Source organism: Zosterops lateralis (assembly GCF_965231275.1).
Source record: "Zosterops lateralis genome assembly, chromosome: 1".
Taxonomy (NCBI): Eukaryota; Metazoa; Chordata; class Aves; order Passeriformes; family Zosteropidae; genus Zosterops; species Zosterops lateralis.
Genome location: NC_139762.1, coordinates 94,709,303 through 94,997,660, shown reverse-complemented (window position 1 = coordinate 94,997,660; position 288,358 = coordinate 94,709,303). Strand labels below are relative to the sequence as shown.

Sequence of the window (288,358 nt, the reverse complement as noted above, 5' to 3'; positions counted from 1 at the left end):
AAACAAGAGATTGAGAAAGACTGCTAGGCACCCTTTACATAAGGATGCTGCTGTGATAAAATCTGTGGGAAAGAGGAGCCTGCAGGGGAATGCTGGCAGCCCACCTGATGTGATGGTGTTCCTACTGTTGTGATGATGTTCCTACTGTTTCCTTCATTTCTATGATAAAGCAACAGCAACAGGGTCAGAACTGCTAAGAATGAACATAAAGAACAGTAGCATGTCACTGAATCTGTAATGGATCTAATGAATCACTTTCATCACTGAAGGAAGTAACAGTAGAAGAGAAAGAACCCTTTATCATTCTGTGGTTCCTCTCAGCATCGTCTCTTGTATCGACCAAACTGCCCAGCTCAACACATTTTTGATTTATCTTTACACAACTAATCTCTTAAAGTAAACACAAACCTGATGGCCTAATGATAGCTTTCATAGACTTCTAGAACAACTAAAAGGGGCACAACATAGTCATGGTGCAAATAAAAATAACTGCAGTGATCAAAAGAAAACTTTTGAAGTGGAGAAATGATCAACCCTCCCCCCCTCCAACCAAATGCTTTTTGAAGCTGAAATTCATGACCTGAGTTAATGTAATAAGTGTTTTCAAAATACAGTTTATGGGGTGATGGAACTAAAAGAATGTTTGAAAAAACACTTTAAAAGGAGCTAAGACATAAAATGCTTCTAGTGTTATGACTTTTCTTTTACAATTTTACTCAGAATAGAATAGGAATGAAGACTAAAACAGAAGAGACAAAAGAAGTATATTTTTCTTCAAAAGGTCATTATGATATTTTGTTACATTTTCATACAGAAGCAATTTTCTGAGCAAATAATATGTTCTTTGTGTCAACTCCTTAGCAAATTGAATTAAGGTTCTTTCTGTAAATGTAGTTCTTCACATTAAGTCAACTCATTAAAAACACAGCTGAAGAGTCTCACTAGTAATGAAAACCATTTACAGTGCAGTTTGCCAAGTAGCCTACATTTGTGAGCTGGGCTCAACCCAAAAAAACGTTACAACAAACCACCCTAACTCAGGTAGTTGCATTGCTTGATTGACATTGACACTTCCCCATAATAGCTAATGTTCAGTGCCTACAATATGGAATTTTACTTTTGCTATCGACTGCAGCTGAAAACATTTCGTTTTAATTCAAAAAATAATGAAAAAATTTGTGATCTGAATTTCATAAAGTGCACACAATGTCTAATGCCAGGACACTAACAGATGGTCAGATCTCATTACAGCAGTGTGAGATGTAACTGCTCTCAGCTCTCTGCCCACAGACATGATCTTTCCTCCTCTGTTTCACAGCAGAAGCAAACACAGCCTAGTCAGCCATTCACAGGATAAAGCAGCATCTAACAATCAAGCTGGAAATAGAAGGCCAAGAGATGTTTTTGACCAGTGAACTTCACATGGCAAAATGAATAATCAACAGCATGAACTGAAGTCCCTTTGTTGATCCTGAGTGAAGTAGACTGTACTATTATTCTTGTACTAATATTCTACTCATGTTTAGACTAGAAATCCCAGTCTCAGCACATCCAAAACAAGCAGGGTTCTTTCTAGGAGTAGATGGCATTTGGGGGATGAAAACCTTAGACAGCTAAACCTTAGAAAACTAAAACTAGAGTTCAAAAACATACTACCAGGAAAAAAAAAAAAAAAAAAAAAAAAAAAAAAAAAAAAAAAAAAAGCAGTTCTACAGAAACAGGAAGAGACAGCTGGGAGGCAGTGTGTGAAATAATTCATATGAAGACTAAAGAAAGGTTTCAGTACAGGCAAAAAAGGAAGATACCAACATGCAGATAATAGAGTCATCAAGATCTTGGGGAATGACCTCTCAGTTCATGATGCAACTTTGCATATTTACTTTCTGTTAGAAATCCACTCCTCTGCTTCTATGTACTCCACTTAAGCCCTAGTTTGATGAAAATTGGTGTTATTCCCGTTGATATAATCTATTCTTGTTAATTGCTTCATTTTAGTGGCTATTCCTGTTGCTTTTGCCCAGATCAAATTTCAAGTCTTTATTCCAAGAAACTATTTCTACTTGCTGAACCATGTTTTTAGAAAAGATAAAGAGTAACTTTGATATTTTTCTGTTCCATTAGTGCAGTAAGTCATCCTACAAACAGAAGCTTGTTGGGGAGAGATTTGACAAATCATTCTGTCATTTTAATTTTAGTAGGAGTTATTATACTAGCCCTATTACTGAACAATTCACCCTCCATCTGTGTGATTTCTGTATTAAATATTGCCAGTTCCACGTGGAAGTCATACAAAGCTGTGCATTAAAACAATCGTTTCTTCTACTTACTGGTGCTTGCACTGGGCTATTTTAGCCCCTCCTTCCACATTCTTTTCACAAGACATATATGCCCTAAATCCATCCAACTTCTTCTTCTCTTTTCCACTCCAACATTTTTTTCTCAAGGTCACCAATCAAGACATTAAAATTACTTTTTTTGACTTAAACAAACTAGCAGCTTTCTAGTGCTATCTGAAGGGGAATAAATAGGACCAAAAATGGTTGGGAATTGTTTATTACATTCAGCAACTCTGAATTATTTTACTACCATCATATTTGAGTTTTGGGGGGTTTTTTTAGCTTGCTTAAATTAATGTTTTATGATTCTGCTGTAGGTTTTGGTTTTGAGGGTTATAGTGGGGGGTTTTGGTTTAATAAGGTAGTTATGAAAATCCACATTTATAAAGTAGCATGCTCTTTCATCATGGCCTTTTTAAACAACAATTTTTCTATTGATTTATCATAGAAGTTACTGGAAAAAAATTCTAGGCTTTTAGCAGGAAATGTCAGGTACTGTATTAATACAAGTGCAAAGCTTCTGTTGGTTTATTCTTAGCCATTCACTACATCTGATGAAGTTTGAGTTTATCTTAAGGAATACTGTTCATCCTTGAACTTCTATTTATGATAATGAGAATTCTTTATAGAAATGACCACAGGAGGAAACAACAGCGCCAAAGCGTATTAGACTGTGGCTCCCTCTAGACATGCCATTTGTTTTGCAAGCAGCTAAATAAGCCATACATTCTTTTCATGTCTCTTTAAGCTCACAGGTGCTCAAAAAATTTGTTGGAGAATTCTCAGGGCTCAGATCCCTATGCAAAGAAGCTATTTTTATATATTTTGTTTCTATTTGACAAATGAAAACATAAAGCACTGTGGCTGAATCCTTACAGATACTGAATTAAAACTGCTTCTGGCAGCGTTTTTGAATAAGTACTGGGGCTGAAGCTCCCATTTTCCTTTGCACTGTGAAAGCAACACACAAAGAAATTTCACTAACAGAGCCCAATAAGGTAGATGAGCAGTCTCCAAGGACAGAGAGAAACTACTTACTTTTATTTCAGTAAATACCACATTTAAATATCACATTTTCAGGTTACACAGCAGGAACACCAAATCAGCAGCAACAATTGTCATCCAGAGGTCAGCATTATTCTGAAGTCCCCGGAGGAGCTCTCCAGTTCTCCTCCTCTCTGCATCTCTGCCAGCAAGTGGTTCCCTATCAGAGGACTCTGCAAGCAGAGCTAAAAAGAGAAAGAATCAGGAGTGCTCCTGCTGTACTAAGTAAATTAACTCAGGAGGACATTGATGAGATTACTAATTTATTTAACACATACATTGAATTCAGAATGGGAATAGAACTTCTTCATCTGTTACTATTCATCGGTTACATATTGCCTAGGGCCATGAGCCTGCTCATAGCTTCTTCTTCTTTCTCCTTGTTTTTTTGCCCAATTTATTTTCACTTTTATTTTTCTCTCCTCTCCTGTACTTAATTTTGGACTGAAATACTTCTAACACGAATGCTCTGGTTTGTAACAGTCAATGTACTGTCACAACATTTACAATGACAGATGCCATTCTTGTTTAAGTAGAAACAGGTTTTTTATTAACAGCTCTAAAAGTCCTCTACACTGTTAAAAGAACTTCTTTCTGAAAAACAACTGAGAAAATACCTTTTCACTAGCAGCACTATCTTGACAGCCTAGATAACCTTCCTCAAGGAGGAGAGATACTTACTATGAGCGAGTACTTGAGCTGCAACTGACCAGTCACTCCTTACTTTGTGACTTTCATCAGGTAGGCTGGAAATTACTGAAGAGACCCATGTCAAAAAAGGCAAAGCAGCAAATATTCACCACTAATCCCTGCAGCTTTCAACGTCCTTTTTGTGTTCAGAGGTCTGAAGAAAAATGATCACCTGAATATGTAGATCCGTCTTCAGCTACAGGTTTTAATAGATAAATTATTTAGTTTCATCAAGGGCTGTGGTAGAGGAATGTCTAATGTTGTTTAACTTGCAAGTCCTGAAGAGCATGCAGCATGCAGCCAAAGTGGCAAAATCCACACAGGATTGGCATATTCAGGGAAAAGAACAGAAACTAGCTCAGACCCACCTTCTCCTGTCTCAGATCAAACATTACTCTACGGGCACAGTTGCCATATCAAGTGGGATCACACTTCTGAAAAGAGATTTCTGTGCTTCCCTCACCTGTTATTGTTACTCTAGTAAGTCAAATAACAGAAGAAATCATTGATCAAGGGGTGCCTCTACCCCAAATAACACAGTTTTCTGTTGGATGGATGGAAAAGGGACTTCAAACTGCAGAGAAGAATGGAAACAAGTCTGAAGACTGAAAAGTAGAAAAATAAGATGTGTAGAAAAAGTAGAAAAAAGAAGATGCGTAAAGAGGCATAAAATAGAAAATAAGTGGAAAAAATAAAAAACAAGCAACTGAATAGAGTCAAGACAGAGAGAGGAAGAGAGCACAGCTACCTGCCAGCACTATCAAAGATGCTGAGAAAGGCAGACCTGATCAGCCTGGCCCTTCCACTGCCATATGCATCTTCCTTAAATAGGAGCTGAAGGAAGTGAACTTTTCTCACTAGTATTACTGCTTTCACCAAATCAATATGAATGTAGTACCACTCTTTCTAAGAAAGCACTTCACTCTGAGGGTTTCTTATATCTTTCTTGTGCTCAACAGCTGCAAAGTTTCGATTTCTTTGAAGACAGCAATATTCTGATCAACTTTTCAATGTTTACTTTCCCTCTGCTCCTTTTACAGCTACTTCCTTTCAGCCCCTTTTTGCTATCTTCTTGTGTTTATTCCAGTACTCCCAGGTTTTATCCACTCTGCTGCAATACAGTATTTTCAACACACTTGTGACACCAACAAGAATTAACTACATGTTCTACCAAAAGGAACAGATTTTTATGCAGTATCAACTTTAAAAGGAAATCAGAACACAGGCAATTCATTGAGAAGTTTACTTATCCAATCAAATGGAAAGTTAATGAAGATAACATTACAAGGAAATATGCCAAAGACAAAAACCAGTTCACTGAGTTTTGATTATTGCTTTTTATGCCACCTACCCCTTCTCAGCAGACTAATTAATCTAAGATGTCTATGGCTAATAAAATGTCTATGTGATTCAGTTCAAGAAAAATAAAGTAAAGAACAAGGCTTTTGCTTTCACTCTTCATTCATGGGAGTTAGATTTTTTGAGGGTGAGACTAGAATATGGGAATAAATGAAATCAATAGGACAAAGGGGTTTTTTGTGGTTTTTTTGGTTTGTTTGTTTGTTTGTTTGTTTTTTCCTTATCACAGCAAATTGCAAAAATTTAAAATTCAGCTTGAATGAAAATTTACCTAAAACCTGTTTATGAGGGCATTAGAAAAGCTTTTGGAAATGGTAAAGGAATTCCTTTCCTTTGTTTTTAATGTTGTAATACACAAAATCATACAGCGATCTATGAAGTCACAGTAACCTTTGTGACTTCACCCTAACCCTTTCACTTTATTCAATATATACAGAAAAAATTGGAGTGCCATCATATCCACATTTCCAGAAATATGTATAATTTCAATTATGCTGGCTTGTTTGTGATTTCCTTGGGTTTGCATCATTTTTTTGACAACTTAATGAGAAAAAGCAATAGATTCCTGAATTAAAAAAAAAAAAAAAGGAGACAAAAAAATCACCTACGTTTCTCAGTTGGAAGCCATTACAGAGAATGTATTTACTTTTACCCATGAGCTCTAATTTTTGTCATTATCCCTGGGTCTGACATAACATACAACTTATGAAATCCTCTTAATTCATGTGATGAACATGCCCAGAAATAAGCTGTTTCAGTTGGTCATAGAGAACATGTCCCTCTCTTTCTCCACCAGCTGTATAAAGCCCAATAAATATAGGCTAGGAAGACTACACTAAGATGCCCTTAGCTGGATAATAATGTACTTCTCTACCCATTGAATCAGAACATTTTGTCTATCTCATCTATTTACATCTGCAATACTCTGAAATTAAAGATGTCTTACTATGGAAGTCTCCAGCTTTGGAAGAACTACACCTCTAACTCCACAATTGGTATGCCTGGTAACCAGTGCAGCTCCTAAAGACAGGAACACACAATGGGCCAATAGAGAGAATTCCTGATCTTGGTTGTTGCTTTTAATTCTTCATCTCACCTAACACAACATCCCGAGTTTAACGTGGGACTTTCTGTCAAGATAGCTGTTTGTAACTCTGTATTGTTACCTCATTATTATCATTTTGATTACTTCAGTTATTCTAGAATTGTCACAAACCTTTACTCGCTTAATTTAGTTTTTGCCTTTGTGATCTCAGAAAATAAACCATGCTCTACCTGAGTACAGTAAATTATTAAAATGTAATTCCTCTCCTTCCTCCCAAGATACTAAATGATATTTTGCATTTGATAAGACCTCATGCTAGCTCAGTGATTGCCTTTGTACCTGTCCATGACTGGGAGAGCAGAAGATTTTCTAATTGTTTTCTCTACCAGTACTTACACTGTTGAGATGGGACCACTTCCAGTTTGGCAAAGAGATGGCAGACAAGCATCTGTATAGAGCCCCAGAACAGATGTACTGTTGAATATAAACTGATACCAAAAGATAAATTTATAATAAAAATATTAAATCATCTGATTAAGACCTCTTTCACCTGCTAAGGTTTTGATGTATAAATGGAATGTTTAATGGGCGGCACTAATATAATTAATTTACCTTCATTATAAAAGTACACTTAGTTTGTAGCTCCATTTTCTAATCTGATTTTTCCTATTAAATTGACATCTCCAGCTGACTTTCACGTTTCTACTTGTAATAACTAACTTCTTTAGGCTTTTAACCTTTAAAATCTTCAAGCAAATAAAATTCTCCATAATCCCATAACCTCCAAAATTATTTTTTCTTCAGTAAAAATATGAATAGGAGGAAAAAAAGGAAATGTCATTTTGCTTTTCACTGCAAGAACTAGAAGAAAAAGTCTAGTAACATATGCAACCTGATAGGCTTTCATCATGCTCTTAAAACAGTTAATTCAACTGGATCTCATGCATGCATTACCCCTAGATAGATTTCCCTCATTAACTTAAATAACAGCAGACATAAATCTTGACATAATCTTCTCCCTGAACTTTACTGTCCATAAAGCATATGGAGTCTTCTTTGCCAGAGAGAAACTCAGTCATTTTTACACTCCTGGTGAGAAGCCAGGTTTTTGTATCAGTGTGGCTGGCAGGATGAATCAGCGAAATAACTCTACCTCTCTGACTTTTATTGAATCCTATCAGATTACCAAGTTTTTAAAGGTTCACCAACTAAGCCGTAAATTTATAATTGAGGATAAACGGACTGTCAGTCACCATCAGCGACAAACCCATTCTTGGATACCAATGTGAACACACCATGATGAACATCATCAAGGTCTAACAGTCTCTCTCTTGGCATTCATACACCTGAATCAGGGCTACTAGAGGGGCTGCAGCCAAAACATTAATTTCCTATTGTATAACCTTTCACTGAGTTGTGTACCTGCACATGTAACTCATTTATCATTTCTCTGTCATGTTATTTGTGGCAAGAAGCAAAGTTTTCTCCGTTGGAAGAGGGAAGGAATTTTGCCTTCAACATGAGTGAAGGAAAGTTGAAGCATTTACTGTAGTCATCAGCTAGTTGCACTGTGGGGGAATTAAGTCAAGAGTCCACAAATAAAAGGCATACAGGAGTATGTGAAGAGCAGGGAAAAATTAGGAAAAACCTAGTCCAGAGAAAATGTAAATTTAAAGGGCTTAGAGACACTATCTGTAAAAGACTAAGAAAATACCCAAAGCAATAGAGGATTTCAGTAATACGTTAAACATGGAAGTCAGCCAGAAGTCAGTCTGCAAGCAAGAGCAAGGGCTGACAGACACTCCCTGGGACAACCCTTCATTTTCAGTACCTTTTTCACTGATTGGATGTCCAATCTGAATTTTCCATTGGTTTAACCATCAGAATCTGGAGGATATCTGAATTTCTTTAATCGGTGACATCCTCTAGATATATTTCTAAATTTTTTAAGACTCCAGAAAGTGAAGGAGACTCTTGAGTATCATAATTTCATGGAAAAGACTGTCATGGTCCTGTTACCTCATATAAATTGACAGATATATGGGCATGCATTTATATCAATTGCAGTTTTCCTTCCATGTCCCCACAGACCACCTTTTAAGAAAACTGTGAACTATATAGAGTAAGAAGATAGGCAGATTTGTAAAGAGAACAAATTAGACAAATCCTTCGTTCATCTCTTCCACAGCTCAAGAATGCTCATATCAACACTGCTCTAGGTAAAACCTGTAGACAAGATAATTTTTTTGTTTAGTTTATAACCCAAGCCCTCTGGGCACATGGAGAATAAACAGTAATAAATGAGGATTTCTCTTCTCAGTGAGACACAGACACACAACAAATCACAGAAGAAAGTTCCATTGCAAAAACTGGAAAGTAAATAGGTTTTCTCAATGTCCTGGTTGAAAAATAATCTTCCACTTAATCAAACCCTTATGGATAAATAATACTTTTCATGTCAACAAGACTAGATTTAATAAGATTTCTTAACTGGAAATGGCAATCTGGAAAATTTAGGTGCTTTTTTTTCTATTTTCATTTTTATTGCAACATAATTTTTTTGTGTTCTATATTATCTCTAGGTCTTATACTCAGGCCAGACCTCTTAAGCAATTTTGGCCTCCATGACTCTCAAGTCAAAATGTTTCTGCCTGGGTAGAGCACAATCAGAGTAAGGGACCTCTCAGCAGAAATCTCATGAGTTTGATGTGCCCATTGAGTAGAGGGCCTTTCAGAGCACAGGTTAAGACTCAAGTCCTTAAATTCTACCTGATTTAGGTGGAAGTCCTTTGTTTCAACTAGTCCTCACTAACAAAAAGATGTACATTGCCCTCTCTAGCCTGTTGCATTACCTGTTGGGTATTGCAAACTTATGAGCATTAAAAACTCTTTCAAGTTAGTATTCTTGTAGTATTCAATACTAACTCTTTCAAGTTAGTATTCATACCATTCTTGTATGGCTTCTTTCTTTTCCTCCAGTCCAACCTTCTGCCTTCATTTGCTTTGTCACAGATTTTCTACATCTCCAAATGTGCTTTATGTGATTTCACATAAAGGTTGAAAGAGGAAAGCTAATTTAGATTTTTCAGATACATGGGGTAGGGATTCACCTCACCGTATTTTTGAAGCTGGGATAATCAGAAATGGTTTTACTCATGGATATGGTTCTGAATTAAACTAGACTCTATGCTTACAGGATAAAAATACTTTATAAATATAAATATAAATAATATAAATATGTCCCATCTGTGTGTGCATGTAAAATGTTACAAGGATTCCATTTAAGACATAATTTTAGATTACAAAATGTTTGTCAAATTGCTGACTATACTCCTTAAGCATTGAGGATAAAGAGATCAGGAACAAGAAGCATGAGCATGACACTGATTCAAATCACCTTCCTTCTAAGTTTTTTCTCTATATTATATGATAAAATATAAATATGATAAATATTATATATATGATAAAAGCTTAAGAGAAAAAATACATATCAACAGAGTAGCTAACTGAAATACTTCTAACTCTATCCAATAAAATACATTGCAACAGCACCCCAGTAAATATTTGTTCTCCACAAGCGGTGTATAGATAAGGCACCATTCTCTAAAGTGAAACAATGGAACAGAACCCTAATTCAGGAATAGATTAATTCTAAATACAGTGATGGAGGAAATACAGTAAAGTTCCCACTGAAAAGGCTTTCTATATTGGCTTTCTTGGCTGTAATTTTTTGTTGTCATACTCACAAAGTTCCCAACCAGAAAAAAAATAGATTGAAAATTTTAGCTTTGGTCTCATGATAGGCTCTTACGACTTCAGGTAAATATTGCAGAATTGAACTTAAAACATTCATTCTTTTTTTCAGAATTCCTCATACTTTTTCAGATTTTACCTCCTGCATAGACACAGTGACAAGCAATCTTCAGATATCAACTCACATGTAATTTCCTCTGCATCCCCGTCTCATTTAGTATACAGGGGGTGGATTATAAATCAGCACTAAGTGTACAGATGTCATTTAATATTCCTCAAATTTTATCTGTCTGGTACTATAAACAAAGCAGCATTCTTTCAAATGCCTCATCCACATGTATCATAATTTGTATTTTCCAGTAAATATTCATCTTAAAATAATAGGAGTTTTTCCATTTTTTCACATTCTACTTAATTTTCTCCACATTTACAGATAATATGATTTTTATTTTTCAATATTTTTCAATCACCTGTTGAATTATTACAATTACAATACTTCATATTTCACATACAATCCTGGAACTCTCTATTACTTCTTTAAAAAGCACTTGGAGTGATTTACAGAAACTTTTGAAAACACCTATCATGGAGAATAATTAAGCTAACTATGAATTAAAGTGAAAAATACAAAAAAAGTAATAATAAAAAAATCAGCTTTTATCAGGTCACCTAGACTGAGGCTTCAGGAGAAAAAATCTTTTTTAACTGCAGCTCAGAAGACAAGTTTGTCACAACAGAATTGGAAGAAACTCTGAATCAAGCAATTATCTAAATTTCTGTAGCAGGCCAGAATTTGATTTTGTCTTTTATTTCTCCAAGATTAACTGAAGAAACTTTAAAAAGGAGGCTTTCTGAATTAAACATTAAAATGCATGGCAGTCCAAACTGTATGCAGCAATTTCCCTCAGTTTAATATTTAATTCAGCACCAGAACTACATTGCTAACTTAGTTCATTCTGCCACATAAATTTCCATTCACTGTGGCATTTATCTTGGACTATACTTCATTCCTCTGCAGTGCTCATCCAAATGCAAGAGAAAGTCACAGAATCCCTGTGCTAGGCAGGTTATTGAGTTTGTGCCATGAGAGCAGGAATTATCTGTGATTTATTTATTCCTGTGTTGGTAAATTAGTGAGAGGACTGCTCACGTGGATCTCTACTGAGGAAACAGCAGAGTAAGACCATGGAGGTTTGGAATGAAATATTTTATATAGCACACATCTCCTCTGCACTTGAGCAAACCATCTATTTCCCTTTGTCTTGAGTCCACACTCTAAAAGACACTGTATGCGGTCCCTAGTAAATTTCAGTACTACACAGTACTGTAGTACTGTAATACCTTTCTTGTATTAAAAAAATAAAATAAAATAAAATAAAATAAAATAAAATAAAATAAAATAAAAATAAAAAAACCCTCATAGTTCTTTCTAACAGAGATGAGAATGTTACACAGCTTGAAAATAGCAGCAGTTGTTTATACCACACAGAAGGAAGAACAGCGCCCCTGTGGGCTGTTTCAGGCAAAATATTTTCCATCCCCTTTGCACTACTTTTTACTCCAAACCCCTTCACAAGTATGAAGCTTCAAATGTTTAGTGTAAACTGGAAGAAATAATAGGAGGATGTGAGCTGATGGGGTTAATATGTAGGAGACACCATGTTCTTTTATTTCTTCTTATTCTTAGGACTCAACCCTCTAGTTATCTATTCTCTTTCTCACCTTTCCTTTTCTTCCATTCTTTCTTTCTCTCTATCACCTAAAACTCTTCAGGAAGGCAATTTCCAAGTCTTCTTGTTTATATTTGTATTAGGTTGGGCCAGACAACCTTTCCCTCTGTTCTCAGGTGCAACTGAAAGCATCCTGCAGACAGTCCGTCTGCCAGTTTGGCCACCCCAGGGCTGGGAGCCTTGCACCTGCCCGGGCACCACTCCACACTCGTGTTAATTAACCCAGGCACATGCTGATGAAGCTGTAATGCTTTCAGAGCCTGACAACTATCTCTGTTGCACTGTGTAGTTAGAGCTGTTATATTCTGTTACTCCTCATTGTCACAAATATCTTTGCATTATATTTTATAATGCTTTCATGGATTAGTTGCTACATGACCCACTTGGTTTTATCTTTTCTTTGTAATGTCAGTCTTCCTGTCTTTTCTAACTTCACCATTAAGTTTTTCTTTTCTTCTATGACTTACTCAGTCTTCCTTCTCTGGTTTTGGTATCTCTGTTCTATAGACACCTCACTCTTTTTCTTCTTTCAGCATTTTTTTAAATGATTAATTTATTTTATTATTAATAATTTTAACCTTCTCTATACTCTGGCCTTTTTGAGGAAAAAGGTAGTTTTGAGTACAGGAGCATGACTGAAAAAAGCAACACTGTTTTTCAAGAGGAAGTCAGCACTTGAGATCTATAGTGCCATTAAACACTGCAACATATGAGTTGACAACAACCTTTTTTCTCTATTTTATATGTATGAAACTCAGTTTCTGCCTTCCTGGAAAGTGAGTCTTAAGGCAAGAGAGGAAGTCCTAACACTATACCTGCTGCCTTCCATAATTTGGAGTTTTTGTAGGCTAAGAAGACAGAAGATCCCTATTCCCCGGTACCTTATGGTGTTTCTCATAGACAGAGAGAAGGCTGCTGGCAGCTGCTTCCTGTGTTTGCACCAGCTCTTGGCAGTTCTCTGCTCCCATGGAGTGTTAGTTGCATGTATCACTCTCCACACGCTCTCTGATGATGGAAGAGCACTGCTAAAAGCACAGCAAAGAAAGCTGTCGCTAAGGGCGTTGTATATCCAATAGCTAAAGGACTGTCTGCAGCTCCTTTTATGGCTGTTAAATTAAAAATATCAGAGAAATTATTAGTCTATCCTAGCAATTTCCATTCTACTTTTGCTCTACCCCTACCAATCTTTCTCTGCATGGTGCATGGACCACAAATGTGGCAAATCATCAACCTCTTTCTCTGCATAGGTATTTGTAATAGAAATGTAAAAAATGCTAGGAAGGGGGAGTGCATGGCTGTGGAGGCCCCAGAAGGAACAAGAAGAGAAAGGGATAAAAGGATGACAAGCTTGGATGGCACAGCCCATCATGAAGATCCCAGAACATCTATTAACACATGACTTCTCAATAACACCCAAAGTGGGAAAACAAAGGACACTCTAAAAGAAAGGATAGACCGTAGCCATTGGAGAGGGCAGCAGGAGACACAAAGATACAAAAGGGTTTGTCAGCAGTGCTGCCTAAAGATTCTCAGGGGTTGAACACGATGGAGACACACTATCCACAATTCACACCCAGAAACCAGCCCGTGGCTGCCAAACATGCTAACCAAAAGTTTCTTCTCTCTTCCTCCTTCTCCAGCCCACTCGCCACAAAACGAGAGCAGTCATCTTCATAGAGACTGCCCAGCCCTATGTGTTCACCATCTTAAACACATGAAGAAGAGAAGCAATTTATCAAGACACAGATCCAGAGAAAGCAACTTAAACCAATACACTTCCACAGGCACTGGCATTTTCAAATCTTAGTCCCCTTGGAGCGAATAAAAAAGATACCATAGGAAGCCTGAAGGAAAACTAACCAAAACTTTGTTTAGAGAAGGTTTTAACATTAACTGGAATAGCACAATGAGAAATAAGTCCAACTCTGAATATTGCTAAAACAGTCTCAAATATGAATACTTAGAATAAAGACTTCTACCAGGCATTTATAGAGTCTCTGTAAAAGTCAGGATTCAGTCAACCATTTACACAAATATGCTACAATGTCAGAAAAGCAAAGATGGCTGGCCAATAACTTCTGGCACAGCTCTTACACTGAAATGAGGGGGTTTTTTCCAAATGGTTGTTTATATGGTAGATATCATTTCTCTGTGCAAATATTTTGCAGGATATTTTTTTTCCTTAATCAACCCCTGTGGCTGATTTCAACAATTTACATCAGGCTGAAAGACAAGTTCAAACCCCAGCAAAGGTCTGAATACAATATTTTAAACAAATTTACAGCAAGTGCTCTAAACTAATGGTGAACCTATATCTAACGACAAATCCATTCAGTAATTAACTCCTCTGCTTTTTGCTTTAGGCAAAACCTTTTATGTGATGCACTGGTGCTGAGTGGATGCCGTGTTGCAAGGTACTGACTGGGTCTGTTTCACAGGTACCATTGCAACTCCGGTTGCAATTGTTCAGTTCTCAGAAAACTTCCCTGAAAATGGGTTGCAAATAAAAGAATTTGGAGAGCAGGGCAGGGGTGGGTGGGTGTACTTTTGAACCTGCATTTAAGTAAACTCTTCCATCAGAGTGCAAGATTTTGATGGGACTAAAGAAAATTTGCATCACAAAATACTATGAGAATGCCTGGGTATTGGAGTAGCCTCCTCAAAAATGCCTGTAAACATATATCCCCCAAAAGACCAATTACTGGGCACCTTCAGAATCAAAATTAATTCTCTCATATCTTAGGCCAACACACTAGCTCCTTTGGAGGTTACAACCAAGACCCAAAATTAACATCAGAAGCTTGAAATCAATGACAAATGAAAATTATAAAGATAGCATTGTAGGGAATTCTGCATATGCAGAACAATTATGGATTAAGAAGGTCTTAAAGACTTGAGTAATTATCAATCCTCTAAAGATGTGGTTATAGAGAAATGAAGCCTGAAAAGGACATACACACATCAGTAACAGAATTATGTAAAATGGAGGAAAATTTCAAAGCACTGAGATCTTATAATTACGTCAGGGAAACTAGAATTCAGCTTCCTAAACTACTTCTATGCGACAAGAATATAAAAAAAACAACACTAAAGAGATGAAAAAAAATAGTAGTCATGCACTTAAATAAGAATAGTAACTAATTACTTCCCTATTATGAGGGAGAAGATGGTACACCGTGCATCTCTCCAGGGTAACACCAGCTTCCTTTTTCTGAAGTTTATGCAACTAGAACCATCATTTAACATAAACTTTGAAATACAATCATTCACCACTACCACCACCTCCATCCTCAGTTCCCAAGAATGGCACTACCAAGGTGAGAACTCCATAGACAAAACTTCCTCACACATGTATTGTTTAAGGGTAAGAAGCCTCCTACTCTACACACTTTGGACAGGACCTTGACAGTCTGTTGAGGCACTGGGTGACAAACTGCTGCAGAGCAAAAAGAAAAGTTGCTAAATGGAACCTGCTCCTCCACAACATTTAGTACAAGTAAGTTTTACATCCCATTGGGTTCTCATTCTTTGTATAACAACACAGAGCCTGGTAATTCTGAAGAAAACATTTACAACAGAATTGGAAAAGGGCTTCCATCAGCTACAGCAGTGAAGTTCCATTATTAAGCTCATCACCTCAATCTACTAGTGAGCAAGTTTCAGCTGTGGGACTGCACACATGGGTGCTTTAGACTATGCTGAAACTGAAATATATACCCTGGCCTACTAGGTGTACAGTTTTAAAGAGGAAAATATCCTTAATCCCATTTGAAATAAAGTGTTCCTAAGAGATAAGTTATGGTTGAAATGCTGACTGATGGCCCAAATCTTTGTCTTTTGGGATAAATTGGGGAGGGTACTGCTTCTGAAGAATTTAAAGGAGAGAAGGTTTTTCCTTTTTTTTTTTTTCCTGAAGCTGATGAATTAAAGGGAAGTATAAGATATATGAACTCAACTGAGTTCCCATTGATTTATACCTCACAACTGACCCTAAAATGTGGATATTTCCAGGTGGATTTGGCAGCCTCAGGCTGAAATAGCATGAATTCATCTGGAAAGAGCATTTTGAAAAATATTGGTTAACAAGAAATCACCTTCAAAGTGAGTTTTCCTTTTATCTGTCTCTGTAGAAACAGAGACAATATTTACAAGTCCAAATGGTAAAGTAATATAAAATACAAATATGCAAGCAGTCACAGCCTGTATCATTAATATGAAAACTACCCAATGACTCTAAGGTTCTTCCTCTAAGAGAAACATTTAATACTAGCATTTGCAATAGTTGCCTAAAACATTATCTCCTGTATAAATCCCCCAGATTGACAGAAAAGGCAACTCTTCGTTTTGTTTCAGGAACTGTAAACATATCTAAAACTTTAGTACGTACTTAAGAGGGGTTTTTTTAACCTCTGTGTAATTCTCTGGTATTTCCCTGGCTTATTCAAAAACTGTTAGCTCTCAGAACTACTAGAATCTTCACAAAGGAGTTATTTTGTTTTGGTCTGATTTTTTTGTTTGAAGTCAGTACACTCCAAATCAGTTGAAATATCAAGGGGGAAAAAAAAAAGGTGATCATATATAGTCCAATATTTTAGGATTTATTTTGTACAATAGATTAATATATCCCTCTTTTTCATTAAAGAACGCTACAGCAGAAATTTAAATGCAAAACAAGTTATGCAAAACATAGTAATGACACCATTTAATAAGCTTAAGTTCTATTTCTTTCTGTATACTTTCCTGCACTAAAATCAGGCAGAAATACTCAGTATCATCAATAGATAGCAAAATACACATGACAACGCTTTACCAAATTTTTACACATATTTTGCATGGCAATACTAATGGAGAGAAAAGGACAAATTCAAATCTATTTCTCACTGTATATTCTGTTGATATTTATCTTCCTTTAATATTTAGGTTAAATTACAGAGCTGGTTATCTCACGCCATGGAATCTTTGATAACATGAGTTATTTTCCTGCATAAATACTGACTACAATGACAATGTACCTGCAGTCATCCCACACAAATCATTGTGTGTTCTGACTTATTGAACATACTGTTCTCTTTACAAAAGTTCTGCCAGTAGTTTTAACAGGAGAATTTATCCTGAAAGGTAAGAAATACCCTCTGAATAAGGAAAAACTTAGTCAAGGGCTGGAAGAGGCCTCAAGATCCACAAGTCTGGCCCTCAGTAGGAAAGGAAACTCATGTAGATTATCTCTGACTAATATCACATTCTTCTACCCTATACAGCATGAACTGGAGGAGGTTCCTTGGTAGGCTATTCCAGTGGGTTATGAGCCTCGCTATTTAAAAGTGGTTTCCTCATTTGTTAGCAATATCTACAGATTATTTCTCTTTTCTCCAGGGGTGTGGGGAAGCAATTTACATCTTTTTATTAGGGACGTACATATCTTGCAAGAGAGATTATCTCTTTTAAACTTACCGGAGTGGAATTCTTTAATGATTTCCACTGTTTTCCATCTGTCGGATTTCTTTTCTTCTGGATATCCTTCACTTTAGCTATACATTCCTTCAAGGATGGTACTTAAAGCTTCACACGCCATTCCAGCTGAGGGTGTTATTCACATTAGAGAATAATAATTAACTGCCATGTGTTACAAGCAAAACTCCTGCTACTTCATTTCAATTTCAGACCTGTGATTTTACTCCTACAACAAAAGGAAAAAAGTTTGCGTGACCTTCTCCTTGTTTCAGACATGTGGCTGACCATCTGCTGCAAGCTGCAATCCTCTGCTGCAGTACCAGTGATTAGCTGGTTCATCATTTCTCCAGGTTTATTCTGGTGATTTCTTGTAATATTTAATATATACCAAACACAGTTAAATCCAGAGATGCTCTAAATGTCTATATGCTGCATTCTTGAATTTGAAAACATTAGATAGAACTGTGCTGAGGAAGGTCCTTTTGATTTGTGAGAAAACCAAATCCACAGAATGTGGGGTGGGGAGCAGGGCATCAGCCAGTTGCACACATACTGATCAGCAATTTCACCTGGGCAAAGTCACTGGTCATTTTGCTCTTATCACATAAGCCAATATCAGAATTCTTATGGGGTAAAATGTCATAGACTGCTCTATTTCTTTATCCATTAGATGATCATTTTTCACTGAAAAAAGTAAACAGATTTTTTGGCACTCTTTGGTCTTGTCAAATTCATCTGATTGTTTTTTCTTATTCCTTATCCTCTAGGTCCTATAAATTGTTCTTTAACTCATTTAGAGCTTGTTTTTTCTTCCCTAGCACTTCATATTGTGTTCATTTTTTCTTTACCCTAAACTACATTTTCTATATACTGTTTGCTCTTCTTCAGTCCCCTAGGATCTAACCTGTCCTCTATCATTTCTCAAAAGTAATTAATGATTCAAAAAGTTCTTCTTTCCTTTTTTTAAAACCCTTGAAGTTAAAAAGACACTACAGTTTCCCAATTAAAAACTGCCAAGTTAACGAAAGAATCTTAAAACTGTTCTTTCTCTGCCCATATTAAAAATTAATGCATTAGAAATCTAATTACAATGTATCTTTATTCTTCCAAAACAAATGCTTTAATGCTATCATTTGTTTGAAGAGTGATGGATGCTTTCCTTTTTTTCTCCAATTTTTCCATGAGTCTTTTAATCTTTTTGGCCAATTAGGAAGTTTACATGCTAGTTTGGTCCTCTATATTATGTATTCACTTATCCTATCTATCATAATCTTTAGCCTTTCTTCTGCCTTTCAGATAAAACCCAGATGTAGAAAAATTATTTTTGAGTACACAAAAGGTAAAGGAAAATACCTTCTCAGTCATTACTGATTAAATTTGAGAAGCAACAGAAGAAGGGTGAATGGCCAGGAACTCAAAAAGAGTAAAAAAAATATATTGAAAGTATAATCAAGAAATGAGGATCACAGGAAGCACTGTGGAAATACTGAAAAGACCCAAACCAAAACCAATCAACCAACCAGAAAAGCCACAAAATAGAAGAGAATAAAACAAATCCAAAATAACAAAAACTTCCAACCTCTCCCTGGGCTTTCATATACCTACTTCTGCACTAGTATAGATTGCAACTGCCACTGTTGTTTTAAACATATTCCATTTTCTCATAACATATTTAGAGAAGGTATGAAGAGAGAGCTTTATTACTTAGCTGTTTTTCCCAAGAGACTCTGCCTGTCATTTCCAAAAGACTGATTTTCCCAAGTTTATTAACTTTACTGTGCCCCTGTATTCCTATCTGTGGGATTGGGAAAGTTATCATTTCAGAAACCCTTCCAACATTTTAATAGGTCACTTTAACTTCTCCCTACATTCTCCCTGTGGAGTGAGAATATAACTTAAAATAGTCACATTCTGTACCTCCTCCACCTTCTGAAACAAAAGCCTGACTGTCAATGTGGCTTTACGGTGCCACTCAGGCTTGCTGTGACCTGTCAGCCTGTTTTTCCTCAATAATTGAAGCCTAACATTGTCATTAGCTTCTGTGCTTTGGATAGCTCTATAAATTTCTCACAATCAGACATATGACAAATAGAGGAACTTCTTGTTCTTCTTATGCTTAACCAGTGACATTGTGTATTTGAGTAAGTTTGAAAAGCAGATAAAAGTCTTGATGAGCTATTGAATATAACACGTGGAAAAACTTGCAGTTTAGTTAGACAGACTTTTCCATTTTTACTTATGTTGCTAGTACTTTATTCCACAAGTGAATGCATTGATTTAGTTCATTACTCCAGGTTTAGGGATAAATAGTGCCAGAAATAAACTTTGGCTGAAATAACAGGGAGAGGGGGAAACATGTGAAATCAGTGACATGGCACTTAACTTTATATTTCTTAATTAAACAGTTCTCTCTGTAGCTATAATTATAGGAGTTGCAATTAAAGACTGTAAAACCACATTAATGATTTATTCATGTCCAATGAGTAATTTAAACTGCTTAGATTAAGTATTTTTAATAAAATACAAATAGAGGATGAAAATACATCAGATAAAGCAAACCAAGATGGATAGCTACTGTTATTTACATAGAAGTATGCAGCAGCGCAGTTGATAAACACGTGTAACATACGATATTTAATTAACAATTTAATTGGGGAATGCAAACTTACACTAAAGAATTCAAAGGTAGGATTCCCTTCAGTGTGACTCAACTCTCATAAACATAAAATGTAAAAGAATAGAGACCAGCTAGGCACCAGAATGACACATGTAATGGGATACATTGGAGACATTTTTGTCCTTCACTATAGAAAAGAAATAGAACAATGTCTAAAATGTTTATCTAAAATAAAAAATGAATTTTGAAGTGCTCTTTTCTCTCTATTCACTATAAAAGAAGTCTAAACTAGTTTCAGTGCAGATATGAAAATCCTCCAAATTATGATGAAATCAATCCTCTACAAATTACCAGTTTTACAGGTGTTTTCCTCAAAGCTCATACATAGCTCAAATAATAATTTCAACCCAAAAAGATAATTTCAGTTGCATACACAATGCAAAACAACAGGTGATTAACAGAAGTCTGTGTAATCCTAAGAGTATAAAGACTTCCACAGAGTGAGCAGCAGTGAAGCAGCTGCTGAAGTAAAATGCTAAGGTGCAGATGTCAGTGTAGGGAGGTGGTTGAGAAAGAGAGAAGAACATGAAAAAGCTGCTGACAAATGAAGAACAGTTGGTCTGAAGCCATACCTGTGCATCAAGTCTAACTAGGAGAGTGTGTAGTTTTCTGCAGTGTTTGTTACCAAACAAAGGGGCAGTGCCCTCCATCTGTGTGCAGATCCTATTGCACTACAGCTACATGTGGAGATTTTGCTCACAAAGAATAGTTCTTCTCTGCTCATAAGACATGGTAACAGCCACCTCTTGGTTTTTTTCTCTTGCCTGAGGGCCCAGCTGACATAGGAAAAACCTCAATACAGTTAATGCATACATCATACCATGAAGAGGAACCGTGTGTACACAAGGAATGTTGGAAGCTACATTGGTAACTTGCTCCTGAGATTTATTGGAGAAACATGGAAAAATAGCAGAAACAAGCTGAATCAAATGCTTTGGGCTAGAAATAGCCCATGGGTTAATGGCTGCTCCTCCCTGTTCTCCATATTCAATAACATATTAAAACAACTTTAATGACCTACTGTGAGAAACTGAAATGTTGTGATTAATGGCCTAAACACTGTTACAAAGGACCTTTTGCCCATTATGATAAAACTGTATAAAGAAGATGTGAGCACCAAAGCCTGTCTTTTTCTGGATCTGCCTCCTTTCTGGAATTTTGGACTGTGGATGAATCCACCTAAGGGAGCTTGAGATAAGATAAAAGCGACACTATTGTCCAATTATCTCAGGTCTGGGGAGAAGTAAACAAGACTGAGGGAGAAGAATGTATCCACAAGAAAGCCACGTCCAGAAGCTGTCTTGAAAATCATCTCTGGCCACATTCATGGTGGGGGAGTCCATAGCCCCTCTGCTGAGGCCAGGTTTGCACATACTTCTCCCAAACAGGATTGGGGAGGAGATGTAGTGGAGCAAACTGTTCAAACCATCTATCAGATGTAAATAATATTTTCTTATTTTCAGTCCTGGACAGCAGAACTTAGAACAGATAATATTCAGAGCACAAAGTAGTAAGCTAATCATCATTAAGAGTATGCTCAAACATGGGGCAAGGGAGAAAAGCAATTGTGTGAGAATTTATAAACATCTTCCATAGGTTAATGAAGCTGTTGGAACTTGCTGCATATGTCAGAAACAAGGGCCAAGCTAAATCTTTTCTTTATATTTTAAGGTCTTAGAAGTAGGGAACATTAATATTGACAGACATTTGAAGAATAATAAGGCTATTTAGGAAAGTGTTTCCCTTAGATTCATACACACAGACTTTTAGTTGTGCATAATACAAAAAGGTAGAACACATTAATGAGCTAAGGTGATAGACTGATATTTATGACAGCCATCAGCTTTCACTGATACAACCACACTGTTACATCTAAATTTCAATAAAAACTAAAAAACACACTTAACCCATACTATATATAGTATGCCATCATATTTCCACTGCATGATCAAGTATAGTGCAGGGGTCTCTGACTGCTTTAGTGGAGCCAAAGGCACTGTGTTGACAGTGATTCAAATAGACATTTTTAACAACTTGTGCTGAAGCTAATGGTCCCTTTAAGAGGCAATAGTACATGTGACTCTTTAGAATTCTAAGATGCATATTTCTACAACCTATTTTGGAGTAAATTTCCAATCAGGCATCCACCACATCCATAACATAGAAAATTTGAATGGGCAAAATTAGAAGATACATAGAAAGCAAGAAGCTTAAACACCTTTTGCATGCTACTATCAGCTAAATTCAGAGCATGTTTCAAATGCAGGCTGCTTTTTTAGTCTCAGCTAAATTCCACCTCATAGTAGAGTTATATTAAGAGACCTACCAAAATAAAACACTCCACTTCTAAGTGAAATTTAATAGTCCACATTTAGAATTCTATGGATTTAAACTGCTGACAGAACTTTGAAAATAAGATTAAAAAAGAAAAAAAAAAAAAAATAGGGGGACACCAGTGCAGGTACTTTGCATACAAAACTAGAAGACGTAAATGCACTCTTTCAAATTTACTAATAATCAAACCTCAGTTGAGGTATCAATACAGGCTGAGGGATGAAGGGATAGAGAGCAGCCCTGGGAAGAAGGACTTAGGGTTAATAATGGATAAAAGACTGGACATGGGCCAGAAATGGGCACTATCAGCCCAGAAGACTGACATACCCTGGGCTGCATCCAAAGCAGCGTGGCCATCAGGGTGACAGAAGTGATTCTGCCCCTCTGCTCTTCTCTGGTGGAACCCACCTGGAGTGCTGCATCCTGCTCTGAGCTCCCAGCAGAAGAAAGACACTGAACTGTTGGAGTCCAGAGGGGGACACAAAACTGATCAGAGGGGTCAAACACTTCTCCTATGAAGAACACCTCTCTGTGCTGAGAGCTGGGACTGTTAATCTTGGAGAACACTCTGGGGAGACCTCATTGCAGCCTTTCAGTGCTTAATAAGAATTTAGAAGGATGGGGACAAACATTTTAGAGGGGCTTATGGAGATAGAACAAGAGGGAATTAATTTAAAATAAAGAGGGCAGATTTAGACTAAAAATAAGGAAGAAATTCTTTACTGTGAGGATGATGAAACACAGGAACAGGTTGCCCAGAGAGGTGGTAGATGTTCTATCCCTGGAAACCTTCAAAGACAGATTGGAAAGGGCTTTCAGCAACTTGATGTAGTGGAACACGTCAGTGCCCATGGCAGGGAGATTGGACTAGATGGTCTTTAAAGGTCCCTTCCAACCCAAACTATGTTATGATTTTGTAGTGTGGTAATACTTAACTTGCTAATTGTTGGCCTTTGCTCAAGTCTCAGATTCTGAAAACTGATTGGTCTCTATATCTTTTCTCCCATGAGAGTTCTATGGTTCTCTCATATTGTTCCAGAGGATACCATAAATCAGTGGATTTTATATGAACAAGTGATGTTTACTTGCATTTTTTGGTGTGGTTGGTTCTAGTAGAAATCTGCCTGGTGCTTCACCCTGTGTTTATTCTCTGTCTGCCTTACCTAGGAATGCCCCACTGCTGAGGACAAAAAGGAAGATGGGTGAACCACAACTAACCTTTGTGTTAATCTCCATGAGCCTTCTTCTCCTACTTCCCATAGGGTCTCTTCAAACTTTCTTTGAGGCTTGACAGCACATACAAAAAACCGAAATACATACATTAGTGCTTGCACTCCTTCAGTAACCAAATGAAGAAAAATTCCATATCATTTCAGTTGCCTCTGAAATGTTACTTCAACACTCCAGATCAGGGTACTACAGCAGCTTAAGTAATGATCCTGTTGGGCTCAGTGACTCTTTGCGACTCTTTGTGGGGTTACCCTTCCTAGGTTTCCCATCAGTGTGAATGGAACTGCCAGCCTCTGTGGCAAAAGCATTCATCATTCCCATTTACCTACAAAGTTTTTTGTGCATTTGCCTGTTCATACATAGACCACACTATTCTTAGACCATATTGTGAATGGCAGGCTATAAGTCAACATACGGGTATAATTTATATAATTCAGATTTTTCTACCTATGGAAATATTCATACATCAAATTCCTCATGTGGCATCCTCCAGGGATGTTCAAAAGTGTTGTTCCTTGCTGCTGGGTATGTCAGAGTTTAATAGGACTATATACTTATTAGTAAAATGGCTACCTACCAAAGAACATTAATAAACCTTCAATCAGACATCACACTTCTCTAACAACAAGCGTGTTTCAAAACCTTAGTTGCTAATTAAAAGCCTTAAAAATTTCAAAATCTACAATGACATTTGCAATACAGCAACTTACAAAATCTACAATGAGCCAATGAGCTTTGCGGTACAGCAATGCAATTTGTTTGTTTTCTGCCCCCTGTGATCTACTTCTCATGAATTTCCTGGCATTTGAGAAAGACCATCATGGTAGCAACAGCAGGAATACATATTGTTTTGTTCTTTTTCTGAAAGCTATTCATTCCTCAGACACAGATTCACATCTAAATTTCTCTCTTTTACTCATAACACCATCAAATGGCAAAAAAAATGGCATTGTTGCATGAAATTTGAGAAAATATGGATCATCCTTTTCACCACATTCCCAATACAAAATTTTCCAAGATACAAGAAAGTTGTAGACAATCCTGTGCTTCAGGTCCAACATATGTGTTTGTGTATGTTCTGGAGCAGCCTGGATGTGCTATAGCGATACACCAATAGTTTAACATGTTAAATATGAATAGGCCAGTTTGAATAGCGCATGTTAATAACAGGAAAAAACAAGGGAGACCTTTGTATACTAAGTAAATCTAGTAAATAGTGGTAAAATAACTAGCTCCTTGGAACATACTTGGTGAGGTACTTAAAATATGTAATACTATCTGCTATTCTACATTATAACTTATCAGCCACACCAATGACTGTGTACCATATTGCCTTAGTGCCATCTTTTAGATAGAAATTTTTAGATACCTAAAGTGTATATGTCTACCTTTTGTGATTCTACTTTCTTCACATGCCATTCTGTGTTCAACAACCAGCTCTAATTCTAATAATCTAAATTATCTCAGAGCTATTATTTAGTGACAGAAAGACTGAAGATTTTTTGTCAAATCCACCTCCCTTTCCTAAAGGAAAATAGTTGAAAAAATGAAGATAGTTGACAGGTAAACAGCTCAGTTAAACCATCTCTAATGGATATAAATATGTTTAATTTTTGTATTTCCTGCTGAAGAAGAATATTAATCTAAATGAACCAAGGAATATTAATGTAAATATGCTGAATATTCATTGAAATATGAAATATTAAAATAACATTCTGACTTCATTTTTTTAAAAGGTAGTATAAATGACATTTCAAAAAAAATTGGGATAGTGTCCAAATCAGTTCCAAAATTTTACTAAGTGTTTAATAGTGAAACAGTTTATCAGTGTCTCTGTCCCTAAACAGTTCCTTCCCACACTTGCTCAACTAAAAAGTAGAATTGAATGAAAAATTGTTCCTCTGCCATGCTTACACTTACTAGGAGTTAAGAATGGCAACTGAGAGTGATAAACCTCTCTATTAAAATATTAATTAGATTAAAAAGTCAAAGGAACATTTTGATATGTTTAGAAAAGATGAATCTCTTAGCCCAATGTGAATCTTTCAGTACCATTTAAAAACTTCCTTCTTTTCCAATATTTCTTTTTATTAACTTTTGAATCTTGTCAGTCAAGTCTGGCTTCATGGTCCCCACAGTATTCATGGATTATTAGAAGTGGTTCTGGGTTTTTATGCAAAAAGGCATTGAAAATGTGTGCACCTCAGACTGTTTCTGTGCTTTTAATATTGTAATGCCTTAATTAATTTTTTAAGAAGTCATTAAAGTTTAGGCTGCAATTGACCAATTTTATTTTTAGGTCATATTCAGCTGCAAAGAAAAAGAATAGGCCAAAACTTTAAAGAGTCATTTGAGTATCATTTCTGACTAATAACAAGGTGAAGCAGACACAGTTTATCATGCAAAAACTAATTCTTATACTCCAAGAACGTCATTGGAAAGGCAACTATAAGCCCTGGTTTAAAATTAGGCTGAAATCTTCAAGATCACTGCAGCATATCAAATATGGGGTTCTGAGATACCAGGAAATAGCATAAAGAATGATGAGTCTGGCAAAGACACCCCAAACATATAACTCAATTAAATTCCTTCTCTGAATATCCTTAAATAGGCAGAGGATATCTAGATCTATTGTTTCTGTAAATCACTATGATCAATGAGTATGTAGTGAAATACACAGATATACAGCCAAGTTTTTTTCATCTTTTCCCTCTGCAAAACAACCAAACCAAACCCAAAACCAATAACTAAAAAAAAAAACCAATCAACCAACCAAAAACAAACAAACAAACAAAAATCAACACCACCCACACCAAAAAAAAAAAAAAAACCCACCAAATAACTTCTCAACCCAAATGAGAAAAGGATGAGAAAAGAATTAGGTTTGATTGTATTCTCCCTTGGGTGTAGTCTTTGTTTATTTTGTAAAGTATTTGTTACATACAGGTAAGCTGATTGAGCAGCCCAGGTAAAGCCTGTGAAAGAGTTAATTCCACTCTGTTAGCAAGCAGTTCCAGCCTTACAAGAAAATACTTCAAATATTGGAAAAGTTTAACAAGAAGACAGGATTCAATAGGTTTACTCAGAGGCTATGAAAAACACATACATGGATGAGCAGCTAAGATTTCCTCCATGGATTTCAACTGTTATTTTGTCCATATTCCCATTTTCTTTCCCCTTCTCTTTCTCCCTAGAGGATATTCTGTATCATTCTCATTCCTCCATGGACCCTGTGAAACAGAAAAACATAGTTCTTACTGCTGCACCAAGCAATACTTCAATGCAAGCTCCATTACCAGCTCAAATCTTAACCCAGATTTATCAGCATGTTAGCCAAAGTTAATGAGCCTACTTTTTAACATCTCTAGACCCAGTCAGGGTTTGAGTGTCAGTGCAAAAGGTATGCAAGGACCAAGAAGGAAGCTTGACTGTAAATGAAAGTTGAGTAGTTTCTGAATGGTACTTCCCTCATCTTTCTAGACAGGATCTGTTTCTCACTCAACAATTTACTTATTTTAACTTTTTTTTTTTAAAGTAGCAAAAGTGCCTGTTATTTATGAGGCATCATAAATCATTCAGCTGTCAGCACATCTCATAGTAGGAAGAAAGCACTGAACGCATCAATCTGTATCAAAATCCTTCTTTTTCTAGTGCTCAATTTTGACTGCTATTGTAATGCCAGGACAAGTCCCAAAATAGACCTTTTAACAGAAAATGCTTTACTTTTCCACTGGCCAACACAGAAAATTAGATTCTTGTTCTGAATGCTCAAAAGACAACTATACTATGGCTGTTTTAAAAGGGCATTTTCAACCATGGAACAGTAAAAAAAAGGTTTATAATTTTAGGGTGATGTGTACCTGAGCAAGCTTTTCTGAGTTTATCTGAGTTACATTAGTGTTTACTCTTTCAGAGTATCAAAATGCAAGATAAGTGTTTACTTAGACACTATATAACTTCACTGTATACTTTGGGTATATATTTAAAGTAAATAATAGTGATAGTGCTCCCTCTAAAAAGAAAACTTCTACAAATATAGGCCTCCAAAATTTAAGCATAGTAAGTTATACTAAATATTCCCAACAATTAAAAAGAGCTGCAGGAAGGAATGAAACCACACACACTCAAACTCACAAATACACACACATCCTGAGGGGGAAACTACATGCCAGTATGAAATCCTAAACAATATAACATTTCCTTACAAGAAATAGATCCCTTCTTGCAAGTCTTCCCAAAAATACCAATATTATACCACTTTGGGCCATTTCAGAATTAAGTTAGTTTAGTATGCTTAAAGTAATTGCCTTGACATTGGAGTTTATTAAATATACCCTTTATGGGACAGTTGTCAGAAAAAAAGACTTTCAGTTTAAAAAGTGAATCTTTAGAAAAATATTTCACCCCTAATAATATTGGAAAATAAATATAATTTGGAAATATAATATTGAAAATTATAAGCTAGGAATGCCTGGAGTTTATTTCTCAGTATGTGAAGGAGTTCATCCTGGTTATTTAGTTTGACCATGAAGACTGTGATCTGGCTGCTAAGCAGCACCAAAGGCAGCCTTTAGTTCCTGGAGGATTTCCATTGAATAAGACTACAATATCCTTTCCTGTAATTTCCTTAAAAGTATTTATTAACCTTGAGCCAAGAGGTGCCAGTATCAAAGTGGTAAAGTGGCAACATACACCAATATCAAGCTGTATAAATTCAATCCCCAGTGCTGAGTTATAAACCTTTCTAACACACAGGATGAACAGACTATTCTTTGAGATTACTATTGACACATTATTAAAAGAAAAAAGGATGATAGATCACTTCCATAATTATAGAGACACCTGACTTTAATCAATAGCAGGCAAATTTCATCCAGACTAATGCTGAAGTTCCCATTCAATCATAAGAGCTGTCATTTCACTTGAAAATTACTATGGATTCCATGATAAATAAAGTGTCATGGGGAAGATCCATTAAACTTGACAAATTCAAGAGGAGTGCCAAGAAAACAACACAAATCAATATTTGATATTTATCAGTTTGACAAAAAGCATTTGATAGAAGGTACAGAACATGCTCATGAACATTGCTTGACCCATTTTTTAAAAAAAAAACATAGTCACATAATAGCTCCCCCTCAAATGTCATGTACAAAAAGATAATGGTTGAGAAGAAAATCTAAACGACATGGCCTACTCTCAGCAGTGTCAGGTATGTCTGTGTTTTTGCCCTATGTTTAATATCTTTTCAGTTTTGGCAACTAGCAGTGAGTTCAGACCTCAGTGCATCTGCTGTCTATGATTCAGATGGCAGACTGTGTGAACTTTGCAAAGGGCAAGTCAAAGCCAAACACTACAGCATCTATTAACAGTGTTTTGCTGATGACTGTGAAGTACAAATAGCCTATTCGTAGACAGAGTGCTCTTAATCATTCCTCTGAAAGTGCAAAGCACTGAGCAATTTATGGGCCAAATCGTGACTGGCTTGTAAGTAGCATGAGGGCACAAAAGCCCCTAAGGCTAAATAAACCAGCTTTGCTTTCAGCTTTGTGATCCTGAATATAGCCAGGATCCATAAACAAAGTTCTAGGTATAAAGTTAAGGTTGATTAGAGGCCAAAGATTTTATACAAATGACCTTCTCCTTTATCAATGTTCCCTTTCTCTTCCTACCAGCGTCCCAAGCTACATTTAAACCTCCTGTGGCTGCTTTAAAAAGAAAAAAGAACAAACAGAGATCCTCTTAGAATCATAGTATTGTTTAGGTTGGAAAAGGCCTGTAAGATCATTCAGTACACTCGTTAATCTAACACTGCTGTATTCACCACTAAACCATGTCTCTAAGTGGTACACCAACATGTTCTTTAAACACTTCCAGGAATGATGATTCTACCACTTCCCTGAGCAGCTTGTTCCAATGCCTGGTCAATCTTTTAGTTCAGGAGTTTTTCCTAATATCCAAGTTATCTCCTCCTAGCCTGTCACTTGTTCCCTGGGAGAAGGTACCAGCCCCACCTTGCTACAGTCTCCTTTTATGTGGCTGTAGAGGATGATAAGGTCTTCCCTGAGCCTCCTTTTCTCCAGGCTAAAAGACCCCAGCTCCTTTAGCTACTCCTCATGAGACCTCTTCCAAGGGAACAATGGAGGAGGGAACTTTGATATGATGAACTCCACCATTGGCCCTGATAACCACTTAGACATCTCACGCACTGGGACATTCTAAGACCCAACAAAATGCAGTGCTCTGCAGACAGCAGGTCCTCATGACTCAGCTGCTGTGGTCAGCAGTCCACTTCTGCACAGTGACAGAAATGTGAAGGACAGTCACTGCAGCTGCTATCATCAGTCAGGGTGTAGAATGACCTACACCACTTCATACTTTATATGACAACATGATGCAGTTGAATTAAAAGTGTCTAGTAAAGTCTGGGTGCATGTGTATTGTACATGTGGTGGTTTGATATAAATAGTCTGATGGTCTGATGAAGTTTCATGTGCTTAGGCCAGGAGGTACACTTAAGCACCTGCATAGCCCTACTCACCCCAAGAGCAACTCCTCAGTTCCACAGCTCTGGTGCAGAGAAAGGACTGCAACATTGTGATGTTGAGAGGAAAAAAAGCTCTGTTTTCCATATGAATTTCCTGGAGTTCTCAGAGTCAGACATGGACAAAGATATTAACAGTAAAATTTCAGAATAATGTTAAATAAATACTCACATACATTTGATTTTTCATAAAGTTATTTTGCATAAAGTATTTCAGTGGCTGAAGAATAAAAATCTACAGATTTTTGAAATACTGTTAAGAAAGATGGAAGCTTTCCATGACACAGTAAATGACCCCAAGACTGGAATCCAAGCCCAAGCATGAGATGATCATTCTGAAATACACAACATGAGAAATAGATCATTCTGATAGACAAATAGGCTGAAGTTAAAAAATGCTAGGAAATTTCAAAAAATCCTGGACAAGTTCAGCTGTGGTATCAATGAAAGTTGTGACATTGATTTATTTTTTTTCAGGATTTTTTTCCAGGGAATTTATGGAGGAAGAACATTTTCTTAGAAGAAATGAGAATGCAAACAGCAAATGTAAAAAAAAAAAAAAAAAAAAAAGTCAGGGAAAATCAGAAAAACAGAAGGTTCATCAACAGTGTGGAATTAGGGTATTGTCCATAGCAGTTGCAGGTGGTGTTATTGATAATTTTCTCTGACTTACACTAATTTCTGATTTTCAAGTCTTTAGCAGAGTCAACATCTCAGTAAAAGTTTACCATTTACCTAAGTTTCCTACTTTGTCTGGTCTCGTTAACAAAAAGGCAAAAGATGGGGAAAATCCCATGTAATTTAACAGTGTGAACTTGGAGACTCAGAAATAGAATTATCCTGCTATGGGTGGGCTTCTCCCTCGTTAGTTCCTCTAAGGCCTTTGTCAGTACTTAAGCATCAGAGACACTCACAAAGAAAACTTGGAAACCAGTATACTTCGAAATTTTAAAACAATAGAAATAATATAAAATTAGAGGTATAAAGGATGGCACAGAGGGGTTAGAGAAGGAAACTATGCTCCAGAAAGTGAAAGAGTCTGAAGCTTAAAAACCCCCATTCTGCGATAAGCCAAATTTATTTTTAAACCTAAATTTGAATTTCAATTAAATTCAATAATTCTTCTTTCATTATTTTCATATTTAATTTCAATTAAAAAAAATTATTATAAAGGAGTCACTAGAACTGTTTTCTATTTTCAAAGCAAAAACTATGAAACCTTTAAAATTTTTTCTAAAAGAAGTATTTGTTCTAAACCAAGGATTTCTCAAAATCAAAGGGCTTTTTAATAAGTTTTAGTCTCTATGAGTCAGTGCTGTCTAAGAGAGGTGCATAGCAAAATAACTTGCCAGCTGCACTAGGTCATGAAGGTTGCTTTCTAAGAAACCACTAGATTTACTGACTAAACTAGATGAATTCTCCTGCCCTTTCTATGTTGAAAAAAAAAAAAAAAAAAGACTTCTTAGTGGTAAACTGTGTGTGGTAAGAGTGGTAAAAATTACATTTTCATCTCACGCCCAGCTCCAGTTATGCAAGATCTCTGAAGCACAGTAGAACTTCTCAATATTGAGCATGAGCACAGGATTCTTTGCTGAGTTCAAAACCCACAAACAGATCCAAAGGTCAGGAAGTTGTAAATATAGAGGTTTGAGCTGTCCATCAGCCCAAATCTTCACACTTCCACTGAGACACAGCACATATTCTATTTCAAAATGCTACATATTTCTGAAATAAACACTGACAGTATTAACCTTGTGTATTGTTGATTAGCAAACAGTTAAATGAGTGTCTGAGGGATTAAATTTTTCCTTTCTCCTGTCTGACTCCTTTTAACTTTTCCACTATTCTTCACTTTTTTCGTTTATCAATTGCAAATAGGATAAAGTAATGAAAGTAGAAAATGAAACACTTTTAATCTACCAGTGAGTCTCCAAGAATATAAGCAAGTCTTTTGCACAAATTAAAGATATCCAACTGATTTTTAATAATATACATCTGCTTATATATATATATATATATATACACACACACATGTTGCTTGAAAATAATCTTTTAATATGTTGCAAGGTTATGCATTGTGTATAGTTGCCGGAAGATATCCTGTTCTTGATTATGACAAACATTTTACTGAGTGAGCAGCCAAAAGAAATCATAGAGTTCAAGCATAGTGACAATACCATGACAAACATTGTCTCCTTCTCCAAAACTATGTCACAGGAAGATCAATCACCTTGCTGAAATGTTGCTTTTTATGAATAGCGCAAGTTTCATATAGAGCAATTTGCTTTATCATTCACTCTTGTAATCCATCAGAGAACATTTGCTAAATTTGTAATTCAGCACAGAATAGCAGTACTCACCTTCTGTAGAACAGCAAATCTCTGGTCAAAATTTTACTTTGAAATTTTCCTCTGGAGAAACCATAACAAACTTTGTGTAACCATAGGAACACTGGAAACGAATTTAGGGATAGGTTTGTTATTTGACACTCAAATGTTTTGGGGTTGAAAATGAATCAGATCTGCTGAATATAGATTTGAGGTTGACTTCTCTCTCATCAGCATGTTTCTCTTCAGCATTTTCTCATGGCTTTCTCAGGCAGCCAGGACGGAATGTTCTTTTACTAAAAATGATATATTACATGTCACTCTAAGTATCCTTGTAAGAGCTTCTGTTGGAAGAATTTCCAGCAATATCCGCAGTTCTTTCATCTTCTCAAAGTCATTAATTGCCCATGACTTTCTAGTTCTCCAAGTTCCCTAGAAAGTGTAATATCAGCATATCTTGACCTTGAACTTCATAGCAAGACAAGAAGGTAAATGGTTGTTCATCATTATTTGAGTAATCACGAAGTATGAGTTAGGGAGTGAATCTCACATATTTTCTACCTCTTCTAGTCTCCTGGCTTACAAAACCAAAATATTTACTGTAGCATTAAAAAAACCAAAAAACCAAAAAACAACTAAGCAAAACAGAAGAGCATTCCAGTGTGCATTGTGAGAGCATTCCAGACTTTGGTTGAACATTGGTTTACCGCCAGTATGAAGAGCATGTTTTAAATAGACTTGGCAATTAGCTTTTCTGCAGCTAGAATTGAAAAAATATTTGAGGAAAATAGGTTAAACAGAGGAACTCCAACTTTCAGGAGGAAGAAACCTACCATAAGCAACATTTTACCAGGTAAATTAACTTCTCAGTAAATTTCATGGCCTGCAGTACAAGCTTTTATTGCTTCATTCTTTCATCAAAAAAATGTATATCAATATCAGAAAAAGGAATAATTAATTGATATTGACTCTCATATTTCCTATCTTATACACCACAAACTCAAATCTAAGATGCTCTAAAGCTCAGTGGGCCAACTTGAAAACAGCAATTCTGTCTAGGGAAACCTGTCTGAAAATTGCCAAGACAGCGTAGAAAGGGCTTTACTGCCCTTCACTACTTATATTGCCTCCCTTTCCTATGCCATTACCTCTTAGAAGAAACGCTGAGGATTCTGTTCTGGGTTAAAATGAAGTGTGAAGCTGAGAGAAAGTCTTGCTATCAAAACAATTTTCTTTTTTTTTTCCTTACAAGTCCAGGGACAGATTCAAATTTGATTCTTGGATAAAGAAAAAATCTTAATATTCCTTCTTACTTTACATTAATTTTAAAAAATATCACTTTGATGGTTAATTTGCACCTCCCTCAAATTATAGTTTTTTTCTTTTCTATCAAGTTTTTAGTGTTATGAACCTTGTTTAACACCTTTAAAGCATTTAGAGAAAATGTTAAAGTTCATTAAACCTTGGTACTCCATAACTGTGAATCTCTTCACACTAATTGTTCCTTTCAGATGGATGATGTTCTACCCATGAATACAAGCCTTTGAAGTAATTTAACACTAATGATGCAAGGTTTAAAAATTATAATGCGTTTCATAACTGCTAAATTCATATTTTAATGCGACAATTCTGCTTGTATGTCTCCCTTGTATTTTAACTAAATACACAGTATTTAGTTAAAATATGAAAAGAGGAAGAAGACCTTACAGATAATCATCACCCATGTAACAACACATGTCAGTAAGTTAATCTCGAGGTGCTTTGGGTAGAAAAATACCTTGTTTTCACTATAAACACCTCTGAAGTTTTCATACTGAAATGATTGGCATATTTGGTATTAATCACTAAAAACAAAGAAAACAACACTAAATTTACAGAACCTTATGGAGAACATTTTTTTGATAAACCCTATTTTCAAAATGCTCTTGAGAGTATGTGATGCATACATCTCACTGCATTTTATGACATTAAACATATTACTAAACTAAGCACTTTTTCCAGAGTTCCAAAAATCATCACTTCATATTAGTAACTTTTATCAAAAATTGAACAAAATTCAGGCTATGCAGGGTTAACAAAAAAAGAGAGGTCAAACATCTTACCACGAGGCTCTGTTTATAGATAACAGGCATGATTTAGAGAGCAAATTAATGAATGTTTTGAAAGCTTTCACATTTAAGGGACTCTAAGGAGTACTTTTTGAAGGTCTGAAAACCTGTGTAGCAGGTCTGAAAACCTGGAAGTCTGCTTAGCAAATTTTGAATAGAATTAACAGGTGGCATACTTTCACCTTTAACTTCTTTATTCTCATTTTAATATTTTTATATCATTTAAATTACATTTATTTGAAATTTTACTCTCTAGCATTTTTAGAAAAATTGCATTTAGATGCAAAAAGAACATTCAGCCTCAACAACTCCATGTACCTAAAAATAAATTGGAATCAAGTTTTGAAAGAAACAAATATATTAGCAGCCCAGTGATATGCAGTATTATGTATTTAAAGTGTAAATTTTACAAAGACATCAAAGTAATTTAGATAATATCTATATAAATCTTCCTTTCTGAAGCCTATTCAAAAATCTTTATATTTAACACTAAAATGTCTCCAAGTTCTTTTTTGAATTCCGGAAAAATTGAGTTAATACAAACATCAGTGTCTTGGCACATTTACTACCGGATAGACATACATAGACATTTAAAAGTGATTACTGCAGATGTAAATAAAGGTGGAAAGGGTTGTTAAACTTTGGAATAGCTGCCCAGGGTGGTGGTGGAGACACAGGCTCTGGAGGTGTTCAAGAAACCACTGGATGTGGCACTCAGTGCTATACTTTAGTTGATAAGGTGGTGATAGGTTAAAACTTGGACTTGACGGTTATTTCCAACAATAATGATTCTGTGATTCTGATCTCCTGTATTCACATGCTGGTTAATGGTAAAGCTCCATTATATTAAATTTCCAGTACCCTTTGGGAACTTTCTCTAACATGAAACTAACCAAATTCTTACCTTTGCCTGTAAAGAATTTCAGAAGTCTGCTCTATGCCTTTGGTCTTTTCTACCTTTACAAATATTGACAGGTACTTTTTCTTGTCTGTCCAACCAAAGCAGAACTTAAATCAACCTCTTCCATAACATTTCTTCACAGATGGTACTACAGTGTCTCTGGGGACCAGCAGCACATTCATTCTCACTACCCTGGCATACCCTGTGGCTGACCAAGGAAACTGGAAACTTTCCAGGTACCATCCCACAGTGTAAACTGGATACAGAGTGGGCAAGACAGTGATGCCTAAGATTGTAAAAGGAAGTTAAAATCCTCACGCTTTAAAGGGAAAAAGAAGTCAGGGAATGGTGTATTTTATGGGACTCAAACTCAGAAATCTTCAGAGCAATTGCTTTAAAATTATTAGGAAAGCTGATGCAGTAGAAATCTATGGGGATTTCATCCTGCTTATCAGCAGAGACAGTATTGTCACTTCGGGATTAAACCCTAATAATGAGTAAATACACTGAGCACATTAACAAGGTATCTAATTATTGCTAGCTAGAAAAAAAATGCCTTTTGCAGAGTGAGAAACATTAGAAAGTTGAATAAAAGAGATATTAATTTAGTGATCTGAAAGATAGCGAGCAAGTTTGAAAGCTGCACATGCTGTCACCATGTAGACACAGCATCTGCTTAACCTAAGTAACACAACAGTAAAAGCATGTGTGACAAGGTGAGAAAAATCCATTCAGCAAGGGCTAGACCTATTTTGAGGAAGTTATTGGACAACATCCAAGGATAGCAAGTTACCAGCTTCACACTTACTCTCCTCATGATACAAAAGCACTACAATAATTCATTAGACAGATGGTTTCAAAGCAGAACGATTAGGGGGGAGAAAGAGCAGCCCCTGTCTGAGCTCACAGGTTTGACTACATGAGCCAGAAAAAGGGCTGGCAAGAAGAGCCAGAGAGGATGGAAGCTATTTGCCAAAATGCAGGTAACAAACTGCTAAGAAACCATGAAAACTAAATAAGAGGCTTACATATCTTCCCCATCATTAGCACCTGCATATTTTTCTGTAAGCCAAATTTCATAAGAGAATTTATCAGGTGGGTAGATTCATCTAATCAACTCCAAACCACCCACCAATCCCAGGTTTTCAAGGGAAGCACTTTAAGCTCTCTCTGGCATATGACTGAAGATAGGTAAGGAAATCCTGGCACAAAATTGTAGAGGCTGTTAAAATATCAGAAACTAGCTGTGAAGAAAATCAGAATTAACAAAGATGATTTTTAAAATAAATATAAGAATCATTTTGACCTAATGGAAAAAAAAAAAATCTCAGTACCAAGACCCATAAAAAACTATTTTCAAAGACACAGAAAAGGATTTTTCAACGTTTTTCCTCACCTCCCTCTAATTAGCAGAGAAATCCCTCATAAAAACAAGTCAGAAATTGATGTTGGCTAACACTGGCTACTGGCTTTAACTAGGCAAGTTGGTTGTTTCTTCCTTCTTACAAAGGCAGCACAGTATATTGATCAGGTTATTGATTAGATTATCATCTCTCCTAGAGGTAAAGTCCACATCATTATAAAAAATTTAAAACACTGACATGAATGTAAGAATATAGACAGAATGGAAGAGACAATGCTCCAAAAATTTAATGACTTTTTTGTAAAGCTATCTTACTCAAAGATTATTCAGTGTAATATCCTATGAGTGTGTCATTTAAACTTTTTTTTTTTTTTCCTAGCTTTATGGCCATGCAAAAGAGGTAGATAATTTATATATCAACTCAGGAAACAGAACACAAAGTGAGACACTTTCTGTTTCACATTTTTGTGTTTGCTTGTCTGTTCTATCTTGCTCATTCATGATGCTGGGCAAACATACAAGAACTTAAATTTCTAGAAGAAATGTCAGTTTAGCAAAGTAATTCCAGAAACCAAGAAAAGTTTGAGATTACTTAGAAGCTTCTCAAAGAGGTGAAGAAACTTCTGAGATTTTTTTACAAGGTTTACTAGGACAAAGCTGAACTAAATACTCAAAATCTTCCGTTTCTTCAGCCCTTTTCTTAACAGGCTTCCTTGTGTTTGAAGTTAGGATCATTCAGGATATAATCAGTTTTTCTGTTGGCAGGCATTTTACATCACTGGGACTGTCTCTCTAAACTAATCTACAAATCCCCCCCCAGAAAAAATCCCCAAAAACCCCCAAAACAAACAAACAAATAAACAAACAAACAAAACCACAAACAAAAAACAACAAACAACCCCCCAAAAAAAACCCAACCAAACAAAAAAATATATTTTCAGAAAATATCAAGCAGACATGGTTTAACTCATAATTGTAAATGGTTACATCAAAGGAAAAGATGTCAAAACCATGCAGCAGCACACCTAGTGGAGTTTAGTACTATTTCATAGAGTCATAGAATCCTTTATGTTGGAAAGCCTGGCCAAAGCTGGGTAGACAATACATTGTCTTGCTCAATAAGGGACACCATACACCTGGACAGCACTGGGTATAGCGCTGCTGCAGTTCTGCCCACAAGTTGTAAAGAATTATGTAAACTCTAGCTCTGAGCTGATCCTCAGTATTCAGGGATGCTCATGTATTTCTTGAGAGAGAAGAGAAAAAAACCCACAAAAGTGGGGACGAGAGAAAATTCTTTAGTTTGAACAGGTAATTTAGTGCACGTTCTTGATAAGAAACAGAAAGGTGTTTCTGTTTCAGCTAAGGCAGAACCAAGGAGGAAAGTACAAGGGACTAAGATGAGTTTGCTGCATCTAAGACAACAGGAAACCTATGGGCATGTGTGCTGCTATAGTTTTTAGGATGAAAAACTTGGATTTCATTCGGAGATTCCTTCTTAACTTGTATCCATTAAAACGCTGTGGTTTTAACTAGGCTCATTCCCACATTATTATGGTACACAATAAACATCACAAAAATATCAGTTATCTACCTTTTCACCTAACACAGCTTCTCCTTCCTTCCACATTACCCAGTAACAGTAACAAAATTTGCAAATAAGGTCAAAGGAACCAATTCAGAGGATAAAAGTAATGTCAATATATATATATATTTAGGAATAAGTTTTACTCTGAATATAACTCATTTTTCTCAGATGTTTAAGGTTAAAACAACAGTATAAGTAATATTGAATCAGAAGTTAGAAAGCCATGCCAATCTGAAAAAGAAAATTAAAAAATAAATCTAAAGCAATTTTAGAGGCTTTGGATTCTAAGATTAGAGGTAAGCCCTGATATATGTGGAAGAAAAAGAGAAGGATTATTTCACAATAAAAATCAATCCCTTGGGAAAAAACCAACCAACCAAAAAAACCCAAAACCACATGACTATATTTTCTACATCTTTCTCTGAATATTTAACCTCTTCATATGAGAATCAGTCATAAATACAAAGGAAACTCTTCAAGATTGTTTAAAAAATGGAAGAAAACAAGCATACAAGCACTATTATATAAAGGCTCAAATTCTTCCATTTACATTGAGAGATTTAAAACTAAGGAAAAAAAGGAAGTTGGATAAAAGACTAAATAAGATATTTAAATAGATGGTGGGTTATGTATACAAATTATGACTTGTGAAATCCATTCTTATAGTCTTAAGATTAAGGGCAGATTAGTTTTTTGAAAAACCAACCCAAACAAACAGAAAACCTCTGGTGAGCTGCAAGTAGAGGTAATAATATTTCCTTGCAGGGATTCTTCCCTGTCCTCTCCCCTTTTTCCCTAGGGATAAGACAATATTCTGAACATAGATTTCACAGGACAGAACACAAGTAAATTACTCAAGGCACCATGTGCCTTTTGATACGCTATTGTGCATTGCAATTGATAGTCACAGAAAATGTCACAGACTGTTGAGGGCAATTTATGAAATCTAAAGGACAGTATTTGCTTCTTATAACACTTTGCTGTTCTCCTCAATATAAAACATAGCAAGACACCCTGATGTACCAGCTGCTTTTTTTTTTTTTTTTTTTTTTTTTTAATTTAAAGTGCCCAAAGAAACAAGACAGCAGCAGTTGAAAGCTGAGAAACGGGGAACAGTTTGAAGCAGGGTCTTACCCAGCAGAACTCCACAATCCATTGTCCATTCAGCTTAGCCACTGTGATTTCAGGTGGCCTGACCAGCATCAGCAACACTGGGCAATCAGACCAAAAGTTATTCCACTTACCCAGGAAGAATCAAGATTCATAAAACCATTTTTGTGAAAAGAGTTTTCTTTCAGCTATGTATTCATCCAATAAATATCTCTCACTATTGTGTATAGTCATTTAGTCCATAATCAGAAGGATATTTTTCTGTATGTAAGGTAAATTCGTCACAGATCAAATTTGAAAAAAAACTTTGATTTGGTGTCTTAATACACAGTTTACCTAGATTTTATTCATGAATGCTCTCTCCTTGTACAATTTCCTTTCTTTTTTGCAGACACACAGCAGCATTCACGAAAGATGCACTTCCACTAATTAATAACAGAAATTCCTTGGCCTAGCACTCATAAACATGTTAATTAAAATTAGTAGTAAAGAGCACTTGTGCATGTGTGTGTATTTGATTAGTTGTACTGGAAGGAGCTAATTAATGCTAGATAAAGTACATTCAGTAAGGTTCTCCACATGCTTAGATTGATCTTTCTGACCAACAACAGATGCACAGGAAGCCAGAAGGTCAGTGGTCAGCTGCCTGGCAGCAGTTACAGGAGCAGCAGTCAAGTTCCACTGATCATGACATTTTGGGAAAGCTGGAAAATCTCTCCCAAGAGAATGAATTGTTGAAAAAAGGGCTGTGAGTAAGGATACAGTGCCTTAAATGTGGAAGTCAGAACTGTAACTTGACAGCTGGTACAGCAGTCTGTGCACCAGCCATGCCTGCCTGTCGAGAGCTCCTTTACAGCCTCTTGGCCTTACAACACGTTAGGCTCTCCTCTCCCTTTCAGGACAGACTTAAAGTTCCTCCAGGGGCTTTCAGGGCATTTATTAAAGGGGAAATTTTAGTATAAGCTACTACTGAAGAGAAGAAAAAACAAAAAAGAAGAAAATTGAGGTTGATTGTGGAGTGGGAGTGTAAGAAGTAATCAAATGTGCTGGGCAGTCATATCAAGAGATTTCCAAGATTTCCGCTCAATGCTTGTGGATATTGCCAGCACTTCACACTCCTGGTGGTGATGGTCTGTCATGGCTGCATGGATTCCTGGCTGTCTTTCAGCAAATGGCAGGACACCTCAGCAAAATAGCATTATAACAACAACAGAAACAAACAAAAGAAAAAACCCAGGCAAACAAAGAAAGAAAGAGAAGAAACTTTCCATTAAAAACAATAAGAAAAATCTGAATTCATTTACCATAGAAGATTTTATCACCATTACCCATATCACTCTAAACCAGTCTCTGATAATCTCTCTGTTGATACTATCTACACACAGTCATATTTTTTCAAGAAACATAAATATTCTGGGCAATGAAGGTACATTCCCTATTGCATCATGATTCCAGCATAAGTGGTCAAATAAAAACACAATTCTGGAATATGGGTAACATATATTACCATATGTTTTGGCAGGGGCAGGCTTAATCTTCTTCCCGGTGGCTAATATGGGGCTGTGTTTTTTGGATTTGTGCTGAATACAACAGCAATAATGTGGAGACTTCTTTGTTATTTCTGAGCAGGGTTTACAGAGAGCCAAGCCCTGTTCTGGTTTTTTGTGCTGCCACGCTGTCAAGGAAGCTGGGAGTGCATGGGAGGTTGAGAGGAAACACAGCCAGGGCAGGGGACTCAAACTGACCAAAGGGATATTCCAGACCATGTCTCATCATGTTCAGTGTATAAAGTGGGGAAGAAGTAATGAAGGGGAGTGACATTTGGAGTGATGGTGTTTTTCTTCCCAAGACACCATTACACACAAAAGGGCCATACTCTCCTGGAAATGGTTGAACACCTGCCCAATCATAGGAGGCAGTGAATGAATTCCTTGTTTTGCTTTGTGTGCATGGATTTGCTTTCCCTATTTAACTGTTTTTATCTCAACCTATAAGTTTTCCAGTTTTTGCCCTTCTGATTCTCTCCCCACTCCTGCTGGTGGGGGAGTGGGTGAACAGCTGCTTAGGGCTTGGTGAATGGCTGGAGTTAAAGCACAAGAGCAGTAAAAAGCATTCAAGGATAAGGTTGTAATTTCAGCATCATTTTAAACCTATCTGAGTGCTGAAAAATAGGAAATTCCTATTTTACACTGACCCACCTCTGCTTTTCCCCAGCTTTCTTCTCTCTGTAGCTCATACAGTTTAAAGATGAAGCAAAGTAACACATTCAGCTCACTAAATCCAACATTTCTTTCTGTTCTGATAAAACTGATTATTGTATTTGTTGATCTAATTCTATGCAAACTTATAAGAGCAAAAGTGACAAAAAGGGCAGAACTACCTTCTTGGAATTTGACCAAACTTAAACCTCCTTAATGCAGAAGGTTTCAGCATTACAATATAAATCTTAGACATGTAAGTGGGATTTTTACATCTGAATTTATTGTAGAATTGTTTAGGTATGTGTACCAACACTATGTTAAAACATACACTGCAGATATATTTCAAAATATTCTGCAGCCTTATACCTATTTAAAAATCATGATCTTTACATTAGTTCAAGTAAATAAAATATAATTTGGCCCATGATGAACCTAATTTACAGTCTTTATAATTAAATATGAAATTACAGCTCAAAATCAGGATGAAGGAATATAGAGAAATATGCAGCTGAAGCATTTTAGACGGTGAAATATCCATCTGTATAAATATTTCGGTAGAGAATCCACAGCAGCATTCTCTTTCCAAACAGTTTAGGTGGAAGCAGAAAACATGACAAACAGACCTTGATCTTCCAATGCATTTATGAAACAAATTTGGAAGAGCTAAGAAGTCTTTGTTTTTTCAGTCTTAGATTTCGGAAGCAGAGCTGTTCTCATTACAGCAAATTAGTCCAACTTTGACATGAAAATGTGCATTTAATAATTTTTTGCTGCTTGTGAAAAATTCCCCAGGAAGGAAATGGAAAAGGAAAGGTTAAAAAAAATTCATCTCACACAGGGAAACATCTCATATTGAACAGAAAACTGTTTTCAAATGAAAAATTAATACCAACTGTAAAAATAGTGTACAACCTTTCATTAAAAAAAGAGCTAGAAAGAAAGAACTGTTTTGGCAAACCTAGAATAAAAGTTCATTTTTATTCTAAGTGAAAGTCAGGTTATTGTAAAGCTTTTAATACCAGTCTAGCTTTGGAAGCAGTCAAATACTTTCCAAAAATTGACACATTTATGTCGGAAGAAAGTAAATTATTTTTGCTATTCGTTGGTCCATTCTTGTCAAAATCCAACTAGATTTGCTTTTCCCTTCATTCTTGGAATGTCATTTCTGCAGTTGTCAAAAGTTAAGCTATATGGAAAGAATGAAGTTACTGGAGTACAAAGCACACCTTTTTTAAAAAAAGAGAGAAAAAAATCACAAAAAACTATAAAACCATATGCACACACAGACACAGAAATTTAAAATGTTCACAAAATCATTAGGTAACACTAAAAAATAATCATCTTCCTGGGAAACAATTAGGTGTTTTGTTGAAACCCATATTATAAAAAAAATCAATGATTAAAAAGAGTGATGAAGAGAATAACAAACTATGGATGAATCAAAACAAAAGGGAATTTTCTTTACTTGCCAGAATTGAATTTTGTATTGTCTAAAAAGTCTTCCTGTATCTTGGGTTGGCCAAGAGAAGTGTTAGGAGAAAAAAGGACCCATCTCTCTTTCTTTTACTCACTTCCAATAGAGCTACCAGTGCCTCCATTAAAAAGTTGTTAGAAAATAATTATCTATCAGCACAGCTATAACCAGTTCTAGGGATGGAGACAGTAAAATTTAATCCTAAAAACTAGCTCTGTCACATAACTGTAACTAGAGTCTCCTGCAGGAAAATTATTAATAAAAACATGCACTAATTGTGTTATTACTGAATGCATACTATTACTAAAAATAGCTAAAACCTTTGCATGCACAAAGCCAGTTCCTTTGTAGCATGGAAAGACATAGGATAACGGAAACAATTTTCAGCCTGTATAAAAAGTAAATTTATTACTTATTTCATGACGTCTTCTACATCATTAGCAAGGATTAATATTATTAATAATGATTATTATATTGTTATTATTATTTTATTTAGAACCAATTCTTCTAGTGGAATAAAATATTTGCCTTTAAACATATTGACAACATTATTTTAAGTGGTCTTGTAGTATCTGCTTTGTAGTATCTTTCTTGTAGTACCTTTTTTAGCAGCTCTGAACTTATGTGGCATCATACACCGAGCCAGATTTAAGCCCATTCCCCAGAAGTTTGCACTGAATTCCTGCACAGTAGACTAAACTAGTCCATGGGAGAAGATCTCTCTCCTGGGATCTTCTTCAAGAGCCCAAAAATCCCCATAGCAACATTATTTCTAAACACCTTTGTCTGAGAGACATACTTTATGTCAGAGTCTCTTCATAGGCATTAAAAATCAGAATCTCTTCATTTAAAGTCAGAATGGAGTCCAGTATCTTCTTATCTGACTGCCCAGAAGCCTCAGCCCTGTCCCCCATCCACACTCCATTTAGCTGATCTATTTTAAAGTTTTTTAAAATCACTGGATCCCCAATAGGGCTAGATGCCTTTTCCCTAAAAGAACCAGCAATTTCATAACAAATGTGAAATCACCTTAAACAGCCTAAAGGAAAGAGAAACTTACAAGTTCAGACCTGTATTGTATGATTTGACACATCAAAATAATAGATAAAATGCAACAAGTTAAAATAAGAAATCACTGCAGCACTCCACAATAAACCGCAATGCAACATGACGTGAAGGTGAGAATCCTTTCTTCACAAGAAAAAGGGTTTTGAGATATATAAAAAGTCTCCTAGCTGCAAAGATTTCAAGTTTGCTACCTACTGCTGTTTTCTGAGCATGATAAATAGCTTGTTGTGCACAGGATTGAGATATAATTCCACTTCCCATGGCAAAACGCAGGCATCCTTATCCTTCTAGCATATATCTGGTCTCCACACATTGCTGTTTTCAATATCCTCTAAATCCTAAGAGGTCTGAGCTAAGAACACGCTAGGTAAACAGATACGATTCTTTCCCAAAGGGACAATCAAGGAAATGGTTGCAAAGTATCTTCAGTTCCAGTGACTTGCTGTATGCTAATAATCTTTTAATTCCCTCTCACACCTACCTCCTTGCATTCAATACCATATTAAGATCTTTCATTTGGGTCAGTTGAAGAAATAGAGCAGAGCTGATCTACTCAAATGGAACAAAAAAAGGACATCAAATTAAAGGAAAAGCAAGAATTTTCTTTGCTTTTCTTTAGAAAGAAAATAAATTATTCTCAAAACACAGCACTTAAAAAGCTGGGTTGAATGGTGTAACTATTAAGATCTTCACCACATGTTCAAGATCTTAGCTGAATGTTTAAAGTTCTTTAACTGAAACCAATGCAAGAAGTCATCAGTAGTGACAACATAACTTCAAAACAAATAGGAGAGAATCAAATTAAATCCTTCGAAACATTATCACAAGCTGCAAAGTTTAATTGATTTAATTAGTCTGAATTAGTATCAGAAGCAGAGGAAGGTGTTAAAATTCTTTTAACAATAACAGAAAAACACTGCCATACAACAGTTGCTTTCTCATCAGTAGCTGATTTCTAGCTACAAATCATAAACTACCATATCAGCAATTAAGAGCAGGACACCAAGTGCCTAAAATGAAGCCAGAGCCAAATGAAATCAGAGTTTGCCTATCTGGTCTGAGAAAATTGGTTTTGTCCCGCGTGTCTAAGAGATTTCTGGAAACTTCTTCTTTTCCTGGTAAAGCATTAGAGTCAATAGTGTCTTTTCCTGGAATTGTTGCCTCCTTGTCAGAGAGACACATACCTCAGTGTCTGCTTCCCAGCCACTGCCATGAGGAATTCATAAACTGCATGACAACACTGCAAAAAAATCCCTATCTGCACACACATTTTAAAAAGGTCCCTTCCAACCCAAAGCTATTCTAGAATTCTGTGATTCTAAGGGTGGGCTCAGCAGCTGCGTGTTTTAAAACTAGCATCATCAGTCAGTTTATCCCTAAGACCAAAAGGAAGGGGAACCTTCTTCCCCAAAAGCCCTGAAATCTAAGCACTTTCTCAGAGTGCAGCTTTTGTGCCATCATTGAATGACAAGTTTAAATCACATCTTTTATTTGCAAGATGAAGCCATAATAATTAGGCTTTATTCCAAAGTATTTGCTTTCTCCAGATTTGTTTGCATCTATTATGAAAATCCAACACTTTGCTTTCATAGTCAAAGGAACTGGAAAGATGATTAATTTGGATAAAAACTAACAAAATTATTGTGCTTTAAAAAAAATAACCAACAATGACAAGGCATGTCAAAGGAAAGCAGGAAAACTCATAACAAAAAGAGTCTGATCACTGAAATTATTTCATTCTAGTCTACTCAAGTACATACATAAAACCCAGCACTGCTACAAAATTCACTAACATAACATAAGTGACAGTACTGCTAGCTGCAAAGGCCAGTGCAGAATATGCTTCAGGTGTTTTAGGTGTCTCTTTAAATCCATCTTATAAATACACTACTTTTTTCATCCACCAGTTGGTCTCACAGGACTAATTCAAAAATTTAAAATTATGGAAGTAAAAAGCAGTGGTATAAAAGTGAACTACTCATTTTGGGCTTCGGTTTGTTTTTCTTCATCTTTTTAAAGAGAGTCCTTTTCCAGTACACACTTATGAGAGCATTTGTAAGAGAGCAGGGAGAGAAAAAAACAGAGAAAGAAGGTATCTAATAAGGGCTGCCCTCAAGCAGGGTTTTCCTTCAACACATTTGCCACATTGGCCTTTCTGAGTGCATGCATCTGAAGCCTAAACATTTCATAACTTGTAAAAAAATTAAAATTTCTAAAACCACAAAAATAGCCAAGATGTTAAATTGAATCCTCTCAATTTATAAATAAGAGTGTCACAGAGATGCATAAAATGGACTTTTAACCAACAGTAACATTCATTATTACTGCACTCAACACAAGAGAAATTATACACATTTCCAGTCATTCATATATCCCCCATAAGTCAAAATATTTTTAATATTTTTTCTAAAGTTAATCCTGTTATCAGGATTAACTAATAACAAGTTATCAAGTAACATCTTACATTTGGTTAGTTTGTGAGGGAAAAATATGGCAAGAAAATTCTGGGAACTATTTTTAAGGTAAGCATAAATTAAAGCTGGGGCAAGAGAGAAGATGTCTATTAAAGTCTATTAAACGGTGATAATGAGTAGAGATCAAGAACATTATCTTTTTTAAAAAAAAGTACTTCTGTGGATCTTCTCGGGGTATATAGTGTTACTGGGCTCAGAGAAAACTGTTTCTGATTATCTGAAAAAAAGTAGCTTGCTCTGGCACAGTTTTAGTTTACGCAGTATACAGTATGTGAGAAGGATTCTTCGCTTTAGCACTCATCCTGTTTTTAGAGTGTTACTAAATTTTGCTTTTGCATGACCCATGCATCTTAATAGGGTCCCCTAAGGAATTAGACAGATACTGGAAATGAGCAGACAGCTCCTAATAAGAACACACCAGGCAGTGTGGGAGTAGGTACCATGAGAAAACGGATCAGGTTGTGTAGGAAGTCCTACAGTCTCTTCTTTTCCAGAAACCCACCTGTGACAGACTGTCTTCTCCTCCTCCTCCTCCACACCTGGCAGAACAGAGCAATGCAAAGAACACAGTGCTGCTGTTGATCTCATTAATGCCACTGCTCCATCAGATGCAGATACATGTGTTTGTATTATGCAATTCACCTACAGCAACACTGCATAAGAAAGAACCAATAACTCTGCATCATTACAAACCCTTTCCAGACAATGAAATGAGAAGACTTAATTAAGGCAGGTCAAAGGAAAAATGGCCTCAGCAAAGCATGTTGAAAAAAAATGCCTTCTAAAGCTTTTACATAGCCTACTACACTCTCAGTGACAAATTTTCTGATCTTCAGCTTCCTTCTAGGTTATTTAAAAAGATATTCTAACATAGGTTTCACTTCAAAGAGCAAGCACAAACAAAAAAATTTCTTTTTCTTGTTCAAAAAATGTGGAACGGTACTCAATAACTTCATAATTATTATAATAATTATATTATTATATTATTATTATTTTCCTTCACAAATCTTGCCACAAAATGAATGTGAAAATGGAGTTCACTGCCTTTCCCTGCATTTTTCTTTTCTCTTGGTAGGTTAGAGTTTCAAATGAATTCTGAGGATAAGCCAATTTCAGATGATGAACCAGAAGAAAGAATAAATGCAAGAAAACTTGAACAGTTTTGTGCTGACATAACTTTCTGTGATTGACTTTGTATGGGATCAGAGAAGAATCTGTATTTGAAGTGGCTGCTCTAGGAGGGCAGTAAGGTAAGATCGCCACCTTCAGAAGTCACAGAGAGTCTCATCAGCTTGACTGTGTCACACAACTACAAACTCCAGCAATGTACGTGTCCTGCTTTGGGACAGATTTGGGAGGGAACTTCCCCAAGGGGTCCCCTCTAGAAAGAAAATTTCAGCAGCCCCTCCCCCAACCGTTTTGGGAGAAAGAGCTGGGAAGGAAGCGCATTACTAATTTCCCCACAAAAAATAAAAGCGCGAAGAAGAGGGCTTGGTGTCCAGTAAAACTTGCCCTGATCTAGAGGGAACTTAAAAGCCCTTCTAGGTTCACCAGTCCAGAAGTAAAAATACCAAAAGTATGTCTTTATCCTCTTTGTGTCTCTCAAAGATCCCAGCTTTACAGCAGGAACATAACTGTAGAATTGGCTTGCCTTTTTTTTTTTTTTTTTTTAAGGTACTCTTTTAAATGTAATAAATTGTGGAAATAGCAATATCTACATCTCAATATAGACTTTTCATATGTAAATATTATCTTTAGAAGGTAATTCACGTATAAAAACATAAAGCCTTAATAACTTATAAAAAATATATGGCATAGACTGGTGATAAGTGACTTTCAGCAAATCTCTCAATGGCTTAGATAAGCCTCAGGTGCACATTTGCCAGTCCCAGAACTTTATCAAGAAAACACACTTGCTTAGTGAGACTTTGAAAATTATACTGATATCAAGAAACATGCTCCTTAGGCCTAAATGGCAACAATTTTGACAAAGACTGATAGATTTCATGTTTTCCAGCTTCTTCTCTGGCATTACCTATTCTCCTGATATTTGAATTCTCTTGTCCAAACAATCAGCAGACCTTCTGCACTAAGCCCTCGCAATAAACAGCTTTCTTCCTGCTCCTGTAGCTTTTTGTTACTGTGATCATTAGTGCAAGAATGATTTTTTCTCTGAATGACACAGGGCACTAACCTGAGGCAAAAGTGTATGATTATTATTACTACAGACATGCTGCCTCTTTACATATGGAGGTAAAGAGGGGAGGAGGGAGAGAGAGACATTGATCTTCAGGAGTTTATTGACTTGTTTCCATGAATCCTGGTAGTTACAGCTTCTGAAATTCTCCAAGGAGCTGAACAGAGCTTGTACATGATTTTTGCACCCCATTCCCTTAATGCATTCATCCAAATAAATCCCCTTGATGAAATAAAATTACCCTCTACCTTTTCATCCAGAGAAAGCAAACAGAAAATTGGCAGTACGTGTCCCATTACAGTAAAAGCACAGACATTATTTAACTGCTATTAGTAGAACTGTACTATATTCTACCTGTCTTTTCATTTCTACAGTCAAAGCTAACCAAAGCCTTCTCCAGCCTTTCAGGAATAATTTTATTTCAAAAACTGAAGGAATAGCTACCTCATAAATCATTTTTCTTCAGTACTTTCCATTTATCAGCTGGCATCATCCAGCTACACAAACATTGAACATTTTCTTTCCCACTCTCAGAGAAGTAAAAGAAAAACAAAAGATACATTTAAGAAATAATTCTTAACAGTAAATTGCATTTAGGATCCTCAACTCTTCCATTTTTCTTTACTAGAGAAACTTTTACTAAACAAAATTTTAACTTGACTGAAACTTCTGCTTCTGCAAGGAAAATCCACAACATAGAAATAAATGCCTAGTTATGGCAGAAAAAAAAATAAAAGTCATTTTTTTAAGTCAAAAGTCTTAATCACATCATCTATTACAGTTCTTCCTGAAGTGTCACTCAGCAGTTGCCACTATGATCTCTGAACATCAGTATCTGCAAACAAGACAAATTTCTTGCTTGATGAGGCCGTGCTTCTCTCTTGCCATTCAAAGGAACCCACTGTAAAGTCACTTCCAATTTAAATGGATTAGCCTGCAAAAATATCACAACACATCATTTTTAGCCTTCCCATCTCACCAGCAAATTCACAACTAAGTAGATTCATTTTAAAGAGGAAACCTCACAAGTATCTACAGGCTGAGAAAGTAAGGGGATCATAGCCCAGTGTAAGGAATCAGTAACAGTGAAGACTTTTTAGCTGAAAGAGTGGATTAACTGAGTTATTTTTCCCTGTATTTACCAAATACAGAGACTGATATATCCCACAGATGCATATTCCTAGGGAAAATGTGAAATGTCAAGGCTTTGCCACTTCACCAGAGCAGATAATTAAGTAATTAGAACAATTAAACGTTGACAGAGCACCAGTGACCCCCAGGTGAATTACAGCCATGAATTATGAAAGCATGAGCAAGGGAAGAGGGAAGACTTTGGCACATATGTAGGACAGATTAAATACAATTATAGGACTGGGTTTATAACTTATGCCCTTAACTTCCAGATAGGCTTAGCTTTCCACAACTTTCGTTGTCAAACTGCTTATTTAGATGTCAGGGGCAAACTCATGTAGGTACATTTTATCTGAAAAAACAGTGAATTAGAAAGCAGAGTATATATTAATCTATTCTCTCAACCTTTTACACCCCATGAAAATGCTTCAACAAATCTGCAACCAACTCAGTAAAATACATCCGTCAGTCAAGGCACCTGGAAAAGAGAATATCAAAGGGGCCCTTTGCATGAAACATACTCAAATTATCAATCTCTAATTTGTGCCAGAGGCTTATAACCTCCATCACACCTTTTGCTGGGCCTGTCTGCTCGTCAGTAACTGCCCATGTGCTACGTGCAGAAACACCCTGTTTACTAAATAAGGAATATGAGCAACACAACCATCACAGCATGAAGTTCAGGAATAATTTGCTTCTCTTACTATCAAAGCAGCTTTGTTTTACTTGGGCTTTTTTGGGATAAGGAATTTGATTTACAATACATTGGACTTCCTGCTGTGATAAACCAACTCCAAGTAGAACGAGCTGGCCCTGGGGACTGGATACATTATGTAGATGGGAAGCAGGGACAGAAGCACAATTCCTGAGCAGGCACAGCTGCAGAGTGCAGGGGAGATGGTAACACATGTAATTCCCACTGGCTGTGAAAGCTTCAACTACCAGATTTGTTGCAAGTGAGAGTGTGTGAACATCTTATATGCTGCAACTTTTTTTAGGTGGAAAGTTGTTTTAAAAATGAAGAGAGGATAGGGAAAAGAAGAAGAGAGATGCACCAAAAAGCCAATACAAAACATGTCACTTACAGTAAATTTCACACATTTGTTTTTCAAAAGTACATCTAATATTCTTCTGCTCTGAAATTGTTAATAATACTTCATTTCATTGCCTGTACCAAATGGAAAAAATACCCTAGAGAAAATAAGATAAAAGACTCTTAACTATTTTTTCTAAAATGAATTAAACCATTTTATAATAAAATTATAGTAAGAAAGCATTTTTCACATAATTGAAATATTAAATATGCAATTAAAAACCTAATTATGATCTCTTGCAGCAAAGTATGTACAATCCATACTTTATTTATAAAATACCTGCTGTAATATATATATATTTACTTAAAAATTAATTTTTAGAATTTTACAGTGTAAAGTCAAACCCTATATTGATATGGTTTAACATATATTGCCTAATTTTAAAAAAAAGTCTAAATTAGCTGATGACACAAAAAGAGTAGAAAGTATAAAAGATTATAGGTTAAGGAACAAACCTTTCAGAATGGTTTCTGTAGATTAACCATGTGGGTGGATAAGTAGCTCTCAGAGTTCAGAGAAGAGAAGAGAACAGAGCAGTGTCGATGTAATGAGCAGAAGTAGGTGGATGGTTCCAGTTCGAATCAGAACATCTCCCACCTCATCAAAGCTGCTGAAAATGATTCATTCTATGGTACATTTTACATACCATGGACATTCTGTAAGTTTCCTTTCCTACTTGTCAAAGCCATTACTTAGTCAGAGGAGGTGACAAAGAAAATGCCCTTTTGATTATGTTCCAGCATTCTTTTCTTCCATTAGAAAAAAAAAAAAAAAAATTAAAAAAAAAAATAAAAAAACAACACACACACACATCAGTTTGGAAACAAGGAAGAATAGGGAAACTCAAGCCTAAACTAAATTCAAGCCAAAAGAGAAGAAAATACAAATCTAAAATATGGAATTGGAAAAAACAGATTTGGAGGGAATGTAGGGGAAATAAAAACAGAGAAGGAAATTCCAAAAAGCAGTATTACTATGAACATTTACCTTGAGTTTATATATCAATCCTTAATTAATATCTAGGTATTTAGCTGCATCATACCTTAGTGAACATTTTTATAGAGGGCTCCACCGGAGAACACACCAGCATCCATTCCTCAGAAACAGCTAGAAGAAAAAAACCCCATCAGCCCTCCCCTATTAGTCTCCAGAATCCATGCATCTCCCAAAAATCTCTTACTAACAATACTATTAATGCTCCAACACAGATCATTAGTTTAAAAGAAAGTAGAAAAGAGATGGAAAGCACAGGCTGGTAATTCATAGCAATGTGAAAGAGACCTTTCTGAACTTGTAATGACCATCACAGTGGTGAGCTATGACCCGGTTATATTAACTGACCACATTCTGCCCCTCATTAAACCTCCCATTATACTAAAAACATACTGAAACCCATTTTCACTGAATAGGAACCTAAACATATGTTTAATTCTGAGCACATGCTCTGCTAAATGCTGCAGAACAAAAACCATATCCAGTGTAGCAAAGGAGGTTAAATAGAATTAAGAGCTTTTTCAGATTGTTATCTTCCACCATGCACATCTGTTGAATGACTTATGAATAGGAGAGTTTGATTAGTGCCTTCCAGGTCCACCCTGTATTGCTAACAAAGTTATCCTAGGTTTGAAGCAGAAGGCTAGTGGTGTTCTTTTGGAATAACTGCAAAAAATTAATTTTCAGGAAAATTTTCTTCTCTGTTAACATTTAGTTGTCTTACAAATTAAGCAGAAAGAAAAGAAGGCAAGTCTTTTATAACTGGAACTGAAAATCAAAAGTGTGGCTATGGAGAATGCCCACTGACAGTGGAAAATCAAATGGAATCCCAGGGATTTAATCTAGTCCACTTAGCAGACTTTATATTGCACATGGGGACTAGGCGAACATTCTGAATTCTGGCTACTAATTCCTAACTATAACTGTAGTCATAACTGCACATTACAACAACCAAAGAATCAGTGCCAAGAAATGGGACTTGAATTTGGGAGAGGAGGTTGTAAGGACTCAGAAAGACATAAGAGACATAAAGAAATGAAGATGGTAAAGAGAGTGATAACGTTCAACTACAAATATAGTCAATGACACTGAATGTTATGAAGAAGAGATTAATTAACCAATTCAAGACTAGAGCAGATATGCCCTATATTTGCAGCTTTGAGAAAACTGGAGTGGCTAAATATTAGAAGCAGTCACTAAGAGAGAACAAGTCTTCTATTCATCAGAGCAAGGAATTTGCCATTGCTTATTGGAATAAAACATATAGGTAGTACAAGAAGTCATTTGCAATTAAAAAACCCACTAACAATACAATAACATGCAAGGATATACATTTCCTTTTTGTCACAATCCCACTAAACCACTGTTTTTAGCAGAAAAAAACCACATGCATCATTTTAATGGCCAGATCAACCAAAAGATAATTTTCAGTTTTGCTTTGTTCCTCTTTACCCAATACTGACAATGTGCACAAGCTAGTTCTTAGTGTTTTATATATTAAAATGTAGCCTCTCTTTCTGTGCGTGCATATAACTTCAGTATATGTTTAATTTTGTCTTCTGTGGACTCCTCACACGTACTGTAGCCAAAAAAAAGATCCAGTCCACAGGCCAATTTTACAGTTGGGTTTAAATTTATTTACAAGATAAAAAAATCCACACTCTTAATCTAAAACATATGGTTTCTGCTTATCACTTCTCCAGTCTCCTTTTTTTTTTCCTCACCTCTGTCAATTTACAGGCCTCAAACTCCACAAATGTTTTGCATAAATCAAATTAACTGATTTGATTTAGTTATTGATGTAACATGAATCTTTACAGAAATCACTCTTTTAAGGATTGATCTGGGTCTCTGGCAGGAATTTGTAAGGCTTCCTAGCAAGGGTCTTGTATGTTTCACTTGTAATTTTTCAGTTTTTTCGGAATATCATTCATATTTCCCAACGTTTTGAAAAATGTACACTGTAGGGTACTTGATAACTAAATAGAAATATGAAACACTATCAATAGCCATAAGGAAAAGCTGATATTTTAAAGTTTGATATTTTTCTTTTCTTTTTTTTTTTGTTTTTAATTTTATGTTTGCCAGGTGAAAAGGCACTTTCTACCACAAAACTAAATAACTTTTGGTTTTTTGAGCTTTCTCCAGGGCAGGTTTAAACCTCTGGCATTAAATCTGAAAAGAACTAAGAACTTTTGCAAACTTCACTGTCTTTTAAATGCAAAGTGTCTTCTTTGATGTATCCTACCTGAAAGACACAGCAGGATATTTGTTTTCTAAAGGACTTGTGTCAAAATAAAACCAACTACAAAAAAAAAAGCAAAAAACTCTCCTTACATGAAGATAGGAAAAGAGTAAACAACATACGAAAGATAGGAGTTGCATTTTTAATATACTTCTGGATGACTTTGGCATATTCCAGAGAAAAACAGAAGTATATATATCTTGTGAGGGGGAGAGGAGGTAATAACCCCAGGGGGGTGGGGGAGTACATTTGGTGTATACAAACACACACACACTAAATAAATAAACAGAGTATCCCCAAATATCCTCTCCAGCCAACACTTATCCTTTTAGTCAGTGTTGGCTCTGATGACTTTTAGCTGTTAATAATCTGAACAGAAAGTTTTAAAGTAGATAATGCAGTTAACTCTCTAACTGTAAAATCAGTGGCAGCTCTTCCCTTGGGAAGATCCATTCCTGCCAAAACTCAATAGACAACCCTTGGTAAAATGTTTAAGGCTTTTTTCCCTCTTTTGCATTAGGGAAGGACCCCAATGTGTTACCAAGCCTGGCAGTCCAAGACACAAGCACAAGAAACAATCTGTGCCTGCACAATGGTCCTCAATAGGGAGTTCCCTGACTGCCCACATGGCCACAGAGTATGACAAGTGATAATTCAGGATAAGCACTAGCAGGGGGCTTAAGAGAAAATGAGAAGGTTATTCACAAGCTAACAGGCAAGACGTCTGCTTCCAATGGGTACCAAACAAATATTTCCAGCTCATTCTTATTATTTTTATAGTGAATAACCTATATTGATCTTATCCAATGAATGTTGCCATCTTAAAACTCTGTTGTACAAGACTACTACAAAATTTTCTCTCGAGATATCCATCAGCTGAAAACATTACAGACAGCGCTGGTTAAAAGGATCCTTCATGATAAGGGAGAATGTAGGGCTATGGAGACTTAATATGTCTGCTTCATTTCCCTTCATTAGTTAGTCAAATTTCACTTAATAGAGGAGAGGTAATTTCTTAGTCATGTCTTCCTGTGTTGAGCACAATAGAGGGAACTTGGTATTCCCAAACACTGTGCTGGGAATCTCACACTACTAAGAAAGTATACAGCAGGAAAAGGAAGCATTTGTGAGAACAGCCATGTTTAAGCAACTTTTGTTTTGTGGGTGAAAAGTATTTTCCTGCTACATGTTTTGGAAACCTTGTATGTGGTTCCTGAACACTAAAGAAACACAAGCTGCCAAAAATTTTACATATCATTTGCACAAATCTAAAAACTTGCCCTTTCCCATCTGAGAGCTGCTATCACCATCTTTATTGAAGCAGTGCAAGCATTTTTTATACAAGGCTAGACCTTACAACTATTTAAAAATATAGATATTATCTAAAACATTTTCATTTTCATTAAGTTTTATTCATGTAGGAGATAAATAACCAAACTTTCAGTGAATAGAAATCCATTGGCTTGTCAGAAGCTTTTATAAAGAGATTTTTCTGGTTGGCTGGCAGCTCCCTTAGAAACTGTACTTTTACACTGTGCAAAATGAGATGCAATAAACCAAGCACTCAAGATAACATCTACCTACTTCAGCAGGATAGGGACAATAACAAATGCAGCTTTTGTTATGATTGCAGGCTATTTTTCTTTGAAGGGCCCTCTCTCGGAGCATAAGATAAGTACATTGTAAGAACAAGTAAAGATGACAAAAAAAGCTTCCATTTTTAGAGCTCCTGTTCCTTTGTAAGGATTAGAAAGCAAAGATGAATAAAGAGAAACTGGAAGAATTTGCATAGAGTTGCTGTAACTTTGTGCCCTCTGGAAAAGCAGATCCCATTCTAGCACCTTCTAAAAAGATCCTGGGTGGTGCTAAGCAGATCACTTAAACTGATTTCACTTTTCACCATACGTAACTAACAGTGCAGTCTTCACAGCTGACCTATCTCTAGAAAGTCATCCACAGCTAGAGCACACTGTTGATTGATTTTGTGAACTCACTGTGAAGAATTCCTGTGATTTGTAAGAAAGAAGATCAGACAATTCCAGTTGGTGGCTTTCAACAGCACGGCACGGCTCCTTAGAGAGCTTTGGTAATGTTACTGTGCTCAGTCTCATGCAAGAGACACCTGAACTAAGTCTCCCACCTGATGGGAACAGAAGGAAACTGTAGTCCTCAAAGCAATCTTGCTGACACAGGAGACTCAGCTTCAACCTTCCATCATCAATATCAGCCAGCTAAAAAAATTTATGATTAAATGTATAGTCTAGATACACTGAAACTCTTCTGTATTTGTCACAGGGGTTCATAGAATATCCTGAGTTGGAAGGGACCCACAATGATCGTTATTTGGCATGTGTTAAAAACTTCTGTGCTTGGAACTTTTGGATGAGGCAGCTGAAAACAAATCTCTTAAACTGGTAGCTAGGGAAGATTCAAAATGCTGAGAATTAGTCTTTCTTAACTATAATGTGTTCTACTTGATAATGAAGGGTCAATTTGCTCCTTAGAACATGTACTACTGCCTGTTCATCTCACTGCCCTCAGCTGCAGCAGAAGCTTATGAAGAAAAACAATTCAAAACACCATTCAAAAGTTTGAAACGTGACAGTTCAGAAAACTAATTCAAAACACAAAAGTGCAGACAGATTCATATCAGCACTCAGACTACATGAGAACGTACCAAGATGTTTAAACAGCACTGTTCACCTGTATGAACTATTTACTGTTGGAATATGTAGCAACAGCTTATGAGAACAATTGGCCTTTAAGCTCTAAATGCTCTAAATGATGGCTCTTATTGCAGCTCCTTCTAAGCTGTACGTAAACTTGGGATGAGATTTGAAGAGATACAGGTAGACAAATCTACACTACCCACCTTTCTTGACAGGTGGAGAAGTCCAAACCCATCAATTACTTCTCCTGAAACCACTCCGCAAGCCTGCACAACACTCCAACATAGTAGGAAGTTAACCCAGGAAGAAAGAAATAAAAATAGTTTTCTACATAACAAACTGAAATGACTCACAATTGAAAAAAAAAAAAAAAAGAACACCAGCTTAGCTTCTTGTGAAAATGCAATCTAAGCTTCCATGTATCCAAGTTTCCTCTCAGTACAACAGGAATATTCATAGCATTGTACCTCAGAGGAGTTTGTTGGAAATGTATTCAAATACATGCCTCAGAAGCACTGAGAAAAGTATGATGCACTATACTGAGTACTGAAGCAAAGTCTATGAGGAAATTAATAATTCCACCTTCACTGCATGTTCTTATAATTTGAAATAAATAAAATATAAGGCCAAATACTGAATGAAGAAGATAAAAGTGAAAAATTAAATAGCTGGTCATGAATGGTGAGCACCATTCATCCTGTATGCTGAACAATTCACTGGTCCTATTAAGCCAACAAACCAAAAAAACAAAACCCAGATAAGACTATTTAATTAAAACTTATATTAGAACCCAGTTGTACTCACTGTTTGTCTAAAGAAAATATGAAAAGACAACAGTAGATAAATTCTGCAAGTGGTGCCAAAGATCGCTCTAAAGCTAATAATGCTGAGAACACTATAGCTGGTGGTGCTCAAACTAGCCAGCCTAGAAACTCCTCACAAGATAGGCTTAGCTGATAAACATGCACTTCAGGACTCCCAAAACACAAAGCTATGGGCTGTGAAATGAACAATATGTTACAGGTATAGTCCAGCTGTAGAGACCCACAATAAAGATGTAATACAATGGAGTGGTAGATAATGAAATCAGATTGAGAATCACGCCACATAACCAACAGAAAAGCAGCCCCCAGTGTAAGACTGTAGCTAAGAGACTAAATATAAGGTTTTGGTGTATAAACAAGGGAAATACAGCAAGGAAATGACGCTGCAGAGGATGACACAGAGCAGGGAGATGACATTGCATAAGAACAATGTATTACTGACTTGGTACTTCTCTGTCTTTGAAATTCAGCAATGAAGAGTAAATTTATTGGGCACTCCACACCAGCAAAAGACTCTTATTAGCTTCTGCACCTGAGCCCTCCCATCTCTGCCAAAGAAACTGGTGGAAACTGTAAGGTTCCTGTTTATCAGCTGTGGGAGCCATCAGAACAGAAGACTCATTCAGACTGATTAGTTACTCTTGGTGTTTTGCTTCTTATATATGAAAGGTTGAGTTTGGTTATCTGATTGGCAAACCAAAATTTAAACAAAGAGAAAGGCAGTTGTTAAATCCGAAAATATTCAGCAAGTGATGGTTAAAGTCTTTTGATGTGTGATCCCACTGAAACAGGGATGTTAGAATCTGATAGGCTCTACAGAAAGCAAATGAGCAATGACAGATAATACCAGAGTGTCCAGGCAAGGAGGTGGCTGAAAAGCATCTTCTAAATCCTCTCAGGTTTTTCATCTGCAGGGTATAGAAATGTCTTTGTTTCTGGATGTATATTTGTGATAATAAACTCTTTGGACTTTCTCTTTTTTTCCTGGGCAATCTCACCGATATATTCTTATTTTTCCTGTTTAGCAGTCATTTATTTCTGCAAGTCTTTACTGACTAGCACAGGACTAAGAAATTCCTGTTCCACTTTGGGAACATTTTAGGCATGAAAAGATAAAAAAATTTCCTAGATTATAGAAATTCTACCAGGTGCCATTAAAAACAGATTATGTATTTTGGTTCCAAATGTATCAACAAAGACAAATCAAAGACATTTTTCATCCCAGAGGGACATATAACAGATAAATTATTCATTGAGAGGTATGTTAAAGTTGAGAAAAAGTGGTTGAACCAATTAAAAAAAAAACAACCAAAAAACCCCTAAAAAAACCTATATAAAATATTATTTTATATAAAATAATATATAAAATATTAATTTATATTGCCCCATCAAAGGAAATGTTGGCAAGATATAAAAACTCCTTAAGGAACTAAGCTAACTTAGTTGACCAAGAGACAAAAAAAGAAAAAAATATTAAATCTCTTAAATCCTATGTCAATATCATGACAGAAATCATTTTGCAGGCAGGCAATTTAGGCAATTTCCTTTTTTTTTTTTTTTTTTCAGAAAACAAGCAGGCAGCATGTAAAATGTTGACTTGGACTGAAATTCACACCTGGAGACACTGCACCTATGGAGAAATTATCTGTCAGATAAATTTTTTAAAAAGTATTTTTCCATTTGGAAACATTTAAGCTGGAAATTTTCACTCTTTGCATCAGTCTGAGCTTGATTGAACTGATAAAATCTTATTTTGGGATGTGTGTTTGCTGTTTGAATATTGACCTACATGTTATTTTTCACTTTTTACAGCTCAGATGCTTTCATTTGAAGTATTAAGCCCAGAGAAAAGTTCTAAGAATTACTGCATCAGCTTAAAACTTCTTGCTCACCCTTAGTTTTTTTCTGTCATGGATAAAAGCACAAGGTTTTAAAAAGAAATCAAATTAACAGCTTTTTGAACTCTTGAGGAACTCTGACAATCAGAGTATAGTTGTTTCCAGTAGTACGATTGTGCAAAAAGTCTAAGAAGTAGTAAATCCAATGTACATCCTAGTAAAAGGGTAAAGCTCTAGACTGAGCAAAGTGTTTAAATGTTCCAAAGTGTCATCTGATCAGTTCTTCAGTAGCTCTAGGGAAATTAGACTGAATTCAATGATGCAGGTAGAGCAAGTGACTGGACAAACTAAAGAAAAAAAGACACCATGTCTGGCAAGATGACTATATACAGAAGAACACGTTGCACACAGAAAAACACATACCCAAGGAAGCCAGAGGTGCATTTTCAGATACACACACTAGTGTCTTTCTGGAAACAAAGTGAGCAGAAGGACATCAGCTCACTCATGTCTTCATGGTCTGACATGGAAACTGCTGTCATCACTATATAACTGTATGTGTTGAACATGACATTTAAAAAATGCCAATATTGCAAACTATCTATTGACAACTAAATAACACACTGTACATCTCACTGAGGTCCTTTTGCCTCCAAGCCTGATCTATATTCAGGACCCTCCCGAATCTAGTAAGATAACTTGATGATGCAAATAGGATTTTATCAAAAACCTCTTATTTTCAAAGAACAAAGAGAGCCTTGTTTCCCTATGCAATGAAAGACCTAGGAAACAACCCTACTTGGCAGTTTTAAAGATACCTTTCAGCCAACACAACTCTCTGCGTAACTCACAACTGTTCCTTTCTGGCCTGCAACCTTGCAGGTGGGATTTCTGCTCAGTAATCCACCAGTTGCTCTGGCAGTTGATCCGCTATGGTGATCTATTTGGAGGGCCTGAGTGGAGAGCTGTGGGAATGGGCTGCCAGAGGATCAGGGCAATAGTGGCCACGGGCCAGGAAAGGGCCAGCAGTGAGAGTCAGGCAGAGTGAAATATGGTGACTGATCTTACATGGGCCTTACACAGATCAAAAAAAAAAAAACAGGCATCTTAGAAAATGCTTTATTTTTATATTTATTTTAAATGTTTGTAGGTAATACTTTGGTCATTCAAATATTTACCCAGAATGGTAAAGTTTGGTTTCATGTCTTGCTCATCTTCCATCTCTTAGAAAAAAAGCCACCACCTACTAGACTTATCAAACACTAGGCCATCAGTTTAAGTTAGGTGAATTCACTTTCCATTTTGAAGTGAGTCTTTCACAAAAAGGAAAAAAGAAGGAAAAACAGAGGAAAAAAGGAAGAAGAATAGGCCAAGCAGAAAAAGGTGGAATAAGTAAACCAAGTCCAAGTTCTCATCATTGGGACACCAATGGGATCGTCAATATAGGATGAGGAAACCCAGATTCTGATTCATGCTTACAGAACAATCTCCTTAAATGACTGTGAAAGCAGAACTGATAGACACCCTCACTCCCCACAAAGTAAGGGTCCTAATTGCTGGACTACACAGCTTGTCCTACTCTCTTCTTTTATGCACTTACTACAGATCATTAGATAAAACATCTCACTTGGCAGAATGGTTGTATTGCCTGTCTTGATGGATAGAAGGAAGATCTGTTCCACTCTTTCAAAACTGATGCCAAAGTGTGTCTGTCTTAGGATGGCTTTTAGTCTCCATACCTCAAAGCAGATAAGTTTGTAACATGTGGAGAGAATGAAACTTTGAGACATACTCTTGCACTTTGCATTTTCTCTAGCTTTCAGCCCAGCATTCAGGATTTTCTAATTGTTTTTATGAGTCTTTCAAATACCTCAGTGCTGTTTGTGAATCTGGCTTTAGAAAACCACAGAATGGGTAAGGTTGGAAGGGACCATAGTGAGTTGTCTGGTGTAACTCCCTGCTTAAGCAGTGTCATCCTTGAGCACAGATAGTTCTTGAATATCTCCAATGAGGGAAACTCCACACCTTCTCTGAAAAATCTGCTCCAGTGCTCAGTCACCCACCCAGTAAAGAAGTTCTTCCCCATATGCAGGTGAAAATTCTTGTGAAAAGATCAGTTTCTTCCCATTGCCCCTTGTCCTATTGCTAGACACAACCAAGAAGAGCTTGGCTTCATCCTCTTGACATCCTCCCTTCAGATAATTGTATACATTGAAGTGGTCTCTGGACCTCAAAAAGTTGTCTTTTCTCAAGACTGAAAAGGCCCAGCTCCCTCATTTTAGACTTTGTCCTTCCTTTGCCTTTCCAAAACAATACCTTAAGTGTGGGTAATGTTTAATAAAATTAACATTTTAGGCTGGTTGTTTTGGTTTTTTTTTAATTCTAGTTCCTAGCATAGTAAAAAATACCTTCTATTGTCTCCAGGTCTCTTCTTACTTATTTATTTTGCATTCCCATGAGATTTAGCAAGATCTGAGGACACTCTGTAGACAAAAGTCAGTCACATTTTTCTGTTGTAATGGAGTACATTAGGCCTCTTCACCATGCAAAGGATTGAAAGGTTCATCAAAATGAAAGTAGTAAAATGAAAGTAAAAACTAATAGAACTAGATAACTGATACACTCCAAATAATACTCATAATAAATTCTCCTCTGCAGATTCTGATGCCTTTTTCTAGCAACTCCAAGTTGCTAGAATTTACTAAAATATCTGAATAGACTATTCACCATATGTATAGTATTCACCGTGCAATATCTGTCTGAAAGTGAAGCAAAAGAATTCTCCTATTTTCTTTAAACCTTAGCTTGTAAACAGCTGATGTTACCTTGATTAAATTTAGCTTTTCAAATGTTATCAAATCTGTCCTGTCTGAGATATGTTATCCTGCCAAAACAGTCTCCAGTATCAATAAACTGAGCTATAAACTCATCAGCAGGAGAATCATACTGATGACTGTACGTTAGGATAAGGTGATTGTCAACCATTCACTCAGCAAGAGAATACAGAACGAATGGTGGAAATCTGCAGCATTTTCTGCTCGCAAAAAAGATGCTCATATATTCATAAAAAATATTTTCCATTTTCCCCTTCTTCTTTCTATTTTAGCTCTAATAGCTTATTTGTAAGATAACTAGAGACATCAAGAAAATTGTGGTTTTATTTCCACAACAAGCATAACATACAGGGGAATAATAAATCCAATTTAACTTAACTTAGCTTAGCATATAAATTGAACTATTGCCTGTATAGTTCATCATTAGACATTCATCTGTATCCATTTTTTCCTTCATGTGCTTATGAAATTAACCAGATCTACATCTATTAAAACTATCAGAGCTCACAGCCCGCAAAGGGCCATCAAACTACCAGCAAAAGAAACTTTGCCTATTTTGAGACACAGGAACACTGACTGTGAAAAAACCAGAGGTTCTAGTGTGTGGCACTACTGTTGCCTCCCTTGTCAGAGGTAACACTTGACTGTGATGTGCTAAGTAGCCCTCAGGATGCTGCGCCACTCCAGCTGCTCACCTGCTGAGACACTCCTAGGGGCTTTCACGTGCCAAGAGGGTATTTTCCATCTGCATGAGGAAAGCAGAATGGCACAGCCAACAGTTCTGACCCATTCTCACAATATCCCTTAAACTGCAGAGCAACCTAAACCTGTTAGCACTATTTTTTTCAGATACAAAAGACTTCTGGGCATATAAAGTAAATTACATCAGTAGGCTACAAATTACTTTATTTTCCTGGAAAGGAATGGACAAGGGGTAAGAAAATGCATTTAAAAAACCAAAACCACAAATGTTAATTTTGTTTAAAGAAAAAGAAATGCATTTTAATGTGGTTGATATATAAGCCTCAGAAACTGACAAACTGCAGTCAAGACACATAAATTTATGAATTTAGAATCAAGTAAATTTCTATTTCTAAGCAAAACTAAATCAACCATTATGACAGGTGTGAAATGACCACCTTAACTTCATGCATTTAGTTCCTGCTAGCTAGAACTGATATTAACATAAAGAAGAGAAATATTAATATGAAGGAAAGTGGAAAAGTTAGAATGCTGGAAATATATTGAGGAAAGAGTCAAGTGAAATGTCAGTGCAAAATTATTTGTACAGTGAAAGGAGAAGAAATTCTGGGGAGAAAAAGTATTGCCAGTAATTATACACATGTAGGACTTGACATAATGAGAAAACCAGAGGAAAGAAATGCCTTTTAATCATTAGCAATAAATACTGCCAAGAAGGTCATCATAATCAAACCAGGTAAGAATAACACATTATTACAGCTACAGGAAGATCTTCTGCTGTTAACTGGTTACTTTTTTCCTCCCTCTACCACGCAGAAAACCTGCTGACAACCTGTTTCAATTGTGTTTAACACTGCTTCTTGAAACAGAAGTCCTAGTCTTACAAAAACCTCCTGTTCACATTCCTCATCAGAGACCAGCCAGGAATGGCCAGATTGGCCAGTTAATACTCAGGCAGTGAGAAGAGTCCTTAGATATTTGTCACCATGCTTTATGCAAAGACTCTGAACTAGAGACAAACAAAAAGAAATCAGAAAAAAACATTCTGATTAAGAGACACCATTAAGATAAGTGCTTGTTTTTAAGGTGTAATGATCAAAGAGAAAATCACTTGCTTACAATTACACGAACATAAGTTAGAGAATCAAGTAAATTTCCTAGATCACAGGTAATTAAAAGTAGATTGGTTAGAGAACAAAACTGATACAATTTGTGCTTTATAGTAGCACAGAATAAATTTCAGTAGTTCATAATATGCTCTCTATGGAAAAAAAGTCCAACTGGAAAATTCAATCTTGGCAAAATTTAGGTGTAGTCCAAGAAGTTTTTCTGTTTCTAAAACATATGGTTCACAATTGTACAAATACTGGTTTAATGACATTCTTTCTCAGATGTTTTGCAGTATAAAGGCAGCCATCACTGGTTATCTTTACAGGGGATATGAGTACTGTGCACAATAAAATGGTCAATATACAACTTTGTTAATTAGATCCTTTTCTATTTAATGGGTGGTTGATAATGAGAATGGCTCTGTGACCTTATTCTAATAAAAATAAAGGACTCTACTTTGAAAGTTTTGGGGTTTTTTTATTTCAGTAAATTATCTGGTGTGCAATTTCAATCAGGATGTTTGTGTACCACTGGAAGGCAGATACTAGCAATAAAGATGAGAAAATACAGGCAGCAGTATAACTAGCAGCTCTCACTAGTCATGAGAAAAATGTAATAGGATACATAGATAATACTGGACTTCTTGTTTTGATTTTACATTCTTTACCTTTTCAGTGAAGTACAATAAAACCAAGAAGACACAAAATGATGGACACAGAGAGTTTAAACTTACCTAGTTCTTTCGAAGTCCTGATTTCTCTCAAATATCTACAAGTAGGGAAAACAGAGAAGGAAAATTAGACAATGTTGTTTCTTTGCCAAGAGCCAGTCCCTAGGTCAGAGAATTCTCCTTTATAAGGCAGCATATGATGCAATAAGAAAAGTAATTTCTAAAGGTACTTTCAGGGATTCAGGTTGAGTTTTGTAATACGCACTGTGGGAACAGAAGTCTCACTAATAAAGCACAGTAATATACATTGGAAAACAGGAAAGAAAAACATAGAACTCCAGTTTTAAAAAAGCCAAAATACTGCTGTTTGTGTGACCCAAGGGATATGCAAACTGCAACCCTTATCACACTCCCATGTCCAAGGCTCTAATTCACAGAAGAGATTAAAAGTGACGGGTTTTTATGAGAAAGAGAGTATAAAAAGCAAGGGTAGACCCTCCTGTGAAAGAGAGGAAATTAAAGGTGATGAGTTTTTCAGAATCATCCCTGAGGAAAATAACCTCATAGAATTGATTCTCTTATGCTCTACCACTACACAGGAGGCTGAGTAAGAAAAGGAGTAGAAGAGCTTTTAGTCAGCTCTTTACTACATTTGGTAAGCCTGTTCAGGACTCATTATGCTCCTGCTGTAAACCAATGGCTTCCCAGACACCTTTCCAAGTCACAAACTGAACTGGTTCAGAGAAGAGCTGTCAGTGAGTTGTCACTGGAAGGGAGTGGGGTTGTCCTGTTTGGCAGTGAGGAATTATGAGCTTAGCTCAGCTGTACACAACTTCAGCTAGCAGTGCACTCAGTAGCAATGCTCCTCGCAGAGAGGGCATTTTTAAGAGTCTTTTCATCCATCTTAAAGAACCTTTACACAGAGAAATAGAGAAAAAGCAGTAAATCAAACCAAGCCCAAACAGTTTCCAGATGCTTTAACCAAAACACTTACAAAGGCAATTTTTGCTGCTGCTGACCTCAGACAGATGACAGCTTGCAACTTGAGCCCTTGTTCTTTGTAAAATTCTTCTGTAAAAAAAGAAAATGCACTGGATACTACTTTGCTTTTAGTTTAGAACAACACTCAAGAATCTTGGGGTGGATCACAGCTACTGAAATAAGGACTAAAAAGTAGCTTACACTGTTAAGCTTCCTCTTCACAATCAAGTCGCCAGCCTCTGGTGTCTCCACTTCTCCATTTAGTAAACTCTGCATTAACAGAGTGACACAGGTGTGTCCTATGTATTAAGTTCTAGGTAGTTTTAAGTAAAATGCCTCAAAACAGTTCAGGAGAAATTACATGAACAAAACCCTAATTTTTTCCTCAAAGCTTTCCTTAAAGATAATCATGCTAAAATCTCTTAGATAACATCACATCAATAAAAATGTTTAAAGTACAGATATTCAATGTCACTGCTATGTAAAAATCTTATAATCAAGAAAAGATTTTTCATAAGAACTGGGAAAGAAACCAGAAGGTAAAGGGATATAAATGTTATTATCAAGAAGGTCCAGGTAAATGTAGAGTTTGAAGACAAAAAACATCTTTTCAAGGAACTCATCTGGATCAGTTAAAGCCCAGCCCACAATATGTTTACAGTTTCACATACATCAGGGGGGCAGCATTTCCTTCTGTAGCAACATCAAAGCAGACAAAATTGGCCACATGTATCAAAATACCCATGTGTAGCACCAGTCACTCTAGTGGCATTTACTTGCATGTTTCTATTCCATGAAACCACTGCTTTCATTCCTGTTAATGCCAGCACTTACGCATTACACAGAGTTTATCAAATGCTAAAATGTTCTGTTGAATTGAAATCTGGAATCACTTTCCTGTCATGCTGTTAAGATAATTACAGAGAATTAAGGAGGGTTTCAGCACAAAATACATATATACAAACATTTTATATATTTTAAAACTCTACAAATCTCATTGAAGTAACACCCTATGGGTACTCAAAGTCATATGCACATGCTGCCAAGTGGAGAAAGCACAAATTCAAACCAGCAAACAAGGGAGTGGAATCACCTAAAATTGCTGCCATAAGAATCATCCTATCATTGCTCTTCTTGCAAGTCATGCTCTGAGTAGCCTGTAACAGCTGCAGAGAGGTAATCAAATTGTTCAATCTGAAATAAGTTGGTCCTGTACAGTGAGAAACTCTTTTTATGAAAAGGTGTATATGAGAATGGTACATAAAATCCAGAATGGCCTTGCAAAGTATAAGCAGAGTTACACATTATCATGAGGAAAATGGCCCAGACAGCAGGGATTTTAGATCCTGCAGTGTTCTAATGCAGCACCTCACTATTCCTCTTCATGCAGTACGATCACTGCCAAGGGCAGAGCAAGTCACGGACAAAAGACATCCCCTTGAAGGACAAGATGAAAGTTTTGCCAGTGGATAAGGAAAAACACATGCTGGGGCATTTCAGGCACCTTTTTGTAGTTTACTGCAGTAGAAACACCTTCCAAATCTGGAGTTTAGAAGTGCTCCCAGATTCCTCTCCCACACTAAACTAACACATCCCCCAGCTGCTCTTTCCTTTGGCTGAAAAATCCATCCTGTACTAACTTACCAGTCTTTGAACATGTGACAACAGGAGTGCTTTTTCTCCTCACTTTTGCATATGATCAATATCGCAAATTGTTGGACACTTTTATCTACAGGAGTTTTACCCTACCATTACGTAGAAGTACCGAGACAGTAAAGAAAGGTATTGCAAGCAAAGATGGCAATTCCAAGGTGAGACAGGATGAAGATCTGGATTCCATCCTTGCATTTTAATGGACCAGACAGGGAGGTCACTTATTCTGGGTTTTTCCCACGTAATCAGTAACAGCACATTATTTTAGGGATGTCCAGCTTGAGACATTAAAATGTGATTAATTGCTTAATACCCCAAAGTATGAACTGAATAAAATAAGGGTAAAAAATTAAAAGTGGTGGATATCCAATCTCAGCTTCAGATGTTCTGTGTCCCCACTGTGATTTCGTATGCATAAGCCTAGATGAGAGCCTTTGTTTGAATTCCAGCTTCACTGCTTTAAGAGCTGTGAAGTTTCTAGGACGTAGGGTCTTTACAACCTCTAGTTACCAGAGGGAAGCCATCCCACTGCCCCAATCACTTATATGAAGGGAAGTAAGAAAAAGTGCTTTAGGGAGCTTATCCTTATTGCTATTGAGCTCTTAGTTATTGGCTTTCAGATCTAGTCTTTCTTGCCACTATGCCTCTGTGCAATAGCAGACTCTTGCCAGTCATATGCAATTGCTGCCTTCTCTCAGAGTCCCCAGCACTTCAAAGCAGCATATTGGAACAAAAGATTAGTATAGAAAGATACATATATTTTTATGTGACACCAATGCCTTAAAACATTCCAAACAGTACTCCTGAAGTCCCATTTCAGCTGCTGATTGCATATTCATGATGATAAATGTATTCATTATGGTTTTAGTTGTAGTATGTACCTCAAAGTTTTTTGGTTTTTTTTTATAAATCCACTTACACTATACTAGAGATAATTCACATAATTTCCCTTTTTCCAAATTGATGAGAGGTGTTACTGTGGAAAAAAAAAGCTCATTGAGCAGTCCCTGTCCCTCATCCTTCCACACAGCTTCTAACTTAATATTAGACACAATAACATAGATATACTGCTGCCAGAGTCCAGATAAGGCAATGTTTTCCTGATCCTCAAAGTAATGGTTTGATTGATGAGCTGATAGGTTTCAAAGTTTTTTTTTCTTCATGCTGACTTGAAAAAATATTTGACGCAAAAAAGTGAATGGACAATAAATACATCTTTATCTTCCTGGATGTTTCTTACACAATCTCCAAAATTCTGATCTAAGGTTCTATTCAAATACCAGAGGAGCTACAGTTCCAGTGGCACATGCTGCTGAATTACACTTCACAAATTCCCAAATGTTTTCTTTGTTGATCTGCATAACCACTTCATTTCTGAATCCAAATACCTCAGGATCAGTCAGGCATTGTTAAGTAATTGCAGATATTGAGACAACTGACTTCCTACTAAAATAGGAAGGTCCTGCGATTATGGTGTAGGAACGTGATCAGGAAATGTGCTTCAGCAGGCAACAGCGCTATAGATTTTCAGTCAATTACAGTCTAAGCTCTTGAAAGATAAGCTCACAAAGCTGCTTAAAGATAGGTACTTGCTTTAACATTTCCTTCGTGTCAGTTCCCCTCATCTGTTAAATGGAGGCAACATAATTTCATTACAGAGACTTACAAAGGCAATTTTTCAAGGCTAGCTCTTTTTATACAGTTATTATGTTTCTTCAGTTTACCTGAGGGTATACCTGTAACCTCCATGCCTTTTAAGACTGCTGCACCTTGAATTCAGGAAACTATTGTTGTATAGATAATGAGATTCTAACTAAGAGTCTCAGCATTTCTTCATAAACAAAGAATATTGTTTTCATTTCCACAAGGAACATGCATCTTCAGACTATTAGGCAAGTGTCTATGAAAAGCTATGAATAAGTAAGACTCACTGGTTTATCTTACCCTATCTCAGAACATCCAGTAAAGTTTTCAAAATCCTAATATTCTTGGGATTAGATTGTGCAGAACTGAACTAAACTGCTTTAGAACTGAACTGCTTGGATGTGACATGCTCCTGCAATAGGTATGAATCTGGACTGCATTTTAACTACCACCTTTGCCACATCTACAAATATGGGTTCCTGTATACACATATGCAGAGTTTATAAATATGTGCAATGTATGTGTCTGAATAATGCACATACACAAACCATGTTATCATCCCAAATTGTCCCAATGGGTGAGAAGTAAGTAGGTAGATTTTTTTCAGATATTGGCATCAGCTGGAATTGTGAGGAAAATCTGTGGAAGTCAGATGATTCTGAGTCCATTCCTTTCCAGCTTACATACTAATTGTGATCTGGGGAGATTTTCAGCTACTAAAATATGACTACGTAGCACATCATAGGATTAATTTAATATCTCAAAAGTCCCAGCAGCATTATTTAAAGATAATCACTCAGAAATGTACATCCCAAGTCTTTCTTTTCTTTATACAGAAATGGTGTAAACCAACAGTTTCTGTTGCAGTTTTGTATCTGAGCTATGTACACCAATTAATTTCTATGTTTACTTCTTCTATTTATTATAACGTCCATTAATCCAAAACAAGGGAACATGAAAGAAGGACCTGAGACATTAATCTCAGGGCTCCAAATCACAGGCATGACATTGACTTTTACTATTTAGAGGCTGTGGAAAACCTGTTTCATCTTCATAACACTTTCCATCATTTAAAAAATAACATAAAATTTATAATAGATGACACATAGACATTTGCTACAGGAATATGCCAGGAAAGATTATAGGTAATTTTGTGTTTTCTACACCTTCAGCAGAGCATAAGGACATCAACCTAGGCACTACTCATGCTCCTGTAGACTACTGAGAGAAAGAAAGAAGGAGAATTTCCTATGCTTTTTTCTTCTAGTCAGCTCCTAATGTTTTCATAAGTAGACATGGAAAACTATGGTCCAAATATAGGACCAACGAAATCTCTACCAACCCATTATAAAATCAATCATGTCTTATAAAAAGATTTCCTTTGCATTCACACCCTATACTTACTGCATAAGTCTGTGCAGTACAAAGTATCCAAGTAAAGCTGCTGTAAAGGAGGAGGCTGGATTCACCTCCTTCTTCCATCTCATTTCTTCTTCACTGTTCAAAAATCATACCCCTTAGATGTCACATATCTTTTTTTTAAGTATTTGGTCATACTTACTGCATATTTCAGTATTACTCACAAGAAATTCACCTGCAGGTTTGGACTCTCATTTTTCTTCCTACACTTTGGCGTGCAAAAGACTAAAACAAATCTAAACCATTTCCCAGGCCCTGATGGGCAATCACCTCGGAGGTCAAACAACAACTGTTGAGACAACATAAAGTACGTCCTTCCACATGATTTTAGTTTGAGTTAAAGAAGATCTTTAGAACCAACTATAATTGTAGAAAGAACCAGTTATTTATAACATCATTACCCATGATTAATGCCCTGAGAAGTAACATCAGCTTTACTTCATCTTTAAGATCCCTTCTGACACAAACCATTCTATGATTCTGTGATCATCTAAAGGAATCTTACTGTAGCACAATTCTAAGTGATGTGACAGAACTTGTCATTGTCAGCTCTACTTCAAATAGGAAAGTAAACTTTGATGATACTCTAATTGTTTTTTGATCTGAGAACTTTCCAATTTTGTCTACTGTGGAAATATGAATCAATCTGGACATTTATAAGAAAAGAGAGATATTGTTGCATCCTAAAACTACCTTATATCTGACAATTCAACTCAGATATTATGACTTATATTAAAAAATAGTTTATCATGGAAAATGATGTGTCACCATTGATGTATAATAGGCAAATGATGAAATGCTTGAACTAAAGTCTCAAGTGAATGCTGGCTTGCAATAGGTCCTAGATAACACAGCTGCTTCACCTCTGTCCCTTAACTTCATTTTTTATATTCCACACTAGCAAAAAAAGCAGAATTCTTTCATTTTATTATTCCACTGATAATATTGGGCCATCCCATAACCCAAATTCAGTAGCTTTAAATTTAGAAGTGTGCACAATCACTATAAGGAGAATTTTATTTTATCATAACATTGTATGACAAACAAAGTGATGGGTTATAAGTTGAAAAAGAGAAACATCACAATTACACTGTACAGAAAGGATTATTCTTCTTTGCAGGTACAGAGTTCCTGAATCTCTGATGAATGGTGAGGGATTAAACTACACTGTCTTCCAAAAAATCCCATCTTAAGTAATGGTGTTCTTGTGCAACAGAGAAAATACTTAATCTCAAAGAGTAACAGTTTCTCTGTTTAAGTTATCTTCTCTATACGACTTCAAGTAGAAGTTAAATATTGGAGTATAAGATATATTGTATCAGTTAAATTAATATATATTAATATATATTATATAATAGATATACACATTGAAATGTGTATACACTAAGAAGTGAATAACATCTCTGTTTTAGGATGTTGCAGAATCATTTTCTATACAAAAGAACAAAACAAAACAAACAAACAAACAAACAAAAACCAAGTACCATAAATCAATTTTAGACTGTTAGGAGGGCTTAGTATTAAAAGGGAAAGAAAATGTCTTATTAAAAATTTACCAATTTTTATTTTTACTTATCAGTACAAAAGCAGGCATCTTGATGAATTAATATATATAGAATATTCCAATAATACTTACCCGTAATGTGACTGCACAGAAATCAGAATTGGGATGAATAAAAGTGGACCAAAATTATTCAGGTAATGATTGGACTTGTGAATGTTGCACTGAAATTAAACAGACAAAATTAACTCTCTCAAGCAAATAAAAAACCTAAGTCTATTGTTAGTATATTGTATATGTAGTATTTTCTAGGATAAAGGAAATCATGGCACAGCTCGCTTGAGAAAATAACCCCAGAATGCAGGTAGATGCGCAAGCCAATGGCAGTGGGTGTGTTCTGTCAATGTTGTCTGTTTATTTTTTAACCTAACCACAACTCAAAGTAACTAAATGCTCCTCCTATCTCACACTGAAAATACAGTTAAACAAGATAACCAAAAATTGTTTCAAAAATCAATCTTTGCCTTCTCTTATATTTTAGAAACTTCAGGCAAAACTGTAGTTTCAAGACATGCAGAAGAATGGTCTACAGAGAAGCACCAAACCATCCCTCTTCAGTATTGTCATTTCAAGAATGATTTGCAATATTGTGATGATACTCATCAAATTATTTCTGTCTTGCAAAATGCATACTCTTTTTCACATAGTTGTTTGGAGTTATCCATTCACAGGGAACATAAATTAAGAAGAAAGAAAGGGAACAAAATAAACAAGCCAAACTCCATTTTCTTAAATCCAGCTAACAGTACAATCCATCATTACCAAGTTAAATTCCCTGACTGAAAAATAAAAACCTTATTATCTGGTGTTGCCCATATAAATTAATTTTTAAATTGATGATTTAGAGATATCAGTTTGAACACACTGAAATATTTATGGGTCCATTACAAACCAAACTAATTACTTGAACTTCCTTTCACTGGAAACAGGAGACCCTTTATATTTATTGCACACTCAGACACTGTCTTTTCCTATCATATCCTTCACTCTTTTAAATTTTTACATCTTCTTTTCAGATTATTTCTATGTTCTCTCTAATCATTAGAGTATTAAAATATTTCCTGGTCATAAATGACTTTGTAAGCAGAGCTACCTACTTATAGGGCAGAATCTAGAGATTAAAATGAGCCAGAAACACTCTTGGAAATCATATGAGAGTCTTCAGTTAACAAAAGAATAGATGGTATTTATTAACATATGTCCTCCTACAAACCTCTTTTCTGGAACAGTCACAAAAGATATGCTAAGGAAGCCACAAATGATGGATGCCCTGCAGGGACTAAGGGAACAGTTTTCATCACTGTGTTCTTAAACTGCTTTTTAATGCTACATGGAACTGAACTTCTCCATGACAGTTTTGACCTTCCTCTGTGGTAGGATGTGCATTTCTGTCAAATAGTACTACAAAAGAACATGGTCACCAAAGAGACCATTCATGTTATTTTACCACAGATGAGTCTGAATTTCTATTTTCACAAGTGATAAGCTAGAGCTGCATAGCAGTTTTCTGTACACTCAGTATAAATAGTTGGAACTCATTGTCTCTCACATGTTGATACACAGGGTAGAAAGGAAAAAATGTGAAAACATAAAAGCTTGGCTTTTCACAGTACAAGTAATCAAAAAAGCACAGTATTAGGATGCAGAGAGGAGTCTAATTAGCAAAAAAATAGTGCTGCTGGATGTAGCTCAGGTATCATATATGTTACTGACACAGCCATCAAGAAGTTTAAAAAACAAAACCAAATGAAAAGCAACAAACAAGAAACAACCAAAACAGTATTTATTCACATGGAAAGACTACTGGACTTCCTTTTCTGCCCATTCTTGCTGTTACAATTCCAATACCAGGAGTTTGATTCAAACCTCAATTCTGAAAGCTCTCTATGCAGAGAGCTTCTATGCACATCAAAATATGGTTTGACGAACAAGACTTGAGACTGCCTTGTTTATAAAACAGCCCACTTCAGAACAACCAAGTCGAATTCCCTTGTTACTCAGGTATTTCATAAACAGGAGGTTGCTCAGATGCTGCTAAAGAGTAATGTTGCAATTCATCAATTAAAAGGAATTGGTGCTGCCAGCTTGAGTGTTGTTTGGAGATGCGTGAGCAGCCACTCTGCCCCAGTTGACTACAAAAAAGGAAGCTTTTGCCACCACACTGACTCTTCAATTCCAACATTTCAGTCTTAAGTGAATATTGAGTCATATCTCAGGAACTGTAAGAAACAGCCAAGCAGATGCGCTCAGTCAGCCTTGTCAGCTTTTCCCTTGTGCAAATCCAAATGTATCAAAGTTTGATTAGCACTGTAGAGAAAAAAGACCATCTGCTGACAAACTAAATGCATGTCTCACTGTAGAAAAGGAGCAAAGAGCTATTAGATACCTGCAGTAATGAAATGCAAAAGAAGCAAGAAAGTGGCATTTGTCTCAAACAACTGTGTGCCCAAAAATGATATGGTAAACTGTGAAACCAACACAGAAAATGTAAAATCACACAATCAGAGCACTTTTTCTTACAGTCCATTTTTGCTTTATGCCAAAACACAGGAAATACTGCTGCTGCATCCAGTTTTCTAATCAGATTAAGGAAATCCATTATTCACTGGATAAAATGATCATGATTATTTTTTTAGTTAATCCTAAACAATTTAGATTAAATTCCTAAGCCTGCATCTGCTTAAATTCCTGCTGAAAAGCTTTTGGAACACCCTTTTTAGCCATATGCTTAAATGGATAATATAAGGTCACATTCAGTAGAATTCTTCAATGAAAGGTATAAAATCTTTTTACAATTCTTAATGTTTTTGAAACAATGGCTTGGGGTGAACAGGAAAAAGAAAAAAGGTCTTCACATCAATTTTGGTTCTGTTTATCCAACAGCTATTTCTCCATAAAGATTGTTAGCAAAACACAGAATTTGGAGTGATGTTTCCTTCACCCCTGCAATATCTATTACTTCATGAAATAAATGACCCTGCAAAAATGTCAATTTATATATTTTGAAACAAGTTTTAATTTAGGCCTCTTGTCACAGTACAGAGCAATATCATAATTAATGATGTGAAACTGGTAGCTAAGATGTCATTACACATGGGAATGTCACATTGAATCAAGTTAAACTAGCCACTAAAAAAAATTCAGTGCTGGAATATTAGTTTTTATACGCACAGTATATCAAATAAATCTTTGACAAGCCAAAAAATGGCATGGATTAAATATGATATGGGATGAGCAGCTTTGGAACATAGCTAGCCTGGAATCTCAAAGTGCCAGCAAATCAAGGCCTGTGGGTAAGTCAGGCTATTTATTTGCCAAGCTGACCTACTTCTATTACCCTTATCATTCTTCTGAATACCATTTACAAGTCTTTCTGTCACAGCAAAAGACAATGTTAATTCATCAGCGGTCTCATGTAGTTTCTAAGGAGGCTGCATGACTCCTGAAGCTGTTTTACAAGGATTTATAGGAAGTCCTCTGAGCTGCTTAAAACACCTTTATCCTGTTACCAGCTACTTTTTTTTAGATCAAATTAGCATTATACCTAAAAATTAGGTGCAAACTCTAATAAATACTTATGCCAAATTTAAAAATCCTTCCACTTTATTTTTCATTACAGAAATAAACTTGTTAGTGACATAAGTTACTCCTCATCTAAATAGTCACTACAGAATTTTTAAGACACCATAACATAATTGAATCTGCCTGATATTCTGGAAGAATGGAATCTTCCAGAACTAGTTAGGAGCACCATATTCCATTTCCCTTGTGGCTATGTCCTTGAAGTTACTATGGGTAGGTAGAGGAAGTGTTGGGGCATGTTTACCCAACAAAATTCCCAGCCCTGGGGATGGAAGTGGAATATACAGTAAGAATCTGAGCTGTTGCTTTTGTAGAAGTAATTTGTGGTTTATCTTTATCTTTATTCCATTGTATTCAGTACATCTTCCCTCAAACAGAACACATAATTCATTGACTAACTGGAACAGAACAAAGTAATTTAAAAGCAAACAACTACAAAATATCCAAGTTTTACTTATTGTATAGGCATCAGTTTATGGCAGGAGACAATTATCTGTCTGCTATTAGCATGTTCTGATATATAGCTGTCCTTATAGCAACAAATGAGCACATAGAAGAGCTATTGCAGCACCTATGCATGGTGGTGGCTTTTTGTTCCATTTTGTAGATGATTTTTTCCCCTCCTTTATTAATCTTCTTTTGTTTAAACTTTATTTGTATGTTTGAATCAAAATTTCCCCCACAAGTATGGACTGTACTCCAGTGAACAGTTTCTCTAGCCACTCATGCTTATGCAATCAGACTTTGCAGATACTGGAAGGCCTGACTGCTCCCTGGAGATGTAACCAGGCTCATTTTGAACTATTTGTTTGGACAAAAACTTCAGTGAGGATTCAATCTCATGGGCTTCCTCCTGACTCTCCCTTCATATATCCAAACATTTCCACAGGCTTATATTTAGAAGCCCACACTGCTCCCACTGCAATCATCAGCTGCTTTAACCAGAAAGAGCTGTTGGCTGCAAAGCTAGGCATACAGCAGTCACTTCTCCACTGTTTTATAGATTCACCTTTAGGCAGTATAAATATTTAACAAGGATGTTTTGGGAGTACCCCTATGGAGAGTGCTTTCTTGACTCTCTCTTCTCCAACAGATATTTAACTTTCCTCTCATGCAGCCCTGATTCTCTGTGTCTTACACCCATCATTTAGTTCTAATAAGCTCTTTGGTTAAAAACACATTCAGGCAGGACTTGTGGCTCAGGGACCATCTGAGAGTCCACCTGGTCCATATCACTCTTTGCTGCCTTGACACAGAGTTCTGCTCCTGAGTTTGTGATGTGACCATGGCTTTGTGTGGAAAATTTGTGTAAAAAGTCACATTAATGAAATGCACAAGAGTGCTAAGTGATGGTATGCAAGTAACTGTACAAATAGATGCTTTTTATTCTATTAGAAAGAAGTAGTAAGAAGTTTTTCAGCAGTAATTGTATTTTGGTTCACACATTGTCCCATTTTGTTATTATCATAAGGGTTTCAACACTACCCATGCAGTCCTGTAGATGATTTAGAAGAGAGGATAAAAGAGAATTTTATTTGCTTTTTCTTCTAGTCAGCTCAATGTTTTCACATGCCTTTAGACATCACTGCTAGAAAAGGTAAGATAACAGTTGTATGTATACTTGAAAAAAGTATTTCATGCTGTGCACACAGTCTCAGGTCACCAGTTATCTAACTTGTACTCATTTATACTCCAGGGGTCTTTTCTTTTATTCTTTGTTTCTGTAGGAAGGAGCAGTTAAAATCAATCAATCAAAATTTTGCCTGATTTTAGCATACTAGCACCAAAGGAGAGGTGTAAAGAAAGGCAAAGGGATGGGATACAACAGCACATCACCACTAATATCATCTCTAGGAAACACTTGGTGCACTATTATTGCTTTGCTCTTACCCCTATGAATACAGGAAATGTACATTTGTAGGCAAAGGATATACCCAAAATGTAAAGCATAGCACTGTGTTCACAGATAGGATGCCGACCTCAGCTGATGTTCCCCTTCATATCCCAGAGTCTTTATTCCTCAAGTATGTAAGGAGAAGATAAAGCCATTACTTCTTTCTTAATTACCTTCTCTCTAAAACTTTTAAAAAGGGGGTTGGGAGGAGGATGGGGAGGGTTGGCAAGAGAAATGTGCCTTGATTTGCAGTATAATGGCTTTGATTCCTAAACTAGTGCCGGGCAGATATTGGACAGGTAGGCTTTTAGTGTCGTTATTAGTTCTGTAAAATATCTCCCTATGAAGCAGGAAAATGCAAAAAACAAAGAACCTCACTGCTCACTGCAGTAAAGACATCACAGAGAGTCTCAAAACTCAGCAAAGTTTCTAGGGCATGCAAGGGATAACAGATCATAAGAGTGTGCTTTGTATTATGCAGTGTGCCTTCTCCTCAAGTACCATACAATTGTCAAATCTAACAAAGGTTAGCATTTGGTTCAAGTGACTAGATGAAATTGAGGGAGGTCACCTTGCCCATCTGAAGGCATTTATGGTAAACCAATGGCAGCACAATTTTTAAGGTGAGAGAGCAAAAGTAAGTGAGCATATTCACTTTGAAATTCAATCTTATTCAATTCAAATACCCAAGAGAACATGGACAATGTATAGAGGTCGGCTCTGTGCCGACCACTGCAAACTGGAAAAGGCTCAGACACCAAATTATTCTCTTTGTGTGCTGAGATACAGAAGCTGTGAGGAAATATTTAATAGCTATAAATAAGGATTAAAATAATATTGTATCAAAATATCAACTCTTTCAAAGGGCATCTGCTGGCCAAAAAAAGGCAAGTTTGAACAGCACTCAACAAAAAAACCCAGCCAAACAAGCAAAACAAAACAAAAAAAACCCACCAAACACATCAATTCATGCTACCAAGATAGTTTACAGAGAGACTGAGTAACAAGATCTGTGCCATGAGGAGCCTCCAGTCTCAGCTGATAGTTATACAAACCAGGAAGGGAAATGGAAGAACAAAGAAGTGTGAGGATACATGTTAAGTATCATTTGAAAAAACAGGAAAAGCCCAAATATCACTTCACTGCTGCTGAATGGAAAAGTCTCTCTACCTCCTCCCCTCCATGACTTTTGCCTCACATCCTTACAACCTATCACCCCTCCTGCATCAACTCCTTTTCTGCCAGAATCAGAAAACTTGGAAAGGACCTTTGGAGGTCATCTGATCCAGCCCATAAATCTCTGTCCCCTCCTTCCTCCAGGCTAATTTGGCATATTGCAATACCTAAAAACTACTTTTAAAAACCCAGAAGTGTTTTTTATCGCCTTAATGAGTCAGACCACATACCAAAATGAACCTCTGAGGTCAGATCTTCTTGTAAGGGTAGAACCCCATAACTGGGAGAGGAGAAACACAAGCAAGATTCCTCCTTCTGAAGACAAAAAGGCATTATGTAAATTCAACTACACACACAGTCATCCCATCCTTTCTGACCATTTGTAGAATATTGCTACATAAGTTTTAACTTTGTATTTTCCTTCTGTTTCTAATAAACTAGCTGAGTAGGTTCAGGAAGGCAGTGCTCTGTGTGTCTCTCTGAAAGTGTTTTTATTTTGCTCTGCCTTAGGAACTCTTCTCTAGCTAGGCAAACAGACATGTTTACTGATTCTGCTAAGACCACTGCAAATGAGAGATTAAAGATCCATGAGATTTGTCCCCCTAAATCTCATAGGTACAGTTCAAAAACTCTGTTGTATGACTCTTGAGATTATTTTCCCCTAGCACATGCTTCTATATCTAAGCTCGCTGCTCTTTGAATGACCTCACTAGAAGCACTTCAAGGGATTTTCTCTGGTGCTACACTTCTGATATAGCCAAACCATGAGAGATTGCACTGGGAGCCAAGCCAAAGTAGGTGCTACAACCAGCCACTGCTACATGCTGCGGACTGCATGACTCTTATCTGCTGTGAGCATTGCTTTCCTTTTGATTCCTTTGCTCTAAAGATGTGTGGGTGTTTGCTGGCTTGTTGTTGTTTTTAATCAATACTCACTACTATCTTACTTTTACCACAACCAAAATGTATTTTAAAGGAAGTGGAATTTTAGACAAATAAATTAAATTCTGCCTTGCCTCTGATTCAACATTTATTTTCCCCTTCTTTTAAGGGCATCACACTGGGCTCTCAATTCCATTTTCAAGCGAATCTCAGACAAGTACCAGTTCTTACCCTTTCCCAGACAGGTGGCCAGCCAAGAGATTTTGAAGCATTAGTGCTCAACTCATTTAGACTTCCTTCAAGACTGAGTGATTTCTGGGAGGGAACTCAACCTCCATGACCTCCTACTACACTGTACTTTGCTGCTAATCTCTCTGCCACCAGTCCTTGAAATGCAATTTTGCATAATCTGCACTGGGCAAAAAGAATTACAACTATTCCAACAAGCCCATTGCTCTACTTCTGCAATTAATTAACAATGTTACTTATTTTTTAACCAAGTATTTTCATCTACCTTTATGTACAGATAAAGCTCTATATATTTATACATTTTTATCTTCATTTTTATGCATATGCATTTTTATGTGCCTGAAAAGACAACTCATTTAAAGACTATGGTGATAAATTCAAAAGTTTAAATAAAAAATATTAAAACAGCCAATGCATCCAATAATATATAATGGAAAGGTGAAATTTGAATTGAAAATATTTACACTTTCTTCAGTATGTCACATACACTAATCTGTAATAATCCTAAAATCACAAGAATGATATTAGTGATTTGAATTAATATTAACCTCTGACTCCTAGTTTCATAAATCACAGTTATAAACTGCATGCTGGAAGTTCTGGAGGCTCCAGCTGCAGAAGCAGTTTAAATCATATGCTTCCTTCTCCTCAAATTACTTGCAGAAGTTGCAGAAGGGATCACAGCAGTGCCTCAGTTGCCCCTGGCATGTAGAGCACTGCCACCTGGTAAGAGGCCAGCACAGCCACACAAACACTGATGGCTCTAAACTGGAGCAGCTGAAAAATGAATACATACTACTTCAGCTGCTCTTGCCAGGGAGATGGTAGCTTTTAACTGAGAGCTGTTTGTCTGAAACTACCACAACTGGATTTCTCCAACTGAAGGAAAAGTGACTGTAGTTTTTTGGTGGTGTTACTTTACAGTGGGTGACTGGTGATACTCAGGCCTGTCATATGTCACATAAGAGATAACATATACAATAGCTGTACTGTATTTGAGGATACTTTGCTATTTGAAATCAAATATGGGAAGCATTTCTCTGCAAGAAGAGCTCAAGAGTCAAATAGGACCATGCCTTTCTTGAAAGCTTTATGTATCCCTCTCCTGTGTGCATTACACTTCAGCAGAGTGAAGTGTACACTGAGTACACTGAGCAGAGTCTTGCATGCAAGTGTCAGGGCTGAAGGTGGGGTTGCCTAAGAGAAGTTGGAAAGGAACTGAAGGAGCAGTAGATGTCAGATGTAGTCTGTAAAGTAAAAAGCAAGTGACCAAGGAAGAAATGAGAAAGCATCAATGGGAAAGTGCAAGTCAACAAGGAAGAACAAGCTTGAAAGGATGATTTTTTTGGTTGTGGATGCTGATGTTTCCACTAGTTTCACCAGAATGAGTCATAAATGGTCAGTAAGAATGGTTCTCTCTCAGGTTTTGCCACCTAAGTTCAGAAATCCAGACCAGTGCTACAGCAAAGGAAGCAAACTCATCCTCAGGATAAGCATTGCATTCATATTCCAGCCATCTCCTTTCACAAGGGAAAAAAATGGTGTCTGTCTTGAGTTCAAGAGCTCAACACTAACACTTAAATGCTCTACAAGTAGCACACTATGCAGATAGAGCTGCAAAGAAAATATGGGGATCCTCACACAGCTTTGGACTGATAGTGGAACACATTGGCATTTTACAAACCTAATAGAGAAAGGCAAAGCAGAGAGAACCTCTTGCTTTTTTGGAAAAGCACAGCCAGAGGAGAGGTTATTACTCAAGAGAAAACAATAAAAAAGTGTTCGTAATATATGCTGATAATTGAAGAACTGCTTAATCCTGCTCATAGGTCTCATAGCTTCTAAAGGAATTTAAATAAGATAGTGAGGTTTAACATTCTTTGGGGAGATTGCCTATGGATGACCTTGTATTTAATAATTAAAAGTCTTTTTGATAGGATGCAGAAAATTGATTATAGTAAATTACAATCTGAACAACCAACCACTTGATGCTATAAATAATGCAGGAAAACTTCAAGACTTCTCATGTCTGGATGGTCTACTGAGGATATGGCGCAATGGAGGACTTGGCTGAGTAAATGAAAACCACATGCTCTTGAAGAAGAGCTTCACCCTCCTCCTCATTAGCACTAACCACAGAGTGGCAAAATGTGCATAATTTTAGCAATAATGTGAATGGTATACTAATAATAAGAGAAACTTAATCCCTGAACTGGGCTGAATGTCTAAGGAAAAAAAAACCTGCCAGAAAATTGAGACCAAAAAAAAAAAAAACCAAAAAAAAAAAAAAAAAAAAAAAAAAAAAAAAAAAAAAAACCAAAAAAAAAAAAAAAAAAAAAAAAAACACTACAAAAGGAGCTGGAGAAAAAAAAGGAGATTAAATAGGTAGAATGAACTGGCTTCGTTATGCCTAAGAAGTATCAACTGGGTCAAAGGAAGGGCAATTCAAATAAAATAATGGCTCAACCTAAGACACATTGACATGAGCTATTTAACTTCAATAACAGTAATTTATTTAGATTAAATATTTTATATGCTATTTCAGTAACTGAGCTAGCTATAAACAAATATAGGTGTATAGAAGTGGAAAGAATATTAATGTTTAAACATAAAAACCTTGAATCTCCACCTTTCTATCCGTCATCATCCCCCTCTTCCAAAAATCAATCCCTTTATTCCAGAAGATTTTTTTTCAAATTAGCAAGCAAAGTGTTTGCCAGTACGGTAATAACATCAAAGGTGAACAAAATTAAACGTTATTGGGGAATAGAGAAAATGGAATTTCAAAAGTGATAACAGGGTGAAACTATTTTAAAGCAAGAACATCTCAATACTATGCCATGCGAAGGAAAGCATTTCTACATTTCAGGCCACTCTGAATTCTACCAACACAATAGTTGTCCTTTATCCTCAAGCCCTATTCACAGAGAAAATAACACATTCTCAGCGTTTTTGCTGTTATTGAGCTCCAAACCAAAGAAGTATGCCATATTTTATTACATACAGAGGAGTGATAAAACAAAATTACTTCATTCAGCCCTCTTTCCATTCCCAAGTAGCTTTTCTATGAACCATCTTGGACAATGTACACTACAAACCCAAAAAACATGCACAGACAATCAGGACAAGGTGTAAAAAGTATTATAGACAGAAGTCACACTCTATCAGCTTTACTAGATTTTATTTCTTAAGCAGGTTCTATTAAAGGATATGTCACAGTTTAACCCCAGCTGTCAACTAAGCACCATGCAGCTGCTCACTCACTCCCTCCAGCAGGATGGAAGAATAGAATGGAAAACACAAAAGTGGGAAGACTCATTGTTTTCCAAAATCCAAAACATAATCTGATAGTAGGTACTATGAAAACTTTAATTCTACTTCAGCCCAAACCTTATGCTTATAAGTTATTTTTCTATACAAAGATTAAATCCTGAAAAATAAGCTCTTTGATCTTAGACCTAGTTCATAAATAGAAAGCTTAAGAAACACCTTGGTTTAAGTGACATGAAACCATTAATTGTTGGTTCAAATTTTGTCAGCAGTTGAATATTGACTGACAAATTTCTAAGAGATTTTTCCATAAATTACTTTTATAGGCATTTAATTGAATTTTCCCAATTTTTTTAACCTAAAGCATATCACAAGTTTTGGGGGTTTGTGGGTCTTTTCTTAGAACAGGTAAAACAGGGAGGAGACATATGCCAAACTTAAAATGCAAGATTAAGATAAAAAGTCACTCCCATGTTTTCTTCAATAGAATTGTATACTTTGATAACTGTTTCCAGTTGGCTTTCTCAAAGGAAACTGTCTTTAGCAGTGAAGATGTAGCTATTTTATTAAGCAGTTCAGTTTACAGAATAAGTTCCATAATCTCTACTGCAACTTATATATAAGGAGTCATAAATCTCTTTCTGTACATGTCATTTTAATGTTGATTCCAGTAATAACACCAGATAAAAATCTTTCAGAGCTCTTGTGGTTTCCCACCTCAAAGGGGAAGGGAGCACTGAGGATTCATAGATGCCCACAGTTGAAAAGGAATGTCATAACTCACAGGGCCAGCAAAAAGTTACAGTTTTATTAGTAAATGATGCACATAGAATGGAAATTGGAATAAGCTAGTCCCTTATCTTCTGATATAAACACACGGTGGTGGATTTTGAATAAGCAGTAGGGCGAAAGAAGAGAGAGATTGAAGAGAGGGAGAGAGACTAAAGCCAGCACTGGACTCTAGCAAGAATACTAAAATGTGCTACAGGTAATTTTTGTCAGGTAAATCATATCCTGTGTTTGCTCATTACAGAAATATTCTGTATATGTGACTAGAATTTTCCATTATGCGTCATAGCAAGGTCAAACTTCTATTGTAGCCCTGCATTTCATTTTTTAAATATCTGTTAGTCATTTGACTGCTGCATACACAGCACACAGACAAATAAATAAGAGGAGCATTAAACAAAAGCTGGATAAGAGGTGATTGCTGAGAGCTGTGAACTAATGATAATGTTTTTTCTGGTTTTCAGTGATGTGCTCAGCAGCAGACCTGCAATGACTAACGTAGCAGAAAATCCTCCTATCTTCTCGTAGAATCCCAAGGATCCCAATTATTGTCAGAGGGCTACATTTTTAGCCCTATAAACAGCATCCACTGACTTCAATTTTTCCCTCTTAAGAGGGCTGAAAATAGTGACATCTCTTTTACATTTTTGTTGTCATTGCAAATTTATGTCTGCCCATACGACATCAATATGATGGCTTTTCTAATTGGATCTATTTGTGGGAGGAAGAAGGATCAGTAGCAGAGAGAGACATAGAGATAGATTTTCAGAGTTGAGCTAGGAAAAATATTGAAGCTGAAGTTTTATCAGTATGACAGGAGTTCTGCATCTAATTTCCATGAATATGGAAAAATAGAAAATCTTTCCTTATAAGAACATATTTTTAGAAAGACATGAACATTTAACTAAATCAGATGCTGTAATTATATTATTAACCAAAAAAAAAAAAAGTCTCAAAGCACCCACTTAGAACATTTAACTAAATCTCTGAAAATGCACAAATTGTTTATGAAGAACAATGGAGAGACAAAGAGACAGCCCATGATGGGCAGCAGAGAGTGACTCAGGTGACCAAAGGCTGAGCTCTGCATAGCCTACAGGTCTCTTCACTCTCAGTACTATGACACTGAAAAGTCTAGTAATTTTGCTAGAAGTACAGGTTCTGTGCCGGATTATTGCGTCAGCCATTTTACAAATATTAATGTCCAAGTATACAAAATGTCTTTAAAATGTCATTTTCATGCAGTAGAATAGAATAAATAGCCTTTCCCTCACTTACGAATTCACATGAAATACAGGTATTTGGTGAGGAACCATAGAAATGGTTCAGCTCATGACTCACTAACTGTATTACTCATGGATCTGAACTTATGCCAGTCCCTTAAAAAAAAAAAAAAAAAAAGAAAAGTTGTATGTCTTTTGTTTGGTTGGTTTTTTGTTGTTGTTGGGTTTGGGGATTTTTTGGGTTCTGTTTTGGTTTTTTTTGTTTTGTTTTTTTTTCATCTAGGACATAAAGATAGAAAGATATTGGTACCAGAATACCAGAAGTTGTCAAAAATAAAACCCCAAACGGATGCCTAAAGAGGCTACCTGGAACAGAGGCTAGACAGAGTTAAAGGAATAAAGCAGGTATTTATTAAACAGGCCTTCAAAGGATACACCTTGGGCAGCACAAGAGCCTGACCAAGGCTACACCCAACGTGGGCGATGGATCACACATTTTCACACCTTTTCAAAGGTTTTGGTTCATTTACATATTGGAGTTAATTATCCAATTACAGCTCCAGACTATGAAGTCCCATCCTCCCAGACTGCTCTCTTCAATACGCTGTTGTTTATTCTTTGTGGGCCTGAAGCTGCAATGGTGTCCTTGGTTCTCGGGCTGGAAAAGGATTGTTTTGTCTAACTACCCTGTAAAGAGAACTTGCTAACACCTTATACAAAGTTCAGAGTCACACATTAAGGCAGTATAGAATCTGAAAAATATGAAAGCTAAAACTTAAGGCATCAAAACCACTCCCTCATATCCCTCAAAAAAAAAAAAAAAAAAAAAAAAAAAAAAAAAAAAAAAAAAGTGTATTTATCAAAAGTGCAGTTGACTTGAAATGTCTCACTGTTTTACCCCAGACATATCACAAGGCTCAAGTTATTAAAAAATCAAACCTACCTTTAGACATTGTTTTGAAGTAGAAACAAATAGAAAGAAAGTAGAAATGAAGTAGAAATTAATTATTTGGAAATTATAGTTTTACATCAGGTTATGGGAGATGAAGTTCCTATTTACTGCTCATCTTGAGGGATGGAGAATTCAAAGCTCATACTTTTCACTGCCCAAGAGTGTCTTGACCATTGGCTAAAAGAAGATCTCAAGTGCCTGCTGCGAAAGCTAATCCACTCTGTAAAAGCTACAAGTTCAGTGGCAGCAGAAATAGTGCCCAAGTGGTCCAGCTCCCAAGCAAGGTATTTTTAGCTCACAGCACCTCTCAGACTGCATAACATGAATTTTGACTACAAAATGCCATAGTTTTTGCCCTATCATCTTAAAACAACAGGATTTTAATTGTCTTGCAAAACTAAAGAAGAATAAATTTACTTAAGTTAATATGTCACCTGTTTCTCACCAAAATACATAAATTAAAATTTTCAAAGCCTATTTACTGTCCACCATAGTTCATAGAAACAAGGTAATTTTCAAAATTTCTGTATAGTATTTTCAACACATGAGGGGGACTGATGTTAATAACTTGTGAGTAACCTTTCCAGTTGCTGCTGCTATTTTCAAACAGTAGTTATTTTTGGTACAGGTGTTTGAAGCACAGAGGTTTTGTAAGGTCACTCTGAACACAGAGCTACTGCTTACTTGTAATAGCATTTCCATGACACTGTCATTTAGTTCTCCTAAATGACTTCACATAGGGGGATATGTTAAAATTCTTGTCTCACTGTCTTTAGTTCTGCTTCATGCTAAATGGATCTTGCACTGTGGCATTCCTGCCAATAGTGCTTTTTCTTACAACAAACATCTTCAAACTTACAGGATAAAGTCTGGCTGCTGTTGTGGTGCTCCCTGAATTCCTGTTTCAAATAATAAGCTTCTGAATCATCAGAAAGTTTTATATGTAATTACTGGAGTCAAGTTTCAGGGTAATATCTATATTCCTTTTCACAAAATTTTGTTGCTTTGATTTTTGCAGCTTGTTCCTTCTATTAAGAATGTGAATTACGGGGACAAACTTATTAGGGTCTGTTGCAATAGGACAAGGGGTAATGGTATTAAAGTGAAGGAGGGACTATTTAGATTATATATAAGAAAGAAGTTTTTTACAATGAGGGTGGTGGTGAAAACTGAAGAAGGTTGCCCAGACATGTGGTAAATGCTCTATCACTAGAAACATTCAAGGTCAAGTTGGATTGGGCTGCGAGCAACCTGAACTAGACAAAATTTTCCCTCCCTGCTCACTGCAAGGAACTGGAAGCAGATCACCTTGGAAAGCAGTAGTAGAGTAACAGCATTGTGTCTCTGGCTGGGCACAGAAGTTGCCAAGAGTGGGACAGTGAAAATTGAGGTATAGCAGTTCTTTTCAAAGATGGTTTCCAGTATACAAAATCCATGGGCCCTAATGGGATGCATCTACATGTGCTGAAGCAGGTGGCAGAGGTCATTGCAAGGCCATTTTTGACAATCTTATTGATTATGTTGACTGGAAGAAATTTTTAAAGACCGGAGGAAAGCCAATTGTTGTCATACTGTTAAGGAGGGCAAGACGGACAATTAAGAGAACTACAGGCTAGTCAACCTCACCTAAATCCCTGGAAAGCTGATGGAGCTGCTAATCATGGAAAATATTTCTAGATACATGAAGGACAAAAAAAGTTATCAGGACTAGTCATCAGGGCTTGTAGATGAGGAGAGAGCAGCAGATATTGGCTGTCTAGACTTCAGAAAGGTCTCCCGTAAGATGCTCATAGACAAACTGTTGGAGTGTGGACTGGGTGAGTAGACAGGGGAATGGATCAAAATCACCAGGCCCAGAGGATGGTGATCACAGCCATGAACTTCTGTGACAGGTTCTATTAGCGTATCACAAATACCTAAAAGGAGGTTGCAAAGAAGATAGAGCCAGGCTCTTCTCAGTAGAGCCCAATGACAGGGCCACAGGCAATGGGCACAAACTGAATTACAGTTTGGGGAATTTTTAGCCAAGTCGATAGAAAGGAGAATCAAGAAGAATTATTTCTCATTATACTTTATTTAATTGCTTATTTGGTTTCCTCTGGGCACAGGGAAAGGGAAAAGATAAGCAGTTTACTTTGATCAAGTGAATTACCTTTAAAGTCTGAAATTATCAGATTACTTCCCTTATGATTAAGGCAAAACTATTGTCAGTATCACTACTAATAGGTTTTAAATTGTTCTTGAATATGTTTCTAAACTAAATGTAGGACTAACACTTGAACTCCAGGGTTTATCCCAGCACAATTTATAAGTCATCTCATCCAAGTTAGATCTATGACTGGGTTTTTCCTCAGTTACATCAGCAGTCATCAGATTTCTCTTTAAAAGTGGTATGTATGAGACTTATATTAAATCTGTTTTCTCTCCTGCTCTGCTCCAAGGTACAATCAAACTGTGAGAACAGAGAATGGAACACAGAAGCCCGAAGTTGGGCTAAACATTACCACAGAAGAAAGCAGAACCTCTCTTAATTAGACAAGGATCTGTCTTAGGTAGAAGACACCCTGGAAGGAAACACAGTGCCTAGAGAAGCTCACTGAAGAGGCCTTTACATCCTCTAAGCAGAACATCACTGCAGATCTCACTACAGGAGTCACAATCACAGTAATAGCGGGTAATTCAAACATAACTGGGGTAAACCATGGTAAACCCATTAACTGCTTACAGGAATGGCTGTTTCATCTGTGCTTCCACAAGCCCCTCTGCTGAAGGACTGATGATTCAAATCAGCAACCTTAGTATCAAGAGAGAAAGGAGAATGAACAGATTTATATGCACAAAAGGAATTTTAAATCATTCTATTTTTATCAAGTCACATATACTATGCCTTCTTAACCTGAACAGATAAGGAAGCCCCTCTTTATCTTAACAGCAATCAAGGTGACAAATATTTTCCTATTTATTTTTCATTAATAATTTCAAATTGAGAATTTATATTATTTTCTTCTTTGTCAGGATCACATATCAACTATTTTCTTACTCAGCTTTAACGATGGCTTCTAAGATACTGTCTGCCTGTAATTCAAAAGCTCCAGAGGTGCTATGTTTTCAGACAAAGCATCATTACAATTAGTGACTAGAGATTTTTAAAAACAAATGTGATGGAGATCAAATTATAAACTTTAGAAAAACACATTTACCTACCAGTGTAAGTTCGATTACAATAACCACGATTCATGTTATAGCTGACTTAATATACAAGACAATGCATTTAAAATAAAAAATGCCAGGTTTCAGCCAAGCTTTTAAATCCTCCAAAGTAAAAAGCTTAGCTGTGTGCATCCAGAGAAATAAAAGTTGCAAGGTTTAAAATATCTTAATTTGATCTGTACAATCTCAGCAATCCTGGAAAAGTGATGGACCCCATTTAAGTATCATATAGACCTTGACTACCAACAGTGTTTGGACAGGTTCTTCAAAATTCATCAAAGGAATAGAAATAATGTCAAAAGACTTTTAGGCAAAAGTTTCAAATGTATGCATTTTATTTCCTATGACACTTCTAGATAAATGGCATCATTTAATTTTTTGTTTCTTGGTACTTAAATTTTTGGAGGTTTACTATTCGAAAGGCACTTAAACTGAAATCTTCAATATGTTCATTTCCTTTAGTATGAAGCTTCAAATACTAATGTTTTATAAATAATTTTCACACCAAGAAAAGGTTTTCTCCCATTTCTCTAAAGATTATTTTTTCCTCTTCTAGATCACCTTAACTGCTTTACCCCTCTTCCCCAACCTCAAATGCTTACCAGATATCAGTATTTGTGGGAATGTTTTCATGTCTCTTAAGCCTTTAAATCCTCTTGTCTATTAATGCACCAATCTATTGCAGTTGTGTACAAGATAAGTCCACAAAGGAGCTTTCAGTGCTGTGCCAAAAGGAAAAGATTTCTCTAAGAGGACAGTTTGGGGCCTGTCGACTAGTAAATTTTATTTTCTCACCTCATTCTTTCTTCTTTAAAACCCTTTATGTCTTCTGCTACTCAAAAGAGATCATTTAGACTATTATCCAATGTGTTGCTGCACTGTTCTTGATGATACAAATAGGAAACTATACCTAATCTCAACACCCTAAATACCTTTTCCAATAGATCTTATAAGTCTAAATCCAATATGTTACGTTTTCTTAGTAATAAATATCAACAAAATTGTCACGTAATGATATTTCTCTCCCACAAGAAGTAATCAGGATTTGAATATTCCATCTTCATTATACATTTCATCAGTGTCTAAAAACTAATATGATAACAGCTGCAGGCTTACCTGACTTGCAGCTTTTGTTTTTCAGCCAGCACAAATACCTACAAGTACTGTTAATATGAGAAAAGAAAAAACACAAAATTCAAATAAAACACTTTGAATCCAAATCCCATTGGTCTCTTCTAGCTACTGCAGGGAAGATATACTCTCATAAGTATCAATAATGTGAATAGAAAAGAAATTCAGTTTTGCATATTTCTTCTCACATTTGGCATCAGCAAGTATGATTTTGTATTTGGTTTTTCATCTGATTTGTAAGATGACTTTTTCTTCTAGACAAGAAACATGAATCCTGGATCAATTAGAAGTATTAGCGTAATATAATGAAGGATGGAAGACTTGACCCACCCAGCAGTTACCATCTCCCTAAATCATATGGAGAAATGCCAGTACTGTGGAGAAAGCTGAAGTCTTCATTAACAAAGGGATAAGTGCAAGGTCTCATGTCTTCTGAAGTGGAAAATTCTCAGGAAGGGAATCCACACAGCAGCCCCAAGAAACTTCTTTAATGAAGGTGATCTGCAGTCTTTGAAACCTTTGTTGCTATAAAGTCTCCTGACTATTTGCTCTGCCAGAGTGTTTATGCAATAAATACTGATATCTCTAAGGGTTTCTTACAGCACAGAGAAGCCATATTTTACTACCTTTCTGTAAAGAACCGCTACTATTTATATTCTCTATTTAAATAAAAGACATATTTTTTTATATTACATGGCTAAGCTACCAATCAAATGAGATTCCAGTAATAAAAAATTGGAAATGTCTAGTAATTTCTATCTGCTTTGACTTCAGCATGATCTATCTTACCTACTTGTGCTTACAATCTTTTCTGTTTGGCCACCTACTGATTTCACTGATTTCCTGAATTATGCAGTTTAAAAAAAATCTTTTATTTTGTAGCTAATTCTACCTGCAATCTTTTTTGTCTCCTTTAACCTTGAGGCTCCAAAGACTTCAAAAGAATACGAGAAATTGAATTCTGAAGGAAATATCTGAAACTGGCCAAAAGAGAGAGGTGATTTCCAGTTCTTGAATGAAGGGGTAGTGAAGTCTGCAGAAAGTACAGTGCCCAGTTAAAATAATTTCAAGATAATATATTATTTCAGGGGGTTTTGTACTAAAAACACTGCTTTACAGATAATTTACAGTCATCTATCATGGTTTTATTTCTCTGATGAATACCTCAAAAGTATTGCTAATTTTTCAGAGACATTGAACAGTTCTCAACAAGAACCAGTCAAAATACTTTTAGAATGCAGCTCTCCTGAAGGCAGAGGTTGGTGATGCTTCAGTTCAGCAAATGATCACAAAGTGGAGAAATAAGAGTAAAGTACAAACATAATAAATAAAACCAAATAAAACCTAAACATCATTCATACAAACGGTCTCTCACTTGGGCTAAGAAGCAAATAAGACCCTCTGAACATCAGCTGGGGAGTAATTTATAGCTATCAGCACTTTGCTTTTGGTAGAAAAATGCTTGATATTTGTTGATAGTCATATTGTTGATAGTCACCATTAAAATACTATAGCATGTCCATACTTTAAAATCACAATACCCAAAGAGCTTGCCATTATGCTCAGACAGAAGTCATTAACACACTAATAAGGCAGCAAGAATACTACAGGGAAAAAATTGACTTTGTTATCAGCTTCATAAAGTACATCAAAGAGTACAGATGGAATGGCTGTTCCTGTCAGTGCATTTACATGGCCCCATTTATTACTCTTTTTATATCCTTTCCTACAGTATTTTTTATTTTGTTCTTAGCTTAACTCAGAGATCAGCAAGCAAAGTACACCATGAATTCACAAATTTATCTCTCTGGTGATACAAGAATGATATTGCAGAGATTCTGTCTGGGTTGGAGTTATGATTCTTCACAGCAGCTTGTACAGTGCTATGCTTTGCATCTGTGGTTGTAGAAGTGCTGGTGCCACACCAGCGTTTTGCCTGTTGTGGAGCAGTGCTCACACACCATCAGGGCTCTCCCTCCAGCTCCACCACCCAAATCCAGGAGGCTGGGAGTATATCTATACTGTCTATGTTTGCTGGTGTTGTGATGGCGTTAGATTTTGGTGTGAGGAATTTTTTGTTGTTGCTGCAAGAAAGGGTCATTAAAAGTATGCAATGAATTTAAATATTCTTGATTATTCATAAATATTTGTTTCTAAGGGATGGGGATAGAATGTACTGGGTACAGATGAGGTGGGGGCACCTCTGGGAAATCATATTTTAAAAAAGTCACAGGAGGTGTGGGAGACAGGAATGAGGAAAAACATGGGTGAAACAACTCTGCAGATACCAAGGTCAGTGAAGAAGTACGAAAAGGTTCAGGTGCAGAAATTCCCCCCACCCAGTCCATAGTGATCCCACACAAATCTATCCTGAAGGACAGCAGCTTGTGGGAAAGACCCCCACAGGAACAGTCAGTGAAGAACTGGATACCCCAGGAAGGACTCCATCCTGAAGAAGGGGAAAATTTTCCCCAAATCAAGACTGTCTTGCCCATGATGGTAACTGGTAAGAAATCTTCCCACCTTAGTCTCAACCCACAAGCTTTTCCATTCTATTTTCTTCCTCTGTGCAGTTGAGGAGGGGGAATGAGAGAGAGGGTGGGTGGGTATCTGACAACAAACCAAGGTCAACCCAAAACAGCTTGTTCAGGACATGGATATCCCAATCCCAAATGTTCACTGTGACATGAGTCCATGTCTCCTGTGTGCATATTTTCTCCCTAAAAACAGCTAGGAGAAATATAACAGCAAGAAATTGTTGCCATTCCACATTCATTTCCCACCCACAGCTTGAATAATAATTTCACTCTGCCATGAACATAGTTTCAAAGGTCTAAATGTCACCAGTAGAGCCTCTTCCTTAGAAATACTGATACTGAATTTCAGTGTCTTTCACTTCATCTGTCAGCAGAAAGTAATATTTTGTCAGTAATTCAAGCAATTCTAATTGACAAAATCTGTGCTCTTAACGTGTGTCAGTCAGGCATCATAATTGTAAAATCAGTTTTCACCAGAACCATCAGTATAATGTAATGAAAAATATTGCAGAAAGACAGCATAAGACAGAGAAACAAATTAAGTGGCAAAGGTGAGGAAAATTTTGAGATTACTAGCTTACTGAAAGACAAGTAAAAGTTCAGCACCATATTACTTATGGAAATATTTGGGCATATAAAGCATTTATTGCCACGCTGTTTTGTACTTAGTCAAATATCTCTAACAGCAAAATTAAAAGGAGAAAAAAAATACTGAAGTCAGTATTGTATTTCTGACCTGTACATATTATAATATTACAGCATATGATGTAATAACTGTCATTTATATTTCAGTCTACAATTTATAATAACACAGAAGTAAGCTTACACAGTGCAATAAGTATGGCTAAGAGCAATCATTACCTTATTGTACAAAATTTATTTAGTGTTTGAACTAAAGTTCAAGATAATTGCAAGATAAGAAGGTTCTGGGAAAGCACCAGGCACATGCAAAATTTCTCAATGTGTTTTGTCTTGCTTTATGTGCAGAAAAAATCACTGAAATATGTCACCAAAATGTGTTTCACCCAGATCAAGCCATTATAAGTATGCCCCTTGTATTCAAATATATTCATGCTGAGGTAAATTTATGGTAAGTTTAAGTTCTTTTAAAATATAATCTCACATTTAAATTGAAAAGTATCTCAAAACAGATGTGAGAAGCATGCATTACACATTAACTGAGAGTTTAAAAAATATGAAAAAAATAATCTTTATGGTTTTACAATAGCAATTTTCTTTCAGTAGGTTAATAAGTCTTGCAAATACATGTTTGTGTACTCTAAACTGGTGCCTTAGTAAATGAAAATAATGGAGGTTGGAATGGGATTTTGCATCTCTATAGTACTGCCCTAGGGCTAGTCCTAAATCTTATAACTGCTTAAAATACTGTATGTGGTTTTAATAGAAAATAGCCACTTAACTCACTTTAATAACTGACAGCTCAAAATGTCTCTTGCTTATCTCCTGAAAAATTGAAACTGTGACAGTATATGGAAGTTCCTTTTCTATATCTCCTAGGTGACTCTTAATATAAATTCAATTCATATCATTCTTCTTGTCAGTCAAACAGGAAAAGCAAAAAAAGTATCCACATGCCTATATGCAGTAAAGAAATACTAAAGGCTCCACAGAAATCAGTAAGCTTCTCTCTCTTCCTAAAATTTATGCTGAAAGCAAAAAAACCCAAATAAAACCAAACACACACAAAAACAAACAAACAAACAAACAAACAAACAAAAACCCAAAAAACCTCAAAGCCTAATATTAATATACTAAATAAAATAGAAACTATTTTATTCAGGTGAACATTTGGCTTGTACTATTTATCAGTGCCTGAAGAGTACAACCTGGAAAATCCCTGATCGGACAATATATTCTTTACTCCAGACAGATATGGCAGCTTATGACCATGCTTTACTTCTTTTTTAAGACCTCTTCCTTTTTTAAATAGGAACAGTTCTTTTGCATGTCTCAATTTACTCTATATTGGTCTGAAGATAATGAAATATGGGAAACGTACCTTTTTATGTCATTCAGTCTTACCTTAGAAATTATAGCGACAAACTTTCACAAACAATGATGCAGAATTTCATCTGACTGAGTTATTATTCAGTTGCATATTTTATTATTCACATATCTATTTTACATCAGCTTAAGTAGGTCTTCAAAAGACAGTTATTCTCTGCCTTCGCAGTTCAAGATAAGTCATTAAAATACAGTACATATTATTAGCCTGTATAGAGCAAAAACACTAATCTAGAAAACATTTCTCTTTTGCTATTCACTTTGACATTTGACCGCATTTTGATCTCAAATGTGGAAAGTAACCTTATACCATTTTTTCCTCCCCATTCCTTCTTTATAACAAACAGTAACAGTACAATACTTTGTCAAGAAGGAAATCAGGACTACTTTTACATGAACTCTAACATGTGGTATATATTTATCATATTTTACTTGCTTAAAAATTGAAGGAACAACAAAACCCAGAATCTTTTATCAGGGATTGAGGAAATCTGTCCTATAGTCATCCTCCTTGCAATACCTTAATTAGTTCTGTCATTATTTCACACTGAGAAGTTATTACACGAAAGTATTTGTATAACTACCAGTAAGTTCATCTCCAAAAAAGAAAACAAACAAACAAACAAACAAACAAAAAAAAAAAAAAAAAAAAAAACCAAAGCACATTTCCAAGTAAAACAGAATGCTATGTGTTATTATTAACTGCAAATTTGGTTTTAGGTATACTTAATAATTTCCTCTGAAAATCATTCCCAGTATATATCCAACCTAGCCATTCATCCAAGCTGTCAAAATATTACAAGAGATAAGAAAAATTTAATAATTTCAAAGAAAAAAATAACATTGATTTTAGTCTTAGATGCTTTCATATCAATCTTACGTGTTCAAATCTTTATCAGACAATAGCAAAAACTTAATGAAGGATTGTTTCAAAGCTATAGTTTTTAAGACTTCCTTCTTAATTGTATAAAATCTTTAAATCTTTATAGTTTCCTCCCCTTCCCCCCCCCCCCCCCCAAAGTGATAAATATTAACCCAAAATATTAACCAAGCAGGCAAAATATACTTTTTAATACAGATGCTCTTTTTATCCTCTGGTTACTCCCCTCTGAACCTTGAACTACAGCTGGGACAATTTCCTCTCACACACAGAATGATCATTTTGAATCTCTTGAGCCAAGCTTTAAACTATGTCCAGAGGTGTGCTTGTACACATCACCTTCATACACACTCTCCTCCAGGTGAAATAGGATCCAGCCCTACTTCAGAATCTATATCGTAGTAGCAGAGTATCATGTTGATAAAGCTCTAGGAGAAATGGAGAATACTGGCCTGATCATTGCCTGTCTTTAATGCAGCTTCTTAGTTTCTGAATTATAAGTTCTTTTGGAGCATCTTCTGATTTGACTCTCTCTTTCCAAATGCCTGGTAATAAAGTAAAAAACTTAAAAAACCAAAAATACTTAAAACATGTGCTCAAATTTCTAGTTCAAAATAAACAAGTTTTACTATCAGACTGTAAATTTTTACACTTTTAAGTCCACTCCTCTATAAAATACTTCTCAAAACTAGTATCTATTTTATTTCTTTTCAACTGATAATCAAGTACAAAATTTCATATTAAGCTTGTGGATTAGAATTTGTGTTGCTACTTTACCCTGTGTCTCTTGCCTAGGCATGACAGGTGAGATGACCCCTCAGGGGCCAGGAGGGAAAATGCACCAGACTCAAGTCAAAACTCCAGGCAGCTCGCTTGAACCCTGAGTATCTCAGCCTAATGTATAAAGTATCTCAGCCTAAAATATATTAGAATTAAAGCTGCCAAAAATATACAACAAGAATAATGTATAAGAATCAAAAAATACTTACTTTTCATGACATCAAATTATTACAGCCTGTTAAAAGTACGTTTCTTTGGTCAGCGAAATTTTGTTGAAATTTCATTGACAGCTGCACCAAACTGAGACAACAAAAAAACTGCTATGGCCATGTGTGGTCTTCAAGCAGACCAAATGGGTTATTTTGAATGCATACTGGAACTGGACAACAAGGTTTTCAACTATTTTTAGCATGCATTTAAGTTAACCTTTTTGTTCCACTTCCTGAATATTATTGTCCTTCTCATGGTAATGCAAAGTACCCTATCTGGCAAAAAAACTCACACAATAAATATAGACTACCTATGACCCCAATATATGTATTAGCTTGGCTGAAAGTATTTGGGTCAAGTGCACTGTGGCAAAATAGGAAATATATTTTCCTTTTTCTCTGCTCTATCAGAAAGGTGAAAGTTATATTGCTACTTATTGCCCTGGAACAGGCCTCTTTTCCTGTCAGTCTAGCATAAACTTCAGCAAAAAAAGAAAATGTAACTACACATTTAAAAGAGAAAAAAGTCAAGGACAAGATTTATTTTGTATCACTTAAAGCACAACATGAATAATTGAGTGAGTTATTTTTCTCTTTGGTGAAAAGAGAAAAATGTATAAATCCCATCATTTTTAGTGAAACACTACCCCCACTCATATGCTTACAGATGTTATTAGAAACCATAAAGTCTAAATCACATGCCTGAAGATATATTTTTTTACAAAAATTGTGAACTTGTGAAAAGCATATATTAATTACATAACTTGCCTTGGCAGGACTGGAAATTGTATATTGGGCTATTAAGAGCAATTTTTTTTTCCTTTGGCCTAAAACTTGCTTTAGATTTCTTTAGCTAGTAACATAGCACTAATAGACCAGAACTGTGTCGTGAAACGTTATTGAACCTAAACCTAAGGAATTATAACATTGAATTCTACTTGTGTAATGAGATACAATATAGAAAAAAGAATTCTGAAATACTTGCTTCAAAAATTAACAATTCACAATCTGTGAATGAAGGATTTGGAAAGTTCATTATAGGTATTTGATAAAGTGCATTTATACCTAGCTAATCTGATTGCTTAAAGCAGTCCCAAGATGCTCACCACCATCAACACATGAATACTAAATAATCAGGCAGTTTTGCTCATAACTGGAGTTTTGAAAATCAGGAAAAGCTTTTTGATAAAGCAATTCTGTCTGATTCAGAATGGCCCCCAGTGCTGTCCAAACTGATGGCTCAGCCTTCATGACTTTAGGAAAATACAAGAGCTCATACACAGAATACTGCAGTCTGACATCTTAATGCAACTGACTCCTGAACAGCTACAGCTGTAGCTCCAGGGACTGAAATCCCCATTGTTGGCACTGAGTTGTTTGCTTGACTGGCACAGTGCTGGCCAGCTGGCAACACAGGAGCTGGACTAATGCCCACAGGAAGCTCCTGGCTGCCAGCTCCCTAGAGGACACTGCCTGAGAAGCCAGCCCAGGAGGAAGGGGCTGTCACCACAGCCCAGACCACCAGTGGCACAGCAGTGACTTGGCGGCAGTAGCTGCCACCGCTGCCTCCTCCATTTCATCCCCTTTGACAATAGCAGCCCACATCCGTGTGCCAGATAGAGCACATAGTGGCAGACACTGGCAGTGGGAAGAGAGACTGAAGAGAGAGAAAGGCAAGGGAAACATTAAAGAAGTGTCTGTAACATTCTTGCAGCAAACAAGATGGCAATATCCAGCAGTAAGACGTAGCAATTCTGTCTGACAAGAGTCTGGGTCATCCCTCAGCTGCAGGAAAACCATCAATATAAGACAGACTCTTAAAAGCCTGTACATGGAGGCTGGCCTTTCCTTCAAGATTTGCTCAGGATTCCTCATACCTGCAGTATAGGATTGTGCGTGTATATATATATGTGTGTGTGTGTATGTATATATATACACACACCTATACTTCATATATATAAGATGAATATATACACCTATAGGTTTAGGTGTATATAGAGAGTGTTCCTATTCCTGCAGAAAAAGGAGGAAATTTTTCATCCATCAGTGAAAGACATCATTGGAAGTACTTACATTGGATGTATTTACAATTTCTTTATGGGGATGAGCTTTCTTAATCCAACTTCACTCCCCTAGAACCCCAGCAACAAACTCAGATCAGGGACAGAGCATAACTATTAGAAAAAAAGTATTCAAAGAGTTCACCTGAAGGGGTAAAGAAGCCAAAGATCAAATCCTGATAGTCTCTAACCTTGCAGAAGTTTGAGGCACTTTGTCTGCCCTAGCATTCAGTCTTGAGCCACTGCATGAATCTGACAAGCCCTCCTTTCTCTCCCAGTTCCACATAATTCAAGGGTTTTTCCTTAATAGTTTGCTGTATCCAAGCTCAGGATAAGTAATAACCAGTAAATCTCAAAAGGTTTCAAGGTTTAATTCAGAGAAACATCTGAAAGCCTTATATCCCTTCAAACCTAATGAGCTGAGTAGCTCATGGGAATCAGGTCTCTGTTGACATTTCCAGTAACTTGATTTTAACAAGGATTGAAGTATTACAACAGCTTCTCCTGTTGTTTCAATATTTCTTTATATTTTCCCAAGGAAAATCAGACATAATACACAAGGGATGTGAAGGGGGGCATAGGGAACAGAGGGGGAGGATGGACATGATGAATAGCAGAGAATTGAATTAAAGGAACAAATTTTAAAAGAACCTCAAGCTTTAATCAAAATATTCAAAGGTTTGCTAGTTATCCATGGTTTCCAATTTTGTTGTCAATTTTTTCCATACATTTTAATCAAGAGTGAAGAAACCATCTGACATAAAAATATCACATCTTTGGCAAATAAGTGTGATCTTTTCTCCAGTATTTTTTTGCTTGAAATGTGCTTGTTTGAGCTACCAAGCTAGACTAAATTTGAGTAATTGACCTGGGGTAACATAGTCCTTGTCTACAAAGCTTACTTATTTTCCATAGGTCACTGCCTGATACCTAAGTTCTGCTTTAGTCTCAGTATGGACATAATGCAAGATTGCCAGATGTGTCACTGATTTGCTATATGCGACCTTGAAATTCAGTTACAGATAAGGTTCTTATTATAAGCAAAGATTCTGTTCAAATACATGTCAGCTTTTTAGAACAACATTTCTTAACTAACATTTTTCTTCAGTTTTGGGTCTTTGCAAAGTGTCATCCTGTGTGATTTCCAAATCATATGATAGAATTACTCATTGCTCACATACCTGCACCTTTGATAATTCTAACCCACCAGGGTTAACTTCTGTTTAATAACCAGTTTTATTCCTGTTCTCCTTGAAGTGGTTGTCCTCTGCAGTCAGGGCATTACATCACCCTATGACACAGTTAAGGCAAAAATGCATTCTGGAACAGATTGTTCCCTGCTGCAATTCCTCTAAAGCCAACTCATTTTCATGAAGGGTGAACTCAGATCACAGTCTTTTAACATGAACTCCTTGGTATTTATTGAAGGCAATCTATAGAATCTAAAACCTATTTCAAAAAAATTCTCATGAAAATTTTTAACATACCACTGGGTACTGTTTCAAGATAGGAACAGTTTATTTATAGTATTAGCCTAATCTAAAACACACAATAGTTTCTCAACTTTCCAAGACACAATTATCTTTTAAGTACCTGAAGTGAAAAGGTCATAGCAAAACTTCCTTAGTGGATTCAATAAATCAATTATAGTTCTAGGTCTCCAGTTCTTAAGTTGGGCCTTGTATTTGGTTACTTAGTCACAGCTTAGAGAGTACAGATAGGTTTACAAGTATTACTTTATCAAATGTTCAACTAGTCATTCTTAAAAAAATAAAAAAGACCTGAATTGTACTGGCCAGAATTAATTACTGTGTTGCTGGGGTAGCAAAAGGTAACGGTCAATGGTTAACCCTCCATATTATACAGTTTCTAACCATTTTTACCATCCATCACATAGCTGCTGGAAGTCCATATCTCATGTTTCCATAAAATCAGGAACCCAATAGAACTGCATATCCATTGTAATAACTGATTGTTTTATTTATTATTTCTCTAATGCAGTGAAAGAATTAGATGCACTACTTTTTAGTGCATCTGACCAAGGCTAAAAAAATAAAATACGCTCTGCAATTAGGAATAGATTTGGTATTTAATTATATGGTACAAGTTTCAAAGTGAACACTGTCCAGGCAGAGAGATGATTCCTTGATACCAAGTCATCTTAGGAAGTTGGCTTGAATTTTGTACTAAGGTTGCACAAGTAATTATCATAATTCTTAACAAAGCTACCACTTCTTATGTGTAAACAAAATATTGAGACATGATATACATAGTATTATTTGGACATATGTCAAAGTTCCTGATTGCATCTAGCTGATTACTGTATGATTTTGGATACTACAGCATGCATTTTTAATTTTTTTTCACTTGTCTGCTGTGCCAAAATCACTCACAGGAGGAGAATCTACAATTAAAACTTCTGCAATATGTAATGAGTGGCAAGAATGTGAATAACATGTATGTCACAGAGTAGACTAGGTCAGCCTTTGGACACAATGTTTCTTGAATATAATTGCTCTGCAACGAGGTTTCATTGCTTCCCTCCCACAACATCTAAATGCAGTCACCTGTGACATAGAATGAGTTCACTCCCACAGAAAAAGAAAGAAAGGGAAGGAAATAAAATTAATGTTGCTGTATACACAAGACACTTCTACACCATCATGAAATCGAAGTAATGAAAATGCAAAAAGCCTGTCATTGCCCCTGCCTTGTACTTTAAATATTCCACAGTGTGCTTTTACACTGCATCTGACACCCAGCCTATTAGGAGTTAAGGAACTATATGAGAACATCAAGAGTGAGTAATTTCTAAAAGTCCCTGCCTTCAAAGCCGAAAAAGCCACTTCAATACACCACAGGAGTTCAGTTTAAGAAGTCCAAGTAATAATGAGTATTACCCTTTAATCCACACAGCAGATTTCCTCTCTGCATATTTCTTTCAGGGCACTACCACTCCACTACCACTGAAAGGGCAAAAGAGAGTCTGTGAATCCTGGGAGGCCAGAATACTTTTGTGATTTGTGCTTACTCAAGGTACTTATAACTTTGCTCTTGGAAGAGGCTGCATGGCAGTGTTTATCATGATTGAGAGAAGTCCATGTGTTCAGGCCAATTGAAAGTGAAGATATTTTTAAAAATATAAAGTTACAACTCCTTCAGAGATGATTGAATATTTCCATCTCTGCTTAAGAGTGTGTCAATTACAGGCAATGACACTGTCGCCTTAGAATGTTTTAATAATGTAGAAACATCAGAATACACAATACACTCCTGTAACAATATTTAAACATGTACCTTGAGAATGGTTTGTCCTGTCCATTCCAGGCTCTAGCCTGAAGATCCCTCTTTTTCTCCAAGGCCTTCATGCTTAATTGAAATAGCAGCAAAAGTTACAGAAGGAAAATGTGACCCAAGGACTCAGTCTTAAGTATGACATTGGCTCTGATCAATCACTAGATCTGAAGAAGAAAGTATCCCCAGATGTACAATTAATTGCCTGTTGAAAGAGAAGATAGGCACCAAAATGTCTCCAACTGAGCTGGTAACAAACAAGCAAAACAAAAACATGCATATGAGAAAATCCTCCACTTGAAGAGAATTTGAAGTGGTTTTTTTTTCTGGTTTGTCATGCTTCACTTGGAAAATAATGCACCTGTACAAGCCCTAATTTATAGAGGATGTGCACTGCCTATACAATGCTTATCACAAAAACAAACTAATAAGCCACCACACATATTTCAAAAGAGTATTTCTAGTATTAAAGTGCATATAACGATTTTCTGGCTTTGTGGTGATGGTATCTCCTTTCCACAATTACTGATTGTCCTGGGCTGACAGTGCTCTCTATCCCATATCGTGGACTCCTTTGTTATGTCTAACAGTTGTTCCTTCCCTGTAGCTGGGCGGGCACTGTGGGCTGGCTCTGCTCTCTCGCTCTGGCGCGGCTTTTGCTTTGGGCTTCCTGGCTTTTAGGCGTGCTTCGCTGCCTTGCAATTTCTGCTTATATTCTTGCCCTTACGTTTTTCTTTTCTCTTTCTGCCGCCTCTGTGCTCTGTTTGTTTGGTTTTTTTTTTCCTTTCCCTCTTCTCCCTTCCCTCCCCCCCCCTCCCCTTTAAGATTTAGGACCGGCACCCGGAGCTGATCTGACTGGAGGAGTCCGAGGAAGATCGCCGGGGCTCGTGAAAGAAGCTCTGCGCCCTCCCCCTCACAGTAACCTGAGCTTTTTCTGTTCTTTTTTTTTCCCTTGTGTCGGGGGGGGGGGGGGGGGGGGGGGGGGGGTGGATGTTTATTCATTTGTTAATAAACCGGTTTTTTCCACTTTGTGTTCAAGAGATTCCTTCCCAAAGCCAGGGTTGGGGGAGGAGTGGTAGAGGTTTTGTTATTAGGGGATTCCTTGAAGGTTCTCCCCTAATTCAACCCAAACCAGAACACTGATTCTCTAGACTCTTGTTCTAATTCAGCTATTTGATACTTAGGTAAACAATAGCAGGGTTGTCCTGCATTTTTTTCACTTGGTCATTTATAAGTTAAACCTGAAAAGACATAAGAATCTATCACAAATAACTTATTTCATAATCAAAGAGTTAGACCATCTTAGGTACTCAGGTTGCATTTGAAAACACTCCAGGGATTTTGATTAGACTGCCTAGAATACATTCTTATAGAGAATTCATAATCACCCTTAGATTAACCCCATTTTTATTTTCACATCCTAAAACAGAAATATTTTTTTTTAAGAAAAAAAGTCCCTGGTTATGAGTGAGATAGGAAGAGAAGCCAACCAAGGGCTTATGGGTCAGGATTAAAGAGAGGGCAGGGAAGAATGGGAGGGACTGCTGCTGACTGACTGCACATGAAGACTGGGCAGTTGATGCCACTGTGACAGATAGGAACAGCCTCACATCCACAACCCCTGGTCTTCATGAGGGACTTCAGCCACCTCACCATTTATTGGAAGGGAAACACAGCAGAACACAAGTAATCGAGTAAAGAAGAAATTCTTTACTGTGATGGTGGTGAGCCCATGGAGGCCAAAAGAAGCAGTGGATGACCCATGCATGGAAGTGTCCAAGGTTAGTCTGTGCTGGGATTTTGAACAGCCTGGTCTGGTGGAAGGTGCCCCTGACAAAGGTAGCAGGGTTGGAACCAGATGACTCTTAAGGTCACTTCCAACCCAAGCCTTTCTACGATTCTATGACTCATCAAAAGGTCATTCATGGGTATCCTTGCTGTGGAGCAACAACAGAAACAACAGAACTTAATGCTTATGAAAAAGAGATCTCAGTATCAGCAAGTCAACAGGTCAGTATCAAAATAATATTGCTAAAAAAATGTTTTTGAAGAAATTGTTCATTTTCTTTTGGGATGATCATCATCAATTTATTATCATAGCAGCAAACAAGATGGCAATATCCCTCAAGAGATCAGTTATGTTCCCGATGAAACAGATTTAAAATAGCAGAAGAGAGATCAACATTAAGAATTGTATGAGCTAAAGGCAAACTTCTTGTACTGTACAATGCTATTCTTCACTAGACTTAGAAGAGCAAATTTCCATTGTCACCTGAGAAACATAAAATAAAAACATATTTTCTTTTCTAACTAAAACAATAAAAACAATTGCTCTTCCATTGCTGCAATGTCCAAAAGTCAATGAAAGAGAATGGGTTCCAAAAGCTGAGATGAAAAAGGAGAAATAGGAGGCATCTATTAGCAGCAAATTTCTCATTTTAAGTTTTGCCTAACTTCCACTGAGGTTGAATTCCTTCTGAGAAATTCAGTTCTATCCATATTTTCCTATTCAGCTCTGTCTTGAAAAGGTTCAACAGATTATTTCACCTAAAAATACCTCCAGGATATCTCCTAACCAACTTCTCAGCATTTAATGAAGTATTTAGTCATATACTTAATGTTTTGCCATGATAAAAGTTAACTTTTTTCATTAGATCCTATTATGGTTTTTATACATACTGCACCTACAAAACCCACCAAAATGAGCTTAATTCTCCTTACTATAAAACTGAGCTGTCTGCTAAACCTATGTCAGAGATAATTCGCTAGATTTATAGTGAGTATGTTCTAAATCGATCTAATTAGAGTGTCTTGAGAATAAAGGTTGCAAGACCTTTCATGATGAAAGCACCAATTTTAGCAATTTATGTGAGGTGTCTTTTTGTCAAATAAACTGCTTTGAAACTGTAGTTGTTTATTGTTTTTCATCAGCTCCATAACTTGGGGAGGGGGATGGTACTGTATCAGTTAGTTATCCTTATATTTGTCTTTGGAAATTATTAGAAACACTACAAATTTTTGTGATATTCAAAATATTCCTAATAAATGTAGAAAAAAGTTTATATTTCATTACAATATCCCTTAGCATATGGGAGAGAAGAATTACTTATTGTTGTTTTTTAAGAGAGAGATCTCCAAATTACGTAAGAACTATTAAAAGTCAGTTCTTCAGTTTTTAAAGGCAAAAGCTTTTTTTTATTGCTGGTGTAGAGTGACAGCTAAATAGACGATGCCATGTGCCTATGGTAAGACTGAGGGGAGTTTCTTGGCAGGGAGTGGATCGGGAAACAGAAACGATACCACAAAATGATAGCACTCTGGGCAAATTATCTTCCCAGGATTGCTGTGCTTCCTCATTTTGTCAGGGACTTAACTCTGCAAGGTACTGGGGGTTTTGGGGACTGATTCAGCAAAATACTTTGACAACAAATATGTCTTTAAATGTATCTACACAATATGCCCAAGTGTAATATTATATGAACCTTTAAACCAGTTTGATCACCAGGAGCTGTCTACAAAAGTCATAATGTTGCACATAACCTCAGTACAAACAGGCATCAGACTGTAAGTTTATGTGACAGTTTCTGGTTGAAACTGGGCATTTGCGTAGTGGTTTCAGGTTCGCCAATTTCTGTATCCAAGTCATGGCACAAATTAGTGTAGTGGTTTGAGTGCTCACTAGAATTGTTTACTCTTTTTCTGCTGTGAGATAGAATTAGGAGAAAAAGAAAAGCAGGCTCAAAACTTTACAGAGTATAAAGACAGGTTTACTAACAAAGCTACAAGACAGGAAAAAATTAATAAGAATCAAAATAAAACTTTCAAAACACTTCCCCTCCTCCCTACAAATTCCTTTCTTTCTCTGACAACATGCAGAGACAAAATTTAGACTTTAGCTTAGCAACTACCTCTAAAAGTCTTTCATCAGAGAGTTCTCTCAGAGAGAGAAGTTTGTTTTTGTCTGCCATGGAAACTTCCTCACAAGAAAGAACTGTTCTCTTGTGGCTTTTTAATTCTCACAAAAGCAGCCACCCAGGAATCTGCATCTGTGATGTCCCCCCAATATCACATAGCCTTTCCACAGCTGCATAATGGGCCATGTAGACTCATGGGGTATCATTTTAAAGATGAATGGTTATAAGGCAAAGGTTTTCTTCATCTCTAGGAACAGAGATTGTTTTCTCTTTCTGGGGGCAGATCTTCATCTCATCTCTCTCTCTGTTCAAGCTTCTCATAAGATCACAACGACTTCAGTATTTACTTAGTTCACTACAAATGCCTTTGCTCAAGTCTACAGTTTAAATATTCTCATCTCCCTATCCATGCCTTCCATGACTTAGAGGGATATTCTAGTATATCACAGTCCATTACCACGGCTTACAAAAGAATTTCAGCCTAAAACCAAGGCATCTTCTCATTCTCTTTCCATCTAAGATTCAACTCCTCCTTCACTGACTTTGATATTGTCGTGTTGTCTCTCTACGTGTCTTCACTCTGTCTTTTTCTCTCACTTAAGGGAGGATTAGTGCTTTGCAAATTTCATCTGTGCAAAGAAAGAGTTACCATTCTCCCAGGTCTGCAGAGGGTGTGATGGTTCTTCCAGGCAGTGGCCGAAGGTGGTAAATTCAGGCCGTGCCAGGTCCGGGCCAGGATCTCAGTGGTTCTGGCTGCATTCTGTGTTCAGCTGCGGGGCCACTCCACACGGCTGCAGGGCTGCTCCTGCTCCTGGCTACACCATCTCTCAAGTGGCTCCCAGTCTTCCCCTGCCCGGCAGCCGCTGGCCATGAGGCTTAGCCACAGGATGTTAACACCCACTGGAGCCCAATCCAGCTGGGACGGGACCTTTTCTCCTCCTCTCCCCCTGCCCGGCAGCCCTGACCCCGTGCCTGGCTGGCTCCCAGGGCCCGACCCCCCGTGGCAAAGAGGGGGCCAGGCCCACTTGTTACCTCTTCTCAGATCAGAAAGAAAGAAAATTTCCCAGGATTTTTCCCGATTTTTAACCTTGTAGTCCAGAGGTGTATCCAGATCTTTTGGTTCTACAGGCTGTCAATAGTCAAAGTTAGTCACTGATTGGTTTTGCCACAGCTTTTCTTCAATCGATATAAAACCAGCACAGCTTATGACACCTGCACAAATATTGAAAAGTACACTCTGCAGGATAAATCAGTCTGAACTGTTTTCCACACTGTGTCTGAAAATACCACCACAATGAGATCACTATAGTCCACTTTCCACTAAAAGCAAGACATGAGGTAATAACGTCAACTAGTCAGAAAAAAAATGAAACAAACCCTTTAAGTGTGCAAACCAAGAGTTTGCCTTGTCTGGATGCTTAGATCATTACTGCACAACCACACTCACATTGCAGTGTAAGGATGCCTCTAGGCATGTTAACTGTGCCTCTGGGCCCTTCAGGATCACTAACCATTAAAATTCAGCCTACTGCATCTACAGCCACTAAACAGAGAAAGAAGGCACCAAATGCGGATGCCCTGAAAGCTGACCATATGAAGTGTTGTTGATTTACACAAACTCAGAAAAATCAAAGCAATTGGGGCTTGTGTGAACAGCCACATAACAAGACTACTCTTGTGAGTGTACATGGCTTAGCTGGACAGAAGGCTGTTTCATGTTCTATTCAAAAATCAATATACTTACTAATCACTGCTGACATATCATCTGCCACTATATAAGAGCATCCTGAGTAAATGAGAGGTTATACATTCACTTGAAAGTGGAAAGACTGAAGATAGACTCACAGCATTTAAGGGTTTCAGATAGGGGCAGGGTAGTAAGTGAAGTATCTGTAATGAAGAAACTGAAGTTCACAGGAGTTTGAAGAACTAGAAAACAATTTCAATGTTTCTCTTTCTTTTTCTCATCTCCTTTTATAAGCAAACAAATAACCTTTATTCTTCCCCATTGCGTGATTTCACAGAGGAATAGGTGAAAAGTAACAGACCAACTTTAGAGAAAATCTGTTGCAAAATAAATCACCTTGAACAGAGAGGATGCAAGCAAGAGTCTTCAGTATGAGACACTGGTAACAGGATCCTGGTACTTATTCACTCTTTAAGCTTATCTAAAGTTATTCAGGGTCTCCAGCTCTAACTGAAAATTGAATTATTTCTTCTCAAAAAGTATAAACAGGAATGAAATCTCTCAAACAATTTGCTCATTTACGTTTCCACAGTTCTTCAGTAATTGCTTTCTAACTTGAAATGAAAGGGCTGTTAGGTCATGACTTGAACAGTTCTTTTGTTAGCTGAAGAGATGGTGGATGAAGCACTTGTACAAGGACCTGCTGTTGGAAAATCTAAACCACAACACCTAAGTTTAAGAGTGGCAAAATTGCTGTGCATTAGCCGTATTGCCAGACTCACAGTCAGTGCCCAAGATAAAGTGACAGACGTGTTTGACTAGCTTCATAGTGCACCTGCTCTTTATTTCAGAGGTATAAATCCTGGTAATATGGACACATATTACCTTGGTAGGTGTTTAAAAAGTTTTCTTGTGTTTCAAAAACCAGCAAAATTTGTTAAGAGGCCTTAGTCAAAATGGTTCCCACAACCCACACTGCTCCACAACACCTACAGTACCAAAATATCCCATGTAAAGTCAACCAAGATACACCTATATGACCTCCAGCCATATCTTGCAACCCTGAGCAGTGATGGGTTATTCATTGTATATTTGTTTTATATTATGAGAGGTATTTTTACAAAGATTTTTCAGATCTTCTACAAAGATCTTTCTTCTAAAATAGGTATAAAAAAGACCTGGCAAGACAAAAACAGTGCATCGCTAATAACGCAAAGCATTACCATTTTTATTTTGTTAGATTAACATGTACAGCAATTTCTAATATCAAACCACTCAGCATGTACTACACAAGTTCTATCACTGTTCTTTTCACTCAGATGGCATTTTTTAAAACAAAAAGTCCACATATTACAGGTCTACAAGGGAAGAAGCAAGAAAATAGATATCTCACCAGTTTACAAAACAGATTTTTTAGTTCATGAATAGTTCATGACAATATTCACCTTCCAATGTCAATAGTAGTAGACTACTACAAATAGTAGTATGTTTTTCAGAGTCATATGAAATACTTTTTTCTAGAGTACAGCTCATAAGAAGCTCTACTAATAAATAAATTGGAGCTGAATTTCCCTCCAGTGAAATCGCGTTCTGAATACTGAGTGCATAGAGTATGTTAGAAATTGGTGTTTATTTCTTTTCACTTAAGAAACATGCTGTATTTCAGAGGGCAAAAATTCATCTCTATACTTTACAATTTTTTAAGAAAACAAGATTACAGAAGAGAAAGAAAATCCTCTTGGGTGACCTCACATTCTGGTGCATTAACGGTGAGCCCAGTCAATACAGTGAACTATTCTTAGTTAGCAGCAAATTCGCAAGCATCAGCTGAGGACCAGAGAGACATGCTCCACTGAAAGTAGAACTGAGGCACTAATTGGAACAAAATATTACTTTGCTCGAAGAAAAATCATAGGTTACAGCCACATTACTGTTTTGAGTCACTAGTTAGACCCTAATAAAAGGGGTGAGTTTTAGACCCCGATTGATTTCTGGGTGCTGTGCTGAAAAGAAACTATTGGAGGACAGTCCACCCACAGTGCACTTAAAATGATTCAGAGCTGACAGGCAATAAAAGAAATATTGTTCCTCTTCTCATTTAGTAGAACAAGAATAGCTGTATGCAATTTTATTTCTGAATTTGATAAGTGAAAAATGACTCATTTTATTAGATAAAGACCATTTTAAAAAGCTTGCTCCTATAATTTGCATATTTTGAAAATGAAATTAGTTCATAATGAAATGGTTAAATATAGTTTTATGAAATAGGTAAAAGCCTGTAGAATATAAAAAATGGTCACACACAAGAATTAAATAAAAAAGAGCATGTACTAAAAAGGAGAACACGTCTTGAATTTTATGCACCTTCTCTCCATTTACAAATGGATGTGCCAATCAAAACTGCAACTGCAAATTACTTTATCATACCTGCAACTCACAAAGCATATAAACAAATGACCTTGTAGCTCTATTGCTTTACTAGTTCTGTGCCCCAAATCAGGCAGGTAATGAAGATTTTACAGGTTGAGAGGATGTCTTTGAATGTATAAACTGTCATCTATCTCACATACTCACACACACTTTTAATTAATGTATATTGGATATATCTTTCCTCCCTCCATTCTTTTCCCAGCTGTGCCATCAAAAAAGAGTGAGTGATGAAGAGGTAAGATATGATTACACACCCAAGCCAGTTCTGTCAGGCTGTTTGCCTGGATGTCAATAGATATGTAAAGTAAGATAGATTTTGAAAAATCACATCGACACTGTTAAAAACTCACAATAGAACTACTACTTTGCTATGTACAGTCAAATTAGGAGGTTGTATGACCTTTCTGCTTTCCCCATTACTTGTAACTGAGAGATGCCCCCAGTGAACATCTACAAAGCAAATTGATTATTTTTCTCCCCAAACCTTCATACCTCCAGATGCTCACAAACACAACAGCATCCAGAGGTGGTGTGCTCAGAAGCCAGTGTTACACCAACCAGTATCTTCTTGTGTTTTATTTTACTTTCCCATTTTTCCTTTGCTTTTAAAAGCAAATATTGTATCTTTTTCCTGTGTTTTAACAATATATGCAGCAAAGGGAATCCTGGTCCACTGGCATTATGGTGCTCCTGTGTTGCCAAAAAAGCCCAGTTCCAACACACTGCCCTGCTGATCACTGGGGAGTCCCTGCTCCTACCCATCCCTACAGAGCCCCCAAATTATGCAGCACTTGACTGTGATTTTGGCACAACACATTGCCCAGAGGAGTTGTGGATGTCCTATTGGTGGAGGTGTTCAAGGCCAAGCTGGATGGAGCTCTGGACAGCCTGGTCTGTGGAAGTTGTCTGTGCCCATGTGGGGGAAGAGGTGGGAACTAGATGATCTTTAAGACCCCTTTGAACCCAAATCATTCTATGGTTTTTACTCATCTGAAAAACAGCAGTACAATGGAATCCTATTTACGCCTCCTAGCATTATTGTAATTTACATTAGAATAATTTTACATTCTACATAAAATTAGTAATACTAAGCACTAAAACTGGAAAATAATTTTATTGCTTTTTAATCTAGCTGATAAAGTTAAAATTAGTGTGAAAGCATAAGGTAAGAAAAGGAGCACATCTAGAAATGTGAAACAGTGAATTCAGACAAAAACAAACTGATGAGCGGGACTGGAAGAAAATGTATTAATTTTTTGAAGGAAGTTCATTTCCCCTTTAACACATTTTAAATCATTACCATATAACGTGAATCATTTTCATGAAAATATTAATAACTTTTTACTGTCTATATGATGCAGCATTCTAAATTTATAATTTAGAAATTTTGTAATGCAAAATCCTTTTCTTAAAGAATTAACTTAGAAGTTAATAAACTTACTTTGTTTTGTTTTCATTTGGGGAAAGTTACATATATTAAACCAAGTTAGTGGCTCAAATATCCATAAAAATCTATGAAGGAAAGAGCAAAACTGTAACACCTTGAAAGTAGGTCTAGCTTTTCCTAATGAGATCTTGCTGATCTGAGTAATTTTAGGCATGTTCTTGGCCTATATAAGAAGTTGGAGAATAGTTACTGAATCGATGTGAAGTCCAGTTATTTTGTGTAATTTAACATGTCATGTCTTACATCCACCTAATGACATATAAAATACACAAATTTGTACACCAGCACAGAGTGAGGTGGAGTTCTGTATCTACAACAATAGCCCATAAGTTAAGGATTCTGTTCAGAAAATTTCTCTCTCCTTACAGCATTTACAGAAAGTGCAGCATATTTAAAAATAGTCACATTCAAATTTGGAGTGTGGATGTTTGGTGATTTAGGTTCTGTCAATATAGTTTTCATTTAAAAGGTTGCAAAGGGAGTGAAGGCTTGTGACTAGCACCAATTATTTCAGTAGTATAACAAATAACTCTGATTTTATATTCCAGCTCAGAAGATGATAAAACTTACCTTTAAACCTCATGCAAGGATTGCAGACGGTCAGTAGATAATGAAAGTTCCTGTTTACAAAAAAGAAAATATCTTAATACTGACTAAGTGATCCTTACCGTAAATTAAGAAGCAGTGGAGGTTTTTTATTTACTGTGATAGTCCAGAAAACCCTCTTATGATGTTAGAGATTCAGTTTTGGGTTAGAGCAAACACTGCTGAGAAAAGTTTGACGGAGCCCTGCAAGCTGTTCTGCAAATGTACAGCCATGTTTCTTACAGCCTTGCTCTGTGCACTTAACTGCTGTAAAGGACAGCTCTGGACACAGATGAAGTCAAAAGCTGCCCAAGGGAGGGTGTTACAGAAGGCAGCAGAGTACCATAGGAACTCTGTCTCATCAGTCTGTGGCAGCTCCCCAGCATGCCAGGCTTGCATTATGCTTACCTAAAAAGAGGCAGAAAGTCTTTCTTTTGTGGCAGGAAAAAACATTATATAAACATGTATGTATTTCCACTTCTTCCTCATTCTTCACCTTGACAGTATGTTTACATCAAAGGAAAAAAGTTCAAAAAAAGACAGTCAAACATATATATATAAAAAAAAAAAAAAAAAAAAAACAAAAAAAACAAACAAAAAAAAACCTAAACAAAAACTAAACAAAAACTCCTCAAATTGTGAGATCCAATTTTTGATCTCCAAATTAGGGTCTCAAGCTATAGTTAATACTTTTCAGTTTGGAAGATGTTAAAATATCTGACTCAATCATAAAAATGTCATTTAAACATGTATGTCTGAGATACAGGGCATACATATCTCTTTTTTCTCTAATGTAGGCCAGATGTTTTTGAAACACTAAGTTCTATGAAAACTTCTCCACCAAAGGGCATCTCATTTTAGATTAAACCTGCCTTTATTAAATCAAGTTCTTTTAAGGACAAATTGTTCGCTATTGACCCAATTATCTAACTTGTGTGTGTACTTACCTGCCCACATGTACTCTGGCAAATGCTATAATTATCCTGATGAATCACAAATAGAATTTACATTTTACCTTGCAAGTATCGGAAAGCAGTGACTAGAGCATGACTTGATTATATAAATGCTACCTTATTTCCAGGAATGACGACAGAGCTGGTAAAAAGTGTCGTTAAATATAGCTCTAAATGAGCCACTCTGTTTGGCAGATAGAGAGAAAACAAAAATCAGAAAAACACAGTGAAAGAAAATAACAAAAGAGGAAAGACTTTTAAAAAGTCACCATAATCTGATGTAAAAGCTGGAAGACAAAGGAAACACCAATAAGCTAAAATTTTTAAAAGTCTGTGTAGGAAGGATTTTAAAAGTGGGAAGACAGAAAAAACAATACATAATATAATACTCAAAAGGCAGATAACACAATTGTGATTCTTCTCCTCCAGTTTTGAATATACTTACAGCCACTCATTTCCATACAGCCTGTACATATGGAACTACTGGAAAGCCCCAGAAATTTCTGCCAGTGTTCACTGAAATTTACACTCAGCAGAACTCAGCGTTCTTTGCATTTGCACAACCCTGAAGGGCACTTGTTTTGAATCCTGTGACTGAAGGACACTAAGTTTTTTCTTATAAATATGTTGTTTCATGGCAAAAACAAGCTATGTTACATCTTCTGACAATGCTTCAACCTGTGCAAACCAGAATGCAAGAACGACATGAAACATTTGTAAAGCTAGTAAGAGAAGTATATGAGACTGCCCTTGAGTTCTTTATAATAGGATCCTATGGATAACACCAGCCTTGCTTTCCTTTGGCTTTTCGTTTCTGAAAGAAATGTTAGAAAACACTAAAGTTTGGAAATTGATCAGTGAACTTCCACCTGTGGCTTAGTTGTGGCTACAGCTCCATACAGTGGCATCACAATTTATGAGGGCATGTTTATTTAGAAAGATGTTTAGGTAAACATTTTATAGGAAACTTTCTGAGAAATAAACATTTTTTCTGAATTTTTACCAACCAAAATCTTTATTTTTTTCCTTAATACAGATTCACATTTTCTAATTATGAACTTCAAAAAATCTAGAAAAATAGTATATATTTGAACATAGTTTAGGTTCCAATGCATGGGATTGAATTGAAGCTCTGGTTCTCACTTTTTAAATGTTGATTCTCTCTTTTTTAATCTTCATTGGAATATATTAGTGGGAGAAGGGTTTATTTTAGAGGAGTTTTAATTTTTTAATTCTTTATTCTTTTAAGGGAAGAGGGTACTATTTTACCTGGGACAAATCCAAGCCTGACTTTGATAAGAACACACAAAAGAAATTTAAAAACAAAACAAAACAAAACAAAAAGCAAAAAACAAACAAACAAACAAACAAAAAAAAAACAAACAAAAAACCCCAAACACCTTCTGAAATTTAAGAAGGCTGGAGCAGCAACTATCATGGTTTTGTCAAGAACAAAGCTTGTTAAACACATCTAAACATAAACACCTTTAGGGCAGGGTAATGGGCCTTACAAACAGAGGAGATGCTGTAGGTGCTGTGCAGTTCAGCCTCTGGCACTGTTTCACGTGGTATTTTCAAAGCAAGCTACAGAAAATCAGTCAAGCTGAAATTGGTGTTAGTTGGGTGCAAAATAAAGAAAAAAAATCATTTGCAGAATTTCAGTGGTTCACAGCAAAGCCATGATGAACTGTACATTAGCTTATAGTGGTTTCTGGTACTGTTCATTACAGACTATGGTATGAGATTGAAAGTAGTGAAGCTGGAGCAGACTGAAGCTACACTGAAAAAAAAACTATAATACCAGACAAATTAGAATAATGACCCGACAAAGAGGAATACAAAATCATTAAAGATATATGCCAGTGGGAATAAAACAACTCACACAAATAGAGAATGGCAAAACTGAAGTTGAAATTTAGTCCCTAATGAATTCTGACCTGAAAACAGCCAACAGGGTGGTGTAAAAAAGCTGCAAAACTCAACGCAGTACACATAAAAAGGAGTCTAACAGACAAGTAATGCATCTTCTCCAGTCCATATTATTGAATCTTTAATAATAAGATCTTACCCAGTCAGGATCCACAGCTCAGGAGGGGCAATTGATGGTGAAGTGTCCAGAGAATGATCCAGTATCTCAAATCCATTCTCTTGAGAAAAAGCTAATAGGAAGGCTAAAAATATGAAATATATAAAACCTTACTTCCTTCATATCTTTGGTCAAAACATCTCCTGAAAACTGATACATTGGAATTCTTCCCACCCTACTTTACTATTATCTATTCTTCAGTTATAGTATGCTCATATTTTTGTAAGGAAAATAATTTTGATTACATACATTTAAACAATCCAACTCATGTTAAATGCAAAACGGACTGAAAACACAATTTCTGAGGAAGAGAAGAATACATCCAATGTAAATAGTTGCTTAAAAGTTTCTATCCAAAAACCATAACAGAAAAGATCAGTTAAATATTTTTTTTGTAATATCTCTATTCAACAGGGAGAACAATACATACACAAAAAATGCCTGAAACTCTGATGATAATAATTACATTTAAAATACAGACAAAGGTTCTAGTTTACTTTAAAAACCTGAAGAGCTTTTCTTTACATTCAAAACCAATTAAAGATTTTGTCATCACCCGATGTTAATTAATGATTTTGTACCGACCTCAGTGAGCACAGATGTTTTACAAGGTACATTCTGTTAAAAGAGATTGATGGTCTAAACAGTTCATAGTAACTACTTCTGTCTTCAACTTCCCTGTCTATCACATACCCTGAACTAATTAAAGATAGCAGTGTTTACTAGTAATTTAATCAAAAACTCAATAATCACTGAAATAGCTTTGACTCAGCACAACACTTGGGTTTTCCAAGATGATCTGTGAATTAAACAATAAAGACCACTAGATGTGAACTGGCTTGAAATGTGAATTCCAGAGCACCTACAATCAGGGAAGGTGTAATCATTCATAGGCATGAAGAGTGGCTATGGGAAATTGAGAAGAACCTGTAAATAATTCCTTTCATGAAAGGGAAAGAAATCTGGAAACCAGAGCAGAAACTGAAATAAATGAAAATGGGTGACATTTAGAATAATTTAAATTCAATGGAATAAAATTATAATTATATATATATATATGTATATATGTATATATATATATATATATATATATATATATATATATATACATAAGAAAACCAGAAAATAAGGGGTTGTAATCAAAAGTACTGAGAGGAACAGAGGCACTCAATTTTGGAAAGGGTTTTAGGTCTCAAAATCTTTGGTGGTCTACTGCTTTAGACTTTTTAAATGTTCCACTTGTGAATGAAATCTTGAAATCAGAAAACAAAGCCAAAAAAAATGCTCTGGAAAGTACATATGATCAAAAAAAACCACCAAAACTGAAAAGATCAGAAAATTTGGAAATTGAATAACTGCAACAAAATGGACTCAGATGAAATGAGGGGCAAGGAAAACAAATGAATGGTACCAAAATTATCCTCATTAAAATCCTAAAATCAGGGAGGAAATGTAAAAAAAGAGAAAGGAGAAGAATATGAAAAAAACAAATGTTTAAAAAAAGAGGAAAAATTCTGAAATCAAGTAAAAGCAAAAAAAGGTATTGGGATGACAAGAAGTGCAAGGAAATGGATCAAAGCTTGCCACATTAATCGTCATTGAAATTTCAACATTTCGTTCCCTTTCCTGAAAGGAAGACTCCCATTCCTGAAAGGAACAAAATCTTGAAATCAGAGAACAAAGTCTCAAAAACGCTCTGGAAAGGAGATATGATCAATTAAAATAAACTCAGTTGAAAAATTCCAGAAAATCTGAAATGGAGTCACTACAACAAAGGACTCATATCAAATGAGGAGCAAGGAAAAGGAGCAAACTTGCCAAAATTACTCCAATTCAAATCCTAAAAGCAGGGAAGAAGGATAAACAAATCTGACAAGAAATAAAAAATGGACTGAGATGGAAAGAGGGTCAGTGAAAAGCAGCAAGACTTGCCAAAAGGACTCCCACTGAAATCCAGAAATGAGGGAAGAAATGTGAACAAAAGGAGGGGAGGAGACACTACAGGAATGAAATCTTAAAAGAAAAAAAGAGGCAAAAATTGGAAACAAAGTAAGAACACTAAAAGTCAATGGAATGCCAAGAAGTGCCTTTTCTGAAAGGGAACAAAATCTTGGTAATCAGAGAACCAAGCCTCACAAACGCTCTGGAAAGGAGTTATGATCATATAAAATGCAATTGAAAGAACATCCAGAAAAATCTGAAATTGAGTCACTACCTCGAATTGGGCTGAGATAAAAGTAGGCGCAGGGAAAAGGATCAAACTTGCCAAAACTATTCCAATTCATGTCCTAAAATCTGGGAGGAAAGGCCAAGCAGGAGAGAGGAGAATAAATGAAATATTAAAAATAAAAAATAATCCATGTAAAAACAATAAAAGTGAATGGGATGACAAGATGTTAATGGAAATGGACTGAAACTTTCCACATTAATCCTCTTTGAAATCGCAAGATTTAATTCTATTTCCATGATTTTGTAACATGCCAACACTATGCAAATTCTTAAGCCAATTAAACAATATTCAGGCTGCCTTTTTGCTTGTTGAATCTTTTATACTCTTACCAGAACTTTCTACATATTAAAGCTGTTGCTAGTGGGCCCCTAATTCATTTTTTTACCTTGTTTATGCAAGGTAGTTTTTCAGAGTGATCCAGTCCAGTGTCCAGCACCTGTCTTAGGTACTAAGTTTGAAGTACAGATTTACAGGATGTAACATCCTTTCAGTTATTCTCAAAGACTAGCCTGTGGATGCATGGGCTGGAATTCAGACTGTGCTAGGTCGGGGAGTACCATTTTCTTTTTTCCCCCACCATTAAAGTGTCAAAGTACAAGAGATTTCTCACAGTTCCTTAGGTAATCATCCATCCTTACTATTTGGCTAAGATATTTGAATGCATCATAAGTAATAATTATTTGGTCGTTTTGATTCTGAGATCAAAAGGATCAAACTCTAAGATCAAACATCAGAGCCTCAAAATAATATCCGATTTTCATTCAGCATGCAAAAGTGATAAATCTTAATTTGTTTTCTCTGAATATCAACACTTAAAAATGTCAAATTTTTCTTACATACACTGTTTTTTCCACTATAGCTCAAGTTTATTCATATTTCTTCGAATTCTTGGATCAAGTGGCACCTTATATGAAACAAGTCAGGTAATCCAAAATCAGGTCAAAGGACTAATACTATTTGTCCCTCAGTGGAGCTCCAGCAAAACAGCCAGTGTCACAGAATTCTTCCTGGGATTTAATCAAAGAAGGGCTGAAAATGCCACAAACATAAACAAGAGATGCTGGAAATTTCCAGAGGGACATGTTCATGAGTTTTCTAACTTGACTATAGTCACTTTTTTGTATTTTTCCAAGTAACATTTAGATCTCTAGCTACAATGAAACTCTGAAGCTGGAGCACAGCACCTGTACTTTTTCCTCTCCCCTGCTTGGTAACAGCTTACTGAAAACCACCTGTATTTATGCCAGGTTTTTTTAATGGCAGGCAGCTTTGGCAATCAGGCAGCTGAACCAGATGTTCCAATGCAATTTCTGAAAACTGAAAATAATTATATAGCTATTTAGAACACTGATAGAAAAGGACTAGTGCACTGATTTCCTCCAGGAAGAGGTTTGGGGTTTTCTTAAACCCAGGTTCCTATCAACGATCCTGATTTCCAGTGGAATCCACACATAGCTGCACCTGCACAGCAGAAAATACACTGACCCACAGCAAAGAAACAAGCCTCTGGGAAAAGAGGAAGGTTTTGTAGACGAAAACCAGCTCACCACAAACCTATGCAATGAAACTGAGCTCAGGGTTTTCTATAACACCCTTCCATTTGTCCTAGAGATAACTTGTTAAAAAATGCATACAAAAACATCTAGCTTTGTACAATTAAAAAAAAAAAAAAAAAAAAAAAAAAAAAAAAAAAAAAAAAAAAAGCTGTTTATTCCCTAGATTTCAAAATACTTTAGCACTCACTCACTCACTAAACATTAAACAAGCTTACACCAGACAGAGGAAAGTATTTTAGTAATGCTAATGAGCTTTGTATCAAAACAAATAAAGGTTCCTGCCATTATCACTTGTTTTTACCTTCTATTTATAGAGTTACATTCAGACATTCAAAATAGAGTTTAATTAGTTCCTAGACTTGCTTATGATCACTATCACCTTTTTCCTAAGGGAATCATAACAAATATTTGATTTTCTGGGTGGGTTTTTTCAGCTGTCATGCATTTTTATTCCTTTTTTTTCTTAACACAAAATGATAAGATTTTAACAGAGTAGTATATTTGCCATTGGCACTGATGGAAAAGGGTGCTTATTAAAACATGTGTCATTTCTTTCCAGTCTCCCAGTTCCAAGTAGCAATTTCATCCATTGCTGCCTGTAGCTGAATAATTAGTTTTTCAATAACTGAGCTTCTCGCAAAGACAGAATGGAAGAATTAACAATTTGCCTGCACACCTTCAGTGCAAATGTTGCCTCTCAGGGGAATATTACCTCTGTTTCCCAAGTGTAGCTAAAAGTATGCATCCAGCAAAAGAAATGTTTGCAGAAATACTGGCTACCAAAATCAGACCAAATGCTGCAGCAAACGCAGCTTAAATCATTGTCTTGGCAGTGTTTGGGGGGTTTTATTATTTTATTAATTTAAAAATTATCAATAGAGAACAAAAATCTGCAGCATGGTAAAAACTGATGACAGATATTAGATATCAAATAAGATTTTTTTTTCCCCCTCTTCTAAGGGACTATGGCCTTGAGCAATTCTCACTGGGGCAGGGACACAAAGGACTAAGGGACTGCAGCCACGGGTGATGCACAGGTGAGGCAGAGGAAAACCAGTAAGAGCAGAGGAGCAACAGAGACAAAGTGTGACACAGGATCCCCAGCCTTCTGCACCAAGGGTTTGTGGGGCACCAAGTGCAACACCCAGCAAAAGGGGATGTGAGACAATGATGGAGGAGGAGAGGTGTTGGACTGATATTGAGCTCAGAAGAGGGTGAGCTCTTTCCCAAGGTGCTTGATTTTTTATTTTCTATCTCTTATAACCTGAATCAGTGCTGAAAAGTTTGTGTTAACTACAAATAATTAGGAAAATTAGGTAAAATTCCTCCCTGAGCTACTTTTGCCTGCAACAATGTGTAATACAGATATTATGCCCACATCTACCTATCATCCAACTGCCAATGTTGTACGACTTTTAGAGCTTGAGTCAAGATTTTATTCCATTTCATGCCCATTTCTCATGACTGCCATTATCAACTGAGAGGAGCACGACTTCTGTTCAGTCCACTCAAATGAAAAAGAGCCCAAAGTGCCAAGTTCAGACTGGCTGTAAAGAGCCATCTGTGAAGAACAGAGATTTTTCCTGTCCTGGTATAGTCAGGCTGCCCAAATAAGCTTCAGCCGATCCTCTGCCATATCATTCTCCTTGCTATTAGAGATCTCTTAAATTATGTTTTATATCACCTGACTGATTGATAAGAAAAAAAAATAAATAAAGAAAGCTCAAAAACATGAAAATTGACAAATGTTAAATAGATATTTTAAACCTGCTATTTTGCTGATCAACACAGAACTAAAGCAGGATACACAAATTCAAAGTTGGAAAGAAGCTGTCAATCCTATTTCACCAGTGTTTTGGATAGGATCAGTTTTACAAGCCTCAAGTCACTAAAGCCACAGTCCCCAAATAATTTTTTAAAAATCTTGTAACATGAGTGTGAACGCTCATTTATTTGAATGCCAACATCCAAGGATATTTACAGAAGTCAGCTCTCAGAGAACTACATAAGACAAAATACAGCATCACACCTTTCAGAAATTGCATTTTCACTTGCATTTCTGGGATAGATTTTTGTCATGTATTTGGATCTAGAAGTGAGAGACTGTAACCATAATATATAAACAACGAAAATAGCTGAAACTTGAAAACACCACAGGACTAACTATAAGAATTAGAATCAGCGAGATGTAAGCAAAAATGAAAAGCCTGAGTGGTTTTAATTTGCTTTCATATATACTTTTGGGTTCAGAAATCAGCTTGTATAATTTACTAGCACAGCCATCATTAGGGATTTTAAGGGAGTCTGCAGCGCAGTTGCCCATTTATTGTGACTACATTTTGCTGTCAGCCCACAACAACCTGCAACTAAAAGGGTACATGGTCACCAAATGCCTTTGTGGACATAGGCATAAACTCCTGGGAGTTGGTAAGCACGGACATGAAGAACAGCCACAATTTTAGAGGAACTTCTTCCACTTTTCATACTAAACATACCCTAACTATACACCTCTCAAGAAGACAGGTACTCCACGCTGACCTCATGAGTACATTCACTGGAGACTTCCATCTAAGGCAGGATTCATCTTTTTCTGTTTCCTAGAAATTCAGTTATTGATGACTACTTGGTAGCCATCCCTTTACCCTGAGCTACTGGGAACCTGATCAAATTCAGCATAAAATTTTGCAATTATTATGTATTAGAGCTCATTTGGATTAAGTCTGCATCATTCAAAGAGGTTCATTACTAATTTTAATTTTACTTTGGAACCAGCTTCTTTCCCTCCCATAGTGGTATTCAAGATGTATCATAAAAGAAATAGTTTGACACACCACACAGGGAGAATTAAAGCTCTCATACACATGAGGATCTTGATAGTGATTTAATTCTACATAAATATATTTATTAAGAGTAAGTAAAATCACTACCATTAAAGCAAGATTTTGTCTACTTTTAAAAAACCCAAATTCAGTCCATTCCCTTCCTCCTCTTCTGAAAAAATAATTAGGATAGCAGCATACATAGTCTAAGAAATCTTCATTATATTAAAAGCCCAAGTCATATACTAGATAAAATCCAGAATTAAAGTTAGAATAATATGCCAGAAACTGCAGCTGTAAAAACGGGAGTAATTTCATCTTGGATATAGAAATGAAGATCATACTAAATTTGTCAGAGGCAGGAGGGGACACTAGGATAAAGTACTTTGTTAGTAGGTAAATTTAGTGCTAGATTCAAATGTCATGAAGATAGTACTTCTGCACTAGGAAAAAAAAAAAAAGAAAAAAAAAAAAAGAAAATTTCAGTTTTATACCCCACATTACTGATGTTCAATGTTTACAGCCAGCATAGCTTTAAATGCATATATATCCATGTCATAACTCATTTTGTTTCCAGAGCTGCTAATTTCTAATTAAAAAGCAAGGTTCACTATGGCATCTCAAAAAAATAACAGTGATTAAAAAAATAGGATTTAAAAATAGAATTAACATTATAACATTTCACTGAGTGTTCTAAAGAATTACCCTGGTGACTTCAACTATAAAAGTAACCCTGTTCATCATTTTATGTAAGGCTTACTATTACAACCAGAAGATAAAAAAAAAAAAAAATAAACTTTTTAAAAAGTGGAAGGCATTTAAATTTTTAAGATAGCCACTGGTAAAAATGGCCTGAGAGAAATTTTGTATGAGGCAAACATTTTGATGGCTTTGAGGGATTTATTAAAAATATTAGGGGTGGAGTCAATATAGACAGCAAGAGAAAACCCCAGCAAGGGCCTGACAAATCTTAGTGGGAGCTTCAAAAACATTTTTTTTAGCAGCAAATTTGTGGATACTATTAAGAAACAGAAGAAAAAGGATAGATCTGCAAGTGCGTTGGTTCTGGGAAGCAGCAGCCAAGGAAAAGAACTGGCTGCAAAGGGACCTGTTCCAGGAGAAAGTTTGGATCAGGGCCGTGCATCCTGGACTCTGTAGATTTTTTGGGATTATTTTTAGAATGTGAGTTGAGGCAAAATTAAAGCCTTCATTCTACTGTGAGTGAATCTATCAAGCACTTGTACTCTTAAGTGTGTGCTTCCATTGCTTCTGAGCCGAGGGAAGTTTTCTTTCACTTATTGAATTATGGGGGGGAAGTCTGAGTTTGTTTAAGGTAAGGTTGTTCTCATGTTTCATCAGGTCAAGTTCAGCTATATCAGCTGTAGTCTCAGAAGAGCTCAGTCATCATGATCTTGGTGGACCTGACCTTTCCTCTGCTGCCTTTTGATACCAATATTCAGCTGTTAAAAAAAAAAAGTGCACATACTATTTGACTTAATATTCATCCATCTGGTTTGCATTTTCAGCAGTTAAACTTGCTGCCTTTCATCATTTTATTCTATAAATTTTGTCCTAAGACAGAAACAGAAAGGGAGGTAGGAAGCCCTATTTGTTCTTTGCAGTTAAATTCTCATTTTAGTTACAGTGGCATCAATCTGGTACGTTAAGTAAAATAGTGAAGTTATTATAGTGAGTAATGGCTGAAAACTAATTCACATTGCCTGAATCATACCAAATGACAAGGTGTTTCAAACAGTTCTTAAATCAACTCTCCTCTGTCCCGAGAGGCATTTTCACCTGTATCATTATGACACTACCTATTAATTGGTTCAGTACCAGTAAGAAGTAGCACTATTGGAAGATAGATTGTAAAGGATCTTCCTAGCAGCAGTCATGCTTATTACAGCCTGGTCTTTCCAAAACCATGATTCCCTTGTTGCCTCTTCCTGGGGTTCTCTGCTGGATGCTACACAAGCACTTCCTTCAGTAACCATGGGAACCAACCCCAGAGCATTATTTGGGATGCAAAGGCTTGACCAATGTTTTTAACTCTCATTGATGCTTTGTTTTAAGGATCTGGGCCTATTAACACAAAGGTTTTTACAGATTAGTGGTTTTCCTACTTGAAAAACACAGTAAAGGTCAGCTGTTGAAAATATTAATTCTGCATTTCAAGCAGAGATTTATAGTTCTGTGTAGAAAACTGTCTTTTTCAGTGAATAAGTGCAGCAGTAAAAAAAATAAAACTATCTATCATGAACACATGAATTTTTTAGTAATCCCATGACCAATTTAAACAACGCATCCCTGAAAATGGAAATCTTGAGTTCTCTTCCTGCGTAACACGTTGGCTATTAATCTTGTTTGCGACAGACAAACCACCTGTGCCTCAGTCTCTGCATTAACCTACATCAAATACAAAAATACCTGGTTGCTGAGCCACTTCATCCATTCAGGCTTGTTAAGCTCATTTCACATACAGAAGTAATAGAGAAAATATTAATAATAAAAGTTTTGATTTCATGATCAAATGTCATGGCAAAGACAACTCGAGCATAAAAAATCCTGTAACCTACAAAGTCTCCTGAGTAGACACAACTGGATATCTAAGAAAAATGTGGTATCATCTGAAATTTATTCCATATTCTCTGCTTTGTTAGGACCCTAAATATTCCAAAGCACAGTGTCTTCCTCCATGAGTCTCCATTGCTTGACTGGCAAAAATGTTTGATTTTTATTTTTCCAGTTAAAAGAAGTTTTGCTCATATTCAATTTTTAAAGAAAGACTCAACTACTGTCTAGTAGATTATATTTAAATTACTTATCCACTCTTAAGACACATTTGGAATGATTACATTGATGTTTTCACCAATACACAAGCAGAATATATCAAGTGAAATTCAAGGTAATTTAGGCAAATTTCTAGTTTATCTGTATAATTATTTTCTGTTTTCCAACAAATATTTAACTTACAAAAGGTGATGCAGGCACCTTTGCATTAAGGAACAGTAATATCTTGCTGTCACCACAAACCATAAGTTTATTTGTGACGGTGCTAAAATCCCTCTCTGTAAAAATGTAAGCCAAACATTTTTAAATAGGGTTATACCACTATACACTTATTGCATGGTTTTTCGTAATTGCTGATGGTGTTACAATGTCAAGGCTAAACTCCTTGGAGGGCAGTAGCTGTCAAGACTACATTTATTTTGATTCTATTGCTGCCTTCTAATCAAGAAGCCAAACCAAATTTCAGAGGGCCAAGTTAAGAAGTCACGCAGCGAGTATGTAAAATTAAGTTGATGTGGTAAAAATACAAGCTCCTTAATGATGGTCTTTATCCTAGAGAAGGAGCTATATTCATAACTGATGTTATTTAACAACTCAGAAGTTCAGAGATGAAGGGTTTTATTTTCCTGAAATCAAAACCACTGGCTAAAATCTTTGTCCAAATGCTGAGACTAAGTAAATAGAATGAACACAAATACTCTAATTGTTATTTCCAACATCTTATTTCTATTATATTTATAAACTGTTTGGTATTGCTTTTTTGGATATTTGGATCTCCTTCCATCCTCAATCATTACCATGACACGCACACACCCTTTTAGTCAGAACCAATCTTGAAAAGCACATATCACTGATTAACCATTCTTCACTCTGTTAAAATAAATGTTATTAAAATCACAGGCACCACTGTAAAGTAACATATGGGGTAACAAAGCACCTCAAGATTTTTATGTAGAATCCTTATATGAAAGAATAACAATTTCCTTGAGGAAAGCATTTGTGAATTCATCCTTGTATTACCTCTTCCAATATCCCAGATCTGTGTACAAAGCACAAACTAGGCCTTTAAGAACACAAGGTAATAAAGACCAGTAGACTGTATCTTCTAGTGCTGGAGGAGAGAGGAAAGAGGGAACAAAAAGAAAACAGCTTTCTAGATGCAGATCCCAAAATCAGAATTCACCCCTGGCCCCCACACCTGCACCTTCATTGCACAGAGGCATAATATGGGATCTACCTTCCAAGCAAGCCTTGTCTCTGGCTAGATACTTCAACCAACATAAAGACGACAATGCCATATGATTGGGGTGTTTCCCGCAGACAGTCAAGCCAGCAAGAGGCCATACTGCTCTTCCTGCAAATCCTGCAGTGCAGATGCCAGGATGCACACCTGTGTGCTGGCAGACATGGCCAGGGGTACCTGTCAAGAAGAAGTGTCAACATGCCCTCCTGTAATGACAGAGTAGCAAGGTCATGAAAGTTTGATTTCTTTTTTTTTAATTTTGTTATTGTTCCAGTATTTTTAACCAGTCTTTCCTTCTAGTCAGGCAACTATCCTTTGTTTTATACTTTTTGATTTGTATAGACCTTTCAAGAGAGATCTCAATAACATCTTTGCTGTGGATCTTATACACCAAGTCTAGACATCCAAGGACAGACTCTCACAATGTTTGGGCCCAAAGCAGCCCATCAGAATTACTGATCTTTAATGTATCAATAGCATTGTAAGACCCTAAAGAAAATAGAGCCAAGATTTTTTTTACAGCCTTGGATTTTTTTTTCCACACCCATCAGTGAAGAAAACAGAAAACTGACTGCAGACCTTACTTGTTTTCTGTGTGCTTTTCTTTCGTTTTTTGTCCGAGGACTACTTAAACCCCACAGGTTTCTTGTGTTCACAGCAATTCACCTCCAAGCAAGGCACAGGAAGACTCAGGAGAACAGTTTACAGACCTAATGCAAGGTTCAGTAACAAAAGATCTGATCACAAAGCAGTGCTTTTAGGGAAAAATATTGATCCCATTTGTCTTGTGTTTAGTACCACCATTTGAGTAATTCTGTTTTGTGAGCTGGTCTCCAAAGGAGCCGCTCTCCTCCACACAGGGATTTCCCAGGATTCTGGCACTCCCATTGTACCTGTGCATTCTCTTTCACATGTTAAGTGCCATCAACTGTTATCAGCAGTTTAAAACGACTCCCCTATGAAAACTATAGTTTTATAAATACATAGACTCCAAATTTATTAGCTTATCATGAATGTCACTAGAAAATAATGTTTCTAAAATGAGAGGTAAAAACAACATAAATGCAAGTAAAACAGCCCAACTATTGCATAATATTTTTGATAAAATATTGGTTTAAAATGACAAAAAAATGGGGTTTACTGGCTAATCTACAACATTGAGTTGCATTCTAAGATTTCTCCACTATTATGAATTCACATAGTGCTGCATACAGACATTTACAAATCCATCCCCTACACAAACTGTGAAACATCAGAATACTCATTTTTATCTGCACAAAACAAGTCATGGCAATATACACACTGCTAATTGTTGGCTCAATTTGGTAAAAAAATGAGCTGGCATCAGGACATGATACCCTGAAACAACAGAGCAGCTTATTCAAGGTGGCATAACTTTCATGTTTTTAGTAAGAAACAAATATCAGATATACTACACAGGAGGAAGACCACTGGGGTTTTTTCCTCTCCTATATCAGGGAGATAAAAAGTCCTACAGCTATCTTAAAACAAAAAACAAAAAAAAAAAAAAAAAAAAAAAAAAAAAAAAAAAAAACTCAGCATTAAAAAAACAAAAACCACCAGCTCTTTCCTTGTTACAACATAGCGTGCAGGTTGTTTTCTAAAAGTTTCCCAGAAAGGAATGATACTTGCATGGATTTTGATTTTGCAAGATTTTTGTCTTCAAAAGGAAGACAAAATCATAGAATCTTTAACATTTTAAAAGACCTCTTAGATCATCAACTGTAAGTGTTGTTGGAAAATGTTCATCCAAGCACCAGACTCAAAAAATATACCATCTATTACACCTTTTATTCTGTGGTGATATAAACAGGGTCTCATCTTCAAAAATTACTTCCACTAAATTCTCCTGTTAATTTTTTTCATTTATTTTCATAACAATATTTTCAAATTAATTTCAGATAATACATGCAAAGTGCTCATTTGCACAAGATTATGTGTAAAAACAAAGTGAGTATTCGCAGAGTCATTATTTTAAACCAGTAAAATTCATTAATTTTTTTCACAGGCTTGAAACTTCTTCTACCTATGACAAGTGTGGGGTGAACCACAGGCTTTCTTCAAGCTTTGCTTTTCATCTCCTGATTTAGCTAAAATTTCCTAAAATCCTCAGTAATACAGCCGTCAGTTGCCTTCATAACCTGTATGATTTTAAAATGTCTCTTACTCCTAGTTTTACAAAGCCATTCAGCACTTAAATGTGGCTTTTCTTTTTAATGATGAATTTCTAAGACCAGAAAATGCTAGAGTCAGTGACTGATTCAGAATATTGTCACAAAGACACTTTTCAGTGTTGTTCTAATAGCTGCATTATTCATTGCTTCTCTATAAGGTCAAAAAATATACTTTTAAAAATCCTAATTTTCTGATTGATTCACATGAAAATAGCTTTAGCATTTCTGGGGGGAAAATGCATATTAAAAAAAAAAAAATAATTATGGAGCATATCTAAATACCCTTTCAAGAAAAAAGATTTTGCCCGGATAACCAAAACCAGTAAAACATTTACTACTGAGGAGATAAGACCTAAATTTTACCACTACATTTTAGATCCACAGCTAGAGAGTTTTGTGGTATATGGTATACGGTCTTTGCTTCCTATTAACACTAAAATAACCTGAACAATTTACAAATCTGAAGGAAATGACATCATGTCTTCCAATAGGACAAACTGACTTTTTTTACTCTCTCACAGATACCAAACGAGAGGAAAGGAAAATTTGGACTCCATAGACAGCTTCATAAAAGAAAAGACTGGAGGGAAATTATTATAGATTATTCTCAACTGTAAGAAGGAAAAGGAAAAGAGAAAGAATTAAATAAACAGAAAAGAGGGGGAAAGACTGAAAGCTTTCCAGACTCAGTGCTCCATTCACCTTCCCCCTTAAGAGAGATTAAAACCTTGGTAGTTTAACTCACATGAAATATCCCAGAAGTCTAACTTGGTAAGGATTAATGGGGTCAGACCCTTTTCTATAACATTCATATCTTGCCCAAGACGTATGTTGGGCTCATATATTGCATAATTTTATTTTCCATGCAACAGCAATCTCTTTGCTGTATTCCTTCTTGCACTGACCAGTAAATTTTACATCAAGGAAAAATATGTTTGCAATATAGATTGGAAGTACAGCACTATAGTCCTCTAACACGCTGAGGGAAGTTTTAGGCTCAAAGAGGTCAAAGAAAATGGGCAGAAAATAAATAGTAATTCTAAAGGAAAATACCATAGGTGAGCATACGAATTCATTTATTTTCTGGTTTTGAATTTCCTGCTGCTTAGCAAACAGAAACATAGGGGTTTGTTGTCCAAAGAATTAAATACATTTGTAGGAAAGTGAAGGCTGCAGCCTTTTAGCAGATGTCAGGTTATTTTGATATATCCTGGTCATAAAGAGAACAAAATAAATCATTATATTTAAACAGTCCTCACACTCCTAAGAGTCTGCAGAAAAATATGCACACAAAAAAAATGATTCAGCACATTCATTGCCAGGCTTTAAAATTCCTTTACATAATTTAATGAAATTTAAATACAATTAACGGGTAAAGATTTGATGTCCAAACTCATGTCTCAGTATTTTCTCTTTCATGGACTAAGCAAAAAACCTAAAAGAGAGCAGCTTTAATTAGTGTTATTCAATTCAGATTTTAAAATTAGACAAATAGGTGACTCAGAATGTACCTATTTAGTTTACAATAAAAATAATTACATAAAAAACTTGGGATTGCAGCATTTCCTGTAATGCAAATAGTCAAGCCTGTAAGTCAGGAGGTTTTATATCAAAATAATCTAGTAAAGATTACCAACACAGAGATGTTTAGAGGGTTAGATTTTTGTCACATCCCACTTTTTATTTTTCTTTCACTTTTGATCAAGCCAAGTAATGCAGATCTCCTATCAAACTATGCCAAACAAATTTAGGTCTCCTGAAATCCACAATTTGCAATAAATCCATTTGTGCCCTTGAGCTTCTCTTAGCTCTTCCACTCTGTGCTGTATTGACTTTTCAACAGGAAACTGAAATAACGTTTAGCAAGCCTGGGACAGGAAAACTGTGAGTTTTACATCCAATTTAAAGCCCTAAGTAGAAAAGAGCTCGAATTTTGGTTCAGAGTTACTTAACAGTAGTAAAGAACTCCACATTTACTCTCATTTTAAGAATGGGAGCAACAACTCTTCTGATATCAGTACAAAGAAAAATTAACTACTTTGGAAAGTTTCTTAGTACAAATTTCCCAGAGCTGCAGGTGCCTGTTCCTGGCTACAATGTTCCTTATTGAGATGCACCAGCCCCCAGCGCTCAATTTGGAGCACATCTCCTCAGAACTAACTCAGACTGGAGCTGTTCACCACATTAACTCCTCTGTAGTTGCTACAGGAGGTAAGTAGCTGAGTAATGCACAGAAACAAGGAATGTAGCGTTGACATTAGCAGGAACTCTAACGGACAACGCAGAAACAGTTCAACTCACTTTAATTGCATTAGAATTATTAGCATCAGTTTTAAATAATGACAATAGGTATTTCCTTTCCTGAGCTTTTCAAGCCAGCACACAGGCTCTGCTGCTGTCTCAATTGCAACTTAGTGAGTCACAATTTAAAGTGAATGACCTTTTCAAGGTGACAGATGAGCCATATAGTGGATTTTGCAGCACCTTTAATATTTTTTCTGCACACTGTCAGTGATGAACAAGACATCATACAAGCTTTGATTCAGTAAAGCACTTGAGCTGACCATTTAATCTAACAAAAGCATGTACTGCCTTGAAATTAAAGGCACATTCCACTACTTTGCTATTTATCAGTGAGATTGTTTACCACCACACAAGGAGAAACACAACCCAGTACAACATATCCCTGCTTTGTGTAGAAAATCGACTTTCTCAGATTTAATCCTTGGAGTATGCTTGAACTTACTTCCAATTTTTACATTTTCCCTGAAGATGTTCTTGAGAACAGGTCTTATTCTCAACTGCACTGGGGAGAATCAAGTCAAAGGTTTCTTCAGGCAGCTCTTCATAGTAATTTCTTTAAGTATATAGAACCCAGCAGATTAATTTAACACAAATGTCCTCTCTATTATCCAAAAATCTCATTCTTCTGCTCTCAATTTCAGAAGCAATTTCGTTCCACATCTCATTATGCTAATAAAAGGGAAGACTTGTTTAACATAGAAAAATTTAAACTTATCAATCATGTCAGCCCCAAGTAAATTGACATTGCAATCAAAATGCTCTACCCACACCAGAGGCTTACAAAAATAGACAGAAGACTAGATTTTGACAACAGAAATAAAATACAGGTATTTTGAAAATCATCTATCCCTTAAGCTATTTTTCCATTTGTTATACTATTAAACCTAAACTGTCCTTGTGAAAAAACTACTTAGAGGGGTCTTGTGTAAAGAATATTCTTGAAATAGCCAACCAATTCTTTTCAGTAAAGGTTAGCATTGACTTGTAGGGCTTATTTATGAAATTCTAGAGATTAGACAGATAATCCATGTCTGCAGTTCAAAAAAATTCTCAAAAAATAAACAAACAAGAAAACCAACCAGGACTGATATTAGAGACTAGAAGAGAACATTGGAAAATGCCATAAAGGAACAAAAATGTCTTTGGGATGAGGTGCTTGACAGCTTGTCCAGCTGCCAAGTACTAAATGCCACTCAATTTCACAGATCACTCGTAACCAGACTGGTAACTTGAATCTCCACTGAAACAGATAATATTGAAATATCTGCAAACCTGAAACACTTGGGAATATTTTTCCCATCTCCCAGTTTCTTCATCCCAGCCATGCATTACAGATCCTGGCTCAAAAAAGGAAATATCATTTTCATTATCTTATTACAATGAAGAAATTGCAGTTCTATATTGGACAGTTTCAACTTAACAAGCTGAAAACTATCTGTACCATTTGTGTCTGTCCTTTCTAGAAACAGCCAGCTAAGATCCCAAGTCAGTATCCCCACACAGCAATAAACAGCATTAATAAGTGACCGTGTGAGCTGCATTCTGATAACTGTACCAGTGTGTCACAGCCCATAACTCTATCCTGTAAATATCTACTTCCTGCAATGAACATATCCCTCTATCCTCTGCACAGTTCCTTCTGTGGCCACTGTACTGACTACCTACAATAACAAAACCAGAAACAGACCAAATGAGACCCATGTGTGATTTCACACAGGCCAATGCAAACTTTGACTAAAGAATGTTCTGTTCATCCCATTTCCTTCCTTATCCCACTAATAACATACTTTCATGGAAGGTATTTGACAACAGTCTCCATTTTCAGCCTGTACAAATAGATTCAAATCAAGAGAAACTTGATAAGGCGTAAAGCTGGGAGAAACTAATATAATTTGAAAAGTAAAGTGCTTATGCACTTTTGCAGATGTCTTTATGCTCACAAGCTTTAGAGAAAACATGAGAAGGCAGAAAAGAGAGCAGCAGTTAGCTACAGAGCTCCAAGAGTTTCATCTAGCCAATACTGGCTCAGGGAAAAAAATGCCAACACCATCCTCTGCCTCAGCAAATGTCCCTTTCCCTCACACCACCCACATTGTGAGGGCAGAGGGAGGAGGAAGGAGACCAAGTGCAGCAGATAAGATTTCATGGGAATAAAATATATGCAATTTAACATTTTACATCAAGATGCACACTTTAGAAAATTCACCGAACTCTAAATGTTGTCAGCTGTCTTGGATGTCTTTTTTCTTTAACAATATATTTTAAAAGTTACTCAGAATGTTTTGAGATTATTATTGCTGCTTTCTCCATTCCCCTGCCTGCCAAACTTTACCACTTGGAAGATGGTATGCACTCAGAGGCACTGTAAGAATCTATTATATTTACTATTGGTTTTTCTATCTAAAGTATATAAATCCCCCATAAAGGAAATATTTTCACTCTGTCTCTCTGAAACACAGTTTTAAAAGTGATTCCAAGAGACAGAGAAAAATCTATGCAATAAAATATAGAAAATTATATACTTTGAAGCAAAAAATGGGAAACACTCAGCTGTATACTTTTATACATTGCACTTTAAAGCATCATTCTAATTATCTGGTTTTTTGGAATTGTGCAAGTGATAGCTGGAAAAAAAAACACTCTTATTGGGCTATCAGCTACAAAATAGAAAAACAAATTGCAAGAATTATTGAGGTTTTGAAGCTTGGAATGACTGAGAACTAGTTAAGGAGACATGTATACTACTTTGATTACATAGCAGCTTCTATTCCATGTGCTCAAGTAGGAATATGCTGTAAAACAAGACTTCAGAGAACATATTAAAAAATTAAATACAGTATTCTGGCATCTTATGTGATTGGGCTACTATATCCCATGTTATGGTTCATGGAATTTTTGTGCCTTTTTGCGTCATCTACAGAAAATATGGTATTTGTTGTGCCATAAAGGCAGAGACATATTGAAAAAAATGACAGCAGATTCATTGTAATGCCTTCAATGCATAATTAGCTTATCTAAATGTTTACAACAAATGCGAGCTATCACAGTAAGCTTATCAGTTTTTCAACCCTTGATATCATACAGTCATGGGGGGTTTGCCTGAATCAGAGAAGCCTTAAAGCCCAACTAAGCCACTTTATGGTCAAGCCACAGTCTCACCATCACCATGTAACTCCTTCAACCCAGGTCAGACCACTTGGCCAGAAGAAGTATTAATCAAGAGTCTTGAAACTGGAAGGAGTATAAGGCTCTGCTATGCCTAACTTCAGAAACTACTCTCCTAGCTAATCCACAAAGCTTCTTTTAGTATCATTACATGCATGCAGAGTAATTATATGAATTTTACTAATTAGTCAGTATGGGTAAAACTGCTTCCCATCCCTTTACCCATTATAAGCTGTTTGAAACTCCAGAAAAAGGCTTAACAACTCTTGGTAAAATTTGTTTCTCTTTGGATTCCATCCAAGCCATTTTACACAATTCCATTAAAGCACAGCAAAGAAGGCTAGGCATTAATGCATAACTGCAGTAGGCTTTATGCTGTCAGCATGGATCAGATTCAGACTGGCTCCTTCCCAGAATTATGCTTTTAAAAGCTTATTTAGTAACAAATTACACAGAAGATAAACACGCAATTAACCAATCTCCCAAGAAGCTAACAATCAAAATACTCTGTACTGAAATATTAAACATATTATGCTGTTGCCTTCCATCACCCTCTATCACTACGGTTCCCCAGTATCTATGCTGTGTGACTTTCTGCCAAAGCCATGGTTAAACAATGTAAGTGCATGCAACAATTTCTCAATTTTAAACTCCATGTTTTGAGTTTGTTTTCCATCTTACATTCTACGGCAGTATGGAGTGAAAGATAGAAAACAGATCAAGCAATGCTCCATATGTATGTTGTCATTTTCACAGTGCTCAGAAGGGAGCCCACAAATACACTGATCATGAGTGTGAATGCATATGCAAACTGTGGGATAACAGTGACTTCCAGCGTTACTACCTGCGTCTGTCACCTTTATACTGCTAGTTTTCATTACCTCAAAATTAATACAAGGCCAAACTCCAACTGCTTTATTCTTATAGTTACATTAAAATCAAAGAGATGAGGCATCTTGGAGTTCAGACACATCTCTGTAAATTTTCATTAGATTAGACAAATAGATATTGGAGCCTAGTTTCTTGTTTCTGAGAAAGTTTAGGAATGAAATAGGTAGATTTTAAGGCAGTCACTTCTTGGTATGCTCAGGAACAGGGCTTTATAAATTCAAAGTCAGTGGGAAAATCTGAAGCAATTTTTCACTCCTTATTTTGCATGCTTTTATGTTTAGCAGGAATCCAGATAGGAAAAGTCATGGCAGAAAATAGTCAGAATAGGTCACGTAAACTTGTCTGTATGGCCACACAAGAAGGATTTCTTTACTTTGGGCTCATCTGTGTCAGGTTAAGATTAACAGATAACTGCCCCAGTCAGAAAATATATTTGTCATATAATGTCTGTGAGGTGGTACTTTATACTTCTCTGACTTTTCATTACAAAGGATCAGCTATCTTAGCCTATATCACTTTAATGCATTTTTGTACATCTACCTCCTCCTACTAGATATCTTGCTTTCTCCTTTCCACAGTTGTGCCACTAATGATTTTTCCAAAAATCCCTTACGTATAGTTTCAAGACATGAGCTTGTCTTCTCCTCTTTCAAAATCATATGACACTGAGCTATCTGAATTATTCCAACACACTTTTACTTGCCTCTTTCACCAAACTCTTGTTCACAGATTCACACTATTATAGCTCTTGATTTTCAATTTATCATCAAATTTCTGTATCTTCTACTTATTTTTAAAAACCCAATGAAACTACCCACATGCTTGTTGCATTAACATGGCATTGTTTCTATTCTTCCTATGGAATGTATGCACAAAATTATTACTTATATTTTATTGAGGCTACAGTTACCAAACCACAGCTATTGGTATTGGGATAAATGACACACCACTTAAAGGTAGAACCCTATCTGAAGGGTGTTCAACCAGCCAAATTAACAAATTCCACTGTCAGAAGATAGTCAGGAGCTGTATTCACCCATGGCAGTTTCTCTCATTTTATCCCAAGATGACACACCTATCCAAGCATATTTTCTTTGCAGTATACTTTTCATGCTATTCCAACTTCTGCAAAAAAAATACCAGTGGAGAATATCAGCACTAAAAAAACCCCAAAATATGTTGTCTCAAACCACTAAGGAAATTAATTTAATTATTTTTCAATTTAATGTTGCATATCGTTAACATGGGAGGGGAAGAATTTACTACAAGGTTAGAATAACAATAGCCAGAATGAGACAGAGGATGTAACAAATGGCTCTTGCAATCAGGCTTCCCTTCAGACACTTCAGTTTAGCATTCTTACGATGGAGAAGCTTTGGTGGAAAGATTCAAAACAGCTTCAAGGCACGAAGAAAGTGACCAGATTTGCAGAACTTGAGGACAGAAAATAGAGACAATACATAGATGGATGGGTGTATACCACTATGGCAGATATGAGAAATTTCTAAAAGTCCACCTTGAAAGCAGATCAACACCCCTCTGACCTGTAGCTATCATACCTTGATAGTGTTCCAAACAGCTTCTCTCAAGCTGAGGTCTCTGTCCATCCATCCAGTGTCTAATCTTTAAGAGCTCTCTGAATTACCCTCACAGAGTCCTGCCTAGAATACTTTTAAAAATATCACCCCACACTAAACAAAGAAAAAAGAATTTGAAAAGGACAGATGCAGTCTATTCCTGCACCATTTCCTCTGATTTTCATATAAAAATATTTCTTTCCAACTGTCATATGACATTGTAAGTGACAGAGAATAATTCAACAGTGGATCCAAATCTATTTTATGTGTGACTCCCATCCAAAGACAGCCATCAACTGCCGCCCTGCATATGAACAGCTGCTACTTCACCAGCATCTCACCTCCTTGTCACTCAGCAGCTGAATTTGATACTGGACAAAATTTGCTGGAAGGCAGTGAAGCCTGGCAGGTTTGGGCATGACCAAAGTGACTGTTGTACCAAGCACACAGACACACATCAGAACCAATGCATGGACATACCTGCCTGGGACCACCTTCCAAGAAAACTTCATCCACAGAGAGGATCTAGGAGCTCCAGACCTGAAGACAATTACAAGGATTGTGAATCCACAAGGACAGCCTGGCTACAGTTCTCTTTCTTTTGGTGCTCCACATAGTCTTTTCCTCCAAGTCAGCTGTTACATCTCTCTCCTTATCTAACAGCCCTTCTAGATGGAGAGATCTACCTGTCTTCTTTGTCCAGGCTCTGACCCAAGCTGACCTTATCTTTCTGCCTAAATCTCTCAGTTCATACAGAGACAACCTGTTGAAGAGGCAAGTCAAGGCTGACTATACTCTCTGACCCGCTGTGCCCTGAGAAGAAGCCTAACCCCACACAATTTCAGATATATCCACCACCTTCAGGATGAGTCCATACTCTATTCTAGGCACTTCATGTCATATAATTAGAAACTATTGATCTTTGCCAGGAAGTCTTGAAGCTCTCCTCATAAAGCAGAAATCCAGTCTGTCAACACAAAGATTTGGGACAGGGACAAACAGGCAGGGATAATATTACACCTTAGCCCTAAGTGTTGGGAACAGGGCATCCCACTCTGTGAAATCTTTCAGCTGAACCAGGGAGTGAGGAAAAATGGCTGAACAGCATGGTCTATTTGAGTTGTCACTCTTGACAGCAAATATATGCTCTAGGGAAGCATGCAGAAGGTTGCTAGCTGACATCTTTGAGCTATTTCAGGGACAGTTTTCTGCTAAGGTTATGCTGGTATAAAATAACAGAAACCCCTCATCAAAATAAGCACTGGCAGATAGGTCACAGCATACCCATGGTACAAAACTCAGAAGTAAGACAAGTGTTGAAAAGACCTGCATGGTGCTTTGACTCCCCTTCCTATTACTGGACAGGAGAGAGAGACTGTAATGGAACCTTAAGTGTTGAGATAAGGGCAGGGAGAGATCACTCTCCAGGAACCACCACAGGAAAAACAGACTCTACTTGGGGAAATTAACTGAACTTGTTACCAACCAAGCTCAGAGCAGGATAATGAGAAAGGCTTACCTAGATTCCTGATTCTCTATGCCTTCTCCTCAGCAGCTCAAGGAGACAGGGGATGGGGGTTACAGTCAGTTCATCACCTTTTGTTTCTGCCACTGGAGGAGGGAGGAATCCATCCCCTGCTCCAGCATGGGTGTTGGGTCTGATTACATGCAAGGCAGAGGAAGTCATTGTACACTATTTTGTTGTTGTTGTTGTTTTGGTTTTTTTGTTGTTGTTGTTGTTTGTTTTTGTTTTGTTTTGTTTTGGTTTTTTTTATTGACCTGTTCTTTCCTGTCTGCAAAATTCTTAGATGGCAAACAATAGCATCATGCATACGCTACAATTATTGAAGAAAACTTAGCTATTCATACTAAAAGGCTGAAGTATAAAAGTAGGATGCAGGCAGCTACTTTTTTAATCTCCCCTTTCAGCTTATCTTCATATATACCCTAGGACAAAATACATTGTGGAAATTCAGATTACATCCATCTGCAAAGTCAGAATGATAATAGCGTGCAGGGGTACTACAAGCATAATGGTCTGATGTATGCACAACAACTTAAGTTCTGCAATAAGGGTGCCACACCTTAAAGTAAATGGGAAGGCAATGCTTGTATATGTTCATACACATCCCAGTGAATGACAAGACAATTTGTTCAGCAGCTTTACAGCAGTGTCATTTTTCCATGTTTTCCCTCACACATATCTTTGCCCTATGTTATTAGTGACAAGCATGACAGCTCAAGAAACAGCCTAGGTGCAGCAATTGCATGAGAATATCTTTGAGAAGCTGAAGGGCTCCAAGACAGCAACAAAACAGCACTCATTCAAGGATCTGTTACACTCACTTTTCTGCATTTCTTCTGCCAAGGAGGAGCAGGAGCACAATTAAGGAAAACTTCAGAGGTGGCCTTATCGCGGCCACTTGGAGCAAACAAATACAAAGAGACCTTGTTGTCTCCCTACTAGGTATTATCCAAGATTTCTACAGAAAAAATGCATCATGCCTGCATGTCAGAGTTCAATTGTACCATATAGATAAGGACAATTAAAACTTTGAAACTTTGCAATTCTGTAAAGGCTTTCCACGTATTAATGTTGCCCTCAGCAGTAGTAGGGTAGCAAATTTTATACGGTAACTAATTGTTCCTTTGATACAAAGCACTCTTTCAAAATCAGGCATGTAAGTCATATGTTTATCTCACTGACCTTTTCCCCAGGAAAATGCACACTGTTGTCTATATCTGAATAACTAAAGAAGTCTGAAGTTAGGATAAAACTATTTTTATTGCTTACCCTGTAACCAAGCAGAGTGCCTTTTGCAAATATTTTTTTCTCTTTTTATTAAGTAAAGCAGCACAGAGCATTTGGCCAAGTTGCAACATATAAAAGCGAGACCTGAATGTATCCACAAGAACTAGTGGCACACCAGGTTCCCCACTTCAGAAGACTGATAAGGGCATGCAGGCTGCAGGAAAGCATGATTCATCAGAATCATCAGCTATTCCTTGACTGTACATATGCAGGGCTTGAATTTCTACTTTAAGGCTTTCATTTCACTTCTGTAAAAAGTTGTTCTGACAAGAGTCTGACTTACTAACAGGGTGCTGTTCTTGTCATTACCAAGCAGACAACAGAATAAGACAATTTATTTTTGCAGAACAGTTCCAAAGATGAAAAGTCTGCTCTTGCATTCTTGCAGTTGTAAATCACTAGATTCTGCAATACAATGGTCATATTTCCACAACTCCCTAATTGGAGTGATAGAAATTTTTCAAAAACATGTCAAAACATTTTTTTCTTAATGCTTTCTTGTGAATCTGTTTGGCCATCTTTCAAGCAGCTCTACCATATTACGCTTTACAAACAGAACTAAGATATGGACCCTATCTTGCAATTCTTGCTTGCTATTAGAACTCTTTCAATTATTCCATTATAGAAACTGGATCTCTCCTTCCAATTCATCTGCTCTACTAAATATCCCGTACTAGTCATGGCCACATACATTGTCCCACTTATTGCACACTCCTCACTTTGCTCACTCACTGCTGTTCCTTAGTATTCCAATAGCAAAATACCCAAACCAAATCCAACACCATATTTATATAAGAAAAACATGTAAGAGAGCAAGTATACATAAGTTAATATTTGTACCAAATGCCTCACACTTTTGCCAATATCAAGAACTGAATCCTTGCAGTAACTGCATGTCATCTTAAACATTTTCACTATGTTACCTGTTCATTATTCTGATACTTAATTTCCTCTAAAGATGAAGAAATGCATTTTTTTTCTGGTTTTAGTTTCACAGGAATAAAAAGCCTCTGTATATTAGACCCCCATCTCCTTAAGAAGCAAGTACCACTGCTCCATGCTGAGAGAGTTTTAAAATTGCTCCTGCCACAAAAACTGCAGAAAACTGACTTTTGGTGATTAGAAAAGGGACTAAATATATCCCACAGTCAGGGTTAACTCTTACACACAATTTCACCCACATAATTATTACTTGGCCAAGCCACAGTGTTGCTCTAGTTCCCCTTTTACAACCTTTCAACTGGCAGATGGATAAGCAGAGATTTTCCTCTTCTACTAATTTACAGTAGCAGGTACTTTCCTGCCCTGCTACACTTCTGCTCAGATGTTGCTATCAGGTGCCAACAACCCTTATCTTAAAATAAAATACATAAATAAAAGCTTAAGCTTTTAATATTCACAAATCCCACATATTTCTAAACAATGTGTTTCTAAAACATATGGTGCACACAGTAAAAAGAAACAAATAATGCTGACAAGTACTTTTTGCATTCCAGAGCATTAAAATAAGATTTAATGTAGTGTCACTCCATGGTAAGAAAACATGAAAAAAATAAATCATGACAGCCTTTTAAAAAAAGTTAAATTTATGTTTTGTATTGTGTGTTTAGACCTTACTAGTTTTCATAATTCATGAATTTTCAGAACTGCTAGAGACCTGCAGAGAAATATTCAAGTGGCAGACAGTTTCTTAGGAAAGGCTCTTTTCTCAGTAAACAAGTCACAAAGCTGCTATTGCTGATAAGAGGTAGCCTGATCTACCAAACCTCCTGGCAATAAAGCCAACTTTTCCCTTCCTCCTCTCATCCAGAGGTTTAAAATCCTCTGATCTCAGAGCTAGGAAGATGTTTACTACTTTTCCCAGGTAGCTGATTTCTCCCATACTCTTTCCTATGCTTGAAGTGGTGTCTATGGCCAATGACTGCACCAGCAGCTGACCACTGAAGTTGGGTTCAGGGATCCCAGACAACTTCTGAAGCTCTCCTGCTCCCAACAATATCTGCTCTCCTAGAGCCCCCATGCTACCCACATCTTGTTCCTGTTCTTACTCATTTCCACTGCTTCTCAGCTGTTGCTGCCTCTTTTTCCCTTCATCATTGCAACTCCAAAGCTCTGAGACCCCAATTTTATAGGTGACTTCTAAGCATGTGAGGAGACATCAGTGGAATATTCTTATCTACATTCCCTCTATGGCACTTCCTCCTTTATCTTGTGCCTGGCTGATGGGAATGTTCCTCTGCAGGTTCTCTTGCAACTGCTGATAGCAAAAAAATGAGTTTGAGTATAGGCTTCACTATGAGTGAGGTCAGTATTTAATAACAACATTTCTCCTAGTTTCAGAGACATCGACAATGTCAAAGCCTAAAATTCAAGGACTGACAAATACCTCCTGGTTTTGAAGCAAGATTCTTTCCCTTTATATACACACTGTTGCCTTCTTTCACAGAGAAATAAGAGGTTTTGAAATAGGCTTCCATGGGTGATGGGACAGCATATCTACTGACTCCAAAAAAGGTTGGTATCTACCTAGACCAACAAAAATCAACGTCTCTGTAATTAACAAAAGAAATGTAGACTCTTCTTAGATCAACAGAAGTTTAGCTATTTGAATATCATTAGAATTAAGATAAACTGCAAACACCCTTCCTGGGACAATGGTTAAAGAAACACCAACTACTTGGGATTTTCCATCCTGAAAAATGCCACCTCTTTAGTACCATCAACAGAAATTAAAATATAATGCCAAAACTAAAATACTATGGATAAGGCTCTGTGGAAAGAAAAATTATCAAGTATCTAACAATACATGTAAACCTTATTTTGGTGCTTTACACAAAGTACAATCCAGTAAAGAATAACCTTGCAAAACAGCAACGTAAGTCCTCGCACAGGAAATTAAGTAGGATGCAAGGACTGGCACTTAATTTTCACCAGCTTTTCAATAGACTCTGAAATGTTTTGAAGTATAACATATATGATTTTCTCAACTGAAAAGGAAGTCTGAACTTCTTACTGTCTCATCCCTTACCCTCTCATCACTTCTGGGTTTCTCAGATGTGATTGCTGAGATTGCCTGTGCCTATGTTTAGATAACTGTGAAGATCAAATGGTCTAAATGCTATGAAAAGTGGCTTGCTTGGGTTTTTATCTAGTAATCTGGCAACTGGGACAAAAGCATCTTTCAATTTAAAACTCAGAATGTTACAATCTGTTTCTCGGAATTATTAAAAATATACAATTGTCACTGAAGAAAAACCAAGTTCAAAGGGTCATGGAGAAGGAGGGGTGTGTCCATTTATCATACTTGGCTTCCAAGTTATCCAGCTTGGCTTCCTCTCACTTCAGAGTGTATTAAATATTTAATCTTTAAAATAAATTTCTTAATTCAGACAGAAAAAAAAGCAAACTTCAATTTTCATGGTTCTTTTCTTATGGCATCCCTTGAAAGAGTGTTTTGGCTTCAGAAGAGATGATATTATTCTCTAAAAATATGACTTCAACTCCTACACTACCATAAATACACAGCTCCCATTGGGTAATATCAACACAAGAAAAAATAACAGTTTCATTTAACATTTTCTACATTCCTGAAGATTTCCCAGAATTCCATGGTTTTCTCTACAAACTTGCATTACATGTGAATAATATGATATTAACACAAAATTTCAATATAGAAAAAAATTAGTCTGTTACCCTTTAGACATTGTTACAGTTGAGATTTCTCTCTCAAATACTCTCAACGGCCTAAGGGTATTCTAAATAATTTTGTTTAATGTAATCCATTTTTTGTTGCTCTCTTCTGTTCTATTGCAATCTCAGATTTCCATGGAGATTGCCTTGCATATATCAAGACATGTCTCTCCATCAGTGCTGGAGAGGACTGTCACTTGCTACTGGTATTACATGTTTCCTTGCTAAGTTATAACTGGAAAATCAACATGGAATTGCTGAGATTAACAAGGTAAGTTATTATAAAGAAGATCAACTTAGTAGTAAGTTTTCTAGAAGTCTTGTTGGTTCAGCTGAGGTAAATATCACCGATTTTTAGAGGAGCATTACTTCAGAAAAGTCTCTAGCTAGAACAACTCATTAATTCCAATTCAAAGCCAAATAAAGCTCCTGTTTAAAGGAAATGGACTTTATTTTTGGATAACATTTTATCCAACAGTATATTCACCAAAAAAAAAAGTGCAACAGAAAGCTTTATTGGTAGATTTTAATTAAACAAAGCATGCACACATTACCTATGCAGGATTAAAGTTTACATCACTGTAGCAGAGAGGCTTATGTTTCATTTCAAGCAATAAAGTAATAGTTGTGTTTTGACAACTCTTCAGTCTACACAAGTATGTTATTTTTTTATGTCCAGTATGTCCAGATTTTTACACTGAGATACAAACTGCACAACAGACTGTACAAAAACTTAATATGCAAAGCTCAGTTTGATGCATTTGTTCCTTCTGAAAAACAACCAGAATAATGCATACGCCTGTTGAGGTGTGCATTTTGGGTTTTCTAAAATTCTGTATGTTTTGTTATTAGTTTTGTAATGGTTTATCCCTAAACCCCCCATTCCCAATTCCCTGTAGCCTTTCCCTCATAATAGACACTGTCACCACACCCTGAAGCCTGAGATTTCTGGTGGAGCTTCAGGGTGATTCAGCCAGGCCTCAGGTTCCCCACTCCCCTTTCTGTCCATAGATGGCCCTGCCAATGTCCCCTGTTCTTAGTCACTCCCCCCATCCTCTAAATTGGTTCTGGGTGTCACCTTGCCCAGGAGACACCCCTGGTATTTAATGGGCATCCAGAGCCCCAGGGAGCTCACTCTTTATGTGGGCTTCAGGGTTGAATAAACCTGTCTGCTTCCCATGTGACAGGCCTCCTTCTTCCACACCGTAACCACATTTCTGTCTGGGGTTCAGACCTACAAAATCTTCACCATATTGTGGTCAGAGAGCAAGCGAGCTGATGAAGCACCTCAGAAGCCACAATATATGCCAATGAGAATTTTATCAAAAAAGTATAAGAATTTTTATTCCAAGATTTACGTACAAAGCACAGTATAGATTGGCTTTTCTCAAACTGGAGATCAATGTGGTTACAATCACACAGTCATTCTCTGGTTTACTACTTTTGCTATCATACAGTTGGATTATTTGGAGATACCACTACAAAAACAAAATCACATATGCAACTTAAACACAAAGAGTTTCATTGTTGTTTAAAAAAGAAAAAAAAAAAAACCTAAAAATATAAATCTCAGAGGTACCTATGCACTTGTGTGCATGCTTAAACATGCCAGATAAAATTCTGACATCAATCATGCTATTGTTTCAGATATAATTGAAATTGGATTCCAGACAGTATACCTATATCATTCAGAACTATTTCTAGTAAAATTGCCATGCAAATACATCCAGCTGAAAAGCTACCATTGAAAATATGCCAGAAATTGCAAGGAGTAAAATGATAAGCAGAATTTTTGAATAAATAAATAAATAAATAAATAAATAAAATTCTAAAACCCAAACACAGACTTAAAGAGGTAGGAAGAATTTAACAAGTTCCATTTCCTAGATGCTAGTTCAGTATTTGCAACAGAAGAATCTTTACTTGCAAGTCAAGTGAACTGCAGAGAAGACAAGGTTTATTTAGACTTTACCAATTAGCTATTTCAAGTTTGAAGGTAATTCTTTATGAAAGCTTTGCTCCATGGGTTTCTATTAATGGTATTGACAAGAAAAATTGTCCTTAGCTGAGAAACTTCGGAAGCAGATTTCTGAACTCTCATTTTAGTAACAGTACATGGCTTTGGCCAGCACAAAAGACTCAGTTTATGGGAGAAATCAGACACTTCTAAAAGTAGTAATAACTCACATCCCAGTGCAAATACTAAGTTAAAAGGGAAATAAATTCATAAACAGCTTTGTAACTTGAGCCCAAACTTTGATTTATGTTGTCTGTTTCACTGGTTTTGGTCTTCTCAGAATCCAGTTTGTAGGGCCCTGCACATGTAAGTTAATGTGTATTGGCACTGGAGGCTTATTTTGATAGAGATGGGGATATGTGAGGAGAAAAGGATTAATGACAGCAAAGAATCAAGAATCTTGTTGAATTGAATTTGGAATTTTTGATAAAACCATCTAAAATCCAAGACAAATTTAAAACTATAAAAATATGTAGTTCAAACTAAAGAAGTTTATAAAACCTGAATACTTAGTAGTGTTACATTAGCTTCCTTCAAGCAACTTATTAATTCTTCATATGATAAAAACAAAAAGAGATGCGCACAAATATTTTTGTACAACGAAGGTTACTGCCACACTACTAAATATAAAAGTTCCCCTTCAGAACCAAGCAGCACATATAGCTGCACACATAGCAGTAGTGTACACCTACAGGGCTTACTGTCCTTGGCTCAAGATATCCCATAGTAGCCACAGCCCAGCCTCATGCTGGAAACAACTCACAAGAACTGTGCCCAGGCAGCAGCTGGAAGACTGCTAGTTGGCAGGAACCAAACATGCGGATGAGCAATGTAAGCACTCATCCTCCAAGGTCATTCCTTTCTTTAGCAGCAAAGGCAGCATTCAGTATTAGTGCAAGACTCTAGATAACACCAATACAATCCATGCAATGAGTTGAGAATAATGTCCATTAGCAGCTTAATCATCTACTTACTGTCGCAAAGCTACTGGATGTTTAACAATATGTACCAAATTACATTTTCCTAATATTATTAGACACTCTTTGGGCACAGTCAAAACTTAGATGATTATATATTTTAATTTTTAAATGCACTTATTTCATGGAGAGTCTTTTAATCTTTTCACTTTTAATCAGTCATTCTATATTATTCGCTCCAGATGGAATTCTTAAAATTCATAATTAGCATGAAATAAGCTCTTCATAACTGAATAGAATGTGAGGGAAAATTAAAGTTCAGTGGGAGAGATTTTAAGAATGAGCAGTGAACTCAGAGGACTGTCATTGCATTATTTCTGACAGGCTTCTGTTCTAGACTCCTAAATCTAGAACACTGCTATAGGTCAAACATTCACCTAATTAGGAATTAAACAAAGGAGGGAAAGGGGGCAAGAGGGCAGATAACAAACCAAAAGCTGCCAAAATCTCCATAATCAGAAGATTTTGGCCAAGAAGATGCTTTTATCATCCTCTGTTAAGATGACTTTAATGCCTTATTGCTGAGTATTCACATTTTAAATCAGCAGTGAAGAGAAGATTAATAAAAAGTAAACCAGTCACAGAAAAGCTATTATTTTTATCTTTTTTTTTTTTTCCCATAAAAAAGAAGCTGTTTAAAAATACTCAACTGGCCACAGTAAGTTTTAGCATGTCACAAGAAGGTCAATATGGTACTAACTTTATAATTCTTGGGGTAATAGATGAGACATGTTGAAACAGCTTTTGGTTCATTTGCTATTATCCTCGTTATGGCTTTATCTGGCATGAGGGATCAATATTTCTGAACATTACACTACTCCTGAACAGACAGAAGGACATATTGTTTATTTGGCTGCCTGGTGATTTCTGACACAAGAAGCTATCAATTATATTATGATATGAAAACCAGTGCCAACTAAAAGGACTCCTAACAGAGCATCACGATGTGGTTACTTATGAGCTGATTATTCAGTAGCAATCAAAATATTAAACCTAGAGAATATTTAATCCGAGGCTGGCTCTGTAGCAATCTCTGCTTCTTTTAACCTTGCAGGCTTACTTGTCACTGACTTCAAATATTCATTTATGAAGTAGTGCAAGATTCCCCACAATCGACTTGATTTCAGCTGCCAACAGTTAAAGCCTTCAGCAATAATTACCCATTTAAGCAAATACAAGAGCAAGGCAGGAGATGCAATTACATTACTTTCCTATAGTTAGTTATGTTCTTGCCCAGTGTGTCCATTATTGTCCAGAAGATTTTGCAAGCACCATTACCCTAGATCCTTTAAAATTTGCCTGTGATGCAAGGTTAAATATCTCAACTGCATTAAATGCAATTTCAAACAACCTCATCATTATTACACACCCATCACTATTACAGACACTCGACTGTGGATCTATAGTTGAAATTAAGTTTTGGCTTTACAGCAAATATCAGATGCCGAAGCCTGATCTGAGTCCAAAAACGTCTACTGGGATCATTTGGATCCCTCTGTCCAGACAGGAGTAGACACCACATTGCATTAAAACAAAAGGATGTTTTGCAAATATATGCTTTTCCTCACTGCCCCATCCCTTGCAATGAAAACCACATTCATTCACCGGCTGAGATAGACAGAATATTCTGAAGTGATTAGAAAAAGAAACCCTAATGTACATAAGGCAAAAGAAAAGAGACAGGATGAAACAGCCTAATACATGTGATATACTTTTAGGAGTGAGACCATCTGTATTGCAATACTTCCCCTAATATCAAGTCTTTCTGCGTCTCCTGTGACATTTGAGGATCTTTTAATACCTTTATGATATATAATGAGCTCCATCTCATGCATTCCAAAATATGTTACAAAGGCCAAATAAGGCTTTCTACATATGGAAAAGTGCAACATTTAATTTAAGACATCTGTCTTTAGAGTCTAGAAATAGCAATGAGGAGTCAATACAATGGATATCATCTGGGTTTTTTCTTACCTTGTATTATCCACTCAAAATGACTACAAAATGAGACAATCACAGAAAGCCCTCACGATTGAGTTATAAATTACTTCTGCTCTGTAGAGGATGATAAGAAATAAAAGCTTTTTAGATTGGGATGAGGCAGACTGAGTTTGACATGGGAAAATGCGGACTATGAGACTAAAGATGGAGAAAGTCTCCAGCACTGTAAAGAAACTAAGGCATTTCTGAGTGGAACAGGAAGGAAACACAACCTTCCTGGTGGACTGCACACCATAGGAACACACAGGCTTTGCTGGAATACAAAAGACATTAAACCTTGCAGGCAAGTCCAAACACAAGAGACAGGATAGACAGAAAGTTATTTATAAAAATTTTTTGGCCCATTTTTAACCTTTTAAAGTTAACTATCAGTTTTTTCCTCCCAGTAAAACCTTTCCTAATTTTTCATGTTGAGTCATACAATCCAGGTGGGAAGAGCCACAGGTAGGTTTTGGGAATCCTCACTGTAAGGAAATATAAACCCACCTCACTTCAAAGCATAAATATGGATTCTCAGTTAGAAAAAAAAAATTAAACGAGCATAAGATTCAGATGTGTTAACTTGATGCTTGATTCAGATGAACTAAACTTGAACTCACTAACTTTGTTTACCAGATAGCTTCAAGGAAAAATCCTATTAAAGAAATATCAGAATCATTAGGTCCTGAACTTCATGCAGTAAGGTCATTTTTTTTTTTTTTGTAAAAGCAGTAAACAGTTATTAGGCAAGGTTTCCTTATTCTTGGGGTAAGCTTATTTTCCCCCTCTAATAGCATCATACAAGAAAATGTTATCACCTATTACCTACAGTGTCAGTCACACATAATTTAATGCAAGCCTTCCTGTTTCTGTTTGAAAACTCTCTATTTGGCCATGATTCTTACCAAACTGAGCAGAAGAGTGGGCAAGGATCCACTGTTGTTTCACTATAATTTTACTGTATAGAAGCAGATACATTGCTGTACTTTAAACTGCTTTATTTTACAGTACTGTTTGTTGGAACACATTTACAACTTTGGCTCAAACTGTCAGATTTATTCTTCCAAAAATCAAAGCATAATTTTGGAAAGGTTAAAGGAAACTGGTCAAGGGGGTTTTTAACTAAAAGCATAGACATACAGTGCTTTGCAGGTTTACACTTTTATACATAAATAAAAATCAAGTGTTATTGAAACATGCATAAATATTTGAATGGATCTTCAAAGCAGAAAACAAGTGGTACAGGGACATTTTAATAGAAAGTCATTGTTCCTTATGACACAGCAGAACTCAGCATGGCATGTTAGAAAAAGAGAAGAGTCTTCCTAATTAAGTTATGGGGGCAAATTTTCCACAGATATGCCTTCTGCCACAATCACCATCATCAATATTCATCTGCACTACTTAAATAATATTTACCATGTCTGGTTTGCTGTTAGCTCTTATGTGATAAAAACAGAAAAAATAGGCAGCTACAGAAATGCACAGGAGCAGTCTTCATTCCCATTCTTTTGTCAACGCAGTGACAGCTAACCAGGTGCAAAAAACCTTACTGCAAATTATTACATCCACATGTCTTGGAATCACAGCAGGAGTTTTTGTTAAGGTGATAGCTGTTCAAAACACAGATTTCAGAATTTTTTTCTGTCATAGTGCTTATTTTAGACAGCAATTAACAGAGCTGCCAAACAAGTTAAAATGTTCATTCCTTGGACAGACAAGTGCAAAGTTTGGGTTTTGCTAGCTCCTAATAAGGTTATTACAAACAACAATTAAAAAAAAAAAAATAAAACAACTCACTTATGAGCTTCTCAACAAATGATTTTTCTTAGCTTGGGAGCTAACAGGAGTACTCCAAACTATATAGATACAAATAATTTTGCTGCCCTGTTTTCTTGTCTGAAGTACTTGTCTAGTACTTCAGAGTGCCCCTTTCTCAGGGTATTTATGGAATAAGACAAAACACATGGCAAAAGTGGCAAAAGAGTGATGTTTGGCGACTAAAATAAACACTCTCCAAAGTTCAGAAGTATCGTGCCTGTTTCTGCAGAGATCAGACAGGTTTTACAGATGTGCTAATTGTTTCCACCCAGCCTTCACTTCTGGTTGCCACAGCCTTCTCCCCCTTTCCATTGACAGAAGCTCATCCTGTGGATTTCATTCATTCCCTTTTTTTCCTGCCTCATATCTTAAGGACAGCAGAAGCAGAGCAGCTGGAGTGCTAAATAGAACAGCAGGAAGGTAAATGGAGCCACAGTCAACAAAGAACAAAAAGATGAGGGCAAACAACCTGCTGAACCACTTCTTCCTCTCCTTAGCAATGAACTACATGAAGGTAACCACAAAAGTACTTGTTTATTACAACCCACATGGCATACTTGATGTAGGTGCTGTTGGAGAGCAATCTCTTTAGATTTGGTAAAGATAGTCTAGGCCAAAGGCATCAATAAATTGGAATTAAACTTTAAATTTTACTTGGTATGATCAAGGGAAAAAGAATCATCATCCACACTGTTATTTCACAGTCTCTATCACAATATGTAAGATCAATCCTGTTTCTCTTTTCCCAAGATGGGAAATTAATGACTGTTTCAAGGTACAAAACTGGGCAAAACAACAAAGCCAAATAAACAACTTGCAACAAATGATGCAGCCAATTCACTAGCAATGAAGACTTTTCTACATATACTTATGAAGTAATTTTAACAGCAATGACAGCAGCATCAAAATAAGCAGTTGTAGACACTATAACATTTAGCAGTGACAATAGATTCTGACTTTTTGATATTGTCAGAAAATTTTCAAAACCAGTAGGTGAGTGTGATGTATTTTTATAATTCTCTTTGGACTTTATGTCAAAGTTGAAGGGTTAAAAAAAAAAAAAAAAAAAAAAAAAAAGGCTTACAACAACTACTTTTAAGTTCCTGCCAATTGTTACTGTAATTTTTCAATACATCATTACGTATGTAAATATCTAGATGCCATCAACATATCTCTTATTTCTTCTTTCACCATTTTCACTGATACTTTCATACTGAAACATTTCTACTTGTTCTTTCTTTATAACACCAGTAACAATTCTATTGCATATTTGTATCATCCTTTTCCCTGAAACTTAGTCTAATGTAATTTCTGCTTCAATCACACAACTCTACTGAGAATCAATGTCATTCTTTCCAGACTAAAGCCTTGAAGGAAAAAATAAAGTACATCACGAGCTATCTAGAGACTTTCACTTCCTCAGAGTGGTACTAAATCTAACTGTGGTTCTTAACAAAATAACCTCTTTCAAGATCAACTTTGTAAACTATAATAAATGAAGGGCAGTAGTTGGCATACAGAAAGGCAGAGGCGTTTTTCAGAGACCCTGAAAATTCTCAGATGCTAAAAAAATGACCCTACAGAAACCTCATGAAGTTTGACAGATACAGAGCCCTACATCTAGAAGTAACAGAATAGGCTGAAGGACAACCTTGTAGAAAAGGACTTTGGAGACTTGGTGGACAAAGAGTTCAGCCCTGGTCTCTACATATCTTTGCAGCAAAGACAGTCATACTCAACTGCTTTAAGAAGAACATATCCAGTCAATGGAATTCCTCCCCATTCAGACTGCATTTGGAGCACTGTGCCCACACATGGAGTTTCAGTCAAGGAAATCATTGGTGTTCTGTAGCAGTGGAAAGCACCTGTGAAGATGCATGGAGTCAGTCTCCTCTCAGAAGTGCATAGCAACAGAATGAGAGGAAAAACCATAAGCTGTGACATGGAAAATTCCAATTAGGATTCAGGTAAAAACTTTTTAACTAAAAGACTACTCAAAAAATTGAAGAGTCCAGAGCAGCAGTGTTATTTCCATCCTTGGAGATGTTTAGCATTCAACTGGACAGAGCATCAAACGACTTAACAAAATTTGACCCTGTTTGGTGCTTTCCTACTAAAATTATCCTATGAATACCAAGGACGTCTCTAAAATCGAATCACTCCCTGTAGTCTTGTTCATATGAATGAAATCTGACATAAGGATACAGGTAGAAAGCTTTTGTTAAAAACAATAATTATATTGTAGTGGGGAAAAAGAAAACCAAGTTACCTAATTTGTGTCAAACACATGTGCATTCATGACCATCCTACTTTTGATGTCAATTAGCAATTTTTCCAGATGTTTTCCAAGGTCAGCATTTTAGTTTCTACTATCTTCCACATACCAGCAAGGCGTTTTCTTTTAAATGAAACAGTTTGGAGGGGGCGGGGGGGAGGGTGGAAACATCTAATTTAATAAAAACTTCAAAGTTACATTCAGGTTCCGGGGGCAAAAACTAAACAACTCCATAGTTTTCCAACTACATCCATTTTTAATTCCAGGGATATATATGAGTGTCCCTGGGCATCTGTGACAGGTTCTGGGATGGGGAAGTACAGAATTTTTATCCTACTGGTACAGTCTCAAATCTGGTTTCTAAACATTGTCTTATTAGCGTTGATATTTTCTGTGAATGCTGACTAGTTGCCTATTTGGCTAAAATGGCAAAAGTCCTCATTACAAGAATCTAGAATTGTAAATTTTCCCAGCAGGGCAACAGTTACTCATAGACAATAGATTTCTAATTCTAATAATCTTGTTTTTATCAGACAGCATTGGGAAACAACCAACCCTGACTTCTCTGTTGTGTTTTGAATTTTTAATATCCTGAACTCTAGTTTAAGATAGAGAACCTTCAGGGGCTATTTTAATTTACACAATTCATACCAATTTTAATGGTAAATTGTTTTCCCATGCTTTTAAACAACTGAATCAAAGGTGAAAATCAGACAGACACTTAGTATCTTTTCCTAGCCAGGGGTGGAAGATTATCATCCCAGATGATGATTCCACCTCTTATAAAGAAATACTCATTCAAGAGCTGCCAGAGAGGAAAAGAGCTTGCTAAAGAGGAGACCTAGATGACTAGATCTTCTCAGGTAGACAACATTAAATGATCACACATTCTCTGGGTCTCCCTGGGGGAAGGACATGCAAGGTAATACTTGCCTGAATAAGTGCTGGGGCAGAAATTGGATACCACCTCTCTCACCAACAACAAACACTCCTATACCATACCATAATCTCAGTGGAAACCATTACTGAGAATGTTGCTTTAGGGTTTTCATAGAGATTAGTTTTCCCTTATGTCTGAAGGAGTTAAATCTTACTACAAATATCTGACTTTAATCTAAATAATTTCATACTATTTTTCAGTGTCATGATGGCTTCATACTACTCTTCAAGCTACTGTTATTAAATAGAAGCAAGAGTTAAAAACCACTAAATAGTCCTTTTTTCTTTAGAAAAAGTGTTTTCACTTATAAATCAAAGCTACAACTACAGTGTATTTCAACATCTGTCTATATCCACTCTACTCAACAATATAGAGGTGTAAATCCAGGAGCTGTATATTAATTTTACAAATATATCTAGCTTATTAGTATTCAGATGAATACTCATGTCTATATACAATAGATAATTTTTGTGCGTGTTCTTTAATCCAATTCCTCCAAAAGTTTATCTAAGGCTTTGTGAATTTTACATGCTTGAGATACTAGGCTGAGTAGTCACAACTGACACTGATAAGTACAAGCAGAGTCAAAAGTTCTTTTCCTTTGAGTTTCACTTTTGCAGCTGTGAAAACTAAAATTTACACAAAATCAACACAAGGAGTAATATACCAACAACAGCATCCAACAAATACTTGTTATTGCTCCTATTTTTCTCGTTTATACAGCAAAATCTAATCTTTATTAGATACCTACTGTGGGACTATTCAATCAGTTGGGAATAATTTTACTCAAGTAAACACAAAAAAATTGTATGAAAATTTATTTCTAAAGCCTTCAGAAAGTTAAGATGAAGAAGTTAAGTTAAAATGCTTGAAAAGTCCTAAAGAAGAATTTTTAAAAATACTAAAGTAAATGACACATTTACTTGTCACTGAACTTCACTGAATTTGGAACCTCCTTCCCACCCATTGAAAAAGCCAAATGTGCGGTCCCCTACACATGCACTCAGCTTTCTGAAAAAATGAACAGACTTCATGAAGTGAAAACAACTGCTGTCTCTCTACTTTTTAAGTATTTTCTCAAACCAAAAAATTGACCAAGTAAAGGCCTAAATGATGATTCTTTCTAATTTTATGAAGAAGCCAAATGTCACTACCTCTATGCTGCCCATACGTATTTGGAACAGATTTACAGAATAGTGAGAAAAGCCTATTTGAAATCATGTGAAGATCAGATTTAGCTTTTAAAAATTAGGTACATATTCTCTACCTCTATATTTTAACAGAGCTAAAAAATGTATTTCAACTTGAAACCTGAAAGCAGACAAGAGGGAGAAGAAAGAGGGAAATACTTCTTCTCCCTCATCCTTCTCCATTTTATTTTATCTGATATATGGGTGATTTTTCAGATGTTATTACTGTGTTCTGGCTGTAAGGCTCTGTCAAGGGCTGCCATCCAACTCCCTAAGCAAAGGTCATCAGTGGCAGGGATTGGGAAGTATTAGAGAGCTTACAAGGAGACAGAGATAATGACAAAAAATCCAGTGTTTTAAGCCCTCTGCCATACCCCTCCCACAAAATCCTCATAATGAACTTTCTATGCTACAAGGTTTTGGGATTTTTTTAATCAACACTCTGTTGTGAGTTTCACTGAAAATAAATTATATATTTTGCTACATCTCTTCATAACCTGGTTCAACCTTTTGGATTTTAGCTACCAATGCACAGAACAGATTAAAAAATAAGCAAGCCCCAATCTCTAAAATAATCTCTATACAGGCCACCTGATGCACAAACACGCCTTAGCCTCAGAATGTAAAATCAGGTCAATAGTGAATTATGGTTTAACCTGTTAGCATCCCAACACACCTAATAACCAACAGAATGCCCAAGGAGCCCAGAACCATATGTGTAGATCAGAAGTTAAAGGAGTTTTTCACTGTGCATTGTAACAAGAATGCCTAACAATTTTGCAATAGGAACAAAGGTGAGGCAAAAGCCAAATTATAAGCTTGAAATCTCCAAAATTTAAAGTGTTAGAAGAGAAATCACAACAGCATTTGATGAGTTACCTGGTTGACTCAACAATAACAATAATTATTGTGGAAATTATTCAGGTGATGTGCAGTTAATTTGGCTTGCTTCCCACCTAGAATGTATTAGTTCCCTGATGTAAGGTTCTACAGCTATTATACTAATGATAAATAATACAATTATTATACTGGTGATGAATAATTTTTTCATATGGTTAGTTATAGAAGCTATTATCAAGGTAAATTAATAAAAGAAATAAGCAAAACTTGCATCTTGGGAGAAACTGCTAAATCATCTTGGTGAAAATAATAGTGATGCACAGTGACAGAGTGCAGAGCTGGAGCCTCCAAAACTCCAAACAGCAGCTTGAAAAGATGCCCTGGAGCATTAGGACAAATCAGAGGGCCAATCCACATTCCACATCCAGCCATTGGCAACAATATAATATTGCACTTTTAGAAAGCCAAAGTGTGAAAGAGGTACAGACCAGGTTTGATTGCTTTCTGTTTTTTCTCAGAAAAAAATCCTCAATCTCAGTCACTTCCTCACCAGAGTATCTGCCAAGTAGAGTCAGCAAGCAAGAAAAAACACTTCTCCATCCACCTCAAATGACAACACTTAAAGAGGAAGGCAATTCATTTTCAAATTCATCTTAACCTTACCTCAGAATGCTTTAATCAAAGTGCCTTAATTGAAACCATATTGTTGTTTATAAAGCAAAATTAAGCATACGTGAATGTTTTATTCATCCAAAGCTCAGAACTTTAAAACGAACTTTTGCCCTTTTTGAAGTTAATGCCACATTTTCTGTACTTGGAATTGATTTCCTTAACATAATTATAAAGCCCCAAAATAATTTCTCCTGTCAAAATATTGAAAAGGTGTCTTCATCTTAGCCATTCTGCCATATGTCTGCAGCATAAAATCCCATGCCAGGCTATAATCAGTAAGAAGAAAAGCAAAATTAAGGATATAGATGTTCCTGCATATCTTATTAGGTAGCAGTTGGCACAGAATACTGCACAGGAATGTTTCACTCCTAATTTTCCACCTATCTCCCTCTCTTCAAAGCAGGCTTTCCATGGCATAGCAAAAAGTGTGATTGAAAATTTTACTTTGGTCAGAAATCTCAGTTTCTCCTTAAGTCTCAATGTGCCCCCATGCCAAGGACTTTGGGGTATACTTGATTTAGTCTCTGCAGTAGTATTCAAATTAGTTACTTCACACTGAGAAGAAAAATACTTCCTCACCCAGCCTCATATTATAATTATACTGCTTGTAATTTTTGTATTTTGTTTCCATCAATATATTCATATTAACTTCGCTAACATAAATGTTCATAAAAATCTGTATTCCTTTGCTCACAAAAACAAAGATTTTAAGATTGTGCCAAATCTTTAAGTTAAATTTGGCATTTACAAAAATGTACTGTATTAGTCCATCACCTCCTGTTCCACTGATTGAGCTGTCAAATTAATTAGTACAGTATGAATGACAAAGTTAACCTACCAGCTATGTCCATTTAGTGATACAAATTACAAACTACCCTTAAAATGCACTGGGTGTTACTTAATCTACTATCCCACATGAGATCCTGAGTGTATTTCTGCCTAAAGCAGTCAGAATCTTAACACCACCTTTCCTAAATCAGCCAAAGTAGAGCTGTACAGCTGACTCTGCAGGACAGGAGGAATACAAACAGAAGTGTGATAAGGTCAACTGGAGGTGTAACAAATTACTCAGCAAAATATTTTTTGTGCTTATGGTAGTTCAAGGCTATTTTTTATGCAATTTGGAAAATACATATTATTGAAACTATTAAGTTGAAAAGAGAGGAGAGCAGTAAGAAGATCCTCAGGTCTAGTATTTTTAGGTGTTACTGAACAGTTGCTCAGCAGTAGCACTGGGAACAGAGTTGTGGAGTTTGTGTTCCAAGATTCAGTGAAACTCCAGCACAAGCAATATGGTGTCTCTTCATGCAGTTCTAAACCACCTTATTGAGTGACAGCAGCAACTACACGGGCCCTCTGATATGTTACTGCATCACTGAAAGCTAGGAAAAATTCTAAATCAGAGATGCACTGACTTGCTTAAAAATGAAGACAAATTACTTAATCAATGATAATTTAAATGACCTAGGGCTTTTCATTCCAAGCATTTTCATTAATTTAATCCAAATAAATATTTCCATTTACACAAATTATGTTAGTCACCATAGGATAAACAACATCAAAACCAATGAGAAAAAAATATATTTTGTTAAATCAAAGCAACAGTTTAATATTTTAACAAATTAAAATAACAAGATTATGGACAAATACCTTGACCTTAATGAGCCTCTTTATGGATGCTGCTAGTCTAATCTATTATTCTACCAGCTCTACTTTATTATTCTACTAATACTAATTCCAGCAAAAGGATGAAAGACATGCAAAGTGCCATCTGATTTTTTTATATCCATTGTGAAATACTCATCTTTCCCCCAAAATCAGCCTGCTCATACAGGGCTCTGTTTTGATAAGACTAAGAGATATTTGAAGATACTTCAAAGCATTTACCCAGGAGTTAGGCACTGTGCACCTCAGAAGGTAAAGAGTGTAGTGTAATTCTCAGGGAAGAACAGAGCTGGGACCTAATCCTGATAAGAAACTTTCATTACAGGACATTTCTTCCCTTCTGCTGTGTTCCCATACTGACACAGAAGTTTATAGTTTAAAATTAACACAGAATGCATTTTCACATTGAGCATCTCTTCTTGCTTCCAAATTAAAAACACAGATTCTGTTTTCCTGCTCTTAAGATCAATTACCTTTCATGCTGCAGCCAGATCTTCCATTCATAATTTTCATACAATTCTCACAGTCATTTTCATTAGAAGAAAACAAATAAATTCATGCAAATTTATTCAATCTTAGCATTAAGAGTTGTTATGTTAGGCTAAAGTTATTTACGTTGATATTTTAAGTTGGTTCTTAAGAGGAAAAGAATTTTTAGAGAGATGATCCGGTCTTGGCTTACAGAAGCATGCTATACTGATGCCTTAAGTTTTAGTTTTCATGTTTGCAGATTCTGTGCTGCCTAGTGATGTAGTTCTGAGCCTCATATTAAGTGGCAAAAAGCTCTCTTCACAGAATAGGTAGACAAAACAAATCCTTTTTCTGCAGAGAACCAGGGACACTTTTCAGGCCCAAAAGCAAAAATAAAGGTGGACTGAAAGGAGGAACAAGAAGGATGAGACCTCACAATCTGAAGCTGTAACTGGACAATTAAACCCCAATGTTCAAATGGACCAAAACTTAGGAAAGTGTAAGATCTCATGACCGGGGGGGCATTTTTTTTTGTGACTATTCTTGGTCCACCCGGGGTGCAGCCTTGGTTGGGCTCCTGTCCTGCCCAGGGTGGATCCTGGAGGCCTTTCAATAAATACCTACTTTATTCTCTAACTCTGTCCAGTCTCTGTTTCAGGTCAGCCTTCCAGGCAACAAATTTTTCATTTATGGCTATAAAAACCTATAATTAATTGTTACAAGTCAAGAAAGACTGCAGTTACTGATTCTTGGGCCTTTAACCCCAAATTCCAAGAGAAAATAAATAAATATTTATAGATTTATGTCTCAAATTCACATAACACCTGCAAACAGCAAGAAGGGTGCCTTATTCTATCCATCAAGTGTGGTGACAGATTAATGGGAAAAGATATAATGTGCACAAAATACTAAAAATAAATCAGAAGTGTCAAAAACTGTGATTGCATTCTCAAGTGAATTTTTGCTTCCACAAAGTTACAATATTAGCATGTCACAAAATATTTTGTGTGTACAGAGCCAGAATGACATTTGCATCTAATGCTCAATGCTCATAAAGGATGAAAATGTCCTTGTTACGGAATATATCAAAATGCCTAAAGGCGACATCAAAGAACACGTAATAGGGGAATCACATGAAAAGTTGTAGACAGCCTACTGCAGTGGATAGGGGAGCCTGTAAACACTGATGGCATGCCAGATTGTGCTGAACATCCCATTTTCCCTTGGCATTCTCTGATAGTGTGCAAACAGTGGCACCACTGTTCCTCGGGGTGTGCGGTGTCCACACGAGCACGCAGACACTGAGCTCGATACCTCTGATTTAACTTGGTCTCTTAGCACTTGACCGACAGCCCTCTGAAGAATGCTTCCTTTGAGCTTGGAAGGCTTTAAATTAAGCCCTTACATAACTACATATCAACCATTTACAGATTTACTAAAAACTGACAGAGCAGACTCGCACACACTATCACAGTTAGCATCTAAATACACCTCCAAATTAAAATTATACTAGAGTTGATATTGACTGGGCACATTAAATATAAAATAATTAAATAACTTCTAGCATATCAATTACATCTTTCTAAATAAGAGAAAAAAATTGCTGGATTTTAGGTATGTTAGTCATGAAAATGTCTTGTTACTGTGCCTCTACAATGTTGTGCTATCAGCCACTGAAATTTTCCATGAAAGAGTACTTTTTTCCTCTATCGAGGTCAGTTTGCAAGTTATAACTGTAAAAGGATAGGATTTTTCCTAAATAAAAAATAACCATCTGCAAATGAAGCTGAACAAAGACCTAGTATGTTTAAAGAGTTTCTGATGCTCCATTAAGACCACTAGGAACATAAAAATGGTCTGACAAATACTAATATTCCAAAAGGGATTGTGTTCAAATTGATTTTTAGTCAAAATAATGAATTACTTTTCTTCTACATTCCAAGGAAACTAGTGAATCTAAGAACACATTATGTGATCTTGAGTAGAAAACTGTACATTCTTGGAATCTGAAAGAATTGAATTCCTGCTTAAAGGGAATTGGAGATCATTATTACTATGCTATGAACAAAATTATTTATTTTGGTTTTGTATCCTGTTCTCCTCAATATTATGGTAATGCCAGATTCTGCTTTGAAATTACCGAATTCGTGTAGACAATAGAGAATTACAAAAACAAAAGATAGGATAAAAGAAACAAAATTGTGTAACTTTGCAGCTTTTTTTTTTTTCATTCAGAAAAATTTGTGTTGTTTGTCTAGATTTTTGAGATCCTTGTCAGTGCCATTTCTGAAATTCTTACATATAATAATGGATTTGTTCTCCCCAAATTGGTCCAAGACAGAAATAGAAACTGCCACTTTACCAGAGGATAAATAATACTTTCTTCACCCAAAATCACTAAAAAATACTTTGGGCAACTCTGGAAACCAAACCCACATTCGTATGTGCACAGTTCATTTATGAAGTCAGTTTTTCTTGTTAGTAAGGAGGAATGTGGCAGCAGTGATGTAATAATCAACATTTTACATGCATTAAGTCTCGGTAATAAGAAAGGAATGACCTCAAAAAAGGTCAAAACTAGCCAGGCACTTAAATCACCACCAGAATTGGAAACAAACTCCATAAGAACTTACATCTGTGATAAACGCATTTACAAGAAAACTGCATTTATGCATTTTTTAGTATTATCTGACCAGGAAAAAAACCCCAAAACTAAGAAATTAAAAAAAAAAAAAATTAAAAAAATCACTGCTATTTGAAATAGAGGCTTAGCCCAAAAGAAGGAAAGAAGACAGAAGAAGCAGCCGCATTTGCATGTTCTATCAAAGATACATTTCTGCTGTTTAAATCTGGGGAAACTAAGAGAAGATGAGCCCTGAAGGTGATGCAATCTGAAACTATGCCCCATATTTTTTGTGCTGGCTTGCATGCTTAAAATGCCTGTAATCCTGAAGTTCTAACAGCAACAATGGTGTTCAAAAATGAAAGCTTACTTGTATTACTGCCTTTGTGAATTGCAGTAAGAGCTGTTTTTGAGAAATATCCTTTTAACCTTGAAAAGGATTGATGTCTTCATGCAGTGATGTATGGGGATATATGCTCACTAGTTATGAGCAATCACTTCACCTTGCAGGCTACAGCTATCTGTAGAGATCTATGCAGTTTCAGGAACTAGTTAATCACTGCATAGTTTGGCCATTGGCTGGATTTATAACCGCTGCTCCAACAGTGCAGTTGAATAATGTTTTAATGTTTGGGAAAGTTGTATCACAACTGTGACCAAATTCAAAGTTTTAAGAACAAAAACCAAATCTCATTATGTTGATTTGTTAACATGATGATGGAATTCTGATACCATGACAACTTTTGTTGCATGCAATATTAATCCAGATAACAGCTAAAAAACACTACTGTAAGATTAAAAAAAACACCTGACAAACTCTACTATACCAATGACTCAGATGTAAAACATCAGACTACCTTTCCATCCAGCAATGACCCAAATTATTCAAAATGTCATTCTGACTCCTTTTTACACAGCTTCTTACTTTTGCATGCCACCTGATAATGAGCTACTTAGGAAAGCAAGGAGGTAGCTCAAAGAATGTGTTGCAGAAAGAATAAAGATGTCACTACCCATGAAAAAGCAACAGAAATTATATCAGTGCTCTAAGATGTCTCAAGATAACCTGTATTTTAGCCTTTACTCACTGCACCAAATCCTGAATTCCAGCTATTGATCTGGGAAAATAAAATTAAAACCACTAAAGACAAATCCTCTCTTCTCCAAAAAGGAAACAACCAAGCCCAAACCCTAACACATAATAACACTCCAACACTCACCTTAAATTTTCTGTAGTATCAACAGAGTTAAGTTATTTAACATTCTCTTAACTTAATATTCTGTTAATTCCTGTCCTGTTCATCAGAAACTGATACGATTATTTATTCCTCTTCTACCTACCCAATAAAAAATGCAAGTTATGGACTGAGTTGTCTTTGTCCCCTATTTCTTACTGATTTATTCAGCATTCTTAAAGCTTTCTGTCACACTTCAGAAGAGTTTGACACATATTTGGAATTTCTTGGGTGTATTTTGTCTTTCCACTAGGATATTTCTAGTCCATATATTATGTGTGTTCAACACATCTCATGTATCTGAGACACAACAGTATCACTGTTAACTGTAAAAATATGAATGTGTACTTATTTCCAGCCAAGAAATCCCAAAGAACAACATGCCATCTTAGGGAATTAGGAATGGGCTGATATTTTTCTGGCTACAAAGCACCATATATACAGAGCAACATATTACACTTTATCTCAAAATAACAGCGGCAGAGAACTGAGCCATTTGGGCCAAGCAACTCTCCAGCTGAGTAGAGTTAGAGAGAGTGAAGACAGCCATGTAAATCTCTACCCAGAAAGCCTTCAGAGAGGAGCACAGGTATAGGTTACACTAATTGCTAAGGTTCCTGAGGTTCCAAGTAACAAGGCACAATACGGTGAGAGAACAGATAGGGTGGAAAGAAAGTCTGTCATAAAGTCAGTTCAGTGATGCTCAAGAGTAGTCTTCGGCTACATGTATATGCATTTGTCTGTCTGTACCTTGCGTGTGATCCTCTCTGTTGTGAAAAAAGTAATAACTCCACCAGCCCTAGGGAAGATTAGTCAAACAATAAGGGAAAGACAATCACTTTTCCCCACTATAGGTGGCACCATCAGCTTGAAGGAAGGCAATATTTTTGTCATTGCTTCTGCAGAATCCAAATTTTCCTCTGACACTCTGTATGGTCAGCAATTGCCTTAATATCAGTGCTCAAAGAGTAGAAGAGAAGCTGTAGAACTGTTGAAAATACATGAGCCATAGACAGGGACCAAATGAATGAATGCTATGTATAAAGCATGAGATTTGACAGATCTGTAGACACTGCTGCTAAATGATTCACAACCCTAAGAGAACCAAACTGACAACTTCAGCAGTCTTTCTGAGAAATACTACTTTTGTCAGCCAAATTTCAAGAATTTCTAAAGCCTTTCTAAAAAAAAATGAGTAGAGTTCCTCAAGACCAAACAATAGTAAGAGCTACATGAGTAATACTTCAGGATTAAAAAGGTAAAAAACAAATTTAAAGGTAAAACCTTAAACATGACAGATTTAAATCCACTTAGCCAATAACCAGAGGGCGATAATAAACATAAACAGAAAAACATAAATAAAAAAGCTCCATCCCTCTGGCTCTTTGGGTTAAGGCTTAATAAAACTGAGATGACAGCAGAACTAGAACAGTTACTCATCGCTAAAGGCAAAGTTATGTATGTTAAAACAACAGTCAAAATGCCATCACCTAAAACGTGTCACAAGCAATGTTCCTCAGCAACTGGTTTTATAATCCACTCTACTGAAAGGGGCTTCTCTGAGTGCAGCAATGCATAAAACATCTCCTAAATTGTGAGCTAGCATGACAGCTTTGTTACCACAGGCAGTATTTGCTTGCATATGAGGGTAAGGGCTGTAGATACTGGGAGCACGTGGTTCTTTAGATACCTGCTTTTGAAAGAGTGTCTCAGTCTGTTGTCTCAAGGCAGAAAAGCTTATGAATATATTTGCCAAGACTAATAAAAGAAAAAAGGGAAATAGTCTTTCATTCCATGTTTAACTACTGATACCTTTCCCTAAAACAGAATATTAACATGTAAGAGTCCCAGCTAATCTTGTATTTAGAAATGTGCATGGAAATATGCATGCCTTTAAAATCCAGATTGCCTCTCCTTCCTTCAACATCAAAAGCAGAAACAGAGCCTCAATTTAGCATTGGATTTGGTGCATTTATATGCATTATTTATACTTGCTATCTCTGGGAATCAATATGTCACTCCTTCAGCCAATCAAACATCCAGATCACTTTTCAATGAACCCTTCCTGCCATGATTCAGCTGACAAGAACACAGCTGCAGTCAAATTTAAGGGACTTCCTAGGTAAATGCTTGCTTGAAGACCTATGCAGAGAACTGGGGAAATTATGGTAATTGCACTCACAGCAACCACTTCTGCCTGTCTCCAACTTTAGGTAAAATAGTCAAATATTTCCATTTTTGATGAAAAAAAGAGTAAACAAGGCAAGTAAGCAGAATAACAAGAATTAATTCCTAGAATATAACTAAACCCATAACATTTCAGAGTCTTTCCCTCTGGAGAAGCAAATGTTCATCCAGCTTGTTGCTTTCCCTTCACCCCAGTAACCACCATTCAAAGTTTGACACAAAAGTGTTCTAGAGATAGCAAGGTCTGACTTCAGCAGAATTGATCTGTTGATGCAACTCACCTCAGCCACTTGCCCATAATTTTTTGCAAGCCATCCTCACGCCACCATTGCCATTAGCAGCTTCCATCAGTTATGCCTTGCATCCAAAGCTTGTCCAAACCTTGCACAGTCCCATCTGAATTTCTTCTTTCTTTTCTAGACTGTTTCCTTTCCACATTTAGATGAGTGGCCTACAGTTTTTCATTTTTCTTTTTGCTAGAAACGCATCTTAAATATGTCACTGCATCTTGAGCAATGCAGTAACATTTCAGGCCTTTTGCCAATCCTTTCACTGCATCTCCTCCTCTTCCCTAGATACATCAACTGTATCTTCCATCACCACTTCTCTTCCAGTCTCCTTGGGAGAGCTGAAGACAAATTTTGCTTTTTGCTCCATCAGCTTGGTTCCAAGTCTTTCAGCCATTGCTCTTAAAACATTTATCCTTCCTTTTGTCATCCAGGGCTTCCACATGAAGGAGACCATTGTGCTGCAGAGAAAGCATCTGGTTCAACAATCCATGTGCATTTGCATTCACACCCAGATTCCTAAATATTTTTTCTAAAACAAAAAGACTATTTTTATTAGGTATGAACAGACTAATCCCTGCCTGGCCCATTATGAACTTGGAATGACCCTCTTTCACCCATTAAGTCTTCTTCATTTTCACATTTGTCAAAATAAAATAGGTATACAAAAGTGTCTTCAGATAACTTGTTTGGTGTGATAACTGGTTAAAACGCTGACACCCATTTCTGTCACTAATATGATAATTCCTGTTTTATTGAGGAAACAGAAATACAATTCTTTAAAGCCTGTTTCAAAAGGTAGTGAAGTTGTGAAAGGTAAATGTGATAAATCTGGTGTAAAAATTAGTGTATAAAATAATAATCCAATGTATAATAAGAATGATGTTAATAAAATGTGAAGTCTAGTAGGTAGAAATCTGTATCCCCAGTCTCCACGGCTCCAGTTGCGAAACAGGACAAGGACCATCAGACCAAACAGAGACGCTAGCCAGCCCCGATAAGAATCGCATCCTTTCCAATGCAAGGAGAATTCCTCCTTGAACGACGATGCAGATTTCATCAACGCCCTGGCACGATATGCATACTGGAATCAACATAAGACTGGCTGGTACAACTGGCATAAGAAAAGACCTTCCTGAAATGGATCAATGGGACTTGGCAAATCCAGGAAGGCCATCGAAAAGAAATTTGGACTATTTGGCCCACCCTGGACACCTGACTGCCTCAGGGCAGAAAAATCCTATAAAACGGTGGACTGAGAATCGTTTGGGGTGGATTTGGGCGACCTGTACCCTGGTGTGCAGACCCCTCATCCACCCGGCGCGGCGCTGCTAATTTCCTATTTTGTGGTTTTCTCTTTTATTGGTGATCGATATAGTGTTATTAATAAATTGTTTCTTTGTTAATCCAATATTTGCCATTGCATTTATAACAGTAAAGAAGAAGCACTGTATAATCTGTAAAAGCATTTAGGAATGGTAGAACACGCTCTTTTGCATAATAGAATTCCTATTCAGTATTAGGAAAAAGCAACTATTTCTATGAACTTTAAATTTTTTCATTCATCAGTATTTCCCAGTTATCACATAAACAGGCTAGAAAGATTTTTAATTGAGAAAATTATGTATTAATTACCATTAGTTACACATTTCAAAGACATGTGTAACTAATGGTAATTAGTTATTATTAGTTATAGTTAATGGTAATTAAAGACAAAAGTAAATATTTTGGCTTATTTTAAGTTCCTGAAATGGCAATGGGATAGAGGAAACACTGGAGAAAAAAAAGCCAAAACCAAAAACTTAAGCCAAAAAGGAGGGTTTGAGGGCGGGGGGAAAGGGTAAGGTCATTGCAACCTAAACTGCCATCAAACACAAGCCAACTTTGCCAGTTGTTGGCAATGGTATGGAATAGCCAGTTTGGTAACTATTATTTGATGTTTATCATCAGAGACTCAAAGGAAAATTCACCGTGGATATTTGAATCTCCTTTTGTTTCTCTTAAACTTGTCAGTGAAGAAACATATCTCACATTTTTAGCCACCATCAACACAAAGATAAAATTGAATACATCCAGCTCACTCCTAGCAAATGCAATCTTGAGAACAAATGTTCCTTCTCTTCCATACATGTACATTTATCCCTGGTGACAGCAATACAAAAAAACACATTTGAGCATGCTTACGGAAGCAAGAACAAATTATTTAGTAAGCAAAGTTAAAAGTTATCTAATATGCAAATTTTCCTTGTCTGAATCACATACAAAAGCCATTTTAAAAACTAGCAATATAAAATATGCCTAGGTTTCCACACGTAAGCACAAACAGGAGCACTGGCTAATTGTACATATACATATTTATCTTTGCATGTGGAAGTTTGTTGAGAGTTTTCTTTTTCTGCAATAAATTTAAATATATGACACAATATTCAATTATGGTATACTTGGTTACAAGGACTACAGTAGAATTGTACCTTGTACATTGAAGTTATGAGACACACAAGATACCAATTCGGTAAGCTGAAAAAGATATAGCAAAAATTGGCCTTTTTTTTTTTTTTTTTTTTTTTTTTTTTTTTTACAGCTATGTGAAGGAAGCAGCCAACAGATTTATTTGCTAATAAATAAATTATCTACTGATGGTGAGGGAAAGAGTATTGACTTAAAGAACAACATCACTAACAGCAGTCATTTCTTCTAGACAAAAACAGAATTTCAAACCCTTATTATTGCAGAGTCCAGGAAGCAAGCCTGTTCCCAAAATTATTTATGCCAAATAGAAAACTATTCCATTACAGCGAAATTTCATAAAAATGGAAATTTAAATATCACAATTTGAGATGTACATTTTTCAATAAAATAACCTGACATGTTTAAAAATACCTTCCTTTTAAAAATATAAGGACATAAGCATTCATTTTGTTACAAAAATGCAAGACAAAATAAGGACTGGTTCACATTTCCCCAGCTAGAGAACTACAAGCAAAAACACAAGTATGTATCTGTGAAAGGTTGACAGGTGTTTCCCATTTTCTAGTTCAATTTAAGACAAATTTTTTGCACAAAGCTCTGTCCACCAGTTTATTCTTTCATTTTTCACCCTCATATATAAACCAACATCCTTGACCTTACTGGTTATGTTCTGTCCAATTTCCTAAGCCAGTGGTCTGGAACTGGGGAGCTGGATCCTTACTTCTGTAATAAGTTTCTAACAAATAGGTGAATCAAGTAATAGTAACTCATTAGGTGAATTAATCCCACACTTTACAGAAATCTATTAGAAGAACCCTGTAAATTTTGTTGCCACGTAAATTAATACATATCATCCTGGGCTTAATCCTTGTCAGCTGAGAAACAGGAATATGGGCTGCAGTTTGGAGCAACACCATTCCAGTGGTCATGCAGGACTAAATGCTCTTCACATTTCCTTCTTTCTAGAAGGATTTAATCTGAGAGGCATGCACAATGGATATTTCATGCACACTTCAAGAATTAAGCATTTTAAAACTTTTCAGACTCAAATACTTCTGTTTTCCAGTGGCTGGAGTACTTCTTTTATCCAATAGCCCAGTGGCTAAATCACTTTTTTGGGAAAGCACTGAACAATGTTGTCTCTTCAGCCTGAGGAGGCTGAAATATACAAATTTCCCTGCTGAAAGTACATCCCTGGCATACACAGAGTGTCTAGCGTGACATAATTCACCTTCCTGCTAAAGCCACATCACTGAGCAAACCATGATTTGTCATTTACTGGACCAGAAACAGAACTGATTCATGGCATGACTGTAACCCTCTCCCCCTGAGGATAAAGGTGTCCTCTTGGGAAAATACCTCAACCTCTTCACCCAGATTTTCTGCAGAATCTCATTCAAATGAGCAAGCATATGACAGCAGTGTGCTGTCAACATATACTTGATCTTACTTAGGTCTGTATGAGGTCAAGAGCTAATTAAACTTGATCTTAACAGTCAAAAATATAAGCTGAGTGTGTAATACTACAGCTAATAATACAGTTACAAGAAAGAAAAATGAAGGATTCATAAAGTGATACTGACCACTAAATGTAAAAGAGTTCTCAATAGTCTCATTCTCAAATCACAGTGCTTGTGGTAGGTTGACCACAGCTGCCAGGTAAATCACTTAACCCCCAAGAGAAAAGGGGGAGAGAATTGGAAAGGCAAAAAGTACATAAAGGGTCAAGATACAGACAGTTGAATAAGTGATGAAAAAGAAAGGAAGAAAAGCAACTTCTCACTAGTGGATTCATGCCCAGCCAGAGTGATGCCCCAGAAACAGCTATCCTGGAAAAAACTCTCCCCCTCTTCCTACACCCCTCACCCAAACTCACACATTTTATTGCTAAGCATAACATCATATGCCATGTGACTCCCATCTGGTCAGTTGGGGTCAGCTGTCCCAGCTCCATCCCCTCCTAGCATCTTGCCCACGCCTAGAGTTCTCACTGAGGTGGCAAAGTGAGAAAGAGAGAAAGCCTTGATGCTGTGCAAGGACTGTTCATCAACAGCAAAACCAGTGATTTGCTACCAACATTGGTTTGGTCACCAGCCTAAAATACAGCACTGTGGGGACTGCCATGAAGAAAATCAGCCAAAGTTTCCACTCTCAGCTGAACCCAGTACATGCTGAATCAGCTCAGACTTCCTTCACACTCCTTTTAATTTCCAGGCCTCTCCATTTGTCTTCTTTCACAAAACTAAATGTGCAAACAAGCAGAAACACCTTAGCATCCTCAGCTCAGGAAACAGATTTTTCTCTCCCACTTATGAAGATTTGGATGTTTAGGAGCTGGCTTGAGATGCTGCATCCAGCTGCTATAAATCAAGATTTCCTTTTAGTAATTTCCCCTGTTATTCAGCCAGTACCCATGGGAGCACAGGGATGCCATGAGATGAGAAATACTAACATGTGGAAAACTTAAAGGTGTATTAGCACACCTGCTGCTATCACGACAGCACATGGAGAGTAAATGAACTTATTTCTTCACTTTCCATATGGGTATAAATAGTCCATTTGGGGGGAAAGCATATATCTCTAAACAGAAGATTAATATGTTATAGGAAGGCTATACTTTATAGGAGGGACAAGGAAAGGTCTCACTCTGAACTAAATGAATACCTATAGAAAAATCACTTGTCTCCAAACCCTGAGAGTATTTACAGTTGGAAACAACACTGCACCTTCCAACATTCAACTTACTTGTAGGGTACCCCAAGACCTTGCTAAGTGCATCCTACAGCTGCAAAACATGACAAGTTATTTACACCGTTACAAAATGTTCCACAACAGTTGCAGCTTAACAGCAGTGACTCAAATCTGTCAGCACAGGCTGCAGAACAAATGCTCACCCCAGTTCAGTTCCTTCAGAGGCATTTTGGCACTGCCATCAGGCTGACAGCTGCTCTGGCTGGGGGTTTGCAGCACATAAGGAAGCCTTGCGTGGCACCAGCACATCCCAACGGGAGCAGGGACAGCCCTCCTCCCTGGAGGAGGAAGGAGAGAGCATTGTCACACACAGCTGATCTCTGCTTGCTCCACCAGCCCTAAGGCGTTTTTAGTACCAGAGGGAAAGGCACCCCAGCCTGTGACACAGAGTTATTTACAGTGGTAACTTCCCATGGCTGCAGCCAGCCACAGACAAGCATGGTACAGATCTGCTGTTTGCTTGTCATTCCCAGGCAAGCTATGGCTGAATTAGATCTACAAGTGTATTCTAACTCCAAAAACAATAAGCCCCCTTTCACCTCTTGCCAAAGAGGAGAACCAGGAAGACTGCAGTTAGTAATCATTCTGGCATACATCTGCAGAAGGGACTTCCCCTTTCAACATAAAAATCTTTCCTGGATTTCAGTATCTTTTTATAGAAGTTATGACATAGACTGCAGCCCATGTGATGCTACTGTGCTATTCAAGTGAATTTGAATTTTTCAAGTATGATTTCCTGCTACAAGCTACCATGTATTTCAAGATATATTGAGAATGTTCCCATCATTCCTTGTTGCTGTCATCAGTAAAACTAATTTTTTCTTGGCAAAAATTTTCTGCCTATATTATAGAGCATGTTGATTAAATACATCATGTAGAAAATTAAATGGGCAGTGAAAATATAGATGGCTCTTTTCTAGAACAAAATGTTTTCAAAAGACATTATTTTATGCTGATTTAACTTAGTTACAAAGACAAACATTTGCAAAATTACTTGATTGGTACCTCCTAAGCTATGTTAGTAAAGACATTTTTTCATCATTACTTATGGGATGCATCTATGAACATAAGGTGGGATGCACAGAACACCCTCTGTGAGATGATACACGCCTAGCTGAGTGAAGTTTTAGTAAAGGATACTGGATTTTTCCAATTACAGAAGCAAGATGGGTTTCTTGAGCACAGGAATGCTAATACTACTGACTAGATCCAGCCCAGCCTCATATTTTTGTTGGATTTCTGTACCAGGTGCCCAAATCTCTCCTGTACCCTTTAAAAGTGAATACCAGCTGCCTGTACTTTGCACACAGGAGGAGAGGAGACAGAGGTGCCCAGCCTGCAGAGGTGTTTGTGAAGAGAGCACGGAGTTCCTTTTATGCTTCTTGCCCCAAAGCAGGAGGCAGAGCTGACTGTGCAGCCACCATCCCTAGGGCCTGATTGTCCACTCCATTTCACATGTCATGGCTGTGCAGTGGAAATCAATGAAGTTATACAGCCAGAAAATTGGTGAAACAGAGACTGGCCCTCACCCCCTGAAGGGGTTTCAGTTCACTGGTGGGAGAAACAATCCTCGTACATACATTTGTCAATCTGGTCCCATTTATGTCAATTAAAAGTATTGCTTTTGACTTCAAGGGAGTCTAGTCACACTTGTGTACTGTTCAGAACGTGCTCTGGAGACTTTTCAAGAGAAAGGCCTTTTTTCAGGTAGAGGTTAAAACCTGTACACACTAATGATGAATGATATTTAAATAAAGTTAGCAATATTCTTGAAATTTGAAGATGCAAGGTATTCAAGTGTTCAATATAAACCAGCAGATTTCTGCTCAATAACATTTTTTGAATGGCTATCATTAATCCTCTACATCTGACAGAAATAAAGAGAAGACCTTTAATCTAAGGTTGATAATTTATACAGGGTGAAATTATAGCTTGTGTGCAAATTTACACATTCTCTTTTAGAAAAATTCATAAATTCACATTTAAAAAAAAAAAAAAAGATGCCACGCAGTGAACTGCAGTTTAACAGCAGGGAGTAGGATCCAATGAAATGATGGCTACTGACCCACACAGTGACCTTTGCTTACAGTCTCACCAAACAATCACTGCTGAGGTCTGTTACATAAAGAACAGAACAGTAACAGGGTACACCCTAGGCAAGATGGCAACATCTCCCTCCACTTAAAGTTGTTTTCAAGTTTTTCACACTGATGTAATCAAAAAGTTAATAAACTGTGGACTTTTTTAAATGCAAAACAGGAAATGTCTATAACTTTAATAAAGAAGATGATAATAACACTTTTTTTGTCCCTCTTGACTTAAAATAGAAAAGATGATGTGCCATTGCCAGGCATGTAAACTCAACCTAGGAGCTCAGTTAACTGAGGAATGCAGCATAGGAGTAACATTAAAAACCACATCATGTGATTCACCCTAAAACAAACAACAAAGTTAAACATTTTGCAACAAAAATAAAAAAGAGAGATGGATGTAGAATAAGATTAAGTTTTGGATTAGGAAAGGGTATGAAAATTTCCACAATAGGCATAGTATACACATATAAGAACCAAAACAAAAACACACTGAGTGTTTTTCATTATGTCATTATTTCAGGTTCTTCCTAAAAGGAGAATCAGTCCTGCCAGAAGAAATATCTGGTGGGGTTTTATTCAGGGGAAAAAAACCTGTTAAAAAAGCATCTCAACTCTTTTAAACATAGAAATATGGTAATTATAATGTGTGCTTTTGATTTCCAAAAATAACTATTTCACTAGCCTGGAGAGTTTTAAAATTCAGTACTACAGCATTCTCATTTTGAAAAGAAATCCTTCTATGTCAAAACATAAGACTCCATTCTACCTTTATGAAGTCTTAGTGCATGGTTTTTCTGTGTATTAAACAAGACTTTAAAGTTATAAGAGTACAGGGAACATTGTGTGGGGTTTTTACACTCACCTGTGATGGTTTAGGAATGGTATCCCTCAATTTAGTACTCCCACTAAAAAGAAAACCACAAGCCACTCCCCTCTTCTTCCCCTAAGAAACACAAAGGGAAGAGATTGCAGGTTGAAAGAAGACAACTCCTGGAAACAGGATTAAATAAGGAGAACATCTTTTTTTTTTTTAAGGTGCCTCAGATTAGAAAGGTTACTTCAGTAAAAACTGAGTGTTCAGACCCCTGCCAGCCAAAGTTGTATCCCCTATTAGCCATGTCCAGCCTGAAGCAAAGTTACACTAAGACAGAGAGCTTGAGAAGTTAAAATGGTTTTAAATGGGAAGTGATTCTCTTTTTTTAAAAAAGTGTATATATATTTTGCAAGACTCCAGCATATTACAGAAGTTCTCAGAAATAAATCTTTAACAGCTAATTAACCACTGAAGTTTATACTTTTCAGGAGGATGGAGCATCTGCTGAGCATGTAGCTTACAAAGATCATGATGAAAATTAAAAATACCACAGAATGCAGTATGTGAAGAGAAGCCACATACACTTAAACAAATTAGCATATATAACAGCTCAATTTTCTTTTTTTTAAATTTTTTTTTAGGAAGAGCACTGCACACATGGCACATGGCAGCATACACTTGTTTGTGTACCAAATGCCTTCTGCTTCCCCTGACTGGAACATCAGCAGCACCCAGGCTGCATCCCAAAAGAGAGCTCAGTGCAGGTCTGAGTGCCCAGTGAATTACTGTCTTCATCTAATGAAGCACAACCACTTCATATCCTGTTTACAGGCACAACATGGTGATGTATAGACCTTGCTAAAGCCAGAATTATATAGTAACACTCTTTAAAAAAACTCAGATGAAAATATAAGTCTTATAACAAATTAGGCTGCTATTTCCTTGTGATTCTTCCACTGGTTCAACTAAGCATAACAGAATTTTATTAAAATATTAAATCTTTATATAAATCTTTACACATTTCTCTCTATCCAGCTTCATAAATGAAAGAAAGATTTTGATTAAATGTAAGAAATAAGTTACATAAGACAGCTTCTGGTCTCTCTCACACAGAAAGGATTACAAACAAGTAGTGTCTGAGCTTGCACTGTAACCTCCCACCTCTGAGCACCACCCCAGGAGACCTGCTCATCAATATAACCACTGCCCTCCTCTGAGCACAAAGGGAGATCATGGCTAGCTTGCCACAGGCAGCCTTCTCCTATGATCATTGAACTCAAAATGTTTTAGTCAGACACGAAAGAGGGAAAGATGGATAAAAACCAGCCTGACCTCCTCAGCATTCATGGGGAGACTCAGAAGCTCCATGTCATCAGCGTGAGGCAGGACTGTGATACAGATGCTGTAATGAGACTGCACAGTGGGTGGCACAGTCTCAGCATGATTTTTGATGCAGAAAAGCCCCACTGTCTGGAAAAGAAAAAACAGAGGTGACTAGAGTTGGTGAAGTCATGTACTCCTTCACATTTTACCAGGGCAAAGAGGACAATCTCTTTTCACTACTGATGCAATCCTAGAAACTGAGAGGATAAAAGGTTGTGTAGGATTCAGTGTCATTGTCAACAAGGCAAAGGGATTCGGTTTTATTTTCACTATAATTAAGTACAATTTTTCTTGATAAGAATTCTGAAAAAGTACCAATGACCTGATAAAGTCCACTCTCTATGCTAGGAAATGCATCCTTGTCAGAATTGGGATTTATTCATGGGTGCACCGATTTCAGTTTATGGGAAGAGAATTGCTGTGCACTGGTTCTGTGCTAATGTGAAAGAAAACCACCTTAAAACCTGAACTTTCTGACAACTCACAGAACTTCTGAAAACTTTTCTAACTACACTACAGGGAAAAAAAATTGAAACCTATGAAAAAGTTTAGAACATGGAGTATTGCCAATATTCCTGACACTTTATGCAGTGGGTTCCAGCTTTAGTGAAGGTATATGCATCCCAGCTTCCTTCCACCATGGAGAGCAAAGCTGAGATTTTTCACACAACATCTCTCTTTTTTCCTTACCAAACAAAGCACTCCTATTCAAAACACTGATTAACACTCTCCTTTTAAACAATAAAAAAAAAACACTCTACCTGGAAGCAATCCAGTGTTTTATCTTGTAGATCTATCACTCATCTCATTCTTTGAGCCTCTTTGCTCTGAGGCATTTCAGAAGTGCTTAGATAAAACCTAGCCCAGCATAAAGATGCTACCACAATAAATGGTAGGCAGGCAGCATCAGCACCTGGGCACCAACACCACAGCAAGCCCCATGCTCCTTTGGAACAAGGAGTCCAGGTTGCTGAAGATGATTTTACCAACTGGTGTTTTGAATGCTTACTTTTGAGTGCTTGAAAATAGTGACAATTCCAAGAGTATATGTGCTTTATTAATATGCCCTTACAAGCATTTTTATATTCTTTTTCTCTCCATGCAGCTTTACAATCACTTATCAATTGCACCATTCCAGGGGCACGGTCTAGTGCTGACTCAGTGGGAATTAGTGTTGATTGCCCCACTGTACATCACTGTTCTGGTTTGGGTTGAATTAGGGGAAACCCTCCAAGGAATCCCCTAATAACAAAACCTCTACCACCCCTCCCCCCAACCCTGGGTTTGGGAAGGAATCTCTTGAACACAAAGTGGAAAAAACCGGTTTATTAACAAATGAATAAACACCCCCCGACACAAGGGAAAAAAAAAAAAGAACAGAAAAAGCTCAGGTTACTGTGAGGGGGAGGGCGCGCCGCTTCTTTTACAAGCCCCGGCGATCTTCCTTGGACTCCTCCAGCCAGATCAGCTCCGGGTGCCGGTCCTAAATCTTAAAAGGGGGGGGGGGGGGGGGGGGAAGGAGAAGAGGAAAAGGGAAAAAAAAACAAACAGAGCACAGAGGCGGCAGAAGGAAAGGAAGAAAAAACAAAAGAACGAAAAGGGCAAGAAACTAGCAGAAAAATTTGCGATACAGCGAGCGACTAGAAGCGACTAGAAGCAGGGAAGCCAAAAGCCAAAGTGGAGCCAGCCCAGCAGGCCAGTGCCCGCCCCCCCTAAAGGGGACGGATCACCTTCTTAGACATAACAAGGGTGTCCACGATATGGGATTATGGGATAGAGAGCACTGTCAACCCAGGACAATCACCTATGTTAGCTTTTCTTTAAAAGGTTCTCACTTCAATCCTGCTGTTTTATAGTTCAACTTAGGTCCTGCTGTTTTGTAATTCAGATATAGCACACAGAAGGGTTTGGGTTTACCCCAGGATATGTTTTACAGAATTGCATTTAAAACCAACTTTCACTTTTATTGAAATCATTTATGCTGTAAGTTTTAGTCAGCTTGAATGAAAAAGAACATAATATTTATACAGTGATGAAATACAGGATCTTTTTCTATGCAGGAAAAAAAAAGTTGCTCCACAATAAAAAAAAATTTACTTAAATGCTTGTTCAATTTTTTTTTCTCTTTGTAAATGTAGAGTACATCCCTTTTCTGAGGTTCAATATACACAGCATACACTTTGTAAAAATTAAGTCTTACTGAAACTGTCCACACACAGATTAATGTTACTGAACAGCCTCACTTGGAGAGTGGAGGATTTGCTTTGTTCAACAGGCACCAGACACTGGAATCTCATTTCAAGCATGGCACTCGCTACAGAAAATTAGGAGCTGTGAAAAAAAAAATCAGTGGGCTATTATCACATTTCACCCCGTGTTCTTACCAGCATTTCATCCAATCCTTTTGCAACCCAAGATATTTTGATCCACAGCCTTCTGCCAGTCAGCTTAACACTTACCAAGGTCTGCATCAAACCAGGCTCAGCTGGCCCACAGAGGTGAGCTGCAGCTGGCCCTGGGAACCCCATGCTGTATTGCACTGTTCTTCTAGTGCTATCTAATTCTCTGCCAAGAAAAAGCCATTTGAGGGAAATTTAAATGCCTTCTGCTATTTCTGGCACAGGGAAGGACTGCAAGGCATTGTTGAACCCATCTGCATTTTCAGCACTGAACAGCATGTTGTTTATTTCATGTCAAGCATCAGATTTCCCGGTATGAAAGGCAGGAAATACCTGTGCAGTCACAGAGACCCTTTTAGACTGGGGGAAATCTCAATAAGAGAATAAGAGTAAGACAAAATCTCAATACGAACTCAGAGAGGAAGGAGGCTGGGTTGCATCTCTTGACAGATGTCTACAATGATCACAGAGTGGCTGCCATTGCTGACAGCAGGAGAGTTACCATAGCAAATTCTATAAAAATAAAGAAACAAAACAACAATTACAGTAACGCTGATAAATCCATTAGTGTCTTACCGATACATTATGCCTATGGAGCACTGAGGTACTTGATAAAGGTGCTGTCACTGCCGGAAAGATTTTCTCTCTGAGATAAAGCATGAATTAATTCATGAGATGCAACACAAATGGACATAGCTTTTGCCAACTCGTAAAGCAAGTAAAACTTCACCAAATCTATGATTGTATTTCAGCTCCTTCTAACTTCTGGGTGACTGCTTCTCATGTGTTTTTAATCTATTTTGCAAAACCTTATTTTCCAAAATCCTGAACATCTACACAAAACATCAATATAGGAGCACTTACATTAAATTAGACTTTCTAGTCTTGAGTTAGTAGATTGTACTCTACAGATTCAAAATTAAACTCACTATACGTGTTTTAGTTTCCTACCTAGGAAACTACACAGAATTACTTGGACACCTTAAATACCCTATATCCTACTACCTGAATCTGAAAGAGCTGCTATTTAACACATATTAAATTTACACATTTAGAGATCATATACATGCAATTCACGTTTTGTACATATGTGTGTGCATATACACACTGAACATATGTATGCAGTAAATGTCAGCTCAGTGCACAACTTACTTATAGAGAAATTACAGAAAAATATTTTACTGCTCCTTTACAATTATTAAGCCATATCCATGAAATTCCAGAGCCTAAAAAGAACTAGTGTGGACCTCATGCAGAGATGGCTGAGCCAAAATCCATTCAACCACTTCACCCCCCTGTCAATTCTCCCTTCATTGACATTGATTGATACATAAACAGGGAGGATGTATCCAAGCAAAGTGGCACATTACTAATTGCACCATTTCATTAATACTGCATTATTTCTCTCTGTAGAGAATTGACAATGGAAAAAGATGTCAAGAGTTTATCAAAATGTGCATATAAATATTTGGTCCAATTTTTAACATGAACATACTAGCAGTCTCTGCTTCAACAGCCCAAACTGGAGAAAGGGTGGTTTATCAGCTGCTAACCAGGAACAAAGGGCAAATAACCTTAATTTCCCAAACACTCAGAGCTATTTGCATCTTTCCTGTGCCCTTTGGATAACTAGGCATCACTGCAGAATAAGAAATACTCACTGTGCTGCAGAGATCTGTCTGTAAACAGAACGCTTCCATTTGTAAAAAAAAAAAATTCTTAACAAAAAGTCAGATAAGGAAAGGTCTTTATCAGAGTCACACAGAACTTCAGGAAAATCACTGCATAAGGACCAGTCAGAAGGAAGATTTCTAGACAGGAAATACCAAAATAAATAGAAAGCCATCTTTTTGCCCAAGTGTCAGAGAAAGACTGTATCTTATATTTGGGTTGTTTGTAACTGCTTAAAAATATCTAAATAAACATCCAACCTCAGTCAGAGTGATGACAATAGTGTGTATTTAAATGAAAACATTTGTGGACTGTTTTCACAAGGGCAGGAGATCAGGATTAAATAAAGAGGTATTGCAGCAACTGTGAGTGCTGCAGAGTCTGCAAAGGATCACTCATTTCAGCAAGTGCAAAATGGCAAGTTCCTCACTCATGTACTGATTAACACTTTTCATCTCTGAGCAAAGCTTTATGTTTTTAGCAACAAATAACTGCAAAAAGGATAAATACAAGGAGAACGTGCAGAATCTCTTTTGTTCTTTCCACCTTTCGCTGCTTTTCTTGGAGACTAAGAATTTGGGCACTTGAGCACTGGCAGAACATATACTATTACAAGTAACACGTAAAATTGTGACCAGCCACAATGTACCAAATAAATAAATATGATACTAAGTACAGTATTTTTCATCCAAGTTTAACTCTACAACTGTTTCAAAACAGAACCAGCTGCTCCTAAAACAGGAATGAAGAGCTTTCTCAGAGTCAGGAATGGATTTTTTTCTGCCTGTACTTCAAGCCTTTCTTCACTTTCCCACTTTGGCAGAAGCTTCACTGAGCACTTCTTACACAGAACTGAGATCCCAGATGGCATCCTACCATAATTTGGGTAATATTTTCTTTGTTAGAAGTACAGTTATTAATAATTAGAAATTAATAACTCAAGGGACATATTGTCCTGAGAAACCTGTCAAGCTATCTTTTAATCTTGTAATTAAAGTTCAAATACTTTCTGTCATGTAAAAATCTATGCATTCTAAGAAATATTTCAGTCATTACTGTATAATTTCAGTCATTTACAGACAGCAGTATACTAATTAAAGTCAGCATGGAATCTGGAGGTTGCCTAGTAGATTTTTTTCCCTTTTCTTCACTTATCTCTGATGGTTATCTTTTATGCTGCTAAAATGCAAATACAGATTCATGCAATCAAAGTTTCCAAAAACCTGTTTATTTTCACTGAGTTTTCTTGGAGCAAAAGTAACTTTCTTCATAGCAGCCTGTGTAAGCTGTTCCCTAGATTTGAAGGTGAAACAGTGTTTGTACCACATGAACATTTTGGCTATTGCTGAACAGTTCTTGCCAAGGCAAGAACCAAGAACCAAGGTTTTCTCTCCAACCCCACATACACTCAGAGGTCAGCACTTTAAGGGTGGGCAAAAGGCTAAAAGGAGACATAGCTGGGACAAGCTGCCTCCACTTACTAAGCAGACATTCCATTCCATACAATGCCATGCTTAGCAATAAAATCTCAGGGAAATGGATAGGATGTGGGGATGTTCATGATGGCTTTCGTCTTCCCAAGAAATCATTACACATATTTGATAGGAGAGGGAGAGATGATTAGGGCAGGAGTTTTGCTGTGGGCTGGGGTCAGCCCATCACATCACTCCTGAATATTTTCTGGAGCTATTATCTATCCTGCCTCCTGTGCATTTCGCTCACTGCATTCAAACCACCACTTAAGTGATCCAGCAAGAGCAGTACCCTGCATACCTTCCACAGTGAAAATAGGTCATCTCTTCGTTCAAGTTCAGCTTGTAACCAAGCAAAGTCATCAAAATATCAAAACTAGGCAAATAATCTGGAACAAGGAATACATTTAATTTGATAGTCATAGAATATTCTCTGTTAGAAGGGTGATCTACAAGGATCATCAACGTCCAGCTCCCAACCCTGCACAGTTAGTGCATTCCCAAAAATCACACCATGTGCTGCTTGTGAGTATTGTCCAAACCCTTCTTGAGTTCTGTAAGGCTTGGTGATGTGACCACTTCCCTGAGGAGCCTGTTCCAGTGTCCATTCAACTTCTGGGCAAAAAACCTTTTTCTAATATCCAGCCTCCTAAACCTGCCCTGACGACACAGCTTCAGGCCATTCCCTCAGGTCCTATCTCTGGTCACCACAGAGAAGAGATCAGTCCTGTCCCTCTGCTTCCCTGTGAGGGAGCTGTAGACCACTTTATCTATATAAATATAGAAAAAAATGTTTTTCAAATATTGAGCTTTTGGCATTTTTATTTTTAAGCAAATATTACATAGGAAAAATTGTGTATTTCTATTGAGGGTACCAATATCACCCTGCAATTTTGGTGCAAACTGAAAACTCTCCTGCTCATAACTAATTGATCAATATTTACTAGAAGAGTATGAAGAACTACTGAACAATTTCTGTAATACTAAACAATTTGAAGGACTACCGAAGAATGTTTTTCTGCATAGACAAGGCTTTCACAGTAGAACACTTTAATATTCCAGAAATACACAGGCAGTGGTAATTCTGTTTAAACATTTACATAAGTGAGGACCCTGCTCCATCAGAGCACAATGCATTTGGAAACAAAGCTTCTCACATGATAATAGTCTTCTTCTGCCCTACATCCCTCTGGCACAGAAGCAACAGCTTTCTTAATTGACAAGGCACCCAAGTAACTAGGCAAGATCTTGAATCCCAGTGCCTACTCTTGCAATTTTGATAGGCAGACTGTAAGGAGGGAGCAATTTCCATCAGAACACAAGCAAACAGGCTGAAGAGCAGAATGTTCATAACTAAGTAGAATGCGCCAAATACTGAGCTATCATTAGTTGAAGGCAAACCTTCAAATGCTTTGAAATCCCAAGCCTTCCACATTAACAGCTGCAAGTAAGCCATTTTCTCCCAATTCCACAACAAATCCAACACCAGTGAAAAATCAATATGTGTTTCAGTAGTCAGAGTTACAAATTCTCACAGAAAGAAGTAGTATTATTATAAAGTCCTTGTGCAAAGCAAACAAGTGGGTCAGAATCTGTTTAACCACCAAACATACAACAATTATTGAGGAAAACTGACAGCACAGGAAATGTTTCTTTGAAATTGAAGTGAGGTACTGGAAAAGGGAGTTGTGCAAAACAAATGGTTTGATCAGTCTTTGCCATTGGGGCTCAGTTTTCCTCCTCTATACTTCAGGTCTCAAAGCCTAAACAAAGAATAATAAAATCTATTTGATGGGTTCCCATCAGAGCTACAGAAATACTTGTGACTAGCATTGTCCATTATTGTTCTCTATCAGTATTGTAGCATGCTAAATCCAATGCATGCAAACAATAGGGTGGATTCTATTTCCATACAAAAAAAACCAATTCATTATGCTGACTGCACACTGTATGGGATGGAGGGGAGTGAGAATCAATGAAAAGCAGGGATGTTTGATTATATGCAGAGATTTAACTGCTGACACAAACATGTATCTCTTCAAAATCAGAAGCGTGTAAAAATCAGGTGTACAAAAGGCTTCAATTTATCTTTTGAATCTTTCCTGTAGTGACGAATAACAATAGAAGTGACAGTGTCTGGCAACATATAGATTATAAAGGAGCAACTACAAACACTAACATTTCAAGAGCAAAGAACAGGTTTTCAGTGTTTCTTTACTAGCAAAGAACACAGGAAAATAAAATTACAAAGATCTTTACATAACCAAACTGTATTACACTTGGTGGCAATAGCTTCCACCTTTACCATATTTTCAACACATCCCAGAGGTGAGAAGTAGTGATCTAACACCTAAAATATGGAATAGAGACAAGTAATAGACACTTGTCTGCTGCATCCATTTATTGTTGCAGTAATATAATAGACAACACCACAGAAACCATAATATTGGAAGATCTCCTCCAGGAAAAGATGCATAATGCCATAGGAAAACTCATTCACAGTATTTTATTTACCTCCCAGTTATTCCTAGAATCCCCAAATACCACTAGTTCAGGCACATGCAGAAGTGCTTAACTGGATCCCAATTCACCTGGTGAATGGTGGAAAGGGGGAAGTAACACCTATATGGCCTTTTCCCAGTGAAAAAGAGTCTTCATCCTTAAAAATATCCTAAAAATAGTCCATTCTCTTCCAGCATATCTAATCCTGCCTAGACAGGGAAAACTTCAAACTGAAATTTCTGCAGTCTAAATAACATCTCACATCTTCCATCGTAGTCCTACAATCTGCAGCAGAGATATGAAGTCAACCAACCAGAAGAGTGCAGATATAAAATCCCAAATTGCACATTTATCAAATATCACCCCTACTCTTCCTTTGTCTTTCATGTGGAGAATAGTTAAAAGCCCATACTAATAAAATTATAAGAATTTGCTTGAAACTATGAGGTGAAGGGGGTAAATATGGCTTTATTTTTTTTTTCTGAATGTCTGCCCCTCAAACAGGAACAGAGACTCCTTACTAAGGAACAATCATCATTTTGCAAGCAGAGACAAACAGATATTGTAAAGGTTACTTTGGAGGCTGGTCCCTTTTGGAAGAAAAAATAATAAAAAAATCCAGAAAACTCAGTGTCTCATTCATATTTCTTAATACTCTGTATCTAATAGTGAAAAGGCTTCCATCCCTTTAAAATCTGAATAAAACCATATTAAACAAACCAGCCTCATATGTGTTTTCTAGCACAGCTGAAGTGTTTTCACATTGGCTTCAGCTCAACAGAAACACATCAAAAGTGAAGAAGCCAAACAGAGTAGTAATACATTGAGCAATTTCCAGTAATAAATAATCCCACAGTGCTTTGTTTTTGGAGTGTTCAGAGACAAGCAATTGACAAGAACTGAGAAATATCTTATTCAAACCAACAGAATTTCTAGGCTGAGCTAGATCTGGCCTAAGCCCTGACTACAGCCCTGCTTCTCAGGGTCCTTGGGTCTAATCCTTTGCACACTTTATCTTTGTTGGCTCAGATTTGCTAGCAGTTTGCTGCTTTGTTCTGGTTTTAAAAGACTTTGAAGCTGGAACAAGCACTAATTAGAACATTTCCAGTGAAATGGGTTAAAGTTTTCACCTGGAAGATATCCAAGATACAGTGGGATAAGTTTCTAGCTAAAGCAGCTGAAATTAAAACCTTGGCTTTTCAAAACTGAAAATGGGCAACTTCTGTGCAATTTTGTTGTGTAGTATCATCAAAACACTCCAGTCTTGTTCTAATATGAAAAAAAAAAAAAAGGACAAAACCTGCAAACCCAAAAAACTGCTAAGAATCAGAACTGTTCCCTCTGTTCATTTTTTTAAAAAATACTCAAGATACTCAAGAGTGTATGAAAATAAACTGCCTTGTTATTATAATTTTGAGGGGGTAAAGAAATGAAGGAACCCATTAAATCATTACTTAGACACTTGTTCTTCACTGCAAGTACAGAAACTGAAAGCTACTTTCAACAGCTCTTGAATTCTAAATCCTTAGCTAACACTTTGAAGTAGGACCTCCAGGACTACATTGTTTGATGTCATCTGAAAGCATGGCAGCAGCATGTTGTGAGGATGTAGCAGAGAGGGCCTCACACCAGCACACAGATGTTCTTATGCCAGAGACATCACCAGACACATGTGCTGTATCAAAATAAGGATGAAAGGAAGTATTAACTTGGGACCTTTCTTTGTTTCTTTCCTGCTTTATATCTTCCTCTATAATTTGCATAGAACTAGTTATGGGCTTTTTGAAGTAAAAGATCTTTTTGAATCAGGTCTTATGGGCTTTGCCATATATCCATTTCTTCAGACTTTAAGCCAGGCTCCACATTAGCTCAGTCACCACTTAAATATAATTGCCTAACAAACTGGAAAAGTACCAACTATATGCAATAAAAGCACAAGCATAAGAAATATTATTACTTCCAAACATAAATCAAATACCAGAGATCATTCCCCATAGTGCTGGAAGAGTATGTGTAAGAAAAGAATGATACATCCCTCAAAAATTACTGTCCTCATTTATTAAATCCTCCAGATATATGTCATAGACCTTGTCTGTCACTAATCATCTTCTTTTATGTTCCTTAATGTAACATTGCCAGATAGTCAAAGTTTCCAGTGGAGACACTGGCATGCTTTTGTTCCTGATGTACCAAACCACATGTCCATCAGAAATTCACAAATCCCATGGAGGTGCTTACATTTGAAAACCAAACTCAGAGTCTGGAGATCAAAACAAATAATGAGCACATATGACAGTGTCTTTGCCACATTAAGTGATTTTATCACGTGCTTTGATTAAAAAAGAACAGTGAGATCTGACACTGTGGGTATTTTGTAGCACATCACCTGCGAAACATAGTTTAAAAAGCTGCATTTAGAAAAACGCTCCAGATTTTGCAACTTCTTTGAATTAATGCTGCATCTAGAAATTCTCTATAATCTATACATACCGCTAGTACCATAGACATGGGTAGGAATGGATCATAATATACGGAGACTTGCAATAAAAAGACCAAAGACACAACTTCAATTTGACACAGGAAGAAGAAAAAAAAAAATCCATAGCACTGCCAGTGCCTTAGTCCTGCAGGAGTGCCAAGAACTTATTAATTGGGATCCCCAGGTGCTCCCAAGCAGCTGCCCATGCTGTACATTACAACACAAACTACAGCTCCCCCATGGTCTCTGCCAGACTTGGCAAATAGAACAGAAAAGGAGAAAGGATTTTGTCTCCTGATCTCAAGATCTGTACAGCAGGTTAACTCAGCAATACACCCAACCATTCCCACAAACAAACCAACCTCTATTAATTGCTAAATTTGAAACTTCACAAAAAGATTAACACTGTTATCCTGACCGTCACTGTGGCTGAAGGCAGACACCCTTGCTCTGTATGGATACAGGTGATAGAACTCTTATACTTTTATTCCATTACTGACTTGTGATATGATGAACACAGACTATCAGAGTTCAGGTCAGGATTTCACTGCTTTTCACCTCCCATTTCCCCTCAAGTCCTCATCTTCTCAGAACACTGTAACTGCTGACAAGACTTTGTTCTGCAGTTTCTACTACACATATATAGTTCAGTAAATACTTGTATATTCTCAGACCTTTATTCTCCTGTTTGTACTTATTGATTTCAATTCTGCTCTATTAGTGTTGTCTTGCAACTGAGTTATAGGTATGAAGTATTTTAAACTCATCTGTGTTAAAGAACCATAGAAAAGTAAAGTACACTCCCTTAAAAGTTGGATGGTTTTATGTATTCACAAATGAATTTTCTGCTAAATAAAATATGAAAAGCATCCAGTAAAAGTAATGCTGGGAAAATTAATCCCATTCCACCAAAAATAACATATTCAAAAGTTAAAAATAAAGTCTTTCAAGAAAAATAATCTAACTGGGGGTACATCTTCCCCCCTTTGTATTCATGAAGTTTGAACTTTCTCTGTAGGTTTAAATCTCTTCCCACTCGTCTTTTCTTTTTCAGCCAGAAAACCAACAGCACTAATGTCCCAGTGAAGAGGAATGACTCACCAGCAAGTGCTGAGTCACAATCACACCAAATACACTCTTACATCTTGATGGAGCATCAAATTCAATAGCTTTGCTTAGTCACTTGAGCTTGCCCTAATTCCTATGATTCACTCAATTTCAAAACTTTGATTTCTGATTTCTTGTTTTTGCTTGCAAGATATATTCAGTTGTCTAACTCTTATACAACTCTTAAAGCAGAATTGTAGCAAGCCATCACTAACCCTCAGGTCCTGGGCTTCAGACACAAGGTGTGTCATCAAATCCAAGTGGCCAATATGCCACAGGGCACATTGGATTAATTTGGAAGTGCTGATCTCCCACTCCTTGCACACCTACAAAGAATTCCAGCTGACATCGGAAGATACATGCATTAGGATTTCATCCTGCCCTGACTCATGCCAGCAACAACCTACCATCAGCTAAAAGTGTGACCTTTCTCTGGGAGGGCTCCTCAGCCTGACAAGGTAAGACACAAGAAGCGAGTGCTCAGCAGTTTATGCAGAGGGTGAGGTATTTCACCCTGATTAAACGAGCCAGTGTTGGACTGACAGATTTCCGATTCCTTAGTCATTTCGGTTTGTTACCTTTTGTCCTGTCTGAAGGTAGATAAAGCAAAATTACTTTATCCAAGTGTTTATCTTTTCATCCAACTACTTATATATAGAAGAAGCAAAGTTTGGCCTGAATTCAACTAAAGTAATAAATTTATTTCTCTTCACAGAAACTGACAACAGTGTTTTATCTAATTACTCCAAGCATTTCAGCCATAATCCAGAGAAGTTCTCTAAAAGGTTGCAGGCAGGCTAGCGTGGGGGGATGAAGAAAACTCATCACGGAGAGAGGGAAGGGCAGACTGAATAGGTTTCTGATGACTACCACGCTGCAGTACCTACAGGAGGCAATTATCACTACACTGTTATTTATTCTTCTGTCTTCAGGCACAGTTTTTGTGCTTCTTCACTGTGCATTTCTGCAGCAGCTGCACTCATAATTGTTGTGCTGGATTAGTGGTTAATAAGCCTGTTAGCGCTGAAGGCATTCAGCCAGTTAGGCACATTCAGAAAAGTTTCCCTTATGAAAAGATACAGTGAGGAAGGCAGGGGTCGTTTCTGGGAATAAAACAGACCACACAAAATCATATGGAGTTCACAAAAATCCTACAATAAAGGTTACATGTTGTTGGGCATCTGTGGACGGCAGGGACAAGGAACTCTGCAGACCTGAGATATTCTAGAAACACGTGGTTTTACTGCAAGGGCTTTGCCTTCAGCCACCAGCCTCAGCTAAAGGGATGCCCCAAAGAGAGAGGGAGAGAGAGGTAAGGGAGGTAAAAAAGCTAAGAGGGGTAAGAAGAGTGCAGGAGTCAGAGCGGTAAGAGAGCACGAGGACCTTATTACAATACATGATATCTTTTTTTGTGTTGAATATTCTAATTTACAGTGACCAACAAGCATGAGATATAAAACCTACAAACTTTGCATGCAGCCTATGAGAACTACTATATTACCATATCATCCTGTATTCTAAACTCTAAACACTACTTTTCTCATCTACTTTTTTCCTGATGCCTTGGCAGGGTGGAGAGGGGGTACACTCCTAGGTCCTTTTGTTTTCTGTCCTTCAACCTATCTCCAGCTAATCACTGTCTTCCTGCCTGCCATGATCACATCTCAAAGCTGGCTTTCATTTCTATTTCACTCACAGGTTTTACATCTCCAGTATTTCTTACCAGGCAATCATATTCACAAGCCCTTCCTGTCCCATTTTTCCCAACAATGTCTTTACCCTTGCTGAAGGAACTACAGCTTTGAAGCTTCTTTGGCCAGTTATTCTGACTTTAAGAATAGTCAATACTGGTATGAAAAAAAAAAAAAAAAAAAAAAAAAAAAAAAACCCAAGGAAAAAAAATTTAACCTTCTGTCATAAAAATGAAGTGTAGGTCATATGTTCTCCACAGGCTGCGAGCTCCCAAGTCCTCCTCCAGATATTTACTATGATACTACATTTTTTAAAGGCGTTCACCCTAGGTGCAAGTTCTTTTCTCTAAAAATATTGTCCTTCTCCATTATGTATTCTAATGTAAGTAAATTAAAGGCATATCTCAAACAGTCTAAAGAACTCTGCAAAAACTGCCTTTCCTACAGGTACCTGAGATTCATAAAACTATTTTGACACTATTGCTCCAGACGTCCAAGATCAAACCTAAACAGAAAGCAAAGACTGCCATGACAAAATTAGTTCTAACTCTCCCACCTCCACCAAGGCTGAATTACTGAATGTCTGTATCAGTGTGAGCATGAAACAAAATGCTTCAAGAGAAGAAACAGGAGATCCACCCCAAAGCAAATCATGGCTTGGTGTCTTAGCACTCACCTGATTCTGGTGACTGGTCTAATGTAGGTAGGGGATAAGCTTGAATCCAGGCCTCACACTAAAGAAAGAATGCTGTGATAGGTATAGTAAAAGCAACCTTGGCAGCTGCATGTCCTTTTAAAATTCTACTTTACTCAAAAGCTGAAAAAGTTTCATTCAAACATGACTATCTTGAAGCTTTAGACAAAAAGAACTAAATTTTTGACATAATGATTTTGTTTCTGCTTAGAACAATAATTCACCAGGAAAATACCAAGCAACTTTATCAAAAACTTCCACCTGCTTTGAATAGAAGTACACAACACCACCCTGGCCAAAGGATATGAACTTGTATTTCTAATTATCAGTGCCAGCAATGGTGGGGCAGCCAATACCTCTATTCTTTTCAGAGCTTTGACATGATAAATGTTGGAGAGCTACTGCTGATATCAGAATTGATCAGCAGGACCACAACTGGAGGGAAGAAGAGGCAGAAAATCAGGACAAAAGTAGTAAATACTATATGGATGGCGTGCTTTTATATGCCTTATTCAGGCTGTAAAAAGACACCTTCTAAAATCCTCAAATCCTATTTTTAACACTGCTGTCTGCTCATGCAGCTCAGTGACCTTGGTGCACAGCAAAAACCAATACAGTTACTGAAGACTGATTTCAATAACTTTCTGGAAAAGGTCCAAAGCAGGTTCTGCAGTCTGCATCAAAAACACCACAGAAAAAGAAAGACAGAAAGTAGCTGCTCTTAAATCTGGCATAAGACCTGCACAGTTTTCTGCAACAATTTAATTACAATATATTTTCTGTGGGCAGGTGTCCTGGTTCCAGCCAGGACAGGGTTATTTTTTTTCCAGTATGCAGGAGGGGGCATGGCCAGGTTATTCTGTACCACCTCACATCATTGCCAGGGCACAGAAAAAACTCTCTTCCAGGGAGAAGTGGTTCCTTCCCTGGCACAGTATTTTCTATTATTAATTGTGGTTTCCATTGTTTCTTTTCTTGCACCCTCTGTAATTAGTATTGTTGCTGTTACTGTTTATTTTCTTGTCCCATTGCTGTTTCCAGTAAATTGTTCTTATCTCAACCAATGATCTTTGCCTTTGGACTTCCAATTCTGCTCTCCATCTCAAAGCAAGGAAGGCAAGGGCAAAAGTGGGGGGAACAAGCAGCAGCTGGTTGCGGTGGGAGCACTTAATTGGGGAATACCATTCCTAAACCATGACAAGACTGAGACTGTCAGGCAACTACACTCCACCTGCTACTAACCATGGCTACAACTGGGGTTAGCAAAGAACTACCACATTTCTATTCTTGCATCAAATAGTACAATGTTTGCTTAACTACAATTTATTCTAATCAATGGAAGGTTTTTATTTCTGAGTTGTGGCATTTTTACCATTATTGTCAAGAGAAAGTTCTGCAATGCTAGTGTTTTGTTTTTTAAAACACTCCATTACTAAGTATTTGCTGGCTTAAATATAGTTATCCATTCAGCTACCAAAATATTTTATTCTACCACTGGACCCATCAAAGCAAAGAAAAAAAGAAACAACTCACACCAAACAGCACTGATAATCTATGCAGTAGCCAAGTGTACCAGGATATTAGTTTATACACAGAAATGAGGATCTTCTTATTCAGAATGCAAATCTCTTCAAGCCTTAAGCGCTCCATCAGGAGTCTTGGACTGCACCTCTCTGCACACAATTTAAACTGCTTTCTGCAGGATGCCAAATATATATTCACAGAGAGAGAGCATTACTAAAACAAATATCAAGGCACAAACAAAACCAGACTTTAACCAATGATTGAACAGAGCCAGTTCAGTCTCTTCAGTGATAGAAATGGTCATGATGTCTCTTCATATCCCATTGGAAGCTATTTAAACAACGGTCTTTTCATATCTTTATTCACACAGATCTTTCTGTGAAATATTTACCCATGACCAAATGGACTATATTGCTTATTTGCAATTGGTCAGGTAGTGCTTTTTGTGTTCACTGGATGTGCAATGTTTGCAATGAGCTTGAGGTAAAGAAGCTTCTCAAAACTCTAGAGAATAAAATCTGGAAAGATCAAGGTTCACCAGTCCATTAGCAGAGGGAGAAGGAAAATTTATAAAAAAAATACAAAACAACACAGCTATTTAAGATTTCAGGCCTGGCTTCAGAGCAAGCTCCTTCAGAAAGATGGACCAGCAAGACTTTAGAACAAGTCGGAGAGATGTGACAAATCAAGACTTCATTATGATGCTCATGTCAGACCCTTATCAGATGTGGCCATCTAGGAGAAAAGGCACCATTACAGATAAGGTCTAAAACCTGTAGTTCATTCCCTTTAAAACTGTCAGAATTACAATACTAAGTACTCATCATTATTAATGGGGGCTTTCTGTACTGCATTTATTTTAAAAGACAAACAAAACAAATAAACACCAAGAGGGAAAAAAAAACAACAACCAAACAAAAATCCAAATCAAAGAAAATAACTTAAGTAGGAACTTGTATTTCTGAATCAAATCACAACTTTAAATGCTGTAAAAAGGAATCTCTTTCTTTTTATATGGCTTCTTAATGAGTTTCCAAATTTTGTCTTTTTGTCATCAGACTTTTCCTTTTCAGGCTTTCATGGGCCAGAGGAAAAAGACATTTCTCAAGCAGAGACAGAGTGATGTCTAACCATGTCAGCTGATTGGCAGAATTCTGACAGATGTCAAATACATATTAGCAGGTAGGAGATAGGAATTAGAGGGGAAACAAAAGTCAGGATGTTCTTGTTGAAGTAATTACCAAGAATATTGCAGCCAAAACTAACATTTTTTTTTAATCTGCCCGTTTATCACCTCCCTCAAGTTTTCTGTCAAGAGAGACTGCTGCGCATTTTGCAAATTTGCAGTTTGGTTTATTTTACTTAAATGGGAAGCAAATGCTACACTTAAAGAGATATCACAGAAAAATAGACAAGATGTCCCTACTCTTTTATTCTTGAAGTTGTATCTTGACTATGTCCTTTCTCTTGACCTGTCAATATCCACAGAATTCACAGAATAACTAGGTTGGAAAAGACCTTCAAGATCATTGAGTTCAATCCATGCCCTAACAACAAATATGAGGCAGATATGAGGCAGAGAAGAGCAATCTGCAAAGGAAGCATTGCTGCAAAACTGAGGTCTTCTTGAAATAGTTATTGTAACTGAATTGCTGATTAGAAAAGTTTTATCAGTTCTGAGTGACAGCTTCTCTTCCCCCCCATTTTATTTCTCCAAATAATAATGAATAGTAGCTAATTATAAATTGCTACATGTCTTGCATAACAACAAAGAAAATAAAAAAAAAATCTTAAATATATGCTTAATGACGTGCTGTAAGCACAATGTAGCCCAAGACCAGGAGTTTCATCATGATTTTACTTTGCAAGTATAAGATCACTTATATTTTTCCACACATTTGCCCATGCATGCTCATCTTTCCCATGTTTTGAGATCAGCATTTATCACAAAAATTCAAACGTTACTACATCTTCCAGCATGGACTCCATTGTTTCACCTTATATTAAAACAACATCCTGCCATCCTTCTTTAGGATAAAATAACATAATATTGCTCTTGCTTTCTGCAACAATGATAAAACCCTTTTTTCTTTTGATTCTGTGCTTGTTCCCTTTTATGCTCCAGATAACTCATTAAAACTTAACATGTTCTGTACTCAGTATAAACCTAACAGTCCAACTTTTCTTATTTCTCTACCTTCACTGTAGGTTAAAATATTACACAGTTAAACTCCTAAATACACTCTAGGCACCACCTAACTCATTTTTACAACAGTGCCAATGAATCCAAGTGGAACCACACTACAAAATCAGAATCCTTCCAATCCAGCAAATAAGAAGGGGTTTTTTTCCACAAACAGTTCTAGACAAGAGGCAAAGGATCCCAAAACTTTCATCTTCAGCATCATGAAATAATTTTTTCCAGAATCAACTTAAAGGTCCTTAAATATCTAGAGGGCACTTGATTTTTTTTTTCCACCCCACAATTAAAGTTTTCCACTGAGAGGGAAAGAGAGAAAATCTTAGTTTAGGACTAAAACTTTAGGACTAAAAAACCTAAACAAATAGAAAAAAAAAAAAAAAAAGAAAAAAAAAAAAAAAAAAAAAAAAAAAAAAAAAAACACCAACAACCAGCAAAAGTGACTATCTTTTGTAATAGAAAAAGTCCTAGAAAGAGTGAAGCACTACTTGAATACTTTTCCCAGTGCTGAAGATGCAACAAAAAACAAATACAGCCACAACAAACCAAACCCACAGAGGGAAAAGAAAAATAGATAGGAACATTCTTCCCAACATTTTGAAATTAGAGAAGCATAACACAGGCTTTATTTTTCTGGCCCAACTGGAAGTAAGAAATACAAGAAGAAATTTTGAGTTAGGTAGTTTGTGTGAAACACCCAACTCAGTTTGGTACATGTTAAAGAAAAAGGTATTTATGTGAATATTGAAAATAAAACCAATAAAAATCACCTATGGGTTAATTGCACTGCTTCTATCACCCTAGAAGGATCCATTGCTGTTTATGTCACTACATTATTGCTCTCAACATGAAAGAGCAGCAACTTTTCGAGCCACCACCTAAAGCTGCAGTGGATGCATTTTGTAAGTAACCAGGACAAAATCTGATGAATAGCCAAGTTACAGCAGCCTGAAAGAAGAGCAGTAATGATGACAATTCTGATGACAAGGAGACATCACTGGCAGGAGGAAATGTGCCATCATGTCACTTTCCAGCTGGGCTCTTCAGACAGTGATGCTCCTAGATTTTCTCTTGTACACAAGGTGCCATTGAGTTCTCTGATCTAATTGCTCAACCTAAGTAAAAAAGCTGATGGAGTATTTCAGCTTTTCTGTTCTCCAGGTTATTATAGAAGCATTTCAATATGCTTCAATAACAGGTTATTTGCATTATTCCTTTTCTTGTTCACCCCCAGATTTAACTGATATTCTGATAAGTCTGTTCTGTAGCTATAACAAATGGCCCAGTTACAAAAACTCCTACTTTACTGCAGGGGGCAAAACATGGCCTCTTATTCAGAAGTTGCTGTAAACACACCAGTACAGCATGGAAAACATTCATAAAATCGTAGAATTATGACAGCTGTAAAAGACCTTTAGGTTCATCGAGTCAAATTGTTAACTCAGCACTACCAAGTCCACCACTAAACAGTGTCTCCAAGTACCACACCTACATATTATTGAAACACTCCCAGGGATGGTGATTCCACCACTTCCAAAGCCTGACCAATATCCCATCCAAAACTCCCCTGGAACAACTATATGTTTGAGACCTCTTTAGATGAAGATATATATCACCCTCACATAACTTTCACCTCCAACTTTCACACTTTTTACTTTTCTTCAGCAGATCATCCATCAGTCAGTCATAGCAGGTAGCGAAAGTCCTTGATCTTACATGAACAAGGTAAGATAGCAGCAGTCAGTAAGTTTTGGGCAGAAGAAACTGATATCAAAAACAAGCTTTCTTTTTTTTTCAAAAGAAAAATCTATGAGCTACATTGTATAAAGAAAAACCTGATAGTGTTTTCTCATGTCCACAACAGAAACAAAGTGCTGGAAATTTTTCCAGAGACCATCTAGCCTGTCTTAAACATGGATTATTTATAGCTAGAGCAGTATGTACCAAATGGCTAGTTCAACCCACTTACAGGAACTAACCATTTCACATAATTCAGAATATATTTATACAGTATGAATGACAATGAGAAGAAGGCAACAAAGCTCTAAAAGAAATGGGGGCTTCAGAGTTAGACCATCAGGTGATATTCAGGGACAGGATTAATGCTTGCATTTCTGGAGGCTGAAGAGAAGAGCTGACAGAGTTGACAGGTATTTTCCATTCCAAAACAGACCCATTTTTTTTCTCCTCCAGTGCGGCTCCTTTATTCTCTAACTTACTCATTGGAAAAACAGAACTTTCTGAGGTGACTAAGATGTCAGTCTGATACTTCTGGCACTCCAGCCCCCTCTTAAGTTTTATCTGGAGTGGGAGGAGCAGCTTGGGATGGTGATAAGGAAGACAAGCAGTAGCAAATTAGGTATAGAAAACTAAATGTTCTGCTAAAATACCAAAGTCTGTGCACAAAACTTTTTTCAAGGAAAACCAGAAAATCTACTTACTCTAGAAGAACTTGAAATTCTTGGGTTTATTTTTCATTTACAAGCAAGAATCATAGAAGGCAATATTATTTGAAAATACACAGATTTCATAAAGCTGGTAGGGAAAGAGACAAAAGGAAGCGGATTTTCCCTTCTTACAAAATTTTCCCTCATTTTCCCCATCCCAGTCAAAAACTCTACAGCAGCCAAGCCACTTGGATTTCCATCAGCTCTAACATTGCCACATGCAACAAAGCAAGAGGCTTGGACTGGCCCAAGAGCTTAGAGAGGTGCATTAGGACACTCAGCTTTCCTCAGTGGCATAGAGATATCATGCAGCAAAAACAGAAAGTGCGACTGACTTTGGAGAAGAATCAAAACAGTGGAAACTTTCCTACATAAATGCAGCTGCAGATGAACTTTTGTCAGCACCACCAAAGGGGCACTCTCACAGCTGCTAAAAGAAAATGGATCTCTCCTCATTTTGTGTCACAGAAGAAGCAGCTGTTGAAAGACAGCCTATACCAGTCAAGCCCATCTGCTCACCGCTCACTGCAGAAGGGCACACACAGTGAAATACAGAGAGGGAAATCAAGGGATCCACACAGGCCATCCTTTGCTGCAGTTATCACAGAGACTCTTGTCTCTAGACCACAAAGCAGGTCAGAAACCACTTTGGATCCTTTACTTACGACTATTGCCATGCAGGGCATTATGTTCTTACAGAGATCTTGCTGTCCATACAACCCCAGACTAAAGGAAATCCTCAGCAAACAGCTCTTGTCCTACAAGGTAGCATCTGAGCTCAGGAGAGAGCACAGCAAGTGAAAACAGGTTTTTCTCCTGTCACCTTCCCAAGACTATCTGTACCTCTCACCAGGAGCAGCAGGGTCCTTCATCCACACTAAGTACTGTTTGAGAAAATCCACACACAGTTCTGGATCCTGAGCAGCCTCTCCCCCAGCTCCTCCTTTAGGCTCTGGCACCATCCAGCATCTCTCCTGAGGTGTGTAGCAAGCATCCACACAGAGTGACCCCATTCTCAGGAGACTCTGAGGAGCCAACTGGGTCCACAGGATGACAATCCAACCTTGCCCCCAGGAAGGTAATATTGAGTACACTTCTCCAGTGAGACAACAAATTATGGTTTTCACTGGAGATGATGATTCTGAAGACACAACGCCATGCTACAGTGAATGACTTTGCACAAGGTGTCATGCAAGCTGTCCAGAGGCTTAGTTTGCAGATGAATGCACTAGTATAAATGCATAATTAAGTCTCCTGTATGCATATAGAATTAACTCTCCCCATAGGCAAGTAGCCCAAAACTCCTAAAGAACAAACATGATTTACTTCATGGAGCTGCCTTGCTTCTTTTCTCATGCCTCTCTCAGAAATGCTGGGGTTCCTTCAAACTTTACTTCTAAAATGCACAAACTATTTTGTAAACCAAAACTAATATATTTTCCTCTCCCCATCCCCAATGAATTTAGCCTCTATCAGATAACAAGGACTCTGAAAAGAGTCCTATCTTCCAGCCTGAGCAATTAATCATCTTAGTAACAGCAGACTGGAGAAAGTCAAAGAACACATTGCATAAAGGAAAATCCTATATTTTACCATTACTCCCTTTGGAAAACAAAGAAAAAAGCTAAAAAACCAAAGCCCAAGCCAAACCAATGAACTCTGAAACAATGCATCTTCAAAGGTTTTTTCAGCTATCAAAATAGCAAAATGTACTGAATGATTAATAAATGTGTTCTGCAACCAAAAGGATGAACTGCTAAAGGCAGCTCCCATTTTGTTCACTAGTTTCTTATAAAGCCTTACTTAACTTATGTTAAGTAAGGACATCTTTTTATACACTTACATAAACATACAACTATTGCTTGAATTGATACTCAATACTAAATCACCAAGAACTCTAACCGGCCACCAAAAAACCCCCACCCTTCAACATTCCTGTTGCACCAGGCAAGCTCACTGAAATAAGCTGTTTGCTAAAAGGTTGTTCAGGGAAGACCATTGTCACTACTTAATAGCTGATACGGACCATTGAGTAGGCAAAGCATCTATGCTCTGCAGAGTGAAAACTGCTTACCTGGGACAGATCTATTAGGCTGTGCAGCTTCATTGATGGGAATAAAGTTATAGACATGACAGTACCACTGAGGATATTAGCTCATAAGGGAATGAGGCTAAAAGATTACTGTAGTAACAAATAGACTGTTAAGGCCTGGAAAGCCTATTATTTTTCCCATTCCTGATTTCTTAGTATTGTTGTTCCAGTGCTAATTACCTAATTAAAGGAGCTGTGTGATATTAACAGCACATCTACGTCTCATGAAGAGCTGAGAAGGCTGAAGATTAAAAACACTTAGCCTCTTGCCATCTTTGGGACAATGACAAAGCAACATTTGCAAAAGAAATAACACAGTCATTGTTTAAAAAGTCCCTAAATTCTCCAAGAACATCAAGTTTGTAACCCACTGACAAATAGAGCACCTGTGATTAACCCCCAGCCTCACAACACCAAGCAAATGGTATTTATAGTGAAACACAAAGTGTAAGAGGAAGAGAAGAAGCAACATTTCATGGGGAAACAGGCAATGCCTCTGTCATTTTGGGTATCACATACCACGATTCACAGTGTCAGCACACAAGTACAAGTTTCTAGTTAGCAACTTGCAAACAACAGTTAGGAAAGTCTTATGGAGTATATAGTGTTCTCTATTGGCAGCAGGGGATCAGGGATCCTGGAAGCAAGATTATTTCACAGATGTAAAACAGCAGCAGAACTTGGTGCACTGCTTGGACTTTAAACAGTGTGTTGGCACTTTTCACAAGTGATACAAGACTACTAAAATATGTTCCTTAAGCTCACAACATCAACCTCATTACAAGTTATGACAATTTAAAAAAACAACAGCTCATGTCTTACCACCAACAACCAAAAATATCTTTGCTACAAGACATTTTAAAAATTTTCCAACAAATAACATATTACTAAGTCTTACAAACAATTATTCTAGCCAATCACTAAAAACACACATATACCTATTTCAAACAATACTTACTCATATACTTTCTATTAACAATACACAATACTCCATTATTAAGCTTAAAACCTTCTACTATCTTACTAAACATGTTTTTCTACAATCTTAAAGTCTATCTTAGCCAAACCTAAAAACTCAAAATATTATTTCATATCATTACTTACTATACTATGATATCTTTTCTTCTTTCAAGATTTACAACAACAACTAACTCTAAGTTCTCTACTCTTTCTAACTGGGAGACATTCCTTGAGCTTTATTGCGACAGCAGCCTCATTACAGACAATTAAAAGATGGCAACAGCTCACATCTTGCCAGCACAGCCAAAGATCTCTTTGTTACAGGGCATTTAAAAAGTTTTCCAGCTGATAACATATTGCTAAAGCTTACAAGTTGTTCTAGCCAGTCACTAAAACCACATGTACACCTGCTTCAAACAATGCTTGTATGGTTTCTCTTAACAATACTCCACATTAAGCTTAAAACCTTCTACTATCTTGCTAAGCATATTTTTCTGCAGTCTTAAGGTCTATCTTGGCCAAGCCTGAAAATTCAAGCTATTGTTTCATGTCCTTGCTTGCTGTACTATTGTGTATTTTCTCCTTTCAGGCTTTGCAGCTGCAGTTAGCTCTAAGTTCTCTGCTCTTTCTGTTTCTGAGACCTGCTGAGACAGCTTCTTACCTTTACTATTTCCCACAACATAGCATTCATTAACTGGAGATCTGTGTGAGAACTCCATGCAGAGAAAGCATGAAAAGCCTTCTGGTTTGAACATGTCTCTGGCAGTGTGACTGGGTTAAAAAGTGGGTTGAGTCTTCTAAAGCAGTTACATTTTTTTAAAGAAACAAAACAACAAAAAACAAACCAGTAGTGTTATAAGCACTTTATTCCTATCCACTTTGTACCAAAATGATCAATATCAGCTTATTCCTCAAGCTTGGCCTAGTTCATCAGATTCTACTAATGATACTGAGTGGCTTAATTTTCAGATGTTCAATTAGCATTATCTTGAAAGAATAAATCTTTTTTATTGTAGGCAAAGCAGTAATTGAACATTTATAGAGAGTAAAGAATGTAATACAGGTGCTCTGATGCATAAAATTGATGTATGCCACTTTTATAATTGCTTTTGAAAATATTGGCCTCAGTGTTGAGAAAAATAAGCAACCATCAGGACAGTTGAACACATTCTTTTAGCCAAACTTACAAATTTTTCTCACTTTACACTCTACCATTCTCTTCTACTCCCAGTCTTCTCTTGCCTTGTCAACACCCCTTCCAAAATTTATAGTCAACATTACCCACAAAGTTGTTCAAACAAACAAAATCACAGTACTTGGACAGCTATTGATCCCATCTTTATAATTTTTAGATTGTGCTCAAGAACCGAGAAATGGTTTTCCTTTGATTGTTCCATGGCCAATAGCACGCTTCACATGCTAAAGGACTGATGCAAGTCAGCATAAAATATTTCCTTGAATTTCTTAAATACTGTGGAATTTTTCATTGTGTAACCACAAAACCATTTGAGTGCATAAATAGTCAATTCACAGCAGAGAACTAAACTTTCAGTTTTATACCTGCTCATAGGTATACATTCTGCCTTTATGAATGTCAACTTAAAACTTCAAACCAAATCCTTCCAACAACTTGCCTCCCAATATTTTTGAAACATACTGCAGTAGCTGATCCTTCACACCAAATGTTTTCAAGCACAGCATCTAAAAGCTGCATTAAAAATCTGCAACTTATCAATTTAGCCATGCTAAAGAATGTTTTCAGAGCTATTATTCCCAGTACCCCAATGAAAATAGCATTTCTTAGACAATATTCAAATTAACCAGAGACTCTTAGTCCTTAAAGCATGACGACCTCTGGTTTAAAAGACAACCAAGTTGGAGCACACTGATATCTCAAAAGGTCCAGCTGCAGGTGACCTTATAAAGCTCCAAAATATTTTGATCAAGCATGAAAGACTACATTTGTCGTAGTATTAGTCTGCACTCAATAGGGTAGACAAGATTTAATCTAACAGCATATTCAACCACTGAGCAGAATAGCTGCCTATTTACTCCCAAACACATCGCTCTGAACATTGTAGCAGTTATAGTTGGCTCCTAATTCTGCGGCTGAGATTATGAGATTACCAGGCTTCGACATCCACTTTTACAGAAGAAAATATTAAATCAACCCAAGCAGGTAATCTGTGTCGGGAGCCAAAGACTTTGCTGGAAGTCACAAACCCCAAAATCCCTTTTTTCAAGCCGAGGGCTCGGCAGGATAGTTTTTCTAACTGCGCCATCTCCTGGCCGAATCCCGTCACTGTCATCACCGATTTCGATACTTCAGTGGTTCCCAGTCGTAAAACAACGCTTGAAAGATCACAGACGATTTCTGTGAAGATCATGAAGGCAATAGGAAAAGAAAATCTATTTTCAGGCTTAAACCAGCTGTTAGTGTGCTCTCACCTCTACTGCAAAAGGGTACCCAAATGAAAGGAAATAGAAATCACTTAGTTCAACCATTAAAATAGTAGTGCTTCCTAACCCTAACCCCAACCCCTGCCCTCCAGCCCGACGAACAAAGAAAAAAAGGAAAAAAAAATAAAAAGAATAGCGCATGGTTAATGGAAAACATTATCACTCTTATTTTGCTTTTTCATGCATTTAAAGCTTATAACTCTTATTCATACCAAACCAGACAAAATAAAAGCAAGCAAATAGGTCCTCACTATACCATCAAGCTGATAAGCATCAACATGTACATACATAGTATCAGTAACACCAGTGACTCATAACTGGATCTTCATAGCAGAAACAGATCACTGGTAGGCTTTCCCCAAACAAAACACTATGTATTTCCCTCTACCTTGCTGATATTTGGAAAAAAAGTTTCAACTCAATCTGTCTTAAAGTGTATAGCAACAAGAACAGCAAAAAATACGCAGTTCATCTTCAGGAAAAGTCACTGAACACAGTAAATTTCTTCTTTTATCTTTATCAGGTCATTTACACCCATATCTGTCCTTGCCTATATTTTACCAGGCTCTAAGTCTGCCCACACTCTTGTCTATAGTGTCCCTGTCATTCTTCATTGGAAAGAAAGAAACCAAAACACTAGACCAGTTCTCTGCCTGCTTCTCTCTAACACATCATAAGATCTCATCTGCTCTGCTTGGAAGGGACATTAGTTCAAAAGGGTAAGCTTCAGAAACAAAGTGAAACTTCTCAAAATAAAGAAACTCATATAGAACTTAAGATACATTATTAGAAAGAAATCATACATCTTGAATGGATCTAAGAGCTTGGTTTCTAATTTCAAGAGGGCAAAAGACATGGTTCAACTGGATAGCATCAACAGAACCATTACTTTTTTTTTCCTAGGAAGAAATATAAGGATCCGTTGATTCAGTGAAACACATGGTCACATTCAACACCTTTGGTAGTCTTCTCTAACTCCTAACTAGAAGCACCCTCAGGCAGAATAAATTAAAACGAAATGGCTCTGTCAAGTGCACAAATAGACTTTCCTGTACCTAAAATGAGGGACCTAGAAATGCTTTTGAACTTACAGTAATGATTCCGTAACTGTACGTGTCTGTAGCAGAACAGATTGGAGGGAGAGGGTTCAATTCTCCCTCACTCTTGACCCTCCCTTTTCTTATGATGAGAAGCACAGAGAAGAGGCACCATATGCTCTGGCCTTGTTCTGGAAGAGTCTGGGTCAGAACACACCACAAGACAAGACACTGAACAGTTGCACTGTAGCACCAGGATGTTCAGGGAGGAGAACAGAGTGACAAGGCCCAGAAAGATCATACAGCTTTTTTGCTGGCACACAAGAAATGCTGGACCCTGATGGTTAGTGTGCTCCATTGCTTCCTTGCTAGGTACCTAGAGAAAGCTTTGTGAATACTTTCCTCTCTCTCCCACAAACCATCCATACCAGCAGCTGATCACAGGAACCAGAACTTCGCTTGTGTTAAAGCAAAAAACTTAAAGCTCACATGCAGATGCAAAGAGAAGCTAGTCCAGGCCATCCATAAGAGCTCAAATTTTAAAAGAGTTGCATCTTCCTCTGCTACTTTGGCCACTGATCCAAGCAAAATACAAAGTTAGATAAATTACTGGCCTTCTTCAGGAAGCCAAGATCCCTATTCCTCAATGTATTACATTACAAATGGACTGTTTTTACCTCAGAACAAGGGACTAAATACTCTTCCTACACACACCAATTGCCACTAAATTACCATGAGATCTACTCCAACCCACACAAAAATCTATTTGTATCCTCACTGCAGTTTTGGCAGTACATCAATTACTTTGACAACCCTCACAACTGTAAGAATATGTATAAACCTTGATCCAAGGATGAAATACTGCTTTCATTAGCTTAAAATAGCACTAGATAAGCAAACCTGCCAGCCATATTAGAACATTTTGCTGTTCTATTATGTTCTAGAGGAATCATCTCCTCCCTTTTATCTCTGTTTTTCTTGTCATTTGCAGATATACACCAGAGAATACAAAAAGCCCAAACCCTGCAGTGGCCTTCTGATGCCAGCCATGCTAACTACTCACTCCAAAAGGCTTTTATTCAAATTTAGCAGCTTGCAAACATTCTCTGGCCATTTGTTAGGTGAAGGCAAAGTGAAGATCTCTTGCTCTGAACAGTTTTAAAAGGCAGACAATTGCAGACAGATAACCACAGGTAAAGCCTGTAGCCTACCATCATGCCTGAAGAACATCCTGCTGATCTGTAAAGAGACAGGAATCAGTGTCACAAAGATGCTGCCTTATGAATATAAAAGGCTCCAGGGGAGCAGGAAAAGAGGCACTACCTACATCTCCATTTTGACTATTAGAGATTATTTCTGATGCTTCTCTAGTTTGAAATACTCAATGACTGAGCACATGTTCTTGCCCCTCCTCTCTGTGCAGCCCAGTAATTTGACCCACTACAAAAAGTAATGCCATCTTAAGGATTCTCAAAATAATACATGACAAACTACACATTCACTAGCTGACTCTAGGTGCCCCTAGAGTGCAGCTCACTGATTGGCTTCACATCTTCTACCCAGTGCCACCTTTTCCAAACTTTCCAGAAGTGTCCCTACTAAAATCAAAGAGGCTGTTCTGCCACGGTCACAGCCCTGCAGCTCCTACTGTCCTGAAAAAGTTGCCCTTGCTGTAATGAGCAGCAAACCTTCAGAGCAGAGTGACAAACAGCTCTTCAACTTTACAGATTTGGGAACCATTATCTTAAAGGCTGAGGTGTGAGTCTCTTCTGTTTTCATGTTTGCCTCTTCACCATTGTGTTATCCAGGTATTTCTTTTTGCCTGTGGTCTTCCATTACCTCTCTGCCTCTCCAGCCTTTTTATGTTGCCCGCACTCTTCCTCCCTTCAAAGTAGGCCTGCCTAGAGCATATCACAGCTAACTGGAAAGTGACAAAGTCAGAGGATCAGACAAATGCTGAGGATTAAGAAAGTGGAAATTTTCTCTCTCTGACATTTTCAAACAATCCAATTTCAAAGGCAGGAGAATACAGTAATGCAAATTAGCATTAAAATTAGTTAATCTGCTTGCTTTTCAATAAATTATGCAGTATTAAAAAAAAAAAAAACAAAAACAACACAAATTTTAAGAAGCTTTTTTATCTATTTGTATACATCTTGAATACTGTAAAAATTAAATTATTGACATTGCAGTAAGACTGTTAAATACCACCCAGCAAAAACTTTGCAGAAAGTAAATTATCGAAGATTATTCAAGAATAAAAGATAAACGGAATGAAAGGGGGAACAGCAGAAAAGAAGGAAAAAAATATTGGTGATAATTCCCGTGATGCAGAAGTATTTCATTATACAGTTTAAAAAAATAGCATTTTCACAATGCAATTGTGCCACAGAGTAGGAAAATTTCACTAGAAATTCACAGACTTTGCTTCCTAGGCATGAGCAGGCAGAAAGAACTTTTATCTCCATGCACCTTGACTCAAATATTGCTACACAAGATAACACCTTCAAACTCTTAATTAGTTCCAAATGCAACTGTGCACACATCTGGAAATTAGGAACAGAAGGAATGATTTTTTCCTTAAAGTCTTGAAAGAAGAAAACATAATTTTGTAGAGTTCATCTCTGAGTACAAGAGACATGCTCTCACCTAACCTTCACTGGTCTCAGGAAGAAAATACTGTCTTCCTCCTCATAAAAAATAATCAAGAAATAAGAAAACTTATAGAGGAGAAAAAAAATAGTAGATCTGGCTAGACTGAAGTCACATGAAAACTTAGTCACTTATTATTTTGCATAGATGTTCAGATTATTACAGCATAATGAGCCTTTTAGCAGTGTCTCTGCCATTATGGTTTCATTAGAATGCAACATCCATTCTAAATGTGTTCCTATACCCAGAGAGCATCCTTGTGTCCCAACCCATGGCAGGGGGATTGGAATTAGATTGTCTTTAAGGTCCCTTCCAACCCAAACCATTCTGTGGTTCTATGGAGGATGAAAATAAACATTAACAGAGTTGCCTCTTTCACTTGCCAGTCCATCAAAATGAGGAAAGGTTCCAACTGGAAAGGATTGCACAGATATATTGCAGAGCATATGAAAGCACTAAAGGCAGCTTTACTTTAGATATTTCCCATACTGTAGAGTCTACTTGACAATAAAGAAGTCTGTTCACAAAATAAAACCCTTAACTTTATAGTTTTTTAAGGGAGTACTTTGAAACCTCCCTCCTTGGCTCTTTTCCCTCTCCCTACTAAAGTAAATCAATAGAAATTAACTTAAGGCTAAACTAGTTGGGGGGTAGAGGGTGGGGCTGTGGAATTCTACTAGATCTCTAATTTTCTTTGAATACATATGAATATATTTATGTGTGTATTTCCCCATAGAAGTGGAACAGTCCAATTTTTGTGAGCACTCTAGAGAAGACTATATGTTTTCTAGCACCTACCACTCACAAAGTTCCTAGAAAACAGCTAGAGTTTCTAAACAAGTAGATAATATAATTCTAAAAATACTATTTCTATAAAGAAGTTTTCAAAGTCAGCAATCTAATTTAACATTGTTCCTATCACATTCATGGCTGTCCCTGAATGTCTACCATTTTCTTCAGCTCTGTAAACACACTAGCAGAAAAGCAATTTCCAATGGAAATATTATAGTAACAGTTTCTTCAATTCTCAGTTTGTACAGAAATTTCAAACAACCATAGCTGATACATGTTTTCAGTGATAACCACTGAAAAGCCCTGAGCTCAAAAATCTCCAAAGAAAAAATCTCCTGTGCCCTTTTAAGTGATTTTACAGCAGAAACAGAATTATTCTCATGAAGTGGAAGCTTTGCCACTTCTAACATGTAGTTTTATATCCTCCTCCTCCTCTCCCAATCCTTAAGCCTGTTAGGTCTTTGCCATTTTAGCCTGTTTTAAATCCAGAAGAATAAGGTAGTAACTCACTTGAGTTATGATCCACAAATGTTGTAATACAAGTGATCCATATCCAGCCTACAAAACCAGACTGGAACAGCAGTTAATAGTAGCTTTAAGACTCTCAAAAATTCATATTAAAGGCTTAGAAGCTTATTTAGCACAGTGCTTTTCCTTCGAGGTTGAAGTACTCTGTCTGCAGGCAGTAACTGTCCTGTCTGGGTACCTCAGCAGCTCAAAATACCCTGAATCTGTCAGCTCATAGAAACTAACAAATAAAATAAAATAAATTCTGGGACATTTCTATTGCTTGTGCACCACTAGTCAAATGTTAAGCCTTTGTAAAACCAGTCTACAGCTCTATTTGCAGTAAAGTAGTGCCAAAACCAGATACAGCTCAGGGAGGGAGATGACCTACTAACCAGCATCCATCATGGATGACAGTACAAAGTGCTGCCATTAGCAGCCAGTACAGTGCTCAGTCTGCTCTTGGAGTGTTCCCAGGACATTTCATGCCAGGGCCCAGTACAGAACTGCAGCAGTCTATTGCAGCAGTTTTATTGTGCATTATGTTTTGGAGCAATATTATTTCCATGCAGATACTTTTTCATACCATGCCAGAGAAAGGAAGAGGGATATGATATGGCAATGGATGCACAAACTCCTCTGCATTAAGGAAGAGCAGATGGGGAGCAACTTTTCTGGTAAGAGCTTTCCTGACAACAGTAAACCCGCTTGGGAATGGATCTCACAGTAGGTGCAGTTTGGCCACTACTCCACAAGTGGCTGTCCTCTCACAGCTAATCCTGAGACACATCAAGCAACAAAAAATTTCCCAAGATTTAGGAAGATTAATGGTAGCAAAGCAAGCATGGGACATATGGTAGTAATTAACCATGCTGAGCAATATCCTTTCCTCTTCATTCATTAAGTAATTAATTTAGATACCTTTGCCCAAGGAACAGAAACAGAGTGTAAGCAACACACAAAACTTCTTTCTGCTAAAAGTTGTCCAATGTCAAATAGCATATTTGAAATACAAATGATCTTAGAATAATGCAGACCATTGAATTTAATTACTAGACAGCTGAATATTTCAGAAGCTATTAAGAAAGCAAAAGACTCTTCCACAAATAAGCTTTCAATAAGCTTTGAAACAAGCCTTGAAAAATTATTAATACATGGGAAAAATTATCTATGCTCAATCATTTCTGTTCAATTACTCAGAATTCAGGAGCTGCATCAAGACAAAAATTCTCCAGCGGGAAAACTCCACAGCAAAACTCCATGCTTGGTTTTCATCCGCATGCTCTATTGTGTTTGGATTGCTGGGTGACAAGTACAGCACTTACAGAACTTACAGCAAGTTCTCTAAGTCGGAATGATGCTCAATCAAGTTTTCAGTACAAGTCTATGAGTGCCTTAAAAAATATGTGCAGATAGACATTAATGCCTCCCACTAAGAAAGCACTGGTGTTATGCAGTCAAAGAAAATTAGCTGCACCATGAAAGATTAATTTTATATACTTGCAGTGCCTTCTGCAGGTATTGTAGATTTGAAACATCGATACTCAGTTGGAAGCAATTTGACAAGTCATGAGAAGGCAAAAAAGGAGTCATAAACCAAGCACTGTAATCTGTTGATAAAATGGATAATAGCTGCTCTGCTGGATATTAATAAACTTAGCAGCACATTAGCAGATCATCTTTCATCCAAAGGATCTTCAGTCAGCCAGAGGCAAACTCTAATCCACACCTCTGTATCAAATTATACGCACAAATCATGTGTGCATACGTGCAGACCCCTTTCATTAAATTGAAACTGTTACCGGTATGGCAACTGCTTAACGGCATTAAGCATTAATGGCACTCTTTTCTTGCACAGTGAATCTAAAGACTTTCCTCAGCAGCAGCCAGATTCACCCCATGTTTACTCAGCAGGATGAGAACCTTGCTGTTTAAATGGCTTAGAGTAAGTCAGAAAATAATCTGTACAGTTGCACTTCTGCTCCAAATACAGCACCAGGCTCATTCCCAAACATTTCAGCAAGAGATGGGCCAAGTGTCTTCCAAGTCTCATCTGTATCAAAAAGCCATAACTAATTGGTATTTATCATATTAATTTCATTTTGTTCCAGCTGCAGGTAGAGACAGAGCAAACCCAGGAGAGACAGTTCCACACAGCAGCAGCATTCTCTCTCTCTTCAGGAGGGCCTTGGTATCTTAATAGATACAGGTGGCTCTGCAAGTCAGTAAAATGAGGAGTGTATTTACTCTTATTTCAGCTGGAAAGTTCTAATTTAATCTTACTCATCTAGAACATAGCTACATTCAAGCCTTCTCAGTACTTTGAACTAAATTAAATACAGTTACTTTCTTGCCCCATAGAAGTATCACATATGCAGAATTTTAACACTTTAAATGTCTCCCACAGGGCTTTGAATAAATCTGAGGTCACACGTCAGAGCACTTGGTTATTTTTTTTTTAATTCACTATTTAAAAGCTTGTGAGTATATTTAGATACTTAGGCAAGAAAATAACAAATGACATTTGAAAACTGGACTTGCCAGAGGAAACACTGAACTGGAAATCAGTGAACATGATGCTGAAAAGAAATACTTTCAAAACCAGATTCCTACAAGTCAGAATTAATGGATGAAATCATCTACAAATAAATAACTAAGCTCTCCCCAGAAGCAAGTCCACATCAAGACACCAAGAGGTGTGACTGCATACTAGGGTGAAAAAAAGATTTGCAAGTTTTCTGGGTTTGAAACAGAAATAGATGTATTGAAAACATTTATCAAGTGTAAAACCTAATCAAAGATCTGTTGTCAGACCTTTGCTCTCTGAGCAATCAGAATAAACCAAATATAGCAACCAAGAAGTTCTCCTGAACCCACTTAATTCCAGTTATGTTCTTTTTCTTCTATGACAGTATATCACTGAAGAAAATATCTAAGTTTTTCAAGAAAAATCTTAAGAAAGGACTAGCTGACAAAAATAAAAGACCTTCATCGCTGTAAATCAATACATAAAACTTATTGAAATCCAAGCTTAAGGTGCACAGAAGTCTCACTTTTGCACCTATGAGGACTGAAAATACATAAGAATAGATGAGCATAAACTTAGGCACAAAATCAGATACTTTTACATTCAAATAAGGAAACCCTCTGTAATTTATTGAGACCAGCTACAAGAGCTTTAAAAAAAGTAATCAAACATACTGTTGAGACACAAGTACAATACTCTTTTCTAAACAGTTGAATATCTTTATTATGTGCTGGAGGGAAAAAAGGAAATTAACACTAATCAAGTCAGTCAAACTATGCATGAACTCACGAGCAGGGGCTGGGTGATCCAGCATATGACAGCCCACTCTGTGCAACAGATCAAGGTTGGGAAAATAACCCTCTTGCTCTACTCTGTCATCAACGTGACAGATGCAACCAACATTTGGGAAACCCCAAGGTCAAAGACAGTGCACTACCTAACTGTTCTTTAGAGTGAATTTCATATTCTTCCAATATTCTCCAGACAACTCATCAGCATAGCTTATACGTAAGCATGGCTTACATTCCCTGGCTTGCCGGAAAATAAAGAGCACATGTACTCTCAATAGCTATCTCAGATGGAATCACAGATATTCCAAACAATAAAGCTGCTGGCATGCCAGGTCCGATAAAAAAAAAAAATCAGTTTCCTGCAGCTCTTGCAACTGAGACACAATAAAAGAAATTTCTCCACACACACATAAAAGCCAGCCCTCCCAAACCTTATATCTCTTTTCTTTTTAATCACAAGATCAACTTTCAGAAATCAACCTCAATTTATGCTTTAATGTTTTGAAGAAAAGTTCAAGGTAAGGCAGTGCAGCCTAAATTGGTCTTGTACAAGACTGAACACAATGCAGCATTTATAGGTTTGGTGGAATTTAGCACTGCTCAGGGGAGCATTTCACTTTAGCACCTACTAGTGATTCCAAAAGACTGCTAAGATGTCATGATCCAGATCACTGCTCAAGCTGGGCACCTTGAAATTGCCAAAATGGTATGATCTCTCTTTAGCCTGATTTCAAGTTACTTCTGTGTCCAGAGAGAGATAGGTGGTACCATTCCCTTGCATAAAGGCTAGTGGATGATCATTGCCCATCGAACCTGGACAATTCCGCTGCACCACTCCCCCAGAATGCTGAGACTAGAAATCAGAATTTCTATCACACAGGTCTCAACATAACTCTCAACAACTAACAATCTGTGCCCTTCTCAGCCTTCCAGCTTTCTGTTTTCAGCACCCTTCAAACAGCACCTTCTCACAGGTATCGAGGAAAGAACCATTCAATTCCAAATCTCTCAAAGAAAGAAACTGAATGAGCCCCATTCTCCAAGACCAGCACTGTAGCCACTGAGGCATTCTCTGTGTTCCCCTCTGCTGAAAACTCTTGCCCTAGAAGAAAGTCTTTCACCAGAAGTTAATTTATTTGCTTTAGATTTTGCTATATCAAATTATTTTCTTCACCACAAAAGAAAATGTCACAAAACCGCTCAAAAAAAGAAACAGAGGAAAAATAGATATTTGCTTCTGCTCTTCTCACTCTGAAACCCTGCCTGCCTCACTAGGATACTGCCATAGGGGAATGCCATGTTATAATACTGATGCCAATGCTGAATGTCATTTACTCCCTTGGCAGTGTCAACTGCAAAAGCAAAAAAGGCCAAATCTGCGTTGACATTTTGTGTCCTATTCACACATTTGTACACCTCATTTGCTGAACTCATTGTTTGTATTCTTTCAAAATGAGACTGTAAAAGGGCTTTTTTAATTTAGGGAAAACGGAATTAAAATAGAAATACATGCAGTTGACTCAAGAGGAAAAAAAAAGTAGAGCCTGTTCTCAAAATTCCAAGATTACTTAACTGCTTTTAAACTTTGTGGCTTATCAATTTCCCCTAAGACTAGGTCAAAACCCATATCAACATTCCTGTCAAGTCAGATATTTTATGAAAACTAATAGCTACTTAATATCACACTACCACTGCCCATAAAAACAGACGATAAGCCATTTGTCACCAAAGTCCTTAAAATTAGGTTGTGCCCTATACTGGCACTGGAGATTTTGTAAACTCACATGATGCTGAAATCCGGTCATAGCCCCTGACAAACTAAAGTTCTAACATTGTCTCTTTGCCAGAGGCAAAAAGCTCTACACTTTGACTGAAGCTGAGCAAGAGCTTGAGCCTATGTATCCCAAATCCCTACAGCAAATCACCAGACTTCTGTTTCCATCTCTATTGCTTGAAATCTATATTCTTCATGCCTTCTCAATATTTCCTGTTATTCTACTCAGATCAAGTTTAACGTCAAGATCTCAGGAATAAATACAGTGTCTTTTACCTCAGAGGTAGTTATAAAGAAGATGCCACCATTTTTTCAAAGGAGCACAGTGAAAGGAGGAAAATAGTCACTAGCTGAGACACTGCAAATTACTGCTAGATATAAAAGGGAGTATAGGTTCACGGTGAGCACGGAAAAGCACTGGAACAGAATGCTCTGAGAGGTCTGGCAATCTACATTCTTGGAGCTACCTAAAATTCAGAAGGACAAGGCCATAAGTACCCTGACCTAACCCTGAAGCTGCTTCCGCCCCTAATTCAAGCAGGAGCTAGATAACCTTCATTGGCTCCTTATCATTCCATATTTCAAGATTTATGGTCTTTACTTTTAAATATGGTTGCCCAATATTATTCTCTAGATAAAGCTAAACAAGTTATTCTTTTGTTGACATGTGCTGAGAATGATTCTACATCCAGCAAGTAGGAAGAAAACCAAGGTAATTCCCACCCAGGGACTCACATTCTGCTGCACTCATGAACCAGAGCAATGAGAGTAGTGACAGCTGTCACACAAACAGGTGGAAGAAACAGAGCAATGCCTTATGTCAGGCAAAAACCCTTTATGTAAATAGTTGTTGAAATGCATCCTGTCATTGTACAGCCTCAGCTTTGTAGCTGATTTTAAAAACTTCTTTTCTTTCCCTGCAGATCCATTATCTAAAGTCAGATTGTTTCCTCCCATGTCAGCCACACATTAGTAGCTCACATTCCAGTCATGAGTTATCACACAGAATACGAAGAACGGCTGCACCATCTACTCAGCCTTTCTATAGGTTTCAGTTAACTGCACCTACCAAACTGTTTTCAAAAATTTCAGCTTCCTCAGTGTCCCTTGATTTTTGTAATAGACTTCAAACAATTACCTTTGTTTGAAAGCCAGTTAGAGAGTAGCATCATTCTTAATTTGGTGAAATAAGAATTTAATTATTTCAAGAGCCACAAAAATGAGGAACATAAAAGAACTTATAGGAGCCTTTTGCAGCAAAGATCTTCCATATTTTCTAAATTCAGTCCATCTGTTTTACCCTACCTGGGATGACATAAATACTTCATATCCCCAGAGTATCCTTTGATTTCTTCAAACAAAAGACCTCTTTTTCATTAATTAAAAACAAAGAAGCTGAACTAAAGTTATTGTCTAGTGGCAGAGGTCCCACATTTTTAAAAGAGCTATTGGGATACTGTGTCATCATCTAATTAGAGCAATATTCAGGCAAGTGGAACCCATGCCCTGAGGGAATAACAAAATTGCCTGAAAAACTCATTTATCTAACTTAGTAAGAAATATATCTATTAATGGATTTAGTCATCAGAATTAAACATTAATCCAGTGTTTCAGTGAAGTATTAAAAAAACCCTTGAGTTTGCATTTGCATCCAGATAACATTTATCCTATTTAACATAGTATTGGCTCACACTTCCTCTTCATTTCAATGAAGAAAATCATGTTTACTCATAAAAATGTATCTCTCTCATCCTGCTCACTACTTACAACTTACTTCTTACTTCTGAAAGTCTAGATAATTTAATACATTTCTTGTCCCATTAGAAAGTAATGCACACCTAGCAGCCAGAGCAAGCCCTATTCTCCCACAAAACCTCTCATGATTGTTTCACAGATTTCTTCCAGTCCTTCCACTGATTAGGAAAATGTTCTGACAGTACTCTACTGGAAGAGAGACTTAGCACCCCTCTGTATAAAGTAATGAACAAACAGGAGACCAGTTGTTTAGCCTCAAGAACAAGTGACCATAAAACAGAAACCAGAGCTCCAGACCATGTCCTTAACATGGTATTGCTCCCCTACTCCCTGGCCCTTGCTGCATTTTGAAGGGCTAACCAAAAATCAGGTGACATTTATCTTGCCCCGTGCCCACATTCACAGCAACATGCAGAGGGTTCAAATAAAGAACAAACAATTGTCCCTCACCTCTATGTATTAATTCATTTCTTTAAACGAGTAAAGGGTGAAGACTGATGTTTAACTCCCTCTTCAGCTGACACGAAGTACACCTCCTGTGTGAGGCAAACAAAGAATAGTATTACATACTATTTTTTCAATGATTTTTGACATATAAACCCAAATCTGTCCAGACACAACAGGTGTAATATGAGATTGAGCTTTTGTGGAAATAAGATATTTTGCATAGGATATAGTTGAGCTTCCAGAAGAAGCAGGGGCAAGTTAAGGTCTTCAGTTTAAGGCAGACATGAAGAGTTACAAAACAAATGTAAACTTCCTATTAAAAAAACGAGTTCAAGTCTGAGAAAGTCAAAATGCAGAGGTCTAGAATATTTTGGGTTCAGTACTCAAGAGGAGGTGAAGGAAAGGATTATTCCTACTTAAGCATCAAAAAGGCCCATAATTTGGATGCCTGATCCCTTTTTCATACCAAGCTGCAGAACCAGTAATATTACAGGCCAACATGGCAAAGACTTCTTAAGAGAAAGTTTATGGTAGCAAGAGGGACATTCCTTATCCAGTCAGGGTTAAGAGTTCATCAGCCAACTTTGGTATATTTCTCCACAGATAGGAAAGGAAGGGGAAAAAAAAAATCAGCTGTCAGAGCACTGAACACAGGACTTTCCCTCTCCCAGCGGCCTTTGGACTTGGAAAGGCCCATCCAACACAATACTTCACCAGGTTCCTGACAGACGCAGGAATTAATGTTATCAGCATTTCCACTATCAACTTCTGTCAGCCAAAGAGATAATAAATGATAAGGATCATGTAATTCCCTAAGGCAGAGGGAAAATGAAATCAATACTTACATCTGTGAAAGTATTATTATTTTTCTGGAGAATCAGCTGCAGGTGGCCATCGGGTGTTCACCATTGCTGTTCAACAAACAGTTCATTACCCAGTAATATGACAGAGAACAAAGATGTTATTCCTAATGACATCCAATCCTAATTTTCATGAGCTATTTGTGAAAGGCTGTCCTGGGGTGATGATAGGCTGATGATCTGGAGATAAGGAGTGGAACGTCCTGGAGTGACTTTCTGATGCTTTTATCCCCAATTGTCTGTCCTGTTTATGTTGAATGTTAAGTTCTTCACCTTTAAGACTGGTTCCCAGAGTGAAGGGGGAGAGAAGTGTGCAGTTTGTTTTCAGAAACTGCACTTGTTCTCCCACATTTTTCCCTCTCACAGACTGTTATCTGCAGCATGGACAGTGAGAGAGAGCTCTCCTTTGCTTTTAGGGTTTTTTTAGCTAGCTGTGGCAGAGAAGCTCCTGGGACTGTTTCTTTCCTTTTTCTTGGAACTGTTCAAACCTGCTCTGGACTGAAAACCCAGAACACCAAGAGCTCATACCTGTGGCCCATCAGGGCCCAGGACGCAGCATTTTCCAGTGCAGGAGGGGCTGATGAGAGACTGAGTGAGCTGAGCTACACCCCATGACAAGGATTTTCTGAATTTGCCACCTCATCAGAACAGTAAGAGGTTTTATTGTATAATATTACTCATTTTTTTATGCTTGTGAATACTTTGCTAGTTAAATAAACAAGCTTTTTCCATTTCTCTCAAAGGGAATCTTTTCCCAAAGCAGTAGGGAGAGGGACTGTTTGAACCTGCTTTCCAGAGGGATCCCTTCTGGTTTCCTCCAAAATTTGCCTTAAACTAGGACGAAGGCATATAACAGATAACCAAGAGAAAGAATCTTTGTTCTGCAATTTTATGTACAAACCCATTGAATAGAATTTTGAAATAAATGCAAGAATAGTCAATTTCTGAAACAGAAAATATGTGAAATGTTCTTCACACCACCTTGATCTAAGCTGGTATACCACTAAAACATGTAATTTATCTGCTGAAGGAAGACATCTGCACACACAGAAGACCACACTCACATCTGCATAATTGCCCATTTGTAATAAGGCTGTGTTCTGCAACTAGTACATGTTTCAAACACTTTTCTGCAGCTGTAGCTCATCAAAATCAAACATGACCTTCTAAATTTGTTCTAACTCTTCTAACAATGTTCAGAAACAACACCATTTAAATCAGCAGCTCTACTTGCAGACCGGCATGCTGCTGTGCTGAATAAAAAATCAGATCTTTGCATATATAATTGTTTAGTACTTCTTACTTTAGAATGAAAAAAGGATAGAGGCTCATACATTAATTATTCCTCCCAACAGGAAAAGAAATGTTGTGACTCAAAAATGTACAGTTCCGTTTAAAAGAAAACACCAAAACAAAACCACTTTTTTTTTTCTAAGAGCATTATGATTTCAAGAAATGTAAAACTACTTTATATTTATCCTCTGTCTGTAGAAAAATGCAGAACTGAATGGACTGAATGCCAAGAAACCTTGAGTCACTAACCTCAAACAAGCTAGCTATAAATTCTTATGGACTTTTTAAAATAATTAATGACTTAAAACCTTCCTATTCCCTCCACCCATTCATAATACAAATTGAGAGGAATAATAGCTTGATCCCATAAATAAAGAGTCAACAATCCTAAAGAATGACTGGTCAAAAAACAGCCCAAACATCTCATCCATCTCACAGTTAACATCTTCCAGGCAGGTAAGAAGTTGATTCCCACACTACTCAAAAGTTAGGGGAGAGAAAGAAGAAATTTAGATGTGAATTCACAGATCTTACAAAAGCATTTGTAATGCAAGGGTTTACTGGTGGTACACATTCTACCAAGGCTCACTGTAACAGTGTGTCTTTTTCAGAGTGCAGCTACAGCCTAATTAGATCTCAGTCAGCCCCTCCAGTGAAGAAATTTCTTGAGAAGAATTCTCAAGAAGAATTGAAGCAAGCATTTAAGTTCACACATCCACACATGGTACAGGCTAGCTCAGAAAGAGAGGCAGAGGGCTGTCAGCCCCAGATCAGTTCAGCAAGCATTTATTCGATGTGCTGAAGGTGGATCCAGGAGGCCAAAAAGAGGGATCATGTGATTTTTCTCAGTTATATAATGTCTCAGGTTCGTAGGGGGTACAGGGAGCAGGGCAGGGGGCAAGTGACCATAGGGAAGACAGAAACTGGACACCAGGCCCCATAGCCAATGGGGAAACAGGGAAAGAAGATACCATGGGGGAGTAATGGACTTGTGAAACCCAAGGAGCAGATTGCACAATGTTTGAAAGGAATCATGGAGGAGAAGCCTCTGTTACACCTGGGAGGGGTCGCTTTTCCAGGGAAAGGCAGTTGGAAATTCCTTTAAGGGCACAAGGGACTCCACAGCTCACCATCACATAGTTGAGAACTCGAATGAAAACTTAGAAACTTGCTGGACCACAAAAGCTTAAGTTTACTGTTTGAACAAAGAATAAATTACTATAAAATGGTTTATAAAGGGTCAGATTTAAATAGAACAATGAAGTTAGTCTGCTTTTAGATCTTATATAAGCAAAACAGAAAGTTCAGATGAGACACAAGCAAGAAGTTCTCCTATGTGAAGCAGGTACAATGTGACCTAGGTGCAATATCAGCAAGTGTTGTCAAGGGAGGACTCACAAGTCTGCAAACTGTTTGTAATCAACACCAAATTAGTTTGTTGGAATTTTCAAATTCTTTTACCTACACACACACCCCCTCCCCCAGGATCACTGATGCAGCACAGCTTCTACAGGAGGAGCAGCTGAGATTCAGAGGAATGGCCTGAAGGATTTCTTTTTGTTTCCAAGTGACACATCAAGTGTGTGAAGAGGGGGTAAATATATCAATAAAGGCAAGGTTGTTTCTACTTCAACATACATACATAAAGTAGTTTAAGATTCCGTTTTTTCTAGTACTTGTTATCCTTATGTCTCACACCTCAGAAATCTCTGCCCAAACACCAATGTGAAGCATGGAGCTGTCTAACCAACCAACATTGCTTTCCTGGTTTTGGCTGGAATAAAGCTAGTTTTCTTCTTAGTCACTGGTACAGTGCTGTGCTTTGGATTTAGTATGAAAATCATGATAACAACACACTGATGTTTTGTTTGTTGCTAACTAGGGGTTCTTACCTTAAGTCAGTGACTTTTCAGTTTCCCAAGCTCTGCCAGCAAGCTGGTGCAAAAGAAGCTGGGACGGAGCCCGCCAGGACTGCTTTTCAGAAAGAGTCAAGCCTTGTAGTTTTTCCATCAATTCCTTTTCTAAGGTGAGAGATCACCACTAACTTCCTGCAATATCATTATAAAAGTATAAAGTATCATACAGACAACAGCTAATGGCTTTAAGATTAGGTAAATTAAGTAGGAGTAGCAGACTATAGTTCCACAGTTATCATTCTCCCCTATTTTCTGTTCTGATTTTCAACATATATCTCTTCTCCTAGCTTTCATGAATTCCATAAACTCTTCATTTAGAAAGCAGGACATCTAAGCCAGCTCTCTTCCAACTTTCAACACCAGGCAAAAAGAAAAGGAGCACAGCCATTGTAAGTATCACTTCTTCCAGGCTGTTTCTGGTAGAATAGATTAAAAGCAAAAGCACAAAGATTTCTCAGCAAGCAATGCTTAAAGAACATGAATTAAAATGATTACTTGGTGGATGGAATGCCATCCTCACTCAAAACCAAGAAACACATATATGACACATCACCCAGTTATCAAATATTTATTCCTGTTAGACATCACTGAAAATGGTCCCAGCTATTACTCATCCAGATTTTCCCACTTCAAAAGCAACTCGCTGATCATAAAAAGATTTCCTGCCACCTGTCAGGCAGATCCTAGAACAGCCAGCACAGTAAGACACCGGATTGCTTCCTTTTTAAAAGGGGTTAAGGACTTTCAAAAAGGAGGATTAGAAGAACTTTTGCTCTGGACACTTCCCTTTCCCAGCTTATTTTTTCCCAAAAAATTGTAACCAAAACAACCATTTGACGTAATTTTCAGATTAATGCAAAGACTTTCAGTCACTTTAACATGCAAAGGTTTTCAGTAATTTCTTCCAACAAATCAACTCTAATGTAACTTTTTTCATTCCAAAATCAGCACCTTTTCAATTAGAAATAGTGACCCAAAAATGTTACAATGCAAAACCATGGGTTTAAAAAACAAATGGTTTTAATAAATTTGAAATGTTCTACTGGAGAATTTAATTCTTCCTCCTTCTATAAATCAGTAAGGCCAAAACCAACTATCCTAGATAGTTGTTATTACAAATAATTGCTAAATCTGTTTTATTTTCATGAGGAGAAAACTGCACTCATTCTTTTTACCTCTCTGCCAGAGGCAAAAGAAAGAACTTCAGAGTCCAGCTCTAAAAACCAAGCTGAATTCTTTGCAAGCTCTGCATTCTTCACCAGTAAGCAGCAACTCATAGCTCATGCCTGTTGTTTGAAGCCCAGGGAAAATCCATCACTGCAAAGGGGAACATATTTAACCGACAGCAGCAGAAATTCAAGGGTATCTGTCAGGCCAGAGAGAAAGTGCTGAAAGTATAATTTTCACTTTGCCTGTCCTACATTAATGACTAATTCTGTGACAACCACAGTAATTGCTGCTCAGCTCCTCATACCTGCATTACATTTGGAATAGTACAAATTCAGAATCAAATATTCACACAAAACAATCAAACACTCAGATTTCTACTGCATTTACGAATTCAACTGCACTTTAGTTAGAACATATACCTTGAAATAAACTTAAGGTTTGCAATAATTTCATACATACATGTATTTTCAAAATTACAACCCCACACTTTTTAAGATGTTTATCATATTAAAAAAATCCTCATTGCTCCTTTTCTAGAGGTTCAGCTTCCAAATATCTATCTTAAGCTTCTAAATCAGGAAATTAAAAGCCAACCTTGTACTTTAAAACACATACCTGTGTTTTATAAAGCCTTCATTGAAAAATAAAAAGCCTCTAATCCAAAACACTACACTTTCCTAAGACATTGTGCTCCCTTATCCCTTACTGGAATAATATTAATTTTAAATTCCTTATTATGTGACCATTTTGTGGTAATTTGAAACATACAAGGGTAATTGTTACAGCTATAACTCAGTATGGAAAGACAGACTCAGACAAGGACAGACTTAGTATCTCACCTCTAATAAACTCTTTTATTTGAAAGACTTTAGTACTTCTTTGATGCAGCAGCCTTCCCATTTCCAAAGAACAGCAGAATTCCCGCAGTAATGTACCAACATTTGTCCCCTGGTCTCTCAGTGAGGTACTAGCAGCTTAATTGCCTTTGGGAAAGTCAAACACACTGATTGAGGGCAAGTGTCTCTCTCCAAATAAAGCTTTTTTTAGCATTCAGAGAACTTTCATAAAAGCACTGGTACAAGAGCCAGCAGAAGTGTGGTATCTCAGTTTCTCCAACTTTGAACTCAATAGTGAATAACTTGGAACTATTTTTACAGAATCTAAAAATTATTGCAAGAAATAAAGAAGAAAGGGACAGGAAAAAAAAAATTCATCTTTGGCTTCTGATCCCTCTTGAGTGACAAGAAAAACTAATAAGAGCTCACTGTTCCCTGCACCCTCAGTGCTGATTGCAGGCACTCATGTGGGGGGCTGCCCCTTCAGCTTCCTGCTTCAAAACCAAGTACAAGTGAAATCCCATGGGACCATCCAGACAAACACAGAACAATGCTAGTTTAATATAGCATATCCACTCTGCCTTTTGCATGAATTTATTATTCAACAGTACAGATCAAAAGCAAAGCTGCTGCAAAGCCCAGCTGCAAAGGGAGTATCCCTGAGGTACCCACCCAGACACAGACAACCTGCAGGCACTAAGGCTCTGTCTCATTACATATCCAAAACCATCATGCTTTACTAGATGAGGACCAGGAGGACCTGTAGCAGTACACAGGTGATCAGAAAAGTGACCTGTTTCTCAGAAGGAAATTGTCAAGTTTCTGAAGTATTTAAATTTTGTCTGCCAGCAAAATTTCCAACACCAATCTCACTGCCCCTGGCATGCAGCTGCATGGCAAAAACCACTGGCAAGGCCAACAGCAGGTGTTATGTCAGAGTTAGAAACTGAGAGGCAGCAACAGATATATGTTTTCAGCCTTTTTCAGCTAAGGATTTAGTTTCCATTGGAAAGAAAAACCAAACCAGTCAGTGGTGAACAACATAGCTGATAAGCACACATATAATTCTGCAATGCAGTGTGTTACTTGCCAATAACATACTGAATCAATAGCTGAATGACTTATTCATAAATCAATACAACTAACCCAGTTGTTCTTACTCATACATAAACATTCCAGATAATTCAAAATATGGCACTAGATTTACTTTGTCAGGGCAGTGTTTTGGGAACAGTTGAAGTCAGGGAAGGGCTCAAGCTCTCTGAGCAATATCTGCAAATGTGGAAAGGAGAACATTAGGTAACCTACACCAAAGCCATTAGGTCATTCTCACATAAGAAATACTGCATTTTATCATCCAAAGCTGGTTATCTAGAGGTCTTTATAAGCTTCAGTATGAGAGACTTAGATTTCCCTCACCTTCTTTATTGGGCAAAGTACTATCAGCTTAGAAATTGAAGGTCTTTGCTCTGTGCAATTGCGCAAGGTAAAAATAATAAAAAAAAAAGTTGATCAAGAACCAAAAGTTCCAGAAGTTGCTCCACATTTTGCCGTAATTACAGAAGTTATTCAAGAACATGCTGAACTTGCCACCGGCCCTAAGAAAGTGAAAAAACTCACATACCTGCCAAATTCAGCAAGGTACAAACATATTCTTGTTCATGTTCAGACCAAAAATATCTTCAGCCAACTAATTAAAACATCAAGGTAGCTGAGCAATCAGAGCATGACAGCAAACTCCTGCAAAATACTGACTTTAGATATTGAGTCAAGCATTTAAACTACAGTCTCATCAGGCTTTAACTAAGGGGAAAAATATCTATTATGCATGACTCTTTGCACATTCAAATCTGAATAGTGCTCACATTTAAACCATGAAGCCAAAATTTGCTCATAGAGTTCCAAATCCTTCTTGGGGATTAAGTCTGTAAAGCACTTTGATTACACAAAGGTTGGGTTCACTTTTCATTGACTTTTTAACAGTCTCATTATATCATCAGCTCTTTTCAGCCTTCAAAGCCTTTATGTTACACTTACGAGATACAAATCTGAAATATTAAAGCTAAAATGATTGAATATGTGACCAAATTCTGTCATCTTCAGGGTAGTCTACTCCAAACAGAAGAAAGAGGCCCAGAACAGACCTTCAGTATTTTGCCTACCATGTTTGGAGCTTAAGCTCTTCAGTTTCATCTATGCTCCAGTTTTGAATTCTTTAGTGATATGTTGTACCTTAATGAAGAGACTAAATCAATGGTAAATCAGTGACCTTACTGCATGTGATCCCCATGTTCCAGTACAGTAAAACCCAGAGTGTCACAATCTGGTCTCTGGGGTTCTTTTCCCCAAACTTAGCACAGGATATATGTAACTGCCTATGAAGGGGTGCACAGATTTCATACCAAGACTAAAAATACAAACCCAGTCTAAACCCCAAAAATATTTATAAAAGAAATTAAGCATGAACTGCCCTGTGAATGCCTTTGGAAACAATATTCACCTCTATACATTACTCTAGACAGAGTACAGGAACAGTTACCATGTATAAGAGACAATTTAGAGACAGCCACAAGTAGTGGAAAAATACAGAAAAATTATTTTGATAAACCAGAAAAAAAGATATGGTGCAAGCTATATGAAAAGAGGGCCATATTCCTAAATATTCATAAAGAGGGTCTGCTTCAGATTTTTCCCTAGTATCAAATATAACTCTATTGTCAAACGAGCAATTAACAACTAAATCCCTGCAAGAAGAGATTAAGAACAAGAACACATCCCAAGGCCAAATCAAACTAGTGAGGATGTCATGAAACAGGTCTGCAAAAACTGATGCTGTACTGTAGAGAAATAGATTTGAATATACAGAAAATTATTCACCACTGAAATGAGGTACCATCTTTTGGAGATAACTGAATCAGCATTCTGTTACACTAACTTTCCTGTGAGGAAAAAGGTGAACTTTACATGCCCTGACTCACTGGCTAGTGTAATCCAAAAAATCCAAGGTGAATTCATCAGTATGTGCAGAGTAGCAGCAAACTTTATTTGTAATGTATAAGATAGGTGTAAGTTCTTTCTGAAATATCTATTCCTCTGAAATGAATTTGAATTTATACTTGAGAAGAGCAAAAAGTACTGTGAGAGGACTGGATATGGAGTCTGCTATGCCCATCCTATAATCTCTTACTTTGAATGCCCTACATAGCTTCTACAAATTGAGCTGAAACATCACAAGCTCTTAAATTAGAGCTTTAGGCAGAAGCCTAAAGCCAGACTGGCAGAATCTGTCTGTATTGAAGTTTTATTTTGGATAGAACTGTCACATCTCTAATATTAAAATGGAATTGTCTAAATAATTTATGACAGGCTAAGTGTGTGAAGTGTGTGATCAAGGCACTGTTCCCAGAACAAGAAATATAGGTTTCACTTACTGAAAAATCAAAATATTATATTTAGAATGGTGAAATCCCTGTGTCTGCAGATTCAGAAATTTGTAGAGCACAGGAATTAATTTTGCTCAAATCTTATGGTTAAAAAATAAGAAAGATCAGATTAGTAACCAAATTATAACTGCAGAGAGCTGTATGCTGAACTAGCTTCCCCACACTTCTAGATGCATAGTCCTCCTATAATCCTCCTTCTAAAACAGAAAACTGGAACACTTCTAAGGTATTAAAAGAGGCCAGCATATCCAATGAGTTTGTGAACAGAAAAGACACAGCCTCAGAAAGACCAGCATTACATTCCCTGATGATTTTGCATATGACCAAGAAAGTAACAACAAGCATAGAGAAGTTGGTGACATTATTCCCCAAATTCTCAAAGCCCATGAGATCACATGGCACGTTTGATCCATACATGAAGATAAGATCATCTAGGTACATGTCAATCACTCCTGACTCTCCTTAGATTACCAAGGCAGAACCGTGATGAATTGCAGCTACTCCAATTTTTACTAAGTAAAATGCACTAAAGCAAGTGCAGCCTGCTTCCCTGCTGGGCTGTGCTCATGGGAAAATCTTTGTTCTTCACATGCAGTCTGGACCCTTAATTTCAGTTTCTGCAAGTTGCCTTTCACATCCTGCCCAAGCATAGCTGGTCATTTTCCCCTATAACCTCTCCACAAAGATGCAGAGCTGCTGCTAAAAACCCCCAGCTCCCAGCCCTGGTCCCTCAGCCTCTTCCTAAAGGGTAAAGGTTCCCACCCGGACCACTATGGGGGCCTCTGCTGAATGTCTTTCTTGGACTGAGAAGGGGACTTGTCCAAAGCTGCATGCAGTAGCCTAGATATGGCCTAACAAGTGGTAAACCAAGGGAGTTAATCAATGCCCTTTTTTGCAAGTGATGCAGCTTGACAACCAGAGTGGTTGTTTCTCCCATCTGTTTTCCAGGCCCCATGAATCCGTATACATACATTTTATATAGGTGTCTTTTGCCCTGTTTTATTGTTTCTGAGCTGTCTCTTGTAACTGCCATTTTGCATCCTCATGTATGGTGTCCTTACTTCCCAAGTTGTCTCCTTCCCTCTCCTCATCAGGTTGGCCAACCTGTTGTTGCCCCATTTCGTCAGGCAGATCCTCCTCTCCACAGCAATCCTTCATCTTTAAAAAAGGTCTTGTAGCTGCAAAAGCCAGTTTTCCACCTAAAACACCAGATGTAGCCAGGTCTCTACACAGAAATATCAATCTATTTTCAATCTTTCCTGGTTCCACGCAGATTGCTCCCCTCCTCCTCCAGGCAGGTCACTGCATCCCCCTCCCCTGCCCAAGCTCAGCATTCTGCTGAAGGTCTGTGATGTACCCGGGAAACTCCTGGAGGAGAGACCCTGCCCTGCAGAGCAGCACCACCCAATGGTAGTCACCTCTTACATCCTCAGCTGAGTTTGGCCAATTTCTAGTTGCTTCAAGATTTACACTATTTCCTTAACACAGATTTTTCCTTCAAAAATTACCAATATCTATCCCATCATTAAACAACCCTAGGAAGAAATGGGACAGATCCTGATCCAACAGAGCAACCCCCAAGTGGCATTTTGGTTATAGGAGGGCTAATAAATCAGGAACATCCCTTACCTTTATACATTTGTCTCTTCAAGAAACTGTCACTAGCCAGTTTCTTCTCTGCAGTTAGCTGTAACACAGGCCCCACAATTTTTGAGGTTTTCAGTCTGATAATAATTACCAGAAAATGAAGGCCAAACAACTTGCAGGAGGTTTAGAACAGCACCATGAGTGGAGGGACACAAACAGGCCATGGCATACAGCAGGTACACTTGTCACAGCCACTGAGAGCAATTATTACATAAAATTACTCAAGAGTATCAAGCAAAAAAAAATAGACTTCTTATAAAGAGAAATTTTTCACTCCCCGTGGTGACAAGTCAGGGCTGTTTTGAGTTGTAACAGCCCTCAAGAGATGGCAAATGTATAGATGCACTTTTAATCACTGCAAAATGCTGACAGTTGGTTCTTTCCCAAATCCTACTGGAAGGCATTTTTCATATATTGATTCTAACAGTCCCTCTTTCAATTATCTTAGACACAAACTGTTATTATATATAAATGTTAATATAATTATGTTAGCTATCAAAAGGGGTTTTTTTTAGAAACAGCTTCCTGAAAAATATTTCAAATTGAACTTGAATAGGCACTTCTCAGCAGAAAAGTGCTCTACTGGGACTCTAAAAGCAACTCTGAATTCAATTCCTCTCATAACAAACTGATGTTCTCTGCTCCCTGACTTTGCTCAGCTCACTTGCAGAGTGATTCTGGTTACAATAATTCTGGTTATTTTCACTCCTTTTCACCTTTCTCAAGCCCTACCAAAATATCAGTATTGGGCAGAACTTGTAACAGAAAATCTGCCAGCATTTTGAAGTTTGTCAATGCAATAAAAATAGAAAATAAGCTGCAGCCTTACTTGAAAGGAGTTTATTTTCTAGGTAAATCCTTCGGTTGATAAACCTTGTTGAAGAGTCTCTCCATGATGCAAAACAGAGGCTCTGCCCTCAAGATTCCCTGGGAACTTGGAAAGCCAGGCTAGAGGCCAATAAATATGCTCAATGGAACTTTCGTGCTTGAATTACTCCTTGAGTTTTTCTGCTCAAAAAGGCCATAGTAAATCTGAGCTTATATGGCTTCGATACAAAATCAGACCCTAGAAATCTTCAAAGCCAGAACTGAATTAATCAAAATTATTTGTGATTATTTGGAGAACTTTGCTTTATGTGGCTTAAGATGACATACTATGAGAGAAGAGGGGCTTTTATTGTGAGTGAGCAGAATAAAAGGCATCTGAAGAATCCTGCCAGGGTACTGAGGGACAAGATCCTTCCCCTTAACTCAGCACTGACTTCAACCTCTCCAGCAAGAGCTCATCTCTCCTGTGCTGCTCAGTAACACTTGTTACTGACTGCCACAGAAAACTTTTACAAAGGTATTCATTATGACAATAACGTTTTGCAAAGTGTAAAAAGGTAGTCAGAATGTAAGAAGTCTCCCTTAAATTGTAAGTATTATTCAATTCTGTTCTTAAATATTGAGTTCCTGCTGCTCTCTCCACAGCAGAAAACAAGCTGGCAGTTTGCAAGAGCAGGAACTAATCTGAATAAACATGAGTGGGTGTCAAACAAATCTATTTACCAACTAATAACTGATTCTTTCTAGAAAGTGAAAATCTGGTACTTCCAGAAATCACATTAGATTTTTTTCCTAGTATTAAATGCATATTTACATCTGACTCCACCAACCAACACTTATATATAAAAAAAAAGTCAATCCATTTTATTAGATAGGGAAAGCATTTAATTTTATGCAGGATGCAAACACAAATGTAAAGATTTTGAAACACTGAGTTTTTAAATATTTACTCTGAAACAAAGAATAGTAGAAAGAAGCTGTGAATACATAATAAAATCAAAGCAACAGTATGCTATCCTACTAGTCTGGAAATTAACTTCCCTCCCATCAAACATCATCACTTGTTTAAAATAATGGAAAACAAAAACCACAGGAGTTAATGTATTTCAAAAAATATCAAACAAAGAAAACCAAAAACATATTCTGGTTTTTAAAATTTATACACTCAGCTCAGCTTTGTAGCTGTAGAGTAGCGTATGAATACAAATCAACTTTGCCCATTTCACCCAGGTACTTGTGGAAAGGCTGTCAAAAGAAGTGAGAAAATCATACACATATCTGAAGATACAGACTACAGACAAGAGAGTCAGGAAAACCTGATCTTCTAGAGACCTGAATTCCTAAAGCATTGTCCCAGTTTAATAGAAAATAAAGTGAAAATGTGAGTTTATGTAAATCAATTTTAGAACCACATAATATAAGGATGCTAATTTGAACTTGACATGCTACAGTCAAAAAAATGAGTTCCATTTCAAGGCAATAAAAAAGTCAGTTATGAGCTAGAGATTCAGCACCTTTGTACTGAGACTCTCAGTCATTTACTTGTGCAACCACAGGCTGCAGGTGTTGTTTTCCTGCCATGGTGCTATGTAAGAGTAACAAACACATCTGCTGGGAACTCTTAATTATAGATGACAAACAATAAATCACCAGCTTGTTGCAACATCAGAAGGCTCAAGATGTGATCCATCATGTCTACATCCCATGAAATAAATTAACCCCTCTGCTTTGTTTAGTAGATAAAAGAGATTTATTATATTTATTTACGAGCACAATACTACTGAAAGAAACAATTAGGGCCATGCTTCTCTTGAGTATTGCTTTCCTCCACTCTTCTACCATTGCCTGTACTGGCTTGCACTGATACTATTTGATACCCCCACCTATGTAAGCTGCAAGGCGGTGGAAAAGCAAGAACTGTATCTTAAGACACATGGAATCATATAGGATATTTGTTCTCATTAAGAGCAGTCCTATTCATTAACTTCCATGAACTAAAAAAACCCAAAACAATATAAGCCTTGCAAATAAATAATTAAACTTTCCCTGAGAAAGCACCAAGTACTTATATATGTGTGTAAGTATCTGTATATATTCACATATTTTGTCCAAGTGATTACTATTGCAATTTAGGCAAGTGTTTTTTCATATGTTTGCTCTTAGATATTAGAAAAAACAAGCCTGAAATATATTTGGAAATTTATCTGCTTTAAATGAACAGTGACAATCTCTCCTCGATACCAATAAGAAGAAAATCAGTTTGACAGGTGGAGGGGAGAAATATTGACAACTGAAATCAGTTTAAATCCTGGGGCACTGAATAAGGACTTCTCACAATTATTATATTTCACTGCTCTCTAAGTGCACTCATGTTGTTTTACATTATAACGGTAATAAAAGTCAGGCATGCAGGCAGGAACTTTTTAATGGAAGGAAAAACTGTCTGTGCTATGGGAACACTCTGTCAGGAGGAACAGCAGGTGAACATATCAGTCTTTTGTGTGTCATAGAGCACTATAACCACAGTAGGACTAAATTACCCTTCAGAAAGACACCTCCTAGACCATCATCACTGCGATCATCAACATGAAGGTATATACTCTTTGATGATACAAATATAGATCTTTTTAGTTCATCTGAGCAGAAAAAAATCCCAAATTAAAGAGTAAATCTGTACAAATTAAATAGGCAACCAAAAATGCTTTCTTTTTTCTCATAAGAAACACATTCATTATTGCTGGGAAAATGTTTAATTGCAACAAATAGTGTTTAAGTCCTATGAACGCCTTCAGCTTTAAGTGTCAGGGCTCAGTCCTATACTAATATGTGCAAGTAGCCTTCTTAGCCTTTAAGACTGTGGGCCTGAGAAACTCTCCCCAGAAGGTATATCTTGGCCAGACTACATAACTGGAATGCATACAAAGAGAAGAAATATTTTTGGAAGCCTGCGACCAAAAAAGAGTAATTTGAGGAATGGTATGCTTCCCAAACAACCACCATGACCTTCAAAAGACCCTACTCTGATGTAAATAAGCTTTGAGAAGTACTTCAATATGCAAAAAAAAAAATTTGCAGGAATGTTGAGCATATATGAACAAGTTTGGGGAAAACTGTCTGTTAGGTAGCTGCTCTATGTGAGTTAGGGGCAAATACTCCCCTTACACCCATTGCTGAAAAGAAAAGTGACACCACTTTCTAATACTGAAATGACAGTGTTAGAGAGCCTTATTCCCAACTTTCAGTGACAGCATGAAGAGTACGTTTTATCTCTCCTTTTTCAGAGGATTTTAATTGCCAACTAAATGTACTGTCATTCCCAAGAGCAAAGAGATGTGCATTTACGATAAACCAAAAACCCTACAAACAGAGGTACAGATATATTCTGGTATTCCAGCATTTTGACCAAAAAACTCCTGCTGCTTGACACAATAATACAGGTATTACATACTTGAACAAAGCTGCCACAGCATGAGACTACTGTGAAAAGCAAACAGCAAAAACACAACAGCTGCTTAAAAAAAAAAAAAAAAAAAAAAAAAAAAAAAAAAAAAAAAAAAGCTTTCTAGTCTATAAAATTATGTACATTCTCTCAAGACACCTGATACTGCTATGGGTAGCAGAGGATTCTCACTGAAAAGGATCAGTAGGATTATGCAATATAGGAAATTAATCCTCCATAAGGTTTCAAGAAGGGGTTTTGGTTTCGCATATATCTTGTGAAGAAATAAGCTCCTGATTTAAGTGAGTTTATAATCTCACACTAATTAAATTATAAGGGAAAAATTAAGCTTTATTGCTTAATAGGTTAGATATTTCCAATACAAGGCCCAGATCACTGCTATCAAAAATTCAAGGCTAATGAAAAAAACCAAAAACAATTACAACAGCAGCAGCACTCACATTTCCTTTCAGTCTCTCAGAGAACCAGAGTACAGCCTAACTCAGAGAATAAATACCCACAGTGCTACACTCAGCTGCACCTGGCCTGTGTTCCCAGTTAAGGTTTGGCCCATCCTGTAAGAGGCAGAGCTGACCCCATCCCCTCTGTTCATTACACACAGCCTGCCAGTTTTGAGATGAGTGCTGCAGAAAAGACAAACACCATTGTGCTGATCCTTGCACTAAGGCCAAGGAGATTGGAATGGATACAGGGCCTAATGCAATTGCAAAAGGCATCAACAGCTCATCCACTGCATTAAACTCATGTAAACAGCCAGTGCACTAAAAGGTGTTTTAACTTACCTCAAATTCTTTGCACAATTGATCCACAATCATCTGAGTGCTCACTGAAGCTTAGCACTGTACTTTTTTCCATTGATTGCAAGTGGCCTGTTTGGTTCCCTAATACGTGTTACAGTGAACATTGTGCTCAGTAGAAAAGGCTATTTGTTGGCAGTGTCTAGCTATCCTAGAAACTGTAATACAGTCACAGAGGATATGCTGCTTCTGTGTTTTCTTTCAAATCCTGGGAATGTATAAATGAAGAGTTTAAACTGAGCCCATGCCAGGCATCTATGAGATAGCAGGAAGAGCTTGAAAACCGATATGAAACAAGAATGGTGAATTAATTACAATTAAATACCAAACTTGGAAATAATTGTCAAATCAGTTAGAAAACCTGATGAAGAAGGCATGAATGTAAAGGCCAAAGAGACAACTTCTCCTCCAAACAGTGGTAAAGCCAGAGGCAGAGAACAGTCATTGTGGAGAAATAGATGTCTGCCATCACCACCAATGCCTGTGCTTCATTTACTAGTTTCAAATACTTTTCAAATACTTTAGCAAAATCTTTTTTCCTTAGAAGGTAAGAAAAATAGTAGGTGCAAGTTAGTAATTCACCTCCTGATAAGGAGTATATCCAAGTAGATACAAGCCAAAAAGTCTTTGATTTGTATTGAATTGCAATTAATTTACAATGAAAAAATAGGTTTGTGTGATTCTGTTATTGGTGATGAGAAGAAACAAGGTAAATATCAAATCTGTCTGAACTACAATATTTTTTAAACATTTAAACCATGTCCAAAAGAGAAAAGTAGACTTAAAAAAACCCTGTCTGTAAACTACAGCAAGCATTCAACATATATTTTAATATTCCTTCCAATGACATTACTTCCCCCAAATCAGTAAGCAAGTAAGCAACTGTGTAGCCTTTGGGGTAAGGTTTTTATTTGTTTTAAACAAAAAAGATTCAGTAGCCATTAATTCCTCTCAAATAAGAGGCTTCAGGAAACATTTTCTTTATAGATAAGCCTAAGCAAAGAGTGGCCAGAATTCACTGCAATCAATGTTGTTCTTGGAACTATTTGAACTCAAACTACTTAAGGTAAAATTTGCATGCTACTTCAAATAAATAGACATAGCACCCTAGAATGACACCAATAACAAGAAAATAAAACAGCATGGTCTAAAAAATTGATTCAGGAGGGTTTGACGTACTTAGAAAGTGCACTGTTACCTTGTATCTTCCCTACCAACTGCAGTGATTTGCTGGATAATGAATCCAAGTGAAAAACGCTTAATTTATTTCTTGACTAGGAAATGCACAGTTGTCTTGAGTTCATGCAAAAACATTTTCAAAGAAAACCCCAATAAATTGGAACGTACATTAGTCATTCTTATTTCTAGCAGAACAACAACATGAATTTCTGAATTTAATTAAGCTTAAAAACACAATGGTTTAAAACAATCTAACAATCTACTCGTATTTCTCATGCTTCCTTCCTTCATCTCTCACAGCTTGTCTTGTGAGGCTAAGAAAATCCTACATTCAGAGAAAACAGAAAATTTGTAAATTATTGCTAACCTATAAGAGAGGCTATCTACAACTTCTTTCAAAAGATGCTAAGTGTTTTTCTCTGCTTTTTGCAAGGAAGATTTCCATTTCATTGTTTATTCCTAATGATACACAGGGCCTGCATCTGGCACTATAAAGATGCCAGACTGCATCCACAACACCTTCCTGGAACCACTGAGCACTAAGATTCAGGTCCCCAGCCAGCTCTCCAGTGAAGAATATACATGTAACTTCAGAAAATGAGTAGTGCATTAACACTTCAACAAATGGCCTGTGTGCTTAGACATGGTGGGCACATGCTGTAAAATCAGATCACCAGTTTACCAGTATCATTTAAAAGTAGTGAACTCTTTTTATCTATATGCATATAGCCATGCTTGAAGGGCAAAGACAAAAAAAAAAATCACTGCAGTAGTCATGTATTTATTGTACTCACTATTTAGAGTAGGCAACTTTGGAAGACTTCAATTCCAAAGAAATTCAGGTTTTTGTTCACTTTCTTAAATTAAAGTATTTTTTCACTTCTTTTTTTCTTCCAGAATCAGAATTAAATTCACTAACTCAACACAGTGTTCATTCTTCTTGAAACTGCAGACATTGGGCACACTTATATTTCACCCTCGCTCTAGTTGCATATGGCACACAATTATCCACTACAATGAGAATGACAGAACACAAGCACAATATTCTACTGTGTGCAAACACTGAATAATACATGGCTTCATTGTTAATCCGCTGTAATGATGTTTTTGAGGATGTTAATTCTTATCTCTTTTCATCCATTCAGTGGTGTATGTACTGGTATCAGAGGACTCACAGGGGAGGCTGTAAATATCAGAGGAAATCAGGTCAATGTCTTTCTCCTCAGAGAAGCCCTGAAATCAGAGGTGTTGCAAGTATTGCTTGAGAGACTCAAAAGAAATCTGCAACAGAAGGCAGTGATAGTGGATCCTTCACAGACAGCTCCCTGACAACAAAATGAGCTATTAAATGAATAGAACCAAATTCAGCTTTAGAAGTCCTACAGTGAAAATGGTTAGTGGGAGGGAGAATATTCTGTCAAATAATCATTACAGGCTTGCTCTAGCCTTCTGCTCTCCCTAAAGCTCACTCTTTTAGCCACTGTCAAGGGAGAAAAATAGAAGAAAAAAAGACTTCTCAAAGACAGCCTGCTGAAAAAGACTTGGACTATAGTCAAACAATTCTCTCCATGACCACGACCCTAATGTCTTTAAATACACATCATCTCATTTTCATTTTCTTATTACCAGAAATTATTACTTTTGGAATAAATGCTGTGCAGGAATACAAATTCTGCCTTTGCCTTCTAAGGCATTAGATTTGTGTCTTAAATGTCATGGCATAGCTTTACCAAAATGGTAACTTAGTTCAAAGAGTTCATTACAATTTAACAGGTATTATAGTAAAAGCTAAATAAACAAGCAACATTAGTACAGGGTACATCAGTATTGCATGATGAAATATTGTGATGCATGAACAAGTCACTACTAATAAGATCAGGAAATCTAGATATCGGATAAAGGGGTTTTGCCTTAAGCTGTTTAATAAAATACAAAACCCACGCTACACTCTTTAGCTCAAGTTTACATAAGCTGATGGAAAAAAACCAACAAACCACACAGGAAAAGAATAAAATCAAGCAGCAGTAATGCAGTTTATGAAGGTCTGAGAGAAATTAGGAGAAAGTATTTACAGGCTCTAAGTATTACATGCTCTAAAATAAAAAAAAAGTGGGCTCTGTGATCAGGCCAGACTCAGACTAAAATTCAGCCCAAAGCAATGTCTTGCAGGCAAGTCCTGCACTTCCACTCTTATTGGTGAGAACAGCTGAGAGTCTCACCTAAAACTTTAAAAGTGGCAATTCTGCAGTTCTTTTCCACCTCAGAAGGCAGTTCTGCCATACTGTCAAAGAAATTTCAAAGCTGTGTGTCTGTTTACATATCCCTTTCACACCAATGGTTCTCCTGCATTTGAGCAGTGCTTGAGGATTCTAAACCCAGTAGAAATGCTGCCACCACAATGACTACTTTACAAGGGCTGCAGGAGGTAACAATTTAGGATATGCAAGGCCATCAACTGATTGTTTTATATTTAGCTCCAGTAGGACATTGTAGCAACATGCTGACTCACAGCAGTTACTTTCCAAGAAAGTACTTTCTTAACTGAACATTGTTATGCTTTCAAAAGTAATAATGTCTTTTTTAATAATCTTGTAAAAGAAAACGTGGTTTCTTCTTTCAAAAACTACTTCCAACTGTGAGAATGTGTCATGAATTATAAATTCACTAGGGTAGCTGTAGCACAAAAACCAGCCCATATATATTCTTTCCATTCTTGTTTGAAAATTTATTACCAGCTTCTCCACAGGTACCTTCCAGCTTACTATCTGCTCTCCTGTTTCCCATAACTAAACCAAATTCACAAGACAGATATTTTGTGCCATGAAAAAAAACTTCACCTTGCATGTTAGTCGAAGTAGAGTCTTTTTTTTTTTTGCAGCTCTGTAAGGGCTCATTGCAGTGGGCCAGGATTTTTCTAATTCCTTTTAACTTATCTAAAGTGTAATATTCCATTCCAGTGATAAAAAGCTTAGTAAATCAATATAGACCAAGTGTTCATCCAAAAACACCCACACCCTGGAAGCTATTATTTTGGCATTATTTTTTTTTAACCTAGCCTTGACAATTTTGGAAATACCTCCCCAAAAACGTTTCACAACTGATGTCTCACAAAAGCCCATGAGAAATTTGCATGTTGTGACTTTGGAATTAACAATGGATATAAATAGTACATGTCCATCACCTCTACATCTGCAGTATCCTGGCATGCCCAACTTGTCACTCAGAATGCCTTCACTTCTAATTAATTTTACTCAGACACAAAGCAAACTCATCTTCTAGTCAAGTTCATAGAAGAAAAATACATGCATTTTTAAACAACCACCATATTGCTGGGCATGTAGAATATTTCTGTTAGAAATATTCTTTTAGAGATTTAGAAACTTCAAATGAACTCTTACAACATGGGCTTCCACCTAATACAGAAAACAACAGAATACAGACGTTTCACAGAATTCAACCAGGGAATATTGTCAGAGAGAGATTTGGAAAGCTCTGTCATGTCCTAATGCTGAAAAATGTGGATTTTCTCTCATGAGCCATTCAGGGGCTTCTTCCAGCCATCAGAGGTGCAATTAAAAGAAGGCTCTAGGGGGTAGGAGCAGGAGCAGGCAAACGGATGTGGCACATCTTTGAGGGCATGGCACAACAGTCTGCAGAGACAGGGCAAGCAGGCAGGGTTGCAACCATCCTCCTGCTACCGGGGTATGTATTTTGTGTTGGAGTTTTGTTTGGTTTGAAGTTATTTTTTATTTTATTTTTTCAGCAATGGTCTCCAAACAATCAAAAGCCACACCTTATAAAAGTATCAACCCAAACAGAACCCCCTAAGAAGGATGCATCTATCCAGATCCGTTCTTGTAAGGAGTGTTTGAGCCTGTCAGCAGCACCAGGGACAATGCAAAATATGCCTGCCTGGAGTGCAAGGTGAATGATTTTTCTGTTGGCTGAGCTTAAGGAGGAAGTAGAAAGACTAAGGGGAGTAGGGAAAGTGAAAGAGAAATAGACTGGTAGAGTTTCACCCTTCAATCCCTGAGAGAAGCCCACTAGGAGTCAGAGGGCTCCCATGCCTCCTACTATCAGGCAGAAGGACGTGACCTAGTAGATGAAGGGGAGTAGAAATGGCTCCCTACTCACAGAGGTAACAAAAACTCCTCCCAGCCCTCATCACCTACCCAGGTGCACTTCAGAATATGTGTAAGGCCCTGGATCCTGAGGGTCAGACAGATGACATTGAAGAAAATAATGGAGAGCCTCCCAATTACACTTCATCTGTCAGATGGATCACTACCTCTATAACTAACCTGACTCCCTTCTGAGGGGAACAGAGGACCCTATATGCTGTCCAGACCCATCCCACAGGAAGGTCTCTTGCCTCCCTGGGGCCCAGGTACAGGATATTACTGAGAAACTTCCTGGGCTGATTTAGCCCTCTGATTATTACCAACTGCTGAAACTCCAGGCTGACAGGGATGAGACTGAAAAGAAGAGCACTAGGGCAATTAAAAGGGACTTTTGGGCACTGGGTTGAATGGTTGATGGGGCAGGAGCACAGGTGGTGTTCTGCTCCATTCCTTCAGTGGCAGGGAGAAATGACGAAAGAAACAAGAGAACCCACATTATCATCAAGTGGCTTAAGGGCTGGTGCCATCAGCAGAATTTGGGGTCTTTTGATCATGGGGCAATTTTTATAGCACCTAGCCTGGTAAAGCTAGATGGGCTCCATCTATCTATCTATCTATCTATCTATCTATCTATCTATCTATCTATCTATCTATCTATGGCAAAAGGATTCTAGCCCAAGAATTGGAAGGACAGGTTTAATTTAGGTTTAAGAGAGGACTTTAAACAAGGTTCAAAGGGGGAAGGATATGCAACTAGGTTCTCCAGAAACAAGCCCAAGGGTGGTAAGCCAGAGGCAGGGGTGAAATCAGCAGCCCAGCTGAAGTGCATGTACACTAATGCATGCAGTGTGGGTAACAAAGAAAAAGAGCTGGAAGCCATGGTACAGCAAGAAAGCTATGACACAGTCATCATCACAGGAATGGGGTGGGACAACTCACATACCTGGAGTGCTGCACTGGATGGCTGCAAGGTCTTCAGAAGAGACAGGAGAGGGGAAGAGGTGGAGGGGTGGCTCTTTTTATTAGAGAAGATCTCAATGCCATGAAAATTAAGATTAATGATGATGAGGTCAAGTGCCTATGGGTAAGAATTAAGGGGAAGGCCAACAAGGCTGACATCCTGGTGGGAATCTGTTACAGATCATCCAACCAGGATGAAGAGGTGGATGACTTATTCTACAAACAGCTGGAAGATGATTCAAGATCACCTTATTCTTGTAGGTGACCCTAACCTGCCAAATAGCTGCTGGGAACCCAACACAGAAAGAAGAGGCAGTCCAGGCGGTTCTTAGAGTGTGTGGAGGAGACCTTCTTGTCACAGTTGGTGAGCGAGCCTGCCGGGAGGGACTACGCCAGACCTGCTGTTTACAAACAGAGATGGACTGGTGGGACATGTGGTGGTTGGAGGCCATCTGGGCCACAGGAATCATGAAATTATAGAATATTCAATATATGGTGAAACAAGGAGGGGCATTAATAAAACTTAGACACTGGACTTCTGGAGGGCAGACTTTGGCCTGTTCAAGAAACTTATTTGGAGAGTACCTTGGGAAGTAGCCCTTAAAAACAAAGGACTCCAGAAGAGATGGGTGTGCTTCAAAACAGAAATCTTGAAGGCACAGGAACAGACTGTTCCTATGAGGTGAAAGATGAACCAATGAGGAATCAACTGGCCTGGATGGGCAAGGAGCTTTTGAAGGAACTAAGGAAAAGAAAGAGGGTGTATCACCTTTGGAAGGAGGGTCAGGTATCTCAGGAAATGCTTAAGAGAGTTGCTAGGTCACGTAGGAAAAAAGAGAGGCAAAAGCCCAGTTAGAACTCAGCCTGGCCACTTCTGTGAAGGACAATAAAAAAATATTATTTTAAATACATTAATGGAAAAAGGAAGAGCAAGGACAACCTCCATTCTCTATTAGATGCAGGAGGGAATTTAGTAACCAAAGATGAGGAAAAAGAAGAGGTACTTAACACCTTCTTTGCCTCAATTTTCAACAGAGGCAGGTTGTCCCCAGGACAGGTGTCCACCTGGGCCAGTAGATGATGTCAGGGAGCAGAACTGTTCCCCTGTTACCCAGGAGAAGGCAGTCAGAGAACTGCTGAGCTGCTTGAGTGTTCATGAATCTAGGGGGCCAGATGGGATCTATCCTAGGGTGATGAGGGAGCTGGCAGATGAGCTGGCAAAGCCTCTTTCCATTATTTATCATCAGTCCTGGCTCACCAGGGAGGTCCCAGATGACCAGAAGCTGGCCAGTGTGACACCCATCCACAAGAAGGGCCAGAAGGAGGATCCAGGAAACTACACACCTGTCAGCCTGACCTCGGTGCCCAGGAAGATTATGGAACAGATCATCTTGAGTGCCATCACATGGCACCTACACGATGGCCAGGTGTCATGAGCCAGTTATTAAAGTTATTAGAAATGCCTCTGCCCAAATTAAGGTGAAAATGAGACCATATGCCAGTGACAATAGTATGGATTTTATTTAGTAGTAAATATGAGAGAGAGAGAGAAAAAGCAAGAGAAAAAAAATAGAAAAGAGGTGGGGGGGGGGATAGAAAGAGAGTGACAAAGACAGAATAAGGAAAATATCACCACTCTGTAGATCCCAACGATTTTCCCTTAATCCTCTCCAGATGGTCTTCCCCTTGGTGAAGATCCCCCCAAGAAGCATAGAATTAGACGGGTATATATACACTCAGGCCAGGTAGGAAAATCCAGGCACCACGCTGGGAAGGGGGAGTTTGTCATTGTCTCTTACAACAGACTCTGAGTTTGTTGTATCACACACAGTTCTGTGGCGCAAGGCTTCAGGAATGATTCTGGGGAAAGCTTTGGGGGGCCTCTGATGGATCATGATACCCCCTCAGCTGCTTCTCACATGAATGTCCCATGGATGTGGCCTTCCTGGGGTGGGGGTTTTACAGTAAGGGAGGATGGGTCATTGACTCTAACCAGAAGTTACACCTGCAACCTCTTCCCCCCATGCTTGTTTCAGGGGGAGGCAGTGTAAACCTGCCTTTTGTGGGCTGCGGTTTCCCCCACCCTAAACCAGACAGGAGAGAGTTTCTGTTGCATTTGCCTCTCTTGCAGATGCATTCCTTTCCCTCAGCCATGTTCATTTCTCCCCAAGCCTGCGATGAAGAGAAAACTCTTCATCTAATCTCAACAGTTTGACTTACAGTCCAAAGTTCTTCAAGGAGGTTTCTGTGGTTGTAGATTCTTCATACAGTTTTTGCTATAATGAGCAAAATTTTCTACCAATGTTTAAGGCATGAACTATTTCAGTCTCTGACACCAGGGGAATCAGACTCAGCCAGCATGGATTTAGGAAGGGGATATCATGCTTTAACCAACCTGATCTCCTTTTATGGCCAGGTGGTCTGGATGTGGGAAAGGCTGTGGATGTTGTCTACCGGGACTCAAGCAAATCCTTTGACGCTGTCTCCCACAGCATACTCCTAGAAAAGCTGGCAGCCCACAGCTTGGACAGGAGCACTTTGCTGGGTTAAGAACTGGCTGGATGGCCGAGCCCAGAGAGTGGTGGTGAATGGTGCTGCATCCAGCTGGCAGCCAGTCACCAGTGGTGTTCCTCAGGGGTCTGTGCTGGGGCCAGTTCTGTTTAATATCTTCACTGATGACCTGGATGAGAGGATTGAGTCCACCATCAGTAAATTTGCAGATGACACCAAGCTGAGAGCATGTGTCAATCTGTTGGAGGGTAAGAGGGCTCTTGTAAAGGGACGTGGACAGGCTGGAGAGATGTGCAGAGTCCAGTAAAATTAAGTTTAACAAGTCCAAGTGCCAAGTCCTGCACTTTGGCCACAACAACCCCTGCAGTGCTACACTGGGACAGAGTGACTGGATAGTGCCCAGGAGGAAAGGGACTTGGGGGTACTAGTGACAGCAGCTGAACATGAGCAGCAGTGTGCCCTGGTGGCCAGAAAGGCCAATGGCATCCTGGCCTGGATCAGGAATAGTGTGGCCAGCAGGAGCAGGGAGGTCATTCTTTCACTGTACTCGGCACTGGTGAGGCCACACCTCGAGTGCTGTGTCCAGTTCTGGCCCCTCAGTTTAGGAAGGACGTTGAGATGCTTGAAATGTCCAGAGGAGGCAACGAGGCTGGTGAGGGGCTTGGAACACAAACCCTGTGAGGAACGACTGAGGGAGCTGGGGTTGTTTAGCCTGGAGAAAAGGAGACTCAGAGATGACCTTATCACTCTGTACAACTCCCTGAAAGGTGGCTGTAATCAGGTGGGGGTTGGTCTCTTCTGACAGGCAACAGCTGACAGAACGAGAGGACACAGCCTTAAGCTGTGGGAAGCTTACCCAGGGGAAGTTTAGATTGGACATCAGGAAAAAATTCCTCAGTGAAAGAGTAATTGGGCACTGGAATCATCTACCCTAGGAGGTGGTGGAGTTACCATCCCTGGACACATTTAGAACAAGACTGGACACGGCACTCAGTGCCATAGTTTAGTTGATCAGGAGGTGTCAGGTCTTAGGTTGGATCTGATGATCTCAAATGCCTTTTTGCAATGAAGTTCATTCTGTGATCACCAAAGAAAAGACAAAGCTTGTCATACTTTCATTATAAAGTATGAGAGATTATAAGCAAAGTAACAAATAGTTAAATAGCAGCTACAGTATATTGCTTTGAGCAAAACTTTATAGAAAACAGGAAGTCTGTAAGAAAGTCTAGCTCTGCTAATATTCTCATTTAAAAATCAAAATTCATTCCACTTTCCTCAGAGTAAAGTTTAGTATTTTCTTGAGGATACTTGGTGTTTATTTCCCACTCCAACTTTGTTAATGAGCTATATCTGATAAGACCAAAGTAAGCAACTGTAGCTTCTGTATTATCAGCTGTGACTGGACTCTGTTGTTTATAGAATCTGATTCAATAGGAATGTGCAAATACTATGGCACTGCAGAGCCTGGTTGCAGTACAGCTTTTTTTCTTTTGCCAAAGACTGGGTCTCCAGTGAACCTCAGGTCCAGCTTAAAGCTTTTAAATACTTCCAGAAGTGACTACAGATTAAAATACAACACGGACAAGCACTGTCCAACGAACTGTGCAGATCATGGCTGTAATTTCAGTCTGTGGGACAATTTAGCACGTGTAACATCAGTACTTTTGTGCAGTACAGGAACTCAAGAATACAGTGGCCTAGCACTTCATTTCCCTGACACACTGAGACTACTATATTATCAGCATAATCTACATTGTCCTAAGTAACGATATATCAGTGCCACCTTAAAACATTTATACACAAATTACTGTATTTTTAGTATAAACTAAGAATTATTGAAGGAAAAAGTCATGATGCCTAAATTATGAATCTGCTCAGAAATCAAAACTTCTAGAATTAGCACAGCATTTTTGAGACTAAAATACTGGTTTGCGCTGGAAGATTTTAAGTCCTAAACTACAACAATTTTATTTTGCTTGTTTTGTTAAAGACAAACTTTAAGCAGACCTTCACTTCTTGCTTATCAAGAACTTTTATTTGTTAAACATCAAAGCTTCTGTCAGTCTCAGTGGTGTGAGCAAGGGAATAGTACCAGAAATTGAAAGAACTGAAAAAAAAAACGTAGTTCCTACTAAAAACACTAAAGAAACTCCATTTGCATAAAAATAGGATAATGTAGGAACACATATCAATATTGAGATCAAAATTCTAATTCTGCAGAAATATTCTGCTGAAACAATAAGATCTGACAGGAAAGGTCAAAGAACTAATGAAATAATAGAGCCTCAGGATGGAAATAATAAATAATACACAATTTTATACATTATTATGCAGCTTTGTACAACAAGGCACTTTGTAGAAGAATTGATCATGACACTACATGAGAAAGTCGTAAGCCATCAATCTGGCATCAAAATGAGGGATTATCATTTATTTGGAGAATATTCAGATGTGACCCACATAAGTGTTCTGGGAAATGTAGTATAAAATATCCTCCAGCTACAGTATTAATGCTGAGGTGAAAGTCATAGAAGTCATTCTGAAAAGGTGAGTAATTGCCATAAAGAGGAAGAATGGCACAACCACTTTTAATCATTGCAGCTACTTTTAATATATTTGCATTCTAAAAGGCTCTGCACAAAATACTGGACTAAAATATGTACCTCTTATCAACAAACATTTCCACAAGTTCACTCTTTTTCCTCAACTATCATAACATAAGAATGACAAACAGAAAAATACATGTCATCTGCCTGTCACTGCACAACTCCTGCAATTAGGTTCTAAAACCACAAGGTATTAAGCATTATGAGAAATCTACCTCAATACAAAGATTTTTATTCTTTGCCCATGCTAAAATACTCATTTTAATTGGAGAGAATTGTTGCCAATGCAAATAGAGGGTGACAAATACAAGCGCCAAGAAAAGATTAGTTGCACTGATGTCATGTACATTGTACTAGACATCAATATCTTTTTTTTTCTCCTCCAAGTCAGACTTCTCAGAATCTATTTATCTTAACAAGGCAGATTTGAATAGCTAAACAGGTTAAGTTGATCTACTTACATCAAAGTATTTTTTCATTCTGACCACCTATATTTTCAAAGTGTCAAATGCACTTGTATGACAATGGCTTTTTTTTTTTTTTTTTTTTTGGATAGGCAAAGGAGCAATTATGTTAGCCATTTTAGTGTAAAGCAGTACCTTGCAAAAACAAAAAGGTAGGGTTGAAAAATGTTAAATGAAACCCTGCAAGATAAAATTCTGTCTTGACATTTCAGAAAATGGCAGATTTTAAGAAGTGACAACCATCACCCTCAACTACTCCTTACAAAGCTACTTATTTGAAAGATTCAGGATAACTCAAGTATTTTCTGTGAGGACTCCATAACATCTTGAAGGCATGAGCATCAGAAGCACAGTGACACAGGAAAAGTTAGCTTACAACAGAGCCTGGTCACTTGATAGGGTGACTGGATGTAAACACTGCAGTTATTACAGCCTTGAACCAGTTGCCTTCCAGAACCATGCTTATAACTACTTTCTTGGAGTTAACTTCAGATCAGCTTTTATAAAACAATTTCCGGCCACCTCCAGTTTCATCATTCCTCTTAAAGGGGTGGTTTTGTCCTGTGGATCCCAGAACAGAGATATACCTCAGGAAGTGGCAAAATAATCATCTGTACTCAATGTGTGATATAACAGCATATTCCCAATGCTTTTAGAGGTAAACATGACTAAACACAGCTACCTAGGTAAATAAAGCTGTCCAGACAGTGGAAATGGGATATTATTAATGTAAAACAAGAAAGCAATTCTTCTTCCCCTCTCTAGATTTTGCCAGACAGGGAAAAGATTACAAAGTAAACTGAGAAAGATGCACTACGCAGTCACATTCTGAAACACGATGACTGCATAAGAGACATTATTAGATTATCTCCTTTAGAGCTGTGATTTTTGGCTGACAGATGACTGTATTTTCATTGAGTCATCCTCCTAACTCTGATGCAGTTTTTTTGTTTTCTACAAATGCACCTTTTTCCTGCTGGCCAAAAGCAGTCTCTTTTGTGTTGCAGTTTTATCTTTATTCCCTGCAGTGCCTGACAATGGGTTTTTGAGACAATATTGTTTAAAATGTCTCACGTAGCGCAGTAATTATGAGTTTGCACAAGTCTATGTTGTCCATATCTATCCATTTATTCAAACACATACCAAAAGCAGTAGGGTGCACTAACGAGATCCAACTGAGTGTGTAAGAATGCTATTATAACTCCCCTAGAATAAACATCTACTGCTGTGAACAATTCAAAGTCTTTAAATGCCATCAGCATGTGAGAAAATAGAAAATTACAAATCAATGTACACCACAGATTTCAGTGTATTTTCCAGCTGCCAAAATAAATTACTCTCATATGCACAACAGAGAACATCTGAAACAAATCAAGCCATGCAAATGCCTGATTGAGTGAAGTATACAGCACGGAGAGACTCCCTAACACTGGAACACTGAGTATGTCACTTTTTGAAAGCAGTGCAGCCAAACAACTATCATAATTCAGTACTACTACTGCTATCACCAGCATTGCATACTACTTAAGGTTAATCTGCTTACCGCAAGTTACATCCATTATGCCATATTATTGGGCTTCAACATAAACTGGACTATTCTTGTCCATCACATATATGAAATATTGTATAATTCTGTCATATTACTGCTGTGCCTCATTTAACCTCATCACATACATAATAGCCTGTCCCTTGGCTACCTTCAGATGCTGCATATCAATTTCAGAATCAGTGTAGCCTGTAGATTTAATTCCTTTTTTTTTTTTTTTTTTAAATTCTGGAGGAGGACTTTTTAATAACATCTTAGAATGTTTACAAATTTTCAGCCTTGGGGCTGCTTTTTCTTTTAATCCAATTATTTAACATTTCATTGTGCACTGTGCAGATCCATTAGAAGAATACCCAAATTAACATTTTGTTTCCAGTTCCTGAATTGTATCAACACAGTCCTATACCAACACATTAGCCCTGTGTTGCCACAGCTATACTTTTCCTTGAGGCTGCACACAGTTCTACAAATCCATACTAAGGAACCACTTTGCCAAAGGTTGCACTGCCAAAAGTTTAATACAAATTATGAGATTTTCCAAATCCATAATAAAAATAACACTTGGGATTACTCCCCCAAAACTTTGCCTTTTTGAGATTTTTAAGTGAAGCAGAACATTTTCTGAATCTATCCAGCTTCACGTGGTACAGAAAACTGAGCAGTTCTAAGGGTGAACGAGACAAAAAAAATGTTATGATATCAAAGACAAATATCTAAGTCATTTGCAGAGCATGGATGATGAAGAGTTTTAAAATTTATACAAATTGTTGGTTCACTTCAGATGACGATCTGCTGGCAAAAGAAACATTTCAAAGCAATCTCTTGCTTCAAATTAGCTGAGCAACCATAATAATGAAACAATAGGAAGTGAAATACAAAACACTTTCTATGCAATACCTAGAAGCAAAGTTCAACTCTGACCTCTCTTAAACATTTTACAGTGGAACCACCTCAACTCTTCCACCCAAAGAAAGTTTCATTATATATCCCATAAAAATTAATGCAGCAGGATATAGAAACACTGGCATTGACTCAGGTATAATGAAAATAGGGAGCCTGGAATAGAGAGGAACTGCCAGAGGATACATGGATTGCTATAAAAAAAGCTGTTTAGAGCATGGCGCTAAGTAACACCAAAGTCACAGGTTCAATCACAGGTTCAATCCCAATAGAGGCCATTCACTTGAGTTGGACTTGATGATCATTGTGAGTCCCTTCCAACTCAGAATATTTACTGAAATCTGTGAAAACATTATTCAAGACAAAAATGCAAAATCCCCAGAGTCAACAATGAGTGTGCACTAGAACTGCACACTCAGTAAGTGGCTCTTCAATGAGTGACTCTAGGGCAGTGATAGCCAAGCATGTATCACCAAATAATCCTGACCTACAAACTAAAGATTGTTCACCAGTGCAACCCTCTGGGGAGAGCATTTACGTAACCACGTGGGGAGAGCAGATATCCAGAAAGGTCATTTGCCTGACTACCCCTGGGTTTACTGCTGCAGTTTCAGGATACATTGGCTGAAAAAAAGAAAATGGATAAGGACATTAACACTTTGCTTTGCCCAGCTAACCCAGAAAAATTGGAGCAGCAGTTCAGCTACTTTTAGAATTCCTCTCAGCATCAATTTCCAATCATTAAACTTCACTGCTCAGGGGAAAAGAAGTGTTTTTCAGAGATACTCCACAAAATTACCCTTCTCATAATAATCTGAGAAGGTAACCATTACAAGGAGATGTATTTTACCATTCATTATATTACATGAACTGCAGGTGCTTTAAGACAAGATCAGTGCATCCTACATAATGCTACAAAGATAAAAAAAATTTCCAACGAACACAAGGATACACCTTCTCAAAAAGTCAATGAGGGAAATGTGAACACAGAAAGTAAGTTATGTATTGACTGAACTTCAGACATTTCAAATATATGCTCACATATTTAACTATGCTTATCACTTAAGCCCTGCTGGGATCAAACCCTTTCCCACAGATATGCTTCTGTCAATATTCTCACTGAAAAAACCCCTGGGACCTGAGGAAAAGCAGATGGTGAATTCATTCACAAAAATCTAAACGAGATGTATGCATAGATACTCAAAGAGATTTTGTAGAAAACACCTTTCAATTCACTGTTTAAAATTTAGTCAAAGAAATTCAATATAGATTTCTTTCATTATCAGATAAAATATGCTAAAATATATATAAAATACTTATAAAATTTCAAGGCAGCAGAATAAGATAGGCCACATAACTGAAAAGCAGGCAACACAGGTATGAACTGCTTGCATGTCAAAACCTCTCTCCCCACAGTTAACTGAAGAAAGTAATGAACCTGCAGGTTTCTACTACTGTGGAGTGGAATTTCTGGATGATGATCTAATTTGATTCATCATCTTTACTATCTCTAAAAGCAAAGCTGAAAGGACATCACTGGCCAGCTACTTGCCTGTGTCTGAAGGTGACACTCCCAGGGTGAAGTTGCTGATACACCCCACACCATTCTTGACCCACTTAGAGTATCTCTGCCTAAAGGAAGTACTTTCCACAGCCTTACATTCACTCAAAATGCAAACTAGGAAAAGCATCACCTATAATATCAACAGGAGTTTTCTAAATCCAATGAATAAAATTAACCAATTTCAGTGTCAATTACAAAATTCCTTTTAAGCTAACTCATTAAACTTACTTATGTGCTCTCATTAAATTCCCCTTCATGCGAACATTTTTTTAGTGGCAGGAACACACACACACAGACACAGAGAGTCTCAGAGAAGTTTCTTGACTGTCACCATGCATGACAAGCCTCAGTCTGACCAGGTTATATACACCCTGCCAGAAACCCACCCAGAGTGTGGTTTTTCCTGGGAGTAGTGGGTCTGTGAGAGGAAACCCATCCTGGCTGGGATGCCAGACAAGGTCACTTTCCCGGGACTGAGTGCCTTTGACATTCCTCTTGTGGAAATGATTTTCCTACTGGATACCTTTTAGTGATCCTTTGGGCAAAGCAAACCCAGGCACCCCCGAGTGAGAGGGGCTTGGGGAACAGAAGGGGGAATGTTACTGCTTTTGTGTACCTCCATGACAATCAGGAAGGTGCCACAGAAGCTAAATAGAACTTCTTCACAAAAGCATCCCATCTTTTATTCCTTCTCTATTTCTCTCTCTCTCCCCTGTTCTGCTAGATGAGATAAATCTCACATGCCTGTGTGACTTCTCTTGCTGCCTCTCAAAGTTATGGAGTACCATGTGAAAACGAGCATTAGTTGAAGTTTCAGGGGAAAAGTGATGGTTTATGATTTATGTTCTTTAGAGAACAGATGACTAGAAAGTTCACTGTGTCACTGTTGCCAGATTGCAGCTATATATTAAATTAATGTTTCAGTTCACATGTTCCTTACAAATGGTTGAAATCTGTTCCATAACCTGTCCAATTCTGCCAGTAGTAAGAAGATGCTACCCAAGTGACATACCCTGTATAAATTTTACTGTTTTAAAAGTTTATATTATACTGCAATCTTCTGTCTCTCAGTTGCTGTAATCTACTGGGCAGCTACCGTTGTTTTCATCAAGGACATCTGGAATTGCCCCCACAACTGCTTAAGACAGCTCCACGCTTGTGGGAAGAGATCAAACAAGATTTATGGTAGTTGCTATACGGCAAGACAATTTGCCTGACACTGATGAGGCTAAAAAAGATAAGGCAGCTCCCAGCAGCAAACCTGCCAAATAATTCAGCAGATAAACTAATCCCTCTATGAATCCCCTCTATGAATACCACCAGGATTATGATAAGACAAAGGCAGAATCTGATGTAAGTGTAGGAAGAAACAGGTAAAGAAGCAAAAGTAGTAGAACAAAATAAGAGAGAAGAGGTAGGGATTGAAGTGCAGAACTTTTTTCCACCTTCAGCTGCAGCCCTTATCCATGTTGTTACATACAGTGATCTGTATCTTGCAGAGTCCTGCTGCAGTTTCCAAGCTGCAAAGAGTAGCATATGTTGGCTACATTTGTTGTACCAGTCCTACATCACATTCCCTGAATTCTTATGAGTGGCTCACAGCAAAGGAGATGGGTTGTTAGCAACACAAATCACAGAAAGGCTTGTCAAAAAAATCCATCAAATTACTGCTCAGTAAACTGCTTCTGGGCAAACTTTGCATTCTGAGAGATATGCTGGAAATAAAAGAAATTCACCTCTCCATAAGGATTACAACAGACCAGTGTGTTCCATGGGCTATCCAAAATGACTTTCTGCTTCTACCCGAACTCCTTCACTCTTTTGGGACTTGTCCCACAACAAGCTCTTTACTCTACCTTGATCCAAGAAAGTTCATGTCTAAGGCTCGAAGACCTTAGATGTATCTCACCTATTGCCATGAACCTTAGCGGAGTTCCCTGTTACTACAGTCGTTTGCCACCTTCATGGGAAAGAGATACCTGAAGGAAGCCAAGGGGGGGGGAAACATTCCTTTTCCTCCAAGAGCAAAACTTTGGAACTTGAGCTCTTCAGATGAAGTAAGTCTCAGCATAACACGGGAAACATTGGTAACCTGTGTCTAAAAGTTCTTAGGTTCTGCCTACACTATAACCCCTTAGTTACAAAGAAGGTCTTTGCATTCTCACACCATCTTTACACAAAATAAGAGGAAATGAAAGTAGCAAGCAAGCATCTGCAAGACAAAGTCATTCAACAGAAAGAGATTACAGATGGCCAGACCATCTTATCTTAGACCAGCTATTTAGGTGTCTTACAAAGCACCCTAATAGTAGAAAAAATGAATGCTTAACCTGCAGGTGACCTTATACAGGTGCCAGCTGCTGCCTGTGACAGAAATAGAGTGAACTGTCATGGGCCATTTTCTATGAGCAAGGCTTTGTGTGCACACCAGTGTATGTTCTGCACCACATTGAAACAAGAAAAGGGGAATGAAAGGATTAGATTGCTCTACACAGACATGCCGGGAATGTCTAATGCTTGGTGCTTCCACAGGGCTAGAATAAAAAAATCACGAAGGGAATAAACTAAGAATTGTTTGCTACAATGATGTGACATAGGCCTCCAGAGAGAGAACGAAAAAAAAACCAAAAAACCCAACAAACAAACAAACAACGAAAAATACACACCAAAAAAAACCCCACCAACCAAACAAACGAAACAAAAGAGAGAGAGAAAATGTGGGAAGTAGGCAGGAGACATAGACATCTTGTAGCTTAAAATCACATTGGGGTTTTGAAAAAAAAAACAACTTCCAAAAACTCGGTCCTTAGAAAAAGATTCAAATTGAAGATTTAAAGGAGGAAGCAAATTATTTACAGAGAGAAAAAGTTAAGATTACCTGTTCATCAGTTTTCACAAACAGATACACACATATATGCTCGACCTAAATAGGAATGTCTACACTATGAGAATATTAATCTAACAAGTGCTTGACAGAAATACTTTATAATTATTCATTAGGGATAAATCAGCTTCTGTTATTCTTCTTTTTAGAACAGAATAAATTACTTTTTTGAAGAGGAATCTCAAAGAAAGCTACAGTAGCTGCTACAACATTTGGATGGTATGCAATGCTTTCAGTAGACTAAGTAATAAATTTGAGGTAGTCTAGTAAGTTTCTACAGAGATTCTGGGCAAAAAAAAGAAGCAAAAATCAAGACTGTTTTTATTTGGCTATCCATGTATTATTTGGAAACAAACCATTTGCTTAAATAGAATTTTCAACAGTCAAGACAAAACTATCAACACAAATCAAAAATTTTAAGCTTCTTCTTCCTGAATGTAATTTGTCCAGCTTCACTTCAAGACAATTTATTTGAGCTCTCACAGAGATAGGCCATTATAAAGGGCATCTACACTGGAAATCCTTACTGCTGAATTAGTAGGAATAAACATAAAGAGCTAAGCTAAAGCTCCAACCAAGACTCCAGTTTTAATAAATCCTGGAATAAATGTCCCATGTAACACAAATATGGATGTGCAGTCTGACTTGCAGATGGGACTCTCTTTGGATTTCAAAATTTGCAGACATTTTCCTCTTTGCACTGTAATATCACAGTACACAATTTGCACAAAATCACTGCAGGTGCAAAATGAGGGACCAAGGCATAACAGAAGAAATAAAGGAGAGCTCTGTGACTGTAAATTTAAATTCCACATATAAGTGCACTGAGTAGCTAAAATGGAAAGCCCCATGTACATCAGCAATTATGCTCTACTTGCAAACAGTGATTGTGGGGAGATGCCAGAAAAAAGCTTCTGCCTCTCGAAAGTGATAAACTTTGTGACAGTTTTTTTCCAGTTCTGCTTGCTGGCTAATGAGAGTGAGGCAATGTACTTATCAGTAATGGATACATTCTGAATCCATGTTTTTTAGAAAGAATTCACTGCAGGTTGGCTCTTAACAGAACAGAGCTGCATAAAATAATGCAGCAAACTTGATCACATACTGTTTAACAACAAACAGGTTAACTACCACCTCAATCAAAAAGAATACCCTAAACCAACCCACAGACAGAAGTCTCCCGCTGCATGAAACTGGAGTCCCAGTCCTTATGATTGGGACTCCAGTTATGATCCTTCAGAAATACTGAGGAATATGGGTAAGAATCCATGTGCTCCACAAATTCCTACATAGTTACAAAAACTAGTGAAAATTGAAGGCTAAAATAACTGCCTTCTGCTTATGCTTTCAGTATGTAAGTTGTAAACATGAAATTCTGAGTTTCTAAAAAAGAGCACACTATCAATTACTTCTACTATTTTTTAAAGACAGTCTTATTTCCAATTCAGTCTTTACCATGTGTCCTAAAATATGTGAAAGCAGGTGCAAAACTTGAAATTAAAATATTACTAAGTAATTGTATTACACCATTACTTGTTCATTACATGTCTCTTCAGGATGGCAAAACATTAGTCTTACAAAGTTCTGCCTTTCCTCACACACAAGTATTCCATTAATTACTCTGCAGTAGAATTAAAACTGAAATTTTAAGATCCTTATATACATGTCATTAGAACAAAACATGGTGGACATGTGGTATAGTTGCGCTGATGAGGGTTTTTTCTCAAAAAATTTGTTTTATTTACCATCTCATCCAGGTAGCAAGCCCAGAAAAATTTTTTTTAGTTACAGAGTATTTACTATTCTTTCAAAGTTTTTCTTGAACATTTTCACCAGGTACACACGTGCACCTGTCTTTGCACATTTCTGTCAGAAAAGGTGAATTTGTAAACCAAGGTATCAAAAACAAATGAGAAAACAATGAACAAAGCAGCACTGACAATCACAAATAAGAATAGCTAACTTCATTATTTCCAGGTTTTTCCAAACATGGAGAGTTTTCAGTATACTAAGGCTTTGGGGTTTTTTTTTGTTGTTGTTGTTGCTGTTTGTTTGTTTGGGGTTTTTTGTTTTGTTTTTTTGTTTGTTTTTTTAATCTATAATCTTCATTTTCAGATTCTTCCAAACATCAAGTGTTCTGAGAGGTAGAAGAATTATAAAAGAAAGGCTTCATAAAATCAGGCTTGCTCTATTAAATTAATAGCTAGCCTGTCATCTCTTCTAATTGTAATTAGGCAATTTTCAAGTTCCCATTAGAAAACAATCTTGGTATGAAAGGTTCCTTAACACGACTACCTATTATTGGGTTGCAAAGTAAGTGCATCTGGGTAAGCAATAAGATCTGTTCCATGAGGAAACAGATAAAGGAAAAAAGTAAACAACCTGAATCTTAGCATGTACACACAAATCACCTTCTGACCAAGAAATGTAGTAAGAAAACAACCAGCCAACAAGTGTTGCACACAAGGTCTGTGAAAACTGTATGAAATAAGTGATGTGAATAAGGAATTGTCCTTTCCCACATGAAGAAAATGGAGTCTCAGCTAACTTATTACAATAATCAAGAGGGGGTTTTCTGCCCTATTTCTAAGTATATTGTTTCTTTGGTACAGAGGAGATATTGATGATTCTGAGCTCTGATATGCTAAGCATTTGCATTAGCTTGAGGGGTTTAATGGTGGTATCTTTTGTTCAATGGTTAAATACTTTCCAATCCCTGCAGATTAAACTGTTTTATAGTATTTCAGTGAATAAACAGGGCATAACAGGATGATTACGTCTTTTTCTCTACCTTGCATTTTTAGGGTAACATTTCATCAAGACAGCTGAATTTAACTTTATGACTCATTCAGGATGGAAATAATTGTAAACACATATTCTAAGTGGCTTATATGCAGAACAAAAGTAATTCCACTTATCAAGAGATGATCAGTGTCTGACTCAGAAGCACATTTCCCTTCAATAGGTTCATCTCTCTTCAACTTAAACCCAGATAAATAACTTCCATTTTAATTTTCTTCAATATATTTAAAAGCCTTACAGTTTTAAACTTCATTACAAACCCTTCTACAACTGGAGTGGCATTAATGCAAAGTATCATTACTCCTTTTTCATTAACATTTTTAGAGGCACAGACTGAGAAAAAAATTTAAGCCATTTTAGAGTTTGAGAAAGAATAGAATAAGCAGTGCTTTGACATTCAGAATGCTAAATTCCTCGCCACACTCAACTCCCTAGTCATCCTTGTTGCCACCATTTCTCCCTCTAATTTATGATGGATGCAAGAGACAGGAATTAACTTTTCATACTAATGTCCTTCCAACTCACTACACACAAACAGACATTAAAACACATCACTTGTTCTCATTTTAACTTCTTGAAACACTATTTTTCTGTACAGTTTCTAATGCAATTACTTTTGAGCTCAGATCCAGTTATCAAAACTTAGATACAGCAGATCAACTGAGCCATAATAATACACAACAAAGGCAAAAGACCAAATGCTTTTACCTAAATCTCCTTCCAACTGTTTGAATACATTGAACAGTCTGGTAAATATAAGGTAGGCTACTACATAACTGTTTCCAGGCAGTAAATCATTCAAATATACCTAACATATAAAACTTGATCACTTGCCTAGGTTCTTAATGTGAAACAGAATTAAAGCATTTCAGCCGTATCCTGTTCCAGAATTTCTGTTGAGCACTCAATCCCTAGTATCAGGTAGCCATGTACCTGGGAAAAAAAAAAAAAAAAAAAAAAAAAAAAAAAAAAAAAAAAAAAAAAAAAAAAAAAAAAAAAAAAAAAAAAAAAAAAAAAAAAAAAAGGAAAGAAGGAAGATATGTACTTGCTTTTTGAGGCAAGAACTGACAATGAGAACAAAACATGGTGTTGATTTTGATTTCAACAAAAATCAAGACTATACCTAAACACGAAGTGGGATGAATGCAAATCAAAACACACTTGCTAAAGAGGGAGAGAGGCCAGGCAGGGAAAAGCAAAGTCAATGCAACTATCCACCATACAGTTGCTTTCCACATTAAATCACAGGTACCAAAAAGCACATTGGAACTGAAATGTATTACAAAAGCAATTGCAAAAAAAGGGAAGAAAAAACAAAGCAACTGAAAGGCCAGTTGGAAGAAAAATACTGCGGTTACTTGCCTATGCTACAAAGACTACAGAATATACAGCTGCCATTAGCTTCCCACTATAGTAAGCCAACTGCAGTAAAGACCACTCTGATTCCAGACTGGCACTCTTAAAATTAAAGACAATTGTTCAGATGATATAAACCAACAGTTCCAGCTTGTATCAATGGAAGATCACATTAAATGCCAAAAAATATTAATGAATTGCTCATTGAAGACATTTTCTCTTTAGAAACACCTCCTAAAAATATTTTTGTAAAAAAAAAGAATACAAAAGCATTTAGGTACACAGTAGACATCTGGCAAAACAAGGATAAATGGCAGGATTAACATTTAGATGTAACTCTATTAAATGACAACTCCTTTACTGTTACAATAATCTCATGAAAGCCCTTTCACTAAATCACTCTTTCACACTGATTCCTTTTCAATGCAATTTAAACTCCTTATGTTAAATGAGCACTATTATATTTGCACTAAAATAAACATAAGTACTGTTTATATGCTTGCCTACCATGCAAATCACCTTCTAAAAATATCACATTTCTATCTGTTGCAGAGTACTTAAACACACACATTTAGATGTTGGTAGGGGCTGCTCTATTTTTAATTGGATGAGTTGGTACCTGAAGTGTACAGATACAAGTAAAATCTTTAACTGCAGGTGTTCATACTTCCTCTCACAGAAATTGTCTTACTACTTGTATAAAGGATAAAACTACAACAAACACATTGTTCTGTCTTCAGTACATAACACAAAATTATTAAAAGCAGCTGCAAGAAATCCTGAGGCATTAAAGAAAAAACGTGCTATAAGGCTTATTGTCACAACCAGTTGTGACATGACCAGATTTCAACTGGTGTTTCCATCTTTCCTGCTTGTTCTAATAATTGTCTTTTATACAACAAGAATCTTTTACTGTAGAGTGCAACTCACTCTTATCATTTTTTGTACGAGGTATATAAAAGGGAACTTAGAAGACTAGATGATTTTATCAAAGCATCAGTTTTTGGAAGAGATGCTTTCTTTCATGAAACGGACCACTGCAGTTTACCTAATGTAAAACCTTTCCTCTGTGGAGGTTCTTATCCTTTGTGGAGGTTGTGGAGTGTATATCCTTACATATATAATGAAAAGAAGATGCAAATTGAAGAAATGGAAGCTTCAGTTAAGGCATATGTAACTTACTAGGTTTGATCATACAGGTGGTACCTACTGAATTTGTGCAAGTTAAAACCAACTGAAATCAAAGAAGTGGCATAAATATGGTATCAAGTTTAGGTCCATCTGAGGCCTGTTTCAGGACACATCCTTCATATCTCCAGAAAGGACATAATCATAGTCAGTGAAGATACAGGAGAACAGCTCTGCAACAGTTGGGTCCATTTTTTAAGATCTTGGAACAGTTTGCCTGGGTTTTGCTGAATACACGTTGTTGAACAGCAAAAATAAGCCAGCAATAACCTGAGGAAACTGCTCTGCCTTGTATCACCTTTTAGGTTGACAGAGCTGCTAAAGACTTATTCTCATCCCAATCAATTCAGTTAGTAAGCTTTCAGGCTACTAGATTAGCCTGTCAGGGGTAGGGACAGCACATTCTCTTTTTTCACTTCCAATAGTGATGCCAGAATTTTCTATAAAACATTCAATTGTATAAAATACTCAAATACTTTATAAATTGAAATTGCTTATTAAAGGAAGTATTTTACTTTTATTTAAAAATCTCTAAACCCAGAAACATTGGCAATACAATAAAAATTCAGCTGGAATGAACAGTGACAGACCTCTCACCATTTGATGGCTGCTGGGTGCCCATTGACTTTGATAGCTTCACAGCAGGGAAGAGAACATACTTGCACATTTCAAAGGAACAATATAGCCAGAATAATTCTACATTTTTGTTTACAAGCTTAGCAGGAAGGCCAATGCCTAAGAAAACTTTAGGACTGAGCTACCATTTCCTTGCTAAAACTGGTATCTCAAACGTTAAATTTGGGCAAAACCAAATATCCAGACTGGCTGCTTGTCTGTGCAGATCACTTTCAGTGTCCGTCGTTCTGGCATTCATCACACCCAGCCCACATGTTAAAACCTTTATATCACTTCAAGGGATCCCTGTTCCCATCAGCATCCAGTAAGAAAGACGACAAAACGCAGCTGATCATTCTTGTTCTGGCTAACGACCAAAGGTAGAAACATTTCCACTGTCTCTTTGGGTAAAGTTAACAAGGTGAACTAGAACGGTAACAGCCTCAGCTTATTGCCTTTGAAAGTCAAATTAAAATACAACTCTGTGGCTGTAACATCTATCTACCTCTGTAGCATGGAAGACATGCTTACATATAAACATTGTACAAACCAATTAACGTATGTAAACAAATAAAGAGTATTTATTTTTAAGGAAATCATTACCATAATAAAGTCAGAGCAGTCAGCTATGTAATTGTCCCTGACAGGTAATGACATTGGACTCTCAGTATCGTGTAATTTTTTTTGTTGTTTTGTTTTGGGGTTTTTTGTTTGTTTTTTGTTTGTTTGTTTGTTTTTTTGGTTTTTTTGTTTTTTAAATACAGGAAGTAGAAAATTTGATCCTAAACTTACTCCAAGGAACTGGAAAGACCAGGCACGTATATTCAATTTTTAATTGTATTCATATTGTTAGATAAACTATCAGATATACATTGTTTCCAAAACAACTGAATGTTACATAAATTCTATATGAACAGACACCAGCTGAGGTTAGCTTATAATTGGGACACTTACTCATAGGCCAATATGTGAGGCAAGTATCTAGGCTCAAATCAGACAAGGTTAGAACATGGGAAAACAGAACAAACAGGAATTTAAAGAAGTGTCATAAATAGGTTTTACACATTACTTCCTTAACAAATGCCTTGACTGACATATTTTTCAAACCTGACTTCCCATCTACCCTTTCAATCTTTTACTAAAATATATTTAAGTGACGTTTTTCTGGAAAAAGCATTTAACAAAGCCTGTAATTTACCAGTAATACTCCAACAAACCTGGAGCAAACAGCACACATGCTGTTTTATTACTAAGCATTAAAAGTCAACGTTCTCAAAACCAGTGCAGCTTATGTAAGGTAAGGCATCTCCACCGTATGGCTCTCAAAAGAAGCAATTCCTTAATGACAGTAACATGTGTCTATAAAGAAAAATCTTCCTAAAAATAATTTAAATGTAGCCAGCAAGAAACAGACTAATGTTCAACAGAGAAGAAAGCCTCTCACATAAATCAATATGTCTCTTTGATCCCTCAGTTGCCTATTAAAAAAATTTAGGCAATTGCACTTATTACTGGAAAACTTGCAGTCTTGCTCATTGGTGTCAATCTTAAACATCAGTTTGTGTTTTTTTTATTGTGGGAGGGTTGTTGGGTTGGTTTGGTTTTTAAAGCAAGGAAATTAGTGACCTAATTAAGTCAGTAATTTGTTCCATACCAGCTATTTACCTTTTTGGTACTTACATAAAGCACCAAACTGACCATAATATATTCCTTGGTTTCTTCCAACCACACAAACTCAACACAGACTTTACCCTCTGAATCTGCATAGTCTGCAGTATAAATATGACCCATGTAGTCATAAAGGCCAGATGACTTGGTAGACAATTCCATGTGGACTGGAGCACTAAAACACCAGAAGGGCTTTCCAGTTTCATCCAAGAGAGTCAGATCCATCACAAAGCAGTCCTACAAACACAAGCAGAAGAGATTATTTCCCCATGGCCCAGTAAGTAGATCTGCCCCTGATGTTAGAAGAAATATAAAGGGTTCAGAGGGTTTTGTACAAAGGCTAAAACCTCAAAATAAAATTGATAGTGGTTCACTGACCTATTGCAAGAAATACTTACTTAGAGGTTTTCTACAGAAATCAAAATTGCAACCCACAGACATGAAACACTGCAGTACAGAAGGTACCACTGCCAAACCAAATCAGACATTATTTCTTGAACATTTTTCAGCCCTTAACATCTGTTTTTCTCAATTATTAGTTACTTTACCATTCAAATGATTATAGTCCCTTCAATATGAGTAAGCAACCTAAGCTTAATGTCAGTTGCTAAACTTGTGTGAATGTAGCAATGTTTGCAAAGATACTCAGGGACCACTCAAGGCAGAGCACACAAAATTACCCTTCCAAGACAGCTGTATACAGTACTTTTTGAAAGGCTCACAGCTTCAGTTCCCAAAAAGGTAATAGTAATAATCCTGATGTAATTCCTCCTCTTACAAATTCTTGAAAATATTTCTTTACAAGATTACACAACTAGATAATTTAAAAATGTTAATGCCAATTCTTTCGTCTTTGCAAACTGATAGTTTCCCATATCCCTTAGAAGCACAGGAGTTGTCATTGTTAGTATCAGCTGTTCCTTATTCTCTTGAGTTCTGAATCACTAAATGAATCAAATTATCTTAATTATGTTGTATCTGTGGTCCAAAAGCAGAAATAAACCAACACCACATATTCCATGCCAAAAAAATTCATTTGGAATGCTTTATTTCTCTGTACTACAAAGTTGTGTTTCTGTTGCTCTAACATTGCTTTCACTATTACTTTACTTCAATCAAACAACATAAGGGCAGATGGCACAAACATGAGGCAATATGGTACACACAGTTTCCCTAAGCCTTTTAATGCAGACTATGCTGAAAATACAAAATTCAAACCAAACCTGATAATGATGGTATCATAAACTTATATGAGCTACAGAACCACTGGAAACCAGAAAGAATTACAATTTTCTGGTCTGACAACTTGCATATATAAGGCCAATTACAAAATGTAAAGTGGGATGGTGTTGGGTGGTGGGATGGTGAGGTTTCCATGCATTTCCTTCCTGGTCCTAGTCAGGATCAGGTTAATTTTTGCAGTAGCCAGGAGGTAGCATGGCTAACACAGTGACATTGTTCTATACCACCTCATCTCATTTCCAGGAGCAAGGAAAAGGTTTTCTTCTCAGTCAGGCTATTGTGGCATGGTCAGGTTGAGTTCCTCCCTTCACATGCATGTTTGCATGTGAATCACTCACCTCTCTTGCACCTTCTTATTATTAATTTTGTTGCTGCTACTCTCCATTTTCTTCTCTCATTGCTGTTTCCAGTAAACTGCTCTTATCTCAACCTTGACCTTTACCTTTGTGCCTCCAGTTCTCCCCTCCAGCTCAGCACAGGGCAGAGGAAGGGGAGAGAGCCAGTAGAGAGTGTGATTTGGAGTGGTTACAGTGAGAACATTAAATTGGAGAATACCATTCCTAAGCCATGACAATTTCCAACTATCTGTACTTCAGCAATTAAATTTTTTACTAAAAAACCCAGAAGTGCCAAGAAAGCTTTTGGGTTTTTTGGTTTTCCTTCAGAGTATTAAACAAAATTCAAATAAATTCCAAGTAGTGGAATGTCCTACTTCTGTGGCTGATGTTATTTGGCCTCCACACATTTTAAGAATTTTAGGCACTTATGGTAAAGACCACAGTGAATTCAACCCATGGCTATATGCTGACAAATTCTATCTGTCACCTCAAAATGAGGCATTTTAAAAAAATTGTATTCTTTATTTTGTCGTAGAAACAAACACTCAATATAACTTATGCTGTAAGCACATAGGAGGGAGACTAAAACTGAAAAAATAAAGACTACAGCCACAGCTGTTTCCTCTGTCAGATAACTTCCTAAATTCTTATATACTACTCAGGAGTATTTTCATGGAAAAAAAAAATCCTGCCAAGCAGCTGAATATCACAGATTAGACTCGGGTTAAAATCACAGAATGATTTGGGTTAGAAGTGACTTACATAAGTCATCTAATTCCAACTCCCCTGCCTCACCATGCTCATCATGGGAGAAAGAAATTTTTTGCCTTTTTTTATCAATGTCCAATTTAAATCTACCCTCTTTCAGTTTAAAAACATTGTCCCTTGTTTTGTCAACACATGCCTCAGTAAAAAAGTCTTACCTTATCAAACAATATTTCATTCCACATTTATACATGATTGGCAGAAACAGCAGTTTTATTAATTTTGAGGGTCTTTTCAAAAGAAGTGCCAAATTTGAAATCAAGTGTTGAACTAAATGATTTTTCAGTAGTGCTTAAACTACATTCATCAGAATTTTTACAACTTCTGAAACATTCATGCCGATAAAGTACATTTAAAAATATGTGCCTTCACCACTACAGCAAAAGGTACAGAAATAATCTGAAGCTTTGTTTGAAGTAACTCTTTCAGGAATTTTATCCAACAGAATGTGTGAGCATTCCTCTAAAAAAATAAAAAGTTAATCCAGCTGACTGATGTACCTGACTGGAGCTAGGTGCTGACTGTGTGGATGTGGTCTGTAGTTTCTCCCTGTGGCCACTGGCATTTTAACATTCCCCAGCAGTTCCTAACTTTCACTGCATACACACCACAGAACTGCAGAGTATTTCCCCAGAGGTTCAAGGCTTATTGCTCACAAACAAACCCCAACCAACCAACCCAAAACAAACAAAAAACCACAAAAAAAAAAAAAAAAAAAAAAAAAAAAAAAAAACCACCTCACATCAAACCAAAAAAAAGCCCATCTGCAATATTTTTTTTTCCAGCATTTCCAAGCAAGGCTGGTCAGCCACAGCATCTTTGCTGAGTGGAAAGCACTGGAGTGATAACACACATTACGTGAATGAGTCTAGCATGCAATCCACACACTATGAGAGAAAGCAGAAAATGTTTTTCCTCAAAATTCACTTATTTTTTAGAATATTGGAACACAATATTGTCTAGTAACAGACACCTTCTACAAATCAAAAAATTGTTTTAAAATTAGCATATTTAAGACGCACAAACATAATTCTGTTTTGAGATAAGCATTTCCAGAAACAAAAAATATTTCTGACCTTTACATTGCCTTTAAACACATCTGTTTCCCAGCATATGCCAAGTGTCCCAGTAATAGGAAAGTGCTTCCTATTATCCTTCAAGTTTACAACTCTGAGCCTCAGGTATCCATTTTCAATGTCACCTGAAAGTATAAACAATATACAACATTATAGCAGTATAAATCAAATTCAGTCCAAGTACGCTGTAAATGTTCTCCTTTTCATGTCTTTTTCATCTCACTCACCAATAAGAAACCCTGCCGTATACCACCACCTAAATATCAAGTACATTATAGAGGAATTAAGTTGCAGTTTGGAGTTTGATTCTGTGACCCACAGCAGAAATAGCAGCTAAAAATTCTTTTGCATTTTTTAGCATAAAAATAGGAATGGCACCTAAAGAACTTACACAAGGATGCAAGGAGTAAATTTCATATTCAACACTTCCATCTCTAACTGGAAACTCAACCTAATAAAAAGGGTATACAGGTAACAATTCCTCCTTAGAAAGGATATTGCATCATTTAAATTGACATGCATTATGATTTGATTTGAATCAAGTTTTTAAATTATGGATTTTAAAATTTTTAAATAGCTTTCCAAAACTCCTGGGGTTTGGGTTTTTTTTGGCAGATGATTTGTGATTTTTTTATTACTACATATAACCATATTTCTTTGGTATCTCTTCTCTCAGAAGAAATTGACTTTTTTTTTTTCCTTTGCTATCAGAGGAGGAACCAGGGACTCCAACAGTCTAATTATAAGTTTGGGAACATTATAATGAACACAATCTGACTACAAAGAAAAGTGAAAATAAAAGCATCACATGACACAAGCAGATTTCTTGGTAGGACATCCCTTAGACAGGTTTCCTTGAACAAGAGATTCTCTCTCAAAAGAGCAAAACAAAAGCACTAGAGACCTCAGTACAAAAAAGAAAGTATCTAGGACTTGCAGGAGACAAATGGGAAGGGCGAGAAGGAATTCCCAGGAATATAATGCCTGTCAGGATCCAGTAGCAGGTCCTGGATGGTAAGGTAACAAGCTAAGGGGCTTGCAGAGGTTTAAGATGGAAGTGACAGAGTGAAAAAGGAACTGTTTTGCCTGTGATTCTCCTTCGATCAAGCTGAAGTAGCAGCATGAGGCCACAGACAGAAGAAGCAACACCAGAAAGGCTGGCTGTGAGTTAAATGGCTGCATCCAGCAGGCAGTGGCAGCAAAACCTCTGCTTGGTGGCTGCTTGAAGCAGATCGTTAGAGGCAGTGAAGGAGAAAGAAAGCCCACACTTTAACACAGAGGCCAAAAACTTCTCTGAACTGGTACTGTAGAGCCAAGGCACAAACCAATGCTGGAAAGGCATCACTCACCAGTGGGAAGTCCAGAGAATACTTACTCTGGGGAGGACGCAGCCCAGCACATGACAGAGAACACCAGCTGCAGGTTTTTCAATACAGACACTGTCTGGAATAGGAGTGTGAATACAGTAACCAACATGACCATGCCCAGGAAATATTTTGTAGGAAATACTTTGTATGGTTGAAGGAAAATGTAATCGTCCAGACCGTGATACCCACTGTCTTTGCAGTGAAGTGCAAAAGAAATCAGTGAGGAAAATGTAAGCAGAATTCATTTCCAAGACCAAGCTCGAAGTAGAAAAAGGCCATTAAGTTGATACCTGTCCAAATGGTTCAGTTCCAAAACCTCAGTAAATCAAATTCAATGACAGAATGTCATTCAAGGTAAAAATATTTTACTTAGTTTACTAACTAAGCACTGAAAGTCCACATATAAAGTTGAGTTTTTGAACAAGACTTGAAAACATCAGTCAACAAGCATTTTTTTCTAAAATTACTATTTGGTTATCCACAATTCCAGTCTGAATGGAAGTGGCTATTTCTCTTGCTCATTCAAATCAAATGAAGCTTGAATGGATTAAAAATGGATTGAAAAAAGCATTCTGCTAATAAATTAATGAAGCCCAGGACATCACTGCTATTGCATGGCATTAATACACCACTGCTAGACAGATCAGCTGGCTAAGGTGTGTTGTAGTTACTTCTTAATTTTAGCCAGAATGGAAATAAGCAACAGATCAAGAATCTGAAGGCTAATTATTCATGGGCCGGTTAATCCAGTCTTTATATATGGGGGTTTTTTTAATATAAAAGCTCCGTTGCAGTCTTTATATTCCAGAGGAGGGGAAAGTCTGCCTAGAAACAAGCAAGAAGCTGCAGGCTAAGTACTGAAATCTTCCCTTCCTCACCCAGTCACATAAGAAAATGAAATTAAAGGGCAGAACAAGCTATGTTAAACATATGAAGAGAAACACAGAGAAAGCAAATTGGACAGGGCTTTCTTCAGCCTGATCCAGACTTTGTTTCATTGTCCCCTTATAACATCTCTAGTCCTTGGTTTATGCAAGACACGCATAGCAGCAAAGCAGCAGAGTAAGTTATAGGGAACAAATATTTCCAAGTAAAGGTAATAAAGAACATATATCATGTAGACAAACTTCAGGGGAAAGAAACAAATAGAGCAATAGTTCAAGAGTACTTATTTTAGCTAAAAGCCAAGGAAGTTTGTTTTGCTAACCAAGCCTTTGTTGCAAATTGTCATTTGATTGGTATTTTCAGAGGAAAAGCTGTGCTTAACACTAATTCTGGTGCCAACAACCAGCCTTAAGACACTGAAATGGTTATTTAAACTTGCAAATCAATCTTCAAGGTCAAGCAAAACATTTCAAAAGCCTGATATGAAACTTTACAAACAAATCTTAAAAGCTCTCTAAATACACAAAAATCAACTCTCACATTTTGCAAGCACAACACATCAGTTTACATCAACAAGAAATGACATTGAAAAGTCAAAGCTTAAACTACCATGTGGGTACAAAGCTGTGCTTAAAAAGTTGAAAACCTAGGTAAATACACTTCAAAAGTATTTATTAAGAAGCTGGATTCATAGCTTCCGGGTGTCTTCTGGGAGAAAAGCCTGTCATACCTTCCTGAAAACAAGGAAAGTTTTCTAAATATTTTCAATTCAGTTACAAAGTATTTAGCATATTCACCCTACACTATCTGTCAATAAGACCATATTGCCAATTCTGTTTACATGAAAAGGAGAATAAAACAAAATGCTAAACCCCAACCCAAACAGTGGCAAACCAGCTAATTACTGTAATGTAAGTATTAATAACAGAAAAAAAATCTGAAGCCATATACACTCCATCTACTTGGTTCAATGAAGTGTGACATAACTTTTTTAATTTAATATTAAGAATTCTGCAAAAAGAATTGCAAACAGAGTAGCAAAATGAAGCTCAATACTAATAGACACTAACAAAAAGCAGATAAAAATTAATATTGAACAAATAAATCAGTTATTCTGCAAAATACAAATGGGCATTCTCTGGTAACCGAGGAAGGCCTAGAGCTTCCTAACGAAAACCAATAAATAAGTAAAAGGACAGTATAATAGCTGACAACTGATCTGTGCCTCAAGTTGTAGAAATTGCCATGGGCGTGTCTATAATTTAAAATAAAACTGGACTCAGTAGAGAATTTTCAAAAATAGCAAGACAAGAACGTTGCAGACTTCCATGCTTCAGAGTCCTCCCAGAGGATGGGATAAGAATATTATTAGAAGGGAGCCTAAAACCAAAACACAAACCAGCAAACACAACCAGTCTGGACAAACTTGGCCACCACATTCAGCAACACGATGTTGACCAAAATGAGAAAAATTAACAACAAATTAGAATGAAAAATGTGACAGCAGACAGCCATATGCTGCATCACTACACCATTTCAGGAGGAAGTCAAGCATTTTCCACAAGGAATTATTGTGCGAGCACATGGAAGGGACAAGTTGACAAATGAGCTTATTGTCTGCAGAACTACAGCTTCAGCTGCTTGATGTCCTGTGAGACCAGAATCTGGTGGCTGTCACACTGCTGAAGGTCACAAAACCAAAGTAATTCAGAAAACATTTGTGAGCATAAAACAGATTCTGTAATTTGCAAAGTGAGATGGCATCACAACTGTAGCTCAGGGACATTTCCTAAAATTTGCATAAAGATCAGCTTATCAGCCTAATCTTTTGTGGAAGTAGCTTCTAAGCAGCAAGAAAGTGGTATCAAGAAAGGAAGTATGCCACATAATACTTTCTCTTGTGCAACTGTATTGCTAGGAGCATAACATTTTCATTTTAGAAAACAAAATATGACATTCAGCTAAACCAGAACAACCAACACAATTCCAAAAACCCAATCCTCTTGCCAATATTGAGAAGTTTTGGGGTTTTTTCTGATAATATAAAGAAGATTCTTGTACTACACAACGCTTCAGGTAAGATTTCTTGCTACATGCATAGACTTTCACTGAAGTTTTAGCCGTAGAATTATTCATTTAGTTCAAGCTTGCAACTTTTCTGGAACCTGAAAAATGTATTTCAGGTATATTTCAGGTTCAAGGACTACTACACTCCATACTGCACAAGGCTGCCATCTAAATGACAGCTCCTGGAATCACCAAACACCAACGAGAAAAACCAAACCAAATCACGGGGAAATGCTGCAGCCCTGTAAAAGCGCTCACGTCTGACAACAGTGCCCTCTACTGACCGAAAAGCAATATGTTCTGCAATCTGCACTGCCCAGGAGTGTGGATAAAAAAAATTACTGCCGATACAAAAAAAAAATATTTGGGAGCAATAATTAATTTACAGTACTTAATTCTAAATTAAATTCATGACAATGCCTAATTTTAATATTTTAATCTGTCTCTGCTTACAGAAAGACAGCTATGTAGCTGTAGGAATTTATGCTGAAGTTATGTCAAAAGAGAGATCACACATGTATTTTTCAAAACCTCAGTACAATTATGAATTTGGGCTGTATGAGAACAACAGGGATGGTCAATCATGTCTCATGGAAAGAAGTGCTGAAAACAGAATGAAGCAGCAGTTAAAAAAAATGACTGAAATTGTTTACCACACAATGACCAGATGCCAGAAGAGGCAACTTCAACCTCACTAGAAAAAAAAAAAAAACTATAGATCTTAAAGTTCACAGTAACTTCTACAAATTTATCTATATTTTCAATCTGTCTGTGCATCCAAAGTATTCTTAAAGAGAATTCTACAGAAATAGCTTCCAAAGTGTATACGAGGACAAACTGTCTCTGCTTTATAAAATACAACTGAAAGAAACATCAGCCTGCACCAAGAGCTATGCCACTGCATTATTAATGCAGCGGAGAACTAAAAGAAAAGACCCTGACAATCTGAAGAATTCAGTCCCAGGCCTGACACTCTAACAATGTAACAATGGGCAGACTTCATACAGAGCAGCCTGAGGATGCCACACAAAGCACCACGCAGATATAAAGAAACCACACAACTAACAGACATCTTACTCTTAAAATTCCATTTCAGTTTCACCCCTTAAAACAGAGAAACTGGATACAAGAAGGAAAGACAGGGATCATTTCTAAAACAAACATTATTGTTCTGTCAACTTTACGTTTTCTGCAGAAGAGGCACTTGAATGATCCACACAGGTACATGCAGGTTCTGCCATGAAGGTCAAGATGCAGGCTGTAGTCATGCAGTCCATACTCTGAGTCAATATCATCCAGTAAAGGTTGATTAGGTGGAGGAATATATTGACTTGAAAAAAAGAAAAATAATAGAATTTAGCAAGGGGGAAGATGACTTAATAGAGATGCAATATATAGCCCTACAATGAGACTGTCATCTTAAGACAGTTTTGAAATCAAACATCTCTAGTTCATCACACTTCTTTCAATCTAATACAGTGTCTAAAACTGCTGATCAGCTGTTCAGCCCAGCCAAAGGGAGAAAATATGGCAGTCAACTTTAAAAGGTACATCTGTTAAACTTTAAAACATGGATTTGTCTTCAACAAAGAAAAAAGCATCAGCTTAACTACAAATCGAAAAGCCCACTAGCTCTAGAGACTTCTCTGAAATAGCAAATATTGAAATTATTTTGCCTGTGCCTAACTAAATAACTACTGCACATAAATGACCTGAAGTGACCACATGCCAGAGGCAACTGAGCAACTTCTACACAGGATCCAATCTGGTACTAAGAGAGATGGTGTTAAATCTTACATTCTGTGAGAGAAGAGCCACACTGAGTTATAGTGGGCATTTAAGACTACTGGTAGATACAAAAGTATCTGACCAGAAAGCTGAGTGGCAAATAAATTCCCCAAATACTGTTCTAAAGCTTAAAAAAAAATTGTATTTTTAAACAGTTTAGAATGTATAAACAGGTATTACATTATACACTGCAATATACACATATACAAACACTTAATAGGAAACTCTGCTACTTTCTGAATAGGACTAAAAGATAATTGCAAGCACCTCACCAGTTTACCAGAATTTTTCTCCCCTCTTACACAGCCAAAGATTACTTCTCTACTTCCTGAAATGTCTCCCTCTTTTCTATCTCTGTTTCAGGTAGGAAAAGGAAATAAAAAGACTGCTTATGAAAAGGGAGAAAGTATGGGCAGTGTATTTCTAACTTTCTCAATACAGCCAGTACTAGTACACTTTTTTAACTAAATTATCTCCTCAATAGCATAATGATGGCAATATTTTAGTATGAAAATGCTTCTACATTTTTGTATTTACTGTAACTGTTGTTTATATTACACAAGAATAGTTAATTACTGCCTAAACATAAGCATCTTACCAGCAGGCAATTTTAATTGTAAAACTCAAAGCTTTATTCAAAAGGTTATCTTTACTTCCCACAAAGGAAAACCAAACTTACACAGTAGCAGAACCCAAAATGCTTCTCTCAAGAAGTTGATTATAATGAAGATTCGCCATAACAAAAGCAATTTCATTTTTCTCCTGAAAAGTTAATTAAAGTATATGTATTTTTATCTGGAAATTCTTTTTTTCACAAGGTCTTTCTGAGCATTAAAATTCATAGATAAATGCTGCCGCTTATTACTCTGCCAGTTACTGTAATAATGTTAGTAATGGCTTGCTTTAATACTTGGACTCCTAGAACCTTTACTGTTTTTTCACAAGAGTACAGAATATATATAAAAGATTACAGAATTTCTGTATTACAGGGAAAGAGAGGGAAACTACCTATGTCTAGGCAAAAATTATGAGAGCTCCAAGAATTGCCCCTAGCTTCTAATGACCACTTTTAAAAAGATACCTAAACAAAATCAAATGGCGCTTACTCCCAACTGCTGAAGCATCAGGATTATTTTCACATGTAAGGAACTATTTCCAAAGAGGGCTAACATCAGTGTGGAATACAGAATTATTCAATAGAAACTGTGAATTTCAAAGTAAAAATCATGTCTTCACCAGATTATTTAGTCCTAGTAAAACATTAAAAACATAACCTTTTATAGATGTCTATACAGAGAAAACAGCAATGCGAAAACTAGAGACAGAGGTATATATTTACTTCAAGAACACAATACTAGGATATCAAGGTGTTTTTTTTTTTCTTTAAATGCATATTTTTAAATCCTGCATTTACAAACACATAAGTCAATAGGAAAATAATTCCCTGCCAGAAGTCTATTACTCTCCTGAAATGTGGGCAACTACTGTTTTCATCTCTCTGGGTTACCAGAAAATGACATCCTCTATTCAAACTTTTGGCTTTTTAACTGCTCCTGTATTTTCAAAGTGCAAAATTACAGCTATAAAAGATTTAACTAGGGAGATCTATCAATCTCATAATTTCTCAGTCTTTCTCTATCCAAATACCAGAAGGCCCACATAACCTGCCCTTGGTTTCTGTTATGCAGATATGTGCAAAAAACAAGATGTGTGGCATTTACAATTATTACACCCACTGACACTTAACTACCTCATATTACTCTGCCTACACAGAGAATAAGAACTGCTGTTCAGAAAAGCAAGCAGGGAAAATATACTGGAGTGAGGCACTCGATTCTTAACAACGATGTGAAACTTGGTTATGACCGGACCATTTTCAGGTGCTGAAAGAGTTCTCTTTCTGAGCATGGATGGGGCCAATGCATGAGCAAGACCAGAGAGCCAACAATACAGGGGCACCAATCTACAAAACTTCTGAAGATAAGAGAGAAATGGCTGCTCACTTAGCAGAGATTTTCACAGACTGAAACAACCAATAATGGGTTTATGCCAGTCAGGTTTAAGTTTTCCAGGAAATGGATTTTCACTCTTACCTTTAAGTAGGAGTGAAAGAAATAGCCCTTCTGCATTTTTAAACATTGCCTCTGGTGATTGTGTACATTTGAGACAGCCTGTTTGCAGCTGGAGATTAGACACAACTTTGAGGAACTGCTCACAGCCTCCCTTAGGAAAGTTCCAAATAACCTAAGTCTACATCAAGAGCATGGCTGAGGGGAGGAAAAAAGGGCTACCATCTCTCAATTCAGACCAAGAGCAGAACACCTAAGACAGGCCTCCATAGCACCCAGACCTACATAGCCACAGGCAGACACAGAGGTGCCAGTGCATCCCATGCAAAGATGCAGATTCCTTCTGAAGTTGACTTCAGATGTTCGGCACTGCCCTCTAAAGACATTCATGTCTACACTTACCCTACAGAGGCTAACTGCTTAACCCAGACTCTTAATACCAAGACTTTAATACCCCCAAAAGGGGACCATTTACAGCATTCCTGCTGCTGTAGCAGGATACAGCTACCTGGTGATGTAGATTAAAATTAAGTTGCTATGTGGGAACTCATCACTTTGAGTGACGTGGACAGGTAACGGAATGAATCAGAGGAAGAAGCACTTCTTTTCTCAAACCATTCCATTTAAAATTATTCTAGGATATCAAACTTGGGCATGTGAAGACTGTAAAATAAATAAAATTGAACACAGCATCTAATATGGAATGATAGATAACTGATCTTTTAATTAGAAGTGGATTTTTTAAAAAAGTATATATACGCCTGTGACAGCTCTTCAGGATACAATAAATCTTCCACTTACTGTCCCTACATGTGTTTTGTGGTTACTAGTTTAGACAAGATCTTTCAAAATCCAAAGGGGAAAAAAAAGGAAGATTAAAAAAAAAAAAAGCCCTCCCCAAACCCAAACTACAAGCCTTTTTTTTTTTTTTTTTTTTTTTTTTTTTTTTTTTTTTTTCATTTAAATCATAATAAAATACAGAAACAAAATGTTATCTTACCTTCCAAATTCCTACTAACAGTCCTGGACTCAGACTGAAGAGCTGGACAAGCTCATCAGCACCAACTGCGACACTACTTTCAGTCAGGTTGCCAAGATGGTATTCAGCAATCAAGGAAAATCGACGAGGTCTTTGAAAAGAGCATACAGAATGAAGCAAAAAGGCTGTGTCTCCTTATTCATGTAAAAGTTCAGTTTAATTTCATTTTTAACTCTAAAGTCTGACCAGCAGCACATGATGAAAATGGTTTTGAAAGCATTTGCCATGCAGAATCATAAACTATACATTTTAACAACTACAGTGTACTAGCAGGATCTCAACCCCTAACAAGAAAAGAAATAAAAAACACTATGATCTTCTAAAACACGCTTAAAAAAAAACTTACGTACTTGCCCAATTTTTCAAGATACAGAATTACTTTATAACTTGTTTTTCATACTCTATTGATACTAGATGGAATCACTGAGAAGCAAAATTCAAAGGAAAGTATCAAACTGTACATATAATAAATTAAAAGTATGTGCTACAGGAAGCTTTCCTTTTTTAGATTTTTTTTCTATATTTTACCTATAATTAAAGCCACTAGCTCCAAAAAAATCTTAAATATAAGTTCATGAACACTCTTATTAACTAATGATGCATTTTAAAAAAGGGCAGTAAGTAAGAGTTTGCATGACCTATTCAGAATGAAGAAGTCTTCCTAAAATCCTTTTCAGACTCAGGCTCTTACTATATTCAAAACAGTTCCTAGACTTCCACATAGTATCACTGTAATATCACCTACAATCACACACTGAACACTGTCTGGGATGGGGCATCCACAACCTCCCTGGACAACCCATTCCAGTGCCACACCATCCTTACAGTAAAACATTTCTTCTTGATCAACATCAACCCTTTCCATCTTTAAGTCAATCAGGCCTGTCCCTGCACTACTGCCTTACAGTCTAAACAATGACATACTGAAACTGGTGAAACCACTGACTTCATCTATAGTCGCAATTTCTAAAATTTGTAACTCTGTGAAATAAACACGTCAACTGCCTGCAAGCTTTTTTATTTTCTACATATGAATCATCATCTTGGTAAAACAACTACATTTCCCACATAATTTGACTGCAAGACTTGTTCAGTTAACTTTATACAAAAGGCTTCTCTTGATTTGTTTGTTTTATAAGTAAATACTCTGCTTCTGGTTGAAGAACCAGATGTTTTGTAGGTGAACAATTCCCTCTTTTCAGAGCTCTATGGCCAGGGGCTTTGCGTAAGAAGCAGGCAGCTGACACTGTACCTACTATACACATAGGCCCAGATGTGGGCAAAACTCCTTGACAGCAACCAAATAAATACCTCAAATAAACACTTTTCATCTAAATATATTTTTAGAATATAACGACAAAAACCACTGTACACATTTAAATTAAAAAGCAAGGGACATGCTGTGGACTGTGTGACTTCATATGCATGTACTGAAGATTGCACACATAGTTAAACATCAAGTTCCCTAAATTCATATACACACCTACCAGACAGAAAATAAATTTTAACAACATAGAATACCTGACTGTAGCCACATAAATACTGATTAACTCTTCCAAGCTAAATTTCTCACAATAAAGTCTTCTAGATTTACATTTTTCTTTCATGCTCTAGGGCTTAGATTCAGCTTTCCAAGTCAGGACCCATCAGCCTGCATATCACATGCCAATTAACCTATGAATTAATGCCATAGCTTGCTGGATTATACTATTTCTACTATTCTTCCCTAAAAAGCTCTACCAAAGAGAAGAACATGGAAAGAACTACTGCTGGGAGGCTTTCTAATGAAGGGTTAACTTATTAAATCAAACAAATGTCAGAGAGGTCCTACAGACACATTATCAATCAGTTACACCCAAAAAAATCCTCAAAAAATCCTATATTAAAACTCACCCATTCTTGCTGGGAGGTCTGTTTTGGTCAGGAAGCAATGGTGTAACTCCAAACAGTTTTAGGGTTGACAGGATGTCCAAGCATGGCCAGTCTGTACCATACCAAAGTATGGTAACAGATGTGTCCTTAAATGATAGTTTTGGCTTCTCTACTACATGTTCTTTTCCATTTTTGTCCTTTAGAACAATTATCCAACTCAAGCCAGAGACTCTGTTATTTAGGAATTGAGAGAGGAGAGGAGTGTTTAAAAACAAACTCCCAAAGTGATAAAATTTAAACTAGGCTTTCAACAGAATTTTTACATTTCTACTAACTGCGACTCAGTTTCAGTCATTTATAGATTATCATTGTATCATTCCATTATGATATACATTTTATAGCTCTAATTCTATACTACTCCAAGCCATTAATGTTTTGTACATTGTTCTGAAGTAAATCTTTGTGACAAGGCATTGCTTACTTCATAGCTTCTTTGTTTTTACATGGAAGACCTGTGTAAGGATCTAGAAATTTAACAAGCCGCATTACTCTAGTCTTGAAGGCACACGTTTGTTTGAAGATGTATTCTTTCTTCCAGTACCCAGGCTTTTTATCATGTAGAGCAGCACAGCCCAAAGAAACAGCTTCTGTTTGTTTAGACTTCATTTTCCATTTTGGTTGCAAATAATTGGAATAAAGTTTCAGCCAAATTCCACTGAAAATAAAAATAGAATAAAGAGGAGTAAATTTCAAGAATAGTCACTTCATTTTTACATGCACATCTCAGCTACCACTGAGCATAGTGTTAGCAAAAAAACAGTCTTGTCTGTCTTCTCAAAAATATGGGATCCAGGATGAAGCTCTGTGACAGCACAGTCAGTCAGCAAGTAAGTGAAAACTGATAAAGGTTAAGCAGAAAATTTTGAAAATTCCACCCTAAAACAATGATGTGTCCTCCTCATAGAAAATCAGCTAGTGGAAAAAGTGGTTTAATATCTCCTATTCAACAAAGACCATCTGTAGACTTCAAGTTTCTCAGTTCAGCTGAGGAGGACAATTAGAATCACCTTTGTTTGGTGGTACTAATGTAATTTCAATCCTTTCTGCACTCTCTTTGGAAAAGTCCAGAGAAGACACGACTTTCTGAAGTCAAAGAAATATGTGACTGTAATGATGGGTTCATCTCTTTCATGCCAGGAAAACTATAAGGTCACATTTCAGCCCCTCACACCCCAGTATCTCTAGGACAATTCACAGAACATTGAGTCCAGGAACCTACAAAAATTCAATCAATAATCTGTGAATATAGGTTGCCAATAAGTTTTCTAATTTTGAAATGCTAGACACACAGTGTACATAACTGCACTGAAGAAAATTACTAGCGAGGGCAACAAATACTTGAGACATTTTCTACCATTTATCAGCAAGATTACCAGTTCTCACTTATCCTCAGGCAAACTTACACTAGCATGTATGGTATGGCATCTTCCCCTCTCCTTAAAGCATTCAAGGATTAGATCCATCCCACACTGCCTCCAACCCATCAAAAGCATTCTCAATTCATTAGCTACTGAGAATAACTCCCCACATGCTGAGAGCCAGGCTCTGGTTATTGATGCAAGCAGACCCAGGAATTTTGCAAAAACCTTCCAGCCTGCTGCTCTGCAGATATATACAGAATTCCCCACTGCCATTTTTTAAGACAAAAGTGTCTAAAACACACAGACCAATAAGTTACCATAACTGGTAAAGGTGGGTTCACAGTCAACATGAGTTTTCAACCTTCCATTCACCAAAAGCAGAGTGGGAAGGGTAACATAAAGAACAATCCCCATAACTGAAACAAAGTTTTAAAATCCTTCTACTTTAAGACCATAATAGGTAGCCAAGTTACCAGACAGTATAAAAACATTTCTGATGGAGGGGGAAAGTTCTTTTTTTAACTCCAAAGCAGTTTAGAATTGTCCAGTCATGAAAAAAGGAGAGATGTCCTTAACATAACATCACATGAGGAATTTGAGCTGTGTATCATCCAATTGGTCTTCACCAGCCTAAAACACCCAGTAAAATAACCTCCTATAAAACTTTCCTGTTAACTAGAAACTCCTTCCCAAAAAAAGACATCCTTTGATGGAGAGAGATACTCTGCATCTTACTGTATGATGCTGAAAAGACAGGGCTTAGTACTAGGCATTTCCTGCATTTTGAAGTTGCAGACTCAGGCAATTTAGTTGACTGAAGATAGACTAAGGACAAATACCTACCATGTTCATCCTCACTCTCAGAAACATATTGCATCTTCCTTTCCCAAAACAGTGTTGGGCAAGCAGAGAAATTAGTTCAAGAAACTCAAAAATTCAGCTAGGGCAGGGAGACAGAGAAGAAGATGAAGGAGGACTTGGAATCACAAGTGTTTAGGAAGGTATCACTTCCCCTTCATCCTCAACTTCTGAAGAAGTCAGGGCAGATAAATCAAAAAGGCATCCAACAGGGAAGCACAAGTTTGCCTCTTTCACAGCAGAATACATGCCCTGCCCTTCTTGCCTCAAATTGTTAATACTCATCTCAAGGTCTCTTACTGGACATTACTACAACAAGCCAAACAAATCTTCTACTGCTAACTCCGATGCCAGAATCAGACACATCATCATCAGTCATCACTTGACCACAGTGACAAAGACTTTGCCCTGTGCTCTCACTTCCTCTCACACAAGCATGTTCTGCTGGTGATCAGAATCCTGAGGCTTTCACAGGCAGACCACACCCATGAACTTCCCACACTGCATGGTAGGAAGGCTGGAATATCCCATGCTGTGACAAGGAGGGTACAGAAAGGGGGGATTAGAAACATTTCCTTGTCCTCAACAGTTATACTGAAGACATCAGTGCCAAGAACTGTTCAAGTGAACAGCCCAAAGACAAATCACTGCATTAGGCAGCACAGACATAGCACAATGAAAGACTGATGGTCCTGTTGCAACAAGGACAGCTCCCTGTACATCCAGGACAGCAGAAATATCCTAAAAACCACAGTCAGATTTGTCACAGAAATATGCAGGGACTCCCATTAAAACTTCTGTTCATTCACTGCAAGATTCAGGGTCTTGAGAAGGTCCAGGAAAATCCATCAGGAAGAAATTACCTGGTCCCCCTGAACCAGTCAGGCTCCTAGATAAGGGAAACTAACTCTTTCCAAAGTCTCATTTGTGCACACACACTAATCTCTGTTGAGATTAGAAAATGGAAACAGACATTGTCGAGATGGAGACAGATGAATCATCTTCCCCTGGACAACCACAGTGATTTTATCCTGCTTCACCATCCTGAAGTGGAAAACACATACCAAGATTAGTAATTTGTGTCAACTACGCAATTTTTATCTACCCTCAAAACCTAAATCTGGATTACAGATCTTCCCTTTAAATTCATCAGTTCTAAAGGTATTAATGCCAAGGTAAACCAACTAATTCACCACACAAGTTTTAGTAAATAAGGGAGAAATAGATTCATACCTGGTACAGCAACTTCCTATAGAGGAAGACATTTTCTCATTCAAACAACACTAATGCAGTAGAATCCTACAAAGAAAAGGACGCCCAGATCCTAGTTATCACACACCAACCCAAGTCTCTCCTCTTCACCCTTTCACAAAATTATCATGACATTGGTTGGAGCAATTTATGAACTCTGTATAAGCAATCCTTATTAAAAAGTGTGTCGGTATTTATCTTTGCCTCTTTTGTTCTCATTTAGACATCACCAAAGATTCACAAACAGAGCAACAGATAAAAACCACTAGTGGATCATTTGATTGAATCAATCCCTCTTCAAAAATCTGATGAAAGAATTAAGTATGCAAGACTTCAAAATTGTGAAAGCTACAATTCCATAAAGCTACTGCAACACACCATTAAGGATCACCTGAACCAAAAAGTTTCTGCAGGTCCATGTGAATACAAACAAATATATACAAATTTTAAAATTAAAAAAGTGCTAACAGCAACATTTCAAAGCACTGGATTTAGTTTTTGCCTCATAATCCCCAATAAACAACAAGCCCTGCACAGCTAGAATTGCATGCAACACGTACTGCGGGCTGTGCAGGGCAATTTCAGCAGAGTAACTGCCCAGAGGTGCTCTGGCATCAGAGAAACTGAACTGGAAAGACTCATAATTCAGGTAAACACAACTGGGGTACAACTGAGACCTTCTCTCTTCCTTACTTGTCATTGGCCAACTCATAGAAGCGTTTATTCACACAACCAAGAGACAGTAGGGACACAGCATCCAAATAGGAAAATATCTTCAGCAGCATTTCTGATGGCATGCTAGAAAAGAAGAGAAAGAAGAATTCTGTTAGACTTGCCTGCAAACTCCAGAAATTACAATGGCAGAGAATTTTAATTTCAAACCAGACAAAAACAGAAGAGGTGGAAAGCAGCAGGTTGTAAATAGATGAATCAAAAAATCACCTAAAGAGTTAAACTGTGGAGTCTGGGCTGTAATTTCACTCTTTGGTATGTGGCATTTGCCTAAAATAATTCATCACAACTTATTCCAGTGGCACAGCACAATTACACAAGAAGTTATGAGTTTGAGGTTTTATTAGACTTTGTTAACTTTTTACTATGTTTGACACGAAACTATCTCATTCAGTTTCTTACTGCTTGTACCATGACTTTAAGGTTTATTCCACAATTGCCAGCATTTGCAAAACTGCAGATACATTCACTCTCCCTTCTGACTGCCGCGTCCGGCCTGAGAACGCACCAGGACAGAAATGTCCCAGTCTAAGAGCAAGATCATGCTCTACCTCATCATAATCTTCAAACTGTACATGCTCAGGGGTCTTGTGCAGTTTTCATTTATGTCAGCAGAAAGAGGTGAACTTCAAAGTAAGAGCCAAGTGATATCTTGAAAATGCCAATGTCTCTGCATCTGGAAGGCTGCCTGAAATGCAGGAGCCAGTCTAGGCATGACAAGCAGAACATACCCTGGAACTGAGCCAAAGTGATTTTTGCATTAGCAGACAGGAACCTCCTGCAATTTAAGCAGTAGCTCATAGCTGCAGAGTTTAAAATACATGCATTTTATACTCTTAATTTTTTTGAGCATTGCGTATGGTCACATCAAAATCACTGCTGAAAATAAAAGGTGCTGTGAAAGTCAACACCCCAGCCGTGCCTCTTGTCCTTTTACTATGGGGTTATTTGCAACACTTGTTGATTTATGACACTATTTCAGAAGCAGAGAGCTTTAAAGGGTAGCACAATAATGCCAATACCTCAATGTTGGTATTAAACTCACAATCTTAGTTGCATTGACATAGAAACAACATGCCAAAACTTGCACTGTTATGTGAAATAACTCATAAACTCTAAGTCCAAAGCAATTAGTGCACTCATTCCAGAGATAATTTAGAAGTGATACCTTAAAAAGGTGCAAATAAGCTAAAATAATATACTTGATCCAGAATTTTCAACAGCAGTTTTTACAGCTGTATTCTTTCTCCTTTGAAGGAAGCTGATTTTTTTTTCTTTTTTCTCTCACTATTACACCAGTCAGACAGCATAGAGGTGCTGAACTGGCCATCCAATGCAAAACAGAGAAATCACTACACAGGAAGCTATCAAATGTATAAAACTAATTGCTTTTTCAGGTAACATAGTCTTAGAATATTTTTTGTAAAAATGTAACTAATTTTCAAAAGGAAAACAACTCATAATTATATTGAAACTACTCTTTCACTGTCAAACAGGAAGAGAAACATTTACTTTGCAGTAAATATGCAGCAGCCACTAATTCCTCCCTCCTTTTATCCCAATCCACCATACTCAGCCTCTCCATACACTAAGATACACTTGATGACAACCAATAACCAAGAGAAACATATGAAGTTTAATTCCAATCTGGCTTTTATTGAAGTAATAAAATAACAATTTTTATTCTCAAGGAACAACACTGCCCATGACTTCCAAAGAAGCTGCTGAAGGCTTCACATGGCTTGGAAAACCTACATAATCCTTATGAACCTAGCAAATAACACAAAGGAGAACCATGACAGAAAACATTAGAAGGTGAACACAGGATCCCAAAGTAGGCCAGGAAAGAAAATCTTTTCAACTCAGAATATTTGACATAGAAATCTCCAAGATATGAATATAATTACTGCAAGCAGTCAAAAGGCAGTTTACAGGGGGACTTACAGACATACTCACCTCTCAAAGCAAATGTTTCGTTTTGGTTTTCTGGGAGGTGTCAAATACAGACTTTTAATGCCAGCATTTACAGTTTCAGAACATTCCCCAGGCCTGGCAGCAAAGGTCCTTGTAAGAAGGAAAAGCTGTTAAGAGTCATATATTCACAAAATGAAGAAATTCACATACTGTGCACACCTAGACACAACACTTCAACCAAGGCAGGATGCAGGGAATACACCACGTGGCAATCATTATGATTTGAACAATTACACCCAAGTTAAAATACCTGGCATCAGGAAGATTCAGATTTAAACTCACAGCTGTCAACCCTGTGATTGATCTCTCACAGCAGACAAAGGCAATAATAGTGTTGCTGCTCCCCCAAATCAGTTTGAATCTGGTAGAGGTTTATTACCCTTAGACAGCTGCACCCCTGTGGCCACTACAGCCAAGCTCCACTGAGGCCCCTGCAGCAAGTCAAACTCACTGATTATTCTTCTGTTTCACAACATTACTCCAGAGACATTTTTGAGCCACTCAACTTTGCTAAGCGATTAAAAGATACCAGATAAAAACAATACGTTGAAGTTTCCTCAGAAACTGCTGAGGTTCAAAAAGAATTTGTATCCTTTCAAGCATAAACAAAAAGAAAGGAGATTTAACCCATGAAACAGAGAGCAGCTAACAAGGTCTAAGGGATGTCTAGGTGTTAGACAGACAAATTACTTGTCGGTAGAATTGCTTTAGTAAGGTTTATAGCTTGACATGCTTCAAAGATTTCAGATGTAGTGAGAGGTTAACAAAGCTTGGGAAGAAGGATGGCCACTGAGAGTGGACACAAAGAATGCAGAATTTACAGGCCAGAGGGATACCTGGAACAACTCCCAAGATAAGGGAGAAACTATTAAAGCCAACTCAGCAATTGTGCTGAAATCAGCTACAGCTTCCAGAAATGTGAGACTGCCATCACTGACTCAAAAAAGAGAAAGACTGAGCATGCAAACTAATCAGCATGAGAAGCAAGAGAATTGTTAACCAACAGAAGATAGAAAATTAATTAATAAGAGAATTATGTAGCTTGTAGCCAAGGAACTAATTCCTTCCTTTGCTAAAATGTGTAAAACAGTAAAAAGTTTTGATAGTTAGTGTGCTGGATTTGTGGATTTGCCACCCAGCACTGTGCAGAACTGTAAATATATCAAATAACTCCATGTCTGGATTGGTCTCTTGCACACCATGGTGAAAGAACCTGCTCTGGCAACATTTCCACATCACAGTCGGGATAGAAAAGAAAGAAACTTTGCATATTTCTAACACAAATTCTTACAATCTAACTGCTCACAGATTTTTCCAAGTTTTCTGATAGAAAGGTCTTTGTCAGCTGTAATTGCAAACAAATTCTATCATTAATCCACAGAGAAACATGGGGACAGAGTTTCAATCTTAAACCAAATCCTTACACTTCATACCCACGGATGCCACCGAGTAGGCAGAGCTCCCCACTCACTGCATTACTGATGCTTTAAATTGCCAGCAGATTTCCAACACCTGGTCAAACCACCTCTGGGTTTCTAGGCAACCAGTCCATATGGGGGGAAAATAGCTAATTTTGAAGTATATGGGTACCATATACATTTAATAAGTTCTTGATTTAAGATTGATTTATGCTTAAAGAAAAAAAAATCAAAATAAATTAACAGCGCTGGCCTACATTGTCAACTGTGCTATGTAAAACCAAACAAAAATATCCAAGACACTTCACTGAGAATTGTTACAAGCTTAACAAAAAGACAAGCACATTTCAGCTTGGGTGCTAACCAACTACATTAACAACTACAAAAAAGTAGTCTTGTAATAAATACAATCTGGAGATCAAACAAAGGGGTTTACACATGCATCATTATCAAAAACACTTAGATGATGAGGCCCTAAACACTTAGAGGATGAGGCAGTAACAAACTGCTGTTGAAGGGATTTAGAGACACAAGTTGTGTTCAACAGCAGCAGAGCCATCACTTCTGTATGTTCCAGGGCAGCACATCCCAGGCTAGTCTGCCCTAAATCCATGCTGAAAGCAGAGAGTTTGGGCATACTCTCTAGGGATGCAATTTCACAAACTCCAGGCACAGAAATAATTCAGATACAAAGCTGGATTCTGGATTTTAAAATAAGCTACCTTGGACAAGCATAACCTGCACAGACTGTCCTTCTTGCTCATTTTAACCACTAACCCCTCCCTTCTTCACTCCAGGGAGAAATATCTGAGGGAAGAAACATTTTGCCCATGGGTGCCTTGAAAACTTTAATGTAATAGCTATTGTTTTTGTAAGCTTCAATTTAAAAAAAAATCTGCTGAACTTTTGTATTTTCCAAAACAAAAATATTCTCAAGGTGTGAAGAAACAAACAGCAACTGAATCCATAAATTACTTTTCAAGTACTGCGTGTGCTAAGATTTTAAATTAGCATTAACAAAATGCTTTTAGGTTGCATTGACACAGCTTGGGCAGATAAGCCTAAGATGAAAGTCAGTGACAGCTGTTACACCCCCTCTTTAGAGACTTCTAGAACTGAGATGATCTTACTCAAGAGGCACAACTTCAATTGCTTTTTCATTAGCTTTCAACCTGTGGGGCTCACTTTTCCAGTATTTTCATTTTCACACCCTATAATACTTGCAATGTGCCTTGGTTTTTTGATGGTCAGCAAACAATTGTCTTTTGAGTAACATTTCAAATAATGTACACAAAGTTTTAAGTAGTGAAAAAACTTGTCTCCTCCACCTCTTTAAGCATATGCAGGGAAAAAGAAAAATTACAATGATGTTTTGGCATGGGTTGGTTGTGTTTTTTTTTTTTTTTCCTTCAGCTGTCTATTTCAATTTAATTTTTAAAGGGTGGATATTACCCCAATCTATTAACAGGTTAAAAAAAAAAAAAACAAAAAAAAAAAAAAAAAAAAAACCAGCAGGGGGAATGAAACTGCTATGAAACCCAAGGCTGTAGAAATGGCTTAGCAGAAAAATCTGCTTTCTCAACTTTGCCTCTAAGATTGATGCTTTAAAATTTTGAAAGCCAAACCTGTACTGTAAGAATTATGATAATCACACCTTCCACAGTGAAACCCTCCTATTTATCACAAAACCCTAACCACCCTGGACATATAAAGCAGCCACTAAACTAACTTTGTGGGTACTCATTATAGCATCTCCTCCAAGATGAAGGACACCGAAGTTTAGGCTCCCCACGCAGAAAAAAAAAAAAAAAAAAAAAGTGTTAACCCCTGGCCTCCGTGCACCTGGCGACACCAGCGTTCTCCACTGCAAGGCGTCCAGGGGGCCAGGGAGAGGAGAGCACCATGGCCACAGCCCTCGCCGCGAACACTCGAGAGCTAGAAACCAGAGCCGTGCTACATGTGAAATAAGTTTTTCAGAGGAGCAACGGGAGCTGAGGGAAAACAATTAAACCCGCCTCCCCGTGAAAGGTGAAGAAGGCCGAGCGGGCGGCCCCGGGCCGGCAGAGCCCACGGTTACCTGCCCCGGCCCGTCGCCATGGCCGCTCCAGCACGGGACAGCGCCGGCCTCGCACCGCCCGCGGGGAGGGCAGGGAAGGAACAAGGGCAGCCACCCCCCGGGGCACGCCCTGGGGCGGGGTGGGCCGGCGGCAGCCCGAGGGAGGCGGGGCCGGGAGCGCTGGCTGAGGGCGGGCGGGGCCGAGGCGGGGCCGAGCGGGGCCGGGAGCGCTGGCTGAGGGCGGGCGGGGCCGAGGCGGGGCCGGGCGGGCACGGGGGAGGCGGGCACGGGGGTGGCGGAGGTGCCTGAGCCTCGCCCCGGCTCCACGGCGAGCTCCGAGCTCTCGGGCACTGTGGGCTCGGGTCTCAGAATCACATAATTAATTAGGCTGGAAAATACCTCTGAGATTACTTTACAACCTATGGCCAAACACCAGCACGTCAGTTAGATCACAGCACTAAATGCAGATTCCAGTCTTTCCTTAAACATCTCCAGACCCGGTGGCTCCACCACCTCCCTGAGCAGCCCATTCCAATCGCTTTTTCTGTGAAGAAATTCTTCCTAATATCCAACCCAGACCTCCCTAGTACAGCTTGAGGCCATTTCCTCTTGGAGAACAGGCCGAGTCCCACCTGGCACAGCCCCCCTTCAGGCATTTGTGCAGAGTGATCAAGTCCCCCTGAGCCTCCTGTTCTCCAGGCTAAACATCCCCAGCTCCCTCAGCCACTCCTCAGACTTGTGCTCCAGACTCTTCACCAGTTCCACTCCCTTTCTCTGGACACACTCCAGCAGCTCAATGTCCTTCTTAAACCGAGGGTGTCAAAACCGAACACAGTACTCTCAGTGGTGTGGCCTCAACAGTGCTGAGTACAGCGGGACAATCACCTCCCAGTCCTGCTCACAACACTGTTTTTGACACAGGCCAGGTCACCACTGGCCTCCTTGGCCACCTGGGCACACACTGATATCATATTATCATATTCAGCCGCTGTAGATCAGCACCCCCGGATCTTTTTCCCCCAGCAGCTTTCCAGCCCGTCTGCCCCAGCCTGTTATGGGCAGGACCCGACACTCGGCCTTGTTGAACCTCGGGCCGTCCATCTCGGCCCACCCATTTAGTCTGTCCAGATCACTCTAGCCGGCCCTATCTGTGGAAATGTCAGCTGCATCTCTTTAACACATATGCGTGTACAAGACCAAGAAAAAACACAGGCATGAAAACACAGTTTTAAAGGGTGACGGGCACGGCAGGCGCCGCCAGCAGGCCCCCTGTGAGGGGCGGTGTGTCCCCGCCGCGGAGGGCGGGCCGTGGTTGTGGCGGCGGCGGCGCTGGGCACGGCGGGCGCTGTAGTGACCTCGCTGGGAGCCGCTCCCGGCGGCGGGCGGGAGGGGGAGCCCGTTCAAACTACCGCTCCCAGGGCCCGCCGCTCCGCCGCCCCACACATTTCCGCCGGGGCGGGGGCAGGCAGCAGCGGCCGGCGGCAAAGCTTCGGGTGGGCTCCTGAGCTGGGGCAGCGGCCGCTGGGGCCGGAGGCTGCCCGGGCACTTCCCCGAGGGTTCCCCGGGACAGCGGTGGCGAGCGGCACAAAGCCTCCGTCCGGCTGGGCCTCCCCGGCCGTGCCCCTGTGAGGCGGCGGAGCCGTGCCCGGGATGCTGCCCCGGGCCTCCCTCGGGCGGCGCTGCCTGGGCCGCTGGCTGCTCGCCACCCGCGGGTGGGCGGCCCTGGGCACCGCCACCGGGTCCGGGTCCTGCTCCTGCTCCTGCCTGCGGTGGCGGCACCAGCCCCCGCTGCTGCTCAGGGCCGCCCGTCAGGGCATCGGGACCCAGGCGGGACGGCTGAAAGCTGCAAAGCCTGGCGGCGACAGCAAAGATGTGTCCGTGCAAAGGGCGCTGAACGAGGAGACGCTGGTGTCGGCGGCTCAGAAAGGTAAGGCGGAGGATGCTGTGCGCTGCTCAGCTAAAGTTTTGTAGTTCCAAACATCAAGTATCTAGGGAAGAAAATATCTCAGCACACCAAGCCGGTTTCTTTTCGCATCATATTGTTTGGAGCAGCTATTACATTTCTATGTAGGCGTTGCACAATCAGAACAAATTATGAGACTTCTTCTAAATAATCTGTGGATTTAAATAATTATCAGGCACAAGGTGTAGTAGCCTCTCATTTTCCTTTTCAGAAGGAAAACCTGTCACGTTCAGCCTGACTGTAGGGCTGTTGGGATAAATTCACCTCCAACCAAATCGTCACTACACGTGATGGATTGCCTTCCCTCGTTCACTTTAGCGAAAAGTGATTACTACATAATTAGTCTCAGAAAATTTAAGTACTTTGAAATGATTTACGAAAAACGCCTTCAACTAATTAGAAGACTGCAGGAGAAATAGTTTCTAACGTTTTCTCCTTAACTTGTACTCCACTAAAATGCACACTGCCACTAAATGATAGTAGTCTCTTGCCAAGTAGTCAAATATTTTGAAAGAGAGACTCTCATATGACTTACTTTGCAGTGTATACTGACACTTGTATTTTAGATCAAAATTGAAAGTAATCGAACAGCAGTTAGTTTTGTTAATAAATAAAATATGGTTTGGGGGCTAATATTGCCCCTTTTATTCTATTGATTGGTAATTCATAAAACCAGCTATTTTCAATGTGTGTGACTTTTAAGCTTTCACTTTTTTATTTTTACTTCTTTTCTTTGCATAAGGATTGCAGTGATTGTGGGTTTAGGTGGTAGTGTGAATACTGCAGTGCTAAATGTCTCATTAGTTCCTAAAAATCTAGCTCTCATGTACCCAAAAAGTAGCAGTAATTGCTACTTTGGATCTTGCAAACATCTGGCAAACCGAAAGTAATAAGGCTTAACACTGACATGTAAACATGACCTGTACAATGTAAGAGATGTTCCTTGGCCTCTTTTGCAGCAATGTGGCATTATGGAAACTGTTACTGGAATTTTTTCTTCTGGTAAAATGTTATTTGAACTACAGACTAGCAGAAGAGCATTTATGTAAGAAAGTCATACAAGTGTTATTATCCAAGGCTGCAACTTATGTGTTATTATCTTTTTTATTTCAGTGAAAGAAGCTGGAAGAGACTTTACCTATTTTATTGTGGTGCTTGTTGGAATTGGTGTTACAGGTTATTTTTTTTTAATTACATTCTTTATCAGAAGACACTTATCATTAATTCCATCTGGTTTGATAAGTTTTCATTTCATCTGCTGTTGTCTCTGTTACAGGTGGCTTGTTCTATGTGATTTTTAAAGAGCTATTCTCTTCTTCTAGTCCAAATAAGATCTATGGAGATGCCTTGGAGAAATGCAGATCTCACCCCGAGGTTGGTTTTTGAACTTCAGTCATCAGTTTGTGTTTCTCAGTAGTTACTGCCTTTCTTCAAGTCAAAACTTCACACTAGGACTCTCACAAGCTACTTGAAGACCCGTGTGGTGCTTTAGCAGTTCTGCCAGTGCTTTTAGCTGGGATGGGGTGGGACAGCTCCAGAGCAGAGCCTTCATCAGGACAGGTCAGTGCAAGCATTGAACTAGCCTGCTAGAAGCCAAGTGAGTGTGCCACAGCACAAAAACTGATGGAAATGCAGTCTGTCCTTCAGAGCCTGGGCTTGTGTCACCATACAGAAACTCTTAGGGACTTACCTAAGTGCCTGCTAAATATAGCACTTGAATTTTCCATGTCAGAGAGGCAACTAGTCCCACTAAGTTGTGTAGATCTAACCTGCTGCCTTTTCTCAACACTCTTACTCTATTGTGACACTTTCCTCTGGTTCTGTCATTCTGTGAAGCACTGCACTGATACCCAGGAATTGAAATTCTTCATTTGAAGCACAGTTAGCATTCCTTTGGCTAACAGGAAAACAGGCAGAGAACAGTCATGGGATCACACAGTCATCATAGCTAGGTGTAAACAAAAAAATCAGTGTGAAACTAGATTTTAAAAAACACTGCTTCAGACAAAACATCCTTCAGAAAAGATTGTAGCAGATGCCTTTGAAGGTAACCTAGAAATGAAGTGACAAGTCGTTGCTCTAGTAACAATAAAAAGACTGCTTTGGAACAAGTTTGTAGAATTAATACTTTTTTCCAGTACTTGCACAGTAAAACTTAATCTCTTCTTCTAACCAAATTTAAAGTAAGTTTAAGACTATGTTGATCTACTCTGATTTTATAGATCTGAAAAAAAAATTACTGAATTTCTTATTCAGTAGTGGTTTTTAGATAATAGGAAGGGGAATGCATTTGCATTTTAAACTTTGAAACATTCTCTTGGAGGAGACATAGGCAAATATTTTGTGCTTTTTTTTTTTTTTTTCTTTTTACACAAAATGTCAATTTCCACATCTTCATCTCAGAGAACAGTACAAATAGAAGATATCAATAAGATTTATTTTAGGCATTTAATACAGAACTGTAAAAAAAAGACTGGAATACAGAGGCATTTTTCTTAAACTCTTTTTTTTCATAAACACTTCTATTCTTGACATGTTAGATTCTCCAGGGGCATTTTGTTAAAAGAGGGTGTATTCACAGCAGAGGCCTGAGCTGATACTGGAATACCTGTTTGTATGTTATCCCTTCTGACAGCTCAAACCTCTTTTCTCTTGTAGATAATTGGTGTTTTTGGTGAATCTATCAAAGGTTACGGAGAGGCAACAAGAAGAGGAAGACGACAGCATGTCAGGTACCCCTTGGTGTTTGCCCCATAAAGACATCAGTTTCTGCACAGCAAAGATATTTTTGGATCACAAGTTAGTTCTAGAGTGATGAACTGTATGTAACATATCCTGTCACTTTTGATCAAACATAGAAGTTTTTTTGCAGTGCCTCTTGTGTGCCATATATCACTAAGTACAGTGTACATATAATATAAAATGCCAATTCTGAATGCCTCGGAACAAGCAATGGTCATCATGGTAAACATAGAGCTCTCCAGAAAATGGGATGAGCCTGAAAAGAGTAGTGCAGAGGCCTAGGCTTGCATGAGGAGAGCAGTAATCTGACAGAAGTTTACAGTCTGAAACTATACTGAGCTGATACACAGGATGCTTTTTGGTACTTGAAGCAGCATCTCTACTGCGTATTTAACAGAACGTCTATCACCTTAACCTCTCATGAGTGTGTCTTTTTATTACTTTCCTTTTAAAAGAAACAAGAGAACTATTTCTTACAAAACGTAAGTCCTCCCTGCTTTGCCTTTATTGGGTTATTTGGCAGGAATATATTCAATGAGGTTTCATATAGGATGAGACACATAAGCCCAGACAGGGGTTGAACCGTGAAATTGAGATTCCTTATTTGGTCTGAGGAAAGTGGCTTTTAATCATTGAAGCTTTATCTCTTCACCAGACTCAGTGAAAAAATGTTTAAAGTAAAGCTGCTAAATGAAATCAACATGCACAAACATCTTGAGCACCTGTCTGTAAATAAGTAAATGTACTATGAATCAGCTTTCCTAGTATTTAATTTCCATTATTTTGAATGACTAGTATCTTAAATAAATTTTTGAGATGAGAACTGTGTAAGATTGTAGAGTTTGCATCTGCAGTATAAGAATGATCTTAAATGTCTCAAAAATCTACAGGGTTTTTTTGTGTGTTAACAACCTGAATGTAAATTTACTGCAGTAAGGCTCTTCTTTCATATTTGTTCTCTCTACCATCATGTCACTTTAAACTATATTGGAAGTTTATTTCACAGTGTGTACCTGGGCATGACTGATGGAAATAAGAGATTGGTGCTAAGCAGCAGTTAATAATTTCAGTAGGAAACATAAACCAGAACTCTAATGGGATCATTAGTTTCCCAAAATGGTCACTTTGAAAGTGATGTGCTATTTATTTAATACTTGAGCGCAACCCAACTCCAGTCTGAATACCAGCATTTAGGTTGGAGATCTCATATCAGTGCCAAAGTTACACAATTTCAGCAGAACAAAATTATTGCCAAAGTAACTTTGCACATAGTAAACTGTTTGTTTTGATGTGGTTTAACCAACCTAATAATTAATTTGAAAAAATATGCTGTGTGTGTTTCGGCTTGATAACTTAGTTTAGGTGCCTAAAATAACTCTGGAATTCTTGGTGATGTGGGGTCCCTTTCTAGATGTCAGTCTTCAAATCTGGGGGTTTTTAGAATTAATACAAGGCATTTCCATAGTCTTCAGCACTGCATTGCTTTTCAGTTTTGAGGGGAGGACTGGGGTGAGGACATTTAAGCATTTCATCTCTTAATCCTCAGCAGCTAATTAGCTCTTCTAACTCCACTAGTCCTTAGGCACTGACAGTAAAGTTTGAGAGGAGCAGTAGAGAAGGAACCCAAGGTAGAGTAAGGACGCCACCGGAATACACTTTCTTACAAAATAAGTAAGCAACTCCTCTAAGTAAGTTTAAATTTGAAGTCTTAACTAGCATATAATCTGTATTCTTGCTGGGTGGTTGGGTTTTTGTTTTCTGTTGCTGTTTTTAGTCACATTGAATACGTAAAGGATGGACTGAAACATATGCGTTTGAAGTTCTATATTGAGGGCATTGAATCAGGGAAACAGGGAACGGTCCATGTGGAAGTCAAAGAGGTATGTGCAATTGCTTGATACACCTGACAACCTGACAAGTCATGAATTTAAACTACCAAAGAGAAAAAAACACTCTGAATTTTTTTCTTTGCAGAATGTTGAAACAGGAAAATTCAAGGTTCACTACATTATTGTGGACGTTGAGACCTATCCAAGAAGAACCATTGTTATAGAAGACAACAGATAGCCAACGATCAAAGCTGCTGCCTTATCTCACATTGGATAATGATGTTGTAGCCAGGCTACACATGAATTGTGTGGTGTTGCCAATTGTGTCTCACAGCTTCAGGGCTGTGTTATGGGAAGTAGCCTCTCAGGGCCTCCACTAAGGACTTTTGATAATAACAGATAAGGGATTTAAAGTGAAACCAATGAAATATAGCAGAACTATCATGGCAGATATTCTTGACATAGGAAAATAATGCCTCCTAATGAACAGTCTAATGATGGATAATACTTCTGCACACCCAAAACCTGAGTTTTTCAAGGATTTAGGTTTGGATGGGGAGTTTTTTGTCTTCCTTGGCTTGGATTTCCCACTACCACTGCAATAAAGAAAGAGGTAGTTTAACTGTAGACAGAACTCTACTGTTTTCATTTTGGATACCTTTGTAGTAAAAAGGTAAAGTAAGAATGTTAGTGATGCAAAAGAGATCTAGGCATGTAAGGGTAGGAATGGTGGAGGCACATACACCCATGGCAAACAACTGAAGATAAACACTTTAATATTGGTGTCTTCTAAATAAATTACCAGCAAGCAGAACATCACTACCATCTGCTCTTTCCGGTGTTTGCCATGCTGCTCTGCATGGTTGTAGCAAGGTGGGGATTGGCCTTTTCTCCCAGGCAACTAGTGACAGGACAAGAGGACATGGCCTCAACCTCTGTCAGGGGAGATTTGGGTTGGACATCACCTTCAAAATGTTTTGAAAACCACAATATTTAATTTAAACTTCTCTTTGCCACCTTGTCTGTATCTACATCTGATAAACACCTGTGGTGTTTATCATGGCATCTTTGATCCGTAAAATGTTCCACATTATTTTCTTTTACTGCCTGCATCACCTTGCTAGCTGAGATTTACCAGGATGCTTCTGTATATTTCATGAATGAGGGACACAGCTGTGAAGGACATAATTTCTCCTGTGTTGTGAAAAAGCTGAGAATATTCTTGATAAAATTAAGACAGAAAAAGTAGCAGAAGAAATCCACCTTTATCTGACCTTAATGTTCTTAATTTGAATGAATTACAAATACAAGGCTCAAATGCTTTCCAATCTCATTGCAGGAAGCTTTTTGTAATCCTTTTTCTAGGAACATCTCATCAGTGAAGAAAAAAAAAAAAACACTTCATAGCTTTGTTTGTCAACTTTCTACTAGCTGGATACCTATCACCAGCAAGATTATTTAAGCCTCTTGAAACTTAAGGAGTGTTAAAGCTTTTTAGAAATATAGATTGTCTGCAGAAATAAAAGTCAAACATTTTTTGCTAACAGAAGTCTTATGTGAACTGATTACTTCTTTCCATATTTCTCCTGAGGCTGAAGTTCTCTTTGTGGACTTGGCTGGCACCCATGCATACAAAGCTTTCTTAAATTCTGTTTCATACAAATGCATCTATGGAGACGCTGTAATCAAAATTAGGTGAAGATTAGTTGAACAAGACATCTGGAATACTGAACATTGATCTCGTGCAGTATCACGTTTCCTGATGGTAGTTTGTACTGGAGGGGAATAGCTGCGTTCACTGAGTTTAAACAATGTTTTAGAACACCCCTTTGGTAATTCCAAAGAGCGTTAGCCTCAGTTTTCCATATGAAGCTGCCCCTGCTTCAGTGGATCATTGTACTACCAGAAAGTCGTGCAGAGATTCTTCTCCATGGCAGAGAGCTGTGTTCCATCCTCTCACTGGAGGCTGTTAGGCTGGGGAGACAGCAAAATAATTGAAAGATTCACCTTCAGTTGTCGGTAAACACAAGCAGTAACCATTTCACTATTTCCTTTTTAAAGCTCTCACTTCTTTTTCCCTTGGGAAAACAAAATTACAGCATGTGCCAGTTACTTTCTGACCCTTGGGAAAACAAAATTACAGCATGTGCCAGTTACTTTCTGACCCTTGGGAAAACAAAATTACAGCATGTGCCAGTTACTTTCTGAAGTAAATGTGTCATGTTATTGTTACTCAAGTATTGGGGAAAAAATCACTTCTAGCAAGTCAGAGCCAAAGAAATTAAATTTTCATAGAAATTAAACACATTTTTCAGAGTTCAGTTTTGATTGTTGCAGAATAAATAAAGGTAGTATTCTCAAAACCCCTCCTTTAGGAATCGAAAATATGTTACTCACCAGTGAAAGGTTGTTTTTCCAGAAACACTGTGTGGCAGACTATTCAAAATGTGTTTTAGGTAGGTGTACAACTTGGTCTTAAGTTTCCCATCTCTACATTCATTTTTGTGGATGCCAAACCCTATGTATGCTTCATAGGCAGCCAATATCCTTAGAGGTGGTTTATGGGAATAATGTTACTGTGTCATCTCTATGACCTGTGTTTGATTCTAGATCCTGTGTATACTTGCTGTATAGCAACAAAAAGAAAATCCCTCTAGGAAATGAACTGAGTGGAAACTTTAAAATATATATATTAAAAAAAACCGAAACAGCAACAACAACAACAACAGAAAAAAAAAAAAAAAAAAAAAAACACCACTCAATAAGCTTTGATAAACAGAAGCTCTTGTAAAAAAAATGAATGTAGATTGGGAAGCAAAGGTGTTGTTGTGCATGACTGAGTTTAAAAATAACCTTGTTACCTAAATATTTCCTGCACAGAATTCAAGTTTCAGCAACTGATTTAGGCAATGGAGTCATGATCTTAGAAATGGTTGTGAATAAATGCATATCTGATACAAGAAACTTCAACAAACTCATTTAACAAGCAGAGAAGAAGCAAACAAGACAGGAATGTGAGCAAGACAATTACTGTATCATGTGCCAGCTGCAGAGATAAAAATCCAAAGAAAATATGCTGGGAGTTTGCTTTCAGCTTTCACTTTGCTCTCAGTCTCATTCACTATCACAACAGATGCTATCCACCCTAATACTTACAGGATTATTCCACTATGTATATTGTCAGCAACCTAACGTGTTGCAGATTATGCCCAAAAAACATCAAGGACACATTTTGAGCCCAAGCCCACTTTTATGATTCACTCCAGCTTGTAAACTGACAGAAGTACATAAGGCAAGCACAAAGATTGGGAAGAAAATTTAAAGGAAAAAAGTTTGAAGGGGCAATCTTAAAGGTGACAGGGCTCACAACTGGTCTCTGCATATGGGGTTGTGAAGTCTGCTTGAAGATCTGGGATACAGTTGGCACTGGAAA

General features: G+C 37.3%; 2 protein-coding genes and 1 long non-coding RNA gene across 3 annotated transcripts; 1 reads left to right on the top strand and 2 right to left on the bottom strand.

Annotated features, from left to right (window-relative positions):
* Positions 1 to 82,381: 82,381 nt before the first annotated feature.
* LOC310912717 lies at positions 82,382 to 250,479 on the bottom strand. Its single transcript, XR_014590704.1, has 2 exons — positions 250,280 to 250,479; positions 82,382 to 82,501 (listed from the first exon to the last, which is right to left on the bottom strand). It is a non-coding gene; the product is annotated as an uncharacterized lncRNA (long non-coding RNA).
* A 3,490-nt stretch (positions 250,480 to 253,969) lies between these two features.
* FBXO15 (F-box protein 15) lies at positions 253,970 to 275,003 on the bottom strand. Its single transcript, XM_083867482.1, has 9 exons — positions 274,900 to 275,003; positions 272,905 to 273,009; positions 269,163 to 269,396; positions 268,703 to 268,912; positions 266,771 to 266,900; positions 264,381 to 264,463; positions 263,098 to 263,243; positions 257,595 to 257,719; positions 253,970 to 254,410 (listed from the first exon to the last, which is right to left on the bottom strand). Exons 2-9 carry the CDS (start codon positions 273,006 to 273,008, stop codon positions 254,141 to 254,143), a joined length of 1,302 nt encoding a protein of 433 aa, XP_083723608.1. The 5' UTR covers position 273,009; positions 274,900 to 275,003; the 3' UTR covers positions 253,970 to 254,140.
* Positions 273,462 to 286,474, top strand: TIMM21 (translocase of inner mitochondrial membrane 21; the record flags this gene model as incomplete). The annotated part of the gene is made up of 7 exons (XM_083856929.1): positions 273,462 to 273,576; positions 280,022 to 280,318; positions 281,468 to 281,530; positions 281,631 to 281,728; positions 283,013 to 283,086; positions 284,871 to 284,976; positions 285,071 to 286,474. 7 exons carry the CDS (start codon positions 273,462 to 273,464, stop codon positions 285,161 to 285,163), a joined length of 846 nt encoding a protein of 281 aa, XP_083713055.1. The 3' UTR covers positions 285,164 to 286,474.
* Positions 286,475 to 288,358: the final 1,884 nt, after the last annotated feature.

Coding starts and splice junctions, on each gene's coding strand:
- FBXO15 (XM_083867482.1), bottom strand. CDS start 273,008: ATGCCATCAGAAATGCTGCTGAAGATATTTTCCTATTTGGATGCTGTG. Junction 268,913..269,162: donor AAAAACAAAGAAGCTATGAA/GTAAGCAATGCC, acceptor CCTAAATAACAG/AGTCTCTGGCTTGAGTTGGA. Junction 264,464..266,770: donor TGTTAGTAGGAATTTGGAAG/GTAAGATAACAT, acceptor TTAACTTTTCAG/GAGAAAAATGAAATTGCTTT.